Source organism: Oncorhynchus mykiss, chromosome 15 (assembly GCF_013265735.2).
Source record: "Oncorhynchus mykiss isolate Arlee chromosome 15, USDA_OmykA_1.1, whole genome shotgun sequence".
Lineage (NCBI taxonomy): Eukaryota > Metazoa > Chordata > Actinopteri > Salmoniformes > Salmonidae > Oncorhynchus > Oncorhynchus mykiss.
Window position 1 is genome coordinate 49,011,062 of NC_048579.1, and position 253,402 is coordinate 49,264,463.

Sequence of the window (253,402 nt, forward strand, 5' to 3'; positions counted from 1 at the left end):
AAAACAATACTCACAGGTGATGACAAAGTGCTATGGAGGTGCTCAAACAAAAGAGAGGTCAATACACAAAGAGAGAGTGAAACAGCGAGACCTACAGACATTGCATTTACAGAGAGATTGCGCTTCACAGCAAACTACTGACAGGGTTTTTAAACAAAGGGAAAGGAACTGTGATTGGGTAGGAAACAGGAGGTGTGTCTTCTGATTGATGATTGATTGGTGACTGATTGGGGAGTGATGATTTTCACCTGTGAGGGGAGAAGGAGAGAAAAGAAACACACACACAGGATACTTGTATCCGTAACATCCACAATCGGGATGCCATAGTTAAAGGCTTCCTGCAGCCACTGCCTCACAATGCAGGCATCACAGTGATTGACGGCAGCCCTTTTCCAATCCAGTTTTTTACTGTTTTAAAGATCACTCATTTTATTTGCCTTCCTTGCCCTGTTGAATAACCTTTTTTGTTAATGTATTCTGATGAGGTTTTTATTTAGCTCGTATTCTGCCTGTAGAGATACTGCAAATTTTGGCTTGTGTCCACAACAGGCAACTAGGGTTTGTCCTGGCAGGTCTGTTAGACTTATAACCATGAGTGGTAAGGATGCAGTATTTCTTTATTTAGTTTGTCTTATTCCAATACGTTTGACTTTTAAATCGATCAACTTTCCTGACCCATTCCTCTCCTTAGGTCATTCGAAATTGGCATTGCCAGAGCTCCATTGTGAGAACTGCAAGGAGACTGGTACAGCAGGCATGAAAGACCTGCAAAGGAGTGGCTATTGACCTGCCGCTGTCTTCTCAACAGACGTGATCTCTTCATATGAAGAGCTGAACATGGCATGCCACATCAAGCATTTTTGACAATGCTTGACCAGAGGACAGTGCGTTTTGGCAGAGTAAGTTTAACCCTTATTATTCTAATGCAAGACTGAGACTGATTGTAAGGCAAGACTGGTGGAGGCTATTTTATAATTTACTGCTATATTGTTATTTATCTGTAATGTCCGGGGTGTAGTGGAGGAAGGAGTCAGACGCAGGAGACAGAGTTCAGAGTAGGCACGTCTTTAATACACCGACCAGGTGAAAAAGCAGACACCACTCAACACAAATACCCCAAACCACAGGGGAACTAAACCGTATCCAAAAACAGCTCACGTAAACAAAACAGTCGTGACATACATGCGTGCACAACAAGTACACACAGAACAATCCCGCACAAAGAGCAGGTGGGCCGGCTGGCTAATAAAGCCCAACCAATAACCTTATCTACAACAGGTGTAACCAATAAACAGACAAGGAGGGGGAGGAAAAAAAAAAAAAAGTCAGTGGCAGCTAGTAGGCCAGTGACGACGACCGCCGAGCGCCACCCAAACGGGAAGGGTATCCACCTTCGGTAGGAGTCGTGACATTATCAGGCAGGGAAATCTTCTAAACTTCCATGGCTAGTGACAGGTGGAACGTTGGAATTTAAAAAATGCTTCGTTATTAAAACTGTATATATTTTTGCTCCATGAAGTAATCAAACAATGTGTATGCCGCCATCTTGTCTACTTTAAATCTCTCAGTGAGATGGTTAGGTGTCCACCCCAAAGTGCTGCATGTCATGAACGTATCAAGGAAATCAAGCATCGCTTTGAATGACACTCACTTGTCTAAATCAATGGGAAAATATTTAAAATAATAACAGAGCATTTTCTGAAGTCCAACGTTTCACCTGCAACTGGCCATGGAGACAGCGATGGTTTCCAAGTCAGGAATTTAGAAAAGTACCACCAAGTAAAGGTTGGTCCAAAAATGTATTGCTTACCATTATGTCAAGTCATTATTTCATCAGTGTTCATAAATTCCAATTCTATTTATGTCTGATACCCAGAGGTTGTAAAGTTCTTGTCCCTCTCTCCTTCGATCCCTCCACACTATCCCTCTCTCCTTCCATTTCTCCTTCTCAATCCATATTGTGAAAATGAATCAGTTCTTGCTTTCTGATCATAATGAATAAGATTACATGGACAGGGAAGTCCTTGTCCAAGATCAGCAGTCCTACTCAATGTTGGAATACAGGCCCAGAAGAACTGAACTGCAAAATAATGACCAAATAGTGCTCTATTCTTCTCTGATTTATTACAAACATCATAGACAACACATTTCCTATTATTTCCTTATGATTCAAAAAATAGAATCAATCATCTGTGTACTAGGGCAGTTAGGTTTCAGGCACAGGTGTTAACACTATTGGCAGGTTTAAACTCATGCAGTTCAGTGAATGAGAGACTCTGACCCACTACTGTGGACACTCATCAGCCCTCAATTTATGTTGTACAGCTGTGTCCACTGGTCTGATGACTCAGTCTTTTCACACATCTTAAGAGTATATTGATGCACCCGTGCGTAAATCTAAGTAACATAATAATCCCCATCAAACTCCCATCAGTTAAAGATAAATGTTTTTTTTGTGGGGTGTGTCTCAATCCACCGCATCCGCCTATGTTGACATTGCACATCTGAGGTGTTTGTCAGACCGAGAAATCTCGAAAATTGGTCTTCTCACAAAAAAATGTAATTCCTTATGATACATTTTTGGACTGTCTTTTTTGCCATTTATGAATGTGTTATATTCAATGCGTTTCTATGGGCTATAGTAGTAAAGACCAAATTCAATGTTAAGTAATTTAAAAAAAGAATAGCTAAAACCAGATGTACACTACACAACTTTCCAAATCCTAACTTCGCTGAGCCTCTCACATTAAACAACCGTCTTTCCTGACGTTTTTTTCTCTTGACAATGTAGTGGTGCGCTCACTAAACGACATGGCAAAGACAGGGGTCACACACTACAAGATTCTTCACTTGGTCGTTAGGATTCTCGATACCACGCTGTCTCGCAAAAATAATTATGTGATTAGATTGTTAACATAGCTACAACGAGCCTCAAACGTTTTCAGTCAGACATTCACGCTTGCCATACTGACTTGAAATATCTAGCATTTTGAATTGAATAACTTTGCTTGTGAACTGCAAAGATTTGACGCTTTGGTTTAAGGCAAGTAAAAACGCATACTTTGAGTAGTAGTAGTAATAGTAGCTCACATTCTGGGTGATGAGAAATATCATCATCTCACTGGTTTCTTCTCTGGCGAGCTCTCATTGGCTATTGCTGATCACCCGCTCTCAAAACATTTTGAAAATATCGGGAAGTCTGGGACTGCTCGAAGATGAGATTAGTAGCCCTCAGACTGTATCTGACCCGCTCACATTAAATGAGCGTTGTGACGGCCAAACGCCTCGAGTAGGCAACGACATGGGGATTTGGTCTTCAATTTCAAAAACTTGTCTGGGAGAGCTAAATCGGGGCCAAAATCGTGTAGCATACACCTGGCTTAGGAGTCCTACAATTCTAAATCAAATAGCAAAATTATCTATGGTATGACAAACAATTCCATGATAGCTTAGTAGAACCCTCACATCCCCCCCAAAGGCTTAGACTATCATATTTTAAATGTGAATTTATTTTAACAGTTATAGCTTAGTCAATCATACTAGGCCCTGATGCTCCTCGGGTGTGACATCACAGCTTGGCATTAGGGACAGAGTCAGGGCTGGGGTAGAGGTGTTGCCGTAGGAAGCTAAGGCTCTTTTCCCAAAAGTCTTCCTGAGCATCGGCATGCGGCTTGGTGTACCCTCCCCACAACACCATCACTGCAACACATACACAATCGTTATTTATATATATATATATATTAGTTCAGGTGTGTATACTATAGGTGTGAGTTGTGTGTACAGTACCTTTCTGTCGTGTTTGAGGCAGTATGAAGTTGCTGGCTCTGAAGTGGGGTGTGTAGGGCGGCTCAATGAGGTGTCCAGCATCAGGGTATTGCAGATTGGTCAGTAGGTGCTCGTTGCCCGCTGCACACATCATCTGGGTCATCTGTAGGTCAGAAGTTAGAGGTAACATTCAGAGTCAATGAAAATGATGGATTTCATAGGTACCTTGTAATCATGGTTGTGTGTGTACTCACATCCTTGGCAGACTCCACTGTCGCCAAGTTCTGATCATCCTCCCCGACGACCAACATCAATGGACACTTTATCCTCCCCATCTGTCAGAAGACACAGCAATGAGTAAACAAACCCACTGTGTGTGTGTTTGTGTGTGTTGACTTACATCCACTTTCTCTCCAAGGTCAGTTGGGATAGGCAGACTGATGTCTCTCCAGACCACACGGCTCTCTTCATCAAATCGGATCTTATACCCATCCCTGGCAATAAATAATTATGTTTTTAGTCGCTATTTCTTCATTTGGGCTGTATGTCACAAGCTTCATAATCACGGTACCTACACCTTCACTTTGAACAGATTTGGGTTTATTTTTCAGCCACACACCACTCACTTGTTCAACACTTTGCTGAAAGAATGGTTGATCTGGTGGATGTGACACCCACTGATACACACACAGCATCTGGGCTGGAATACACAGTATTTATTGTTTACACACGAAACAAACTCTTAGGCATATGCACATGGTCAGGGTTGGGACATTAAAGATGACTGAATCTGAATTCACTCTAAATACAAAGCTCCAATCTGGAGGAAAACGAGGAGAGTAGGAGGGAGAGGCTCACGCTGATGTCTTTGGAGTAGGCTGCCAAGTTGAGGGCGACTGACGCGCCTAAGGAGAGACCAAACAGAGCAACTCTGTCCTTCATCACCAGAGGGTGCTCCTGCACAATCCTGAACGCTTTCTACATAACAGAGAGATAGAGCTCAAGGTCAAGTGATAAAGATACAATGTAGGATCCAATGTAGCGGATGTGATGTAATATAACGTGAGGTGATGTAATATAACAGTGAGTATGGATAATGAGTCACAGGAGTGGACTCTGCCCTCTCAGGGCCATTTCTGAACATTAAGACAAGCACAAGCATGTAGGCACACAGTATGAGAATCACCTCAAAGTAGGTTGTTGATTCGATGTCTGAGGTTCTGTTCTTGTCATGGGAAAGGTACTCTAGCACCATGGAAACAAAACCGTGTGACGCCAGGAGGCAGGAGCGGTACTCCACCAGCCCCCCACCCCCTCCCCACATATCCAACACCCCAGGGAAGGGTCCAGGACCTGGGGGTAAAAAGAGGGTCCCTCGGACTCCATGTTCCCTGATGTCAATTCTGCACACACCCGGTGCCATGTACCATCGTTCTGTGACTACGATCGCTAGAGGAGACTGCTTGCTGAAGCCCTCAGTCATGTGCCCACTGTACACAGAGATGTGAACCACCATAGGAGTGAGGACATCAATCCTTCTCAACCTGAGAGACAGAGAGTTTATTTGACTTGTCCAGCTGGGCCCGGTCACCCTAAATGATGTGTTTATCCTATGTAACATTGACCCCAAATATTGAGTTGCTTTGGTGTATTACCTGAGGCCTGTCCGACTGCCTGGAACAGGTTGCATGCTCCACAGTAGACCCATGGGCTCTGCTCCTTCATATGTTCCTCCAAGACTGGCATCCTTAGCAACTACATAAACAGAAAAGAGAAAGAGGCTGGAGTTCCTGACTAGGACTTTGTAGTTGGATGACCATTCAATTTTTTTTTTTGTAGTCAGAGCTCGTTTTTAAGAGTTGTTAATCTTTCAACTGGGGCTCCCGAGTGGCGCAGCAGTCTAAGGCACTGCATCACAGTGCTAAAGGCATCACTACAGACACTGGTTCAATTCCAGGCCGCATTACAAGCAGCTGTGATTGGGATCCCATAGAGCAGTGCACAATATTGGCCCGGTGCCATCAGGGTTTTACCGGTGTAGGTCGTCATTGTAAACAATAACATATTTAACTAGGCAAGCCAGTAAAGAACAAAGATTACTTTTTTTTTTTAAATTCTCAAACACACTGAATGGTGCTTTCAAAACAACTGAGAAAAAAACTAATAATGATGTCAGTGATCTTCAGGTATGAAAGTCAGAGTTTAAGAGGCCGAGTTCCTGATTTGGAATTCCAAGTTGATTGACAGTTTAAAATGTTTTTTTTTCCTAGTCGGAGCTCATCCCAGTTGCCTTGAACACACTGAAGTCGAATATTTCCAATATCAAAGTTCAGTTGTTTTGAACTTGGTGTTAATTTGCTTGGGCGTGTTGTAGTGGAACACTTTTGCCAAGATGTTGACCAACTTTTGTCACGCCTTTCAACGTGTGTTGCATTTGAAGAATTATACCACTTCCGACTACAGGTCCACTGCATGACTGTAACTGACAACTAACCTGTCAGTCTTTGTCGTTGTTTTTTGTTTGAATTGTTTACGTGTTCGCTATGCGGGGGAAACTGTAAAACAAACGGAACTACGTGGCTAAGAACTGTTGTAACGGGGATTATTATCGTAGCAACACACTTTTGGGGTGAGGCAATCCCACACAGTGTTCGGGTGTAGTTCGTAACGGTTGAAGTGTGTATGTTAGGATGGTAATGTTATAATTCCTGCATGAGTAGCAGAAAGTTGAAATTGGGCATGCTATTTATCCAAAAGTGAAAATGCTGCCCCCTATACCTTAAGAAGTTAAGGATGAAGCGTGAATTCATGAAAGGAAGAAGACGTGTGAAGTTTGGGATATCCTCCCTTCTACAATAAGCAGCCAACAAGGTATTTTTCCTTTGTTTATGTGTTTAATCTGATATGGTTAGATCTCTGGCTAAACTGGTTTTATGTAGGTTTTTTGTTTTTTTACCTTTATTTAACTAGGCAAGTCAGTTAAGAACAAATTCTTATTTTAAATGACTGCCTAGGAACAGTGGGTTAACTTGCAAGCTTTCAGTTCCTAGTCCAACACTCCAACCACTAGGCTACCCTGCCGCCCCATGCACATCAGAGTTGTGTCAAGCTAATAAGTCACTCATAAAACAAGAAAATTGTAAGAGTGTGCTTAACTGTATTTTCATTTACTTTAGTTCTCACGAAGGTGATAATTATGACTAAAACTACAGAATAAAACCACCAGTTTTGCTCGTGGTTACTGGAGGGAGCTACAAACAACCATATTGGTTTTAATAACATCTATTTTGCTATCTTTTACTCAAGGTTTGCTGTGTTGTACAGTGATATTGTACTAACTTGATGACAATAGAAGGCAAACTAGCAGGCAAAAATATTGGCCAGCCACCAGCATCTCATGTTTCAGCGCGTGCTGATCTTATTGGCGACCAACAGGACAACGTGTAATTGAATTAAACAAGAGTATATATGGGATTTCATACAGAAGTTAGACCAAGACTACATCCAAGAAGCCTGTCTGTCAGCCCGGTCGGCAGTCACAAACCTTACCTGTCACCATGCCTTGGTCGTTGCTGGTGTAATGGCCGAATGCCTCCCAAAAGTCATTATCCTCAGAGCGATGAAGGGAATGCAGTGTCACCGAGAGAGCTGGAGGTAAATTCCTCACAACTACCTGGATCTTCTCATCCACGAGCCCCCGCATTGGCTGCACTGATAGAAGCGGGTAAGTCCCAACCATGGTGGACAAACACCTGTAGAAAAAGACAAGACAGAAACAACCGCATATTGGTAAAGATGGTGGGATTGACATTCCATTTGTTCTGGCTTTAACCTGTGAAAACTGTTTGGCGACAGAACGAATTGGCTAACGAGTCACATTCGCTTCAAACTTTGTGTCCAAATTTACTTACACTGAGTTATTCGATAATGACAACAGTCAGAGACATGCTGACATAGGTAACCGCTTTATATAGCTAGGTACGAGTAGACAACTTTGCTTGTGCAGGAAAGTTCAAAGTCCGTGCGGCACTGCTCACAAAGTTGAGGGTGACAAAAATACTAGAATCGAAGCAAATGGAAGTGATTATAATGTCATAACGAATCATGCAAAACATTTACAGTTGACAGGAATATGTTAGTTAATGTAGTGACAAATGATTACACATTTTTTTATCATAAAGTTAATTTACAAAAATTATGATTTATCAAGCTAGCTGACTAGCTAACATTAGCCAGTTAGCTTTATGGGTGTTGTGACATGAGTATGAAATTGTAATTCTGGTTGTTTCATGTTTTAGGGACACCTGAAACAACCAGCAAACCAGGCTATCGTCTTGTGAAACAGTGGATGCAAAGAATCTAGCTAGCTAAAGTATTTACTGCAAATTGAGTGTCCAGCGTAGCTAGCTATGTTCTTGCTTATTGTACAGTGGAGGATAAAAATACCTGTATGCCTATGGATGTGTAGCTAGCCATCTTGCCAATCTGTGTATGAACCCAAATGTTTGGTATACATATTAGTTCAGAACCTAGCTATGAACCTCAGCTCTCATAGCCAGTTGTATCAACTTCAAAACAGTCTGAATGACACTAATGAAGCCTATGGATTGAGTAGAATATAATAAAACGTTGTCTCAAGGATTCAGATTGTTTATGCATGTAGTTATTAACTTGCATGAGATCCCTACATTGTAGTCTGTACATTTAATATATTCACTAATCATGTACTCTACATTGGCAAATAAAGGTGCAGTTCAGGTATGAATGTCTTTGAGATTATTTTTCAGTCATATCCAATACCAGGGTTATCAAATTCCAGTCTTTGAATGATGCTGTGTCAGCATGTACAATTGAAGTCGGAAGTTTACATACACTTATGTTGGAGTCATTAACTTGTTTTTCAACCACTCCACCCATTTTGTTTAACAAACTATAGTTCAAGTCAGTTAGGACATCTACTTTGTGCATGACACAAGTAATTTTCCCAATAATTGTTTACAGACAGATTTTTTCACTTATAATTCACTGTATCACAATTCCAGTGGGTCAGAAGTTTACATACACTAAGTTGACTGTGCCTTTAAACAGCTTGGAACATTCCATGAAATTATGTCAAGGCTTTAGAAGCTTCTGATAGGCTAATTGACATCATTTGAGTCAATAGGAGGTGTACCTGTAGATGTATTTCAAGGCCTACCTTCAAACTCAGTGCCTCTTTGCTTGACATCATGGGATAATCAAAATAAATCAGCTAAGACCTCAGAAAAACAATTGTAGACCTCAATAAGTCTGGTTCATCCTTGGGAGCAATTTCCAAACCCTGAAGGTACCATGTTCATCTGTACAAACAATAGTACGCAAGTACGCCTTCTGTCTCCTAGATATGAGCGTACTTTGGTGGGAAAAGTGCAAATCAATCCCAGAACAGCAAAGGACCTTGAAGATGCTGGAGAAAACAGGTACAAACATATCTATATCCACAGTAAAATGAGTCCTATATCGACAGAACCTGAAAGGCTGCTCAGATAGAAAGAAGCCATTGCCCCAAAACTGCCATAAAAAAGCCAGATTACGGTTTGCAACTGCACATGGGGACAAAGATTGGACTTTTTGGAGAAATGTCCTCTGGTCTGATAATAGAACTGTTTGGCCATAATGACCATCATGTGAAGCACAGGGTTGGCAGCGTCATGTTGTGGGGGTGCTTTGCTGCAGGAGGGACTGGTGCACTTCACAAACTAGATAGCATCATGAGGATGGGAAATTATGTGGATATATTGAACCAACAGCTCAAGACATCAGTCAGGAAGTTAAAGCTTGGTCGCAAATGGATCTTCCAAATGGACAATGACCCCAAGCATACTTCCAAAGTTGTGGCAAATGGCTTAAGGACAACAGTCAAGGTATTGAAGTAGCCATCACAAAGCCCTGGCTTCAATCCCATAGAAAATCTGTGGGCAGAACTGAAAAAGCTTGTGCGAGCAAGGAGGCCAACAAACCTACAAGCCTCCTGCTCTGTCAGGAGGAATGGGCCAAAAATTCACCCAACTTATTGTGGGAAGCTTGTGGAAGGCTACCCGAAACATTTGACCCAAGTCAAACCATTTAAGAGCAATGCTACCAAATACTAATTGAGTGAATGTAAACTTCTGACCCCCTGGGAATGTGATGAAATAAATAAAAGCTGAAATAAATAACTACTATTATTCTGACATTTCACATTCTTATAATAAAGTGGTGATCCTAACTGACCTAAGACAGGGAATTTGTACTTGGATTAAATGTCAGGAATTGTGAAAAACTGAGTTTAAATGTTGTTACGAATCCCTTTTGGCCCGACAGTCTAGGGGGGGATGGTAATGAGACCCGTAACATAACTCATGCAAATTATAATTGTGACAAAGTAAAAATGTGAACGAAATAACCACGACAACTGAAATCTACCGTCAAACTCAAGGTTTATTAATAAACACACGGTAATGGGGGGAGCAGGAAAAGGGGCTGAGCTGGACCCAAGGAAAGAAATAAGTATTCAAAACACTTCTCGCTAACCCTAAATCAACCATATTAATTTCACATTAAAACAATCTATTAATTGCACATCATACCGATCCTTCAAATAAATACATCGGACAGGCAGAAGGGGCACAAGGGGCAATGGAGTGGTTTCCCTTACTTAGACTACCTTGCCAAATGAAAAAGTTTGCCTGCTTTTAAAAGCTATTTTTACTTTTTATTTGCTTGATCTCCAAGGGAAGGCTATTCCATAGACACATGCCTGGCAAGGAAGTACGTGCTGTGTTGGTTATAGACCATATCAATGTGGTTTTTCATGTGGGGCACGGTCATTTAAGATGTCAAACATATGATTAAGTTGCACCACTCTGGACTCCAAAGGCAACAAGCCCACCTCCCAGAACTCCTGTACCCCATGTGGGTCCTAGGGGGGACATTCAGCATACACCTGATTATTTTGCATGACCTGCGTTCTCTTTTTCAGCTTTTTTGATAGCCCACTATACAAAGCAGATTAGGCATGATCAAAATGACACTGAATCAAGGTTGAGACAAGCACAGCTCAAACAAATAATTTGTGATACTTTTGCTATGGTAAAAGTTGTTAATGAAAGACTAGCCATAGTGTCCAGAGCCGATAGGTAACTTATTAACCAGAGATGAGGTTATAGTGGTAAAAAATGTGTTAAAATAATTTGCAACCTTTGCCTGGTCATAACATAAAACATCATCAATATCTAGGCCAATACTACAGGATTTTACGTTATGGGTTTTCAAGCCAATGTCCTTTAAAGTTTTCGACAGTTTACGAGGCTGATGTAAGTTGTCATTAACGACGTCTATATAAAGTCTATATAATGCAATGATCTGATAAACACAGGATAGGTGTAGTATTTCATCAAATGAGAGACTTAATTTTAACCAGTAGTGAATGTGAAACGCTTTATTGAAAGAAGTTCATTATCCAAGTGTTATAAATATATGCATTATACATATTAGAATTGTAATATTGTAAATAGAAGTTTAATCTGTACTTCAATGCACATTTTTTGTGCATTATAAAAACAGAGGGAGAAAGAGGAGATGGCGAGAGAGGTGTGAAAGACAGAAAGGGAAAGAGGTAAGAACATAGGAGCAGGGAAGGCAGCATATGATTAATGAATCACAGTGCTATCCAAATATTCTCTCAGTTCATCACAATTACATAACCTTCGGGCGACTAGAGACAATTATCTTAAAAGCGGGTGAGGTGGCGATGATGGGACTGGGGGTGGGCATCCTCTCACATCGAAACATATCTGCAGATGAGACAGATGGACAGTGAGAGAGAGCATGTGCTTGTGTTTTTATTCTAACATTGTTAGTCATCATATTAATCAGGAGGTGAAATGCAAAACTGACCTTGGATCATAAACTCTGGGACTACTGCATCTCTGTCTGTTGACATGGCCAAGTGACCTCTAACCTCAGATCATCCTGTGCCCTCTATGTAGCCAGTTCAGATGTGGGAGGGGTTCACTGACACAGCTGATATAACTTAGAGGATTTTTTTATTTTACCTTTATTTAACTAGGCAAGTCAGTTAAGAACAAATTCTTATTTTCAATGACGGCCTAGGAACAGTGGGTTAACAGATTTGTACATTGTCAGCTTGGGGATTTGAACTTGCAACCTCTCCAACCACTAGGCTACCCTGCCGCCCCGGAAGAGGAGAGATGGATGAATTGAACGAGACTGTTCTTGAAAAATAAGGTAGTTAACGTGAGTGTTCAACAGAAATCTCTGTGTGGTCTTTCCTGGTGTCCACACCACACTAAAGGGCTGCAGAGTACTTTATGCTGAAAAACATGAACGGCCACACGAGGACAAACAATATAGAGTAGTTATAGAAATAATGAATTATCTTACTATTCTCCATGGTTGGCCCTCTTGCCTATTCTTTGAAGGTGGAAGGCGCCACAGTTATACACCTAAGCCTGCTTACAGCACAACACAATCTGTCAATCAGATTGATACATGAGTGTGTGGGTTATAGGGTGTATAATTGTTGGGTGATTTAAAATAGCCTGTTTTGTTTTTGTACAGACATCACACCCTTACCTAAACAGCATTCTCACTTGAGAAGTAGAAATCAAAGGGAGAGAAACTGGGAATTGAATTACTGCAGTTGACATAGCTAAGTAAATGGAAGAATAATATTTTTGCAGTGTGAATGGCTCTTAAAAGAGCCTTTGTTGTGCATAGTGTAGTCTATGGTGTTGCCAGGGAACAGCATCCTCTTCAAATAAGTAGGAGGTGAAGATCTCCCGCACACTGATTGCCTCTCTTGCTGCGTTGTTGGACCCCATCCTTGAAACATCCTGCAGAGCAGCAGACTTCTCCTCTGGCACACGGCGGCGAGCTGCAGATCCCCTCCTGGTCCTCGTGTCCATCCTCATGAAGTTATGCAGGACACAGGTAGCCTTCACACACCTGAATTCCTCCAGGAGGCAGTCCCAGATGGCCCTGGTCACCCAACCTTGCAGTACCCTACACGTTAACGGTAGGCAATCGTTTTAAGGAGTCTCCAGTTATAAGGTGTCTGTAGGAATATGGACAACAATGTAATTCTTAGACTTTTACATCACCAGGTCATTGTGGATTACTAAAGTCTAATATCCCTGATAACAAATCATTATTGATAAATGCATGGGCACACATATGTGCATGTGACAATAACAGGATCATATAAAGGACGATTCAGTGACGACCCTAGGTCCGGAGCCTCCAGCGACGGTCCCCAGTCCAGGGTCTCCAGCAACGGTCCCCAGCCCGGGGTCTCCAGCAACGGTCCCCAGCCAGGGGGCTCCAGCGATGATCCCCAGTCCGGGGCCTCCAGCGATGATCCATGCAGTGATGGTCCCCAGCCCGGAGTCTCCAGAGACGGTCCCCAGCCCGGGTGTCTCCAGCGACGATCCCCAGTCCGGGGCCTCCGGCGATGATCCACGCAGTGATTGTCCTCAGTCCTGGGTTTCCAGCGATGGTCCCCAGCCCGGGGTCTCCGGCGATGATCCGCAGTCCATAGCCTCCGGCGATGATCCACGGGCCGTTTCTACTAAGGCGGAGGGATCAGTGTATAGAAGGGGGACGGCGTCCAGATCCAGAGCCACCACCAAGGGTAAATGTCCACCCGGACCCTCCCATATAAGTTCAGGTTTGCAGTCAGGAGTCCGCACCATTGGGGGTGGGTACTGTCACGCCCTGACCTTAGTTATCTTTGTTTTCTTTGTTATTTTGGTTAGGTCAGGGTGTGACTAGGGTCGGCATGTTAGTTTCTGTATTGTCTAGGGTTTTTTGTATATCTAGGGTTTTTTGTAAGTCTAGGTATATGTAGGTCTATGGTGGCCTGATATGGTTCCTAATCATAGGTAGCTGTTTATTGTTGTCCCTGATTGGGGACCATATTTAGGTGGCCATTTTCCTAGGGTATTTGTGGGTTCTTGTCTATGTGTAGTTGCCTGTTAGCATGCATGTGTATAGCGGCACGTTTCTTTCGGTTATTTTGTTCGTTTGTTTCAGTGTTTCATTCTTTAATAAATTACGAATGTACGCTTACCACGCTGTGCCTTGGTCTCTTCCTTACGACGGATGTGACACTAATTAAACAGCATGAACATTACTCAGGTGTACCTCGTTCTGGGGACTGTAAAAGGCCACAAAAAAAAATGCCACAGATGTCTCAAGTTTTAATGGAGCGTGCAATTGGCATGATGACTGCAGAAATGTCCACCAGATCTGTTGCAAGAAAATGTAATGTTAATTTCACTACAATAAGCCGGCTCCAACATAATTTTACAGAATTCACATTCACATCCAGCTTTTTCACCTGTGGGATCATCTGAGACCAGCCACCCGGACAGCTGATGAAATTGTGGATTTGCTCAACCGAATAAACTGTCAGAAACCGTCTCAGGGAAGCTCATCTGCGAGCTCGTCGTCCTCTCCAGGGTCTTGACCTAACTGCAGTTTGGCATCGTCCCAACTTCAGTGGGCAAATGCTCACCTTCGATGGCCACGCTGGAGAAGTGTGCTCTTCACGGATTAATCCCGGTTTCAACTGTATCGGGCAGTGTTATAAGATTTTTATGAATAATGACTAAATGATGTATACATTCAGCTTAGAATTATAACTGTCCGGGGGTGTCCTCGGATGGGGCCACAGTGTCTCCTGACCCCTCCTGTCTCAGCCTCCAGTATTTATGCTGCAATCGTTTATGTGTCGGGGGGCTAGGGTCAGTTTGTTATATCTGGAGTACTTCTCCTGTCCTATTCGGTGTCCTGTGTGAATTTAAGTGTGCTCTCTCTAATTCTCTCTTTCTCTCTTTCTTTCTCTCTCTCGGAGGACCTGAGCCCTAGGACCATGCCTCAGGACTACCTGACATGATGACACCTTGCTGTCCCCAGTCCACCTGGCCGTGCTGCTGCTCCAGTTTCAACTGTTCTGCCTTATTATTATTTGACCATGCTGGTCATTTATGAACATTTGAACATCTTGGCCATGTTCTGTTATAATCTTCACCCGGCACAGCCAGAAGAGGACTGGCCACCCCACATAGCCTGGTTCCTCTAGGTTTCTTCCTAGGTTTTGGCCTTTCTAGGGAGTTTTTCCTAGCCACCGTGCTTCTACACCTGCATTGCTTGCTGTTTGGGGTTTTAGGCTGGGTTTCTGTACAGCACTTTGAGATATCAGCTGATGTACGAAGGGCTATGTAAAGACATTTGATTTGATTTGATTTTGATTTAACTAAACAGAATACTACTGTTACTGTAGGAATGTTGGAATCTTATTATAATCATAATACTGAATAAGGTGTGTAGTTTTAGTCAAGAATTAGAACATTGACTTTCTGTTCCTTGGTATAAACGAATGGAGCAATCGTCAGACCGGCTGGAATACTGTGTTCCTTACAGGACATTCTGTCCCTACCCAGACAAAGGTGAAAAGGCTAACAGACTGGGTAACAGGGGAGGGAGGTTTGCAACATAGAACGTCCACAGATAGACGCAAACTGAACTGGAGAGTTAACTGTACACCCACAGTGCACATGAGTGAGAGTGGGGGGGATTTCTGAGAGGCAGAGTATCTGTTAACCATAGAACAGGAGGATGATTTAAAAGAGATACCCGAATATTTGTGGTCTCAGGGTCCCTCTGATGTAGGCTTAATTAAAGGAGTAACTCCGGTGCAAGTAGTTCCAAAATCAAATTATATACCTTACCAAAAACAGTACCCATTAAAGCCAGAAGCAGTTAAAGGGTTAACACCCACTTTTGAACAGCTGAGAAAGGGGATGAAGCGTTCTGTAACTCTCCTCTTTTTCAGTAAAGAAGGCACTAGCACTGACTGGAGAATGGTAATGGACCTACAGGGGGTCAATAACAGTGTGATACCAAGAACATCTTGTGTACCAGACCCGCACACTCTGTTAAACCAACTGAAGTCTGAGAATGCTTACTTTACTGTGATAGACCTTGCTAATGCTTTCTTTAGTATTCCGATACACCCAGACAGTCAGGGGTGGTTCGGGTTCACCTTTTTAGGCCAAAAATGGACGTATAGCCATTTGGCTCAAGGTTATTTGGAAAGTCCTACAATCTATAGTCAGGCAATTACTAGGAATCTTGGAAAATTCGACCCTCCCCGGGGGAGCCAAATATTAATACATGTTGATGATATTCTGCTGTCAAATTCCTCACAGGAGGCCTGTAAAGCGGATACTCTTGCTCGGTTCCTCTTACTAGCAGACCAAGGTCACAAAGTTAATAAGAGGAAGTTACAGCTCTGGCAGGAACAAGTTATCTATTTAGGACACACCATAACCCAGGAAGGGAGAACACTTAATTCAACCAGAAAGACAGCCATTCTAGAAGCACCCAAACCACTTAACAAAAAGCAGAAGATGAGTTTCTTGGGAATGATTAAATATTGTAGGGCGTGGGTCCCACACTTTCCATTGCATACAGGGTTACTTAGTGATTTGATCTATGGTAAGGCTATGACAGCAAAATACAAAATTGTATGGACAAGAGAAGCGGAGAAACAGTTTGTGGCTATTAAACAGCTATTGATATCAGACACTGTTCTGGCATTCCCTAGGTATGACCGTGTATTCACACAGACTGTGGATTGCAGTGAGGGGTTCATGACATCAGTGTTGACTTACAGACACGGGGGGAAGAATAAGCCGGTGGCCTATTATTCCTCCCGTCTTGATCAGGTGGCGCAAGCAATGCCCCTGTGTTTGCTGCAGGACGGGCTGTGGAAGACTCAGCCTCTGTAGTACTTTACCATGATTTGACTTTGAGGGTACCACATGCCGTCTCAATCTTGTTATTAGAACATAAAATGGCGTACATGTCACCAGCTAGACACTTGTCTTGTATGAATATTCTGTTAAATATGCCAAATCTAACAATTGAGCGATGTACTACCTTGAACCCCTCCACCCTAATTCCGATAGCCACCGATGGGTGTACCCATGATTGTGTAGCGGAGATGGAGAAAGTAGTTCTCCACAGACCAGATCTAACTGATCTGCCTTTGCCAGATGCTGAAATAACTATGTTTGTTGATGGGTCTTCCAGAAAGAACCCAGATGGTTCAAATGCTACTGGTTATGCAGTAGTGACTCACACTGAGGTGCTTGAAGCTGAAGCTTTACCAAAGAATTACTCTGCTCAACAAGCTGAAATTGTTGCCCTTACCAGGGCTTGTGAATTGGGAAAGGGTAAATGCATTATGATACATACTGATAGTGCTTATGCTTTTAACACTGTCCATGTATTTGCAGCTCAGTGGAGAAACAGGGGCATGGTTACCACCATGGGTCTCTATGGAAGGTATTTGTGTAAATCACTGTGTAATTCATGGAATCAGGTGATAGCTCACACTGAGAGGGATGGCTATGTAAACCCACACACCTAATTTGGGAGCACATGGAGTCTAGTAAAGGTGGGAGTTTGACTGTGTTCCCGAGCAGGGGAAATATTGAATAAAGGTACGAATTACCATTAAAACGGTAAAGACCCAGGATCTCGGGTTATGGTATGTTGGTTTCGACCAGTTTTCAACTCATACTATGGTACCGTGCCAGACGAGATCAAAGCATGAAATCAGATCCTAGCTGGATTAGAGTCAAGCATTTTCTGGTGGTTCTCTCTCAATAAGAATGTGGACTGGATTAATTATATATATTATAATTAACAACGCTTCATCAATTATACCAGAGTTGCAATAAAAGGATTGGCCGAGCAGACCGAAGCAACCAGCCTGATTTCTTGGCAGAACAGAATCATATTAGATATGTTGTTGCCAGAAAAGGGAGAGGCTGCGTGATATTCGGTAAAATGTGCTGTACGTTCATCCCAAATAACACAGCTCCGGACAGATCAGTGACCAAGGCCCTGGCTGGTTTAACCACCCTAGCTCACGATTTGGCAGAAAACTCTGGGGTGGATACTTCTCTGACTAATTGGTTTGACAGTATGTTTGGAAAATGGAAAAATGTCATGATAACTGTGCTGTGGGCAACTTTCACCTGTGTGACTGTGTTAGTTTTGTGCAGCTGTTGTCTTATTCATTGCGTGAGAGGTCTCATTTCTAGGACTCTGGAGAAATCGATGACACAACAAATGGTGAGATACGGACCGATTCCAAGCTCTGACCAGTGGAATGATGAATACATGCCCCCAGACCTAGCGGATGGATCCGGTTCCTTCACATACGAGGAGCCTAAATTGGATGAGACCATTTTGATGTTTAGGGATTTTAGTCTGTTTCTTGTTTTGATGTTTACACTGTTTCTTTGATGAAGATTATAACAAATATCCTGATAAGAAGAGTTATGATTCTGATGTAGGCCTGGAACAGTCAATGTAATACATATGTTGGTCTTTGTTAGGATGTATTTGGATAACAAGAGATGGTTCTAATAAAAATAGATGTTTGCTTTTTAATATTTTAATAAAAATAGATGTGTTTAACATTCTTATAAAAATAGAGGTGTGATTGGATGTATAATATTTAGTCATACGGTGGATATGTTATGATATTTTTATGACTAATGACTAAATGTATACATTCAGTTTAGAATTATAACTTAACAGAATATTACTCTGTTACTGTAGGAATGTATGAATCTTATTATAATCATAATACTGAATATAAGGTGTGTAGTTTTAGTCAAGAATTAGAACAATGACTTTCTGTTCCTTGGTATAAACAAATGGAGCTATCGTCAGACCAGGCGGAATACTGTGTTCCTTACAGGACATTCTGTCCCTACCCAGGGAGGGGAGAGACCTTGGCCTTGTAGTATATTGTTTAACAGGTGGCATACAATGTGAGAAGGCTTGTGAACTATATTGCTATTGTATCTGAGAGGAGGAGAGACATTTATGACAAAATGTGAGGTATATAAACCAATGTACATGGTATTATGACCAGAGCTCTCAGGAAATAAACGCTACTGATTAATTTTGAGACTGATCTTTGTCTATTTTATGCAAATAATAACCTTACAAATTCTTAGAAACGGACAAAGTGTTTTGCTTTGTTACAATTTAATTGGTTAATGAACATATAGGAATTAGATTCCTCTAACAGGCAGATGGCGTGTATGGCGTCATGATGTCAACGTTGTGAAAAGAGGGCCTCATGGTGGCGATGTTTTGTTTAAAAACATATTTTTATTTCACCTTAATTTAACCAGGTAGGCTAGTTGAGAACAAGTTCTCATTTGCAACTGCGACCTGGCCAAGATAAAACGTAGCAATTCGACACATACAACACAGAGTTACACATGGAATAAACAAAACATACAGTCAATAATACAGTAGAACAAAAGAAAACAAAAAGTATATATACAGTGAGTGCAAATAATGTATGTTAAGGAAATAAATAGGCCATGGTGGTGAAGTAATTACAATATAGCAATTAAACACCGGAATGGTAGATTGGCAGAAGGTGTGTGCAGTTAGAGATACTGGGGTGCAAAGGAGCAAAATAAATAAATAAATACCAGTATGGGGATGAGGTAGGTAGATAGATGGGCTGTTTACAGATGGGCTATGTACAGGTGCAGTGATCTGTAAGCTGCTCTGACAGCTGGTGCTTAAAGCTAGTGAGGGAGATGTGAGTCACCAGCTTCAGAGATTTTTGCAATTCGTACCAGTAATGGGCAGCAGAGACCTGGAAGGAAAGACGACCAAAGGAGGAATTGGCTTTGGGAGTGACCAGTGAGATATACCTGCTGGAGCGCATGCTACGAGTGGGTGCTGCTATGGTGACCAGTGAGCTGAGATAAGGCGGGGCTTTACCTAGCAGAGACTTGTAGATGTAGCCAGTGGGTTTGGCGACGAGTATGAAGCGAGGGCCAACCAACGAGAGCGTACAAGTCGCAATGGTGGGTAGTGTATGGGGCTTTGGTGACAAAACGGATGGCACTGTGATAGACTGCATCCAGTTTGTTGAGTAGAGTGTTGGAGGCTATTTTATAGATGACATCACCGAAGCAGAGGATCGGTAGGATGGTCAGTTTTACAAGGGTGTTTGGCAGCATGAGTGAAGGATGCTTTGTTGAGATATAGGAAACCGATTCTAGATTTAATTTTGGATTGGAGATGCTTAATGTGAGTCTGGAAGGAGAGTTTACAGTCTAACCAGACACCCAGGTATTTGTAGTTGTCCACGTATTCTAAGTCAGAGCCGTCCAGAGTAGTGATGCTGGATGGGCGAGCAGGTGCGGGCAGTGATCGATTGAATAGCATGCATTTAGTTTTACTTGCGTTTAAGAGCATTGAAGCTCGTCTGGAGGTTAGTTAACACAGTGTCCAAGGAGGGGCCAGAAGTATACAGAATGGTGTCGTCTGCGTAGAGGTGGATCAGAGAATAACCAGCAGCAATAGCAACATCATTGATGTATACAGAAAAGAGAGTCGGCCCGAGAATTGAACCCTGTGGCACACCCATAGAGACTGTCAGAGGTCCGGACAACAGGCCCTCCAATTTGACACACTGAACTCTATCAGAGAAGTAGTTGGTAAACCAGCCGAGGAAATCATTTCAGAATCCAAGGCTGTCGAGTCTGCCAATAAGAATGTTGTGATTGACAGAGTCGAAAGCCTTGACCAGGTCGATGAATACGGCTGCACAGTAATGTCTCTTATCGATGGCGGTTATGATGTCGTTTAGAACCTTGAGTGTGGCTGAGGTGCACCCATGACCAGCTCTGAAACCAGATTGCATAGCGGAGAAGGTATGGTGGGATTCGAAATGGTCAGTTATCTGTTTGTTAACTTGGCTTTCGAAGACCTTAGAAAGACAGGGTAGGATAGATATAGGTTTGTAGCAGTTTGGGTCTAGAGTGTCAGTCACCCCCTTTGAAGAGGGGGATGACCGCGGCAGCTTTCCAATCTTTGGGAGTCTCAGACGATACGAAAGAGAGGTTGAACAGGCTAGTAATAGGGGTTGCAACAATTTCGGCAGATCATTTTAGAAAGAGATGGTCCAGATTGTCTAGCCCGGCTGATTTGTAGGGCTCCAGATTTTGCAGCTCTTTCAGAACATCAGCTATCTGGATTTGGGTAAAGGAGAAATGGTGGGGGCTTTGGCGGGTTGCTGTGGAGGGTGCCGGGCAGTTGACCGGGGTAGGGGTAGCCATGTGGAAAGCATGGCCAGCCGTAGAGAAATGCTTATTGAAATTCTCCATTATAGTGGATTTATCGGTGGTGACAGTGTTTCCTAGCCTCAGAGCAGTGGGCAGCTGGGAGGAGGTGCTCTTATTCTCCATGGACTTTACAGTGTCCCAGAACTTTTTTGAGTAAGTACTACAGGATGCAAATTTCTGTTTGAAAAAGCTTGCCTTAGCTTTTCTAACTGCCTGTGTATATTTGTTCCTAACTTCCCTGAAAAGTTGCATATCACGGGGGCTATTCAATGCTAATGCAGAACGTCACAGGATGTTTTTGTGCTGGTCAAGTGCAGACAGGTCTGGAGGGAACCAAGGACTATATCTATTCCTAGTTCTAAATTTTTTGAGGGGCATGCTTATTTAAGATGGTGAGGAAAGCACTTTTAAAGAATAGCCAGGCATCATCTACTGACGGGATGAGGTCAATGTCATTCCAGGATCGCCCGGCCAGTTCGATTAGAAAGGCCAGCTCGCCGAAGTGTTTCAGGGAGCGTTTGACAGTGATGAGGGGTGGTCGTTTGGTCACAGACCCATTATGGATGCAGGCAATGAGGCAGTGATCGTTGAGATCTTGATTGAAAACAGCAAAGGTGTATTTGGAGGGCGAATTAGTGAGGATGACATCTATGAGGATGCCCGTGTTTACTGATTTGGGGTTGTACCTGGTAGGTTCATTAATAATTTGTGTGAGATTGAGGGCATCAAGCTTAGTTTGTAGAATGGCCAAGGGTGTTAAGCATGTCCCAGTTTAGGTCACCAAGTAGCACGTGCTCAGAAGATAGATGGGGGGCAATCAATTCACATATGGTATCGAGGGCACAGCTGGGGGCAGAGGGAGGTCTATAGCAAGCGGCAACAGTGAGAGACTTGAATTTTTAGAAGTAGAAGCTCAAAATGTTTGGGTACAGACTTAGATAGTAATACAGAACTCTGCAGACTAATATTTGCAGTAGTTAGAACTGCCAAAGGGGGCGGTGTTGCTATCTTGGCGGGAAAACATTATAGTTAGCAATGGAGATTTCAGGGTTTTTGGTGGTTTTCCTAAGCCGTGATTCAGACACGGCTAAGACATCTGGGTTGGCAGAGTGTGCTAAAGCAGTGAGTAAAACAAACTTAGGGAGTAGGCTTCTAATGTTAACATGCATGAAACCAAGGCTTTTACGTTTACAGAAGTCAACAAATGAGAGCACCTGGGTGGTGGGAGTGGAGTTAGGCACTGCAGGACCTGGATTAACCTCCACATCACCAGAGGAACAGAGGAGAAGTAGGATAAGGGTACGGCTAAAGACTATACGAACTGGCCGTCTAGCACATTCAGAATAGAGAGTAAAAGGAGCAGGTTTCTGGGCACGATAGCATAGATTCAAGGCATAGTGTACAGACAAAGGTAAGGTAGGATGTGAGTACATTGGAGGTAAACCTAGGAATTGAGTAATAAAGTGAGAGATATTGTCTCTAGAGATATATAAACCAGGTGATGTCATCGCATATGTAGGAGGTGGAACAACATGCTTGGTTAAGGCATATTGAGCAGGGCTAGAGGCTCTACAGTGAAAGTAGACAGTAATCACTAACCAGGACAGTAATGGATGAGGCATATTGATATTAGAGAGAGGCATGCGTAGCCAAGTGAAAATATGGGTCCAGTGAGTGGTTGGGCTGGCTGGGGACACGGCGATTCAGACAGTTAGTAGGCCAACGCTAACAAGCTAACAGTTAGTAGGCCGGGGCTAAACAAGCTAGCAGCTAGTAGACCGGGGCAGCAAGCAAGAAGTTAGCATGGGCTAGCAGTTAGCAGACTGGGAAGATAAGCTAGCAGTTAGCAGACCGGGTTAGCAAGCAAGCAGATAGCAGGGGCTAGAAAGTTACCCCCAAAGGTTAAGTCTGTTTTTGCCTCTTCGTACGGTGACGTCGATGGACCAGTCGTGGAATTAGTAGGGTTCCAAGTAGCTCTAGGTAGCTAGCAGGCCTAGCTGGTTAGCATAATGGGCCTTCAGCAGGCGTCGCGCCTGATGTGCCTGTTGGAGTCCTCGGGCAGTCACGTTGTTCGAACTGGCGAGAGCTTTACGATCTGAAGGTTTGCTGATGACCGCTGGCAATGGTTTGCTGACTGATAGCTGATAGTTAGCTGGCTAGCTTCAGTTGAGGGATTCCAGATCCGAAGTAAATATAATTACATTAGGGGAAAAAAGCAGATCCACGCCACATTGGGTGATGCGGGTTGCAGGAGAGTATTTAGATGTTGAGGTTTAGCAAAATATTTTAAAGGAAATGCGACGAAAAATATGCAAAACGATATATACAAGGGACACGACAGGACAAAGAAGTCTGACTGCTACTTCATCTTGGATTTTGAGTATGCTTAGGTATGGGAAGGCATAAACTACGGACAACATGCACAATTGCATATCGTGACAAGAGCCTTTGTCGTGCCATTCATCTGCCGCCATCACCTCATGTTTCAGCATGATAATGCACGGCCCCATATCTCAAAGGATCTGCACACAATTCCTGCAAGCTGAAAATGTCACCGTTCTTCCATGGCTTACATACTCACCAGACATGTCACCCATTGAACATGTTTGGGATGCTCTGAATTGACGTGTACAACAGTGTGTTCCAGTTCTTGCTAATATCCAGTAACATTTGCCGTTGAGTACATAACCTTTTTTGCATGTCAATATGGTGTGGCATGCACAGGAACAATCTGAGTCTGATGTATGAAGCTGAAGGTACCGATGTCCAGTAAGCAGTCAGGTTTAGATGCCGAGGGATGAGAACGCTTTGGTTTGACAGTTCAGTTTGAGGCTGAAGTATGGAGCCGGATAGCTGACAAAAGGTTGAAGTACATATCGTTAGGATCGTAATAAAATCCATACGTACATTTTTGGGATCGTAAGAAAATCCATGCATGAAACATAAACTTGAAATTTAATGTGTGAACATACTAACACCATGTTACGATTACGGACTAACATTTTAGGCTTGAACAAATATTTTGTTGCAATTCTGACGTACAATATTACCTTTCAGAGCTGTGGCAGTTTCATCTCACCAACAAAAATTATTTACACCAAATGGCCTGTGAGGAGTGCTACACAAACAAACACGGAATTAGGGACAAATTAAAGAGGTATCCTGTACGTTTTCAAGTTAAAAGTCTCCATTCTCTATTACTCCTCAGTGGAGCTCAGGTCACATTTAGGTAGCTAATGTAACGTATTGTTTTGCCAGTGCAAGTCTAGATATCACAAGCTGTATCATGCCTACAACAGTGACATTTCAGTCTACAAAGAATAATAATAGATGTTTGGTGAATATATGAATTATGTTTGACCACTGGAGTCTTTTCCACTCAAAATATTGCCAAAGCATATTCTGAAGGAGGTGTTAATATGAATTTAAAATTGGACATGATTTATATTTTTTCAATTTAACTAGGCAAGTCAGTTAAGAACAAATTTTATTTACAATGACGGCCTACCAGAGAACAGTGGGTTAACTGCCTTGTTCAGGGGCAGAAATACATATTTTTACCTTGTCAGCTAGGGGATTTGGTCCACCCATGCAAACAATAATGTTTTCCATACATGTTGTTTCTCTCTGCTGTTGTTTTTGTGTCCAAGGATGTTTAGAGGCGGTTGGCGATGTGGGGGCGGTCTCTGGGGTATACATTATTTAAAAAGGGTTGGTGGCGACTGCGCACAGATACAGTTTCATTCCATGAAGTGCTCCACATCTTTGCCAAGCCAACACATCTGACGATCTGTGCGGAAACAGCGAGTTTATGTAGACGATAGACTCTAAGAAATGTCTAAAATTTAAAACAAACTCACAGGTTCTCAATGCAGCCAGGTGGCAGCGGGTGATCGGATGGGTTCGGGACAGCCATGCACTTCTCCGGAGCTCACTCAACCTCATGGATGACGATTTGAAGATAGGCTTCGACCCCACCGGCAAGCCGGTGATGATGGAAGACCCTGGGAACTCCAGCGACCCGTTTGGCCGGGACGAGGAGGTTGCCAAGATCGAGATCACGGTGCTTAGCGTGACATTCGTCGTGGCTGTGGTGGGTAACCTGAGCGTGCTGCTGGCCATGTACATGATCCGACGGAAGTCCTTGCACATACACCTGTTAATGAAACACCTGAGCCTCGCGGACTTGGTAGTGGCCTTTTTCCAGGTTGCCACAGCTCTGACTTCCTGTGGGCCTGACTTCCTGTGTCGCATCATCAAGTACATGCAGGTGCGAGGGATGTTCGTGTCCACCTACATGTTGGTAATGACGACGCTGGACCACTACATCGCCATATGTCACCCGATGCAGACCCTTCACTAGCCCACGCAGCGCTCCTACTTGATGATCGGGGCCACCTGGGTGTGTAGTCTTGCCCTGAGCATGTCCCAGTATTTTAACTTCTCCCTGAGCGAGGTCCGCCCGGGCTCGGCCGTGTATGACTGCTGGGTACACTTCATCCAGCCGTGGGGTGTGCTCGCCTACATCACCTGGAGCACCGTGGGCATCTTCCTCGTGGCCGTGGCTGTGCTCATGCTCTGCTACAGCTTCATCTGCCGATCAATCTGGCTGAACATAAAGTACTAGACCCAGAAGAGCACGATTGTGATGGCACTTGTGACCAAGAATAGGCTGATCGGGAAGAGTTCAGGCAGCATCGTCAGCACCATCTCGCGTACCGAGCTGCGCACACAGTGAAGATTACTAATCTGAGAACCCATGCCAAGTTTTTTCAGTCTCCTGAGGGGGAATAGGCTTTGCCGTGCCCTCTTCACGACTGTCTTGGTGTGTTTGGAACATGTTAGTTTGTTGGTGATGTTGACACCAAGGAACTTGAAGCTCTCAACCTGCTCTATTACAGCCCTGTCGGTGAGAATGGGGGGTGTGCTCAGTCCTCCATTTCCTGTAGTCCACAATCATCTTCTTTGACTTGATCGCGTTGAGGGAGAGGTTGTTATGATGGCAGCACACGGCCAGGTCTCTGACCTCCTCCCTATAGGCTGTCTCATCTTCGTTGGTGATCAGGCTGTTGTGTCGTCGGAAAACTTGATGGTGTTGGAGTCGTGCCTGGCCATGCAGTCATGAGTGAACAGGGAATACAGGAGGGAACTGGGCATGCACCCCTGAGGGGCCCCCATGTTGAGGATCAGTGTGGCAGATGTGTTGTTACCTACCCTTACCACCTGGCGGCGGCCTGTCAGGAAGTCCAGGATCCAGTTGCAGAGGGAGGTGTTTAGCCCCAGGGTCCTTATCTTAGTGATGAGCTTTGAGGGCACCATGGTGTTGAATGCTGAGCTGTAGTCAATGATTCGCATTCTCACATAGGTGTTCCTTTTGTCCAGGTTGGAAAGGGCAATGTAGAGTGCAATAGAGATTGTATCTGTGGATCTGTCGGGGCGTTATGCAAATTGGAGTGGGTCTAGGGTTTCTGGGATAATGATGTTGATGTGAGCTATGACCAGCCTTTCAAAGCACTTCATGGCTACAGATGTGAGTGCTACGGGTCAGTAGTCATTTCGGTAGGTTACCTTAGTGTTCGTGGGCACAGGGACTATGGTGGTCTGCTTGAAACATGTTGGTATTACAGACTCAGTAAGGGACAGGTTGAAAATATCAGTGAAGACAAATGGCTACCTAAACATGGTCCCCAATCAGAGACAATGATAAACAGCTGCCTCTGATTGAGAACCAATCTAGGCAACCATGTTTAGGTAGCCATTTTTCCTAGGGTATTTGTGGGTTCTTGTCTATGTGTAGTTGCCTGTTATAAACACAGACATATAAACACAAAACCCCTAGACAATACAAAAACTAAACAAACCACCCTCATCACACCCTGACCTAACCAAAATAATAAAGAAAACAAAGATAACTAAGGTCAGGGCGTGATACCCACCTAATTATTATTATCATTATCAGTAGCCTAGAGGTTAAGAGTGTTGGGCCAGTGACCGAACGATCACTGGTTCAAATCACAGAGCCGACTAGGTGAAAAATATGTTTTTGTGACCTTGAGCAAGGCACTTAGCCCTAATTGCTCCTATAAGTCGCTCTAGATAAGAGCGTCTGCTAAACGACTCAAATTCAAAAAAAAAAAATGATCAGGATGTGTGGACTGGAGGGTCCAAAAGGAGGAGGAGGGGGTCTGTTCTTTGGACTTGGGGAACTGCAGGGAGACTCGGGTGTCTCTCAGGGACTGATGTACACAAGCTGAGTGGGGTAAAGAAGAAGGGTAAACTGACTTACTATACCGCAATGTCACAACACTCCATTGATGATGATCATCATCACTTGCATATCAAATTCAGTCCAGCATCTACTTATAGGCCATTCCATATCCTTCCCCTGCCGACTCTGAACTTCAACATGACCCCCTTCACAATATATAGACAAACATGCACTGATACAAACTCTAGATCTATGAGACAAGCACCGGTTGACACCAACAGAGCTCTGTGTAATGCAACGCTGAGCAGAGCCAGAGATGCCCAGTCAGAAAGGGAAACGCTGGGGGGGGGGGGGGGGGGGGGGGGGGTCAAAGGTCAGCACACTGGTACTTAAAAATTACTGGACTCTCTCTGAGAGAAAGGTTGAGCCAGTTATGAGACCACATGTAGAGAGGGAGATGAAGTGAGAGAGAAGGGAGAGATTGATAGAGATAAGAAGAGAGAGACCGTTTAGTGTTCGGCACAGTGAAAGCATAGGCATAGAATAAAAACTCTGTGTTAAACCTTGATTGACCACTCAGATGACATCATTATTGTTTTGTATCTCTCGAGCTTGACTTTCACTAAATTTATTGAAATGGTACTCCTGTGTCCCACTTGGTTATTTTCTGTTGTAAAAGTTACTCAACAAACACATCACACACAGAGAGGAGAGAGAGAGAGCTGGCCCAGTCTCTGGGGTTGAGGGTGTGTAGCGGCCAGGTGGTCTTCTGGGATTGGACGCTACGTCCCAGTAGGAAGCCAAACAGGACAGGACAGGAAAAGGACATACATTGTTTTGGAGGCAGGAAGTACAGATGGCAGTGGAGATGGAATGACCCCAAAACGTTAATTGTAAAGACATTAGGGTGGAGTCACATCCTGCCTAAGACCAAAATGGCATATATCTAAACTATACATCGTACTCAGTCCGTCTTTTATAGGTCTGTCAAGCTCTCTCGCTCTCCCCATACCCCTCTATTTGTCTCTCTGACTTCCCTACACTCTTTCGCTAACTCTCCGTTTTACTCTCCTTCTCTCTACAGTTTGTAACCATTCCAATCTGTTTTTTTCCCTCCTCAGTTTCTCCTTCCCTCACTCATGGTTGTTTTGGATAAGGAGAACTGTAAACATGTCAGCACCTAGCATTGCATTGATTAGGAACAAGATATGGCCAAAACAAATACCTTTAAAAGAAACATAGCAAATCTATCACCACAAGGCCAATACTGACGGTCGTTTTAGCTAGACCGGTGGCCTGGAGGAGGGTGGGTACGGGCACTTACTAACCCTGTTAATATCACAGCAGACTCCTATAATAACGGGAGAGGCACACGGTGGATCCGTTGCACAGACATGCAAAACACACATGTGCACATGCGGCTTAGAGGGCTGTAGATGAGTAATATTACTGAGATGTTATTACGGGGTTGTTCTTGTTATTACAGGGTTATAGATTACATGTTAGTGATATGGGTTTAACGGTAGTCTTACAGGGTATATGAAGGAAGATTTTGTGAAATCTTAGATAGCAGAAAGGACTTATATGACATGTTTAGTAAAGTATTTTCTGCCTTAGAAGAAGATGGAGCTTTTGGCAGGAGAGCGCACAGTATAGCACAGTACTGGGTAAGAGTCTCACACATGGTAGACATATTGCAGAGTGTAATGGTGCGTGTGGTGCGTCTCTGGAAAAAGACTAGTACTTGAGGAGGAATGGCAAAGAAGAGGAGGGATAATCAGATCCAGTGCTGCCTTTGGCTGCCCAGTCCCACAGAATCACTTCACCCTCTCCTGAGAACAAACAGTACCCATCATATCACGTATAGTACATCCGATTATATAGAGTTGACATCAAACACATTCTCATCTTTAACAATAACTCAAGAAACCTATTCTGACAGATACCTCATAGAACAATGGGATTATAGAGTTGAGATCAAACACATCATCTTCCACAACCTATTCATCCTCTACCAAGGACATGCATATCACATCAGCTGCTATAAAACGTATTATCAACAACACCTGTACAACCTATTACAAGGGAGAGATGCCCACGTAATCTGACCAGACTAGTGAAAGATCAGACTGATTGCTTCCTGTGTGTGTGTAAATCACCATCAGATGAGGCTGCCAATGAGGTTACCTGCCTCTCACCTGTTCACTCATTAACTTCAACTCAGAGGGTCCTGGAAGGATACAGGCCATATCCAACCCATGTCCTAAGAATGAACTCAAGCAACCTGCCACCAACACCCCAAAGGGGTCACATAGGTATGAGTCGTGTCTCTGCAGACCGACCGGACCAAGGTCAACTGCCGCTATGTAACATGTACTAACAGGGTACAGGATTCGATAGGATGCGCATAACAGAACATCCTTAGTTAACAAGGCAACATTTATAGAGTAAGAAGGGAACCTTTCACCATGGGAGAGACAGTTGTCATCTCCATGGGCAGGTGAAGTCAGTGGGATAACTTTCAGTCAGATACTAGCATCCCTGCATCGGCTCCATATGAAGTGAGAACACCTACAGCAATGTTATTTACCAGCACATACTGTACTGCAGGGTCCCCCAACTGGTAGCCCTCAATGTAATTTATATTTAGATAATGATCCCTGTTGTACTGCGTCCTTCCCATTTGAAATATATTTAAACTACCTCCAGAAGGTTTTTGATGTGTCTGAATGAGCTGTTCAACAGCAATATAAGACTTCTCTGTACTTACATAAGAGAAAAGAAAGTGTCTGAACTGAAAACTATGAGGAGAGAGGAAGTTATAGGAAGTGAATCCCCGTGTTGGCAGACTTCTGTGCAGTCATTAAAAAACAAACAGATCCTACATCAACAGCAGCTGCATAAATCATCTGCAGAAACACAAGGAGAGGTGTTTTATCATAATGTACTATTAATCGAGGGGAAGCCCTTTGATGCTGGGGCTCATGACTACTGTATTGTGTGTTTCGTGTGAGGGGTGATTGTTCTTAGTCCTGCAATCTGTACAAAACATGTCAAAAATCCATAGGGGGGGGGGGTCACTGTGATGGAGAAACAATCATGGGGAATGATAATGCACATTTATACAGTTATGTGAAATCCAACAAGGTCACCTTAAATGTTTGGTCACAATTACACTTTATCGCACACTTTTAATTCCATGCATCTAGAAATAAAATGGTACTGATATCAATATAGGTATGCAGACACGTTCTCTAAACAATGACGTGTGTAACTGAAAGGAATGTACTGCATATTTATTAAACATTCATGTATCAAGAGCTGTGGTGTGCTGATGTCCTGCTGTAACCCCATGGTCCTAACAGCAACAGAGCAGTTTCTGGTGATTCAGAATGGACACAAAAGGTTCAATTGTAGAATTGTAGATTCCGTTCAAAAATATATATAAGTTATATGTTATAACTTAATTTCACAGAAAATGGAAGACAAAACATTCAGGCATTGTTAATTTTTCCTTTTTCGTCCCACCTCTCCCTGAATAACTTCAAACACATTTTTGACACAAAATAAGTTAAACATAGAAAACAAAATACAAGATAATGGGAGATTCATTTATATAGAAAGTTACCAACAGCATTTGAGAAACCTGCTCAGCTCTTTTGTATGCAAAAAAAAATCGTCGCTGACTAACGTGATGTTAGTAACGCATGAAATATGAAACGTAACTGTTATATTAAATCTGTAAAAGTACACACACTATGTTACGACTATGAATTAACATTTACACCTTCAATTCTTACTTTACGTCTCCCTTTACTCGGTTACAGATCTTTTTATACGTACAAACTTTTGTCAGGAATGTGGCATCTGTAAAGGACATGAACCGAACGTATCTATTCAAAGTTAGCTAATCAATCAAGCAACTTTAGCCCAAGACGTTAAGAGTTGCTTTGCAGCTTCTGATTTCATTTCCAAAATAAAAGTCTAGAGCTTGTTTTAGAACGGCATTCGATAACGACGTTATACCAGTAGATGGTGTAGTAGTGTAGCTTGGGCCTTCAGCAAATGACTTGTGTGATAGTATAAATACACAGAACAGCAGCCTTGTGTAAAATAACCGCCTGAGCTTATATTAGGCATTTTGACTGTTGTACTTGCGATTTCCATTCTGTATGTAGGCTTGTTATAGCCAATTGAGTTGCACAACTCCATCACACAGAGGCTCTATCCATAGCAATAAACGAGACAAAACCAAATATTGATTAAGGCTTGTATAAAAACAGTTGGCTGGTATGACCTCACTCGTCTGAGCGTTCGGCTGTGAATGCCCTCACCCACTAGTACAATGATGCTGACTGTGATTTGGGTTCTGACCCTCCACAGGATGTCCGGTAACAACAATGCTGATGCTTTTGGTCAGATAACATGATTCTTGATTGAGAGTGAATCTTGGTGGAATAGTACTTGTGTTAATCCGAATGAATTGTGTGTCTTCTTTCTTCAGACAACCATACACTCTGACCTGAGTGGGTGGGTGCAGTGTCCAGATGAGCCTTTCCAAGTGCTTTGATTGGTTGGGAATGGCAGGCTATGATGGGTGATGGATAACTAAGGTAGGCTTAACAGCCAAACTAACAGGACTCAAGGGAAATTCAAGATACTGTGAGGGAAGTTTAGGTTAGCGAGGAGGGGAGTAGGATGGCCTGTCCTGAGTGAAATAGCCAAGGGGACCCAAATGGTCAAGACTATCAAAAGCCTATTCTTATTGCCAGATCAGTTTTCCCTATCAGTCACTGCATGTGCGTCTTCCACTATTTTAGTTAACATTTATTTACAGGCTATATTTAGTGGCCTGGTAGCTAGGGTCTCTTTTTAAGGGGAAGTCTATAATAAAAACTGTTATAAAAGACAAATAGAGTTCTACAATTATTCAGCAAAACACCAGTACCCCAAATTACAGCCTAAATTGCAATGCCTATAAGATGAAGTCCTATTTTATTTGGATAGGCCTAAATGAAACATTTAATTATTCAAGTGATAGGCTAAATAACTGGATAATTTTGAATACACACATGAATTTCAATTTAAAAAATGATAAGACTGTTCCATTTTATTGCAACTCAGAAAAATGACAGAATGGATGACATATTGACTGACTGAACTGAATGAAGGATGAAGTAAATGTTCAAATATGTTGGAAATAATGAGTTGCACGCATCATGCATGCTCTGCACTTTATTTGGCTAGTACACAAATAGGCCTACATTGGGGTATAATGACTTTATGGCTGCATGACTCCAGAAGGGCATCTTCTGAGGCTGTGGGGTGCTTTTCCAAAGGTGCATGGTGCTGTGGTGCTGCATGGAGATCATAAGCTCTTCAACTAGGCAGCAGTGTCACGATGGAGGAAATAACCTATACTACCTAAGACCACTGCAACAGAGTTATTGTAAAGTGTGGGAATAAGTGTATGCCAGACTTAGCCTACGTTTAACCTCTAGCCTAGAAGGGGCGGCAGTAGCCTAGTAGGGGCGGCAGGTAGCCTAGTAGGGGCGGCAGGTAGCCTAGTAGGGGCGGCAGGTAGCCTAGTAGGGGCGGCAGGTAGCCTAGTAGGGGCGGCAGGTAGCCTAGAAGGGGCGGCAGTAGCCTAGTAGGGGCGGCAGGTAGCCAAGTAGGGGCGGCAGGTAGCCTAGAAGGGGCGGCAGTAGCCTAGTAGGGGCGGCAGGTAGCCAAGTAGGGGCGGCAGGTAGCCAAGTAGGGGCGGCAGGTAGCCAAGTAGGGGCGGCAGGTAGCCAAGTAGGGGCGGCAGGTAGCCAAGTAGGGGCGGCAGGTAGCCTAGGGGTTAGAGAGTTGGGCAAGTAACCTAAAGGTTGTTGGACCAAATCCCTAAACTGACAAGGTACAAATCTGTCTTTCTGCCCCTGAACAAGACAATTAATTATGTTCATGACCCGATTCATATAGGAGGCAGGTAGCCTAGTAGGGGTGGCAGGTAGCCTAGTAGGGGCGGCAGGTAGCCTAGAAGGGGCGGCAGGTAGCCTAGTAGGGGTGGCAGGTAGCCTAGTAGGGGCGGCAGGTAGCCTAGAAGGGGCGGCAGTAGCCTAGTAGGGGCGGCAGGTAGCCAAGTAGGGGCGGCAGGTAGCCTAGAAGGGACGGCAGTAGCCTAGTAGGGGCGGCAGGTAGCCTAGTAGGGGCGGCAGGTAGCCTAGTAGGGGCGGCAGGTAGCCTAGTAGGGGCGGCAGGTAGCCTAGAAGGGGCGGCAGTAGCCTAGTAGGGGCGGCAGGTAGCCAAGTAGGGGCGGCAGGTAGCCTAGAAGGGGCGGCAGTAGCCTAGTAGGGGCGGCAGGTAGCCAAGTAGGGGCGGCAGGTAGCCAAGTAGGGGCGGCAGGTAGCCTAGGGGTTAGAGAGTTGGGCAAGTAACCTAAAGGTTGTTGGACCAAATCCCTAAACTGACAAGGTACAAATCTGTCTTTCTGCCCCTGAACAAGACAATTAACCCACTGTTCCCTGGTAGGCAGTCATTGTAAATAAGAATTTGTTCTTAACTGATTTCCTAGTTAAATAAAAAATATATAAGTCATGTCCAATTTTAAATTCATATTAACCCCTCCTACAGAATATGTTTTGGGAAGATTTTGAGTGATTAAATACATTTCAACATATTTTATAAAACAATATTTTGAGTGGCAAAGACTCCAGTGGTCATACATAATTCATATATTCACATCTATTATTATTCTATGTGGACTGAAACGTCACTGTTGTAGGCATGATACAGTTTGTGATATCTAGACTTGCGCTGGCAAACAAATCCATGACATTAGCTACCTAAATGTGAAGTGAACTCAACTGAGGAGTAATAGAGAGTGGAGACTTTTAACTTGAAAACGTACAGGATACCTCTTTCCGTTTTCCCTAATTCCTTTTTTTGTGTATAGCACTCCTCACAGGCCATTTGGTGTAAATTATTTTTGTTGGTGAGATGAAACTGCCAAAACTCTGAAAGGTATTATTGTACGTCAGAATAACAACAAAAGATTTGTTCAAGCCTACAATGTTAGTCCATAATCCTAACATGGTGTTTGTATGTTTACAGATTAAATTTCACGTTTATGTTTCATGAATGGGTTTTCGTACGATCCTAACAATTTAAGTATGGATTGGATTTTATTACGATCCTAACGATACTTACGTTCAACCTTTTGTCAGTTATCCGGCTCCATACTTCAGCCTCAAACTGAACTGTCAAACCAAAGTGTTCTCATCCCTCGGCATATAAACCTGACTACTTACTGGACATCATACCCAGTGATGCTAATTTAGCAATTTTGTTGCTAGATTTAGCAACTTTTCAGACTACCCTGGCAACTTTTTTTCAAACAGCACCTAGCAACACATTTAGCTACTTTAAAAAATGTATTTGGAACTTTTAAATAGTGACTCAAACGCTAAAATGCATGCATTTTCCCTCTAAATGACAAAAACGATTTTGTTTCTGTCACACACTCAATCACAACACACGTGCCTGGCTGCAAAAGGGCGTTGTGAGTGACGTCAGCAGCAGGCGCTCAGCTCGTGCACAGGCGGCAGCAATTCCAAATCATTTATTTTATTTATTTATTTTACCTTTATTTAACCAGGTAGGCAAGTTGAGAACAAGTTCTCATTTACAATTGCGACCTGGCCAAGATAAAGCAAAGCAGTTCGACAGATACAACAACACAGAGTTACACATGGAGTAAAACAAACATACAGTCAATAATAAAGTATAAACAAGTCTATATACAATGTGAGCAAATGAGGTGAGAAGGGAGGTAAAGGCAAAAAAGGCCTTGGTGGCAAGGTAAATACAATATAGCAAGTAAAACACTGGAATGGTAGTTTTGCAATGGAAGAATGTGCAAAGTAGAAATAAAAATAATGGGGTGCAAAGGAGCAAAATAAATAAATAAATTAAATACAGTTGGGAAAGAGGTAGTTGATAGGGCTAAATTATAGGTGGGCTATGTACAGGTGCAGTAATCTGTGAGCTGCTCTGACAGTTGGTGCTTAAAGCTAGTGAGGGAGATAAGTGTTTCCAGTTTCAGAGATTTTTGTAGTTCGTTCCAGTCATTGGCAGCAGAGAACTGGAAAGAGAGACGGCCAAAGAAATAATTGGTTTTGGGGGTGACCAGAGAGATATACATGCTGGAGCGTGTGCTACAGGTGGGATATGCTATGGTGACCAGCGAGCTGAGATAAGGGGGGACTTTACCTAGCAGGGTCTTGTAGATGACATGGAGCCAGTGGGTTTGGCGACGAGTATGAAGCGAGGGCCAGCCAACGAGAGCGTACAGGTCGCAATGGTGGGTAGTATATGGGGCTTTGGTGACAAAACGGATTGCACTGTGATAGACTGCATCCAATTTGTTGAGTAGGGTATTGGAGGCTATTTTGTAAATTACATCGCCAAAGTCGAGGATTGGTAGGATGGTCAGTTTTACAAGGGTATGTTTGGCAGCATGAGTGAAGGATGCTTTGTTGCGAAATAGGAAGCCAATTCTAGATTTAACTTTGGATTGGAGATGTTTGATATGGGTCTGGAAGGAGAGTTTACAGTCTAACCAGACACCTAAGTATTTGTAGTTGTCCACGTATTCTAAGTCAGAGCCGTCCAGAGTAGTGATGTTGGACAGGCGGGTAGGTGCAGGTAGTGATCGGTTGAAGAGCATGCATTTAGTTTTACTTGTATTTAAGAGCAATTGGAGGCCACGGAAGGAGAGTTGTATGGCATTGAAGCTTGCCTGGAGGGTTGTTAACACAGTGTCCAAAGAAGGGCCGGAAGTATACAGAATGGTGTCGTCTGCGTAGAGGTGGATCAGAGACTCACCAGCAGCAAGAGCGACCTCATTGATGTATACAGAGAAGAGAGTCGGTCCAAGAATTGAACCCTGTGGCACCCCCATAGAGACTGCCAGAGGTCCGGACAACAGACCCTCAGATTTGACACACTGAACTCTATCAGAGAAGTAGTTGGTGAACCAGGCGAGGCAATCATTTGAGAAACCAAGGCTGTTGAGTCTGCCGATGAGGATGTGGTGATTGACAGAGTCGAAAGCCTTGGCCAGATCAATGAATACGGCTGCACAGTAATGTTTCTTATCGATGGCGGTTAAGATATCGTTTAGGACCTTGAGCGTGGCTGAGGTGCACCCATGACCAGCTCTGAAACCAGATTGCATAGCAGAGAAGGTATGGTGAGATTCAAAATGGTCGGTAATCTGTTTGTTGACTTGGCTTTCGAAGACCTTAGAAAGGCATGGTAGGATAGATATAGGTCTGTAGCAGTTTGGGTCAAGAGTGTCCCCCCCTTTGAAGAGGGGGATGACCGCAGCTGCTTTCCAATCTTTGGGAATCTCAGACGACACGAAAGAGAGGTTGAACAGGCTAGTAATAGGGGTGGCAACAATTTCGGCAGATAATTTTAGAAAGAAAGGGTCCAGATTGTCTAGCCCGGCTGATTTGTGGGGGTCCAGATTTTGCAGCTCTTTCAGAACATCAGCTGAATGGATTTGGGAGAAGGAGAAATGGGGAAGGCTTGGGCGAGTTGCTGTTGGGGGTGCAGTGCTGTTGACAGGGGTAGGAGTAGCCAGGTGGAAAGCATGGCCAGCAGTAGAAAAATGCTTATTGAAATTTTCAATTATGGTGGATTTATCAGTGGTGACAGTGTTTCCTATCTTCAGTGCAGTGGGCAGCTGGGAGGAGGTGTTCTTATTCTCCATGGACTTTACAGTGTCCCAGAACTTTTTTGAGTTAGTGTTGCAAGAAGCAAATTTCTGCTTGAAAAAGCTAGCTTTGGCTTTTCTAACTGCCTGTGTATAATGGTTTCTAGCTTCCCTGAACAGCTGCATATCACGGGGGCTATTCGATGCTAATGCAGAACGCCATAGGACATTTTTGTGTTGATGAAGGGCAGTCAGGTCTGGGGAGAACCAAGGGCTATATCTGTTCCTGGTTCTAAATTTCTTGAATGGGGCATGTTTATTTAAGATGGTTAGGAAGGCATTTTTAAAAAAATATCCAGGCATCCTCTACTGACGGGATGAGGTCAATATCCTTCCAGGATACCCCGGCCAGGTCGATTAGAAAGGCCTGCTCGCTGAAGTGTTTCAGGGAGCGTTTTACAGTGATGAGAGGAGGTCGTTTGACCGCTGACCCATTACGGATGCAGGCAATGAGGCAGTGATCGCTGAGATCTTGGTTGAAGACAGCAGAGGTGTATTTAGAGGGGAAGTTGGTTAGGATGATATCTATGAGGGTGCCCGTGTTTAAGGCTTTGGGGAGGTACCTGGTAGGTTCATTGATAATTTGTGTGAGATTGAGGGCATCAAGTTTAGATTGTAGGATGGCTGGGGTGTTAAGCATGTTCCAGTTTAGGTCGCCTAGCAGCACGAGCTCTGAAGATAGATGGGGGGCAATCAGTTCACATATGGTGTCCAGAGCACAGCTGGGGGCAGAGGGTGGTCTATAGCAGGCGGCAACGGTGAGAGACTTGTTTTTAGAGAGGTGGATTTTTAAAAGTAGAAGTTCAAATTGTTTGGGTACAGACCTGGATAATAGGACAGAACTCTGCAGGCTATCTTTGCAGTAGATTGCAACACCGCCCCCTTTGGCAGTTCTATCTTGTCTGAAAATGTTGTAGTTTGGAATTAAAATGTCTGAATTTTTGGTGGTCTTCCTAAGCCAGGATTCAGACACAGCTAGAACATCCGGGTTGGCAGAGTGTGCTAAAGCAGTGAATAGAACAAACTTAGGGAGGAGGCTTCTAATGTTAACATGCATGAAACCAAGGCTATTACGGTTACAGAAGTCGTCAAAAGAGAGTGCCTGGGGAATAGGAGTGGAGCTAGGCACTGCAGGGCCTGGATTCACCTCTACATCGCCAGAGGAACATAGGAGGAGTAGAATAAGGGTGCGACTAAAAGCAATAAGAATTGGTCGTCTAGAACGTCTGGAACAGAGAGTAAAAGGAGGTTTCTGGGGGCGATAAAATAGCATCAAGGTATAATGTACAGACAAAGGTAAGGTAGGATGTGAATACAGTGGAGGTAAACCTAGGTATTGAGTGATGAAGAGAGAGATATTGTCTCTAGAAACATCATTGAAACCAGGAGATGTCATTGCATGTGTGGGTGGTGGAACTAATAGGTTGGATAAGGTATAGTGAGCAGGACTAGAGGCTCTACAGTGAAATAAGCCAATAAACACTAACCAGAACAGCAATGGACAAGACATATTGACATTAAGGAGAGGCATGCTTAGTCGAGTGATCAAAAGGGTCCAGTGAGTGGAGAGGTTGGTTTAGGGTCACGGCGATTTAGACAGCTAGCCAGGCCAACCGGTAGCAAGCTAGCATAGGATGGAGTCTGTTGTTAGCCACCTCTTGCGTTCGGTCAGTAGATTAGTAGGGTTCCGTGTGGTAGAGGGGATTAATCCAAATCACACAACAACAACAAAAATAAGAACAATGGATATAGTTATAGAGGCCCGAGAAGAAAACATAATAATAAAAATAAATAAATTGTCCGATTGTCTATTCAGATAGCAGCCGGTAAGACAGCTAACGGTTAGCGGGCCGCAGATGGGCGTTCAGGTAACGTCGCGACAGAGGAGCCAGCCGGATCTCATTCAGGTAGATAACGTCGGCAGTCCGGTTGTGAAGGCCCGGTGGGGCTCCGCGTAGGCAGTGAAACGGGTCCGGATAGGTGACTGCAGCCCAGGAGTGAATGATGGAACTCAGGAGTGATTGACGGAGCTGGCTAGCACCGGAACAATCGATGTTTGCTCCGGAATCGACGAAAGCCGACTGTCACACGGATAGCAGCTAGCTAGCTGTGAGATCCGGGTATGAATGTCCAGAGAGCAGTTGAAATCCAGGGACATGGAGAGAAAAATTGGTCCGGTATGTTCCGTTCCGAGCCGCGCTGCGCCGTACAAAACTGGCGATAGAATTTCGATAGATTTTCGAGCTAAAGGACAGCCGATGACCACAAACCGTGGTTAGCTTCTGATTAGCTTCTGGATTAGCTTCTGGGCTAGCTCCTGGCTAGCTTCTGGCTAGTTTCTGGCCAGCCTCCTGGAGTTTCTGGCTAGCTTCCTGAAGGATTGCAGATCTGAGGTAAATAATACTTTTTTATAAATATAAATTGGTGAGGCTGGTTGCAGGAGAGTGTTTAGAAGATGAGTTGATGGAAAATAAAAATAAAATGTATGTGAAAAAAGTTGTAAATATATATATATACAGGACACGACAAGACGAGGACAAAAGACGTCTGAACTGCTATGCGATCTTGGAGAAAAAAAAAAAAAAAAAAAGAAAAAAAATTGCAAATCATGGTTGGCTGACTGCGAGTTCGACGATCTTGATCTTGAACAGAACTTACAACATCAATCAACAAGTTTCAATCAAAATTGTACAGCCAGAAGTACAGAAAAGAGTGGGAGTCTGTAACTGAACAAATGTCAAATCATATTTTTTTGCAGAGATGGCCAGTCAATTTGAGGGACGTTATTGTGTATTGTACGTAATGACGCAGTTTTACGTTATCACGAAATGACATCACAACGTCATTTAGCAACAAATCAACCTGCCTCTAGCAATTTACCCTGAAAATTAGTTGGCAACGCTGATCGTACCTTCAGCTTCATACATCTGACTCGGATTGTTCTTGTGCTTGCCACACCATATTGACATGCAAAAAAAGTTATGTAATCAACGGCAAATGTTAACTTTTGTAATTTGGTTTATGACAGTCGATTACCAATCAGTTACAGCATTTTTTGACAGCATTTCATTCTGAAGACAGTATGGTTTGAAGTGACTGAAATGCATCAGAAATGTATTGGAAAGTTAAGATGATCATCAGGCAATAATGTCCTATGGTCTTCTGAGTAGAAAAGAACATCATCATTGATGTTCTGTCTTCCCCAGTCTAATTTTGTGCCTGGTCTTGTACACTCGTTTCTAACGGCTTGTGTTTATAGTAGAGGGAAACAGTATGTACATAATATGTGTGTTCCTGAGGGTCTTCAATTTCAGTGATGGGGCATAATATTTTGTAGGTTTAACTATTCAAAAGATAGAGCCACATGCCTGGTCTTATATACTAGATGTAACATAATTAAACGAAATCCGGGAGATGAAATTATTATATGTTACAGTTGTTATGGTTACATAAGACAGATGGTTACTTTTCGGGGTGGATGGGTGGGCCTATAACACCAACATCTAACAACCGATAAGTGAACGTCAAGCAACCGAAAATGTTCGCAAATTCGAATGTCATCACAGAAAACGTTAGTATTTTACCTACTTAGCAACTTTTCCACTAGTTTTTAGCTTACTTAGCATGTTAGCTAACCCTTCCCCTAGCCTAGCTAACGTTAGCCATCTATCTAAACATATCATATGTCCTGCAAATTCGTAACATATTCTACATCTTTTACATCTGGTGATTTGCATAAAGTTGGGGAAAGTTGATATTTTTCACCGCCTCCACCACCCAAAGGTCCCCTACCCTCTCTGCTTTCCTTCCATTGAAATGAATGGGAAGAGGTGTTTCACCGCTCGGCCTCGTATGTTAGTGTATCATGAGGATAGACTTTTGAGGTTAATTATACTTTTATATTACGTGAGGAACTTTTATTTTGAAAATGTCAGAAATTCAGAGATCCGGAAGTACCGTTTTAGTGTTGCTGACTGACACTTATTAAGCAGACCCTCTTACCAAACAGTGCGTAAACCCAACGTAGCCTACGTTGTTATTAACCGGTGAAGTAAGTAACAGTCCTTTGAGAAAAATCTTGCCGCCTTTGTGAAGATGAATCATGCATAGGCCTACAGTTCATCGCTATGGGTTTCTAGTTGCTGTAACTTTGTGAGCAGTGCCGCACGGACTTTGTACTTTCCTGCACGAGTAAACTTGTCTACTCGCACCAGAATTATGTAACTACACAGAGCGGTTTTCTATGTCAGCATGTCTTTGACTTGTCATTGTCGAATAACTTAGTCTAGGTAAATGTGGACACAAAGTTTGAAGCGAATGTGACTCGTAGCCAATTTTGTTTTCATAATGATCGGTCATGAATAGCCAACTGACATTTACTCCTGAGGTGCTGACCTGTTGCACCCTCGACAACTACTGTGATTCTTATTATTTTACCATGCTGGTCATTTATGAACATCTTGGCCATGTTCTGTTATAATCTCCACCCGGCACAGCCAGAAGAGGACTGGCCACCCCTCACTTCCTCTCTAGGTTTCTCCCTAGGTTTTGGTCTTTCTAGGAAGTTTTTCCTAGCCACCGTGCTTCTACACCTGCATTGCTTGCTGTTTGGGGTTTTAGGCTGGGTTTCTGTACAGCACTTTGAGATATCAGCTGATGTACGAAGGGCTATATAAATAAATTTGATTTGATTTTCACAGGTTAAAGCCAAGACAAATGGGATGTCAATCCCACCATCTTTACCAATGTTCGTTTGGTTTCTGTCTTTTTTTCTACAGGTGTTTGTCCACCATGGTTGGGACTTTCCCGCTTCTGTCAGTGCAGCCAACGCGGGGGCTCGTGGATGAGAAGATCCAGGTAGTTGTGAGGAATTTACCGCCAGCGCTCTCAGTGACACTACATTCCCTTCATCGCTCTGAGGATAAGGACCTTTGGGAGGCGTTCGGCCATTACACCAGCGACGGCCAAGGCATGGTGACAGGTAGGTTTGTGACCGCCGACCGTGCTTACAGACCGTGTTCTTGGATGTAGCCTTGGCCTAACTTCTGTATGAAATCCCATACTCTTGTTTAATTCAATTACACGTTGTCCTGGTGGTTGCCAATAAGATCCGCATGCGCTGTAACATGAGATGCTGGCCAATGTTTTTGCCTGCTAGTTTGCCCTCTATTGCTATCAAGTTAGTACAACATCACAGCAAACCTTGAGTAAAGGATACCAAAATAGATGCTATTAAAACCAATATGGTTGTTGTGAAGGTCATGCAGTGGACCTGTAGTCCCAAGTAGGATCAGTGTTAAAATGCAACACACTTTGAAAGGCGTGACCAATGAACACGCCCAAGCACATTAATGCCAAGTTCAATACAACTGGAATTCCAAGTCGGGAACTCAGCCTCTTTCTAGAGCTCTCACTTTCCTACCTGAAGATCACTGACCTCATTATTTGACCTCAGAGTTCCCAGTTGTTTTGAAAGCCACATTCAGTGTGCTTGAGACTTTTTAAAGAAATTAACCATTGTTCTTTACTGACTTGCCTAGTAAAATAATTTCTTATTTACAATGACGGCCTACAAAACCCGGATGACGGGATGGGGATGACGCCCTATAGGATCCCAATCACAGCCGGTTGTGATGCAGCCAGGAATCGAACCAGGGTGTCTGTAGTGACGCCTCTAGCACTGAGATGCAGTGCCTTAGACAGCTGCGCCATTCGGGAGCCCCAGTCTACAGACAACTGACTAGCGGTCGACCAATTTAATCGGCATGGCCGATTTTCAAGTTTTCATAACAATCAGTAATCAGCCTTTTTGGACGCCGATTACATTGCAATCCACGAGGAGACTGTGTGTTAGACTGACCACCAATCCACGAGGAGACTGTGTGTTAGACTGACCACCTGTTACGTGAGTGCAGCATCAAAGGGACCTTGTGGCTGCAAGGAGCCAAGGTAAGTTGCTAGCTAGCATCTTATATAAAAAGAAACAATCTTCACAATCACTAGTTAACTACATGATTGATGATATTACTAGGTTACCTAGCTTGCCCTGCGTTGCATATAATCAATGCGGTGCCTGTTAATTTATCATCTAATCACAGCCTACTTCAACTTCGCCAAACAGGTGATGATTTAACAATCGTTGCACAAATGTACCTAACCATAAACATCAATGCCTTTCTTAAAATCAATACTCAGAAGTATATATTTTTAAACATGCATATTTTGTTAAAAGAAGTTCATGTTAGCAGGAAATATTAACTAGGGAAATTGTGTCACTTCTCTTGCCTTCAGTGCAAGCAGTTAGGGTATATGCAGCAGTTTGGGCTGCTTGGCTCGTTGCGAACTGTGTGAAGACCATTTCTTCCTAACAAAGACCGTAATTAATTTGCCAGAATTTTACATAATTATGACACAACATAGATTGTGCAACTAAACAGGGATATTTAGATTTAGGGTTGCCACCCGTTCAATAAATTATGGAACGGTTCCGTATTTCACTGAAAGAAAAAACGCTTTGTTTTCGAAATGATAGTTTCCCGATTTGACCTATTAATGACCTAAGGCTTGTATTTCTGTCTGTTTCTTATATTATAACTAAGTCTATGATTTGAAAGAGCAGTCTGACTGAGCGGTGGTAAGCATTCATTCAAACAGCACTTTACTCCGTTTGCCAGCAGCTCTTAGCAATGCTTGAAGCACAGCACTGTTTGACTTCAAGCCTATCAACTCCCGAGATTAGGCTGGCAATACTATAGTGCCTATAAGGACATCCAATAGGCAAAGGCATATGAAATACAAATGGTATTTGTACCAAATAGTCGATGAGTTATAATTCCTAGAATATTGAAGACTCATGTTAAAAGGAACCACCAGCTTTCATATGTTCTCATGTTCTGAGCAAGGAACTTAAACGTTAGCTTTTTCACATGGCACATATTGCACTTTTTCTTCTCCAACACTGTTTCTGCATTATTTAAACCAATTGAACATGTTTTATTTATTTCTGAGAATAAATTGATTGATTTATGTGTTAAGTTAAAATAAGTGTTCATTCAGTATTGTTATAATGGTCATTAATTACAAACATATAAAATCGGCAGATTAATCGGTATCTGCTTTTTTTTGGTCCTCCAATAATCGGTATCGGTGCTGAAAAATCATAATCAGTCAACCTCTACAACTGACATCTCTGAAAAAAATGAGCTACGAGTAGAAAAAAATAGTTTTGAATGGTCATCCTTCTCTGAAGTCCAAGTCAGGAACTCCAGCCTCTTTCTCTTTTCTGTTGTTTATGTAGTTGCTAAGGATGCCAGTCTTGGAGGAACATATGAAGGAGCAGAGCCCATGGGTCTACTGTGGAGCATGCAGCCTGTTGCAGGCAGTCGGACAGGCCTCAGGTAATACACCAAAGCAATTCAATATTTGCGGTCAATTTTACACAGGATAAACACATCATTTAGGGTGACCGGGCCCAGCTGGACAAGTCAAATAAACTCTCTGTCTCTCAGGTTGAGAAAGATGGATGTCCTCACTCCTAATGTGGTACACATCTCTGTGTACAGTGGGCACATGACTGAGGGCTTCAGCAAGCAGTCTCCTCTAGCGACCGTTGTCACAGAACGATGGTACATGGCACCGGGTGTGTGCAGAATTGACATCAGGGAACATGGAGTCCGAGGGACCCTCTTTTTACCCCCAGGTCCTGGACCCTTCCCTGGGGTGTTGGATATGTGGGGAGGGGGTGGGGGGCTGGTGGAGTACCGCTCCTGCCTCCTGGCGTCACACGGTTTTGTTTCCATGGCGCTAGAGTACCTTTCCTATGACAAGAACGGAACCTCAGACATCGAATCAAAAACCTACTTTGAGGTGAGTCTCATACTGTGTGTGCCTACATGCTTGTGCTTGTCTTAATGTTCAGAAACAGCCCTGAGAGGGCAGAGTCCACTCCTGTGACTCATTATCCAGACTCACTGTTATATTACATCACCTCACGTTATATTACATTGCATCCCTATCACTTGAGCTCCATCTCTCTGTTATGTAGAAAGCGTTCAGGATTGTGCAGGAGCACCCTCTGGTGATGAAGGACAGAGTTGCTCTGTTTGGTCTCTCCTTAGGCGCGTCAGTCGCCCTCAACTTGGCAGCCTACTCCAAAGACATCAGCGTGAGCCTCTCCCTCCTACTCTCCTCGTTTTCCTCCAGATTGGAGCTTTGTATTTAGAGTGAATTCAGATTCAGTCATCTTTATTGTCCCAACACTGACCATGTGTATATGCTTATGAGTTTGTTTAGTGTGTAAACAATAAATACTGTGTGTATTCCAGCCCAAATGCTGTGTGTGTATCAGTGGGAGTCACGTCAACCCTGTCAACAAGCCTATCGGCGAAGTGTTTAGAAAGATGAACAAGTGAGTGGTGTGTGGCTGAAAAATAAACCTAAATCTGTTCAAAGTGAAGGTGTAGGTACCGTGAAGTGAAGGTACCGTGATTATCGTGAAGTGAAGGTACCGTGATTATTGTGAAGTGAAGGTACCGTGATTATCGTGAAGTGAAGGTACCGTGATTATGAAGCTTGTGACATACAGCCCAAATGAAGAAATAGACTAAAAACACAATTATTTATTGCCAGGGATGGGTATAAGACCCGATTTGATGAAGAGGGCCGTGTGGTCTGGAGAGACATCATTCTGCCTATCCCAACCGACCTTGGAGAGAAAGTGGATGTAAGTCAACACACACAAACACCCACACTGTGGGTTTGTTTACTTATTGCCGTGTCTTCTGACAGATGGGGAGGATAAAGTGTCCATTGATGTTGGTCGTCGGGGAGGATGATCAGAACTGGGCCACAGTGGAGTCTGCCAAGGACGTGAGTACACACACAAACATGATTACAAGCTTCCTATGAAATCAATAATTGTGATTGATGCTGAATGTGACCTCTGACCTGTGTGGGAGAAAAACTCATGACTATATTTCCAATATTAGCAGCATCTAGGCTTTCCACTTTGAAGAGCTGAGACAGAATGGCTATATAAGGAATGGAACATATAGGACCAGGGTCCCGCTACCAATATAACCTATCAGATGTGGGTGTTAACAAGCAAGTTCTGAGATGAAAAGAAAATAATGGAGAAAGGTCAAGGGAAGCTATTTTCATATAGAGGGAGGGGACTCTATACGTTATGCAAAGACAGAATCCTATAAAGGCAGGACTCTGTAATATCAGAAGTTAGTCTCTTTACATGGAGGGGCTCGGCTCTGTTACGTTTGTGATAGGGTCCTTCCATGGAAGGGCTCAGCTTTGCTACTTTGTATTAAAGTCTATATTTAATTCACAAGTTCTTGTAAGAGTGTTATATTTCTGAGACAATTTTCCACGACACCTGCAGATGACCCAGATGATGTGTGCAGCGGGCAACGAGCACCTACTGACCATTCTACAATACCCTGATGCTGGACACCTCATTGAGCCGCCCTACACACCCCACTTCAGAGCCAGCAACTTCATAGTGCTGCAAACACGACAGAAAGGTACTGTACACACAACTCACACCTATAGTATACACACCTGAACTAAGATATATATATATATATATAACATAACCAATTGTTCACTCCTAATGTAACTAATGATTGTTTGTGTGTTGCAGTGATCATGTTATGGGGAGGGTACACCAAGCCGCATGCTGATGCTCAGGAAGACTGTTGGGAGAAGATCCTTAGCTTCCTACGGCAACACCTCTACCCCAGCCCTGACTCTGTCCCTAAGGCCAATCTGTGATGTCACTGACCTAGTATCAAGGACCTAGTATGATTGACTAAGCTATAACTTTTATTTTTAAATACAATAACACTTTATATTTTAAGTCTAATTATTTTAGTGGGTGAGAGGGTTCTTCTAAGCTAATAATTATACGTAACATAATTATTTTTGCGAGACAGGATTCTCGATACCACTCTAACGACCAAGTGAAGAATCTTATAGTGTGTGACCCCTGTCTTGCCATGTCATTTAGTGAGCGCACCACTGCGTTGTCAAGACTTAAAACGTCAGGAAAGACAGTCGTTTAATGTGACAGGCTCAGCGATAGGATTTGGAAATTTGTGTGGTGTACACTTGGTTTTAGCTATTCTTTTTTTAAATTACTTAAAATATTGAATTTGGTCTTTACTACTATAGCCCATAGAAACGCATTGAATAACACATTCATAAATGGCAAAAAAGACAGTCCAAAAATGTATCATAAGGAATAAGATTTTTTTTTTTTGTGAGAAGACCAATTTTTGAGATGTCTCGGTTTGACAAACACCACTGTAGCTCAGTCACCTTCCACCTCAGATGTGGAATGTCGACATAGGCGGATGTGGCGGATTGAGACACAGCCCAAGAAAAAAATCTGATATTAATCTTAAACTGACAGTATTTTGGGTACATCAATATACTCTTAAGGATTAATATTTATGAAATGACTGAGAGTCATCAGACCAGTGGACACAGCTGTACAACATAAATTGAGGGCTGATGAGGAGTGTCCACAGTAGTGGGTCAGAGTCTCTCATTCACTGAACTGCATGAGTTTCAACCTGCCAATAGTGTTAACACCTGTGCCTGAAACCTAACTGCCATAGCACACAGATGATTGATTCTATTTTTTGATTCATGAGGAAATAATAGGAAATGTATTGTCCATGATGTTTATAATAAATCAGAGGAAGAATATGAACAATATCTGTAATTGAGCACATGAGAGCGCTATTTGGTCATTCTTTTGCAGTTCTTCAATATAGTACATGAGGGTGATGAATGCACGTAGCATGTGTAGTGGTGGGCAATGGATGAGTCCTGGGCCTGTATTCCAACATCTGAGTAGGACTGTTGCTCTTGGACAAGGACTTCCCTGTCCATGTAATCTTATTCATTATGATCAGAAAGCAAGAACTGATTCATTTTCACAAGATGGAGGGAGAAGGAGGAATGGAAGGAGAGAGGGATAGTGTGGAGGGATGGAAGGAGAGAGGGATAGTGTGGAGGGATGGAAGGAGAGAGGGATAGTGTGGAGGGATGGAAGGAGGAATGGAATGAGAGAGGGATAGTGTGGAGGGAGAAGGAGGGGTGGAAGGCGAGAGGGATAGTGTGGAGAAAGGAGGGATAGTGTGGAGGGAGAAGGAGGGATGGAAGGAGAGAGGGATGGAAGGAGAGAGGGATAGTGTGGAGGGAGAAGGAGGGATGGAATGAGAGAGGGATAGTGTGGAGGGAGAAGGAGGGATGGATAGTGTGGAGGGATGGAAGGAGAGAGGGATAGTGTGGAGGGAGAAGGAGGAATGGAATGAGAGAGGGATAGTGTGGAGGGAGAAGGAGGGATGGAAGGAGAGAGGGATAGTGTGGAGGGAGAAAGAGGGATGGAAGGAGAGAGGGATAGTGTGGAGGGAGAAGGAGGGATGGAAGGAGAGAGGGATAGTGTGGAGGGAGAAGGAGGGATGCAAGGAGAGAGGGATAGTGTGGAGGGTCTGTTTATCATCTGGATTGTTTTGCTCTTTACTGCTCAACCCTTTGACCCTTCCATTTCTACCTCTGATTCAGAGTCGAAGGGTTAGACACAAAAGGGGAATTGGAAATAGGGAAGTTCAATGCTGACATAAGACCAGAGGATTGCCTGTATTCCCTTCACTGTACATCAATTGGAAATTGTAATCTGACCGATTGTGGTATTTGTTACAGAGGGTTACTATAGTGTGTGGTTATGGTATGTGTGTAAGCCGAAGGCCAGGCCATAAAGAGGATTTGGCTTTGACAGAGAGCAAGGCCGATGTGTTTGCACAGATTTAGTGCTTAACAGCTCACCTGACTAACAGCTACCAGCTCCTCCATGAGCTAATGCAGTCTCGCTCTAAATTCAAAAGCCATGCAATAAAACACACACGAGAGCGCAGGTGCACACACAAACACACACAGACATTGTTCCAGAATGATGATAAACTTAATAGGGGCCATACTTGCGAACATTGCAAACAGTTCAAATTTAAAGTCTCAAAATGCGTATTAGCCTATTTAAGTATTTGATTTACTTGCATGTGATAGAACGCTACATTGTAGCTGGTCCCATCAGATAACCTGGCACACGTTAGCCCTATGCTAACCTCCACCAGATGAGTGATTATTTCCTGAAACAATGTTCCCATCAGGCTGTCAAAGATTTTAGACTTCATATCCACCGACCAATGGCTTTTCTTAAAATAAGTCAACCATGGTCACTAGTGGGATATTTTAAAAGGTTCAATGCAGCTGTTTATATCTCTATCAAAAAATGTCTGCTGATTGTTTTCAACTAAAATGTATGGACGCCAAGGGAAACTAGTCTTCCCCAAATATTTGACTAATACATTTTTTTTACATGATCTTTTGTCTCTGAATTTTCATCGTTTTTCATAATTTCACAAGTGGCTGAAGCTCACCGGAGTAGTAAATGGCTGGGCTCTGATTCCTGACTCATCAGAGCGAGGGAAACTGCGCCCCTCTGTCTGAGAATGTGTAGCCCATGTATCAACATTTTTTGGGGGGGACCTTTATTGAAACTAGGTAAGTCCCGTTAAGAACAAATTCTTATTTACACGGCCTACCCTGGCAAAATGACAGCCAAACCCTAATCCGGACGACGCTGGGCCAATTGTGCGCCGCCCTTTCGGACTCCCAATCACGGACGGTTGTGATACAGCCTGGAATTAAACCAGGGTTTGAAGTGATGCCTTTAGCACTGAGCTGCAGTGCCTTAGACCGCTGCGCCACTCGGGAGCCTGAGCATATGATTGATTGATTGGTGCCAGCAAGCATTTGGCCGCCCTTGATAAAGTAATTAACCAATCGGTGTTGAGCTGAGCTCAACTATGGGTTGTCCTGGTGCAGAAAAACACCCTTATGGGAGGCCAGTTTGGATTTGATGTCACACTATTCAAATTCATTTCTAAGCTAAATGTCATTTTCAGAAAAACTTTGTCTGTTTCTGGTCTGCTTGTGGTGTTGTCATGCAGTAGCTAGCTTGCTAAATTAGCCCTTTCCTAAGCCATGGATGGAGACGGGGATTTGGACTAATTATTTGTACAGGCCAATGATTTTGATGGCGAATCTGATCTAACCATAAATTAATGTTGTGCCACTGGCCTGAAATGATTGAAGTTTATTATGTAGGCTCACGCTAACTTCGCTGGTTCATTGTTGTCCAGGTGAGGAAGTTAGGCTAGCAAGCATTATTGCTAGGTAGCCTATGACAACAAAAACTAAAAGTGTACTACTGTATGACAGAGCCAGAGAACGTTTTGCCAACGTGAAAGAGAGGATGGCATTGGCATTTAACTAGTCTATAAGTATGATGAGTGAAAAAAAAAATTGTACTTGCGGGCGCACGCACACACTGAAATCCGTACCGTGGACAGCCAGGTGATATTTAGCAACATTGGACTAAATCGTTTTTGGAGTCTTTAACGTTTTCAGTGTATTAAAACTAAGCATAAATAACCTTGTTGATCTGATTATGTTTAAGTTGATATGGCGTTGGAATAGTGGAAGAAGTGCTCCTGTTGACTGTGCTCTTGTATATCGAGGTGGCGTACTAATAAATGGGTTATAGTGAAAACAACACTATCACAACAGGTTATAATATGGATTTTTACTGGCTTGGCTTGGCTTCCTCAGTGATTTTTACCCATGCACCGCTACTGATTAAAATGGTAAATACAAATAATAGCTTCTGGCCTCCCGAGTGGCACAGCGGTCTAAGGCACTGCATCGCAGTGCTTCAGGCATCACTACAGACCCGGGTATGATCCCGGGCTGTGTCACAGCCGACCGTGACCCACGAGGTGGTGCACAATTGGTTAGGGGAGGGTTTGACCGACCGGGATTTCCTTGTAAGCGATCAGTGTGTCAAGAAGCAGTGTGGCTTGGCAGGGTTGTGTTTCGGAGGACGCATGGCTCTCGATCTTCGCCTCCGGAGTCCATAGGGGAGTTGCAGAGATGGGATTGGACTGTAAACTACCAATTGGATAAAATTGCTTCTTTGCAAATGACAATTTCTAGGACTGTCTGGGATTGCTAGGACTGTCTGGGAGGGGAAAACTGAAAATTAGCTGTTATTGACAAGAGGTTTGGAGCTCCTTATTATTGGAGTATTAACTCTAACTAATTTACTGCATGGAAGGCCAAAAATCCATCCCGCCACAACGTGCACAAAAAAAGTCTAAAACACTCGTGGTGTTGTGAAAAAGCTGTATTTACCTTTACTGCTATTACTAATTGGTGGCGTGATCCACTAAGGCGGTAAGCCCAAAGACTCACACCTGTGAGTTTGAATCCCCCTTGGGGCATTATTATATGAGGAACAAAAACACTCCACTGCTGGTCCTTGAGTCAAATAATGCATAGGTGACAAAGTAGATTATAAAAATACATATAAAACATAATTAAAAGGGTAGGCCTACCAGTGATTTCAATATCTGATCACTTTTTGTAATTATTATTTCGCAGTGTAAATTGACTGGATATGTTCACTGCAGTATTAATTCATTAGCTCAATGTTAGGTTTATGGGCCAATATGCATAAGCTTCTAATTTAGGCTACACATCTCGAGCCTTTAAGGTCTTCATTTTAGCATATGTTTTCCCTGTCAAAATGAAGGGTAAATTTAAAAAATACATTTGTTTTGTTGCGCAATTACGTACCTGGCCTCTCCGCTGCCTCGGATATTAATGTTGAATCTTGTGGAGTCCCAGAAAAAGCCAGACTACAATAGCTCGTTGGAAATGTATTAGGGGTTCACAGCAAAGCAGTGAAATCTATTATTAGTCTTAGATTCTTTTTTAAATCCCTTGACATGGTCAAATAACTCAAACATAGATTGGCACACAGAAAATAAAGGCCATGGAGGGAGTATTGGAACATAACTAATTAAATTACAGTTAACAAAGAATTACACTTAATCCAGTATAAACTAATGTACAGAATGTATTTTAAGAGCTAATTCACAAATTCTACAGAATAACGGCAGAGTCATGTCCTAAGTGTAAAACTAAGTGACTCAATGATCCATGCCTTCTGGTGCTATAAAGTCCAAAAGTTATGGGCTGAGTTAGAAAGTTGGCTGTCAGAAGTTTTATAATATAAATGTATTTTTTACTCCATCTATCTGCATATTTCAAGACCTGACATATGACGGTTATGGTGAGATACCAAAAGGTTTGGACTGTATTTTTCTTGTCAATCATTTTGGAAAAAATGTATATTAAATGGCCCTCCATCGTTAAGACAGTGGATTAATGCATTATCTAAACTATGTATGTTTTTCTATTGTCAGAAGAAAATAAATCGTATAAAAAAATAAAAACAACTATTGGCAACTTGGTCCAAAAGAATGCCACTGATTGGCCTGTAGGTGGCACTGTTATAACAAGTGTCACTTAAACCCAAATATCCACTGCCCCGTTTGACCTAGAGACTTGAATGTAGGTGAATGCTATATGTAGATTAGATGTCTTTCCTCATGCTAAACAAATTTGCCTCAAGGACCCATAAGGTCCGTCAGAATAGATTTTCCTCCATCTTGGAAAACCTGTAGGCCCATGGTACATCTCATAACTTAGTTTGAGAAAAGTTAAGGGATTGGTTAAGAGATGACTGAGTTATTGATAAATATTAACTTAAATCGTTTGTAAATCCACTTTACTATGGCCTATCAACTTGAAACAGGATGTTTTTACAACTGCGACCTGGCCAAGATAAAGCATAGCAGTGTGAACAAACAGCAACATAGAGTTACACATGGAGTAAACAATAAACAAGTCAATAACACAATTTAAAAAAAAAGTCTATATACATTGTGTGCAAAAGGCATGAGGAGGTAGGCGAATAATTACAATTTAGCAGATTAACACTGGAGTGATAAATTATCAGATGGTCATGTGCAGGTAGAGATACTGGTGTGCAAAAGAGCAGAAAAGTAAATAAATAAAAACAGTATGGGGATGAGGTAGGTAAATTGGGTGGGCTATGTACAGCTGCAGCGATCGGTTGGTTAGCTGCTCAGATAGCAGATGTTTAAAGTTGGTGAGGGAGATAAAAGTCTCCAACTTCAACGATTTTTGCAATTTGTTCCATTTCATTTGTGACGACTGAATGCTTGAATGAGAAAGTCATCAGACCAGTGGACACAGCTGTACAACATAACTTGAGGGCTGATGAGGAGTGTCCACCGTAGTGGGTCAGAGTCTCTCATTCACTGAACTGCATGAGTTTCAACCTGCCAATAGTGTTAACACCTGTGCCTGAAACCTAACTGCCATAGTACACAGATGATTGATTCTATTTTTTGATTCATGAGGAAATGTATTGTCTATGATGATTATAATAAATCGGAGGAGAATGAACAATATGTTGTCATTGAGAGCATGAGAGAGCTATTTGGCATGTCTCTTGCAGTTCTTCAATATTCCACAAGAGGGTGATGTATGCACATAGCACGTATAGTTGTGGTCAATTGCTGAGTCTTGGGGCTGTATTCCAAATGTCTCTAGAGTAGGAGTGTTGATCTTGTATAAGGATCCCCCTGTCCATTTAATCTTATTATGATCTAAAAGCCAGAACTGATCCTAGATCAGCACTCCTGCTCTGAGATGTTTCATACATAGGTTGCAGTCTAAACCAGGGTTTCCAAAACTCGTGCCCTGGGTGCATGTTTTGGTTTTTGAACTACAACTACACAGCTGATTCAAATAACCAACTCACCAAGCTTAGATTATTTGAATCAGCTGTGTAGTGCTAGGTTAAAAACCAAAATGTGCACCCAGTTGGGACCTCGGACTGAGTTTGGGAAATCCTGGTCTAAATTTTTCAAGTAAACCCCATTGAACTTGATGAATAGGGTGTCTTATAAAACTAATAAACACGTCTTGATTTTACCATTCAAAATTCAGACAAAATCCAGGCAAATTACTTCAGCGCTGAGGAGGGAATCATCTTTAACTTTCAGTGTTCGGGGAGATGCTGTGTCTATTTTCCTGAGGGGTAACTATGGGCACCTGTCTCGTTGCCATTTGCCATAACTGTGTCCAACTCAAGGACAAGCATGTCCAGGGTTTAGCCCAATAGGGGATTGAATCTGACAGAATAGGATTTTTCAGCTATCACCCATCTGTGCCCAACTACTAAATAAGCCCCCCACTACAAAATACAGAAAATGGCCCCTGTGTGTGTCCCTCTGCCCGACAGAGACGGATGTGGAGTTCTGCGTTTGACATGGTAAAGTACCCAACTCTCCTTCTGGGGTCAGTCAGAAGAACCGTGAAGTTGATCGTGTGAAACATGGCAGGTAATGTATGTGCAGCAGTGCATTCCAGAGCTACACCTATGTCTGTCTGACCTGCAGACCGACTGATATGCTCTTATGTTCTCAGTAGCATAAACAAGCATACTGACCATAACTTTTGATTTGACAACACACCTAGAGCAGTCTGTTGACTTATCTCGAGATTAAAAGTAAAGTAATTTACTTGTATTGTTTAATCAAAGACAGTCCTGGCTGAATGTGGTGCGCTTATCTTCGTTAGCACGCTGCGCTGCATACCCAGGCTGGAGGGTTGGGACTCGGGAACGCGTGGGGTGTGTAGTTGGGGGCTCGCCAGGACCTCCTAGAACAGAGTTACACAGACACACTCATGCACGCAACTGCTTCAGGACTTGCCAAAAACCACCCGACGGATAAATATCAATGTTTAACACTCGAAAATGTTGATATTGCTCATCGCATCACTTTTGAGTAAGTATTGTTTTTACGTGGAAGTGTTTCGTCTTTTTCTACTGCGCAGGTAGCTAGCTAAAGTATTCTCAATGCATTTGAGGCGTAGCCAAAAGCCAAGTATTGTGGAGGAAAAGTAAAATGTGAAGAGATCCAAAAGAGGATTTTATTTTCTGTTGCCGTCAAAGTTTAATTGCCATGTTACTTTTCACTCTCACTTATTCAGGACCATGGATACCCTTTAATGAGGAACTGTACGCCATTATTTAAACATGTATTCAACAGTTTATACATGTCAGATGTCTCAGTCCACTATGCTTGTTTAAATATGTTTTGGGCACATTATTTTCAACTAGCTATCGTTTACAGAGGCTGTTTAGTGCAGTCAATAACTGTTTCCCACAGTCGCTGTTGTTCCCGAACATAACAGCCTGTTTTCATAAACAGTCCCGCCACAGGGATCGATTGGAAAGATAGTCCATGTGATTTCAATGAAATTAACTGGAAGCCTATCATGTGACCGTTATGTTTTTATACCCAGTGATGCATTAGACTAAAGGGAGCCTGTGGTAGCAACTGAGAGACGCCTCTTAAATCGAAAATACAAATATTTGTACAGATTTTTAACTGTGGAATAGTTTAGTTATATAGCATAATAGTTGCATGGAGAGTTATACTCCAGACATGTTTTGCTCGCCCGTACAGCATCATCAGCTACACTCAATGCTGTTTCTGTCTGGCAGCCCTCTGGTGGCGGTCCTTTGCGCAGCTGCCGGAGTTTGGGGATGTGTGCACTGAGGGGAGCTGCTACCCCGCCACCGGGGACCTTCTGATCGGCCGTGCGCACCAGCTCACAGCCTCCTCCACCTGCGGCATTGAGAAGCCTGAACGCTTTTGCATTGTTGGTCACCTGGAGGTAAGACACCTCACACCTGGGTCACAGATAGGTGTACTACACCTAGACAGGGTGGGCATAAGCAGTTGCTTAGGCTCCCCAGGCGCCATAAGCAGTTGCTTATTTATGATCTCAGTCTGGTTCTCAACTGTTGAGTTTGAATAGTAGAATACACAAGGTGCAATTTTGAAATTGGGTTGTGACTCAGCAGTTTTAACTGACATTCACTCAATTAGCCCCTTTCAGAATTTTTTTTTAGATTGTTAAATTAGTCTAGCCAGCTAATTTAACTTGAGTTTAATTTGAGTTTATTTTATTTTTTACAGGGACAGTGCGTGCACATGAATCAACATTTCAGTAAAAGTGGCATTTTTTTGCCAGCGGGCTAATTTTCAATAGCAGTCCCTGGGCAGGTTATTAAAAACAATGTCTATATTGTAAATCATTGAGCAGTGAGCACATGCAGAGCAACATAGGACAAGCAAGACATAGCATACAGACAGAGCAACATAGGACAAGCAAGACGTAGCATACAGACAGAGCAACATAGGACAAGCAAGACGTAGCATACAGACAGAGCAACACACAACTTGTAGTAGGGGAGAGCTGGGATGAAAGTAACACACCCATTTTCTCAGATAAAACAGAAGCTAGAATGAAGTAGTGAAGTCACCACGTTCCTAATGAGGACGAGCTCCCTGCAAAAACAACTGGCAAGTCCAACGATGTTTCCCATTGTTATCAACAAAAAAAAGTGTTTTAGTGCAATGTAAGTAAAAACACAGACTTGGAAGTTTATTGGGGGGGGTTGTATAGTTGTTTAAGGTTCCACATGTCATTTTCTTAACCCATCTAGTGACTAAATCCCAGCAGACTGTAGGTTTCAAGTATCATGCTAGATAGCCTTGGGTGTTAGCCTGGGTGCAGTTATAGCAGAGACGGGTGTGACGAAAGTAACACAGTGTTAGCTGATGACCTGGAATGAAATAAAACGTTTAAGCACACGCCATTGTCTCCTCTAGTTCATATTGCTTTTATCATATTTGCAAAATATCAACACGTGACTGAAGGTTTGAAAATGATATATGACATTATTGGCATTAGCCTTAATCAATTGAATTGTAGGATCAGCTTCTCAGGTAAGCTTTTATCGACAGGTTAATGGATAAAAATATATATCTTTATGATTCTGGGGGTCAATTACCTTGTGTCAAGCCATGGAAATGTGATTAGCATGATGAGTTTGCAGTTTGTGAAGAGAATAAAAACATTTATTCTATCAAGACATGAGTGCGCATGACAAGGACAGCTGGAGCACACCTGATTGGTAGGGCTACGCATGAATAGTCATTGAAAATGGTGAAAAACATCTCCTACTACATCCCCATTAAAGTGAGATGAGAAAGTTATGGTTAACGTACAATGCATTCAGAAAGTATTCAGACCCCTTAATCGTTTCCACATTTTGTTACGTTACAGCCTTATTCTAAAATGGATTTAAAATGTTTTTCCTCATCGGTCTACACACAATACCCCATTATGACAATGCGAAAATAGGTTTTTAGAAATATTGCACAAAAAAAACAGAAACAGACCCTTTGTTATGAGACTTGAAATTGAGCTCCGGTGCATCCTGTTTCCATTGATCATCCTTGAGATGTTTCTACAATTTCATTGCAGTCCACCCGTGGTAAATTCAATTGATTGGACATGATTTGGAAAGGCACACATCTGTCTATATAAGGTCCCACAGTTGAAAATGCATGTCAGAACAAAAACCAAGCCATAAGGTTGAAGGAATTTCATTTTGAGGAGCCACAGATCTGGGTAAGTTTACCAAAACATTTCTACAGCATTGAAGGTCCCCAAGAACAGAGAGGCCTCATCATTCTTAAATGGAAGAAGTTTGGAACCACCAAGACTCTTCCTAGAGCTGGCCATCCCGGCCAAACTGAGCAATCGGGGGAGAAGGGCCTTGGTCACTCTGACAGAGCTCCAGAGTTCCTCTGTAGAGATGGGAGAACCTTCCAGAAGGACAACCATCTCTCTGCAGCACTCCACCAATCAGGCCTTTATGGTAGAGTGACCAGAAGGCAGTCACTCCAGATTGGAGTTTGCCAAAAGGAATCTAAAGGACTCTCAAACCATGTGAAACGAGATTCTCTGGTCTGATGAAACCAAGATTGAACTCTTTGGCCTGAATGCCAAGCGTCATGTCTGGAAGAAACCTGGCACCATCCTTATATTGAAGCATAGTGGTGGCAGCATCATGATGTGGGGATGTTTTTCAGTGGCAGTGACAAGGAGACTAGTCAGGATCTAGGGAAAGATGAATGGAGCAAAGAACAGAGAGATCCTTGATGAGAACCTGCTCCAGAGCGCTCAGGACCTCAGACTTGGGCGAAGGTTCACCTTCCAACAGAACAACGACCCTAAACACACAGCCAAGACAATGCAGGAGTGGCTTCGGGACAAGTCTCTTAATGTCCGTGAGTGGCCCAGTCAGAGCCCTGACTTGAACCTGATCTAACATCTCTTGAGAGACCTGAAAATAGCTGCGCAGCGACACTCGCCGTCCAACCTGACAGAGCTTAAGAGGATCTGCAGAGAAGAATTGGAGAAACTCCCAAAATACAGGTGTGTCAAGCTTGTAGCGTCATACCCAACAAGACTCAAGTAAAGGGTCTGAATACTTATGTAAATGTGATATTTCTGATTTTATTTGTAATACATTTGCAAACATTTCTAAAAACCTGTTTTTAGCTTGACATTATGGGATATTGTGTGTAGATTGATGACAGAAAAAAAAACATTTTAATCCATTTTAGAATAAGGCTGTAACGTAACAATGTGGAAATAGTCAAGGGGTCTGAATACTTTTAGAATGCACTATAGCTATTTTGTGATCCATTTTAGTCTATTATTGTAAGGCAAAATAATGTTGTTGCATTGCGATGTTGACGCATGGTTCATTTTTAATACATTTCGAACCTATAGCATTAATTATTCAAATTGACACAAACATGAAATTATGGCTGATGGTACATTTGTTGAAAGTAACGAGCATTACAAACCAGTAGCATGGAGATGAGACCGATATTGTGCACTTCTCGCCCGCTTTTACTTCTGTTCCAAGGCTGTGTTACTCCTGCCCCACTGGCAGGTACAAAAGTAACATTGTAGCTCTATTCTCGGTCTATTTCATTTCAGGTCATTTAACCTAGAAATCATGGAAAAGGGTAGCTACCTTGAAGAATCTCAAATCTCAAATATATTTTGATTTGTTTAATCCTTTTTTTTTGTTTCTGTATGATTCCATATGTGTTATTCCATAGTTTGTCTTCACTCTTATTGTACAATGTAGAAAATAGTAAAAATAAAGAAATCCTTGAATGTGTAGGTGTGTCAAAACTTCTGACTGGTACTGTACATGATAAACACTTAATTGTGTTGCAAAAAAATAGTGTAATGGTGTAGTACAGTGTAATGTTTGGGCAATTTGAGTGTACGAGAGAGACTCTATGGAATTGTGCTGCGTAGGAGTCTTGGCATTTCCCTCCACAATAAGCATTGTGTGCCACACAGTCACCGCCCTGTGTGCTTATAATGGGGAGAGAGCGTGATCGGGAGTATTCCGTTATTTCAGAATGTGAAGGCGGTGGTTATGGGCTGTGGAACGATAAATGAAACATTGGAACATTCTAGGATGAGTCATCGTAACGAGGTTGAGAACGGGGGATGAGGAGAAGAGCCCCCCCTGAGGGTCTAGTGCCAAAAAATCTGGGAGCAGTCTTTGCCTACAGGGGAGTGGGAGCTGGACCAGCAGTTGGTCACATTTCAACACAGTAAAAACTTGAGTGTGCAGATAGATTAGACAGCAACCGCTTGAATAAAATTAGAATGTTGTGAAATTCACACTGTGAGGTTGTGAAATCTTCACTCACACAGATGTTGGGAAGATACAGTGCAGAGAGTAGGATATGTGTGTGTGTGTGTGTGGAAGACATAATTCAGAATCCGTGTGTGTAGGCCAAACCATCTGGAGAGCAGACAAACCTGCTGCTAAGAGGGGTAGTGAACCTAGAGTGTAGAATAAACTATCTACACTACAGGATGTACACATACGCACAGACAATGGTGATGACAGACTGAGTGGTAACATATGTACTCTTGCTCTATAATCAGAGGTAAATGATCATGTTCTTCACAGTACTGAGACATTTTCTCTCTCTCCTCCCTCTCTCTGTAGGAGGAGAAGAAGTGTTTTGTGTGTGACTCCAGGGAGATGTATGATGAGAGGCTGAACCACACGACCAGCCACAGCATCGAAAACTTGGTCACCACCTTTGCCCCCAACCGCCTCAAGACCTGGTGGCAGTCTGAGAATGGTGAGAGTGTGTGTGGGTGGGTGTCTGTGTGTGTGTGTGCATGTTTTTGGTTTTACTAGTAAATTAGGGAACATTCAGACAAGTGGGGACATTTCGCCGGTCCCCACAAGGGTTAGGTTTAGGGTTACAATTAGGGTTAGGGTATGGACATCACATATTGAACATGGAACGAGGGCGGAACGAGGGAGAGCTCGGTTTGTTGCTTTGAAAGTCTCTGAAAAAGTGTTCTATTGAACAAGTTTGGTTACTAGCTACCTTTTTGAATTTAGATCCCGTGACGAGGTTAGCCTCAGTTTCTGGGACCACTATATCTTTCCAGAGATCCTGCCAACCTAAAGTTTGAAGAGCTGCTTGGCATAGCAAGGTTTCCTTGACAGCTTGAACACAGTCCGCGATGCGGTTAGCCCTTGTGGCTGGGACTGCGGATTGTGGCCGTCTAAATCCCTGGTGGTTGTTTCTGTTTAAATCTGCCCTGCGATCAGCCCTGTCTGGAACTGCGTGGAGTACCAGCGTTGTCCTACATTGCTACCATGGCATCCAAAGCCAAAGGTGGAAAGTATGGAGAGGACGGTGTTTCTCTATCACAGGTGATGGATCTTTTAAATGAACAAAAATGATTTTTACAAGCAGTTGTTAGAACAACAGGAAAATAGCTTTAAGAGCTTAGTCCAGATACTAATGGAGAGGTCCAGAAATGTAAGAACAGTTTGCAGTTCTCCAAGGGAGAGGTGTATGTCCTGAAAGAGACATGCAGCAAGATGACGACAAAGTCCTCTCGAGATGACATTAGCATGAATCCTTATTAACAATGACTGGGAAAATGGACTATTTAGGGGGACAATCCAGGAGGAATACCATTGTTGTGGATGGCATACCAGAGTCTTCACATGAGAACTGGGCCGAGTCTGAAAAGTATGAAAAATGATCACTGAAAAGCTGCGGATGGATCATGTGGAGATTGAGGTGGAGCGAGCCCACAGGTCTGGAAAGCATGTAACCCGGCCCAGGTGACAGACCCAGACCGATAGTGGTCGAGTTCCTGAGGTTCAAGGACAAGATGGCTGTTCTGGAGAGAGCCAAGAACATTGAGGAATCTTCCTCAAAGAGGACTTCTCTGAAGCTGTGCGCCAGAGGTGGGGAAAATAACTTATCCCAGCTATGATATCTGCCAGAGAACATGGGAACATTGCTTACATCCGCTACAACAGGTTCATTGTCCACCCTCCCCTGCAAAAGCTTGGGAGAAATGACAGAGCCAAGAACTTTGAGGAATCTTCCTCAAAGAGGACTTCTCTGAAGCTGTGCGCCAGAGTCGGAAAAATAACTTATCCCAGTTATGAAAGCTGCCAGAGAGCATGGGAACATTGCTTACATCTCCTACAACAGGCTCATTGTCCAACCTCCCTCCCAAAAGACTGGGAGGAACGAGAGAGCCAAGTCTCAGGGCCGGTAGCTTCAGCCCAACATCACACACACACGCATGTAAATATATATAGTTTTACTCCGATAAGCTACCAAGGAGATGCCTTAGAATAGCCCATATTAATATACGCTGAGTTTACAAAACAATAGTAACACCTTCCTAATATTGAGTTGCACAACGTTTTGCCCTCAGAACAGCTTTAATTCATGACGCTACACTGTGTTGAAAGCGTTCCACAGGGATGCTGGCCCGTGTTGACTCCAATGCTTCCCACAGTTGTGTCAAGTTGTCTGGATGTCCTTTGGGTGGGGGACCATTCTTAACACACACGGGAAACTGTTGAGTGTGAAAAACCCAGCAGCATTTCAGTTCTTGACACATTCAAACCGATGTGCTCGCACCTACTACCATACCCCATTCAAAGGCACTTAAATATTTTGTCTTGCCAATTCACCCTCTGAATGGCACACATACACAATCCATGTCTCAATTGTCTCAAGGCTTTAAAATCATTCTTTAATCTGTCTCCTCCCCTTCATCTACACTGATTTGAAGTGGATTTAACAATTGACATCAATAAGGGATCATAGCCTTCACCTGGATTCACTCAGTCAGTCTGTCTTGTAAGGTGCAGGCGTTCCTAATGTTTTGTACACTCAGTAACTTGCTAACATCGGATAACATTCATATACTGGCCATCTCTGAAACTCACTTAGCTAATTCCTTAGATGATACAGCTGTAGCAATATAGGCATATACTGTAACTACGGAAAAGACGTGAATGCCTATGGGGGAGGTGTTGCTGTGTTCAGAGACCTATTCCATTAAAGCTTAGATCTCATGTCAAAAGTTTTTGAAGTGTTGTGGTTGCATGTTCACCTGCTTCATCTAAAGTCTATTCTTTTGCGGTGCTGCTATAGGCAAATACAGTCAGTATTTGGATAATAGGTGTACCTTTTTGTATTCAACATATTGGGTACACAAATGTACCATTTATACTAGATTAGTGGAAATCACTGATGATGTTAGGATCCAGAATGTCCTCCACAGGAACCCAACACCGCTCCTCTGGGCCATACCCCTCCCAGTCCACCAGATACTGGAGCCGACCCCCACGATGTTGGGAGTCCAGTAGAGAGCTGACGGAATAAACCGGACCCCATCTCGATGTCCGGAGGAGTGGAGGGTTGTCGTGGGGGATAGCATCAGCTAGGGGACCAGGAACCACCGGCCTGAGAATGGAGACATGAAAAGGTGAAATACGGTAGTGACTGGGAAGCTGTAACCTATTCATCACTTCGTTGACCCTCCGGAGAACCTTGAACGGCCCCACGAACCAGGGTCTCAGCGTGAGCATCGCTCCACACTTCTTCTGCGTGCCTGAACCACTCATCAACCGCATGAGCTTCTGTCTGGCCCGGGGTCCACGGAGCCAGGGCCGGCTGAAAACACAGAACACACTGGAAGGAAGTCCATCCAGTGGATGAGTGATGTAGCGAGTTCTGGGCGTACTCCACCTATGGAAGGAATCGAGCCCACTCTCCCTGCCGGTCCTGACGGTGACTCCTCGGGAACCTCCCCAGCTCCTGGTTCATCTCCACCTGCCTGTTGGACTGACGCCTATACCCGGAAGTGAGGCTGACCGTGACTCTCCATACCCGTGATGTGAATTGGGGGCCACGGTTGGAGACAATGTCCGCCAGAAGGCCATAATGCCGGAAGACCTGCTGGAATAGTGCTTCAGTGACCTGGAGAGCAGTGGGAGACCAGAAAGAGGGATTAAATTACAGGATTTAGAAAATCTATCCACAACCACCAAAATGGTGGTGAAACCGTCAGAGGGGATATCAGTAACAAAGTAAATTGATAGATGGGACCAGGGACGTTGAGGCACAGGAAGGGGAAGGAGTTTCCCTGCTGGAGCATTCCAGGTGGATTTAGTTTGAGCTCATACAGAACAGGAGTTGACGTCAGCAGCCTGCTCTTTGGGCTCCCATGCCTCAGCCGGCTCTACAGGTTCCCAGCTGGCTCTACAGGTTCCTGTGCCTCAGCTGGCTCTACAGGTTCCCGCACCTCAGCAGAAGCGACCGGCCCTCTGGTCGGCGACCTGCGGCTGGAGCCGTGCGTCAGGGAGGGGGTACTGTCACTTCTACTCCTGCTCCTCCTCTCTGGTGCTCGTTGTCGCCAGTTGTCTCATTACGCACACCTGCCACCATCATTACGCGCACCTGCGCCTCATTACACTCACCTGGACTCCATCACCTTCCTGATTACCTTCCATATCTGTCACTCCACACCTTTAGTTCTTTGTCCAGGTGTTATTGACTCTGTTTCACGTCTGTACGATTTTCGTGTTTCTTGTTTTGTACTGTTCTATTTATTAGTACATTTGCACTCCCTGTACTTGCTTCCCGACTCCCAGCGTACACGTTACATCAACCAAATTGTTACAGACCTATATCCATCCTGCCCTGCCTATCTAAGGTCTTCGAAAGCCAAGTCAACAAACAGGTCACTGACCATCTCGAATCCCACTGTACCTTCTCCGCTGTGCAATCTGGTTTCCGAGCCGGTCACGGGTGCACATCAGCCACGCTCAAGGTACTAAACGATATCATAACCGCCATCGATAAAAGACAGTACTGTGCAGCTGTCTTCATCGATGCAGTTTATCACAGTGCCATCCGTTTTGTCACTTAAGCACCTTATACCACCCACCACTGCGACTTGTATGCTCTAGTCGGCTGGCCCTCGCTACATATTCGTCGCCAGACCCACTGGCTCCAGGTCATCTACAAGTCCATGCTAGGTAAAGCTCTGCCTTCTCAGTTCACTGGTCACGATGGCAACATCCACCCGTAACACGCGCTCCAGCAGGTGTATCTCACTGATCACCCCTAAAGCCAACACCTCATTTGGCCGCCTTTCGTTCCAGTTCTCTGCTGCCTGTGACTGGAACGAATTGCACAAATCGCTGAAGTTGGAGACTTGATTGGTTAACATCTGCTATCTGAGCAGCTAACCAGTCGCTGCAGCTGTACATAGTCTATCTGTAAATAGCCCACCCATTTTTACCTACCTCATCCCCATACTGTTTTTATTTATTTACTTTTCTGCTCTTTTACACACCAATATCTCTACCTGTACATGACCATCTGATCATTTATCACTCCAGTGTTAATCTGCAAAATTGTAATTATTCGCCTACCTCCTCATGCCTTTTGCACACAATGTATATAGACTATCCTTTTTTTCTACTGTGTTATTGACTTGTTAATTGTTTACTCCATGTGTTTACTCCATTTACCTCTGTGTTGTCTGTTCCCACTGCTATGCTTTATCTTGGCCAGGTTGCAGTTGCAAATGAGAACTTGTTCTCAACTAGCCTACCTGGTTAAATTAAGGTGAAATCAAAAAATAAAATAGAGTGCATACCAATAGTGTTGGATCTGTGACATCCAAAGCAATAACAGTTTCCATTGGCTGTTGTGGCAATAACAAGGAAAACCAAAGTGCCAAAGGTTGGGCCTAAAATAATTGATAAAATATCATAAATGGTTGACATACTGTAAATTAAGCAATGTTGTGACTAAACTTAACAAAGATAAATTACATAAAACACAATGGAAGAAGACTGTAGTACCGTCCGTAAATGTAATCATGGGCAGAAAACTCAATACATCGTTGATGGGTCATTTATAACTAAACCTTTTGATATTAGCAATCATTTCAGTAACTATTTCACTAGTAAAGTGGAAAAACTCAGAAGTGAAATGACAACATTGAACAGTGATCCATCATTTTTTAAATGAAAAATCTAATGATGAAAGAGAAGGATTGCTTTGTGAATTTGGTCAAATTAGTGTGGAAGAGGTGGAAAAATGATTGTTATCCATCAATGATAAGCCACCAGGTATAGACAACCTTGATGGGAAACTATTGAGAGTGGTAGCAGACTATGGGTGCGTTTGTAAATTCACTCTGGCGCTCTACTCCGATTTCGGAGCAGAGCGCAGAATAACTGATACATTTACGAACGCTCAACACCCGTTGAATATGGCCGGTTTCAGTAAATGTCTGCAAAAAAATCTGATTTAAATTGTTGCCAGTAGCACAGTTAGTCAGCTCTGGATAACATGAAAACAGCCTAACCAGCTCTGCTAGAGCGAGTAAAATGGTCAGAGTGAGGTGTTCGCTCATTTGTGTCGAAGTAGCTAGCCAACGTTAGCTTAGGTGCTTGACGGCCGTTGCTTGACGCTCAGATCAACCCTACTCCTCGTCCAGTGTGCACTCTGAACGCTCCGAGAGCGAAACGCTCTGAATTTATGAACGGACAATCTGACAACACTCTGAATTTACGAATGCCCAGAGCGCACTCTGAGCGGGCTTTGGCACTCCAGATTGAATTTACTAACACACCCTATATTGCCACCCCTATTTGCTATATCTTTAACCAAAGACTAAAGGGAGAGTGTGTCCCCACAGGCATGGAAGGAAGCTAAAGTAATTCCACTGCCTAAAAATAGTAAAGCACCTTTGCTGGCTCTAACAGCCACCCAATCAGTTTGCTGCCTGTTTTTAGTAAACTGATGGAGAGGATTGTGTTTGACCCCAAATACAATGCTGTTAACTATTGACTTTCAGCATGCATATAGAGAAGGGCACTCAACTTGTACTGCACTGACTCAGATGACAGATGATTGGTTAAAATAAATTGATAATAAGATGATAGTTGGAACTGTATTGTTAGATTTCAGTGCAGCCTTTGATGTTATTAATCATAAAGTAACTTGCTATGGCTTTACATCACCTACTTTCACATGGTTGGAGAGTTATTTATCCAATAGAACCCAGAGTGTGTTCTTCGATATAATCTTCTCTAAGATCAAATATGTACAGTGCAGTGTCCCTCAGGGAAGTTGCCTTGGGCCATTACTCTTCTCTAGAAGCTAGAATGACTAAGTATGCGGATGATTCCACGTTTTACATGACAGCACCCAAAGCCAGTGAGCTCACTGAAATTCTAAATAAGGAGTTAGTCAGTGTCAGAATGGGTGATTTTAATAATAAACGGGTCTTAAATACATCTAAAACTATCAGAGATCAAGATAAAACCCAGATGCAGACTGTCGAAGTCACACTTTATTGTATTGTAGCAACAGGGGCAGGCAAAGACAGGTCAAGACAGGCAGGGGTCAAACATCCAGGGTAAGGAAAAGGACAGCAAGCGGACTCTGGGTCAGGGACATGCAGGGTGCAGTAATCCAGAGGTGGAGCAAAGGTACAGGACAGCAGGCAGGCTCAGGGTCAGGTAGAGAAGTCAGGCGGGCAGGTACAGGGTCAGGACAGGCAAAGGTAAAAACCGGGAGGACTAGCAAAGAGAGGATGGGATGCGATAGGCGCTGACAGGAAAAATGCTGGAAAACTTGAACGAACAAGACGAACTGGCAACAAACAGACAGAGAACACGGGATAATTAGGAAGATGGGCGACACCAGGAGGGGGTGGAGACAAGCACAAGGACAGGTGAAACAGATCAGGGCGTGACGACAACTAAAAGCATTGCATTTGGTTCAAAACATTCTCTAAGACCTACACCTTAACTGGAGTTGTACATAAAGCGTGTGACTATTGAGCAAGTTGAGAAAGCTAACCTCCTACGTATAACATCGGGTGGTCATTTATCATGGTCAAGTCAAATTGACAAAGTTGTTGTGAAGATGGGTAGAGTTGTTAAAAGATGCTCTGCGTTTTTTGACATAAATCAACTGTAGTAGTTATTCAGGCTCTGGTCTTGTCCCATCTTGATTACTGTCCGGTAATATGGTCAAGTGCAGCAAAGAAAGACCTAACAAAGCTGTGGCTGGCTCAAAACAATGCAGCAAGCCTGGCCCTTAACTGCGCGTACAGAACTAGCGTCAACAACATGCATGGCAGTCTTTCCTGGTTCAGTGTTGGTGAGAGATTCTCTGCTTCTCCTAGTTTTTATAAGAAATATTACTGTGACACAAATTCCAGATTGTCTCCATAATCAAATAACATTCGGCTCAGACACCCATACATTCTTTAATGTTTTATTTAACCTTTATTTAACCGGGTAGGTTAGTTGAGAACAAGTTCTCATTTACAACTGCGACCTGGCCAAGATAAAGCAAAGCAGTGCGACACAAACAACAGAGTTACACATGGAATAAACAAACATACGGTCAATAATACAATAGAAAAAGTCTATATACAGCGTGTGCAAATGAGGTAGGATAAGGGAGGTAAGGCAATAAATAGGCCATAGTGGCGAAATAATTACAATATGGCAATTAAACACTGGAGTGATAGATGTGCAGAAGATGAATGTGCAAGTAGAGATACTGGGGTGCAAAGGAGCAAAATAAAGATACAAATAACAGTATGGGGATGCGGTAGTTGGATGGGCTATTTACAGATAGGCTATGTACAGGTGCATACCCCACAAGACATGCCACCAGGGGGCTCTTCACAGGTCCCAAGTCCAAAACAAATTGACGGCAACACAGTTTTATTCTGAGCCATGATCGCATGGAACTCCCTTCCGTCTCCAATTACTAAAGCAAACAGCAAAATTATCTTTAAAAAAATGGATTAAACAACAACTCATGGAACCGAGGGCACAAACATACACACATGGACACACACTAACCCACACATCCCTTTTTTAAGTTGTATTGTTTCTATAATGTATTTGTTGTATTGTTTGTATATCATTGTATTTAAAATGTGTGTTAGTGTCCTTGTGTATCAGTGTTTTGTTATTTGTAATGTTCTGTGATTTTTTTTGTAGAACCCAGGAAGAGTAGCTGCTGCTTCTGCAAAAGCTCATGGGAATCCAAATAAACAAATATGTTTAGGGAAAATAGGATTTTGAACGGGAATCAATTGCTTGGTCCCCACAAGGATAGTAAAAGAAATGCGCGTGTGTGTGTCAAGTTGAAGTCTAGCTGTGAGAGAATGGTCAGTGTGTGAGAGTGTGCTAAATGTCTTCTCATGGGAACAGGGGGCGGTACGGTGAATAGAGCAACACAGCTCAGCCAATCAGAGCAGGCTTCAGGGCAGAGGATATACAGATATGCTCAAGTGAACAGGTTTTAGAAACAGCTGTATATCAACACTGCTGACACGACATGGCCGCATTGTTCCCTGTAATACACACATGCACACACACTCCCTCGCACACATACTTGCAACTGGGCAACATAATGAGAGACTGAGGTATTCTTGTCTGAGAGCATGGGAACTGGACTGGCTTTCCCTCCCCCGCGTGCATGCGCGCACACACACACACACACACACACACACACACACACACACACACACACACACACAGTCGTAACACTAGCACACACTCACATATCCCATGCATGCACGAACACACACACACACACACACACAGTGGGTTTGTTTATTCATTGCTGAGTCTTCTGACAGATGTGGAGGATAAAGTGTCCATTGTTGAGTCATGGAAGGAGCAGGAAGGACGAAACACGGAAAAGCAGGGGTTGGGATTTCCTTATCCTTATCCCGCTGCACATGTTACCACGGCAACGGATCAATTCGTCACATGGGTGTGATAGAAAGACCAATCGACATGGTCAAATGTCATGTGTGTGTGTGTGTGTGTGTGTGTGTGTTAGCAGAGATTTTGGCAGACTCACTAATGTGTTTTTATGGGTCTGTAACACCTGACATAAAGCAGGATATGTCTGTCATTGGATGTCTTTCTCAGTGTGTGTGTGTTGTGTGTTTGTTTCCCTGTGCTGCAGGGGTGGAGAATGTGACCATTCAACTGAACCTGGAAGCTGAGTTCCACTTCACACATCTCATCATGACCTTTAAGGTGGCCACACACAAACACACACACACTCACTGTGTTCGAGGTATGTGGAAGATTTCCCTAGCCTCTTGAGATGGATGGTAGAGAGGGCTGCTGTAAAACACTATACTCTGTACTGCTGGCATCAGTGTATTGAGCCTATTCAGCTTCCTTTAGAACCTCCATGTGTCTCTGATCTGGTCTGGACACTTTCATTCTTGTTCTCATTCGCTCTTTTTCTTTCTGTGTTCTAATATTAGGACACAGAGTTTTCCCTGTTCGGGTCACGTGGTCAAGAATCTATTTATTTTATATTTGTTGTATTTCTGTGTTTACGAATTAGAATGATCTCTTTGATTGGTAGACGTTCCGTCCGGCTACCATGGTGATCGAGCGTTCCATGGATTTTGGGAAGAAGTGGCAGGTGTACCGTTACTATAGCTACGACTGTGAGTCCGCCTTCCCTGGGATATCCGTGGGACCCATGGTCAAAGTGGACAGCATCATCTGTGACTCCCGCTATTCTGACATAGAGCCATCCGCAGAGGGAGAGGTGTGCATCTGTCTGGCCTTTGAGCTTTTGCAAGAGAGGGGGTAGAAGATGTGGCTCCCTAATGCTTCAGAGTTAGTCTCTCATTGAATTACAACCGAGGAAACGTACATTTTTACAATCTCTGTCCCTCTCTACCCCTCTCTATCAGGTGATATTCAGGGTGCTGGACCCAGCGTTTGAGATTGAAGACCCTTACAGTCCCAGGATACAGAGTAAGTAACTACAGTACAACACCAGGCCAGAGGTGGTATATCTCAATTGCTACATACGATCCAGTTAGTACTGCAACAAATCATTTTCTAAGTGTAAAAACCAAAGTCTGAGTAGTGGCGGTAGTCAAGGCAACACAGCAGAGCAGGGGTTAGAGGTCAGGTTATCCTGGCACCTCTTATGGAATTTCACATGTAGAAGCTACACACACACACACACACACACACACACTTTAGTGCCTCATTCATACCCAAACTCACACACACTTACACAGAGAGCCCCTCATGTTAAGTATGTGGTGAATGTGTGTGTAGGGCGCCTTCAGAAGGAGGATCCCACATCTTTAGGGTCAGAGGTCGTAGAGATGAGCTTGGAGAAGATCCAGAACCTAATATATAAAGACACAGTAACCTATAGAAACATTCCCATAACTGCTGTTTTAGATGGGCCGTTACATTAGGACTGGTAATAAGTCTGCCTTTATTCTGATTGTGTGTGTGTAGACATGCTGAAGATCACTAACCTGCGTGTCCAGTTTAGTAAGCTCCACACACTGGGTGACAACCTGCTGGACTCCAGAGACGAGGTCACAGAGAAATACTATTATGCCCTCTTCGACATGGTCGTCCGCGGCAACTGCTTCTGCTACGGACATGCCTCCAAGTGTGCCCCTGTCGATGGGATACATGTAGGCACAGAGGGCATGGTGAGTGAAACAGGCACACACACACACACACAAACACACACACACACACACGATACAACACACACACGTTCTCCTAATAGGTTGTGTGACCATTAAGAGGGAGATGACTCTTACTTTTCTCTAGTCTTCGGTGCCTGCGCCTCTTAATACGAGTGTTTCTCTCTCTCTCTGTGTGCGTGCGTGTGTGTATCCAGGTCCATGGTCACTGCATGTGTAACCACAACACAGAGGGTCTGAACTGTGAGCACTGTAAGGACTTCTACAACGACCTGCCCTGGAGGCCTGCAGAGGGACACAACACCAATGCCTGCAAGAGTGAGACACTTACACACACACACACTGATCACACTGTGCCAGATATATACAGTCTGGATCATTCCGTTCCAGATATATCAAACTATTCAACAGGAATCTCCCTCATTCCATCCTGTTGATAGTGTCTTTTTAAGTGCAAAATATGTTGAAACAAAAAATTCTCTCTATATCTCTATCTCTCTCTCTCTCCCTCTCTGTCTCTCTCTCCTTCTCCCAGTGTGTGAGTGTAACCACCACTCCAGGTCATGTCACTTTGACATGGCTGTGTATCTGTCTACGGGGAACGTGAGTGGAGGAGTGTGTGATGAGTGTCAACACAAGACCACGGGGCGTCAGTGTGAGCAGTGCAGACCCTTCTACTACCAGCACCCCGAAAGACACCTGAGAGACCCCAACATCTGTGAACGTACGTCACCGTCTGTCTGTGACCTATGACAAGGGCCAGGAGTTTGCTGGCCTCACCTTTGACCACTGACCTGTCAAGTTTCAACTCTCAACTCTCCCTTTGATCTCTGTCTCTGAACTTAAAAGTCTGAATGTATTGTCGGAGTCTCTGTCCTCTTTTCTCGCTCTCCTTCGTCTCTCCATCTCCCAATACTCTCCCCAAACTCTTTCGGCCTCCTTCAACTCCTTCATCACTCTCCCTCCCACCCTCCCTGTCCCCTCGCATTCCTTCCTGTCTCTTTCCTCTCACTCACCTCCCTCCCTCTCCCTCTGTCTGTAGCGTGTAGCTGTGACCCGGCGGGCTCCCTGCAGGGTGGTGTGTGTGACGGCAGGACAGATGTGTCCGCTGGTCTGATAGCAGGACAGTGTCGCTGTAAGACCAGTGTGGAGGGAGAGCGCTGCGACCACTGTAGACAGGGACACTACGGCCTGGGGCAGGGCCCAAACGGCTGCCTGCGTGAGTCTCACACACACACACACACACACACACACACACCTATCTTTTTGTCTCTCATTGTTTATTTGACGTGTGTCTTTGGCAGAGTGTACATGTAACCCTCTGGGCACGCTACCTGGAGGAAGCCCATGTGACATGGACACAGGAAACTGCTTCTGCAAACGCCTTGTCACTGGCAGGAACTGTGACCAGTGTCTGGTGAGGGACTTACCAACCCCGTCACTGTTTGTCTGCAGTGTGTGTGTGTGTGTGTGTGTGTGTGTGTGTGTGTTTATATCTCTATTCATTTGTTCCTGCAGCCGCGTCACTGGGGGCTGAGCAATGACATGGACGGCTGCAGACCATGTGACTGCGACCAGGGCGGAGCCGTCAACAATGAGTACGTTTTAACCAATCGCGTCATGTCTCTACTCGTATGATCCAATCACAGCACAACTACTCTTCCTAATTCCACTCCGCCCGAAGTGCATTGTTGCAGAAATGTATCTGTTGGTATTGGATATTTACTAACAATCGGTTTCTCATTCTGTTGCTCTCCCTATTTATCTCTCTCCCTATTGTCCCCTCTCTCTCTTCCTCCCCCTCTCTCTCCCTCCATCTCTAGTTGTTCTCCGATATCAGGCCAGTGTCAGTGTCGAGAACACATGTATGGGAGGCGTTGTGACCAGCTGGAGTCAGGATACTACTTCATCGCCCTGGACCACTACACCTACGAGGCCGAGGACGCCAAGCACGGCCCTGTGAGTGTCTGTGTGTGTGTTGACCTCTCGCTTTCGATCTCTCTGTCTCTGTCTTTTTTAAATCGGTCGTATCTCTCTCTCTCTCAGGGTGTGACGGTGGTTCCCAGGCCCTATCCTCTGAACCGTAGTCCTACCTGGACAGGGGCAGGGTTTGTCAACGTACCTGAGGGAGCCCACCTGGAGTTCCACATCAACAACCTACCTGACTCCATGGACTACGACGTGCTGATCCGCTATGAACCACAAGTACACATGCACACACACACACACACACATATATACGAACATGCAAACACGCATAAGAACACGCGAACACACACATGCTTACACGCAGTTTTCTCTACTGTCTGCAATGTGTGATATTGCGTGTGTGTTGCTGTAGTTGCCTGAGCAGTGGGAGCAGGTGGAGATCAGAGTGATACGTCCGTACTCAATGAGAGTGGGGCAGCCAGTCAGTCCTTGTGAAAACACGCTACCAGGAGGAGATCAGCAGTCGGTGTCTCTTCCTCCAGGATCCAGGTAGGCACCCAAGTGGCACACATCTCCTCCCTAGTCCCTACAATACACCCTTACTTCCACCTTCATACACATCTTTACACACACACACACACACACACACCACCTCTATTGTCGTTCCAACCGTACACCTTCCTCTCCTCTGTGTGTGTGTGTGTGTGTGTGTGTTTCAGACATGTGGTGCTCCTGAGGCCTGTGTGTCTGGACAAGGGACGGAACTACACCCTGCGTCTCAGTCTGCCTCTCTACTCCTCTCTCAGTGACGTCCAAAGCCCCTACACACTCATCGACTCCGTAAGTAGCAGTCGCAAACCACGCTCCATACAGTCTGATAAACTGTAGTTTCCGCTAACACACAGACACACATGAGTCAGTGTGGAAAACATCCCTGTGGTAGTCATGTAGTCGATGTAGTGTGGAACAACAGACTTGCCGTATCTCTACGACAAGCCCTCTGTGTTTATCCATCTCTTACTTACTCTCCTCCTCCCCTTCTCCCTCCCTCCCTCCTCCCCTCTCTCTCCCTCTAGTTGGTGTTGATTCCGCGGGTGCGTGAGCTGGAGTTGTTTGAGGGTTCCGAGGGCGAGGAGGCGTGGGATACGTTCCAGAGGTACCGCTGTCTGGAGAGCAGCCAGAGCGTCATCAAGAGCCCCATGACGGACATCTGTAACGACTACATCTTCAGTGTGTCTGCCCTGCTACACCAGGGGGCTATGGGTAGGACACGGGGCTTTGTGTGTGTAGGGGGGGGGGGGGGGGGGGGGGTAGTCTGTATGTTTGTGTATGAGAGTGCATGTTTTCAGTGAGTCTGTTTATCATTAGTGAACAATAATTTTCTTCCTGAAGCATTCCTAATATTCATACAGCAACAACAACTCGCATTGCTGCGTTCCACTCACTCACTCACTCATACTCTCTCTTACTCTCTCTTACTCTCTAGCGTGCCAGTGTGACTCCCAGGGCTCGCTCAGTGCGGTGTGCGACCCCAGAGGTGGGCAGTGCCGGTGTCGGCCCAACATGGCGGGCAGGAACTGTGACCGCTGTGCCCCCGCCACCTTCCAGTTCAGCCCTTCAGGATGCCGACGTGAGTGACAGACAAGCATGGGGTCAGAGGTTAATGGTCAGGGGGAGACTGGGGTTGAGATTCCAACTTGTGTGGTATTTTATATCCTTTTCCCCCCTCTTCTTCCTCTTTCCTCCACCCCTCCTTCCCCTCTCCCTGTTATTCCCTCCCTCCCTCCCTCTCACTCCTCTCTCTCCCCAGCCTGTGAGTGTAACCCTGTGGGTTCTGTGAACGCTTTCTGCCACGAGGCCACAGGTCAGTGTGAGTGTGTGGCAGGGGCATCAGGGCGTCAGTGTGCCCACTGCCTGCCAGGCTACTGGGGCTTCCCTCAATGCCGGCCCTGCCAGTGCAACGGCAACAGCGACTACTGCCACCCTCAGACTGGGGAGTGCCAGGGCTGCCGTGCCTCCACCACCGGGCACATGTGTGAAAGGTACTGTGTGAAATTATACCATATAAAAATAATAGCTAGCTAATATACCGCACACCAAACCACAGTGTAGAGCACAACTGCATATTTCACTGTCATGCTTTCAGTACCAACTGTGTTTGTGTGTATGTGAGTGTTTTCCGTGCCTCTTATCATGTCTTACCCCGTACCTACAGGTGTCTGGATGGTTACCATGGCGACCCCGTGTTGGGTTTGGGGGGTCACTGCCGCCCCTGCATGTGTCCAGATGGGCCGGGGAGCGGACGCCAGTATGCAGACGGCTGCTACCAGACCGCCAACAACTACCAGCTGGTCTGTGTCTGCAGCCCTGGATACAGAGGTTAGATAGATAGACACACACACCACACCACATCATACACACACCACATCAGACACACACTGTTCTCCAGGTCCTAGTTCACATTTTCTCTGAAATTACAGAGCTAGCTGAATCCCCTCTGGTCTTGGTCATAATGGGCAGGTAGTAACTACAGGGACAGTGAGTGTGTGACAAACCCCACAGATACTTCTCTCACTGGAACAGGAAGCTAGTCCACTGCCTGTAACTGTTTACGACTGTTTACGACTGTTTTCAGTGTACAATTTTGCCATGACTGCGCTATACTAAATACTGCAGCCTATGGACAGTTCTGCTTCCTTGCAGATCTATAAGTGTGTGTGTGTGTGTGTGTAAACAGTTGGGAATTGACCTTTCCTTCCCTTCCATAGGAGCCAGGTGTGACAAGTGTGCCCCAGGACACTATGGTAACCCCCAGGTGCCCAGCGGGCGCTGTCTGCCCTGCCAGTGTAGCGACAACATTGACCAGCTGGACCCGGGATCCTGCGACGCTCGCACAGGCGTCTGCCTCAAATGCCTGCACCATACCGAGGGCTATGGCTGCCGGCGCTGCAAGCTGGGTTACTACGGCAACGCCGTCACCCAGAGTTGCAGGAGTGAGTACAATTAGACCGTGTGTGTGTGTATGTATGTACAGTGCCTTGCAAAAGTATTCGGCCCCCTTGAACTTTGCGACCTTTTGCCACATTTCAGGCTTCAAACATAAAGACATAAAACTGTATTTTTTGTGAAGAATCAACAACAAGTGGAAAACAATCATGATGTGGAACGACATTTATTGGATATTTCAAACTTTTTTAACAAATCAAAAACTGAAAAATTGGGCGTGCAAAATTATTCAGCCCCCTTAAGTTAATACTTTGTAGCGTCACCTTTTGCTGCGATTACAGCTGTAAGTCGCTTGGGGTATGTCTCTATCAGTTTTGCACATCGAGAGACTGACATTTTTTCCCATTCCTCCTTGCAAAACAGCTCGAGCTCAGTGAGGTTGGATGGAGAGCATTTGTGAACAGCAGTTTTCAGTTCTTTCCACAGATTCTCGATTGGATTCAGGTCTGGACTTTGACTTAACCATATCCAGGTGTTAGAATGGCCATTTTTGAACCATTCCATTGTAGATTTCGCTTTATGTTTTGGATCATTGTCTTGTTGGAAGACAAATCTCCGTCCCAGTCTCAGGTCTTTTGCAGACTCCATCAGGTTTTCTTCCAGAATGGTCCTGTATTTGGCTCCATCCATCTTCCCATCAATTTTAACCATCTTCCCTGTCCCTGCTGAAGAAAAGCAGGCCCAAACCATGATGCTGCCACCACCATGTTTGACAGTGGGGATGGTGTGTTCAGCTGTGTTGCTTTTACGCCAAACATAACGTTTTGCATTGTTGCCAAAAAGTTCAATTTTGGTTTCATCTGACCAGAGCACCTTCTTCCACATGTTTGGTGTGTCTCCCAGGTGGCTTGTGGCAAACTTTAAACGACACTTTTTATGGATATCTTTAAGAAATGGCTTTCTTCTTGCCACTCTTCCATCATGGGCCTCTTGGCTGCATCTCTGATCAGTCTTCTCCTTGTATGAGCTGAAAGTTTAGAGGGACGGCCAGGTCTTGGTAGATTTGCAGTGGTCTGATACTCCTTCCATTTCAATATTATCGCTTGCACAGTGCTCCTTGGGATGTTTAAAGCTTGGGAAATCTTTTTGTATCCAAATCCGGCTTTAAACTTCTTCACAACAGTATCTCGGACCTGCCTGGTGTGTTCCTTGTTCTTCATGATGCTCTCTGCGCTTTTAATGGACCTCTGAGACTATCACAGTGCAGGTGCATTTATACGGAGACTTGATTACACACAGGTGGATTGTATTTATCATCATTAGTCATTTAGGTCAACATTGGATCATTCAGAGATCCTCACTGAACTTCTGGAGAGAGTTTGCTGCACTGAAAGTAAAGGGGCTAAATAATTTTGCACGCCCAATTTTTCAGTTTTTGATTTGTTAAAAAAGTTAGAAATATCCAATAAATGTCGTTCCACTTCATGATTGTGTCCCACTTGTTGTTGATTCTTCACAAAAAAATACAGTTTTATATCTTTATGTTTGAAGCCTGAAATGTGGCAAAAGGTCGCAAAGTTCAAGGGGGCCGAATACTTTCGCAAGGCACTGTATGTATGTATGTATGAATGTGTATGTGTATATGAATGTGTATGTGTATATATGTGTGTGTGTGTGTGTGTGTGTGTGTGTGTGACTGTCTTTCTCTCTCTGTAGGGTGTATGTGTTATTCAGTGGGCACGACGTCGGAGGCGTGTCCATCCCCGGGGGAGTGTCACTGTGACCTGCAGACTGGCCAGTGTCCGTGCCGGCCTAACGTGATTGGCCAGAACTGTGACCGCTGTGCCCCTGATACGTTCAACATAGGAAGCGGACAAGGCTGCCAGACCTGTGACTGTGACCCAACCCACTCCTTTGGGACGTCGTGCAACGAGGTGAGGGCCACAACTGACCACTCCTTTACCCCATCCTTCCAAAACAACACCCACACCCCGTGTAGTCACCCATAGCAAATTGGACAGTGTTACCTAGTGTTGATTTTTAGTGTAACATTTCTAGTGTTGATTCAGGTGTTAAATTAACTCTAAGGGTTCAATTAACACTCATTGGTGTAAAAGAACCCCAGCGTTGGATTTAATAACCAGAGATGAACTAAAACTACTCCCGTCATTATCATATTGCCCAGTATGCTCTATTGCAGGTAGATTCTTCTGGAATTGGTTATTTCAATATCTACAGTACATTCGGAAACTATTCAGATCCCTTGACTTTTTCAACATTTTGTTACGTTACGGCCTTATTCTAAAATAGATTACATTCCCCCCCCTCATCAATCTGCACACCATACCCCATAATGACAAAACAAAACAGGTTTTTAGACATTTTTGCACATTTATATAAAACAAAAAAAGTGGAAATATCACATTTAAATAGAACTTTGTTTCAAGTCTTCTTGGGTTAAACGCTACAAGCTTTGAACACCTGTATTTGGGGAGTTTCTCCCATTCTTCTCTGCAGATCCTCTCAAGCTCTGTCAGGTTGGATGGGGAGCACCGCTGCACAGCTATTTTCAGGTCTGTCCAGAGATGTTAGATCGGGTCCAAGTCCGGGCTCTGGCTCGGCCACTCAAGGACATTCAGAGACTTGTCCCGAAGCCACTCCTGCATTGTCTTGGCTGTGTGTTTACGGTTGTTGTTCTGTTGGAAGATTAACCTTTGCCCAAGTCTGAGGTCCTGAGCGCTCTGTAGCAGGTTCTAATCAAGGATCTCTCTGTACCTTGCTCCATTCATCTTTTCCTCAATCCTGACTAGTCTCCCAGTCACTGCCGCTGAAAAACATCCCCACAGCATGATGCTGCCACCACCATGTTTCAACATAGGGATGGTGCCAGGTTTCCTCCAGGTTTCCTCCAGAACTCTTTGGCATTCAGGCCAAAGAGTTCAATCTTGGTTATATCAGACCAGAGAATCTTGTTTCTCATGGTTTGAGTGTCCTTTAGGTGCCTTTTGGCAAACTCCAAGCAGGCTGTCATGTGCCTTTTACTAAGGAGTGGCTTCCGTCTGGCCACTCTACCATAAAACCCTGATTGGTGAAGTGCTGCAAGAAGGACTCCCATCTGGAAGGACTACCATCTGGAAGGACTCTCATCTCCACAGAGGAACTCTGGAGCTCTGTCAGAGTGACCATCAGGTTCTTGGTCACCTCCCTGACCAAGGCCCTTCTCCCCCGATTGCTCATTTTGGCCAGGCGGCCAGCTCTAGGAATTTTGGCGGTTCCAAACGTCTTCCATTTAAGAATTATGGAGGCCGCTGTGTTCTTGGGGACGTTCAACACTGTAGTTTTTTTGGGGGACCCATCCCCAGATCTGTGCTTCGACACAATCCTGTCTCGGAGCTCTACGGAGAATTCCTTCGACGTCATGGCATGGTTTTTGCTCTGACATGAACTGTCAACAGTGGGACCTCAAATAAACAGGTGTGTACCTTTTTTTTTTTTTACATTTTATTTTTGTATAAAAAAATAAATAGTTGGTAGATCAGCTTTAATATGCAGATAGATTGTAGCTTCAATGTAATTGTCTGCATCACTTCCAATCCCTCATATTGTTTTACACTACCGGTCAAAAACACCTCATTCAAGGGTTTTTCTTTATTTTTACAATTTTCTACATTGTAGAATAATAGTGAAGACATCAAAACTATGAAATAACACATATGGAATCATGTAGTAACCAAAAAAGTGTTTAACAAATCAAAATATATTTTATATTTGAGATACTTCAAATAGCCACCCTTTGCCTTTATGACAACTTTTCACACTCTTGGCATTCTCTTAACCAGCTTCGCCTGAAATATTTTTTCCAACAGCCTTGAAGGAGTTTGCACATAGGCTAAGCACTTGTTGGCTGCTTTTCCTTCACTCTGCGGTCCGACTCATCCCAAACCATCTCAATTTGGTTGAGGTTGGGGGATTCTGGAGGCCAGGTCATCTGATGCAGCACTCCATCACTGTCCTTCTTGGTAAAATAGCCCTTACACAGCCTAGAGGTGTGTTGGGTTATTGTCCCATTGAAAAACAAATGATAGTCCCACAAAGCCCAAACCAGATGGGATGGCGTATCGCTGCAGAATGCTGGTTAAGTGTGCCTTGAATTTTTAGTTGTTGTTGTACTTTTAACACTTTTTTCTCCCCAATTTCGTGGTATCCAATTGGTAGTTATAGTCTTGTCTCATTGCTGCAACTTCCATACGGACTCAGGAGAGGCGAAGGTCGAAGAGCAAGACATTCCTAAGTGACCCCAAACGGTAGTGTATATACCGGTAGTGTGTATATATATACAGTTGAAGTCGGAAGTTTACATACACTTAGGTTGGAGTCATTAAAACTTGTTTTTCAACCACTCCACACATTTTTTGTTAACAAACTGTAGTTTTGGCAAGTCGGTTAGGACATCTACTTTGTGCATGACACAAGTCATTTTTCCAACAATTGTTTACAGACAGACTATTTCACTTATAATTCACTGTATCACGATTCCAGTGGGTCATACATTTACATTCACTAAGTTTACTGTGCCTTTAAACAGCTTGTAAAATTCCAGAAAATGATGTCATGGCTTTAGAAGCTTCTGATTGGCTTTGCTTTGACATCATGGGAAAATCAAAAGAAATCAGCCAAGACCTCAGAAAAAGTCTGGTTCATCCTTGGGAGCAATTTCAAAACGCCTGAAAGTACCACGTTCATCTGTACAAACAATAGTACGCAAGTGTAAACACCATGGGACCACGCAGCCGGAAGAAGACTCATTCTTTCGGGGGTGGCAGCATCATGTTGTGGGGGTGCTTTGCTGCAGGAGGGACTGGTGCACTTCACAAAACAGATGGCATCATGAGGATGGAAAATTATGTGGATATATTGAAGCAACATCTCAAGACATCAGTCAGGAAGTTTGTTCGCAAATGGGTCTTCCAAGTGGACAACGACCCCAAGCATACTTCCAAAGTTGTGGCAAAATGGCTTAAGCACAACAAAGTCAATGTATTGGAGTGGCCATCACAAAGCCCTGACCTCAATGCTATCAAAAATGTGTGGGCAGAACGGAAAAAGTGTGTGTGAGCAAGGAGGCCTACAAACCTGACTCAGTTACACCAGCTCTGTCAGGAGGAATGGGCCAAAATTCACCCAACTTATTGTGGGAAGCTTGTGGAAGGCTAGCCAAAACGTTTGACCCAAGTTAAACAATTTAAAGGCAATGCTACCAAATACTAATTGAGTGTATGTAAACTTCTGACCCATTGGGAATGTGATGAAAGAAATAAAAGCTGAAATAAATCTGTTTCTCTACTATTATTCTGACATTTCACATTCTTAAAATAAAGTGTTGATCCTAACTGGCCTAAGACAGGGCATTTTTACTGGGATTAAATGTCATGGATTGTGAAAAACTGAGTTTAAATGTATTTGGCTAAGGTGTATGTAAACATCCGACTTCAACTGTATATCTTAAAAATATATATCTTTCCTTTACCCTCCAACCCTTTATTTACAACTCATACATACTATATACATTTTATGGACACAGTCTATTTTACAATAGTTCTATTTTGTTTGTTTCTACTCTGGGATTGCTGGCCTTCTAGGCAGAGTTGCAAAGAAAGAGCCATATCTCAGACGTTCCAATAAAAAGATTCAGATGGGCAAAAGAACACAGACACTGGACAGCGGAACTCTGCCTAGAAGGCCAGCATCCCGGAGTCGCCTCTTCGCGGTAGACGTTGAGACTGGTGTTTTGCGGGTACTATTTAATGAAGCTGCCAGTTGAGGACTTGTGAGGCGTCTGTTTCTCAAACTAGACACACTAATGTACTTGTCCTCTTGCTCAGTTGTGCACCGGGGCCTCCCACTCCTCTTTCTATTCTGGTTAGAGCCAGTTTGCGCCGTTCTGTGAAGGGAGTGGTACACAGCGTTGCACAAGATCTTACATTTCTTGGCAATTTCCCGCATGGAATAACCTTCATTTCTCAGAACAAGAATAGATGGACGAGTTTCAGAAGAAATGTTTTTGTTTCTGGCCATTTTGAGCCTGTAACCGAACCCACATGCTGATGCTCCAGATACTCAACTACTCTAAAGAAGGCCAGTTTTATTGCTTCTTTAATCAGAACAACAGTTGTCAGCTGTGCTAACATAATTGCAGAAGGGTTTTCTAATGATCAATTAGCCTTTTAAAATGCTAAACTTGGATTAACACAACGTGCCATTGGAACACAGGAGTGATGGTTGCTGATAATGGGTCTCTGTACGCCTATGTAGATATTCCATAAAAAATCTGCCGTTTCCAGCTACAATAGTCCTTTACAACATTAACAATGTCTACACTGTATTTCTGATCAATTTTATGTTATTTTAATGGACAAAAATGTGATTTTCTTTCAAAAACAAGGACATTTCTAAGTGACCCCAGACTTTTGAATGGTAGTGTGTGTGTGTGTGTGTGTATATAATCTTTACCCTCTTCCCCTCCCCCAATTGGAGCAAACTAGTGAATAACAACACTTACGCCTGTATTTCCAGCTTATACATACTATATTTTATGGACACAATCTATTTTACAATAGTTATATTTAGTTTGTTTTTACTCCTGTCCTTCCTCTACCCTCAATCTCTCCCATCTATTTCTGATGTCCATCCGGTTTGATTTCTATTTGCCATATCTTTCAAACTGTGCTCTTTCACTAAAGTTCTGAACCTATATACGTTTTACGGGCACAGTATGTTTTACATTAGTTATCTTGTTGTTGTTCGTTTTTATCAGTACCAACCTTCAGCTCCATTCAACTCCTCCCATCTATCACTTAACACCAGAATCTGCAGAGCTGGGAAGGTTGTATCCACCATATAAATAACATTTGAATTTGCCATCATTTCAAAAAAACATTTTTTTTTCACTTTGTCATTATGGGGTATTGTGTGTAGATTGATGAGGATTTTATTTAATACATTTTAGAAAAAGGCTGTAACGTAACAAATTGTGGAAAGAGTCAAGGGGTCTGAATACTTTCCGAATGCACTGTATGTGTTTGCATGTGAATTGAGTAATTCATATTATGCTACACAAATATAAATAGCATACATTTTTCTAACCTTATCCAATCTGTTACTTGGATATACTGCACCCATTACTGAAAAGGTTGTTCAAGTTTAGATGCTTTAGCTCAGGGATCATCAACTACATTTAGCTGAGGGATGATTTTGTCTTGAGAGAATGGTCAGGGAGCCGGAACATAATTACAAATCATTTGTAGACTGCAAATTGATAGCAAGAAGCCCAAACGGATATATTTTACTAAAACATAATCATTTCAAACCTTGTTTACTTTTGTATACGGTCACGAATATCTCCCTATTATGCATAAAAATACATGTGGGATTATTTAAGATACTATTTCTTGAAGTAGTATTGAAGTAGTATTTGATGTAGGGTTTCAGATGTTTTCAGAAGATGGCCAGGCCCTACTGTCCTAGTTTCAGGAGGAAGCTGGTTCCACCATTGGGGTGCCAGGACAAAGAAGAGCTTTGACTGGGCTGAGTGGGTGCTGCCACTCCCTTAGCTGCCCTCCCTGAGTGGGAGCTGGCCTCCCTGAGTGGGAGCTGGCCTCCCTGAGTGGGAACTGCCCTCCCTTAGCTGCCCTCCCTGAGTGGGCCAAGAGACTAGAGGTGGCAGAACTGAGTACTCGGGTTTGGGTGTAGGGTTCGAGCATAGCCTGAAGGTAGGGAGGGGCAGTTCCTCTTGCTGCTTCGTAGGCACGTGCCATGGTCTTGTAGTGGATGCGAGATTCAACTGGAAGCCAGTGGAGTTTACGGCGGAGCAGGGTGATATGGGAGAACTTGGGGAAGGTTTTCAAACAGACAGACTGTCGCGTTCTGTATAATTTGCAGAGGTTTGATAGCACACGTAACTAGGGCTTGGGCTCAGTTTTTTTCTGATTAGAAAGCACACCATTTTCCTGGTTTGGAAACACTGTCAGCAGGAGTAGTGTGTTTACTGGCTGAGTTCCATAGAGGAAGGAAGGCTTAGAATACACTTTGGGGTTACTAAACAAGCATTCCACTCAGAGACAGAGAGAGAAACTCCATCAACCATTTATGGGCTAAGAACAGGAGAGAGCTAGACCCAATAGTAATTCATTATTATTTTGTAATACAGACATGTTTTTTTTGTGCTGCAAACACCCTGGACCGTATTCACAAATAGTTTCAGAATAGGAGTGCTGATGTAGGATCGGATTTCCCTTTTAGATTATACTGAAAAAGATTATATGGACAGAAGGATCTGATCCTAGGTCAGCACTCCTACTCTAAGACTCTGTATACAATACAGGCCACTGTCCATTGTACAGTGTGTAGCAAGGAAACCTAGAGATGGTACACTGAGTTTACAAAACATTATGCTCTTTCCATGACATATGCTGACCAGGTGAATCCAGGTGAAAGCTGGGATCCCTTATTGATGTCACTTGTTAAAGTCACTTCAGTCAGTGTAGATGAAAGGGAGGAGACAGGTTAAATAAGGAGTTTAAAGCCTTGAGACAATTTAATCATGGATTGTGTATGTGTGCCATTCAGAGGGTGAATGGGCGAGACAAAAGATTTCAGTGCCTTTGAACAGGGTGTGGTAGTATGTGCCAGGCGCACCTGTTTGTTCAAAGAACTGCAACGCTGCTGGCTTTTTCACACTCAACAGTTTCCTGTGTGTATCAAGAATGGTCCACCAACCAAAGGACATCCAGCCAACTTGACACAACTGTGGGAAGCAGTGGAGTCCAGGGAAGCATGGGCCAGCATCTCTGTGGAACGCTTTCAACACCTTGTAGAGTCCATGCCCGACGAATTGAAGCTGGGGGGGGGGGGGAACTCAATATTAGGTGTTCTTAATGTTTTGTACACTCAGTGTATATTGCATGTTCATAATGCTGATGTGTTGTGTGTTTTCTAGCTGTCGGGGCAGTGCTCATGCAGGCCAGGTTTCGGGGGAAGAAAATGCAACGAATGCCGAGATAAGTTCTGGGGAGATCCTGAGGTCAAATGTCAAGGTAAGTTTCTCTGGCTGGGATTATGAGTGTCAGTGGAAAGTACAAAGTATGTGTGTGGATTCGTTCCCATGACTGCCTTAAACTTGTGTGCATCATGAAGCTGAAACATGTGCAACAGGGTATCTAAGTGCTTCATTGTGGGAAGTGGGTCTCCTTCTGAATTTACTGGGGTCTGGAGAAACACTCTTAGAGAGGGGTTCTGCGTGTTTGGAATCTGTCTCTTAGAGTTTGAGTAAACAGTCTCTCATTGACTCGTTCTCATGACCGGTGGTTCCCCTGAGTGACTGGGCTGGAAGCCGAGTTTTATGTTTTTTTGTTGTAGCGTTGCAGTTTTCTCTGTGTGTGTGTGTGTGTGTGTGTGTGTTATCAGACTCCAGCAGAGTGGATGTCTCTGGAGATACTGAATTGGCTTTCATGCATCCGTGTTGTTTTAACATTGTGTGTAATTCATGTTGTGATTGAAAAATTACATATTTACCTGATTTGTTTGATATTAACAGTTAGCATGCTTAATGGATAGGAGGATATTTCTGTCCTGTTAGTGTCTGTGTTTTCATGGGTTCCACTCTCGTTCCCTGCAGCTAATGTGGGTGTATGGTCACTGGAGATGGCTTGAGCTGACAAATGGGTTAAAGACTGCATTACATAGACAATAATGTGTTTTACCTTGCATCTGGGAAACTAAGTCAGGGTGGGGTTAAGACAACAACCCATGTGCAGATAACGACAGGATGAAGCCAGAGTGGCTTATGAGGCCCCAATCTGCATGAGGGGGGTTTAACCAACCGTGACTGAGCATTGTTAGTCAGCCATACAGTTGAAGTCTGAATCTTACATACACTTAGGTTGGAGTCATTAAAACTTGTTTTTCAACCACTCTAAAAAAATTGTGTTTAACAAACTATAGTTTTGGCAAGTCGGTTAGGACATCTACTTTGTGCATGACACAAGTCATTTTTCCAACAACTGTTTACAGACAGATTATTTCACTTATACTTCACTGTATCACAATTCCAGTGGGTCAGAAGTTTACATACACTAAGGTGACTGTGGGATGAAGGAATTTGGAATGAAGGTACCATGTTCATCTGTACAAACAATAGTACGCAAGTATAAAAACCATGGGACCACGCAGCTGTCATACTGCTCAGGAAGGAGACGCGTTCTGTCTCCTAGAGATGAATGTACTTTGGTGCGAAAAGTGCAAATAAATCCCAGAACAACAGCAAAGGACCTTGTGAAGATGCTGGAGGAAACGGGCACAAAAGTATCTATATCCACAGCAAAACGAGTCTTATATCGACATAACCTGAAAGGCCGCTCAGCAAGGAAGAAGCCACTGCTCCAAAACTGCCATAAAAAGCCAGACTACGGTTTGCAACTGCACATGGGGACAAATATCGTACTTTTTGGAGAAATGTCCTATGGTCTGATGAAACAAAAACAGAACTGTTTGGCCATAATGACCATCGTCATGTTTTGAAGAAAAAGGGGGAGGCTTGCAAGCTGAAGATCCCCATCCCAACCGCGAAGCACGGGGGTGGCAGCATCATGTTGTGGAATTGCTTTGCTGCAGGAGGGACTGGTGCACTTCACAAAATAGATGGCATCATGATGAGGAAAATTATGGGATATATTGAAGCAACATCTCAAGACATCAGTCAGGAAGTTCAAGCTTGGTCACAAATGTGTCTTCCAAATGGACAATAACCCCAAGCATACTTCTGTAATGCTCCGGGTGTCGTGGGTGTGGAGTCAAATGCAGGAGACAGAGAGTTCAATGCTGCGCGTCTTTTAATCGCACCAACGCACCACAGGGTGCTCACAAAAAAGTTACGTTCCCAAAACACAGGGAATCAAAATGTACAATGGGAAACAATCCCGACTGGGCACTAACACGTGCCTATACCACAGAGCCGAAGGTTACATAGAAATAATCCCGCACAACAACCAGGCGGGCCGGCTGTCTAATAAAGACAAACTAATTAAACATCCACAGGTGCTACCACTCAACATACAAGGAGGGGGAGGAAAAACAATCAGTGGCAGCTAATAGGCCGGTGACGACGACCGCCGAGCGCCACCTGCCCGGGAAAGGGAAACACCCTCGGTCGGACTCGTGACAGTACCCCCCCCCTGACGCGCGGCTCCCGCAGCGCGCCGACACCGGCCTCGAGGTCGCCCCGGAGGACGAGGCTCAGGGCGATCCGGATGGAGGCGATGGAAATCCCTCAACATGGAGGGATCCAAGATGTCCCCCACCGGTACCCAGCACCTCTCCTCCGGACCGTACCCCTCCCAGTCCACGAGGTACTGCAGGCCCCTTGCGTCTTGAGGGGTCCCCGGCGTCTTGAGTCCAGAATGGCCCGGATCGTGTACGCCGGGGACCCCTCGATGTCCAGCGGGGGGGAGGGACCTCCGGTACCTCACTGTCCTGCAGGGGACCAGCTACCACCGGCCTGAGGAGAGACACATGAAACGAGGGGTTAATACGATAATAGGAAGGGAGTTGTAATCGATAACACACCTCGTTTATCCTCCTCAGGACTTTAAAGGGCCCTACACACTGCGGACCCAGCTTCCGGCAGGGCAAGCGGAGAGGTAGGTTTCGGGTCGAGAGCCAGACCCTGTCCCCCGGTACAAACACGGGGGCCTCACTGTGGTGGCGGTCAGCACTCCTCTTCTGCCGTCCACTCGCTTGTCGTAGAGATTCCTGGACGGCCCTCCAGGTCTCCTTGGAGCGCTGTACCCATTCCTCCACCACAGGAGCCTCGGTCTGGCTCGGATGCCATGGTGCCAGGACCGGCTGGTACCCCAACACACACTGAAAAGGGGACACGTTAGTAGAGGAGTGGCGTAGTGAGTTCTGAGCCATTTCAGCCCAGGGAATGTATCGTGCCCACTCCCCTGGCCGATCCTGGCAATACGACCGCAGAAACCTACCCACCTCCTGGTTCACTCTCTCCACCTGCTCTCGGGGTGATAACCGGAGGTCAGGCTGACAGAGACCCCCAAGCGTTCCATGAACGCTCTCCATACCCGGGACGTGAATTGGGGGCCCCGATCAGAAACGATGTCCTCCGGCACCCCGTAGTGCCGGAAGACATGGGTGAATAACGCCTCCGCAGTCTGTAGGGCTGTAGGGATACCGGGCAACGGGAGGAGACGGCAGGACTTAGAGAACCGATCCACAATCACCAGAACCGTGGTGTTCCCCTGAGACGGCGGGAGATCGGTTAGGAAATCTATGGACAGATGTGACCATGGCCGCTGTGGAACAGGGAGGGGTTGTAGCTTCCCTCTAGGAAGGTGCCTAGGAGCCTTACTCTGAGCGCACACTGAACAGGAGGAGACATAACCCTTAACGTCCTTAGCCAACGTAGGCCACCAATACCTCCCCTGAAGGCTCCCCACTGTCCTCGTCACCCCAGGGTGACCCAAGGAGGGTAGGACGTGAGCCCACCGAATCAGTTTGTCCCGAACACCAAGCGGCACGTACCTTCGCCCCGCTGGACACTGAGGAGGCGCGGGTTCAGCCCGTAACGCCCGCTCGATGTCCGAGTCCACCTCCCATACCACTGGGGCTACCAGCTTCGAGGCGGGAAGGATGGGAGTAGGTTCGGTGGACCCATCCTCCGTGTCATAAAGGCGGGACAGTGCGTCAGCCTTCACGTTCTGGGAGCCCGGTCTATAAGACAAAGTAAATCGGAACCGGGTGAAGAACATGGCCCACCTTGCCTGACGTGGGTTAAGTCTCCTAGCTGCCCGAATATACTCCAGATTCTGGTGGTCGGTCCAGATGAGAAAGGGGTGTTTAGCCCCCTCAAGCCAGTGTCTCCACACCTTCAGAGCTCTCCATCACTTGATCCATCGCGGATCCGATCCGATGAAGGACGGTGGTGTGGTGGAGAACCCGTTCCTCCATCGATGGGAGAGGGTTGGCTGCTGCTCCTGCTGACTCCATTCAATTTGAGGTGTGCGGGATTCTGTAAAGCTCCGGGTGTCGTGGGTGTGGAGTCAAATGCAGGAGACAGAGAGTTCAATGCTGCGCGTCTTTTAATCGCAACAACGCACCACAGGGTGCTCACAAAAAAGTTACGTTCCCAAAACACAGGGAATCAAAATGTACAATGGGAAACAATCCCGACCGGGCACTAACACGTGCCTATACCACAGAGCCGAAGGTTACATAGAAATAATCCCGCACAACAACCAGGCGGGCCGGCTGTCTAATAAAGACAAACTAATTAAACATCCACAGGTGCTACCACTCAACATACAAGGAGGGGGAGGAAAAACAATCAGTGGCAGCTAATAGGCCGGTGACGACGACCGCCGAGCGCCACCTGCCCGGGAAAGGGAAACACCCTCGGTCGGACTTGTGACAACTTCCAAAGTTGTGGCAAAATGGCTTAAGCATAATAAAGTCAAGGTGTTGGATCACAAAGCCCTGACCTCAATCCTATAAAACATTTGTGGGCAGAACCGAAAAAGCGTGTGTGAGCAAGGAGGCCTACAAACCTGACTCAGTTACACCAGCTCTGTCAGGAGGAATGGGCCAAAATTCACCCAACTTATTGTGGGAAGCTTGTGGAAGGCTACCAGAAACGTTTGACCCAAGTTGAACAATTTAAAGGCTATGCTACCAAATACTTATTGAGTGTATGTAAACATCTGACCCACTGGGAATGTGATGAAAGAAATAAAAGCTGAAATAAATAATTCTCTCTCCTATTATTCTTACATTTCACATTCTTAGAATAAAGTGGTGAACCTAACTGACCTAAAACCGGGGATTTTCACTAGGATTAAATGTCAGGAATTGTGAAAAACTTAGTTTAAATATATTTGGTTAAGGGGTATGTAAACTTCCGACTTCAGCTGTATATAGTACTCTGCATTTATGTAAAGGTTAGGTTACTCGGTCCAACACTCAAGGGTGGGGGTTCAACCAGCCTCATTATTGCAACAATTAATCAATATTAAATAAAGAGGATTGTTCGAAGAAATTACCAAATCTCTCTCAGTATTGAATTTCCAAGACATTGTGTCATTCTCTGTTTTGTTTGTTTGTGTGTATCAAATCAAAATTTATTTGTCACATACACATGGTTAGCAGATGTTAATGCGAGTGTAGCGAAATGCTTGTCGGTGTATGTGTGCATTCGTGCGTATGTCTGTCCTTGTGTCAGTGTGTGCATGTGTGTCACCAGTGTGGTGTTAGTTGGCTCTAAATTACTCCTCTCTGTCGACACCTACATGGTCTGTCTGCTGAACAACTGACTGACAAACAGACCAGTTTCCATCAATCACTGCATCTGGAGAAATGTATATCTCAGAGAAGTTGACACACCCTCAGAGAGACAGTGAGAGAGAGGAGGGAGGGAGGGAGATTTTGAGAGTGAATTTCTGGGAATAACTCCTTGGTTCGTGTGAGAATCAGAGCCAGATGTTCCAGAAATCAGAGGAATCTTGTCTTAATCGTGATCTTATTCCTGTGGTTTAGGAATTCCTGCAGTATTCCCAAACTGCCTGTAAAGTTAGTCGGACCTCTTGTCGCTGTCCTCGCCCTCTCAGCGCACTGTGTGTATACTGCACGCATGTGTGTGAATGTGTATGAGTGTGTGTGTTTGAAAGAGAGAGATAAAGAGAAATGTTTGATTGACACCATGCCTAGGTTAAGAGGATCATGTCATGGTTTGATTTAAGAGGTCAAGAGGTAAAGTGACAGGCTTGAAGACGGCGCCTGCGTGTGTGAATTAAGATGCCACGGTCATTGCAACAGTCGCAACCCTACCACGCACGTGGCTGTGATTATCGTGTTACCTGTTCGGAACAGCCTCAATGGACATACAAGGTGTTGAAAGTGTTTCACAGAGATGCTGGCCCATATTGACTCCAATGCTTCCCACAGTGTCAAGTTGGCTCGATGTTCTTTGGTTGGTGGACCGTTCTTGATACACACGGGATACTTTTGAGTGTGAGAAACCCAGCAGCGTTGCAGTTCTTGGTACAAACCGGTGCGCCCGGCACATACTACCACACCCTGTTCAAAGGCACATAAATATTTTGTCTTGCCCATTAACCCTCTGAATGGCACACATGCACAATCCAAGGTTTAAAAATCCTTCTTTAACCTGTCTCCTCCCCTTCATCTACACTGATTTGAAGTGGATTGAACAAGTGACATCAATAAGTGATAATAGTCAGTCTATATCTTGGAAGGAGCAGGTGTTCTTAGTAGTTTGTACACCAAATGTTGAGCAAACTCACAATCCTATTGCAGCTGGTTGCTTTATAATTGTATGTTGAATCATTCTTTTTTTTGGTGCATCGATCACCTCTTCAAAAGCTCAGGCAACAGTAATGGCTGCTAACCGCTTATATGCACCCTTTCCTGTTCTCCATTCCTCACATTCTTTCACTGACTTACTCCATCACTCTATTTCTCTCCTTCTCCTCCCACTTTAGAGGTTAGAGGGCTTGTCTCTGCTGTGCTTCAGACTGGGGGGTCAAAAGGGGGATAGAGTTTAGAGGTCAAGGCTACCTGTGCGTTCATTTACTCTCGGCGCAGGACTGTTGAGCCATTAATAATATCGTTTTTCAGTACCTCTGTTTTCCTAGGGTGGCTTTTAAAGGGCACAGACCTGTTCTCATATTAGTATGAGTTAATTTCCTTGTACCCTCATTTCCTTTCCATCATCACCACTGTTTTCACCTCAAGTCAAGTATAGGTATGTGTTTAACCCTTTTCTCTCTTCTCCTGTTCCTCTTTCTTTCTCTCTCTCTCCCTCACCCTCCAGCGTGTGACTGTGACCTGCGTGGCATCGCCAGCGAGCAGTGCCACCGTTCGTCCGGCCAGTGTGTGTGTGTGGAGGGTGTTTCTGGACCCCGGTGTAACCAGTGTGCCAGAGGGTACCATGGGGAGTTCCCCGCCTGCCAACGATGCCACCAGTGCTTCGGCGAGTGGGACAGCGTGGTAGGGGAACTGACCAACCAGGCGCAGCGTTTGAAGGATCATGTGACAGAGCTCCAGACCAATGGAGTGACGGCGCCGTACACAGACACCGTTAGCAGTCTGGAGATTAGTGCTAATGCTATCAGTGGGATAGTAGAGAACAACCCTGCTATACAGAAGATGGAAGATGTACAACAGATGATGCAGCAGGTCACGTATGTACACACAAACACGTGCACTTGCATACACACATTAACACATTGAAACACACAGCACCAAGGGTTCTGTTTGTATCCTTGATGTTATGATCAGTCTATGTCAACTCTATTGAAAATATTATTTTGTGTGTGTGTGTGTGTGTGCGCGCGCGTCTGCAACAGTGAGATGGTGGCAGACCTGAACGAGAGGCTGACCGTCTCAGAGGATTCCCTGTCCCGTCTCGTTGTAAATGCCAACTACACCGAGGCCAGTCTGGACACACTGAGAGAGCAGGCCCAAGAGCTAGAGAGAACAGTCAAAGACATTGGAGACCAGATAAAGACTGTGAAGAACTCTAACATAGAGGGTGAGAGAGGAGAGAGAGAAAGGGGGCAGAGGGTGAGAGAGGGGGTATAGTATGCATGACATCATTACTAGTTCTGACACACCCCTGTTTATGTGTGTTTTATTTGTGTATGGCAGGAGCGATGGACACCATCACCGATGCCCACTTGGAGTCTAAGAGGGCGGAGATCCGTGTCAATCAGACCACCAGTTACCCCGACAACACTTTGGAACAGTCGGCTACACTACGGCGCGAAGCGGAGGCCAGACTGAGCCAGAACCAGGCGGAGTTTGACCTGAGACAACAGAAACACACAGAGAGACTGGAGAGGCTTACCATGGAGCTCGAAACTCTTGACCTATCAGAGCTCAGCAAGCAGGTAAGTCTGACCTAAATAAAGGTTAAATAAAAAAAATCAGTAGTCAATTATGATCGCACTTCTTCACCACAACGCTTTTTGAATGGGTCCCTTGTTTTCTAGTGCTCTAACCCGATTGGTGTGTTTTCTCTCTGTGCAGACATGTGGAGCGGCTGGTGGGGAGGAGGGGTGCGCTGCGTCACCCTGTGGAGGGGTGGGGTGTGTGTCGGAGGACGGCACCCATCGCTGTGGTGGAGACGGGTGTGACGGTCTGGTCACACAGACACAAAGCACTCTGAAAACAGCCAAGGACTTTGACCAGGAAATCCTGTCCACCATGCAGGAAGTGGATAAGCTCTCTAGAATGGTGGGAACTGTAGTTTTTTTTACACTCTGGGCCGAATCCTAACTTGAGATTCATGAATATAACTTTGTGTAGTACAGCTGTTGTTTAGTTATGATTCAGCCCTAAATGAATATAATCAGGTCATCTTACATTATCATCATAGTAACTAAAGAAAATAGAATATCTGCTTGCTCCGGCACAAGCGTTAAGGAGTGTTTACCTTACCGTGTTTGAGTTAACGTGTCCTGTGGCGCCCTCTAGGTGTGGGAGGTGAAGGTGCATGCGGACGAGGCCAAGCTGAGTGCTCGGGAGGTGCTGCTGAAGTCCAACCAGAGCCGAGATGGAGTGGAGCACACCAACGAGCAGCTCCGCAGCCTCATCAAGGAGATACGAGACCTACTCACTAGTGAGTATACACACATTTTTCCAAAGACCAGGCCTCAATCTTTCAATGTACTGTACAGACTAACTAAATGATCCCTGATTCATAGACAATCAGGGCTCCAGTTCTTCTTTCCCCATGTGAGTGATTGGTTATGATTGTGATTCGAAATGATTGTGACCTGTGTATGGCTCTCTGACTCTTAATTGGCTCTGTTTCCATGGTGACAGACGACCGTGCCAACGTGGAGGTTATCGAAGCGGTGTCGAACGAGGTGTTGGCCCTGAAGATGCCCACGTCGCCCGGGCAGCTGGAGGCCCTGACCAAGGAGATCAGAGACAGGGTGGGAACCCTCACCAGCGTGGAGGACATCCTCAGTCAGAGTGCCAACGACATACACACTACAGAGAGGCTGCTGGAGCAGGCTCGCACTGCCAGGTAAGATGCACGCATGCATGAATTCATGCATACACACACACACACAAACACAGGCTAACACACTCTCTCTCTCTCTCTCTCTCTCTCTCTCTCTCTCTCTCTCTCTCTCTCTCTCTCTCTCTCTCTCTCTCTCTCTCTCTCTCTCTCTCTCTCTCTCTCTCTCTCTCTCTCTCTCTCTCTCTCTCTCTCTCTCTCTCTCTCACACTTGAACCACACTGATAAGACACACACTCGCACACACTCACATACAATCTCCTCTCTGTCTCTCAGTCAGGAGGCGTCTGAGGTGAACGAGACAACTGCCCTGGTGAAGGAGGCTCTGGATACAACTGAGCGTGCTCAGAATGCTGCCATCGACGCCGTCAAGCAGGCCTACAACAACACCAGGGGTACACTTGACCTCATCACGTCTGTAAGTCACCTGTGACCAGGGCTTCAATTGTGTCTAAAATTTGGGAGATTTGTATAAATACACATTCCATGCAAGGTCTCTAAAGGTGTGTATTGTGTGTGTGTTGGTTCTTCTATCCTTGATGGGACCTAAAATTCCCCAAAAGTCCTTCACAAGGATAGTAAAACAAAGAAGAACAATACGCGTGTTTGTGTTTGCGTCTGTGCATGAATACATGCTAATATGGGTTTGTGTGTTTATAGGTGGAGTCGGAGACTGCGGAGTCAGAGCTGCTTCTGAGTAATGCCACACTGCGTCTGCTGCAGCTGGAGAGAGACGTGACTCTGCTGAGAGAGAGCAGCCTGGACACCAGCCACCGCACACAGAACACTGAGAGACTGTCTGAGACCGCCAAGCAGGACGCAGAGCGGGCCCTGCAGGTACACACACATAGATAGACGCACGCGCGCACACACAGCCCAGTATTTTACCTGCCAATTATATTGTTGCCCATTCTCAGTGTGTGTTCTGCTTTGTGTGGGTGTGTGTTTGTTGTGTGTAGGAGTTTGACTCGGAGGTGAAGGGTCAGTACAGTGTTGTGGAGGGCTTGGTGGTGACGAAGGCCGTGGGCGTGTCTGATGCCAAGAAGAGGGCGGAGCTACTCCAGCAGGAGGCCAAGGAGCTGCTCACCCAGACCAGCGGAAAACTACAGAGACTCAGAGGTAACGCACATGCACACATGCGCGCACACACACACACACACACACACACACACACACACAAACCAATGTGCTTACACACACCACACAAGCATGCACGCACAAGAGCACGTTCACGCATGCATGCGTACGGACACACACACACACACACACACACACACACACACATACACAATCTCTAATGACATCCCTGTGTGTTTGCAGAGTTGGAGAGGTCGTATGCAGCCAACCAGCGTACTCTAGAGGCCAAGGCAGGTCAGCTGGCCGGGCTGGAGAAAACAGCACGCCAGCTGCTCGATGACATCAGCCAGAAAGTCATGATCTACAGCACCTGTTCTTAGGGTAACCATGCCAACAGCATCCCTGGCAATGCCTACCCTGATGTCATACCAGAGATTATGACGATGCCTTCTTAAGTGCCAAAGAGAAATGACAACCACTCAAGGAGACTCCAAAGACCAAAAGTAGTTTACCACTAAGAACCAAGTATTTCATAAAAAAAAAAAAAAACTGTTTCTGTATGAAATGGTTTCTAAGCCATATAAGCTATCACAAGTAATACATGTTTTAATCATTAGACTGCACATAGATTTCATGATTTCAGATTCTATGGAAATATTTGTATAATCTTGTCTGTAACGATACTAAAGTGTGTCTGGACCAATGCAAAAGAGAGCCTATTCAATTGTATGATACGATTTGTACCCATCAACATACTGCTGTAATTGAACTTCTAATATAAAGGAACAACTGCATCTTAAATAGTTTCCACTCCCTATTTATTTTGTTGTTCCAATTTTGCAAAACAAATGCCTCAACATTGCCTAGTTCATCTCTACCTGAAATGAGAAGCTTTTGGAATGTACAGTATTTGGTGTTTGCTATCCAATAGTGGCAGTTTGAAAAAACTTTACCCTCTCTTTACTGCATTATCATCACCACTAGGGAGTAGCAGCACAGACACAATTTCAGCTTAGTTTTGCCTTATAGAACCCAACTCAGTTGCAGGTTAATGTACTTCTATCACTTTTAACTGTAACAAAATGCTGTTCACTCTGCCAACTGAAACCTTCACTGTCATTGTAGGCTTAACTAGACTATCATTTTCCTAAATTTTAAAATATATTCTAAAACAGGCTGCTTTTCTTTCTACTGCCTTGTCTTACACCTCTCGCTCTCTCAATATTGATGCAAGGTGATTTGGAGATCAGTGATTATGAACAGCTCTTTCCTCAGGCTGATCCGGTTGAACACAAAGAGCATCTCTCTCATCCTCCCATGAATCCCTCCTTCCTCTCCGGAGGGTTTCCTCCATTTCCTCCTCCCTCTGAAATGAGCGCTTTCCCTTTAGTGCTGCAAATCAGTCAGGCGTCACTGTGCTTCCCCATATATTGACCCCACCCAGGCATATCTGTGAGATAAATAGCTTTAGAAAGGGGTCCAGACGGTCCCTTCCCCTGTGTACAGTATGTATGGTACAGTGGACTGTGTGATGTGAATGCTTGTGCTGTGAGGTCATCCGTGACCTTACGTGACATCATTGAATTCTGTGTAGGTCCCCAGTGACAAACCAGTTTTTTATGTTTATCTAACCCAGCCACCTGAGGTCTCCAGCAGACCCTATACAATTATAGAATTTAATACATCACAAAAGTCATTCTGCAGTGCAATGCCTCGTTCTAGACTAAAAACAAATTATCAGCTTGCATGGATGACACTCTGCAAACCTTATACCATACCCAACCTCATCATCCATTTGCAGAACAGCTAAATAGAGCTGTCCTGTAGAAAAACACAGCTGTGCCCTGCATGCTAAGATCAGTCCATCCAGCATACGACAGTAAACAGCCATTGACCTTAACCAGCCCTAACATCCACTTCCTGTCTGGACCATTTAAATTGGCAGCCACTGGGCCCTGAGATGGCCACAGCTGCCGGGTGGATAGGAGAACGCTGTGGTTCACATGGAGCTGGCCACGGGGCACTTCTCAATATCAGCATGTGTCTGCAAGTGTGGTAGAGTGTGGTTTTCCTGAGTTGATATGAGATATTCATGAAATATGACTCCTCCTTCCTCTCTCTCCTTGGCCCATGATGCTGCTCGGATCTCTCTGACACACTTACAGCGGGAAGTTGGTGAGGAACCATTTTAGAGAAGCCGCCAGACCATAGAAGAGAGGACAGAGAGAGGGATCGAGGGACAGCGAAAGGGAGGGAGAGCGGGGAGAGAGAATCCTTCAATCAAACAAAATGTTGATTTAATTAGCACTTTTGAAAAAAATAATTGTCACAAAGTGCTTCACAGTAACCCAGTCTGCACCAAGACAAGGCAAGATGTTGCAGAGGAAGGTTGAAGAGGGCTTGGAAGTCAGTCAGGTTTCCTTTATGATTAAGGTCTATGGCATGGATGACCCTTTCCTATGAGGATCCGCTGTCATTTCTCATGATATTGGTAGGTGTTGAGTTAAACGTGGAATGGCATTGTTGATTATAATCATTGGACACACTGCAACACACATTATTTTCTGCGTCAGGGCCTGCCGTCATACGCAATTTGACTCAATACTGGAATGTACAAGGTGCTGAAACATTCAACTATTGAATATATGGTAGAGAGACTCCTAAATGGGATATCCAAATAGAAGAGCAAAAAGCGTACAGTAAGGAATGTCTGTGGTTTCCCTCTGCAGTGAATCATTTAAACTAATATGCTCATTCAAGAGTCTCCCCTGCCAGAGGTCTACTATTGATTGATTGTGTTACATTTCAGTGGGCTGGGTGTCAAAAGCTCTTTTGAAATCGAAAGCTGATCTTGGCAGATGTTGGAACGTTGCAGGCTGGGAATAAAATCAAATAGTTGTTTGCATTTGAAATATTCAGAATCAATGTAGTGTTTTATTGTCGTTGAACTTCTGAAAGCTCACTCACAATGAACTGATAACCCCCAACCTCAAGCCGTTAAAAAATAATAATACTGCATGACCTAGATAAAGGGAGTAAGTCACACTGTGCATCGTGCATGCACACTAATACTGTGATCTCGAAACACTCCGAACCACTGACTTGCTGTGAATTTCAAACACAATTGGCATCGAATCTCAATGTTTGCTCGGTACATTCTAATCCCGCTGCTATCAACCTCAGCAAGCAATTGATATGTGCATTAAGCCTGAAGCAAATTAGTCTGCTTATGGTGACAATGATATCTTTACTAAGGGAATCCATGGGAGTCAGCATCTGTGAAAGTACTGTGTTTTTCCCTGGAAGGATGAGCAAGACCGGAACTTCTAACTAAATTCGAATTAGCCTATAAACAACGAAAGATTTAGGCTTTAATTAATTGAGTCAGCTTGGTTTGAATTAATTAAAAGTTTCCAATCCAGTCACCCTGGAAATGTTCCAATATGAGGCAACCTCGTTTCATATAGCCTACCAGAAGAGGTGTTTCCCAATACAAATAAACATGTTAAATGTTTAAAAATCATGAATTCGCATCCTATATTGTTTGTTACACAGCACTGAGCAAGGGCATTACGTTTGAGAGTTAGAGCTTTGACTCATTCAATCCTGGAATGGTCATGCAAAGTTCCCATAATGGGACTAATGGTGAATTGTACTCTTATGTGACAGTTTTTCTGTCCCTACACACTTCGAAAAAAGGTGCTATCTAGAACCAAAAAGGGTTCTTCGGCTGTCCCCGTAGGATAATCCTTTTGTCGAACTTCTTTTGGTTCCAGGTAGAACCCTTTAGCGTTCCATGTATAACCCTTTCCACAGAGAGATCTACATGGAACCCAAAAGAGTTCTACCTGGAACCAAGAAAGGTTATCCTACGGGAACAGCTGCAGAACCCTTTTGGAACTTTTTTTCTAAGAGTGTATGGGATAGGGAGCATTGAGACAGTTAACAAGATTCTTATAATTGTGGAGGGTATCATTTTGCAAAGGTAATTGAATGAATACTTGCCATAAAGAGAATGTGGTCGGACTCTGGATCGGCCAAAACACATTGGTGTCCCAAGAATATACATAACAGAAATTAAAACTTCTGTCTGAAATCCAAATAATGATTAAGTCTACAAAAGATATATGATTCCAAATTAATCTAAATATTTTCTGTGGTGTGTGTGTGTGTGTGTGTTTTCAAGGAAAGAGGGCTTCCCTGGAAATCAGTAGCCATAAAACACCTGTCTGGAGTGTTTCCTGTCTCTCAGCATTGCATTTGTCTGAACTGAAAATGAAATGCTGCCACATCCTTGAAATATGAAATATTTATAGTCCACAACTCAAACAAAATATGAGAATGCTATTAAATACCACAAGCGAATCAACCAATGAGGTAAGAAGGGGATCTCAGGAATGGATGCATTTTGCTGCTCCCAGCATGCAGCATTGTGGGATACGGAGGAGACTGGTGGATGCTGATGCTGAAGCGCGAGCTGCTGAGGATTGAGACACGAGCGCAAGGGGAGCATCATCCAAACACTTTGTGATACCAGATTCCCAGGTAAAACATGACAGAAAAATGAATGAAAATGTTGACCGACATATTGATGCCGCCCGCAATTCAATGTTTTGTCTGTGTGCATGTATTATTTATTTTTGTTATCGCCAAGTCATTCTCGGTCCACCGCTCTCAGCCGATTATTCAACATACAAACGAAACGGTTATTTCGGGCACATTAGAGTATTACAGCCGCTGATTATATTCATTTGCGCAGGCGAATTAGCGCGTTGTGGTCAGGGCTGTTTGCATGCTATATGGGGTGGTCGGTGACGATGTGCGGCAATGTTCATGAATATCTTCTGATTTATTGATTGGTTTGGGGTGAAAAGGGAATTCCCGCATGCAGCTAGAAATCCATTTGTCAGTTTTGTTTTATATTTAGTGAATCCTAACCCTCTGCATCAACATACTTGGGATTTGGCATTTTTTTTATACATAAATTACGTATACCCAAATGATGCTATTTTATTGCAGAGCGAGTGAACGCACTTGTTGAAAATGCCACTGTTCCTGTCCACCCCCCCCCCCCCCCCCACCCCCCGTTCAAATTGATAGGAAACGAGTTTGTCTATCATCATGAAATCATACAGTATGTCTATTAGGCTACTGAAGGCTGTATGACCTTTTATCGATAGAATCCTATCCATGTTCATTTTATAGGTGTCTAGAGATGCTGACATTGCTGGTTTAACTCAACGCTGTGCAAGTGCTGTCAGTCTGTGACTGAGTAGATAGCTAGTGATCTTTGGCCAGTATCCTCTCTGCCAGTGTTCACCCTTTATACTTGAGTCAGTCTAAGAATCCAAAATGTTCAATTGAAATAATTGACTATGTAACACATATACAGTACTACTGAATCTTGCTTTAGGCTCTGATGATCTGGGATTCTTGATGATCTCAACCGGAAGACATGATCTGGCCTTGAGATAGCTGGGAGTGTTCTCTGTTTGTTCAGTCTAATCAAAAGCTGTCCATGTTTCATTAGCTGATTATGGATATTTGCTCAATGTAGCAGTTCTTGCAGTAAACATAGAAATGTGGATGCATAGTCCTTGTTGCAAAGCCAAACCTGTTGGGTACCCGCCCCTGGCACCATAGTGGCAGACTGATGGGCCATCTGCAGTGAGAGGCAATCTGAGTTTCACACCTGTCATGTCTTTGTGGCTGAGAGGTGATGAAAATGACATGCCTCTGATTGACCCTCTTGTCCTGCTGAGGCACTGCCTTATTCGCTGCTGCCAGGCCAAGGCTGCATGCATGGACAGGCCCGATCCAGCCCATTCCAAAACATGCTGTGCAAACACGTCATGGACAAGACAGAAGACCACAGAGCAAGAAACATTAAGCTGTTAATGACGTCATCCATTTCTGTGCCTCAGCTGTATTTTATACACACGCAGAAATCCCAGTCCATGAAAAACAAATGGAAAAGCCTTTAGTCAAGGAGATAACTGTTGATGTGGATTTAGGTTTAAAAATATAATTATCCTCTTCTGCCTCTTAACTCTGCAGGACTGGTTGCTTATGATGAAGTGGCGAGGGATTGGCTAAGCGGTTTGTGCCCTTGGTTGTGTAGCCCTGGCACTGTAGTGGAATGCTGATAGGCCATCTAAGGTTGCCACCCTCTGTGGCTGGGAGGTGATTTGAATAATGCCCCAGGCCTGCCCTGGGTGAATCAGGCTAGCATTGATTGCATTTGGTTTGGAAGCAGGCTGCCTCCCGGGCGTGAGCCAGGGCCCGTTTTGGCTCACGGCTAAGTGATATAGGTTGGAGTAATCACTTGGAGTAATGAGTAATGTTGTTCCACCTCAAAAAGCACAAGAGGATTTCAACACCCACCATCTCAGATGGTTCTGAAATAGTTTCTGTAGTTATTTAAGTAGGCAAGTCAGTTAAGAACAAATTCTTATTGACAATGATGGCCTAGGAATAGTGGGTTAACTGCCTTGTTCAGGGCCTGAACAACAGATTTTCACCCTGTCAGCCTGGCCCAACGCTCTAACCACTAGGCTACCTGAAACCAATAAGATAAGCATTCCTGAAACAGTATATTGTTGAAAGATTATTTGAACTCTGACAAATTAAGCTAATTGATAGTACCACAATTGGCTATTTACATTTAAAAGATTCATGTAATATTCATTAAATGTTGTGCCCAACATCTGATTTGGACCAAACCTCTTTTTAGTAATGATTTATTTGAGAAATACAAATAAATGGTTAAAAGCCACCCACAGACCTCTCAAATCTCACACTAAGCCCACCCCAAAGGCCAGTTCTCTGTGTTTGACAAGTAGTATGGCGGTGTGGCTTGGAGTATTGTTTATTCACACTACTATTCTCAGTGAATTTGGTGATGAGGTTTTCCCCTTTTCAGAGAAATTAGGCCACTGTGTTCTTGGTGACCTTCAATGCTGCAGAAATGTTTTGGTACCCTTTCCCAGATCTGTGGTTCGACACAATCCTGTCTCAGAGATCTATGGAACATTCCTTCGACCTCACGGCATGTATTTTGCTCTGACATGCACTGTCAACTGTGGGACCTTATATAGACACACACACGTGTGCCTTTCCAGATCATGTCCAATCATTTGAATTTACCACAGGTGGACTCCAATCAAGTTGCAGAAACATCTCAAGGATGATCAATGGAAACAGGATGCACCTGAGCTCAATTTTGAGTGTCATAGCAGAGGGTCTGAATACTTATGTAAATATATATATATATTTTTAAATACATTTGCAAGAATGAAAAAAAAAAATAGTTCGCTTTGTCATTATGGGGTATTTTATTTATTACATTTTAGAATAAGGCTTATTCTAAAATGTAATAAATCAAATACCCCATAATGACAAAGCGAACCATTTTTTTTGTTCATTCTTGCAAATGTATTTAAAAATATATATATATATTTACATAAGTATTCAGACCCTTTGCTATGACACTCAAAATTGAGCTCAGGTGCATCCTGTTTCCATTGATCATCCGTAACAATATGCGGAAAAAGTGAAAGGGTCTGAATGCTTTCCCACTGTATCCTCCTCTGTTTCCTTATTTTCATGGTTACTAATGATGAGGAGGTAAGATTATTTGTTGAGAAGACGTTCATGTGGTATGTGACAGCAGTCTGTGTAGATATAGAGATTTGATTCTTACATTTGTGGCACTAGTGAGAATAAAACACAGCCGACTCTTCGTTGGTAACCGTATCGCATGCCATGTGGTTGATGTATCGCGATGACTCACACATACTGTATGTCATCACACTCATCTGATACTGTGCCAGGTTTCTTTTGGACTAGTAGTAAAAAAGGAACTGGTTGCTAAGCGACTGCCGTGTCAGTTATATCACTAAGTACTAGGGGACCAGAATCGTGTGCTACGTGTGGGTCGGGTATGAGATGCGCACGTGTATTTAAAAAAAATTAAAAATAAAGTAGGATGAGCTATTAATATAAAGCTGAATTGTAGAGGGAGGACCCAAACCCCATTGTGTCGTTATGTTCTTGCTTTTTTGATTGCTTTTAGATGTGCTACTGTTCATTTGTTATTAATGGTATTCTTCACATATGTTGTTACAGGCAATGCAATTCCCATACAACTGTTATTCTCAGTGCTTGGGCTCTTTCAAGTCCCCAGTCAGCTGTAATTCCAACGCACCATCGTGATTTCCCTTCATTTAAGTAAAGACCCTATGTAAACGCTCCATATCCAGGCTGTATCACATCCGGGCCGTGATTGGGAGTCCCATAGGGAGGCGTACAATTGGCCCAAGCGTCGTCCGGGTTTGGCCCGAGGTAGGCCGCCATTGTAAATAAGAATTTGTTCTTAACTGACTTGCCTAGTTAAATACAGGTTAAAAAGAAATCAAAAAATATTTAATGACAAAAATTCCATGACCTCAGACACATCGACCGCCATGAATAATACATACTCTGTAATGCTGCTAACATCCTAAATGCATGGCGGAATGGAGACACTCAAGCTCCCTCTGCTCACTGCGTGTTCTTTAATATGGAAAATATTCTCTACCACACACTGGAAAGCAAGACGATGGACTTTTCTAGGCTCAGTTAGCAGTTACATATCCACATCCCTTCACATACAAACTCTGCCAGAACACCTCGGGGCTATTTCTGTGAGTCATAATGATAATCACCTATATATTGTGCTGAGGGTATGAGGGCACCATTCCTCTTCAGCAGTGCTACACATCATTCTTCTATGATATTCTCTCAAAAAAGGTCACAGAGTTTCTCATCCACCCCTGGCACCCCCTTTACCCATGGTCCGAGGTCCTCTTGGTCTGCCCTTCGCCTGACCCTGGTGCCAGCAACCCTATTATCGTCACCATGCATCGACACAGTCCCACCACGGTCTTTAACATCGCCTTAGTCTAGCATTACCCTGCTGTATCCATTAATTACAGAGGAGAGACTACCGTTACTGCCTTCCATAGCGCAATGCAAGCCATTGCTGCCTGCCTTGGTGTAGTACCAGTCAAGGCTCTATTTGTCGTTTAAGAGGCTAAGAGAGAGGGGATCAGTTGGGGCCCTGGGGGGCTAATTATTAGATTTTTGGTAGGGCAAGACTCGGGACCTCTAAATGTGTGCCGTCTCTCCTTTCCCCTCTCCACTCTTACTGATAACCCCTTATTGCTAATGTCGACTCATCAGGTTGGGAGTGACGGGGGGGCAGATTTTATAAGCCTCACTTCCTGCAGGGGCTTGTTGAAACTGTCTCTGTTGTCTTTATTCAAGAGAGAAAGGGTTTGCCCCTAAGGCTTTAATAGCACCCGATACTAAATGTGCAGAGGGATGAGAGGGAAGCTGGTTTAAGGCTGGTTTAAGGATGGTGAGAAAGTGGGGGAATGCACAAGTAGTGGCATAAAGATAGGGATTTCCCCCTGCCTTTAGTGGCGATTGATGGATCTCTAAGGATGGGCTCTAACTGTTTCAGCACCACAAAGAGTGGACAGCTCCCTGAGTAAAGAAATCTCTGTGTTGTTAACACTTTACAAGAAATTGCATAATGTTAATTTTCAATGCCCATATTTGCTTCAGTATTAATTGTATTCAGTATTTTCCTTTAAGTCCCTGCAAAGTCAATGGCATTAATGCCGAGCTAAACATGTTCTTTGACATAGTTTGAAAAATGAACAAACATATGTCCTTTGAGGGCAATGTTCTCTATAGTATTCTGCTACTGCAGTTATAGCAACGTATTCTACATGTCGTGTGCAGGCAAGTTTCCATTGAACATTTCATGTTACATTCTTTGTAATGTATTTTATGCCCCTGAGAGTGTCATGCAGTCTGGAAGGCTGTCTGTGGTGTGAGCTAGTGCCTTTTTATAAAATTGATGTTTTGATTTCCCACAGTGCCTTGTCATATCCTTTTTCCACAATCCTCTCTCTTCTTATTTACCCACACAATCCAATTCTGTATCAATCAGCGTCTGATAGTCAGCAAACCCATCCCACAAAATGCCTTATCTCTCCCACCCAGCCCCCTTCTTTCACTATAGATTAATATATTCATGAGGCTTATTCAAAGTGTCATAACTCAAGCTTTCACTCTAATCAGCACGCCTCTACATTGTCCTCTTAGTCAGTGCAGCTGATCTGAGTGACGTTCTTCTATATCAAGCCCAGTATCACACTACCTCCGCTCTGTATGCAAAGCAGATTGTTAGCACTTTGATGGTTAGACTCAAAATGCATTAAGGCAGCTACAGTCTCCTTAAACCAGGTTTGAATTGCGAATCCCTCTCCCTACATCCCTCCTGACATGAGGCTGCTCCATATACTAGTACTGTACCAACTGTTTAATATGCAGATAGAGTCAATGGTTAGATTTAAAAACCATGAGGTGATTGAGTGACTCCTAGTAGGCTTGTATCAAGGCCCTCAAGTCGATCCCACCTAGAATACCCCCTTTAACATGAGCCTATTAGTTCAAAATGTAAAGCCATTGTTTAGATTCAGATTCAAAATGCATTAGGTGTGTTTGACTAGGTTTGTGAATGTGAATCCCCCCGGCCTCCCCCAGCCTGCCGCCTCCTGTGCCTAAGGCAATTGCTCATCTATATGCATGTTTCTGAGGCTGCCACTGTGGTTCCAACAGGGTTGCGCAATCCTACTTTCCTTCTTCATGAATGATTGGTGGCTGGCTGGCTGCGTTTTATAGCCCAGTGTGTTCCTATGTGAGCTAAGCTGACATCAATGCTGCATCAATGATGCTGCCTACTGCTCCATACTCCTTCTGTTCCAAATGCATTTTTATATGAGAAGCGTTGGTTTTCACGTTTACAGTAGCATATAACATTTGAGTGTTGTATTGTGCCCGAGGGAACAGAAATTATTGTTATTATTATTATTGTTACAAATGTATCATTATTATTATTATCTCTCTCTTCCTTCCTTTGTCCCTCTCGGATCTCACTGTCTACCCCTCGTCCAGCTGGCCTGACCGACCGACCCACCAGTCAGCATGAACTACCTACGCAGGCGTCTGTCCGACAGCAGCTTTGTGGCCAACCTCCCCAACGGCTACATGATGGACCTGCAGAGTGGGCCTCGCCCTAACCCGCCCTCCTCCACCTCCAATCCCGCCTCCCCAGCCACGGAGAGGCGAACGCCCCCCAGCCTGCCACCACAGGCCCCGGCTTCAAGCTCGGCCCCGGCCCCGACCCCCGGGGGTTTCCTCAGCTCCTTCTCCAGCGTGGTGAAGACCGCCCAGTTGGCACAGAACGCCGCAGCAGCAGCCAAGGCTTCAGCGGCGGTGGCAGAAGCTGCACCAGCAGCGCCCGCCAAACCTGTCATACGGAAGCCCAAGATTCTACTGGTCATCGACGATCTGCACACAGACTGGTATGTTTCTCTCTCATGAAAGTGACCACTACATCAGTATATTACACAAGCCTAGGCTATGTCGCCAGTATTACTTCATATCACAGTAAAGTAAAAACAACCTATTTGAATTCGGATTAAATGCACTGTGCTCAAGCAGTGTTTCACATACCCTCTGTCCACTTGGACAGCACATGGAATTGACCAGAAAATAGCTCAAGTCTATTTTTGTATGCAGCATTAGTCATACTAATAAAGTGAAACCAATTCAGAAAGGGAACTGCGGAGATGGCACCAATTAGATGCAAGTAACAATCATGGATTGCATTGGTGGTCTATTTAAACCCCTGGAGATGATGTCTGCGCCTCCGTGAAAATCGAACTAGCAAAATAAAACATCCCCATAAAGTTTAAGCGATATCTGTTTTGTTGCGTCTAAATCCATCGTCGATGTCGCTCTTGCGTGTCTGCGGTGAAATGTGACAGCGCAATTTCTCGCATGTAATAGCCATCATTTCTCAGAACAAGAATAGACGGACGAGTTTTAGAAGAAAGGTCTTTGTTTCTGGCCTTTTTGAGCCTGTAAGAAGGTCAGTTTTATTGCTTCTTTAATCAGGACAACAGTTTTCAGCTGTGCTAACATAATTGCAAAAGAGTTTTCTAATGATCAATTAGCCTTTTAAAATGATCAACTTGGATTAGCTAATACAACGTGCTATTGGAACACAGGAGTGATGGTTGCTGATAATGGGCCTATGTAGATATTCCATTAAAAATCAGCCGTTTCCAGCTACAATAGTCATTTACAACATTAACAATGTCTATACTGTATTTCTGGTAAATTGTAGGTCTACTCGGACAGTAAGGTATACTCAGACAGTAAAAAAAAAGAAGAGGTTTAAATACAAGTATGTTTCCTGATCTTTCTTATATCTCGCAGATATAGGACAGATACTTCAGAACAAACTTCCTTTTGATTGTTTTGGGGGGGAAAATCTGTTGTTCCAAGTAGTGAATCTGTTATTTAATGAGTTTGTATTGGCTAATTGCAGTAAGCCCCAAAATAATTTTCATCAAATTATTTTGGGGTAATTTTTTTGGGATACTTCAAGGAGTCTTAAAATGTTAAACCAAATAGCGAAGTGATCCTTGGTATGACCTTCTTAAAACAATTCCGTATAGCTTAGTAGAACCATCCTCCACTGGCTTAGACTCTTATGGGTTAAGTTTGACTAGAATATCTCTCCCTCCGAACTTGGCTGCTGCCCTTAGCTCTCCATTAAGATTCTACAGGGAGGCCTGACTGGTCTTGGAATTATTACTAAGTCATGTCCCAGCAGACTATGCTGTTACAAGTCTGTGTGCAGGACATTTTTTATTCTTCTTTCCTTTTTAAAGGCCATCTGGGATCCCAAAATGTCTCATTCCCTTTCATCTTATTGTCTAGCTGTAATTAAGCCGTGCAGCAGAAGCCCTTCAGTATCTACTGTAGATCCTCTAGGCTGAGTCAATCACTCTCAGCTGTCTAAGGAGCTCCCTGCAGCTTTATACAGTACACTCTGCCTATGGCAACTCGGCAGTGCTTTTTGATATTTTGCTCACTGTATAATTATTTGTAGGAGATGGCCAGATGACCTTGACACATGTTACTGAGTATGTATTATAGAGCTTTTTTGACATGTAGTTTGAGTTAAAAATTTAAAAAATTAATAAAATAAAATAAATTCACCTTTATTTAACCAGGTTGGCTAGTTGAGAACATGTTCTCATTTACAACTGTGACCTGGCCAAGATAAAGCAAATAAGTGTGACACACACAACAACACAGAGTTACACATGGAATAAACAAGCGTACAGTCAATAACACAATAGAAAAAAATAAAGTCTATATACGGTTTGTGCAAATGGCATGAGGAGGTAAGGCAATAAATAGGCCATAGTAGCAGAGTAATTACAATTTAGCTAATTAACACTGGAGTGATAGATGAGCAGATGATGTGCATGTAGAAATACCAGTGTGCAAAAGAGCAGAAAAGTAAATAAAAATGGGGTAGGTAGATTGGGTGGGGTATTTACAGATGGGCTATGTACAGCTGCAGCGATCGGTTAGCTGCTCAGTTAGCTGATGTTTAAAGTTAGTGAGGGAAATATAAGTCTCCAGCTTCAACCATTTTTGCAAATCGTTCCAGTTATTTGGCAGCAGAGAACTGGAAGGAAAGGTGGCCAAAGGAAGTGTTGGCTTTAGGGATGACCAGCGAAATATACCTGCTGGAGCGCGTGCTACGGGTGGGTGTTGTTATCATGACCAGTGAGCTGAGATAAGGCGGAGCTTTACATAGCATAGACTTATAGATGACCTGGAGCCAGTGGGTCTGGCTACGAATATGTAGCAAGGGCCAGCCAACTAGTGCATACAGGTCGCAGTGGTGGGTGGTATAAGGGGCTTTGGTGGCCAAACAGATAGCACTGTGATAGACTGCATCCAGTTTGCTGAGTAGAGTATTGGAAGCTATTTTGTAAATGACATCGCCAAAGTCGAGGATCGATAGGATAGTCAGTTTTACGAGGGTATATTTGGCAGCATGAGTGAAGGATGCTTTGTTGCGAAATAGGAAGCCGATTGTAGATTTAATTTTGGATTGGAGATGTTTAATGTTTAATGAGTCTGGAAGGAGAGCTTACAGTCTAACCAGACACCTAGGTATTTGTAGTTGTCCACATATTCTAGGTCGGAACCGTCCAGAGTAGTGATGCTGGACAGGCGGGCAGGTGCGGGCAGCAATCGGTTGAAGAGCATGCACTTAGTTTTACTTGCATTTAAGAGCAGTTGCAGGCCACGGAAGGAGTTTGTATGGCATTGAAGCTCTTTTGGAGGTTAGTTAACACAGTGTCCAAAGAAGAGCCAGATGTATACAGAATGGTATCGTCTGCGTAGAGGTGGATCAGGGAATCACCCGCAGCAAGAGCGACATCATTGATATATACAGAGAAGAGAGTCGGCCCAAGAATTGAACCCTGTGGTACCCCCATAGAGACTACCAGAGGTCAGGACAACAGGCCCTCAGATTTGACACACTGAACTCCGTCTGAGAAGTAGTTGGTGAACCAGGCGAAGCATTAATTTGAGAAACAAATTATTCGAAATGTTTGGTGATTTGTTTATTAACTTGGCTTTCATAGACTTTAGAAAGGCAGGGCAGGATGGATATAGCTCTATAACAGTTCGGGTCTAGAGTGTCACCCCCTTTGAAGAGGGGGATGACCACGGCAGCTTTCCAATCTTTGGGGATCTTGGACGATACGAAAGAGAGGTTGAACAGACTGGTAATAGGGGTTGCTAAAATAGCGGCGGATATTTTTAGAAAGAGAGGGTCCAGATTGTCTAGCCCAGCTGATTTGTACAGGTCCAGGTTTTGCAGCTCTTTCAGAACATCTGCTATCTGGATTTGGGTGAAGGAGAAGCTGGGGAGGCTTAGGCGGGTAGCTGCGGGGGGTTTGGAGCTGTTGGCCGGGGCTAGGATAGCCAGGAGGCAAGCATAGCCAGCCGTAGAGAAATGCTTATTTAAATTCTCGATTATCGTGGATTTATCGGTGGTGACAGTGTTACCTAGCCTCAGTGCAGTGGGCAGCTGGGAGGAGGTGCTATTATTCTCCATGGAATTTACAGTGTCCCACAACATTTTGGAGTTAGAGCTACAGGATGCAAATTTCTTTTTGAAAAAGCAAGTCTTCGCTTTCCTGACTGACTGCGTGTATTGATTCCTGACTTCCCTGAAAAGTTGCATATTGCGGGGACTATTCGATGCTAGGGCAGTCCACCATAGGATGTTTTTGTGCTGGTCAAGGGCAGTCAGGTCCGAAGTGAACCAAGGGCTGTATCTGTTCTTAGGTCTACATTTTTTTGAAAGGGGCATGCTTATTTAAGATGGTGAGGAAATTACTTTTAAAGAATGACCATGAAGTCGACGGGATGAGGTCAATATCCTTCCACGCTAGCATACGGGCCAGGTCCATTAGAAAGGCCTGCTCGCAGAAGTGTTTTAGGGAGCGTTTGACAGTGATGAGGGGTGGTCGTTTGACCGCGGACCCATAGAGGATGCAGGCAATGAGGCAGTCATCGCTGAGATCCTGAGTGAAAACAGCAGAGGTGTATTTGGAGGGCAAGTTGGTCAGGATAATATCTATGAGGGTGCCCATGTTTACGGATTTAGGGTTGTACCTGGTGGGTTCCTTGATGATTTGTGTGAGATTTTGGGCCTCTAGCTTAGATTGTAGGACTGCCGGGGTGTTAAGCATATCCCAGTTTAGGTCACCTAACAGAACGAACTCTGAAGATAGATGGGGGGGGGGGGGGGGGCAATCAATTCACATATGGTGTCCAGGGCACCGCTGGGAGCTGAGGGGGGTACTATAACAGGCGGCAACGGTGAGAGACTTATTTCTGGAGAGATTCATTTTTAAAATTAGAAGCTTGAACTGTTTGGGCATAGCCTGCAAAGTTCTGTCATACTTTCCAGGTCTATCTCTGGAGTAGATTGCAACTCCTCCCCCTTTGGCAGTTCTATCTTGACGGAAAATGTTGTAGTTGGGTATGGAAATCTCAGAACTTTTGGTGGCCTTCCTAAGCCAGGATTCAGACACGACAAGGACATCAGGGTTGGCGGAGTGTTGCTAAAGCAGTGAGTAAAACAAACTTAGGGAGGAGGTTTCTGATGTTAACATGCATGAAACCAAGGCTTTTTCGGGTACAGAAGTCAACAAATGAGAGTGCCTGGGGAGACACAGGGCCTGGGTTAACCTCCGCATCACCCGAGGAACAGAGGAGGAGTAGGATGAGGTTACGGATAAAGGCTATCAAAACTGGTCGTCTAGTGCTTTGGGGACAGAAAATAAAAGGAGTAGATTTCGGGGTGTGGTAGAATAGATTCAGGGCATAATGTACAGACAGGGGTATGGTGGGGTGCGGGTACAGTGGAGGTGAACCCAAGCACTGAGTGATGATAAGAGAGGTTGCATCTCTGGACGCGCTAGTTATGCTGGGAGAGGTCACCTCGTGTTTGGGAGATGGGAGAAAGAAGGTATCTGAGGCATGTTCGGTGGGACTAGGGGCTCCGCATTAAACTAAAACAATGATAACTATCCATGGCAATAGTATACAATGCATATTGAGATTTGAGAGAGACATAAAGCGAGGCATAAAGCAATCACAGGTGTTGATTGAGAGACCTAATTAAGACAATAAAGGGTAAGACAACAACAGCTAATCAGCTAAAACAACAATAACAGGTAAAATGGTGATGAATGGGCAGAGAGGGTTGGTTAACAACACACAGGGCCTGAGTTCGAGGCTGGGGCCGACAGATAAACAAAAAATAAACTAAACGGAGTACCGTGATTAATGAACAGTCCCGCAGGCATCAGCTATGTAGCCAAGTGATTATAGGGTCCAGTGAACAGCAATAGATGGAACAGGGAAGCCGCGGGGTAGTCATTACTACGTTAGCATATGGGAGACACAGCGTTTAAAGTTAGCAGGCCGGGGTTAGTAGAAGCGTCTGCTCCGACGTCTGGCAAAGGCCGGTTGAGGGCACAGTGGATAGACTTCCGTCGGCAGACCAGTCTTGGTGGTACGGCAGGGTGTCATGTCGACAAAGGGTCTAGGCCAGATGACAAAAGAGGTATTGTAGTTGTAGTAATTTAGTTTGCTAGCCGGGAGATGCGCCTGGCTCGTGGCTAAATGGTGTTAGCTTCGGGGCAGGGCCGTTAGCCACTATAGCCACTCGGTAGCAGCTAGCTAGCAGCGATGAGCCGATGCAAAGGTCCAGAGCTTACAGCAAGGATCCGGTAGAGTAGTGGATTCTAGCCGTGTTGGGGTAGAGTCCGGGAGGCATCAGCTGTGTAGCCGAGTGATCACTGAGTAGGCCGGGAGGTGGGCCTGGCTCAGAGCTAGCTTCGGGGCTGGGTCACTCGGTGGCAGCTAGCTAGCCGTGATGATCAGGAGTAAAGGTCCAGGGCTTACGGCAGGAATCCTGCGTTGTAGTGGAGAAAACAGTCCGATACTGGCAGGCTGGCAAGTATTATCCAGGCTAAAACAAAACGTCTGGTGCCTGTGCGGAAGGTAAAGGCCGCTAGCAGTGGCTGACAATGACTAAATAGCTAGTAGCTAATTAGCTGGTTAGCTTCTGAGTTGCAACCAGACTGAAGAAAAAAACTGCATTTGTTAATGAGGCATGTTCAGATTCAGTTTGACAGCATCTTTTTCATAAAAGTATGAATGTTTCATAGGTCTTCTGTGCAGACATGGGCCAAACATAAAAACAAAGACAAACATACTGGAGACAATATCAAAAGAAATGTGGTTAAGCATCTCCAATGAAAGTTGGTCTTGACCTAGTTATACACGGTGCAGCAGACGTCCCTCGTATGTACAGTGTAGTGGACCTTTGTGTTCATATCCATTTGCCCAGACACCATATCCATTTTAAGCTTAAGCTTAAGCTTAAGTGAACATACTAAGTGCATGTTTTCAAGTACAAGCTGTCAGTGAGAACTTGAGTGAATCCTTTACCAAACATACCATTATGTTTGTGTGTATTGTGTCAACCATGCAGTCTTCCCTTTATTGTTGGTAATGTGTGGCAATGGTTGGTAAAAGGCTGTAATAAATATAGGTCTTAAAAAAGTGTTTTCATGCATAGTGTTTGATATAAACAGCATTGGGATATTACCATATGAAAACTGAGGTGTTTCATTTTTGGCCACACTGAGGCACTGTAGTCGACTTGCCACAAGATCACAACCTACTTGAGCGCTGATGTGTTTCTCCACGTTCACTGCATCTCTGTGTAGAGTAACACTGAGTTATGAACAGCAGGTGGCGCTAGCTGATAACCTATTGGAAAACTCTGATTGAATCTGTACCTGTGCTGAGCATTGCTCCCTGGGTTACCTCTGACCATTCAATACTACCCGTGAACACCTATATGGTCTGCCACCACAATACAGATCTTTTCAAGTGGCACATTGGCCTGTTGTAATCGTTCCATTTCAAACACATGGGGATTAACTTTGTTTACTCAGTATAGAGTGAGCAGTGCACCATCAAAGATTGAGCTTTGTGGTAGCAGCATGGCCCTTTTCATGTAGACCTACACACTTGGTGTAATTTGTCCCTTGAGGCTCTTCTCTTTTTTATCATCATCTCTTTATATCACTGTAATTCAGTACAATAGACGCGCCTTGCCAGATTGACAATAACCATATGAGTTGGCAAGAGAGCACAAACACATCTGAGACCAGGCTACCAAATCAAAGGTGTAGTAAGAGTGGAGAATAGCAGCAGCTCAACCTTTTAACTATTGAGCAATACCCCTGTGAGAGAAGTACAACTCGTAAAAGCCTTTAAATGCCAAATATTTGGCTGCTGCTTTGGCAACGGGTCTGTATCATGGAGCCGATTTCTTCCCCCTCCTCACTATTTGTTAAAGACAATGTGAACGAATGTGCATTTAGGCATGCTAGTTTTCTCTCTTCAGTTTAACGTGTGGATGAATTGATGGCCGTGTAGTGCTACTACAGATGTCAGTTCTCTGTGAACCCTCCTGCTACCGTCTGTCTGTCTGCATGTCTCCATTCTATTCCATGCACTTGGCTGGCGTTGTAGGGGAAACTTAAAGCTCCAGAAGTGTTTGAATGGGCCTCCATTACCACATTAGTTTTCTGATAGTCATTTTGCAGACACTTTAACAGGGTCCAGTGGAATTGGGTCAACACCCTTCTGTCAGCTACCACAGTATATGCATCAGTAGGTGTTCAGGTGGCATTGCAAACAGGGTTCAAATGAAAACGATGTAAACGTTTTCTCGTGTTGAATGAGACATATCTCTTTATTTTAGAGGAGGACACTTGCTAGGGATGCTATGGAAAACGTGATAAAACCCCTTAAGATAAAGTAGTAGATCATGGCTTTAGGTGAAATCTAGGGCTTTAAATCCGTGACTCCCATCTGAAAGTCTGCAAGGTACAGTAGTTCATGAAAAGTTCACTTTCTGGCTGCCTAAGCTTTCCAATAGTCCTCAGATGCTTTGTTTTTTTACTGCATCTCCATAAATCAACATTGATCCCATCTCCCGGCACTTTTATTGTTGCTACGGTTGCCAACACAAGTATATTATCTGGAGCAAAAACTATTATAGACAACACAAACCGATAGCTTGGAGAAGGTTGCCCCGGACCTCAGGCGAACGGCCATAAGATAAATAACCACAATAAAACCTGATGATGACGGTCATCCATTCCCACCAGGGAACCAAAAAAAGAGCTGCATTTGTAATTCAGGATCAATGTTTGTCTGATGGGAGGCCACAAACGGGTGCGCCGTTTTGTTTCAAACTCCCAGGTTTCATTTGTAGACACAATGGAACTATTGAAATGAGTCAATGTTTTCCTGCTTTGTCTCTGTCGGTACCTCTGCAATAATCTGGTTTGGATGTGCTTTAATTCCAGGTCAATTCCGTATCAAGATGAGTTATTAATAACACAATTTGACCTTTCTTCAAGCCTTGGGATCATGTGGTGTAATACAGACATTGAAACTCGAAAGCTTTAGTGATCCATGATTACCCAAATATCTTAACCAAGGTTGAGAATTAATTTTTTTTTTATGATGCATTGATAGACGGTGTTAGGTTCTAATTATCAGAGTAAGAGCTCGCCGGACACTATGAAAGCTTAAACCAAGTTTATTATTCCCAAAGGATAGAACAGCTAAACAGACAAAGACATGGTTACAATAGTGGTAGTATATGTACCCCACTTTGGGTGGAGTCTCCTCCTTCTCGCTAAACGTAGCATCTTTATTGCTAGGCAGGAAATAAAATGATTACGGGCAATAAACTTTTCCTTCTCCCTAAACGTGACCTGACCTCGACCTCCTTCGTCACTAATCCATGACTCTCTCCCCTCATCAGTGCCTGCCACATACGATTGTTTCCCCTACACTCAGTACATTCCAAGCTTAATTGCACCCACCGTATACCTTCCTCCTACAGATAACCATTAACTTCTGGTGTAGACACTCTAAACCATAGCACTCAATATTTCAATAGAATCCCTGATAATTAACCCTATTTCAAGTTTGGGAGTTTAGGAGTTAGAACCCGGAATCCATCAGTCACCCGTTTTGAACATTTAACTCCATACTGTTCAACATTACATAAACTTGGAAATGACTTATAAATGGACAAACAATAATAATAAATCATGAACCATTTAAAAAAAATAATAAACATGCCTAACATTCACAGTGACATATACAAACCCAGAGACTTATGGCCTCTGTTCTATGGTCACACCAAGCACACTCTTATTTCCATTTCTTATAGAACACTGAGAATAACATGTCCGTTGGAGCTGTTGACTCCTTCCATCTCAACTATCTCCTTCTGGTTCCTAGGAGAATGATAGCACATTAGACATTGAAAGGCAACGAGAAACACAAAACATAACAGTATTAACAATGTGGCAATCTATGCATAATTATATATGCATGAAAACCCAAAGTTTGGTAACATGACAATTCCCACTCTTTCTTTGCCTGACTCAACGCCTCCAGGATACTTTTCTCCTGAGTTTGGCAAAAATGAAAGCCCTAAAAAGCCTCTTCAAGCTTTCACCCAGTCTTCCCCTTTCCGGCCACAGGCTCTGAGAGGTGTTCCCAAGCCATGTCATTTTCACTTTCTTCCCCATTTCCTCCATTGCCACCTGATAGGCACGTCACCTGATAGGCAGATGCGTAGGCCTAATCAACGCCACTCCTCTTGAGGTAACTTAGCTCTGCATATGCTTTCACATCAATGCCTCCAGAATTGTGTCCAGTGTACAATTGCCCCAACATCTACCCTTTTCATATGATGCATTAACCAATAAAGCAAACTAACCCAACTATGGCGGCTAAAGTAGCTCCCAGATCCAACCCATCTGCATGTCTACAATGGAATCTAGTCTTTCTCTCTCTCTCTTTAGCTCTGCTTCCTCTGTCATGGCGTCTTCAAGCTCACCCATTATGCAGCTGGATCTCACTTCATGTGAGGAGTGTGAACCCACCGAGGAGAGACGTGACGATCTTTACCGCTGCAGGTGCTGTAAGGAGTACTATGTGTGGACACACAGCAACGCATGGGTCATTTCCTGACAATATAGACTCTCCCAACAATGCTATTAAAGTAATGCCCGCTACTACTAACACTGCCCATGACGCATATCTCAAATACCTCAAATCCCCAATTTGGACCGTAGTCCAATTCCAGGATGTTACTATCGCCTCCTTCAACAACTGTCCCTACAGCGACTGCCGTGAGAATAACTACTGTATGGAATCTGTCTGGTGTTCGCTGGCTGTTTGGCTGTTATAAATGGGAAAGAGATCAATGACGTTGGAAGAATATCCAACCTAACAAAACTCTGAGTCACAGGTTTCCTGAAAGTTGACAATAGTGTCTGAAATGCCTATCTCTGCTACTTTCTCCATGCTCTGGGTATGTGTAATATTCCCTATATTGTGCACAGTTAGCTGTCCTCCCTCTCCTACGAGCTATCACCTGTAACAATATACATAGAGTGGTATCATCCCCAGAAACTATCACCCCGACCTCAATTTATGAGCCCCCACAGATCTCCACCCAGTCACGTTCCATCCCACGTAACAGCCTTATGTAAACATTCTGTCTCAAACACAGACCTCATGTGTACCTCGCCTCCTGCTACAGATACATTTACACATATCATTCCATCTAACTCATATGGTCACTACTCTTAATGCACTTCACCCTTGATGCGACTAAGACTGGGGACAGAACCGTCCATCCGTTACATTGTATGCCCATGTGATGCTGGTCTCCACGCCCATCTCATTCATTTTCATCCTTGGGTGTTAATGCAAGACAGACTTTGAGCCTTGTATGCAATCAATTGTACCTTTTTTTAATCTAGTAATCTATCTATATGTATTGATGCGATTTAACAAAAATGTTGATGACATGGTAAAACAAAAAACATTCATGTTTGAACCAAGCTATCATCCAGTGAGTTCTCTAATAACCTCTCTCTCAGAGGACACTTAAAGACAAGATTTCTAGAGCCTCCCTAGGCCCAATACATTTGAGCAGTGCACCTACCTCTCACAGTTTGAGAGCAACTCTCTCTCGCTGTACCCGAATCATAACTAAAAAATTTGATAAATTATCCAACCCAAATTTAGAATGACAGTACTTTACTTTGAGTCTATCACTTGAATTCAAGCTTCTCAACCTGGCAGACATCATCACGGTTAGAATGTACATTTATAAACGGGACCTTTTATTGCCGACTCTTTTCATTACAACTCCCATCTGTCCCTGTTTTCCTGTCGCGAGTGGCATGGTAATGAAAGATCGGTATCTCAAAGCATTCTTAGTCTAAATTGTTCGCAGTGTGTAGACCTTCCTTCATGTCGTGATTCAAAAACAAACAACACTGCATGTTAAATAAAAAAGAAACACATTTGAATAACCAATTATTTTAGAATTACAACTCTTGAAAACTCCACAAGGAAATACTGGTACCCCAATAGAAATGGTAAAATAGAATAGAGACGGGTGTTTCTCATTCATTTTATAATTAAATCCCACCTGTTTCCATCATTTCTAGTGAGATGGATCAGGACTAACCAGAAAGTCAGGACAGAGGGAATTCGACACCATTTAATATTTCCTATCCCTTTTCTTTCCCTGTGCTTCAGAAACAATTTAAAAACCTTTCAAACATTTTCCATCATTCTGCATACCCAATTTAAAACCAAATTGAAAAGACCCCAAAAAATACATCCCTCAGTATCAACACCACTAACGCATATTCATAACCGGTAAGTTGTGCTGGTGGGTGTGGTAAACCGTAGGTCAAAAACACACACATGAACAACAGGCCTTACTTATCTGGGAACTCAGTTTTTGGCCTAATCCAGATACTTTTGTACTTAAAACTGCCGAATATAACTAACTGCTCTCCTCAAGACCACAGTCTCGGGGAACATTCCAACGAGAGATAATGAAACCCCCTCTTCTGGAAAAGAAAGTGTACATTTCGTTAGCATTCACTATGCTACATCTTAATCAGCAATCCAAAAGTATTAATTATAAACCAAACATGCTAATGGTAAACCCACTGTCCTTACTCCAATCATTAAGCGTTTGTTTTAATCCACCCCAACGTTTGTGTCCTTTTATTTAGCATGTACTACCCTTAGACACGGTGACTTTATCTCGCCACCGAGTCCAACCATTCGCTGGTCTCTTTCCCCATGATTCTCCATAACCACCGCACCACCATGTTCATGAACTAAAACAATGTAAAGTGCATTTTAGGTTTGGTAACCCCTATGCTAATTCCTCATGACCCCTCCACCCTTTCGTCCATTCTAGAAATCTATTTCAGAATAAGACAACATAAAATGTAAATCTCTTTCATAATAAAACAACATAAAATGTCTCATGAGATGAAAAACCCCCTAAGGTTTTCTGAGTTACCAGGAGTGTTTGGCCAGATAATTTTTTCCATTCCCCTGGCATTTTGCCTAGATTGTTTAACCCAAAATACTTTTTCCTGTGGCAAATTTTGCCAATTTCTCATTGTAAGGAATCTGTTATATTTGATCCCTAGCATCTATTAAAAAGTTGTGTTAAACGTATGTCTCGTATGTCTTCCTTCACATAGAAACTGTCATCTCTATGAACCACTATTGATCGTACCGAGGCCATACACCGCTATGTGAAAGTTTCCTGTCCCGCTACTTTCAGGAAGATTTGTTGCTGCTCTTCTTGAAAAAGAGGCAAACACTTGCATGGCAGCATTTCCTCCGAATGCAGCAGGCTCCATTCCCACTCTACACTCAGTCTTCCAAATACCCAACGGCCCCACACCTAAAACAGGGATCTCTCTCCCTACGCTTTGACGCTTTTTCGCTATGTTTCTTTGTCTTGCCTTGGCCATTGAAACCACCGTTAGCGACTTTCCCTGTGGCCATATTAACCCCTTGCACGTCTGCGAAGTGAGCGGAGTTATATTCCATTCTCAAAGCATCCTGCTCTATTTCATCCACTTCCCCCTCAATTGTCGTTTTGATCACAGGTTTCAACCCTGAAACGCACAAATTCTATCAATGTACTCCCGTTCCCAGTATTTCTGTAGCTGAGTAAATCTACTAATTCCGGGTTTATCGGTTTGTATTTTTTGTTGATAGAATGCTGACATCTAAACGCTGGAATATTGAGCTTTTGATTCTGGTTTTATGTCATTGTGGCAAGTCATAATTGCCTCCCTGAATTTTCTATCAGATTAGAATTTTCCGTTTCCAAAATTTTTCCCATATTCGATCCGAATTGGTAGAATGCTCGTGAATCGGGGCTGTCTGTTGCCATATCAATAGTTCTTATTCCCAAACCTCTCCAGACGATGTCCAGGGTGTTTTAGATCTCTTCACTCCCTTCTATGAACTGTTTTCCAAGGTAGCGCTACCCATTTCCCCAAAGAATAGTTATGGTATTTGTGCCTTTTAATTGGTCACGGCACCTAATACCTTGTATTAGAACCACTACTATAGAGTCTGCAAATGTATTACTGGAGTATACGGATGACCTAATGTCTTATTCCAGGGTTGCGCCTCAAATATCACTGTTGTTGATAACACACATGACCAACATTATTCCCACTTGTCTTCCTATTTCCACATAATCTGTCACAGTTCCCCCGCCCCAATAGGGCATAAACCAACCTCTCTCCTTGTTGCTACTGCTCATATTCTCTGAATCATTTTATCTTTCTCCTTTTCTAACCATGGATGAGGCTCTCCTCCAGACACTTATCCATCCCCTGGCACTATACTGCCTCACACTCTTTTCTTACAGTACTCACAGGAACCAACCCACTCGGGATTTACCCCCTAGGACTTACCCTCTGCCGGTACCAGCCTGCTCAGGCTTACCTTCCGGGACTTACCCTATAGTTTATAGTAGTCACAGGAACTAACCCACTCGGGATTTACCCCCTAGGACTTACCCTCTACAGGTACCACCCTTTTTGGGCTCACCTTCCTGGACTTACCAAAGCTACGACTGGTGGTAATACAATGGGACTACTGAATAAGCTCAGGCTTTCTAGGTCCGTATCCTATAATTGGTTCAGCCTACGACTCTCATCTCCCCAACATGTCAGAATGAGTGATAACAGGTGTAGGAACTGTGCCTACCTTGTTTCTGGTGCCGGCTCCTGTTTCACTGATTCAGAATCAGCACCAACTGTTCGCCGGACACTATGAAAGCTTAAACCAAGTTTATTCTTCCCAAAGGATAGAACAGCTAAACAGACAAGGACATAGTTAAAAATAGTGGTGGTATATGTACCCCACTTTAGGTGGAGTCTCCTCCTTCTCACTAAACATAGTATCTTTATTGCTTGGCAGGAAACGAAGTGATACTGGCAATACACGTTTCCTTCTCTCTTAACGTGACCTGACCTGACCTCGACCCCTTTCATTACTAATCCATGACTCTCTCCCCTCATCAGTGCCTGCCACATATGATTGTTTTCCCTACACTCAGTACATTCCAAGCTTAATTGCACCAACCATATACCTTCTTCCTACAGATAACCTTTAACTTCTGGTGTAGACCCTCTAAACCATAGCACTCAATATTTCAATAGAATACCTGATAATTAACCCTATTTCAAGTTTGAGTTAGAATTCAGAATTCATCAATGGCTTATTGATGGCTGATAGGATCTCTTATTTAATATATAATATTACACTAAATAGCAATCAGTGTTACAACATGTGTGGTGGCTTTGCCACAGTCTTTCTTCATGTTCCCCGAATTGACCTTTCTCATTGTTAATATTTAATAGAATCTCATAGCTGAGTGAACATGACTGTAATATTTATGTCTCCCCTTGGGAGGTGTTTGCACAGACAGCTGTATTAGAACTAGTAGCTCATTAGTACTGTACTGTATATCCAAGCTATTAGGATCTTTAATTGTGGGTGAGGGTTAGTGTTGGTGAGGGTGTCCCATGTCCATCCATCGTTGCCCTCTGCCTCGGGGTCACATTTCCTCCAGGGCATTCCAGAGGAGAGGCTGCTGGTCTCCAGGGAAACGCTGGGCTCCCCTGACAGGCCTGGCCTCCAGCTCTGACTGGGGCACAATGGCGGTACACACACACACAGCAGCTTTCACCACCCACAACATCACCATCCACCATCCTCATCACTTTTTCTCCTTCTGTTTCTCTCACTCATCTCTTTCCTTTTCCCTCATGCTCTTTTTTTCTCTCTCCAGTTCTCATTCCATCTTTCGCTAGCTCTCGGTCTCTCATTCCTATTCTCACCTCTCTGTTTTTCTCTCACCGTCTTTCGGAATCTCTCATTCCCAGGATTCCCTCTCTCCTCCTTTCTCCTGCTTGGCTGCCTCGTCCCTCTCTCTCACCATCTCGCCCTCCTCATCTGACTTGCCATTGGCTCGTTGTCATGCCACATGACATTCTGCAAGCCAAGAAGCTGTCAGGTTGTTGTTCGAATCTGAACAATGTACCGGGTCTTGGAGGATCCTATATTAGATAACTCTATCCAACCGTTCTTTGGTGAATGCAATACAATCACTGATGTCATTATTGTCATATCTGTGTCGAAGTGATAGTAATTGATGACTGTGGGAAAAATCTGGCTGTGAGTTCTCATTGTCATATAGCCTAACCCATGTTTTCACGTGTAAGAAAGAATAGCAAATTCCAGATTTCATCATCTGTCAAAATACATGACTCACTTTGGCTTTATGGGAGACTAATGCAATGGAGGGAACAGTTTCATGGTAAAGATTCTGGATTCCTCTGCATTATGTTTTTACAATGGGTGTGTGACTGTGTGTAAGAGTGAGTGTTTGGGAAGAACATGGGCCAAATCCTGTCTGGGTGTTTACTCTTGGAACTATGCGAAGGGCTGCTCACCTCCACTTTTAAAGTCCAACTGACCATAAATTGAAGGGATAATTTCAAGTGATGACAGGTTGTACAATGAATGCCTTGGCTTGAAAACATACCAGTAATTTTTAACCCGTACGCGAGCCTCCTGGTCTCGCTTCATGGCTCATGCTCTATTATGGTCATGGTGAAGGTAAGAGTGGCCCTGGATGACAGAGCATTGGTCTTTACTGTATCTAGGTCAGACGCTTTCAATGGTTCACCGCTAACTAAATGACAGGGAAGGATAACCATGGATCTGATAGTCAACAGCTCAACAGCTGGAAAACCTTGAGAAGAAGATCAGTGATGAGATGAATTTGCATCTCATGTACTGTAAAGCAGCATATGGAAAGCAGGGATAGGGGGAGATAAAGGGGTACGGCAAGAAGAGACGTAAGGAGAGAGCTAGTGTGACCTTATACTGCCAGAGAAGACAAACACCAAGGCAGGGAATCAGGGCAGGCGTTACGGATGGTCCTTAGGGGGCCTGGCCCGCCCTACCACACCTCCTTGCCTGTCCAAATAAAATATTAAAATACTGATAATTTATTGGACCGAGACGCACGCCGACAGAAAGACTCATCAATCCCTGATAAATCAGCAGAGCGGGCTAAACAGCGCCCCCGTGTGGCATTATGTGTATCTGACGTTGTCTGGACAAAAATAGTATGGCATGTCATGCTCTTTTTGTCCAGGCAGCAACAGCTACATGATATAGTAAGAGAGGGGTGCTGTTTAGCACACTCGGCTGCTTTCTCCGGTGAGATAGTTTCTTCTCCTGACAGTAGAGCCAACTCCGAGCCTTCTCCCGATATTTGAAGGTGCCATGCCCAGTTGATAAGCACCCTGATAATTGCCTCGAATCTGAACCTAAAACTAAACCCAAACTAATTTAACAGACATAACAACATGAAATTAATGAAGTAATATGTGATGGGGGAGAAAGGCGGAGAATGGGTGAGTTGATGAGTGAGGGGAAGCGAAAGATGCATAACTATGTAATCACCAATTTATGAATGAAGAACAGGACGGGCCTTTATTGTTTTGATCTATTCTAAATTATAATCTCAAAACGGTATGTACGCTAAATCAGGACACCGAATCCAAGCATTTACAAATGGCAAGAAGACCAAGATGAATGGACGCACATCTGAATGAAAAAGACTCAGATGGTGGGGAAGAAATGAGTCACAACATCTCTGATGATTATTCTTCCGATTCAGAGCCTCAGCCTGAACCAACACCTCCGAGGCCTAAGCGCAAAAAAAAAAAGACAGAACGGTGTGCACTGATCAGGTGCCTGCGCCACCACCAAATGAAACGGTGAAACAGGAGGGAGGAGGGACGGTCCTGTTTGGATTGAACAAGCCGATGACAATGCTACGGGCCGCTTATTTGCACAAAATGTCATCGTTGAGAGACCAGGCCCTACATCTCAAGAAAAGCAAAACATTAGCAACGCATTCACTAGCTTTCCTTGTTTATGTGACACGGACATGCTCCAATAAGCTGACAATTGACTATTTTTGACTGCTGTCATATCGAGACTTATATGAATTATAATGCCATTATTGCTTTTGTGCTGATTTTCACTTTATCAAGCACACTTGGTGCTTATTTTTAAGCAATACGGCACAAGGGGGTGTGGTACATGGCCAATATACCACGGCTAAGGGCTGTTCTTAAGCGCGACGCAACGCAGTGCCTGCATACAGCCCTTAGCCGTGGTATATTGGCCATATACCACAAACCCCTGAGGTGCCTTATTGCTATTATAAACTGGTTACCAATGTAATTACAGCAGTAAAAATAAACGTTTTGTCATACTACAGTCTGATATACCACGGCTGTCATCCAATCAGCCTTCAGGGCTCAAACCACCCAGTTTATAATGTTGTTTAGGCTAATGATGTTTTCATTATTTGACTGAGCATCTTGTGCGTCTAAGTGGTTGGGGTATTTTTTTGTATTTTGTTCTAAAATGAAGCTGTTACCACATTCCAACACATGCTTTCTGTTTCATAGTTGTAACAAATGCACTCCACAGATCAAATTATTAGTATTGAACACTTTAATCGAGGTGTTTTTAGTGTTTAAATAGCAGGGGTCTCCAACAGGTCGATCTCAAGCTACCAGTAGCTCACAGCCCAGCTATGAGTAGCTCGCCAAATCATTCTGAAAAAAAGCCATTTATGATCATTTCAGCACCGTTTTGGTTGGGACAGCGCCATAACGCTGATTAATTCATGCCTTTCAATACAATCAATAATTGTAGTATTATCATTTATAAGTCCAAACCCTATCGGGTTTGGGCTGGGAATGAGAACTCTATCACAAGCTGTCAAGTAATCAGACACCGTAAGCTCCCGGCTACTATCCAATCAAATCCATTTTGACATTATCCCTAGTTAGTTCAAATTGGCTTAAAAAAAACTAAACGTAACACAATATCTGTCAATTAATTTCCAGCAAAATTGCCCTTGTATTTCTGTGTGGTGTGGATGGTGTGTGTGTGTGTTTGTCTATCATTCATTTTTCCAGCGGTAATGATGCAAAGTAAGCTTACCTGGCAGAATTATATAATGATTATTTGTATCAAATCCGATGGGATTTTGTTTTTCAAACTCTGTCTTGACATATACAGAACTGCACAATTAAAGAGACATTACTCCAAAAAAATCGAAATGTGTTCATTTTTTCCCCCGCCCTAAAAAAATGTCTTCTGGTGTGATTTAAGCATTGACATGGACTCAGAACGTCTAATTTCATTGTTTCTCTATGAAATCATTTGAACTGTTTAGAGTGAAAACTGAAAAAAAAATTACAAACCAGGAAAAATAAAGCTGAGAAAATGAAATATCGGGAAAATACAAAGTGCCTATTTGAAAGCTACAAAAAAAAAAATGGAGGACCTTTGAACATGTTTCATAATTTAAAAGTAACTCTCATGTTAGAAAAGTTTGTAGACCCCTGCCTTACAGTAACATAAACTAACAAAACAAATTGTATTCTTACGTTACCTAAAACAAGCGAGACCATATATAAAATGTATTAATTACACTGTTAGAATGTTGCAGTCATAATGACTGCTCATTGGCTTGAAGGGGGGTCTATTGAGGGGTTATTTTTTATTTATAAAAAAAAATTGCAGTGTGCGCGCACAGGTGGCCCCGTGGAAAAAAAACTCATTAGTTGGAAGGGCCCCATTCTGTCACAGAAAAGACACCAATAATCTTTTGGGTGATTACCAGAAAAAGTGCAATCCCAAAGAGAAGAGAGAGTGAGTTGAGTTGAGAGGCAGTTACTCTAAATCCCTAACAGCCTGTGTCCTACTGATCAGGAGCCTCCAGCATGTAGAGCACACACACACACACACACACACACACACACACACACACACACACACACACACGCACACACACACACACACACACACACACACACACACACACACACACACACACACACACACACACACACACACACACACACGCACACACACGCACACACACGCACACACACGCACACACACGCACGCACACACACACACACACACACACACACACACAGACCAACAGCTAGCATGTAGCCCTTGACAGATTGATAACCGGCCCACGCCTGCTCGGGGTGAGAGTTCACCGGCTGGACCCACAGAGTGTTGGCAAAGACACAGGCTCACAGGCTATAAACGTAGAGCTCTTTAACGCCCAAAAGTGTGCACGAGAGGTAGTATATCTGAAATGTCCAGATTTATGTGAATGTCCACCCCCTTCCTCTTCTCCAAACACACACATACCCAATCCCTCGCTTTTTAAAGCGACACCGTCACCGCCGGTTTCTGCCTCGTGTTTCTGTTTGTTCCTTGTGTTTTTGTGGTTGTTTGTGTTTGTTTGGTTGGTTATCAGGGCTGTCTAAAAATGTAATCAGGTTTCCTGCCTATGGTGTTTGATGATGCCAGTGAAGCCTGGCCTGTAAGGATGTCACGGTTAGGAACAGGAAATGGGTTTTCAGACAGACAGACTCAGATGACAAAAAAAAGGACATCACTGTTACTGTTTGTGTACTGGGACATTGTTCCATTGAGTCATATCTCTTTTAATATCCTGTTGATTTGAGATTCGCCTCTCTCTCTTTACTCTTTCTCTTCTCTTGCTGTTTCTTCAGGAGGTGCCTAACCGCCTAATAGGTGGGGGATATGATGTTATGACTGATTATGAGGCTCAGCTGGTTTTTAGTCTGGGAAAGTTTGTATGGTACTACACAAGGACCATAATGTTGTAATCATGGAAACAAATAATATTTGTCAATGGTCTCAAGCTATTTTGGAAAACTTGATGTTTCAGCCTTCCTTAATCAAATAAACAGATTATTCCGAGGTTGTTTTGACTGCATACTGTTGTTATGACTACATACTTGTCTCTGTTGGCGAAGAAACAGAAGTGTCGTGGTAGAGTATACACAGGTGGCCACTACAATAGATACCTTTGTAATTATCCAGGACTCAGGTGATACTGGAGAAGCTATTTTCTAGTCGTCTCCGACACAGGTCATTTCACGACTGTAGACAATCTTTCCCTGTCTAGAAGCTCCCCTAGGCTACTGTGTGAAAAAAAGATTTATGAGCTCTGAAAGTTGTGATCGCATTTCATCTCGTCTTATTAGTCTCTTTCCCATTTCTTTCCCCACAGGGCCAAGTATTTCCGAGGGAAGAAGTTGAACGGGGAGTGCGACATCCGGGTGGAGCAGGTTGGTGGCGTTAGGACTGTTGGAGCTGCAGGGGAATGTGGCTGGGGATGGCTCAGACGAGGGATTGGGTTTTGTTAGCTCAGCTGATGCCACTCTTGGGTGACTGACTTGACCCACATCTTTCACAATTTCGTAACCCCATCATCCACTAGGAATCTAAGCTGTTATATTCAAGCACCATTAGGATAGCATGTTAGAGCTTTAGCAGCTGGGTAGCAGCAGGTATTATGTACCTATTAGACACTAAGTGCATGGCTTTTTTTACTCCCATGCCTCAGTTAGCCTGTTATCATGCTAGCATGCTCTGTGTTTGTGTACAGTATGTGCTTGGCTGCCTGATGGAATGTACTTATTTTTATGTACTCGTCTTCTCAGCATTGGATTATATGCAGGGAGAATTGAAATGTTTTCTGGACTCGTGTCAGAAGCAGTCCCTTACAGTTCTGAGTTGATGCTTTTCTATTTGAATCAGAAGCTAGCAATGGCAGTAGTTCGATTCATTATTTCTGACTCTCCCATCAGGTAGCTCTTTTACAAATGGTTTGTCACACCAACTTTCCCCTGAAGTAACCTGTTCTTAACCTTGTAGCACAAACACGGCAGTTTTAATGGGCATTTATCTTCTTTTTTTTTTATATGAAAAGATGCCGTCAGTGCCAATGTATATGCAAAAATACGCAACCGTCTAGACATACAGTATTTTTGGTGGGTAGATAACATCTAATTTCCCTCCTAAAAGCTTGGCCATACATCTGCAAGCGATTGGGCAGACTGGAGTCGTTGTCTTTGAAATTAAGTGGTGGGATTTATTTGGAGAGGGAAAAAGCAAACCACAAAAGACCAGACCAGGGACTTTATAGGCTGTCTGTTTGCTCAACACTCTACTGTTGTGGTTAGATCTGATTCTCAGTAATATTGAGACCGTAGCTGGGCTAGTGGGGCTTGGAGTTGTAAGTTAAAATCATGCATTTTTTAAGAATTGAGAAATATGGGGGCTCTGCGTTTTTGTAGCAGTTCTCGGCGTTGCTGAGAGTAAGCCCAAATAAAAACGTGGCGGCTCTTAATTAGGACCCTTAAATCAAGAGCGAAAGGACCGCTATGGGGGTCGCACCCTCAATCCCCCTAAACCCCATCTAACCCCACTTTTATTTTTGCCAGACCCTCCACTGTTTCTCAGAAGTCCTCCTCCGCTCCTTGCAGGGTAACGAGTCAGATGCTAATTGCTCTCCGCCGCCAGCCTTCCCACCCTACACAGCCCAGCCGGGACCGCTCGCCGGGTGTTAGTACATCTAACATAAAACTCAAGGATGAAGGAAACCCGATCCCTGTGTGAAAAGTTGGATCAATGGGATGATGGCCCCCTTTTTTTTGTTGAAAACTACAATAAAATCACAGCCCCCTTGCTCTCTCTCTTTTCCTCTCTTTCCTACCTCCTCAGCTCTGCAGTGTTGTTGTCTTCCCTCACCCTGCTCTGAACTCAACTGGTGCCCACGTGCCCAAAGCCAACCTAGCTAGCTCTCCTGCTCTGCGCCCAGCTGCTGCCATATAAGGTGCCAGTCTGAGGCACAGGCAGTGTACAGGCCACCCATAGCAGCTTCTGATAGCTGAGAGAGAGAGAAAGGCAGATAGACAGCCAGAAAGACAGAGAGAATGTGAGAGAGAAAGAGAGACCTATTGAGGTCTGGTACACTACATGAGCAAAAGTAAGTGAACACCTGCTCATCAAACATCTCATTCTAAACTCATGGGCATTAATATGGAGTTGGTGCACCCTTTGCTGCAATAACAGCCTCCACTCTTCTGCGAAGGCTTTCCACCAGATGTTGGAGCATTGCTGAGGGGACTTGCTTCCATTCAGCCACAAGAGCATTAGTGAGGTCGGGCACTGATGTTGGGAGATTAGGCCTAACTCGCATTCTGCATTCTAATTGATACCAAAGGTGTTCAATGGAGTTGAGGTCAGGGCTTTGTGCAGGCCAGTCAAGTTCTTCCACACTGATCTTGACTAACCATTTCTGTATGGACCTCTCTTTGTGCACTGGGGCATTGTCATGCTGTAACAGGAACGGACCTTCCCTGAACTGTTGCCACAAAGTTCGAAGCGCAGAATCGTCTAGAATGTCATTGTGTGCTGTAGCGTTAAGATTTCCTTTCACTGGAACTAAGGGGCCAACCCGAACCATGAAAAACAGCCCCAGAACATTATTACTCCTCCACCAAACTTTACAGTTGGCTCTATGCATTGGGGCAGGTAGCGTTCTCTTGGCATGCGCAAAACATAGATTAGTCCCGTCGGACTGCTAGGTGGTGTAGCGTAATTCATCACTCCAGAGAACACGTTTCCACTATTCCAGACTCCAAATGGCGGCGAGCTCTACACCACTCCAGCAGACCCTTGGCATTACACATGGTGATCTTAGGCTTGTGTGCGGCTGCTCAGCAATGGAAACCCATTTCATGAAGCTCCCGACGAACAGTTATTATGTGGATGTTGCTTCCAGAGACCGTTTGGAACTCGGTAGTGAGTTTTGAAACCAAAGACTTTTATGCACTTCAGCACTCGTGTTCCCGTTCTGTGAGCTTGTGTGGTCTACCACATCGCAGCTGAGCCGTTGTTGCTCCTAGATGTTTCCACTTCACAGTAACAGAACTCACAGTTGTTCGGGAACAGCTCTAGCAGGGCTGAAATTTGACAAACTGATTTGTGCCACGATGAAAGTCAGTGAGATCTTCAGTAAGGCCATTCTACTGCCAATATTTGTTTATGGAGAGTACATGGCTGTGAGATCGATTTGTTACCTGTCCGCAATGGATGTGGCTGAAATAGCCTATTTCACTAATTTGAAACGGTGTGCACATACATTTGCATATATAGTGTATCTCTTGATATGCCCCTCTGCCCAACCCCATTGAAATATTTCAGGTGTGAGCATGTTGTCACAAAACACTCTCCTCCACACCGACGAGGCCCTGTTTTTGAAGGTTAACTTTCCCGGCGCCTCGACATGTATAAAACACTGAAACACAGAGGACAAAACGTCTTCAGAACACTCTCCATTGCGCCGTGCAGATGACAAACAGATTACAAGCAAAACTTTTTTTTACATTCAGCTCATAGCTAAGGCTCTATATCGGTGTCACCTTGTCTCTGAATAGCATAGTTTCAGAGGGAACGTCATGCGTCGTTTTATATACTCTTCACACTCATGTTTCACTGGGTTGCATGAATAGAACGGAGAGCAGTGCATCAATTGAACGTTAGGTCCCACCTAACATTAATCAGTTGATTCTTTGTGCTCCATACATTTGCACGAGTTCCATAATAATGAGCGTTATCGTCTAGCGTGGAGCTAGCATTCGGCATGCTTGTCCAGTGACAGCTTCAGCAAAGTTTGAACGTTCTGCTGTGTGGTGCACATCTGCAAGTAGGCGTATACGATACATGAAGAGAGTGTGAACAAATCCCATCACTGTCATAGTTTTCCAAGCTGCAAGATCAAGTTTAACAAGTAAAATAAGATGCTGTGTCTGATTAGCTAGACCTTCTTGAGTGCCAGATGTTGCCCTAGGTACCACAGGTATCCTGCCTCATGCCAGGCACGTCCAACTGAACTCGTTCCCAGGGTTTTTCTTTGGCACCGATCAACCTTGGCTTGGCCTTGAGCTGCTGCCCAGATCCTCATTGACTTACCCTGTGGGAGTCTTATCAATCTCTCAATAAGTGCTCCAAGATACCCTGCGCCATTGACTGTGCCCACTCTTATCTCTACACACTTGTGCCAGGAGATCCTGTGTGTGTTCAGATTGTTGATGTGACTCTAAAGGTGCATACACGGGGCTTCTGGGTTTTTTCCACTATCTCCCACAATGCCTTTTGTGTCTCTTTTGAAGTCTCTTGGATGTGTGCTCCCTTTCTGTGCTCGTGGGCTAAGCAGTGCCAAGCGGAGGATCTCGGTCATGACATCCAGTTTCTTTCCCCTGTGAGTAATGTTTTTTTCCAAGGCTGCTTGCTCGTTTCATCTGCGTCAATGTGATATTAACATCACAGGCATGATTCAAATGCAATAATAGCCATCCACTGGGTACATATTGGTACTCGACAACCCTTGTTCATGAGTAGAGGAAGATAAGTACTCAATTTTGCGCAATTGGACAAATTATGTGATTTAGAATGAGTTCTAGTCGGGTCAGAAGGGGCAACATCTGCTCACCAGGCCTATGACCTCAGTGAGAACAGAATGCCTGCTCTTCTCCGCTCTGCTCCCCTCCACCTTGTTCTTCCACGCTCCTCTCTTCTGCAGTAATGGAGATTCACAGCCAATTGGGTCTGTGTAATCCGTACCCTTAGTAATCGCCTCACGTCTCCACCCTCAGAGGTTCAGGGCATCTGTGTTGACGTTGTTACAAGATTGATGTTCAGTTGGAAATCTTTTACGAGGGATCAGCACTGGCAAACTGTACAAAGACTCCTGTCTCCACCCTCAGAGGTGGAGTGGTCTCCACCCTCACGTCTCCACCCTCAGAGGTTCAGGGCATCTGTGTTGACGTTGTTACAAGATTGATGTTCAGTTGGAAATCTTTTACGAGGGATCAGCACTGGCAAACTGTACAAAGACTCCTGTTGCCCTTTCTTGACCAACTCGGACAAGTGCAGCTGTGCCCTATATAGATGATAATAAGGTTTCTATTATGGAAAGGTTGCTGCTCTCCTCAGACTCCACTGCCTTACAATGCAGCACACATTTGTTTGTTCAGATAAATGAGGTGAAGTGTATCGAGTCCAAGTAAATAGTCATTTCTGCTGTTGAAAAACAGCTATGTTTGGACCCAAAGGAAACCACAAGATAGGAGCCTTCATTTGCCTACCCCCACATCTACGTTCATCACCAGGAGCTATTTTAGGTTTCCCACTCCGGCTGTTGCTTTTGTATATATCGAGAGGGATCTGGTCAGGGGGACTGTTTCTTTTACAGGAGATATAATGGGCCATGTAATGATTGGGGGTGGTAGGGGGGAGGAGCAGGAGGTTTAGTCTAAATGGGTCTCGCACATGAAGCAGAGAATCCTTTCTGTGATAGAGCTTGCCACAGTTCTAGGAGTTAAGCTATTGTCATTGTTTATCCGTACCCTGTGTCCTAAGAGCGTGACACCTCATGAATTGTTGTATCACAGTTGCATATGTCAATATCGATCACAGGCTTTTTGCCGACAGAAGCCGGCATAGTGTAGTAAAGTCACTTATTATCACATTCTGAATGTTGGGATAATGCTTTAGATTTGCATGTGGTTTGACTCCAGGCCACCAAAGTTCTCGTTTACACGTTTGTCACCTGACCATAGCGAAAGGCACCTTGTGCACATGAACCTCAATGACACAAATTAGCAGAATTGTAAAAATACTCTCAAAGATTTCAGATGAGCTTTGTGTTGTTAGCAAGGAGAGAGGGGGAGGAGAGGGAAGGGGAGGGGGGACCATATTTGGAGTCTATTGCTGTTTTTACTGTGCTGTCCACTTGTCCTGGGGCCCTGTCTGTGTCTCTCTGTGTGTGTGTGTGTGTGTGTGTGTGTGTGTGTGTGTGTGTGTGTGTGTGTGTGTGTGTGTGTGTGTGTGTGTGTGTGTGTGTGTGTGTGTGTGTGCGTGTGTGAGTGTGTGTGTGTGTGTGTGTGTGTGTGTGTGTGTGTGTGTGTGTGTGTGTGTGTGTGTGTGTGTGTGTGTGTGTGTGTGTGTGTGTGTGTGTGTGTGTGTGTGTGTGGTACAGTTGGGCAGAGTGCTCTCAGAATACTGATTTATACCCTCCGCCGCCTGTTCAGAGGGCCTAATACAGACTTTAAAATACTCACAAACACTCTCATACAAACACTCAGTTCCAAGATGGCGCCAAAGAGGACGGCTGACCTTTTGTTGTCGCTTAACCAACCGTGCTATTTTGTTTTCTTTTTTCTCATTGTTTGTAACTTATTTTGTACATAATGTTGCTGCTACCGTCTCGTATGACCGAAAATAGCTTTTTCTTTAATGAGTCAGACAAGAGGGATTTACTCCAGACACCAGAACAGGCCCTCATCCCCGTCATTTGCAGGAGAAGAGACTGAGGATTCGTGGGAGGAGATAGAGGTGCCTTGTCAGGATCCGCCGACAAGTAGCTAATCTGCCATTGGTCCTATTGGCCAAAGTACAATCGCTGGATAATAAATTGGACTCACTAAAAGCATGTATATCCGACCAACGGGACATTAAAAACTGTATCTCATGTTTCACGGAGTCGTAGCTGAACAACGACATGAATAACATACAGCTGCCAGGTTATACACTGTATCGGCAGGATAGAACTGCAGCCTCTTGTAAGAAAAGGGGTGGTGGTCTATGTGTATTTGTAAACAACAGCTGGTGCACAATATCTAAGGAAGTCTCTAGGTTTTGCTCGCCTGAGGTAGAGTATCTTATGATAATCTGTAGACCACACTATCTACCTAGAGAGTTTACATCTGTATTTTTCATAGCTGTCTACATACCACCACAGACCGATGCTGGCACTAAGACCACACTCAATGAGTTGTATACCGCCAGAAGCTAACAGGAAAATGTTCATCCAGAGGCGGCACCCCTAGTGGCCTGGGACTTTACTGCAGGGAAACTAAAATCCGTTTTACCTCATTTCTACCAGCATGTTAAATGTGTAGCTATTCCCTTCGCAAGGCAATCAAACAAACAAAGCTTCAGTATAGAGACAAAGCAGAGTCGCAATTCAACGGCTCAAACATGAGACGTATGTGGCAGTGTCTACAGTCAATCACGGATTACGAAAAGAAACCAGCTCCGTCGAGGACATCAACGTCTTGCGCGCCAGACAAATTAAACAACTTCTTTGCTCGCTTTGAGGACAATACAGTGCCACTGACACGGCCCGATACCAAAGCCTGTGGGCTCTCCTTCTCCGTGGCCAACGTGAGTAAAACATTTAAACGTGTTAACCCTCGGAAGGCTGCCGGGACCAGACGGCATCCCTAGCCATGTCCTCAGAGCATGAGCAGACCAGCTGGCTGATGTGTTTACGGACATATTCAATCAATCCCTATCCCAGTCTGCTGTGCCCACATGCTTCAAGATGGCCACCATTGTTCCTGTCTCCAAGAAAGCAGAAGTAACTGAACTAAATGATTATCGCCCTGTCATCATGAAGTGCTTTGAGAGACTAGTCAAGGATCATATCACCTCCACACTACCTGATACCCTAGACCCACTCCAATTTGCTTACTGCCCCAATAGGTCCACAGACGACGCAATCGCCATCACACTGCACTCTGCCCTATCCCATGGGGACAAGTGGAATACCTATGTAAGAATGCTGTTCATTGACTATAGCTCAGTATTTAACTCCATAGTACCCTCCAAACACGTCATTAAGCTCAAGACACTAGGTCTCGACCCCGCCCTGTACAACTGGGTCCTGGACTTCCTGACGGGCCGTCCCCAGGTGGTGAAGGTAGGAAACAACATCTCCACCCCGCTGATCCTCAACACTGGGGCCCCACAAGGGTGCGTTCTCAGCCCTCTCCTGTACTCCCTGTTCACCCTTGACTGCTTGGCCATGCACGCCTCCAACCCAATCATCAAGTTGCAGGTGACACTACAGTGGAAGGACGGCCTACAGGGAGGAGGTGAGGGCCCTCAGAGTGTGGTGTCAGGAAAATAACCTCTCACTCAATGTCAACAAAACAAAGGAGATGATTGTGGACTCCAGGAAACGGCAGAATGAGCATCCCCCCATCCACATCGATGGGACAGTAGTGGAGAAGGTGGAAAGTTGTAAGTTCCTCGGCGTACACATCACGGACAAACTGAAATGGTCCACCCACAAAGACAACGTGGTGAAGAAGGCACAACAGTGCCACTTCAACCTCCAGGAGGCTGAAGAAATGTGGCTTGTCACGTAAAACACTCACAAACTTTTGCAGATGCACAATCGAGAGCATCCTGTCGGGCTGTATCACCGCCTGGTACGGCAACTGCTCCACCACTGGGTGCAAACGACCTGCCCTTCAGGACACCTACACTACCAGATATCACAGGAAGGCCAAAAAGATCATCAAGGACAACAACCACTCGAGCCACTGCCTGTTCACCCCGCTATCATCCAGAAGGCGAGGTCAGTACTGGTGCATCAAAGCTGGGACCGAGAGACTGAAAAACAGCTTCTATCTCAAGGCCATCAGACTGTTAAACAGCCATCACTAACATAGAGTGGCTGCTGCCAACATACAGACACAAATCTCTGACCACTTTAATACATTTAATAAATGGATTTAATAAAGGTATCACTAGTCACTTTTAATCACACCACTTTAATACTTGTTGCTGATTCTTCACAAAAAAATACAGTTTTATATCTTTATGTTTGAAGCCTGAAATGTGGCAAAAGGTTGCAAAGTTCAAGGGGGCCGAATACTTTCACAAGGCACTGTATGTATATGCTGTATTCTATACCATCTGCTGCATCTTGCCTATGCTGCTCGGCCATCGCTCATCCATATATTTATATGTACATATTCTTATTCACCCCTTTACGTTTGTGTGTATAAGGTAGTTGTTGTGAATTTGTAAGATTACTTGTTAGATATTACTGCACGGTGTCACGTCCTGACCTTAGTTCCTTTTGTATGTTTCTATTTTAGGTTGGTCAGGGCGTGAGTTGGGGTGGGCATTCTATGTTTTGTTCTTGTGTTTATATTTCTATGTGTTTGGCCTGGTATGGTTCCCAATCAGAGGCAGCTGTCAATCGTTGTCTCTGATTGAGAACCATACTTAGGTAGCCTGTTTTCCCACTCTTGTTTGTGGGTGGTTATTTTCCGTTTGTGTTTTTCATATTGGTCCGATATTTCCTACTCCTCCTCAGAAGAGGAAGACGACAACGGTTACAGTCGGAACTAGAAGCACAAGCATTTCGCTACACTCACATTAACATCTGCTAACCATGTGTAAGTGAACAATAAAATTTGATTTGAAATGTGCAACCAGAGGGGAAGAAACTCTAGACCACCTTTACTCCACACACAGATACATGTACAAAGCTCTCCCTCGCCCTCCATTTGGCAAATCTGACCATAATTCTATCCTTCTGATTTCTGCTGGTTAGCACAGACTGGAAAATGTTCTGGGATTCTTCCAATGGCATTGAGGAGTACACCACATCAGTCACTGGCTTCATCAATAAGTGCATTGATGACTTTGTCCCCACAGTGACTGTACCTACATACCCCAACCAGAAGCCATGGATTACAGGGAGCATCCGCACTGAGCTAAAGGGTAGAGCTGGGAAGCACAGCCGAGAGCCGCCCCGTGACACAAGCCTACCAGATGAGCTAAATTACTTCTATGCTCACTTCGAGGCAAGTAACACTGAAGCATGCATGAGAGCATCAGCTGTTCTGGACGACTGTGTGATCACGCTCTCCACAGCCGATGTGAGTAAGACCTTTCAACAGGTCAACCAACATTCACAAGGCCGCAGGGCCAGACAGATTACCAGGACGTGTACTCGGTGCATGCCCTGACCAACTGGCAAGCGTCTTCACTGACATTTTCAACCTCTCCCTGTCTGAGTCTGTAGTACCAACATGTTTAAAGCAGACCACCATAGTGCCTGTGCCCAAGAACACTAAGGTAACCTGCCTAAATGACTACTGACCCGTAGCACTCTCGTCTGTAGCCATGAAGTGCTTTGCAAGGCTGGTCATGGCTCACATCAACACCATTATCCCAGAAATCTCAGACCCACTCCAATTTGCATACCACCCCAACAAATTCAGAGATGATGCAATCTCTATTGCACTCCACACTGCCCTTTCACATCTGGACAAAAGGAACACCTATGTGAGAATGCTATTAATTGACTACAGCTCAGTGTTCAACACCATCGTGCCCTCAAAGTTCATCACTAAGCTAAGGACCCTGGGACTAAACACCTTCCTCTGCAACTGGATCCTGGATGTCCCGCACCCAGGTGGTAAGGGTAGGTAACAACACAACCACCATGCTGATCCTCAACACGGAGGCCCCTCAGGGGTGCGTGCTCAGTCCCCTCCTGTACTAAATATATATATATATTTGAACCTTTTTTAACTAGGCAAGTAGGCTAAGAACAAATTCTTATTTACAATGACGGCCTACCCCAGTCAAACCTGAACGACCCTGGGGCAATTGTGCGCCGCCCTATGGGACTCCCAATTACTGCCAGATGTGATGCAGCCTGTATTCAAACCATGGCCTGTAGTTTATTTAATGTAACCTTTATTTAACTAGGCAAGTCAGTTAAGAACAAATTCTTATTTACAATGACAGTCTAGGAACAGTGGGTTAACTGCCTTGTTCAGGGGCAGAACAACAGGTTTTTACCTTGTCAGCTTGGGCTTTTGATCTAGAAACCTTTCGGTTACTGGCCCAATTGCTTTAACCACTAGGCTACCTGCCGCCCCAACTAGTGATGCATCTTGCACTGAGATGCAGTGCCTTAGACCGCTGCGCCACACGGGAGCTGTTCACTCATGACTGCACGGCCAGGCACGACTCGAACACCATCATTAAGTAAGCCGATGACACAACAGTGGTAGGCCTGATCACCGAGAACTACGAGACAGTCTATAGTGAGGAGGTCAGAGACATGACCTCAAGACAAAGGAGATGATTGTGGACTACAGGAAAAGGACGACTGAGCACGCTCGCATTCTCATCGACGGGCTGTACTGGAGCAGGTTGAGAGCTTCAAATTCCTTGGCATCCACATCACCAACAAACTAACATGGTCCAAACACACCAAGACAGTCGTGAAGAGGGCACAACAAAACTTATTCCTCCTCAGGAGACTGAAAAGATTTTGCATGGGTCCTCAGATCCTGAAAAAGTTCTACAGCTGCACCATCGAAAGCTTCCTGACTGGTTGCATCACTGCCTGGTATGGCAACTGCCCGGCCTTCGACCGCAAGGCACTACAGAGGGTAGTGAGAACGGCCCAGTACATCACTGGCAGGAATGTACGGCCCAGTACATTCCTGCCATCCAGGACCTCTATACCAGGCGGTGTCAGAGGAAGGCCCTAAAAATTTTAAAAGATTCCAGCCACCATAGTCATAGACTGTTCTCTCTGCTACCGCATGGCAAGCGGTACCGGAGCGCCAAGTCTAGGACCAAAAGGCTTCTAAACAGCTTCTACCCCCAAGCCATAAGACTCCTGAACATCTAATCAAATGGCTACTCAGACTATCCCCCTCTTTTACGCTGCTGCTACTCTCTGTTATTGTCTGCATAGTCACTTTAATAACTCTTCCTACATGTACATATTACCTCAATTACCTTGACTAACCAGTGCACCCGCACATTGACTCTGTGCCGGTACCCCCTGTGTATAGCCTCGCTATTGTTATTTTCCTGCTGCTCTCTAATTATTTGTTACTTTTATTTCATTTTATTTATTTTTCTTAACTGCGTAATTGGTTAAGGGCTTTTAAGTAAGCATTTCACTGTAAGGTCTACTCCTGTTGTATTTGGCGCATGTGACAAATCAAATTGGATTTGTCACAAATTCGTGCACAAATTTGAGTTATGCACGTGCACTCTATCTCAAGTCCAGATTTGACCAAGGCAGCTTCAAGGATGGAACACTACAGAGCCACTAGAGAGACTTTAATCAGTTAAGTCATGGAACACTCTTCTTGAGGCCAGGGTATGGTTTTAAAAACAAACACATATGGGACAGTTAGCACTTCAGATCCTGTTCCTCGAATATTAACAGGTTGTGGGAGATTTGGTGTGAGTATCATTTAGGCACTCATTGAATTGTCCTAGAAAGATGGCTCTCTGGCCCGACTGCTTGGTATGTCGGACACCAGCATCAAAGACCTGTACTGCAGCCTCCTGGCACATTTAGAAATACTGTAACTCTAACACATAGATCCAGCGTTAAATGACACCAGTGGCGGTTATAGAGGAAAGAAGAATCGTGTACTGGGGGGCAGTTTAAGGGGAGAGAAGGCAGTTCCCATGTATCCTGTCCTGTTTTCCTTTCCCAGGGTGAGAGCTGCTCTAACACAAATCTGAATCTATTACCCTGATGGTAACCATGGCACTGTCAAACAGGCCCTGTGTCCCGGGCACTCGCCCCAGTCACAAAAACGGCTCATCCATAACTGTCCAATGACAGAGGGCCCCACCGAGCCAGCCAGCCAATAGCAGGAGTTGTGGAGCGTTTTTGGTTGTTGCCAGAAACTAGCCCACTCTTCTGGTTTTATCTGGTCACAGCAAATGTCAATGTAGGCCCCTGCTGAGGGATTGCAATTTGCCAGGGGGATGAGTTGCAGATCTGTATACTGGGTTGTGTGGCGTGTGTGTAGATGTGTGCGATTCTCTGTGCGTGATTCTCTGTGCATTTGTGTGTGTGTGTGTGTGAGAAAGTTAGCACCTCTGTGTGTGTCTGTTACGTCTTTTAAGAGTCTTTCTTGGTGATGGTAAAGCATTGTGCCGAGCACACAGATGTTTCGTTGAGAGGCGGGTATCAGTGGAGAGGAGCTGAGGAGTGGAAGGGAGCCAAGTTCCAGTGTGTTGTGTCTTTGAGGCGCATTGAGAGTGAGTGGCGCCTTGCTGTCCCATAAATGAGATTAGGGAATTTACTCGCCCCCTGCTCTCTTCTTCTCCTCTGTAAGCGCAACACAATAAATAAAAAGAGGGGGTATTTTTTTTACAGAAAAAACGACTGTTTTGTTAAGTTGGCACATTGTTCTGGAAACAAACAAATGAGGAAGACATTGAGGAAGACTCCCCCCATACTTTTTGTTTGTGCTGGCCACAATTGAGCATTTTGAATAGGATTCTGGAGTATATTGGTTGCAATAAACTGTACAGAAGACACTGTTTTCTATTCAAGTAAATGGAGGCTTTGGCCTGCATCCTTTCCTACAAAGTATCCACTCTGCAGAGACCCAGAAAGATAGCTGAAGAGCAACGCTGGTGCCTCACAAAACAACAAACACTGGAAGTTAAGGAAAGTAATGGTCTCTTCAAGTTATGACCTTTTGGAGATTGACACATGTCAGTGAGGTCTCAGAGTGCTTCTCAGGTTAGAGGACAAGCTCATGTTTCTCCATCAATACCTCAGAGGCCGGACTCACATTGACAAGTCATCCATGTTCCTGGGAGTTCTTGTCATCCACGTTCATCGGCCAAGGACAATGCCTACACCGGTGGCTTTTGTTTTTCTATTTGCACAGCACATGTTTCGAACGACATTTTGTGGCTTTACTTTGACAAAGTTCGTATTAACACTAGAGCAGCTAAACTGCTAAACCCGCCTTTTTGTCCTCAGAACAGACTCAATTAATCGGGTCATGGACTCTACAAGGTGTCGAAAGCGTTCCACAGGGATGCTGGCCCATGTTGACTCCAAAGTTGGCTGCATATCCTTTGGGTGGTGGACCATTCTTGATACACACAGGAAACTGTTGAGCGTGAAAAATCCAACAGCGTTGCAGTTCTTGACACAAACTGGTGCACGTGACACCGACTACCATGCCCCATTAAAAGGCACATAACTATTTTTGTATTGGAAAATCCATGTCTCAATTGTCTCAAGGCTTTAAAATCCTTCTTTCACCTGTCTTCCTTCCTCTACACTGATTTGAAGTGGATTTAACATGTGAGATCAATAAGTGATCGTAGCTTTCGTCTTGATTCACCCCGTCAGTCTACACCACGGAGAGTTCATAATGTTTTGTACTCAGCGCAGCTTGTTTATTTACATGAGTAACTCATTGTTTAACTATGTAGCCTATAGGAAGAGTGATTTATTGAATTTGGCCCACCACGAGCCCATGTAGGTTCCTCATATGACAAATTACATCACCAACACGCTCTCCAAATTGAATTTTTCATAGTAGAAAAGTTGCAGGACTACACATTGAGGACCCATTAAAATGCCTCTGCCTTAGTGTAACGCTACATTCGTCATAGTGATGTTAAGTCTGACAAATGTTACCACTAGAAGTCGGAGGTCAACATCTTGCTGTTCCGAGGTCAAGCTCTTACGGATCTCTCTCTGGGGCTTTTGGTTCATAACTTCTAACGGGAGCACCTAGCTAGGACTTGGAGGGCCTGAGACGAGCTCTACTCTAACTCTGTAACATCCCACACTGCAGTATACGTACTGAAACCGATCCTTCTTGACATTTGACCCCTAACCCTCACCTCTCCTTCCATCCCGAGTAGACTGGCCTCCCCATCTCCACAGAGCTAACATGTTGGAAGCATGTTCATAGTAAAGTAAGGCAGGAATGTTGTATTTTCTTTAGGGTTCATTAGCTTTTTGGCCATCAGTGAAGCTAAATCTTTTAGGGTACCGACACCCAAACAAGGTCATCAAGGCCAAAAACAACGACGTGAACCCAGCATATGATCAAACAAAACCCCAAACTGAAATGACTGCAGTGATTTTGTTATTTTATTATGATTTGAAAAAATATGTAAAATATATTTGAAATGTAGTGTTTAATTCCTTCCTGATTCCTGGCTTAGGACAGCATCATTCATTGGCCTGTCTGTCTCTGTGGTTCTCTAGCATAAATAGGGTGTGTTTTATCAGCCCACACTTTAGCAGACATGCCATACATAGAGGACGTGTGTCTCAATAACAAGTTCCCCCACTGGGCCACAGCCATTGTGCAAGTGCCTGATTGTACAGTATTTACCTTGCAGCAAAATGTACCAATAGCTAATCATGTATGTGATCTGTGTCTGGGCTGAAGCAGATGTCGGTAGATTTGGAATCTGTTATGAATTTATAACATTTAGGCACATTATGCACGTGTCTCCTTGCGAGGTACTGTCCTGAGAACACAGTCAGCCAGTGAGAGACTAAAAAAACAGATTCATGGGAGTTAAATCTCTGGAGCAAATCTTTTTCTAACTTATAATTACATAAGAGACAATGGAGGCACTTGGCCCCTAATGCCCCATTGTAGTCCCTCTGTTCCCAGAGCTCTCTCCCAGACAGGCCAAGCTGCAGTGTCAGTTCCCCTCCAGAGAGGATCTCTGCTCTGCCTGGGAGTTTGATCAAGTCATTAAGTAGCTGCCTGGGCTAAAGCCTCCCTCCCTGTCACAAGGCCTCTGCTGTCCTGTCCTCTCCGGGAGGCCACAGACAGACTCTGGATAACTTGATTAGTCTATCTGTCTCTCCTCTCTGGCTCTGTATCTCTCTGTATCTCTGTGTCTCTGTATCTCTGTGTCTCTCTCTCTCAATTCAATTCAATTCAAGGGCTTTATTGGCATGGGAAACATATGTTAACATTGCCAAAGCAAGTGAGGTAGATAATATATAAAGTGAATATATAAAGTGAAATAAACAATAAAAATTAACAGTAAACATTACACATACAGAAGTTTCAAAACAATAAAGACATTACAAATGTCATATTATATATATATACAGTGTTTTAACAATGTACAAATGGTTAAAGGACACAAGATAAAATAAATAAGCATAAATATGGGTTGTATTTACAATGGTGTGTGTTCTTCACTGGTTGCCCTTTTCTCGTGGCAACAGGTCACAAATCTTGCTGCTGTGATGGCACACTGTGGAATTTCACCCAGTAGATATGGGAGTTTATCAAAATTGGATTTGTTTTCGAATTCTTTGTGGATCTGTGTAATCTGAGGGAAATATGTCTCTCTAATATGGTCATACATTGGGCAGGAGGTTAGGAAGTGCAGCTCAGTTTCCACCTAATTTTGTGGGCAGTGGGCACATAGCCTGTCTTCTATTGAGAGCCATGTCTGCCTACGGCGGCCTTTCTCAATAGCAAGGCTATGCTCACTGAGTCTGTACATAGTCAAAGCTTTCCTTCATTTCGGGTCAGTCACAGTGGTCAGGTATTCTGCCGCTGTGTACTCTCTGTGTAGGGCCAAATAGCATTCTAGTTTGCTCTGTTTTTTTGTTAATTCTTTCCGATGTGTCAAGTAATTATCTTTTTGTTTTTTCATGATTTGGTTGGGTCTAATTGTGCTGCTGGCCTGGGGCTCTGTAGGGTTTGTTTGTGTTTGTGAACAGAGCCCCAGGACCAGCTTGCTTAGTGGACTCTTCTCCAGGTTCATCTCTCTGTAGGTGATGGCTTTGTTATGGAAGGTTTGGGAATCGCATCCTTTTAGGTGGTTATAGAATTTAACGGCTCTTTTCTGGATTTTGATAATTAGTGGGTATCGGCCTAATTCTGCTCTGCATGCATTATTTGGTGTTCTACGTTGTACACATTTTTGCAGAATTCAGGGGTGACTGGAGCTTAAGTGGTAGAGCCTTCCACACCACTCACTTACACATGACATCATAGATTCTGAGTGATGGGTGTTTTCTGCTGCAAACTATTTTGAACGTTGATGTTTCCCACTCACATCCAAGTGTGGCAACATTAGTGTGTGTGTGCGTGTGCGTGTGTGTGTGTGTGCGTGTGCGTGTGGAATGTTTTACTCTCATATAGTTCAATTATTTTACAGAAAGCCATAGGAAAGGGCAGGTGGCTTTTATGTTCGTGTTGAAAAGTTAGAGGACTGTTTTATGTTGTTGATTCAGGCCTATATACACCAAATGGAAATTGTGTTTTACAGTCATTTGCTACTTCTATCCCCCAGTGAATAATGTGTATAATCAGCGTGGTGTTTTTCTCCTTGTTTCACAGGCAGAGTTCTCAGAGATCAACCTGGCTTCGTACATGAACACTGGGTGTATGATTGATATGCAGGCCATAAGAGGAGGAACCAAAGTGGTCAGGTAAGGTAACAAAGAGAGAGAAAGCGATGGAAGAAGATGGAGAAAGAGAGAGCGGCCCCTGTATGTCCGTCAGTAGCTCTGCTCTGACGCATTTGCCCACGCATCTTCAGTCTCCCTCAGTGGGTCCAGACAATGGCTCCAGTTATTCCCTTTCAACAGCCACCAGCTACATTGTAGACAAGTAATATGTGTGTGTGTGTGTGTGTGTGTGTGTGTGTGTGTGTGTGTATATACATTTGCTTTCAGTCACAAAAAAAGACATCACAAAAGACGATGGAGCCAGTGGGAAATTATATGAAAAGGACTGGCTATTACTGTCACGCAAAACATTTCTGTGAAATACCTCTGAAAAGAAGTACAGCATCAAAAGCACCCAACCTTATTACCTCTGTATCCTTCCTCCCAGCCCAAACACTACTTCTCAGAGTTCCAGAATTCCCTCCTCAATTTTGTTCTGTGTTCCATACATCAGCAAGGTTCCAAAATGGAACCGTCTTCACACAACTTCTTTACACACCAACTTCTTCCGCTGTGGGCTGCAGTAGAGCAGTTTTTCTGGTAGTTTGGGAGTTGACGTCACCCCCTGCCTCTCTCTTCTTTAGCAGGGTTTCAGGCCCTGATTTGCAAATTAGATTAGCTAATGAGGTGCATGCTGCTGTGGAGCGTCAGACCACTGCTTGTTTCACAGCCTTCTGGGGAATGCACCAGCCTGGTCCCAGATCTGTTTGTGCTGTCTTGCCATCGGCATAACAATGACCATAGGAGTTGGAACAAACAGATCTGGGACCAGGCTAGTAAATGTACTACTCAGCTCTATGCTGGCATCGCAACGATAGTTTATCGCTGTAAGGAACATTGTATTTTTCTTGTATACACATAATCTGAAAAAACAACCTTCAGGGTTGGATCTGGCAGTCGTACAGGAAATGTTCAGGACACGAGGCCGTGTGTAGTTTGAAACAGTTTGAAGTTAAGTCAAGGATACACAGTGGCTAGAATAGACAGATTGTAGTGTTATGTATCATGCCATTCTGTTGTAGCTTGTTGTCTGGGAGGTGGATGCATGCCTGGCTGTCCATCACTGAGGTTATTGTATTGCTTGCCTGTATTATGTAATCAATTCCCTTGGATTGACTGCAATAGAGAGTAAATGCCCACATGAAAAATACTACAGCTTACTATAGAATACTACAGTACTTACTATAGAATTCTTTAGAATACTATTCTACACACTAGGGCTGACCCCAATTAGTCAACTGGTCGATTGTTTTGTCGTTAGGCTGTTGGCCCGAGATTGTTTTGGTAGAACAGTAACAAATATATATACAGTTAAAGTCTGGAAGTTTTTTTTCACAATTCATGACATTTAATCCTAGTAAAAATCCCCTGTCTTAGGTCAGTTAGGATCACCACTTTATTTTAAGAATGTGAAATGTCAGAATAATAGTAGAGAGAAGTATTTCTGTCAGCTTTTATTTCTTTCACCGCATTCCCAGTGGGTCAGAAGTTTAGAAACACTCAATTATTATTTGGGAGCATTGCCTTTAACTTGGGTCAAATGTTTTGGGGAGCCTTCCACAAGCTTCCCACAATAAGTTGGGTGAATTTTGACCCATTCCTCCTGACAGAGCTGGTGTAACTGAGTCAGGTTTGTAGTCCTCTGTGCTTGCACATGCATTTTCAGTTCTGCCCACAAATTTTCAATAGGATTGAGGTCAGGGTTTTGTGATGGCCACTCCAATACCTTGACTTTGTTGTCCTTAAGCCATTTTGCCACAACTTTGGAAGTATGCTTGGGGTCATTGTCCACTTGGAAGACCCATTTGCGACCAAGCTTTAACTTCCTGACTGATGTCTTGAGATGTTGCTGCAATATATCCACATAATTTTCCATTCTCATGATGCCATCTATTTTGTGAAGTGCACCAGTCCCTCCTGCAGCAAAGCACCCCCACAACATGATGCTGCCACAACCGTGCTTCACGGTTGGGATGCTGTTCTTCGGCTTGCAAGCCTCCCCCTTTTACCACCAAACGTCATTATGCCCAAACAGTTCTATTTTTGTTTCATCAGACCAGAGGATCTTTGTCCCCATGTGCAGTTGCAAACTGTAGTCTGGCTTTTTTTATGGCGGTTTTGGAGCAGTGGCTTCTTCCTTGCTGAGCGGCCTTTCAGGTTATGTCGATATAGGACTCATTTTACTGTGGATATTGATACTTTTGTACCTGTTTCCTCCAGCATCTTCACAAGGTCCTTTGCTGTTGGTCTGGGAATGATTTGCACATTTCGCACCAAAGTACATTCATCTCTAGGAGACAGGACATTTCTCCTTACTGAGCGGTATGACGGCTGCGTGGTCCCATGGTGTTTATACAGTACTTTCATACTATTGTTTGTACAGATGAACATGGTACCTTCAGGCGTTTGGATATTGCTCCCAAAGATGAATCAGACTTGTGTAGCTCCACATTTTTTTTCTGAGGTCTTGGGTGATTTCTTTTTATTTTATTTTATTTTATGCAATGTTTTATGTCAAGCACTGAGTTTGAAGGTAGGCCTTGAAAGACATCCACATGTACACCTCCAATTGACTCAAATGATGTCAATTAGCCTTTCAGAAGCTTCTAAAGCCATGACATCATTTTCTGGAATTTTCCAAGCTGTTTAAAGGCACAGTCAACTTAGTGTATGTAAACTTCTGACCCACTGGAATTGTGATACAATCTGTCTGTAAACAGTTGTTGGAAAAATGACTTGTGTCATACACAAAGTCACTTACACATACACTAACTCACTAAGTCACATACACTAGTTTGTTAACAAGAAATGTGTGGAGTGGTTGAAAAACGAGTTTTAATGACTCCAACCTAAGTCTATGTAAACTTCCGACTTCAACTGTATATACACACTACCTGTCAAAAGTTTTTGAACACATGCCCATTCAAGGGCTTTTCTTTATTTTCTACATTGTAGAATAATAGTGAAGACATCAAAACTATGAAATGACACATATGGAATCATGTAGTAACCAAAAAAGTGTTAAACAAATCAAAATATGTTTTAGATTCTTCAAAGTAGCCACCCTTTGCCTTGATGACAGCTTCGCACACTCTTGGCATTCTCTCAACCAGCTTCACCTGGAATGCTTTTCCAACAGTCTTGAAGGAGTTCCCACATATACTGAGCACATGCGTTTCCTTTACCCTGTGATCCAACTCATCCCAAATTATCTCAATTGTGTTGAGGTTGGGTGATTGTGGAGGCTTTCCTTCTTGGTCAAATAGCCCTTACACAGCCTGGAGGTGTGTTGGGTCATTGTCCTGTTGAAAAACAAATGCGCAAACCAGATGGGATGGCGTATCGCTGCAGAATGCTGTGTTGGCCATGCTGGTTAAGTGTGCCTTGAATTCTAAATAAATCACTGACAGTGTCACCAGCAAAGCATCCCCACACCATCACACCTCCTGCTCTATGCTTTACGTTGAGAACTACACATGCAGAGATCATCTGTTCACCTACTCTGTCTCACAAAGACACGGAGATTGGAACCAAAAATCTCAAATTTGGACTCATCATACCAAAATACAGATTTCCACCGGTCTAATGTCCGTTGCTCATGTTTCTCGACCCAAGCAAGTCTCTTCCTCTTATTGGTGTCCTTTAGTAGTGGTTTCTTTGCAGCAAATCGACCATGAAGGCCTGATTCACGCAGTCTCCTCTGAACAGTTGATGTTGAGATGTGTCTGTTACTTGAACTCTGTGAAGCATTTATTTGGGCGGCAATCTGAGGCACACTTAACTCTAAAGAACTCTGCAGCAGAGGTAACTCTGGCTCTTCTGTTCCTGTGGCGGTCCTAATGAGAGCCAGTTTCATCATAGTGCTTGATGGTTTTTGCGACAGCACTTGATTAAACTTTCTAAGTTCTTGAAATCTTCCGCATTGACAGACCTTCATGTCTTAAAGTAAAGATGGATTGTAGTTTATCTTTGCTTATTTGAGCTGTTCTTGCCATAATATGGACTTGGTCTTTTACCAAATAAGGCTATCTTCTGTATACCACCCCTACCTTGTCACAACACAGCTGATTGGCTCAAACGCATTAAGATGGAAAGAAATTCCACAAATTCACTTTGAACAAGGCACCCCTGTTAATTGAAATGCATTACAGGTGACTACCTCATGAAGCTGGTTGAGAGTTTACCAAGAGTGTACAAGGCTGTTATCTTTTTTTGGTTACTACTTGATTCCCTATGTGTTATTTCCTGGGTTTGACGTCTTCGCTATTCTACAATACATAATTATGTATTTTCTACATTGTAGAATAATTGTGAAGACATCAAAATATTGAAATATGAAATAACACATATGGAATCAAGTTTTGGTTTGTTTCATTCCATTTATGATTTTTGTCAATTTAGTCATTGTCTTTTGTTTGGAGCGCTCCTGTCAATATTGAGTAAGGACTCGCATGCATGAAGTTGACCTATAGGCTACCTTGCCTGCGCGCAAATTTAGGCATATAAATGTGCCAATTTGAGGATCTGATCGTATTTCTGATTGGCTTAACGCACCACCACTAAGGAGCTGTGGAGCTTCTCAAAGTAATGTTTACTTCACATCAAACAGCAAGCAAACAAAGTCTGTGTGTATTTTAATTGATTTGAATAATATTTCCAACACTGTCCCTTTCGATAACCACTCGTGAAAGGGTAAAATGCTCTGATCCAGTGGAAACATCATTAAAAAAATGCCTGATTTACTTCTTATCAGCGCTTGACTTGGACTGAAATAGGTTTCGTTACTCTTTTTTTGGGTACTGGTACTGTTTATTTAGGTGCAGGAGCCAAGTCAAGTACTGCTTCTTGTGCCTTGCGCAAATTGCCTACAGTTGTGTCTGTCCCAAGCTCACTGGCACAGGAAACTCTGAGGGCCCAGAATATTTTTTTACAGGCCATGTGTAGCCAATGTGATTTTATAGGATATTTGTTTTTAATCAGGATATTTTCTACCTGCAAGCTGCAATGGTTTTATTTGTTGGCTTTATGTAGGCTATTTTTACATAGTTGGCAATGGCAATAGAAGTTACTTTAAAGCCACATTAACCACATGACAATGATTTTGAGCTATGTTATTATAAATTAAATTAAACTTTCACAAAAATGTCAATATGAGAATCATAACTGGCACGCAGATCGGTAGAAATGGTAAGATAAATTGACATTCCACATGAGAAAAGTTGCGGACTCCTTCTGTAGCCTATTACTGGCACCTTCAAGAGAGTAATGGCAGAATCTGAGAAAGCCAGCAAGAGCGAGAGGAGGATGCTCTTTTTGTTTTTGGGGTTATCTAGATCTCCGGGATTATTTCATCAAACTGTGAGCTTAAATAGTACGTACACACCCCAACCATAAGCCATGGATAACAGGCAACGTCCACACTGAGCCAAAGGGTAGAGCTGCCGCTTTCAATGAGAGGGAAGCTTATAAGAAATCCCGTTATGCCCTCCGACGAACCATCAAACAGACAACGCGTCAATACAGGACTAAGATCGAAACATACTACATTGGCTCCGACGCTCGTCGGATGTGGCAGTGCTTTCAAACTACTACAGCCTACTAAGGGAAGCAGAGCCTAGAGCTGCCCAGTGGCACGAGCTTACCAGACGGGCTGAATAACTTCTATGCTCGCTTCTAGGCAAGTAACACTGAAACATGCATGAGACCATCAGCTGTTCCGGACAACTGTGGGATCACACTCTCTGCAGGAGATGTGAGTAAGACCTTTAAACAGGTCTACATTCACAACACCGCAGGGCCAGACTGATTACCAGGACGTGTACTCTGAGCATGCGCTGACAAACTAGCAAGTGGCTTCACTGACATTTTCAACCTCTCCCTGTCTGAATCTGTAATACCAACATGTTTCAAGCAGACCACCATAGTCCCTGTGCCCAAGAATACTAAGGTAACCTGCCTAAATGACTACCAACCCGTCACACTCTCGTCTGTAGCCATGAAGTGCTTTGAAAGGCTGGTCATGGCTCACATCAACACCATCATCCCAGAAACCCTAGACCCACCCCAATTTGCATACTGCCCCAACATATCCACAGATGATGCAATCTCTCTTGCACTCCCACACTGCCCTTTCACATCTGGACAAAAATAACACCTGTGTGAGAATGCTATTAATTGACTACAGCTCAGCGTTCAACACCATAGTGCCCTCAAAGCTCAAAGCTGGGACCAAACACCTCCCTCTGCAACTGGATCCTGGACTTTCTGACGGGCCACCCCCAGGTGGTAAGCGTAGATATCCGCCACACTGATCCTCAACACGGGGACCCCTCAATCCCCTCCTGTACTCCCTGTTCACTCACGACTGCACGGCCAGGGACGACTCCAACACCATCAAGAGGGCACGAAAAACCTATTCCCCCTCAGGAGACTGAAAAGATTTGGCATGGGTCCTCAGATCCTCAAAAGGTTCTACAGCTGCACCATCGAGAGCATCCTGATGGGTTGCATCATTGCCTGGTATGGCAGCTGCTCATTCTCCGACCACAAGGCACTACAGAGGGTAGTGCGTAGAGCCCAGTACATCTCTGGGGCCAAGCTTCCTGCCATCCAGGACCTCTATACCAGGCGGTGTCAGAGGAGGCCCTAAAAATGTTCAAACACTCCAGCCACCCTAGTCATAGACTGTTCTCTCTGCTACCGCACGGCAAGCGGTTCCGGAGCGCCAAGTCTAGGTCCAAGAAGCCATAAGACTCCTGAACACTAATACCCAGACTACTTCTACCTAGGCTATTTGAATTGCCCCCCATTCTACGCTGCTGCTATTCTCTGTTATTATCTACATATTACATCGACTAACCGGTGCCCCCACACATTGACTCTGTAATGGTACCCCCTGTATATAGTCTCACTAATGTTTATTTTACTGCTGCTCTTGAATTATTTGTTACTTTTATTTCTTAATTTTTGGGGGGTATTTTCTTAAAACTCTGTTGTTGGTTAAGGGCTTGTAAGTAAGAATTTCACTGTATGGTCTACACCTGGTGCATATGACAAAAACAATTTGATTTGATTTAAAGCATCAGACAAGCTCAATTCATATAGTTGTTTTTATAAAACTCATAGGGAATGTCTACAGTATATTTGATGTTTGGAAATACTACCAATCGATTGGTCGAAAGAACAGATGACTTTTGGTCGACAAAGATTTTTGTAGTCGGGGGCAGCGCTACTACACGCTGTAGTATCCCTCAATCATGTGTAGTACTATATATAATGTTGTAGAATACTAAAGTAATTACTACAGTAATGTCTGCAAAAACACTATATTTGTTTTAACTATAGTAAATACTACAGTGTTTAATTTGCATATACCCTGCCCATCCCCTTCCCCCACATCCCAATTTGTGCCACCCGTAAGAGAGAAACCTACATGCCAAGTATAGATCATATAAACTCAGCAAAAAAAGAAACGTCCTCTCACTGTCAACTGCGTTTATTTTCAGCAAACTTAACATGTGTAAATATTTGTATGAGCATAGCAAGATTCAACAACTGAGACATAAACTGAACAAGTTCCACAGACATGTGATTCACAGAAGTGGAATAATGTGTCCCTGAATAAAGGGGGGGTCAAAATCAAAAGTACCAGTCAGTATCTGGTGTGGCCACAAGCTGCATTAAGTACTGCAGAGCATCTCCTCCTCATGGACAGCACCAGATTTGCCAGATCTTGCTGTGAGATGTCACTCCACCAAGGGACATGCAAGTTCCCGGACATTTCTGGGAGGAATGGCCCTAGTCCTCACCCTCCGATCCAACAGGTCCCAGACATGCTCAATGGGATTGAGATCTGGGCTCTTCGCTGGCCATGGCAGAACACTGACATTCCTGTCTTGCAGGAAATCATGCACAGAACTAGCAGTATGGCTGGTGGCATTGTCATGCTGGAGGGTCATGTCAGGATGAGCCTGCAGGAAGGGTACCACATGAGGGATTGTGAGGGAGCACAGCGTTGAGACTGCCTGCAATGACAGCAAGCTCAGTCTGATGATCCTGTGACACACTGCCCCAGACCATGACGGACCCTCCAAATCGATCCTGCTCTAGAGTACAGGCCTCGGTGTAACTCTCATTCCATCGACGATAAACATGAATCCGACCATCAACCCCGGTGAGACAAAACCGCGACTCCTCAGTGAAGAGCACTTTTTGCCAGTCCTATCTGGTCCAGTGATGGTGGGTTTGTGCCCGTAGACGACATTGTTGCCGGTGATGTCTGGTGAGGACCTGCCTTACAACAGGCCTACAAGCCCTCAGTCCAGCCACTCTCAGCCTATTGCGGACAGCCTGAGCATTAATAGAGGCATTGTGCATTCCTGGTGTAACTTGGGCTGTTGTTGTTTCCATCCTGTACCTGTCTCGCAGGTGTGATGTTCAGATGTACCGACTCTGTGCAGGTGTTGTTACACGTGGCCTGCCACTATGAGGACGATCAGCTGTCCGTCCTGTCTTCCTATAGCGCTGTCTTGGGCGTTTCACAGTACGGACATGGCAATTTATTGCCCTGTGCACATCTGCAGTCCTCATGCCTCCTTGCAGCATGCCTAAGGCACGTTCACGCAGATGAGCAGGGACCCTGGGCATCTTTCAAGACTCTACCTAGAGCAGGCTGCCTGGCCAAACTGAGCAATCGGGGGAGAAGGGCCTTGGTCAGGGAGGTGACCAAGAACCCAATGGTTACTCTGACAGAGCTCCAGAGTTCCTCTGTGGAGATGGGAGAACCTTCCAGAAGGACAACCATCTCTGCAGCACTCCACCAATCAGACATTTATGGTAGTCCAGACGGAAGCCACTCAGTAAAAGGCACAAGACAGCCCGCTTGGAGTTTGCCAAAAGGCACCTAAAGGACTCTCAGACCATGAGAAACAAGATTCTCTGTTCTGGTGAAACCAAGGTTGAACTATTTGGCCTGAATGCCAAGCATCACGTCTGAAGGAAACCTGGCACTATCCCTACGGTGAAGCATGGTGGTGGCACCATTATGCTGTGGGGATGTTTTTCAGCGGCAGGGACTGGGAGACTAGTCAGGATCAAGGGACAGGAATGGAGCAAAGTACAGAGAGATCCTTGATGAAAACCTGCTCTGAGCGCTCAGGACCTCAGGGCAAAAATTCACCTTCCAACAGGACAACGACCTTAAGCACACAGCCAAGACAAAGCAAATGTGGCTTCAGGACAAGTCTCTGAATGTCCTTGAGTGGCCGAGCCAGAGCTCGGACTTGAACCGGACTTGAACTTGAAAATAGCTGTGACGCTCCCCATCCAACCTGACAGAGCTTGAGAGGGTCTGCAGAGAAGAATGGGAGGAACTCCCCAAATACAGCAGTGCCAAGCTTGTACCCAAGAAGACTCGAGGCTGTAATCGCTGCCAAAGGTGCATCATCAAAGTACTGAATAAAGGGTCTGAATACTTATGTAAAATTTCAGAGTACATTTTGATACATTTGCAAACATTTCTAAAAACCTGTCTGCTTTGTCGTTATGGGGTATTGTGTGTCGATTGATGACGAAAAACAAACTAATTTAATCCATTTTAGAATAAACCTGTAACGTAACAAAATGTGGATCAAGACAAGGGGTCTGAATACTTTCCAAATGCACTGTATACTATAGTTAACTGTAAATACTACAGTATACACCAGTATACTACAGCGAAGACTACAGTTTAGTCCGCAAAACACTACAGTGAATACTTCAGTATTTATAAGATAGTATAGTATTTTTTCATGTGGGTGGTGAGTCAATGGTGGGAAAATGTCGATAACTTCTCTAAGATGCGGCTGTTGTTGTCCTCTTAGCTTGACACACATTCCCCTCTGCCATACAATAGTATAGCCTATCACTGCCTATACTCAGAAGATACTCAGGATTTACTGTAGTCTATAAACAATTCTGTATTAGTGCCTAAGCTAGGCTAATAATGACTACTTAGGAAAATGTTACATTTTATTCTTGGCCTAAATGAAAACAAATCTTACAAATCCTATATGCTTTGAGACACATTCCTAAAGATAATCATATCGGATAAACAGCATGTTTCCTGAGGACCTCAGATTAAAGGCATTATGTTTTATAACATAAATTGTGTGTGTGTGTGTACATAAAGTGTGTACTGTACATGTAAGTAGTTGGTTCTCACAGCTTTCAAACTGCTCTGTGTGTGTATTTGTGTGTGCGCCTGTGTGTATTTGTGTGTGTCCTGGTCAGTTTATAGGGCTCCTGCTGTTCCGTCCGTGCAGGGCTGCGTAAATAAGGGCCATGTTCCGTTCAGCATTCTGACCCTTGGCATCTGGCTGCGGGTGCGCCCCCTAAACACTTCCCCACTTCCCCTCCCCTCTACTGGCCTATCAAGGCAGCACACTTTCTCACAGTTCTGTGGTTTCAGACTTGTTTATTCAAGTGGAACTTCTTAGAAGTGCACGGTTTCACTTGTTTGTCATATATCAACTAAACTGTAACAAGTGTACTGTTACCCTGTGGGTTTTGATGCGGCCGATGCATATGTAATTGCGTTGCGTGACTGCACATGCACTTGTATGGGCGCACAAATGACAACAAAACAATGTAGAACATGAAGATTCAAGCTTTTGTACATGACTTGGTCCTCCTATGATGACGTTAGTAGGACCTGCTGTTACTGGGTATTAGAAAAATTCAAGTGGTTCTGCCCTTGTTATTTTCTGCCTTGGAGTAGAGGCAGGCAGGTTTTTGAGCATATATGGTGCGTTCTCGTTCGTGCAAGAGTCGCATCCAAAACGTGCCGTCACCCGTTTTGGTTTCATTTAGCTATTTCTGCCAAACCCCTCCAGCCCAACTGCTGAACTTAACTTAAAGCAGAAACACTGGTCTGGCAAAGTGTTTCACGATTATAGCAATGGAGCATGATTAGCCACAGCAAAAAGACTCAGATCAGCACAGCCAAAGGTTTCTTCTCCACAGTCCGGCTCCTCCTGTGATGAATGAACTGAAATCCAATCATAGAGGTGATTACAGTAATGGCAAACACAGCATCCTGCCCAGCGATGCTAGTAGCAATACTGAGTAACTGCCTGTCTGCCTGGACTGGGTTGGGCGATTCAATATGGCCACTTGTTTACCTGTTATGTGCATACAACGTACAATGAAAAACACCCCCACTCACACTAAGTGCTGGATTAGGCCAAGTGAAGGACAGTTATAGAGGGCAGGATAGCTTGTACTGTTTGACGGCTCCCAGAGACCTCACTATGCCTGTCTTATCTGGCTTGGGGTCCCTCAGGGTTGCGTAAGTACCCCACTGTGATTAGAGGGCAAAGTGTTTTTATTCAGGCATGCAAAGGACAAATTTGGCATGTTTTGGCAAAGTGATTACTAGTGTATAAGAGTCTGGTTTTGTTAGGGAGCTACCACGGGACCAGATCAGGTGGACTGTTGTGGCGTCGGTCATTCACCCTTAGTTATCTTGATACCCATTAATGTTAAAAGATAACCTATTATAATAATCAATTACATATTTTGAAACGATGACAAGTAGTAGGACATGAATTGTTTGTTACCTGTTCAGACAAAAATAATGCCCATAAAACGGGTCTGAATGTTTTTTTATTTCCAATATCCACAAATGTTTCACATTTGTTTTTCCCTCAAATGATTGCTTATGTGTACTTTTCATGTGTGTGTAAAATATTACTGTTCATAGATTTTAGATGTGTCTGATTTGACATTTTATCACATTTTTTGTAAAATGCTATATATCCATTGTTTAGTTTTAACGAAATGCTTGTATGCTGTATATTTGGCTGTGATATGTCGTTATCTCACAATGAATGCACTTACTGGAGCATCTGCTAAATTACTAAAATGTCAAATGTAAATGTTTTACATACAGATCTCATATTACTGTATATAAATGTATCATTTGTACATTATTAAAAAATGTTGTTATTTGTTACCTTTGACTGTAAAACCTAGCAGTACTATTATTATTCTGAGAGTAAGGTGGATTGATTCCATTTTGCAAAAAAACTCTGAAATGAAACCATCAAGTGATTTTAAACAAATGCATGTCTGTCATTGAACAACACTATGCCATGATTAGATAGTGAAAAACACACCATTCTCTATAACATTTTCGGGAATGAATCTCTTCAATTGTACAGATAAGTTCTACCATACCTGAAGACATGTTGATTTCACTGTCCTTGAACACTTCCAGAGACCAGAACAAATTGTCTCTGTAGATTTGGTGTTGATTTACAAAGTGTACATACAAATGTAAAAACAGGTAAGCATTGTAGGTGTAACGACCAAAGACCTGAACTGCATACCAAAGCACCTTGCTTATCCAGAGCCATACTATTTTGTAGTAGACAGGTAGTGGAAGGGAGTCCCTAAACCCTGTCGTGGCTGACTGCAGGGCCCCGTCCACCCTCTGCATTCCTCCCTGTCCCCACCCCACCAGATCTGCAGCCAGTCTCACAGATGGCGCAGGGAGATTGCACTAGCAGATACTTGTCTGTTATTCTTTTCTAATAATCTATCCCATAAGCGACCATAACCAGCCCTACACAGCCAGACAGGGTTGTGCATCTGAGTCCCGAAGGCACACATACTGTAGTGTGACGGGGCCTGTCTCTCCTTAAACTACATCAGGTGGAGATTACTGAACTAAGCCCAACCACGCAGAGGTTTCATGTCGGCCTAAACACACACTCACTCTATACACACTGTACACACACAGGTTCACACACATGTAAACAAGCGTGTCCCTCCATAAATCTACACTAAATCGACCCCCAGAATTGAGACACAGACATGTCATGCGCACGCACGCACACGCACGCACGCACGCACACACACAATTGAATCACCTTTTTCCGCTAAAGACCCTTGCTACTGTACTTCAATAAGACCTAATACCTCAGACGGGTTTACCTTATAACAGAGCAAATAAATCTGTCTCACAGACAGACACGCTGAAGTCAGGCATGAGCTTAACAAACCTGAGGATGGTTTTCCCCCGAAAGCATCACCAGGCTTTAATACAAATACTATACAGCTCAGAATGAGGCCTGATGCCAATTTCTATAATGTTTTCATGAATACAATTGGTCCCTCTAAACCACTCTAACTCATAACACTAATTTCCATTTCTGCCATAGGTAATTTACTAGTGCTATATCACTGCCTCGCTCCTGGCCCGCAATTCAGCCTTATTCTGAAATGGATTGAATAAATCTGCACACAATCTCCCCATAATGAAAAGCAAAAACAGGTTTTTACATTTTTTTGCAACTTTATAGAGAAAAAACGTATTCAGACCCTTTGCTATGACACTCAAAATTGAGCTCAGGTGCTTACTGTTTCCATTGATCATCCTTGTGATTTCTACAACTTGATTGGAGTCCACCTGTGGCAAATTCTATTGATTGGACATGATTTGGAAAGGCGCACACACCTGTCTATATAATGTCCCACAGTTGACAGTGCATGTCAGAGCTAAAAATCAAGCCATGAGGTCAAAGGAATTGTCCGTAGAGCTCCGAGACAGGATTGTGTCGAGGCACAGATCTGGGGAAGGGTACCAAACACTTTGTGCAGCATTGAAGGTCCCCAAGAACACAGTGGTGTCCGTCATTCTTAAATGGATGAAGTTTGGAACCACCAAGACTCTTCCTAGAGCTGGCCGGCCGGACACAGAGTTCCTCTGTGGAGATGGGAGAACTTTCCAGAAGGACAACCATCTCTGCGTCACTCCACCAATCAGGTTTTTATGGTAGAGTGGCCAGACGGAAGCCACTCCTCACTAAAAGGCACATGACATCCCGCTTGGAGTTTGCCAAAAGGCACCTAAAGACACCGACCATGAGAAACGCAATTCTCTGTTCTGATGAAACAAAGATGGAACTCTTTGGCTTGAATGCCAAGCCACTATCCCTACGGTGAATCATGGTGGTGGCAGCATCATGCTGTGGGGATGTTTTTCAGCAGCAGGGACTGGGAGACTAGTCAGGATCGAGGCAAAGATAAACGGAGCAAAGTACAGAGATCCTTGATGAGAACCTGCTCCAGAGCGCTCAGGACCACAGACTGGGGCAAAGGTTCACCTTCCAACAGGACAATGACCCTAAGCATTGTCCTGTTGGGGTGCCTTTGGAACAAGTCTCTGAATGTCACTGAGTGGCCCAGCCAGAGCCCAGACTTGAACCCAACAGAAAATAGCTGTGCAGCAACGCTCCCCATCCAACCTGACAGAGCTTGAGAGGGTCTGCAAAGAAGGGTGGGAGACACTCCCCAAATACAGGTGTGCCAAGCTTGTAGCTTTATACCCAAGAAGACTCGATGTCAAAGGTGCTTCAACAAAGTACTGAGTAAAGGGTCTGAATACTTATGTAAATGTGATATTTCCGTTTTGTATTTTCTATAAATTATCAAACATTATGAGGAATGATGAGGGGGAAAAAATTCATACATTTTAGAACAAGTCTGTAACCTAACTAAATGTCAAGGGGTCTGAATACTCTCCGAATGGACTGTATACTGATTTGAAAGAGCAGGTGTTACTAATGTTTCGTACACTCAGTGCATGTCTTATGTTGTCTAGCCATGGTAGGGGGTGTATTCACCATTTCTCTGACCCTTGGTGCTCCTTAGGAGCTCTGCATGCATTCCTCACTGGACCGTGGCCAGAGCAGTGGTCTTTACTGGCAGGCTTGACTGCATGACTGCGCCACCGCCCATCATGGTCCTGAGATGCAGCCAGGCCTGCCTGGTGGCGCTGGGTCTGGGATCGTGACTGTGACTGCTAGCCACAGTACGACCGCTCCCCTAGCTGCTCAAAATAGTCCAAGTGGTCCATAACATGTTCCTCTCCCAAATGCATATTTTACTGGACTCATTCTCTCTCTTTCTCATTCTCTCTCTTTCACTTCGTTATTTTTCTTTGTAATTATTAAAGACATGCTCCGGTACTTTGGCGACTAAGAAAGTATTTTTTAAACCTCCTGCTTTGGATGTGTCAATGTGTAGTTCATACATGCAATCTATGAGCAGAATGAATGCCTTACCTAAATTAGCCACAAAATCCCAAGTTTGAAAGCGACTGTTTTCTTGAAGCTGTGCTGCACTATTTTCTCTACATTTTCCCCCCACGAGTTCTAGCCAATGAGCTTCAGCCCCTCACATTTGAGTGACAGCTAGCAAGAGACCTGCCCAGCGTTATCCAATGTAGTTGTAGGGTGGGCACAACGGCTCAGTGGACACAGCAGAGAGAGAGAGAGAGAAATGATGTGGTGCACATATCGGTAAATACGTATGTGACACAGTACACCATTTTCGGGTACCACTTTTGGTTTGTGAGTGCTACATTCAGAACTACTGTCTAAAAAGTATACAAAAGTAATGGAGCATCTCTTTAATTTGAACATAATGAACTGTTTTTTCTTTTGTTTTTATTACTCCTTCTCTCTCTCGCTCTCTCTCTCCCCTTTCCCATCCTCCTCCGTCCATCCACAAATTACAATTCTAAATGCAATCGCGTGTTAACATGTTTTTTTGATGGCTACGATTAAAAATAGCTATTTTTATTTCTCAATCTCAACTCCCATCCGCCATTCGAGTGCATAGGCTAAAGTCAACGGTAGGCAGGCTATCAGCGCAACACCAACCACTTTACTATGTGAGTTTGAGGCAGTATAATTGTTTGAAACCTGAATGTTTTACTTTACTCCGAATAATGAGGAATGTCTGTCTTACTTTGTGGAGGCAATTGCAAGACTCTCTCTCACTTCACCTCACTCTCCCATCATTCTCCATCCATTCTTCAAAGCTAGGCTTGGGGTGTTCACTATCTGTAGGTACGCTCTCTCTCTCTCTCTCTCTCTCTCTCTCTCTCACTCTCTCATACCCCCTCTCTCTCTCTTGGTTTCTCTTTCACTCACTCTCCCTTTCCCATCATTCATCAAAGCTGGTCTGGGCTTGGTGTCTGGTGATAGCTGTCCCTTAGGCGCGCTCTCTGTAGACCAAACGGGTGCACAATGACACAATGTCCTCTTGTTCTGAGCAATGCGCTGCAGTCAACACGTGTAACCTTTGTGGAACAGTTTGTGAGCTTGAACCGTATTACCCTTATCAACCTGAGTCAGACAGATTGGATGGAGATTACTCTACCAGCAGACCTTTGAGGCTGGCAAGAGGGCATTACAAGGATGAATGTACATGCATTGCAATTCAGAATAGATCTCCCAAAGGAGTCAATGAAAAGGTCAAAGATGTGGAAGATAAATTTACTTAGAGAATAGAATGGCAGGCGATTGTCGTGTGTGACTGTTTGTCTCCCCCCCCTGACATGCTTCAAGGTCTGAAAACAGCCATAGCCACAAATGAGATTGTTTATCACAATGATAATATCCTACCTCCCTGCCCCAGTAGTACTGACTTCACACATGGGGACAATCTGCTCCCTGATTCAACACAGCACCAACAAAGAAACAGCATCTACACTGAAAACCCAATTACGGAAGTAAGGGGTAAAGCCAAGTTCATTAATGCAAATGTTCCAATAAATCCTGTCCCACAGTTTGCTGCAATTTAAGGCAGTTGCCATGGTTACCATCAAAGCCAACTGAACTCTAACACACTCTGAACATGCACCAGCAAGACGCCCAGTAGTAGTGACTATGGCATGGACTCGTGTGCGCTGCTCTGCCTTCTTAACAACACTATCAACAAGGCAAGTCCTATAGGCCTTAGACTACTGTTCAGTAGTGTGGTCAGGTGCAACAAAGAGGGACTTTGCAGTTGGCTCAGAACAGGGCATCACGGCTGGCTCTTAAAAGTACACGGAGTGCTAACATTAATTACATGCATGTCAGTCTCTCATGGCTCAAAGTGGATTTACTTCATCACTACTTGTTTTTGTATGAGGTGTTGTTGACAAGCTGAATGTACCGAGGTGTCTGTTTAAAATACTTGCACACAGCTCAGACATGCTACCAGAGGTCTCTTCACAGTCCCCAAATCCAGAACAGACTATGGGAGGTGCATAGTACTACATACAGTAGAGCCATGACTACATGGAATTCTATTCCACATCAGGTAACTGATGAAAACAGTAGAATCACATTTTAAAGAACAGGTACAAATATACCTTATGGAAGGTATATGTGAAGAGACACACACAAAGGTACAGACACATGCATACGCATACATTGTGATTTTGTTGTTGGTATTAAACATTTTGTACTGTAGATATGTACAGTGAGGCAAAAAAGTATTTAGTCAGCCACCAATTGTGCAAGTTCTCCCACTTAAAAAGATGAGAGAGGCCTGTAATTTTCATCATAGGTACACTTCAACTATGACAGACACCACCATAATTCGCAAATAAATTCATAAAAAATCCTACAATGTGATTTTGTGGAATTTTTTTCCCTCATTTTGTCTGTCATAGTTGAAGTGTACCTATGATGAAAATGACAGGCCTCTCTCATCATTTTAAGTGGGAGAACTTGCACAATTGGTGGCTGACTAAATACTTTTTTGCCCCACTGTAGTGGTGTAATAATGTTAAATGTTGTACTGTTTTATATTTAGTTTTATATGTAATGTAAGTGCTTTAATATGTTTGGACCCCAGGAAGAGTGCTAATGGGGATCCCTAATAAATACAAGTGTGTGTGTGTGTGTGTGTGTGTGTGTGTGTGTGTGTGTGTGTGTGTGTGTGTGTGTATGTGTGTGTGTATGTGTATGTGTATGTGTATGTGTGTGTGTGTGTGTGTGTGTGTGTGTGTGTGTGCGCCCTATCTGTTGTGTTTATATCTCCCACTCTGCTCACCCTCTCTCCCTAAGGAACCCAATTCCATTTGGCTATTACAAAGCAGAACCTTCAATTCCACATAAATACAGGACATCCCTACCTCACATCTCGGCATCATCATCTCCGTCCCCATTAAGCATCCTTTTTATTGCAACACTGATGAACAATTTAAAGGGTGCATTAGCATATTGGCAGTGAAGCGATCACCATTGGGCCTGAGCGATTGGGATTGTAAAGCACAAAATACATTTAATACACAGCTTTGGCGTGATCCACAACCCACAGGGAGCATTACTCGGGCAGAAGGACTCCAATTTGGCAAACCGATAACAAAGTTAATGGCTGGAATAAGCGTGTTAATGCTGCAGCTTTATAGGGCAATGCTGCTATGAGCCGTTGCCTGGCTAAAAACAGTCACATCCTCACAACTTGCACTTCTATGTTCATGATGAGCAGTAAATAGGTTGTACAGATAGGTGCACGCAGCATACGCCTGTGGCTGCTCACGTAAGCCGTTATTGACGCTTTATAGTTCTTGTACACTCTTGTGCCCTTCAAAGTGAAGTTATATCAAAACAACAAACCTGGGGGCCTCCCGGGTGGCGCAGTGGTTAAGGGCGCTGTACTGCAGCGCCAGCTGTGCCATCAGAGTCCCTGGGTTTGCGCCCAGGCTCTGTCGTAACCGGCCGCGACCGGGAGGTCCGTGGGGCGACGCACAATTGGCCTAGCGTCGTCCGGGTTAGGGAGGGCTTGGTCGGTAGGGATGTCCTTGTCTCATCGCGCACCAGCGACTCCTGTGGCGGGCAAGGTGCAGTGCGCGCTAACCAAGGTTGCCAGGTGCACGGTGTAGCCTCCGACACATTGGTGCGGCTGGCTTCCGGGTTGGATGCGCGCTGTGTTAAGAAGCAGTGCGGCAGGTTGGGTTGTGTATCGGAGGACGTCTCTCCCGATCCCGGTACGGGCACCAGGTTTTTTTATTTTTTATTTTTACCATTTAAAAAAAAAGGGGTAAAAATAAAAAATAAAAAAACCTGGTGCGTCAGGTGCCAGGACATGTGATGTGGGCACTTCGACGTGGTATGAGCGAGGTTTGTTTCAGTCTGTCCCATAAACCGATGTAGAAATAGATCGGCCCTTGGTCCAGTGCCACTACTGTGGCTGAGCAGTATGCACAACAACACTTTTAAAGAGAGCAGCTGTAGCCTTCGTGTCGCCGTGACCACGACAGCTCTCACTGAGTCCTGAGTTGTGCCTCAGGTCGGCTGTCTTACATAATGCAACACTTCCATGGCTCCAAGTGTGTGTGACTGTGTGTGTGTGTGTGTGTGCGCGTGTGTGTTTGCGCGAGAGAGTGTGAGTCTGGCTACTGTCTCTGTCCACAAGCTGCACCAGATGGCTGCTCTCCAGCCCAGGGGTGTGTGTGTGTGTGTGTGTGTGTGTGTGTGTGTGCGTGCGTGTGAAAGAGGGTGAATGATAGTATTGGAGACAATATGGTTACAGCGCATGTGGCTCAGTTGGTAGAGCATGGTGCTTGCAATGCCAGGGTTGCGGGTTCGATTTCCACGGGGAAACAGTATAAAAATGTACGCACTTATAAATGCCAAAAATGTAAATATACCAATCTCAACTCAATCAACACCTAGTACCTTTGCCAGAGGTTTCTAGACGTTGATTCATTGAGAACAGCTAAAGTCCATTGGAAATAACTTTCAACAGCTCATGGACTTGTCAGGCTGAAGCAATGAATTCAGACGAAAGCATCAAAATGTTACCATTCGCCAAACTGTAAATTACAATCAGAGCATTCAGAACAGTTACCAGCCATTTGAAAGAGAACTTAATTTACATCCCTCAGCCCAGCCAGCACAGATCCATCCAAGATAGCCAACCTACCTGAATCTAAGCTGAATTAATCTTTGGGGGGGGGGACATATCCCTGCATTCCTGCCTTCAGTTAAAGAGTGGAATTTTCTCCCTCTTTATCTTAATCATAGCAAGATGTGATACAATCCTCCCAGGTCCCTGATGGGTTACTTGGCCCTATTCCCAGAACAGTTTGTAATGAGAGGGATTAGGCTGCGTTAATTGGATAGATGGTCCAAAAAGATTAGCTTCTCTGACTCTGACCAGCGTTCCTTTGTTCGCCCTCCTCCTATGGCCTTTGAATAATGGAGCTTTTTTCCTCCTTGTAAATAGTGAGCTGCCTGTAATCTTAACGTGTTAATGCGGTGACAGATACTATCGGTCTGGGCTCTGAGCAGTTACAGCTGCTGTGTTGGACTTTGGAAAGGCTCTACGATGGCTACTGTCGTTGCAGTTCGACTGCTTGAGGTCTGGAACTTGAGTGACAAAGTCAGTAATGAAATACAGTATGCATGCACCAATCTTTGTGATTTAATATATATGCTAAAGATACATTTGTAACAAATATCCAGGTCTCTAAAATGCCCTACTGGCAACAGTTCGTCTGTCTTCACAGTGTAGTGTAGTGTCATCAGCAGTCCGTGAGGCACACGCCACTGGACACAGACGTCAATTTAACATCTATTCCACGTAGGTTCAACGTCTTTTTATTGAAATGACGTGGAAACGTTAATTCAACAAGTGTGTGTGCCCAGTGGTACAGATGTTTTCTTCCCGTTTGTATCAATGTTTTGGCGAAGCAGATAATGTGAAAGTCAGGGTGGTAGAATGTGCCCTTACTTTCACTTTACCTTGACATCAGCATGTTGTTGGTTTCTGTTATCTCATGTCCCACTTTGTTTTGTCTTTCTCCAGATCCTTCAAGCCAGACTTTGTCCTGATTCGCCAGCATGCCTACAGCATGACTCCGGGCGAAGACTTCAGGAGCCTGGTGATTGGCCTTCAATACGGGGGAGTCGCCAGCATCAACTCCCTGCTCTCCATCTACAACTTTTGCAGCAAACCCTGGGTGGTGCGTGATCCATAACCTGCCTCCTTACCGCCTTTCCACCCCCCATCTTACCCCACATAAAGAGGCCCTTAGCGGCCGCCGCAGACTGATTTATTTGGGCTATTAAAAGTAGCCATAACACCTGTTTCTGAAACAGCCAGACCAGGGGCCTCCAGTAAGACCCGTTATTATTCACCCTGTTTTAACAGCAGAGAGGCGGCCAGGCAAGGTGCGCTGGAGCTGGAGCCGGGCCAAGTTACATTTGTACCATGGCTACAGTCTTTAGAACCCAGACAAAACATGTTGGCGGTAATAGACAAAACATTCCGGGAACTTACCTGTTTTAAAGGTCAAAGTTTCTAACTAAAAACATTTTTAATGGATAGGGCTGCATTCAGCTTTCAAGGTGTCCGTTTTTTGTCTCCAGATAACTACAGATGTAGTATAAGACACTTTCTATCCCGCCTTCTATATACAGTTACTACGGTAGAATGGTGTCTCGTGTTTTGTTTCTGCTTGCAGTTTTCCCACATGATTGAGCTCTACCACTCCCTGGGCCCAGAGAAGTTCCCACTGAACGAACAGACCTTCTACCCCAACCACACCCAGATGGTGAGCGCCTTCCTGACACACTGTTTGTTTATAATGCGTGTTCTGCTTTACTGCGTTACCATCTTCATATAGACATAGAATGAATGTGTTTTCAGATCATCTTGATTTCTGCCCTTGTGACACTTGTCTAACTTGGGGTAGACAAGTGTCACAAGGGCAAAAGCGGGAAACAGTGAGAAAGTAAGGGGGTGGGTCACAATATTTCCTGTAGCGTCATGTGCAAACCTTCAAGCTGATTAGTAAAATGTCTCGGCCAGAGTGCAGCTCCTATTGTTGCCCAACTTCATTTTCTCTGGTTGTAGTTTCCAATCCCCTATCAGTTGAGTTTATGGTACTTCAGGCAGCGAAAACACAGACCACTTGAAGAATGTTGTCCTCAAAGTAGTCATAACAAAATAATTGTTATGTCTCAGTGCAACACTATGGGCATCACAACACTGAAGCCCATGGATCTTAAAGAGACAGTGCCAGGTAAGTAGGTTTAAGGTTGCTCCAAACTATCAAGTGTAGCAGCTGGACATGTTTCTATGAACATATTTTCTAGGCCAATGACAAACAGGTGGGATTGATTAGCCTCTTAGTGACAGCCTTGTTGGAGCTTGCTACCATTTCATCAACCATTTTTATGGTATTTATAAAGCAATTTTTTAATGCGCTTACCTATTTACTGGTGTAATCTAACTGGTGCAAAGTTGAATGTGCAAGTTGGAACAATTGTGTGTAATTCCATTATGTAATGTAGCTCCTGACTTTACAGATTGTTCTATGATATCACAAAGATATTGCTATAAAAGGACAGGTCCAAATTTGCCTTGTGACCGTGATAAAATACTGAGCTTGGATCATGACCAGGTGTGCTACTTTGACTTCAAGAAAACAACAGCACAAGAATCAATGCAAACTCATATGGTCCATTTTTTCATTAAATCTTTATTATAAAAATATAAAACACAGAAATTAAGTCAAACATTTCTGCAACCCCTACAAGGAAACGGTCGCTCGCCCTCCCCCCTTTTTAGGAATCAGTGTATACACACACATGGTACACAACCTTTTGCCAGCTTCCTTTTAAAATGCAGTCTGGATCGACTTGACCAAGTGTTTCTGTGTTAAGCAGACAGTAAATTTACACAAACATGAACCACAAAAAAAATACAGGTACAGAGATGCCAAGGCCGAAGAGAGAGAAACTTCTAAAACCAGGTGAGGGAGATGGAAACAACTCAAGACTGACAACCAGAGAAGTGTGTCAATGAAGGCTAAACATACCGAGGAACCTTCCCAGTATTCTAACTAAAGGATGGATCTACATGAAGACTACATACTATCCGGCTTTCCGGAACTATCGGGCTACGCTCACCGAGCCCACCATTCTCTCAATGCTAAACCAGCTCTACTTCTAACTGCCTGAGGAGAACAAGAACAGTGTTGCTGATGTGGAACGTTCAGGCTTTAGTGATATCTCTGTGGCATAGTAGTCCTCTCAGACTACTGAGGAGTCTGCCTCTGGATTATGCTTCAAGCTCAGCCAAGGCCTGGAGGTGTCAGAAGCTCAGCAGTGGGGAAACGTGATGAGACCGATGAACCACCTCTACCTCCTCTCCTTTTGTGATGGTCGGAAATGTCGAATTCGACATTGTTTTACAATTTTCTGTTCTACATTGTTGAATGAGATAAGTTTTATATATATATAGTGCCTGAAGTAATTGTGTTTCATGTAAGAAGTGCCTTGCGGAGGAGGCAAGATTTAGATTTAATTTGAGTTCCTCACGTTATAATAGATTACGTGAATAATAAATTGACTAAACTATATTTTTGTGGATTTCCTTCTAAAACTGTCACGTCAGGGCCGGACTCTATTCTGTTCAACACCAACTTGGCATGGCCTTTTCTGAACATAATGGAAAAGTGGGCAGAGCTGAGAGACTGGGCAAAGACTTCTAACTCCTGCTGAGGCATCTCTGTTTCTAAAGGAATGGACTGAAGATACTGAACTGGAAAACTCAACAAAAGTAGAAGAGTTTAGTGACAATAGTGTTATTTTCATCAGTTTCATCTGAAATAGTTAAAATACTTACACAAATGGAATATACATTTATGAAAACACTTTGTTTTGTCTGAAACCTCTGCTTTAAAATGTTCCTTCCCTCATGAGAACCAGAAGGGGAACTGTGATTGGGCAAAAGTACCATCATTCAAAATCTGCTGAAGGCGGATCTAACACAGAACTAACATTAAATCAATGCTTTACAAACACAATTTGGGATTCTGGTCCTTCATGACAGCCAAACAGGGTAGTGATGGTACAGTTTTGGCCAGATACAAAGATATATATATTTGGCTATTTTAGTAGGATAGTTGATTTTGTTTGTAGTATTTGCATGGATATTGTCTGATTCGACAAACAAGGATAAATAAATCTACTACAGAGGTTTCAGTCGAGTCAACTGTTCATTGCTTTGTAGCTTATATCATATACAGCAAAACAAATTAAATAACTTGCATCCATTTCTCTGCGAAAGATTAAGAATTCCCTGTGCTTGAGCTGTAAGGGTCATTCTCAGTGCTGGTTACGGAGAAGAGAATATAGCTATACTCAATCAATTCTTTGTCCGATATTAGCAATGCATTCATATAGTGTGATCTGCTAAATTACTAAAATGTAAATGCAATTTAATACAACCTAGAATGAACTTTACAGTGCAAGCAGTCAGGGAGGCAAAGATTGCATCATTCATATAAATAGACATGTTAGACAGTATAAACTGTCAACACATACATATACACTTTCATGTGATTCAAAATCATTGTTAAATACCAATAAAATACCTTTGTGTGACTGGAGCAGGAGGTATTGCTTTTCAGAGGTCATACCTCGTGTTGGCATTGCCCTCGTACTGGTGACAATGTGTCTGGTTACTGTGCATAACCTGTGTTGAGGATAACATTATGTTGTGGGAGCTTTGTTGATACGGTCTGCACCACACACTTAATATTCAAATCATTTTCACCATTATGTATTGCTGGAAACTGCCGTTCTGAAATGCCATCCCACCCATAATAAGCCTTACGATAGTTTGTTGTTATTGCAGTCTGAAAAAAGTTGACTGGGATCGGGTCTAATTTCTGCTCATTGATAGCTAGGGAAAATGTAGGAAAAGTTAGGTGGGAGAAACTGAAATGTACAGCATGAAGTGCTATTTCTATGAGACAGCCAGGCACTGATTATTTTAGGTCTCGTATATTTCGTCAGAGGACGTAGGAGTGGTCACTTGGGGCTAGTACTGTACGTTTTAAGAGTTCTGTAATACTCTGCGGTTGACGAGGGCCGTGGGGGAGTTTGGGAAAGGTGTAGAAGAGTGAGAGGAAGAGGAGAAGAAACTCAAGAAAGTTGTGATGGTTTTGGGGGTTGGTTGTGGTTTACGCTCAGGGGTCGGTGGAGTTGATGGTGGTTTTGTCACGGCCGGCCATCCCCCGGTACCAGCTGCAGTAGCCCTCTTTCTGCTGGATACAGGCGTAGTGCCGGGACTGGTAGCCGGGGTAGCCGAAGTGGGACAGCATGTCCGTCCACAGGCACTCGTTCTTTGAGGTCACAAAGCAGGGCAGGTAGTGGCAGGGCTTAATCTACAGAGAGAAGAAGCGAAACTAAAGATGTAGCCGTAAAGCAGGAAAATAAAATGGAATAATGCCACAGCATACTGGTGAAGGCTCACTGTGTGTTTACAGTTTGACTTGAATAAAGTTCATTCAATTGAATCATTTTTTGATTGACAACAATTCTGATTTAGGATACGTGACAGATATACGAATTTCGTTTTCTGTTAAATATTGACCATTTCAAAGCACAGTGAGTCTACATCCAGCAGTAAATGAACAAGGCCAAGACAGAATTAGCATTTCAGGACAGGCTGAAGCAACGCATCATCTTGTACACAAGACTTAATATGTGGAGAATTTGATTTTGAATAGGAGAAAAAGGAAGTGATTTAAGTCTAAATCCCTCCAGATAATTGGGTTGAATCAGCAAAGAGTGAGGTGAGTCAAGATCTTTTTGTAGTTTATGTAATTCATTACATTACAATTAAAAAAAACTCATCAATGCATTTTATACTCATTGCTCTACAGGATGAATGAATGAATGGATGGTTTCAATTCAAATGTAGTTTCCTGTAGATAAGCCAGTGGAGTTCGAATATGAATCTAATTGCCAGCCTCTGAAATGAAAGTCCACTACTTAGTTTGTAGTTTTCCATTAGGGAATGGAGAAGTCAAACTGCAATTCCATCAACATCCTTTAAACTTCAAATTTCCTTCTCACATACAGTGCCTTCGGAAAGTATTCAGACCTCTTGACCTTTTCTACATTTTGTTAAGTTACAGCCTTACTCTGAAATTGATTACATTTGAAAAAATCCTCAATGTACACACAATACTCCATAATGACAAAGCGAAAACAGATTTTTAGAAATGTTTGCAAATTTTTACAAAAAACAATACAGAAATACCTTTTTTACAAGTATTCAGACCCTTTGCTATGAGACATGAAATTGAGCTCCGGTGCATCCTGTTTCCATTGATCATCCTTGAGATGTTTCTAGAAGTCCACCTGTGGTAAATTCTATTGATTGGACATGATTTGGAAAGGCACACACTTGTCTATATAAGGTCCCATAGTTGACAGTGCATGTCAGAGCAGAAACCAAGCCATGATGTCGAAGGAATTGTCCGTAGAGCTCCGAGACAGGATTGTGTCAAGGCACAGATCTGGGGAAGGGTACCAAACATTTTCTGCAGCATTGAAGGTTCCCAAGAACACAGTGGCCTCCGTCATTCTTAAATGGAAGAAGTTTGGAACCACCGACTCTTCCTAGAGCTGGCCACCCAGCCAAACTGAGCAATCGGGAGAAGAGCTTTGGTCAGGGAGGTGACCAAGAACCCGATGGTCACTGACAGAGCTCCAGAGTTCTTCTGTGGAGATGGGAGAACCTTTCAGAAGGACAACCATCTCTGCAGCACTCCACCAATCAAGCCTTTATGGTTGAGTGCCTTCAATAAAAGGCACATGAAAGCCCGCTTGGAGTTTGCCAAAAGGCACCTAAAGGACTCTCAGGCCATGATAAACAAGATTCTCTGGTGTGATGAAACTAAAATTTAACTCTTGCCTGAATACCAAGCATCACGTCTGGAGGAAACCTGGAACTTTCATCTCTACGGTGAAGCATGGTGGTGCCAGCGTCATGCTGTGGGGATGTTTTTCAGCGGCAGGGACTGGGAGAATAGTCAGGATTGAGGGAAAGATGAATGGAGAAAAGTACAGAGAGATCTTTGATGAAAACCTGCTCCAGAGCGCTCAGGACCTCAGACTCGGGCGAAGGTTCACCTTCCAACAGGACAACGACCCTAAACACAGCCAAGACAACGCAGGAGTAGCTTTGGGACACGTTTCTTAATGTCCTTGAGTGCCCCAGCCAGAGCCCGGACTTGAATCCGATCATATATCTCTGAAAATAGCTATGCACCAATGCTCCCCATCCAACCTGACAGAGCTTGAGAGGATCTGCAGAGAAGAATGGGAGAAAATCCCCAAATACAGGTGTGCCAAACTTGTAGCGTCACGAGGGGGGGGGGGGGGGGGGGGGCAATGTAATCCATTTTAGAATAAGCCTCTAAGGTAACAAAATGTTTCTGAATACTTTCCGAATGCACTGTATAGCCTGCCAAATGTCTTTAAAGGTGAGAAATTAGAAACTGAGAAACTAACTGACAAATACACTGTGAGTTTTAGAGAAATCCAAAGAGGTGTTTCGGTAAAAGCTGTGTGTACAGTAATGACAGAGCCAGAGGAATCGACAGCAGAGAGCTTGAGGAATATGGGTGAAGCTGAACGCATTCTTTATGGTCCATATGGTGCAAGCATTTTCAATGAAGTTTAACTAGTTCTGGTGTTCATGGGGCTATGTTATGGACAGTTAGCTTTTTAATCATTTACTGAGGCCAATGGTTTTTAATACACTGCAGTGGATTATTTTCACATGCTTCCTGCATTCCTTAGCTGTAAATCATCATTTGTTGAAGAATGCAAAAGATGACAAACCGTGGTTTTAATGATTTGGCTGAAGCGTCAGTGAAGTGTGACGTTCGCACTCTAAGGGATCTCTAGGAGGTTCTTGCACTTGATATAAAAACCACAGAGACGGCTGTGTCTGCACTGCCGCTGTCTGTCTGTTGACTTGTCTTCTCAGACAGTTAGCATGCTGCTTCATAGGGGTTCACACAATGAGGTGTTGTGTAGCAGCAGCCTATTGCTAGAACACATTTGTGTGTGATTTTTTTCCCCCCTTCAGATTAAAGATTACATTTGAACTGAAATGGACAATGAACAACAAAAAATACGCTTCTACCATGGCGAGTTCTGTCCAAGTTTGTTTTTCATTCCTGATGCTGACTTGCCATGTTTGGTCACAGGCATACGTTCACCTCCATTGTTCTATGTTGGCCTCTAAGACTCACTGTACGCCTAACGTGTCTTAACATTACAACCCTTTCAGCAGTTTGGGTGTGAGCAGTTTGAAAGGTGTTGGATAGCATTTGGACTCCGTAGATACTCCTGTCTGGCAATGCACTTATTGTTGTTGATGGGGCAGTGATGGGCAGACCAGATGGTGTGTCTGGAGCCATGCAGTACAGCAGGATATTTATGAGCCTGGACTGGAGCTGCACAGGAGCAGGTCCCGCATAAAGGAGGTCCGACCGAGCGCTCAATTCAGGGTTTGGAATAACAGGGAAAGTCATTCCAGTGTAGATAAATGATTTAATAACTCCCAAAGATCATTATAAATCTCTCTTTTCTCTCTCTCCTCGTCTTCCCATCTGTCTCTTCAGTTACATTCATGGATGTGTATTATCCGTTATGATGCCAAAACGGAAAGGGGACACTTATATATTCCTGACAGCTTAAACCTTTACATTATATCATTCAGTCACTATCTGGAATTAGTATGTCCCTACAATCAGAAAAGTTACAATTACATAATCAAAATGATTTGGTATATATTTTGATAGTCATGCTTGTATTGTGCTACACTTAAGAAGAGGGAAACGTTTTAAATGGTTTGGCAAGGATTTCATAATTGGTCGCAGTTCATCAGCATAATCTATTTGACCCAATATATGCAAGGCCACTAAAGTCATTATGATCATAAAATGAACACATTATTTCCCCTCCTATTCTACAGCCAATATCCGATATCGAATAACATATGGAGATTATGAAGTGCCTTGTGTCTTTGAAGAGGGGCAACCCCAACTGTGGTAAGAAGTCTTCTAGATAGACGAGCAGAGAGCTGCTCAGAGCAGGATGGTATGCTTTGCAGTAAGCAGGGTGTTCTGGTTCTGCCTGCCTCTGCCCCGGCCTCTGCCCCGGCCCCTGCCCCTCTTTTTGGCTCCTACTCCTCCATCTTGGCTCTGCTGCTGTTGGGTTGCTTTAGCTTCCTTCTCCATAGCCATCTTATCCATATTCTCCCCCGGAGCCACTTCATCCATATTCTCCCCGAGAGCGCAGTTGTTGCCACTCACCCTGCAGTTGCAGCCCAGCTGGTAGCGGTGGTTGATGCCCTTCTTCTGGGCCAGCGAGAGGCGCTCCCATGGCTGGTTGAAATTACACAGCCCGGTGTAGACCTTGCCGTCAAACACGCGGCCTGAGGGGAGAGAGAGGTTTGGTTACAGATCAGCTTTTTTTTTTTTTTAATTCATCGTTGGTGAATTATTTCATGACTTACAAAACATTCATTACAATGGTTTGTTTGTTTCCCCCAAAAACTGAAGACTGAAAAACAATGCCATGTCATATTCCCAATGCCATGTCATGTCATATTCCCAATGCCATGTCGTATTCCCAATGCCATGTCATATTCCCAATGCCATGTCATATTCCCAATGCCATGTCATATTCCCAATGACATGGGAAAGTGTCAGTTGTCCAAAGAGTCAGATGTCATCCATAATATATTTTTGGCTAATTGTATAATTGCCATACCTCGATCCGCATAAATACACCAGTCAAACAAGCGGTCCAAAGCTTTTTAACTATGGTAAGACAATCTTGTACAGTAAATCCCATATGAAACCAACACCCCTATTTCAGAATTTGCAAAAGGTTGTCTTACTTCTATTCTTAGGTTAGGCCATTCACAGCTTACCACCGATATCAGGATGACAACCTCTGCTGCAAAACAGGTTCACCCTACACTGTAGACCGCCAGCTAGCACTCAAACAACATGGTTGTTTGTAACAGTGTGTCCCTTGCTAGTGCTACACTGTCCTGTCGTCATCATACACTGAGCTGAAAGCTGGCAAACACACAACTCTTAGACCGATTTCCATATGGATTATTGGTGTCTCTGGCAAAGTTATTAGACAATGGTGAGAGAGGGGCATTAGCCTGTTCCCAAATTGTAGTTGGTATAGTAGATGGTAAGACAGCACAAGCAGATCTGGGACCAGGCTAGTGGCTAATCAGCTAATCAGGCGGCCGTGCACTCACTCTGGGTTGATCAAAGCCTAACCCGTGGAGTTAATCTATCAGGCCTTGGCGTATTTAACATGCCTGTAATTGAGTCCTGATACAGTATGGCCCAGGGACACAAGACCCAATTATAGACTCACTCCCCAAACCAGAGCTAGAGCTGCTGCCTGGCCTGGATGACTGTGATGTCATCATCACCCAGCCACAATAAACACACACTTGTGTTGCCAGGGGTGATTTCCTTCCTTATGTTTCATTGGCTTCATAGGGCATGTTTACAGGTTTGGGACGTAGTGATGGGAACATACAACACACAGCTAAAACAGTGTGACAGCCACACTAGGTCTCACTAAACTACTCTCAGACTCTCCATAGCAACTCATAGGCTCAGAGACCATTTCTATCTACAAGCCATCAGACTGCCGAACACTTGAATTGGACTGACCACTTACTCTCCGCACCTTAGCACACATGCGCTCACGCACACACCCACACTGACATACACTCATCCACACACACACACGTATACATTCATACTACACAAGTATGTATGTGTAGCATGCAGCTAAGCATTTCGTTGGATGGTGTATACCATCTGTATCCTGTACATACGACTAATAAATAAAACTTGAACTTGATAAATGCCTGCCCGCACTGGAAACGCCAGAACGTCTTGCTAGAACTGTTAATTATAAGAGAAAAGGAGGGTGTTTATGCCCTAAAGGAGAAGGAAACGCTCCAAAAAAAGAAGTGCCGCCCTGCCTCTCTCTCGTCTCTCACAGACGGGAGGTTATAAATAGTGGGAAAGTTTGTGTCACAGATCAGTCAAGAAGTCTTCAGGGAGGAGGCAAGGGGGGGGGGGGGGGGGGGGGTAGTTGTATTTACCCCCCCCCCCAAAAAAATGGGGCTGCCGTTAGCAACGCTGCCATTGTGCTGCAGAGAGGTAGTTAGGGAAACAGGCCTGGGAGAACAAGCTGGAGTCAACTCCACTGATGTGCTTGCTTGCCTCGCTAATTTGTTTTTGGTCATGTGCTTCTGAGGCAGCTCCTGAGGCAGTTTCTATTGCTTATTACTAGCTCTGAATGGAAAGACATTGTTTCTGGCACCACCGTGACAACTATGCAGCCCGCCAAGTACTGTACATTAGATGTCCGCTTTTCAGATCAGTTGCAATGAATGGTTGAATAGTGACTCACCTGTGATCAGATACTGGTACTTGTTGATGTCGAACTTGACTCCACACAAACTCTCAGAGGCATCTGTGTAGATGTGCTGAACGTGCTGCATTTTGTTGAATCCTTTGTACATCTGCCAAACAGACCACGACAAACAGAGTGTTAATATAATCTGGAATGATGATCAAACACCTCTGGCACTTGTTCTTGCTTCTGACCCAACTGGAATTATTGAGTTGTCAGGAATCCACAACAATAAACACAGTATCATGAGATGACATCGCTTCCAAGAATTCAGGTTGGTAGAGGAAGAGGCCACTGACGCTATCATTAACCACATGAAAACGAACATAATCACAGGACATAATGAAGACGTGACTTTGGGGTTGAACCGTGGGTCCACCCATTGAGTTCAGGTGCGCGGAACACAAACGCTGCCAGACAAAGTAAATGTTTGCCCTGGAATTTGTTGTGTTTGTTCCATCGTGATGTATTTGTCTGGGAACAACAGGAAATCCCTGTTTAGACGCGGCTATTCTTTGAAATAACAGGACAAACCGTAAAAGAGGCGAGCCGTAGGGACCTAAAACTCTGGGATTTCTGGGAAAATGTTTCTAGGGGCAACAAAGCTCCACTCTTCGTGATTTATTTACTGGGAGGCGATTGTCTTTAGACCATTACGACTACATTGGATTCCATAGGCCAAACAAATATTCAAACGCACTTAAATTGGATTAGCCAAACCTTCTTGCCACAGGGCCCAGTGTTAGATGTAATGATGAAAACCACGTCTAGTCCTCTGTAACATACTCTCGTGGCACTTAATGGAAAAGCTTGGCCATTTCACGGCATCGGTGAACTCATGTTTTGGTTATAAGAATTAGGGATTGCCCTTTAACTTAAGTGACACTGCTACAGTAGCCTAGTCATCCCCCGTATCATTTTAGTAGGCCTACAGTGGTACACTGGTCTCCAGTTTCAAAGCCTATGAGCTGGTTAGTGATTCTTAAGGCCTTGTGCTGTTTTCCCAGAGTCCGGTTATGCCCTTCAAGGTATGGGCCAGATTGCGTAAAACTCGGGCTGAATGATGCGATGGCGGCTTACCTTCATCTGTTTGACCGTGTAACGCATGGTGCCAAAAGGCCCGTCCTTCAGTAACTTCTTGCCCACCACTTTGGCACGGATCACTGTAGACAGAAGACACAAGCACAGAATTATTCGATTATGCAATGGGCGGCGATTGGAAAGCCCCTGGCTGCCAAATCCAGCATATTGGATGATTCTGAATTTAGGACACATCAGAGCAAGTCTTGTCTCTGTCCCTGACGTCTGGAGCCAGGCTGATGTGCTTGTGTGAGCATCAAAAGAGAAGCCCAAGTAGTATGTCCAATATGTGTTCAACAACCCAACACATCACCCCAACAAATGCTTTAGCTAGAAGCAGGGTGATATCAACTCCCGATTAGGACCCTAGAATGCATTGGGCTGCTCATTGCTTTTCCAAAGCTCATTAAAAACCCAGCCTCTAGAGGAGAGACCCAGGGAAGATTTTGTAATGGTTTAGCTCAGTTTAAAATATATTAATTTGTTTTTATGGATTGCTTCTGCTTGCCAAACAAGTCCAAGGGAAGACTAGGAGGCTAGCATTTGAATTTGACTCAGAGGCCAAAGCAGTTCGTCTTCAGGACAGTGAAAATGAGGCCACGGTTTTATTACTACCCCCTCCAGCCTTGTCCCTGTATCGTAAAACCATGTGTCTCCACAAACAACCTCCTTTCTTTACATTCAGCACAGGGTGGGAAAAGATCATATCAGTGCTGCTCACCCTCATGTAAACAGCGGCTAGGTGAAACAGTTTGGCTGTGGAATCACCTTGTTTGCTTTCACTCCTTTTAAAGTAAGTGGGTCCATTGTGTGGGGGATTGGCTTATGAACGAAGCCTCATTTAGGCCAGTGAATAGGGTCCTCCCCAGAGTACTTGTATCAGAGCTCTGAGGCCCCCCGGGGGAGAAGGGGTAGTGGAAGGGTAGTGGAACTTGACTCGAGTCAAGTTCACCTGCTCCCCGCAGCCTGACAGCCAGAGACATAACTAACGATGGGGATGTTTATCTTTCCTCTCCGGAATTTCCTTCCCACATTCCTTTGAGGCTGACATTCTCGAGCCGGGAGGGAAAAAGGGGAAGCGCGTCTCACTGCTCTAGATAGAGTGAAGAAGGGATGTACTGTAACATCTCCTCTTATAGCGTCATAGTCTGCATTTAAGTCCCGGACACACAGAAATGGGCAGCAAAGGGAGTCTAATAAAAGAAAAGCAGTAATCCTGGTATTTTATGAATAGAAAAGTCTCCTAGAAGATTCCGGTGAGGTGACATGAACACCTTCAATGGAGCTCACATGCTCACATTTTCACCTGCCAGCTTAGAATGACATGACTCTCTAATAGAGCCATGCCATCCAATTGATAGCTGTTAGAGAATCTCACATCCATGTATAAGGCAAAGATTATTTTCAACCTATTCAGGTTCTTGGTGACCTTTTTTGAGCCAATGTACCCAAGGACATCTGCTCTATTAATCAGGCAACACGCATATTATGAGCCTCACAGCATTGTTACCTAACCAGTCTCTGCTATGCAGAGTCAAATGAATGCTACTTTCACTGATGTAATTGTATAGACCATAGGCACTATTACTGTGGAATATGAAGATAGAACGTATGCTACTCGGATCCCTACTTATGTAATGTGATACACTGATATGATGCACAGATATGATGCACTGATCCCTCAAACTATTTTCAGAAGCCAGTAGCCCAAAACATGCCTTCCCCTTAAAACCTAAACTCCATTGCAAAGACAGCTTTCCCCACCCAAAATGACAAGACTCCAATTCCAAAGCGCATTGCGTTGAGCCTTCAAATGCTATTAGGCGTAGGAGTCATAGGTCATATCGCTGAACAAGAGTCCAACAGTAACACCAAATGCTCTTTGAGGCGGGACACGCTCGCCACTGGGCCGGCAGCCACTAATTGGGTGGTGCCGAAGTCATTGCCTGGCGGAATGTGTGAAAGGCCGCAGCTGCTGATGAGACAGAGGATTTGTGTTATTCCCTACAGCGACCCTTTGACCTCCAAGGGAAGGGGCCTGGGGCGAATTCAGAACGCTAGCTATATTTACTCCTGACCACCGAGTTCTCTTTCAAGATGCCTCTTCGGGCTAGGTCCTGGCCCCAGTGTCAGACATGACCAAATTGTGAGTGTTTATGTGACCCAATTCTAAGCCCAAGCACTGCATAAGATATCCACCTGACTGGTACCGGTTAGTTTAGCTGTAAACGGCACTGCAGCTAGAAGTCTCTTTCAGCTCTATATAGAGTTAGTGCCCCCTGCTCTGTCTCTCTCTCTCCCTCTCTCACTCTCTCTCTCTGTGCTGCAACACACAAATAGCAATTACAGGCGAGTGCTATTCTCCTGTTTCTGCCGCATGCATATTCATGTTTTGCAGTGGATTTGACATACATTCTCCGTGGAAAGTGGGTGGATTTTTTTGTTGATAAGGAGAAGTAACTGGGGTACGACAGAGAAAGTAATTGAATTCATTTAGCACGGTATCTCTTCCCCGAAGCATTGGATTACTAAACTCTGCATTCAAATGCTAATCGCAACGCAAGTGGGAATGTAATTCAATCAAGCAGTTTAAGCCTCCTCCTGCTTTACATTTTTGCCTGTGACTCTTGTGAGGCGCCTCGGGCTAAATTGTGACCGCAGCAAACAGATTGCATGATGAGGGAAAAGTCACCATGCCAAGGTTGAAACAGACGGTCATATGGAGAGGGGAAGAATAGGGAAAAGTAATTTGGTGGTGTATAACCAGCGTTATAAACTATCTGTGTGTTTTTGGTGGCTGAGACTGATTCTGAACATGATCTGAGGTGAGTGGGCGGGGAAAACGATGCTACTGAGTATGACACACTCAATGGGTAAACTACTCTCTATAAGCACTCTTCCTCTTTTCGAGGCGTCAGAGCCGACCACACCCGGAGTTGGATTACACTTAATAGAAAAGAAATGTCCTCACTAGTTCACCGGAGAGATAGACGCAATTGAACCAACATGGGATGTGTAGGTCTGATCAAATGTAATTCACTGTATAGGGAACAGGGTACTACTGTTTCAGAAGCAGTCATGGATTACACTGGTGATTGAAGTTGGCTTAGACACTCGATATGCCTGTCTCACAGGGTGTCCATGTCAAACATACAGGGAATCTTGCACCTTTTGACTTCTTGACCTATTTTAACAGGAAGGAACGCTGGCCTTATGGAATAAAGCTGATTTGAATGCGCCGAGCTGATCCCAGATGACATAATGTTCCTCATAATATGGGACCATCTATGCCCTCTGGCAGTTGGGAAGACGATTAGGTAGCAGAAGAGAATAGGATTGGGTTTTGCATTATTGCAACCTATAGTAACTTATTTAGCAATAGCTCATTGCTTCCCTCTCCAGGCCTCCCAAGAGAAAGGACAGGGTAACTTGAGGACCTCCTCCCTCACCACTCTGAGAACTAGCTTATACCAGTCTAAACTACATGTTTCTCCAAGGTTCTTATCTCAGGCCAAGCCACACTTACCCACAGCTGTAATCTTCTATACTGAATTGGTGCATGACACGAGAATGTAAAGGTCTGCTCCTGACACCTCAGCTCCTTGGGAACGTGGACCTTGGCCGTGAAGGGATATTAAACTCCAAGGCCAAAGTGTAGCTAGGGCCGACCGAAACGCTAATCTGCTGCATGAAAAGCTTTAGAAAAACAGCCTTCCAATGTGAATTGGCTTTTTCAGTCACCAATTAAATTACATCCCAGTAGGTCTGCTGTGCACCAAAAGCAACCTCTCTGTCTCTAGCTCTCCGTCTCTCTGTCTCAAGTAGCCTACGTATGCGGCAAGAAAAAAATGGTCAGGAAATGGATATTCGACTGTTGTCTAGAAATGCAAGGAAGGGTTCATTGAGAGAACATGTATCAGCTGACATAGTTGAACTCCTTACGCTGCCAGCCGAATGCTACATCACAGCCAGCCACTGCACTGATTGCGAAGTTACCCTCAGGTTATTTGGAGTTGGTATTTAACATGCTGTCTTCTCTTTGTTGTATCTTTTTTATATGTACCCTCATTTCCTCAATTCAAAAAGTCTGTCTGATTCATCTATTAGAGCGGGTGCTGCTGGTGATTATGGAGCAGGGCCTATGAAACAACAGGAGCAGGCTTTGAACTCGCCTCTGGCTCTTAAATTGCGATGATTCATGTTCTACCGTGTCGCCTTTGAAGTTGACAGTGGAAATTAGCCTCTCTCCTCACTCAGCGTTACACCTAAGGGGAGCTTAAAGGTCACCATTTGCATTTTAATCCACATATAGGTATTCACACTGTGTGCAAACCATAGCCGTTTGTCGATAGTCCTCAAAAAATAGTCAGCCCTAGGGTTTTTGGCAGCTATTATAGATTTAGTTTTAGTGCTTAAAGTACCTTTTAGTCTGAGTCACATTTTTGTCATTTCATCCTTTGTTAGTTTTAGTTATTATCAGTCAACTAAAACTCAGGACAATTTTTGTCTAGTTTTAGTCACAGCCCTTTTGTCACATTGTTTTGCATTTTGTTCTATATTTAAGCTACCTCTAACTTCCATCATGTGCACATTCAGATAGCCTTGTTCAACTAAGCCTACTTTCCCCTAGTTTACCTTAGATGGCAACATTGATATTGTGGCAGATTGTATTCAATGCCAGACATAATTAACCATATAGGCTATAAAGCCTTGGCTACAAGTGAAACAATTTTACAGCTCTTATTTTCAGCCAATCACAAATTCTGCAGCATTGAAAGGTCCCCAAACACATTGGGGCCTCCATCATTCTTAAATTGAATACGTTTGGAACCACCAAGACTCTTCCAAACTGAGCAATTGGGGGAGAAGGGCCTTGGTCAGGCAGGTGACCATGAACCCGATGGTCACTCCGACAGAGCTCCAGAGTTCCTCTGTGGAGATGGGAGAACCTTCCAGAAGGACAACCATCTCTGCAGCACTCCACCAATCAGGCCTTTATGGTAGTGAACAAACAGAAGCCACTCCTCAGGAATAGGCACAACAGCACCGGCACCTGAATGACTTTCAAGCATGTAATCATTTTAAACTAACTATTATATTAACCTGACTATCCACAATTATCACATTATTGTGTGCATGTAACCGTGCGCAGTGTTTCTAGTTGAAGTTGGTTACAAGTCAAGTGTCCTGGCTTCGCATCAGTTCAGAAGATTGGCGAGTGACCGAAGTGATTGCCTGGAGCTGTGTGGGAGAGCTCAATCAGACGGCACAACTGAAAGATGTGAATTCTGCCAATGAGAGGGTAGCATGAAATATTCTGCATGCATGCTAAGAATTGGACAAAACATATTCAAATTTGCTTCATGGTCAAATGAAATGTCCATTCGTCTCATGGGGAATTCTCGTCTCATCATATTTTTGTCAACTAAAATGAAAAGTAATTTGTAATAGTTCTTGTTTTTTTCCCCCCCAAGATCATCTCATCCCATTATCGTCATAGTTTTAGTCAGGAAAAATAGGTCGTTGACGAAATAAACAGCCTTCATTGAAAGTACTGTTCAAATTAAATGTGTGTGTGGGGGGGGGGGGGGGGGGGGGGATGAGGATAAAGGCACATTTTATAACTCATATCTTTCATAGGGAATATTTTGTAGGTATAGACCTGTATACAGTATGTTTTAGGGGTATATTTTGACACTGCAAGGTTAATGAAAGGTGACATTCATCAAACCCCAGTGACGTGATGCAATTCAAAGCCATGTAAAGCCTTTGGAACTACATTTCATCCCAGAAAATGGACTTACGCTTGTTTGAAAAAGACTGCAGCACATGTTTGTTTGGACATGCCCACGGGGACACAAATCAGAATATCCATCATAACTCTAGGTGTTGCCAGGAGATAACTGTTATCCCTTCACAGTCCAAAAACATCATGTTCATGCCAAACCCCATTTACAGTTGGCTGACAACACAAGAGCTATCAGAATTTGACGTGAAATCTTGCCCAAAAAAATGTCATCAGTTGCATAATAATTATGCAATAGTCATCATAAGCTTACATGTTCATGATAACTGCACTAGAGCCCTATATCCTAACAGAAGTCCAACCTTCCTCGACTGTCTCCTAACTGAAAGCGATAGCCTTCGTTATGGCTCAATGAGCAGAAGATGGATATATGGTCAAATTTATTGTGCGCATGTTACTCCCGTAGAATTTTCTCAAGCTTTCTCCGTGGCCAATTGTTCCACTGGGAAAAATAACTCTACAGTTGAGTCATCGACATGATGAAATGTGATCCTGGCTTTGGCATTATGGCATGTTTACAGTGTTCTGTTTTATTGGGACTACTGCGACACTGTCCGCTGCAGTGGGAGGAAAGAGGCATCCCTAGTTCTGTGCACGCTACAGGCTTTCGTGGCGCACTTCTGGCTGAGCCAAGACCTTGGAAATTGAATTTTGTGGAGCTCACAAGTGCTCACTTGCAGCAGTTAAAGCCAGCCCTAGATTCTGGACCACTTGGCTCCACTCCTTGCCAATGTGATGAGCCAATTTAGGGGACATGAAAGGCAAGGTGCCACCTGACTGCTTGTAACATTTGTACATCTTCAACACAATGGAACCAAGTCACCAACTAGCATAAGCCCCAATAATTACAATTAAATAACAGGCAATGCTCATCAATCAACAGTTGCCATATGTTGAAAAGTTAACATAGCTTTCTCTCCTCTGACCACGTCAGGCTTCAGTCGTAGTTCACTGGCTGGACTAGAAATCACTGCAGAAAAAAACCACGACATCATAGTTGTGTCCTCAGCAAGACTCCGGAACAGCTCTGATGTCCACTTTTCCTCCTCTCCTCCGCTCCGGGGCATTGGACCACTCTATGCTACCCTAATGGACGTTTGATGGCTGTGTCTGACAAAGCTATCTGTGACTGGTCAAACACACACACACACTCAGCAGTTCCGTTCCACAATACAAAAGAGCTGCACACAGTTCTCCAAATACTGTATATCCCAGTGGACTCCTCTCTTTCACTCAACTTTTTTCCTCCTGCTTAGACCCCCCACAACACTTATTATTGCTCAGGCTTATCAAATAATCCCTTACTAGGAATGAGTCTCCTGCAGCAACAGTGGTGAGCCAGGACCCACCTGGTCTTATTAACAAGTGTTATCCAATAACACCGCTCAGGTTGGACAGGCATTCCTCGATAAGAACAGCTGAGGTCATGTTATTCTGGCATAGCCTGTGAGAGCATGACCCTGTGGTACAACAAGCTTTACAAAGCCACCTTCCTCAGAACAGGAGGCCAAGGAAATCTCAGCTACAAGAGGGTCCGAGGATCAGCCTCAAAATAAAATATCACCCAGGAATCAACACAGTGGATCTAAGTCAATAACCAAGGCTTTATTATACCAATGCTGACTCCATATCTCTATATCAAATGCGTGAATGGAATGAATCAGGCCCCTATTGGAAAGTAAACATGTGATTTCATAGAAGAGCACAAACACTTGAAGGGAAATACTATACCACTAGGACTGTAGAATTCACAAATTCATTGCAAGAGCACTTGCTTAACATTCCTAGCCAAGTCTTGGCTCTTACATCTTATGGGAAGCCAGACAGAACAGAAGAGCATCCAAGATCCAAGAACAGTAGCTAGTCTCCACTCCAAATCTGCCATTGGTAACCTCCACACATGGGTGCAATATTCTGTCAGCAGTAAAACCCTTGGCTGGCTACTGTCTGCCTGTTCTGTTCTGGTTTATTGCTCAGCAAGTGGTCATTTAGCTCTGAAAGACATTATGATCAGTGGGACCTGTTTCCATGGATACCGTTCCCGTTAACTCTTCCCTCTCATCTGAGCAAGGGGAAATAAAGTAAAGCTTCCTCTCACTTGACTCACTAATTTGAGAGATGACGCATTTATTTAGACTAGTCAGAAAGCGTGCTGTTGTAGTGAAACCGTTAGCCTATGAGCCATCTGATACTTGCAAATTGGTATATTCTGACAGTCTGTTTTAAATGTGCTTTTAGGTGATGGTTACATTTTACGCACAACTTTGTTTGGCATATATTTACCAATTACGCATACTGTAGGTCCCAGACTGAAAGTTGCATCACTTTATACTAACAACAGTTTATTATTCTATTATATTCCATGTATGCAGAATATCACAAAGCCACTGAAAAAATATCTTTAAAAAAATATATTTAAAAAAGATATTTAAATAGAGAACATGTTTGTTGGCATAACATATAGTCTATGTGGACTCAAACCATGCGACTTACCAATGTCAGAGTTGCAGTACGCATCTTGCGGGTGAGACAGAGCACACGAGCAAGCCTCTGTGAGTTGATGGATCTGAAGGCTGCTGAAAACGAACAGCAAGCTGAGCAGTTGGTGACAGAGGGGCTGCATTTTTCGTGCGTAAAATCTCCCTTGTTGTCTGTTTACTTTACAAACAGAAAAGTTATGTCGCCGAATAGTTATTCAAAGTCTGTCCCGAGTTGAGCTGTTGTCTGCTTCAGTGGGTATGTCCAACTCTACTCTCCGGTCAGGGTACTGCCTGTCACTGAGTCTCAGAGCTCGAGTCACAAATTACATATAGTGCGCGAGACGCTGGAACGCCACCCACCTCGCCAGATTTCGCGACACAACAGCCAATCACGACTCGAGCCGTCGATGATGTCATCAAGAATAACAGATGCATGACATATTGGAATTGACTTTACAGTGCTTGTCTCTTTTTAAAAAAAAATAAAAAAATATTTTTCCCCCTTTCACTTTTGTCAGCCATAAAACATTCCAGTCTGAGTAAAAACCGCTGGAAATTGCTCATTGAATGGAAAACCACATGAGCCTGATGTAATGTTTCATACATTCAAGGAGCATTTATTTGTTGTAATTAATGGGAAACTTGGCACTTATTTGTTTTTATGTTGTTATTACCATGTTTTGTTTATTTTAACAGTGAAACAGCAACATGTACAAATTAGGTTTCCTTGGGTGTATCAGAAAGACATGGTTTGGTGGTTTTTCCAGGCTCACCCCTAAATGTCCATTTATGTTCTGTGAACTTCTGTAGCATTTTCTGGTCAGTGATCAAGGCTCAATTCCAGGCAATAATGAACTCCATTTGTTTACACCGTACCTTTTCATATAGTCAAAAACAACATGGCCTCTAGACCGTTTTGCACCTGTTGTATAAAATAGTGTATGCTTATGAATTCACCTCTAATGTGAGAACCACAGAGCCCTTTTTACACCTTTGAAATGACATTCCAAATTACCTCTGAGTATTGGCATTAGTCTCACAACCAGTCTCATTTTCAAAAGCTTCTGAAGTTGAGAGAGAGAGAACCGTGTTTTTCATGTGACCCAGTGTGAGCGATGGTACAATCCTTCACGCTGGCTACAATCTCTAGAATTAGACAAATTCATTTAAATCTGTTTTTACTCCCCTTTTGTGTTTTTATGTAAGGGTTCAGAAACCTGAGTGGAGATATCGCTGTGTGTGGAGGCTGATCTGTGGAGCCACATTAGGGGTTAGGGTTGAGAATTATCTAACAAAGCCAGAGTAATCCCAGGCTAATGAACTATGACCCTATAGCCCCTCAACACCTTTTAGAATGTTCTTCGTTAACCTCAATAGGAACAGGCCCAGCAGGCAAGTGTGGTGGAAATGACATTAATTCAATCAGCTTACAACCCAGAAATGGTCAAATATTTTAATTTTTTTGCAGTTTCACCTTCATTTAGCTTATATGGCCCATAAAGACATACAAGTGGTGTGTGCAGCAGTGCATCGCATGCAGTAGGCCTTTGTCTGCCTATTTCATTTAACAACAGAGAAGCACATATTTGTTGGCAAAGGGTGTCTGTCATACACAGATCATGTTATGACCGTACAATAACGGGCACACTGCAAATAAATATTCTATTAATTTATTATTTCAGAATTATACCGTTGTTTCCTGAGCACTATTTCCTATATCATCAGCCGGTATTTGTTCAGGGGTACATGTACAGTACGTATATCCTGGAAATCCTTGGAATCCTTCCTCTAGACAAAACCATTCCCATCTGATGTCCCTGAGGATTCTTCAAACAAATACTCCAATAAACCACATAACATCTTTGTTTCTTTGTTTATGTCCCCACGGCCTCAGTTTAAGCCTCTGTCAGTGTACTTTTTATAGTTACTTTCTAACATTTCTGAAGTCACTTTATATAAAAAGATTGTGACTCAGAGAATGGCATGATGAGGGAGTTGCAGCCTTGCGTGATCTCTTTGTGATATCTCTCGTGACGTTTCCATATGACCCCCATCTGTCCTTTACACAAAAAAACGTCATAGGACCTTATGGAAATGTTGTTGTCCTAAGTAGGCCAACGTACTGTAAGCAAAATGCAGGCGCATAATCTCATCTCTAAAAAATCTATGTGTAGAAAAAAAATGCGTGTTATTTTGTGCGAGCTGCCCAGCCAGCCTTCGGGGAGCCTGGGAAGGCATTGTGCGCTAAGAAATGTTTGAAGGCTCTACAGTATGTGTGGCTCTGTGGTTCTGTAATGACAAAAGGGACCAGGCGGTGACTCAGAGGAAATACCTTTCATGTGACTGACAAGCCGTTAAATAGACACAGGAAGAGGCGAAAGTTGAAAAGATAGCAGCGCCGAGAGAGGGTGGGGGGCGGAGGTTCCTGCCTGTTGGTTCTCCTACGCTACTCCCTCTCCTACATGCCATAGTGCTTAAGTGGGACATGGCCCCCTTTTTGCTTTACTGCTGTTTATTTTGAAGAAAACATGTGAAATACTACAGTGAATGAGATGGGCAATGTACATAGTGTATGGTAGTAAAACCAATCAAGGTTGACGAGGCTCAAGTTTACACTACATTCCATCCCCCTAACCAAACATAATGGCCTGAGTGAATTCACTTAGGCTAACTCACCCACACATACAGTGGCTTTAGGCATTGGTAGACATTATCCCTGCGTGCCAAACAGGCCTGTGAGACTAATAGAGGGTAAGTGAGAGATTATTTAATTGAAACTTCCTGGACGTCTGGTAACTGCAGGTCAAACAAACCCCCCCATTCAGTCAACTGGTGTCGGACTTCATTTGTGAGTGAAGATCTTAGGTGTTGGGCATCAATCTTTAATCGGAAGGAAGCCACTTCTTGTGCGATAAAGTCAAATCATTCTATCTCTGATGTGTCAGCACAGTGTGATGCCCATTGTTGATTGTGAAGCTACTCTAGGATCTACTTCCTATCCGCTAAGAGGTCAACTAGGAAACCTGGAAGCATTATCGTGACCCTGAAATGTTTTCATCTCCGTATTTATCAGCAGCTCATTCATCTACACCACATTTTAAAACATTTAATTTTCAAAGCAAGACGTCACGGACAGCTCCTTAGCTTTTGATGGTGATACCCATTCTATCTCTCTGGTGAAACCACCGTCAGTTCACTGTTCCCATTAACTAACGGTGAGATTATGGCTTTATCAGTTCATGTTCAATGGAGACCTTTGACTACTAGGAAAGGGAAACACATCCCAGACCCTGACCTGTGCTCTCCATCTCACTCACAATGGGACTCCCGCTCCCAGTAGTTAAAGTATGATGAACGGTCAGTGACTTCCGACACGCTAGGGCCAAGTAACAACCACACCGCTTCACTGCTCTGTGCCCAGAATCCCTCTTCCCTCCCTTGCATACTGTACACTACATATTTGGGGAACTGTCAAACCGTCAGAGTCAGAGAAACCCCCAAAATTACTATGTTGCATTACGCCATGAGACAATGAGACACCGCACAGCAGTTGGGATACGCAGGAAGCATGACAGCATGGAAATAGCTCCTTAGAATTTCAGGAGGCTAAGGGAATGCAGGGTCGTCGCGGAAACAGGCCGTCCTATGCTGAGCACAGTGAAAACGACTTTCCTATTTACTTTGGTCATATAAGGCTGTCTCATTGACTGACCACTGAAAGGGCTGTTCGAAATGATTTAGGTTTACCATTCCAATGATCTATGTGCTGTCAAACTAGAAGATAAACCCGGTAATTGTACAGTTTTATGAGTAACTGGAATCGCTGTCATCGGGTGTTTTTATATTGTGGCCTTCTCATCCTTGCGACATGTCAGGGACACTAGTTAGTTGTACAACTGAGTACATTCAACCGAAATGTGTCTTTCCGCGTTTAACCCAACCCCTCTAAAACAGAGAGGTGCGGGGGACTGGCTTAATCGACGTCCACGTCATCGGCGCCCGGGGATTAGTTGTTGTTGGGGGCTAACTGGGCAGAACAGCAGATTTTTCCACCTTGCCGGGCATGGGGATTCAAACCCCATGCTCTTAATCAATGCTCTTAATCGCTAGGCTACCTGCTAGCTTCAACCAGTGTGTTATTGCACTGTGCTCCTATGCATTCATTGGCATCTAGTTCTAGTAGGATTCCACTGGCAGTTTAAAATGGGCCAGTGGCTGTGTTTCCTCTTGCAGCCCTTCCCAGAAACAGAAACAATTGAGGAAGGGAAGGTGAGTGGGAGGAGGGGGCTTAGCTAATCAGTCAAGGATGATGGATGGACTGGAGACCAGTGATTCATGGGTAGGGAGGTTGGAGGGCCGTGGGTTCACCGGATGTAGACGTCACACTGCGTGGAGACAATCATATGTCCCTGAGGGAATTGTGGGAACTTAAATATAGACATGATTTCACAGGAATACCCCTATTAGTTGTTGTTGTTTTCCCTAAACGCATACCATAGCATGTGGTCACTATGATATCATATGACTTAATGGTATTAATATCTGCCCACTACTATAATTACACTGAATGTGTTCACTACATTATGTTTTCGTAGATAGTGGATATTGTAGCTCTATGTATTGCATTGATAAGGACCCATGGCTTACATGCAGCAATCCTAACACACAGACTTCATTTTTGTGGTAGCGATTGAACCATGGTCAGTGGTGATCTAAGAGGGTGTGGGGCTGACTGTGGCCTGTGAGTTATGGAGTATTGTCCTTTATCCATCAGCATGCTGTGTCATTGTGCTTGGCTCGCCCTCTGCTCCCCCTCTGGTAATGGTGAACCAGGCCAGACCATGGCCCATGGGGTGTGTGGACTAGGTGGACCACGATTGACCGTGGTTGACCGCGGTGTTACCGGACAAACTGCTGTGTGAGGTACCGCAGCTCATCCCATGTCCAGATTTACTGATGCCTGGAATCTCCCCTCAGCACCGCAGGAGAACCTGCACAAACATTTATCCACAGCATCATGGGAGCATTGTGCTGTTTCACAATAACATTTCTAACTGTCCTCAAATTGATAGTGGTGCTTGGGCAACTGAGGATGGCTAGGCCTTTTTAGAGGAAGAATGCATTTATGATGTCATAGTCCTTTAGAGAGTTTCGATAAATGTTTAGTCTCGCCATTATAATGGAACAGTGTTTTTGTCTTATTCCTTCAACTGCCCATAAAGTGGCTGTAAGTGTTGTATACATTGGGGGGCTTGGTGGCTGTAAATTCAGTTTTAAAGCAACATATTAGACTTGGTTGTGTATAAAGGACAGTATACAAAGTGCAGATTGTGAGAAAGCAGCTTGAGAGTGCCTTTGCGTCACCCAATAATGATTAATGTTGTCTTTAGAGAGAGGGCGTATAGCCACACTGGGAAGACTCCCTCAATTTATTGCTTTACTGGACATGAAGCAATATACTCAAACCACACTCAAAACCCTCACACCACACTTGCAATTTCTTGTAGCTCCCAGAGTGACTCCCTGTCACTCCTTCTTGTACAGTATGCCCTATCCAGCTCTTCCTGGGTAAAAAGAGGTCAGGCCAGGCGACCCTACCACTATACTACTACAACGTTGTTCTCTAGTCAAACCATTTCCTTCACCATGCTAAACGGAGCACCTTTTCCAGGTGAGGAAGTGGATCTGTCCCGGGCTATGAGGATGGAGCTGCCCGGCCAGGGTTTGGTCTGAGTGAGACATCAAAAGCGAGGCGGCCAGCTGCCCGGGACTGGTTCTACGGCAGAGGTTGGCTCTCTCGCTCCCTTCTGCCGGTATAAATAGAGCCGGGGTGTGCCGCATCCAGCTGTTCCAAAATATTTTCCCCCTTGATGTTCCCTTCCCTCTCTCTCTCTCTCTTCCTCTGTACCGGGGCCTCATTGAAAGCAGTGGCTGTGCTGACATTTGGGCTCTGGCTTTGTATAGTCTGCAGAAGGTTCCCCTCCCTCTTTTGCCAAAAGGAGCTGCCTGTTCCTTCTATTGTTTTCCTCAGGTGTGCGGTAGTGTAAGAGCCAACATCGACATGCATGTGTATGTGTATGATCGCATGTGCTTAGAAAATAAATCTTGTGAAATACAGTATAGGTCAGTAGAGCTAATGTTGCAAGAAATGACCATGACCTTTGATGGCTTATGTACAGTGTCTTCGGAAAGTATTCAGACATTACTCCATAATGACAAAGTGAAAACAGGTTTTTAGAAATAAAAAAACAGAAATACCTTCCATAAGTATTCAGCCCCTTTGCTATGAGACTCGAAATTGAGCTCAGGTGCCTCCTGTTTCAATTGATCATCCTTGAGATGTTTCTACAACTTGATTGGAGTCTACATCTGGTAAATGTAATTGATTAGACATGATTTGGAAAGAAACACACTTGTCTATATAAGGTCCCACAGTTGACAGTTCAAGTCAGAGCAAAAACCAAGGAAATGCCTGTAGAGCTCTGGGACAGGATTGTGTCGAGGCACAGATCTGGGGAAGGATGTCAAAAATGTTCTTCAGCATTGAAGGTCTCCAAGAACACAGTGACCTCCATCATTTTTAAATGTTAGATGTTTGGAACCACCAATATTCTTCCTAGAGCTGGCCGCCCGGCCAAACTGAGCAATCGTCAGGAGAAGGGCCTTGGTCAGGGAGATGACCAAGAACATTGTCCAGAAGGACAACCATCTCCGCAGCACTCCTTCAATCAGGCCTTTATGGTAGAGTGGCCAGACAGAAGCCACTTCTTAGTAAAAGGCACATGACAGCCCACTTGGTGTTTGCCAAAATGCACCTAAAGACTCTCAGACCATGAGAAACAAGATTCTCTGGTGTGATGAAACCAAGATTGAACTCTTTGGCCTGAATGCCTGGAGGAAACCTGACTCCATCCCTATGGTGAAGCATGGTGGTGGCAGCTTCATGCAGTGGGATGTTTTTCAGCGGCAGGGACGGGGAGACTAGTCAGGATCGAGGCAAAGATGAACTGAGAAAAGTACAGAGATCCTTGATGAAACCCTGCTCCAGAGCGCTCAGGATCTCAGACTAGGGCGAAGGTTTGTCTTCCAACAGGACAACGATCCTTAGCACACAGCCAAGACAACGCAGGAGTGGCTTCAGGACAAGTCTCTGAATGTTGTTGAGTGGCCCAGCCAGAGCCTGAACTTGAAGCCGATCAAACATCTCTGGAGAGACCTGAAAATAGCTGTGCAGCAACGCTCCCCATCCAACTTGAAAGAGCTTAAGATGCAGAGAAGAATGGGAGAAACTCCCCAAATACAGGTGTGCCAAGCTTCTAGTGTCATTCCCAAGAAGAATCGATGCTGTAATTGCTGCCAAAGGTGCTTCGACAAAGTACTGAGTAAAGGGTCTGAATACTTATGTAAATGACATTTTTCAGTTTTTTGTAGAGAGAAAAAAAAAAAAAGTTTTTGCTTTGTCATTATGGGGTATTGTGATGTCATTATGGGGTATTGTGATGTCATTATGGGGTATTGTGCGTTGATGGATCAGGGGAAAAAACAATTTAATACATTTTAGAACAAGGCGGTAACGTAACAAAACGTGGAAGAAGTTATTGGGTCTAAATGCCTTCCGAAGGCACTGTATGTCCAATCAGATTTTCACGCTTGTTTAAGCTCTACATCTTGCCCCACGCTTCCTAAAGTGAGCATTAGCACGAATGGTAACAACAACGTCATCAATTAAACAGAGTGCTCTCACCCTTCCCTTAGGCTTATCTCACACCACCTGAGGTGCTAATAACCTTGTAATGGGCCTTGCATGTTATCAGGCTATATAATGCAGTGTATGTTTTTCACACAGTCATGTAGGTTAATAAACATGAAGTAATAATCAATAACACATGTACAGTACGACTTTCAGCTCAGTGAATCTATGGCAGTTGATCGATGCCATGAATCACCCAATTGGTTCAATGTTTATTTTTAGATTCAGTCTTACATGATCTAGACTCATTTAATTCAGCTCAACACCATTTATACTGTAGTTGTATGCACGCAAGTACAATCCGTACTGAATTCTAGTAAGGAGGACCTACAGGCAGAGTCCCAACCTGTAAACTGTCTTTCTTCAGCCCTCGGCTTTCCCATTTAACTCTGAGTGGCGGACTGCGACGTCCGAGTGGCCACTCAGTGGTGGATTTCCCAACAGCCCTTCTCTTCCTGTTCGATAAATCCCCCGGGCCAACACCCTTTACTACAGCCACTGTGTGTCCCGGGACTCCTGGCCATGTCAGAACAACTCTGGGAGATTCTTGACTCTATGGTCCTGTACTTTCTCATCCGGACAGAGGATAATAGAGAAGGAAACCGTCACTTTCCAGAGGCCTATAAAACTCTACAGTATTAGCACCTGTTCTATGTCCCGGCCTTGTTTTATTTGCTTAGCCCACTTTCTTTCTTCTCTCCTTATTTGTTAATCCATTGGGCCACTTTAGGGCTTTGGCTCTGGATATGGGGGGGGGGGGGGGGGGGGGGGGGGGGGGACCATTTCCTTTTCCTTTGCTCCTCATTTAGGCCTTCACTATGAAACATTTCCCAGTTCCCTCACGTGCCACTAGAACTAAATTGTTTTGTTGTTGTGCGCCTGTAGAGTCCCCTCATTGATCAGTGTTTTAGGAGGGATACTTGAGTATTACATTTTGGCTGTCCTATCACATCTTAACCCTGCTTGCAAAACTGGATAATTTACTGTTACCAGCTGTTTAAAAGCCTACCTCTCTCAATGCAAATTGCCTGTTGAACCCCACTTTAAATTGAGTAAACAAAGTTTGTGATGCCAGTCGTCTGTTCTATCAACACCAGGACCTCGACCATCTGCTCCAAACTCCCGATGCCAAATTGACTTTTGGAATGTTTTATTTGTCCGTTGCTTCATTAGCCTAAAATAAAATAAATTAAAACCCATCAGAGCTATGCAAAGACAAACGCCCAGCAATCTGTCATGGAATGTGTATATGGGCTTGTACGAATTGGGGAAAGTTGTTCAAATTGTTCAACTTCTGGACAAAGCTCATAGAAAAAAACATTTGACTTTCCAAAAACTTTTACTGCAATTTCTGAACATCATAAATCAAGACATGAGAAATCAGCAACTGCATTATGAGAAGAGGTATGAGTAATTACATAATAATTGTCATCGTGTTGCATCATGTTGTGAACATGAAACTGATGGGATGTATCCTGAAACTGATGGCAAAACTGGTTTTATGCCTCCTGACTATCCATTGAAGCCCTTGCGGGTCAGAAACATAATTGTTTTGAACTAGAACTCAATAAAAGTGCCATTTTCTGTGATCAACCAATCTTTTCTCAATGTATTCGCCCTTCTAAGAGGTCAATGACCAGAGGTTCACAGCCTTCCCGATCCCAGGATCAAGTGACTTTGCTGGGTGTAACTGCATACACTGCCTCCTTACTTCCGCAGTCGTTTTTCCGAAGACCCAGTATACTGTAGCCTAACCCTGGAAAATGGGAATGTGACATCTCTTTCCCTTTTAGACGGAGAGGAATGCCCTGCCGCACTAATCGTTTCTGCAGGACCGGCTCTGCCAAAGGCCCTGTCTGTCCCATTGATGTTGGCTCTCACTTTTTTCAAATGTAGACGCCGGCTGAAATGTAGCTAGGTTAGTGAATTGATTAGCACTAATAGCCCTGCTGCATGACTCTATCATTGCACCACCACAGTAAAGTTGTATTGAAATAGCAATTGTTTTGGTAGCGGTAGTGTCTGTTCTACTTAGGCTATGCATTGGGGGGTATGACATAACCTACACTCATATCTGTGTTTACGTAAAATAGATGACCCTGAGTGAAGTAGTGGCCATGTTCTGTTATTAAATCATATTGGTTGACACCTGCTCAATCATGGCTTGAAGGAAGCGTAGGAAGTAGGAAGCGTGAAGAGTTCCCTTTCATTAATTCTGATTCCTCGATTAGAGCACCAGTTAGAACTAAAGGTGGTCATACAGTAAGACTTAGCATGAATCGTGTCCAAATGCCCAGTATTTTCTCAGCATTTGTCAGAGTGTATTCCTCAGAACACTGTGCAGATCTCCGAAGATGACTTTGAAATATTTCTGAATGGCCAGCCATTGCCTCAATTAGAAGTGCCACGGACATTGCTTACTTCTAACATCTTCCTTGCCTCTCTCTTCAAAAACCAATGAACCATTTGCAGGTGCCTTGCCCAAAGTGTTCAGACTCTTCACCATCAATACATCTCTATTACAAACCTGGTGTTCGGTATTCTGAGGAAACTTCCACTCTGGAAACTTCCATCCCTGAAAATAGGCTGCCTGTCTGTTTTCCAGACAGATGTTTCCCTCATGGAAACACACTCGGATCAGGATGGATCCTAATGGAAGCCAGATGACCCTGAATTCCATGACCATAATTATCATGCCCCATTAGCAGTATGTTACTGCTTACGATGTGATACACTGAGCATCCGATGCACAGTTTGCGGTGGCTGGTCGGTAAATACAACTTAAACAGTGTGTCGTCTGGTCTCTCTGTCTTCTGGGAACAGTGTGTCATGCCGGTGTCATGTTGGGAGAGGTGTGTTATGTCTACGGCTTAATTCAATTTGTACAACTACAAAGGCCGTGGCACGTTTATCTTGTGTAGTGACTCGGCTATGACGAAGTGCAGTGGTTTGCTTACAAAGAAGATGACAAATCCCTCGGATCTAGTGTACATTTGAGTGTGGGTTTGAAGATGGCGATGATAAATGGTTGGCTCTAGGTTAAGTGTTTTCTTGAAGCTCCAAACACTTGTACATTTACCACACCAGCACAATTTAAAGACCTCAGAGAAACCACTGAATAACCTGCTGAACAAGAGGTTGTTCTGACAGTCTGGTTTGGTATATGTACTGTATCCATTCACTCACCTGTTTAAAATGTCAATGTAAAATATTAATCCTCAACTTTCAGGTTTGATCTTGATTGTGTAAAGGCTTCATCGATCCACAGAACACTTCCTAGTTACTACAGCACATGCATATATAGTACGGGAATAGTTCTGAGGTTCTGATTTGAAAGAGGCATATCAAATCCACGCAGGCCAGGTGTGTGATTACAGTTAGTAATTTGCCTGTTCTTCGTTTGTCTCTCAAGGCCAAATTAATCTTTGAGCCGTGTTTTATGTGAACAGGCTGTCTTTGGTTTCGATGCCAGGAGATCCTTTTGAACGGCGGCCTGGGTCAGGGTCCCCCAGCTCTCCTCGTCTGCGTAAGTCTTTCCGCTGCTGTCCGCTTCCTTGATGTGGCAGCTTTGAGCGGCCATCATAAAAATGAAGAGATCATACATATGCAGGGATGGATGCACCATGTGTTGCGTTGGATAATTGATGCGCCCCCTTAGAATGACTCTACCCCCTCATATCAGAGCTTGATATAAGTACATATTTACAATGTACATCTAAGTACTTATCCATCTGGCCTCTCTCCTGGCTAATGTCGTGGGGGATGTTTTTTGTTTGACCTTTCACCCTCAACTCTCAGATCGCCTTTTTTGTCTAGCCGCTCATTGCTTCATTAATTGCCAACCAACATATGAAGTTTTACGATAAATGTTTTACAGGTACCACTGTAACATTGTACATTATATTAGTGCCACGCCCCCTACTTCACAAGGATCCTTTGGCAATTATAATGGTCAAATAACTTTTTAGGTCCCTCCCATTATAACTGTGGTGATTCACTAAGGATGGCTATTTGAGCACAGATGTTACGTGACAACTAGCCTCGGTCCAACATGATGACACCTGCATTGGATGACTCATGTCCCCTCTCAGTTCGAAGTGCTGCCCTTTAGTTTGTGGAAAATTCCATGGGTCTAATAGACTGGTTCAAAAACAATTCTTCAATGTTTTACCTAATTTGTCTGCATGCCAACAACCCTACATTCAACTGAACTTAACTTTATAATTGAGTGAGGCGAGGGGAGTGGGGGGGATTTAAGAATGTGACACAGAGGTGTTTGGAGGTTAGGGAAGTGTGATTCACAACAGCCTTCGGCCCTAAATGATCCACTTGTCTGACTTTCACACGCAGAATATATATAGACTGAGTGTTTTGGCCCGAAGGATGGGCTACCCTGAAGTATGTCCATTAGGTGCCAGACCTGGTCGTCTGGTGGGTTACTGTAAATGACGGCAACCTCATGTTGTGAAACCAAACCTAGACTGGTGAAATCACTGGCCATATAATTAGCTTTTGTGTGTGTGTTTTCTCAATTACTTTACCATACTGAACACATTGTTAACGGTTTTCGGGTGGGAACAAGAAAGCCAAGTACAGTAATTCATGCAGCTGTGAGAAAACAAAAGCTGAGACAAATCAAAATGTACTAAAGGCCCACCAAGGATATTTTATGGATAGGAATCTCTGGGTGGATGTTTTGATGAAAAACCTATAAAGGATATATCAATCACTACTGTAATACAGTCTGGACTAATAACATCGTTTCCATAGTGTGTGAAAAAACAACTCCCCATTTTATATCAGTGACATACAGTCTGTAATAATATAATCATTTGTAATAATTGTCTCTGGCTAGTTTAAACAAATGCCCCCCCCCCCTCCCCCTGAGTATTACCATAACTACTGAAGAAGAGCGGTTGACAGTGTACGTAAGTCATCAGTGAATCAATACAAAACAGTGAGCTCATGTCTCAACCTGAGATGGTGTTATGCCAGGTTTAGTGTCTTGACTTATTTGTTCCTCCTTCTGATGTTCCGTGCTGCCAGTGTAACCTCACGAGATAGGATGTGGTCTCTTCCCTACACAGTGTCTCCCGTCATTGCCACATTGATGGGAATGACTGGGAGGTGCGCAGATTATACATCCAGACAGAGTTGGCGGCCACAAATCTGCCCGCCCATAACCTCCTCTGTCATTTTAGGACAGGCCCCCACAGGGAAACCACTGTCCTCAGTCATTCTCATACACATGTTATATCAGGTGTCTCCCTGCTGCATAGCTCACATGTACTAAATACAAAATGACTCAGCTTGTGTCTGAGGCTTAGTGAATGTTATTTTCTCTGGCACATGGAGATTTCCATTTAAAAAATGGAACTACCTACCACAAAGGGAGAGACCTACCATAATTGGTCAGTGACTGTTGATCGGAATGTAGCTTATTCTTCAGAATATAAATTATGAATTGAGAGATACATTGAGGAGTCCATTTTAGGGTTGTAAAATTCCGGTAACTTTCCCAAAATTCCGGTAACTTTCCCAAAAGAATTTGGAGGAGAGAGAAATGAGAGAGTTGTTGAGTTGGTGGAGGATGCACAACATTTGCCCTAAGGAGCGTGTTATCAGTTTAATGCCACCTGAGTCAGCTCTCCGTCCTGAGGGGAGTGCTATCAGTCTGGTAAAATCAGTGCCGGCTCCACGCACCAGGTCTCCAGTACGCCTTCCCAGCCCTGTACGTCCTGTGCCAGCTCTCCAAACTTGCCTTGAGGAGCGTGTCATTTGTCCGGTACCATTTGTGCCGGCTCTACGCACCAGGTCTCCAGTGTGCCTCCACAGCCCAGTACGTCCTGTGCCAGCTCCTCGCACTCACTGTGCGAAGTGTGTCATCGTTCCGGTACAATTGATGCCGGCTGTACGCACCAGGTCTCCAGTGCGCCTTCACTGCCTGGTACGTCCTGTGCCAGCTCCTCGCACTTGCCGTGCGAAGTGTGTCATCGAACCGGTACAATTGGTGCCGGCTATACGCACCAGTCCGGTATGTCCTGTGCGCCTGTGCCCCGTCCGGTATGTCCTGTGCCTGCTCCCCGCACTCGCCCTGAAGTGCGTGTCACCAGTCCAGTACCACCTGTGCCGGCTCCATGCACTAGGCCTCCAGTGTGTATTCACAGTCCAGAGCCGCCAACGAGGGTTCACAGTCCAGAGCCACCAGCGGCGGTTCACAGTCCAGAGCCACCAGCGAGGGTTCACAGTCCAGAGCCGCCAGCGAGGGTTCCCAGTTCAGAGCCGCCAGCGACAGTTCCCAGTCCAGAGCCTCCAGCGACGGTTCGCAGTCCAGAGCCTCCAGCGACGGTTCGCAGTCCAGAGCCTCCAGCGACGGTTCGCAGTCCAGAGCCTCCAGCGACAGTTCGCAGTCCAGAGCCTCCAGCGACGGTTCGCAGTCCAGAGCCTCCAGCGACAGTTCGCAGTCCAGAGCCTCCAGCGACGGTTCAGAGTTCAGAGCCGCCAGCGAGGGTTCCCAATCCAGAGCTTCTGGCGAGGGTTACCAGTCCAGAGCCTCCGGCGACAGTTCGCAGTCCAGAGCCTCCAGCGACGGTTCAGAGTTCAGAGCCGCCAGCGAGGGTTCCCAGTCCAGAGCTTCTGGCGAGGGTTCCTAGTCCATAGCCTCCTGCGACAGTTCGCAGTCCAGAGCCTCCGGTGACGTTTCCAAGTCCAGAGCTTCTGGCGACGGTTCCCAGTCCAGAGCTTCCAGCGATGGTTCACAGTCCAGAGCTTCCGGCGACAGTTCCCAGTCCAGAGCAGGAGCCCTCCTCTGCGCTAGTGTCCAGTCCAGACACGGCGTCTAGTCTTAAGCTCCTAGGCCGGAGCCTTCCTCAGCCCCGGTGACCAGTCCAGGCACGGCGACCAGCCCAGCTCCAAGGCCGGAGTCTTCCTCTGTGCCGGTGCCCAGTCTGGGCGCAGCTTTCAACCCAGTTCCAGGGCCGGAGCCCTTCTCTGCGCCAATAGCCAGTACGGGCACGTCGTTCAGCCCGGTGCCAAGGTTGGTTCCGGGGTCTGGGGGGGGCTACGACCGACATTAATCACCCCCCCCCCCCCTACCCTCCCCATTTGGTTTCAGGTTTTGCGTCCGGAGCCCGCACCTTTGGGGGGGTACTGTCACGCCCTGACTATAGAGAGCCCTTGTTTCTCTATGGTGTAGTAGGTCAGGGCGTGACTGGGGTATTCTAGTTTATTATTTCTATGTGGTGTTCTAGTTTATTTTTCTATGTTGGTGATTTGTATGATTCCCAATTAGAGTCAGCTGGTAATCGTTGTCTCTAATTGGGGATAATATTTAGGTATCATTTTTCCCACCTGTGTTTGTGGGATATTATTTTGTGTTCTGTGCATGTGCACCACGTAGTCACGTTTCGTTGTTAGTTTATTGATTTATTGTTTTGTTCTTGCTAAGTTTCACTTTATAATAAATATGTGGAACTCAACATCCGCTGCGCCTTGGTCCGTCTCTCCTCACGTACATGACATCTCTCTACTATTATTTTGACATTTCACATTCTTAAAATAAAGTGGTGATCCTAACTGACCTAAGACAGGGAATTTTTACTAGGATTAAATGTCAGCAATTGTGAACAACTGAGTTTAAATGTATTTGGCTAAGGTGTATGTAAACTTCCGACTTCAACTGTATACCTATTACCTGGGTTCTGAAGCACTTTGTACTATTTTTAGGGATTTCAAGTGGTTGACTCACAAGTGTAAATGGATTGTGTAATCATGATTATATCACTCACAGAGTTTGAAAGTGGATTAGAAATTCACAATTACACTTCCAACTCACACACATACTAAAGTTGATTTCAGCCTATGATGGATGCAAGTTCGATTTTGTTATTTTGCCAGTACAGCTTGGGGCTGTAGTTTCAAGATCTCTCAACACAGTTGGCACTGATGTCTAGTTTATTATTTCTATGTGGTGTTCTAGTTCATTTTTTTATGTTGGTGATTTGTATGGTTCCCAATTAGAGGCAGCTGGTAATCGTTGTCTCTAATTGGGGATCATATTTAAGTAGCATTTTTCCCACCTGTGTTTGTGGGATATTATTTTGTGTCCTAGCATCCTCGCGTCTTTCGAAGAGTAGAGCGCTGTGATGATCAACACCAACAAGGCAACATCCAGACCGGGGGTCTTCTCTGTTCTGTTCAGTCCTGTCCACTGACAGCCAGACGAGGGGTGGATAAAACGATAGCAGCAGCTGCCTTTGCCCTAGCAGATCTGTCAGGCCTGAGCTCACGGCTGTGTGCGTACTCTGGCTGTGTGCCCTCTGCTCTGACTGAACATCTCTCCTCTGCTTATCTAAATGTTTCCTCTCAGTGTGTGTCAGGAAGAGTCTGTGTTTTTGTACCCAGGCCCACCTTATAACTCTGATGTTTTGTGCCGTGTAAAGACTGCAGTAAAGTGATGTTACAGACACACCCCATTCATGTTGTTCAGGTAATTTACTCAGGTAATACTTTATAGACAAATTAACCGTTTTTATCATGCCATATCACGACTTGACATATTATATTATTTACACCACCATAACACTAACTGGCCAAGTTTCTCTCGTGTAATATATACATTTCTGTCAGAATGCATGTCACTGATGTGATGGCTTTGATACTGTCTAATCTAACTAAAGGGGGCTGTTATATAGCGAACGATGACGCAAACTCTCCCGTGAGTCTATATCTCATTTCTGTGTGCCATTTCAAACAAGTGGGGGGAAAATAGGAGATTTAGAAAGTGGTTTCAAACTGGATAAGCCCTCTCTTTAGACGACATTCCCATCTAACAATGGTGTCAGGGGATCGATCAGCGGCAAGAATGTGTTTAAAGAGCGCGTTTGAAGTCGTCTGTTGACGTTTCCTCCTCCTCTCACATTGCACGCCACTCTACGAGAGAGCCCATGACGCCTGCGGTGGGGCTGGGTTGTCTAAACCCATCCCAAGAAGCTGTGGCTGTGGTCTCTCGCTTTCTCATTTCCCAGAACTTCTCTTTTGTGTAATAAACCGACATTCTTCAGAAAATACCTCATGCTTCCCTAAATTGGGAGGCTTTAAGTTCAACGCGGTAGTTCCATAATGGTCTTTGAGAAGTCATTCTCTTTAAATTAGGGTTTTGATTCGATACCATGCGCCAGATCTGAGCTATGCCTCGCAATTACGTTCAAGGAGGAACTTGTGTTCTGCTTTTAGTAGTCAGTCACTCACATGCACCTTACAGTTCAATCAAAGCCAATTCGTAGTCGTGGAGCCCTTGTCAATCATAGTAGGTACAGATAGACACTGGTTGTCATTATAGGGACCTCGGTGTAGCTCTAAAATGCTTTCCCTGCTCCACAGCCGTGTCACGCTAACCATTACGATATCACTTCTATCCATTTAGTTGGTAGTAGGACTAATGCATACTGCATGTCCTCTCCTCTGCCGGTGGTTTTCCAGACTGTGGTAACGTTCTACTTTGTCTTCTTTCCCAGGTGACAACACCAACGTTCCCCGTGGTGGTCAAGATGGGCCATGCCCACGCCGGCATTGGCAAGGTAACCCCCCCCCCCCCCCAATCCACACACACCACCACCACTAAGGTCTGGGCACTCCCTAGCTGCTCATCTCTCCACCCCACCATTACATGTCTAGTCTTGATTTGTTTGTGTTTGTAATGCTAACCTATTACATACTGTGCAGTTAGGAGTTGAGCTGTACATAACAGACCAGGCTCCTTATCTCTTCTCTGTGTATCTCTGAGCTTGCCAAAGGGATGATGGCATGACATCCCTTCCATAAGCAGACTATCAGTCTCGGAGAGGAGGTGGAGACGGGTGTGAAGCTGAGCTGGATCTGGTCCTTGTCGAAACCCATGATCTCACAGCCTGTCTGATAGGAAGGGACTTTGGGGGCTTTTTCATGGGGTTTTACATGTTATTAAGGAGTTAGGGAGGAGATATGGGCATGGCGTGGGCACCGGCATGCTGATCAGTGTCGGGATCTGAAGACCTCTTCTACTTAACTCATTAAGGCCTGGATATGCTACTGCAAGTGTGAGTCTGCAGCGGTGCAGAAAATAGACAACGCTTGAACATGGACATATCCCAATTTCTCCTTATATCTTATTCCTCCTCTTTGTTTCACCATTTTGTTCTACAGTCCATGTTGTTCTATACTTCATCCTCCATTGAATACAACATTCTAAACTCTGGAGAGAAGCCGTCTCATGTCTCGTAACCTCAATACTATTTTTCTCATTAGACCATTGTAAATAACAACAAGGATTAAAACAAGCATGTGACTGTTCGCCTCGGGGCACCCAGGCACCGGGCAGGCAGCATAACAACCCAGCTAAGTGGGTCATTAGCAAGTGGCACCACCACAGGCTGCGCACAAACACACAGGGAAGCAAGCAACACACACACACACACACACACACACACACACACACACACACACACACACACACACACACACACACACACACACACACACACACACACACACACACACACACACACACACACACTTTCAACAGCATGCAGTTCAGTGAACAGTCAACCAAAGTGAGTGATTACTAGCCCCAAATGGAGCCCACCTTCCTCACATATAATACAGAACCTCCCGGGCCGAGTCTGTGCGTTCACACAGTACACAGGGGGAAGCACTTCCTATACGTTTATCCCCCCTTTCCATCTGAAGGGCTGGGTGGGGTTTCCTATTTTACAGGAACCTGGAGTGCTATAGAGTTCCCACATGCCCTCTGGCTCACTTAGCATAGGCCCATTGTAGACCAGGACCTCACTTAACTCCTCTGACCTCACAGAGGACTTAGAACTGGGGGAGAGAAGAGGGTCTGGATGTAGGCCATTCAAGTGCTTCACATGGCTTTTAAGTTGAGCTGAGAGTCTCTTGACAAAAGACATTGGTTAAAATTCAAGTATCTGGAGTTGTGGAATTGGGCCTAGGACTACGGCCCGTGTTACGATTTTCAGTTGTTTTTTCAGTTGTTTTTAACACTACGTTTGCGTTAACCTAATGTAATAAACTGCAGGGGGTTTTCACTTCAACAGTTCTTTATGATCCGTAGCCTAAGTCAAATGTTACGGCAATATCTTGTAGGATGACAGGGTGAATACCCGTTAAAAAAAAGATCGGCTACTTCTATCTTCCCATCCTAGTCTAAAGACAATCAATTTTTTTTATTTTTTATTTATGATATCAGATCTCAGAAAGAGACCTTTACAGCCTGTCCATCGCATGGAGTTGTTAATCCTGGTTAGGGGAGTTACGAATGGCTCACTAAAGGGTAGACAGACTTAACAGATACTAGGGAATATTTCATAACCATCGAAACTGGGCAGTGTCCAGAATCACGTTGCTTTCCACCTCAACCAGCTCTTGATCCAACTGCCAGTACATACCCTCTAAATTACCTTATGGTTTCTGCTTCCAGTATTATAGTTGACTTTATTTACACCATGGTTTGGCTTCTTTTTCTCTGGTATTGGGTTATACCTTTGGAACAACAGTGGGTAGCCAAGTGCACAAATACTTTCCTCATATGAACAGAGGAAAACCATTTCCCCCTTGTCTAGCTACCTCCACCGCTATGTCAAACATACTCAAGATGCTAAGTAAGAATCTTCAAAAGTAGTTATGACAAAACAGAGAATGAAATGCCTGATCCACAAAGTGGGCCAACTCGAGCCCGCCCTCCCTTATATCTTTACCATAGGAGACCTCTTCATCTCACTTGAGAATCAGGCCACAGGAGAGAAGAAGAGACGAGCTGAAAGGAGAGAGGAGTGTGGGTGGGAAAGGGAGAGCATCAGTCCAATCTGTCCCTGTCCACGACAGCGCCTCACTGTTGCCACCGACTCCCACTGCATGACGGATGAATCATAATACCAAAGATAACAGCCAGAGGGATGATAATGAGAGTCAATGGAGGGAATATAAAGGGAATGTCCAGGACTCTGGCTGCTATCACCATACATCATATGGATGATGTACATTCAGACAGCTGTACATTACGGGCTGTTGATTTATGGCTACTACTCCGCTGCCCCTTTTCCCGTGGTCTGAGGGAGTTTCTGGAGTGTTGGACTCCCTCTTTTGTTAGCTATCAATACAGACATAGCTGGTTGGTACTTGAATTTCTTAGGCATAGTGTGCCTGTCAGTTAATATATTTAATCAAACCTGTTTACATTAAAAAGACAAAAGATACTGTAGATTAGCATGTACTGTATGAAAAAAAGGAGTCTACAGAATTTGGATAAGTTGTGGGTCGATTGAATTTAGCTACTGTTTGTCATTTCCATCAAAATGTTGTCTAGCATATTAGTGGTGGAAGAGGTGAGTTTACTCCCTTACTATGTAAAGGGCTTTTGAGCACCTACTACAGGTGGAAACCCGCTATATAGATGCAATCAATTATTACTGCACTGTCTGTATATGAAGTCATTGTGTACCTGATGAACTCTCATGGATGTGAGAAACATGCAGCTCCTAAAATCCTAACATTTTCCAGAGAGGAAGCTTTTCATTGTCCTGTCTGTGTTGGATTTACATTCCTGTGGGATTCTAACAGTCTACTTCAGCTCCTGTCTCATTGCTTTTACAGCATGTTTGGTAATTAACCATCACAAAGCACCAATTAGGCATATCTTCCTGCCGATGAACTAATTAGTGGTGTCTTCCTGTTTCAGATCAAAGTGGAGAACGAACTTGACTTCCAGGATATTACCAGTGTGGTGGCGCTGGCCAGAATCTATGCCACCTCTGAGCCTTACATCCTGTCCAAGTACGACATCAGGATCCAGAAAATCGGCAACAACTACAAGGCCTACATGTAAGTATGATGTAGTCTCTATGCTGTGTACACTGGGTTTTGTCTGTGACTTGGACATGTCAGCAATGAATGTGACTAGAAGGAAACTATATGACTTGCATGTGAATGACTTTACCAGAGGGGGGGGGGGGGGGGGGTTGGCATGGAAACACAGACGGATGAAGAGAAACATAAAAAGAGACAGAGAAATAGAGAGATGGCTAGAGAGACAGAGACAGAGAGATGGCTAGAGAGACAGAGAAATAGAGAGATGGCTAGAGAGACAGAGAAATAGAGAGATGGCTAGAGAGACAGAGAAATAGAGAGATGGCTAGAGAGACAGAGAAATAGAGAGATGGCTAGAGAGACAGTGACATAGAGAGATGGCTAGAGAGACAGAGACATAGAGAGATGGCTAGAGAGACAGAGAAATAGAGAGATGGCTAGAGAGACAGAGACATAGAGAGATGGCTAGAGAGACAGAGACATAGAGAGATGGCTAGAGAGACAGAGAAATAGAGAGATGGCTAGAGAGACAGAGACATAGAGAGATGGCTAGAGAGACAGAGACATAGAGAGATGGCTAGAGAGACAGAGAAATAGAGAGATGGCTAGAGAGACAGAGACATAGAGAGATGGCTAGAGAGACAGAGACAAGCCCTAGAATAGTCCATCCTGCATACCAATATAAGTGTGGGAATAGGCCCATGGTACGCCCTTCCCAGTCAGTGGAGCCATGCAGGGCTCACCTACACAACAGCACCTTCTCTACCCAGGGACAACGACCAGGGTTGCACCCTGAACTGGCATTCCATTCTGTCTCCCCAGAGGGAAGTGATAGGATCAGCCGACGTGACTGTGACCACTGGGCAACTTCAGCCTCATAGTCTCAATCTTAGTTTGAACTAATATAATCTTCTCTGAGTAACCAGCCACTTCAATTTCAAATGGTCAACAGCACCCTCTTGTATACAACAGACCTTTGCAATACATGTAAAACACCATGCACAGTAACAATGAAAGTGTGAATCTACGCCCTTTCTACTTTCATGTTTCTCAATCCGAACAATTATTGCCTGACTAAAACGAGTGGAATTTACCTCCTTATCTCCACTTATTTCCTCGGCACCAGTCATGAAAGCACGTCTCCAACCGACCGTTACACAAACATAATATAGGCGTACATTGCAATCGTCATCAGTGTAGAATTCAACGATAACACCCCCCCCCCCCAGGGTCTTCCGTTGAACTACAAAAACAAAAACACAATGACTAAGCTAGCTGACCGTTGCTTTCCATTCCGGTCCAGAGAATAGCTGAATGCCTGATTCATTTCCTTGATTTTCTCTTTGATTTGATCTCACCTTTTCTAGGAGGACGTCCATCTCTGGCAACTGGAAGGCTAACACAGGCTCAGCCATGCTGGAACAGATCGCTATGACAGACAGGTAAGCCGGCCTATAGACACTTTGTTAGACATAACAGATAAGCCTTATTATGAGAAATTCTGAAAGCTTAAAGATGTATTAGTGTGTTTATTAATGTGCACACAAGTAATTACAAGACAATGTGATGGGAGTTTAGAAGGCAAGTGAAAAGTGCATGTGCAGGAGTGGTAAAAATGAACAAACCTGAGGGGCTTGTATGACCCCCCCCCCCCCCCCCCCCCCCCCCCCCCTTCAAATATGTCATACAAGCCCCTCAGGTTAGCAAAAGTTGTTTTTGATTTGATTTGATTTTGGTTTTTCACTGCCCAGGTCTGTTTTGTAGTTGACAATGACAGTTGTGGATGTCACTGTGTTCCAGATATCGTGCGTGGGTGGACTCCTGTGCCGAGATGTTCGGGGGCCTTGACATCTGTGCTGTGAAAGCCGTCCACGGGAAAGATGGCAACGACTACATTATCGAGGTCAGTTGATTTTTAGCATGTCGTAGCAAGTTCTGATTAAGAAAATGACACAGTATCTCTAGGCCTTCTCTTTCAGGGTAAAAAAACAACAACAAAAAACACAAGACATATCTCATATCATGATCACTGTATGTGTTCCTGATATAATATTTGCCAGACTACGTACAGCTAGAGGTAAATTGTAGTTATCAAATATTCTGAAGAATGTTCCGGCAACACGTGGTGTTCACCATGTATGCTAACCACGTTTGAATTGCATGAGTCATAATAAACAGGGCGTGAGTAACAATGGATGGTGATGAAAGATCATGTCAAGTCCAGAAACATGTTTAATCACATTTCTCTGGTGGGCGATATCATTTTCAAAGTCATCATGAAGTAATAGATTGCATTGACAGACAAGAGTTTGGCGGGCGATGGTGGAGGACGAGGGCGCAGTCGGGATAGATCAGGCATGATTAGTCCGAGTCAGAGCAATGAAAGAATGATTACGCCGTTAGGTCAAACACGACGGTCTGTCTGTCTGTCTGCCTGCCTGCCTGCCTGCCTGCCTGCCTGCCTGTCTGTCTGTCTGCCTGCCTGCCTGCCTGCCTGCCTGCCTGCCTGTCTGTCTGTCTGCCTGCCTGCCTGTCTGCCTGCCTGCCTGCCTGTCTGCCTGCCTGCCTGCCTGCCTGCCTGCCTGCCTGCCTGCCTGCCTGCCTGCCTGCCTGCCTGCCTGCCTGTCTGTCTGTCTGTCTGTCTGCCTGCCTGCCTGCCTGCCTGCCTGCCTGCCTGCCTGCCTGCCTGCCTGTCTGTCTGTCTGTCTGTCTGTCTGTCTGTCTGGCTGAAGTCATAGATAACTGAGGAAACGTTTTGTTTTCCTCAGTTGGTTCAAATTGCAGAACTGAGGAGAAGATTTAGGGAGGACCATAGAGATAAAATATAGTGTTTTGTTCTGTGGGGAGGACCGTGTGTATTCAAACCTGTGAAACTCAAGGGTCAAGATAGACACAGACATAATGAGAAACAGAGATCTTATCATTGCAATCAGTTGTGGTACACTTGGGTTTCTTCACATTTTGTGTTACAATTTGCAATTAAAATGGATTTAATTGTTATTTTTTGTCAACAATCTACACAAAATACTATGTCAAGGTAAAAAAAGATGAATGAAAAATAAAACACCAATATACCTTGATTAGATAAGTATTCACCCCCTGAGACACTTTTTTTATTAAGAGCTTTGCACACCTGCATTGTGCAATCTTTGCCCATCATTCTTTTCAAAATTCTTCAAGCTCTGTCAAAGTGTTTTGGGGTCATGGCTATTCAGCAATTTTCAAGTCTTGCCATAGATTTTCAAGCAGATTGAAGTCAAAACTGAAACTTGACCACTGAGGAACATTCACTGTCTTCTTGGTAAGCAACACCAGTGTATATTTGGCTTTGTGTTGGTGTAGGTTATTGTCCTGCTGAAAGGTGAATTCCTTTCCCAGTATCTGGTGTAAAGCAGACTGAAGCAGGTTTTCCTCTAGGAATATACCTGTGCTTAGCTCCATCTCATTTCTTTTCATCCTGAAAAACTCCCCAGTCTTTACCGATGTCAAGTACACCCATATCATGATGCAGCAACCACCATGCTTGAAAATAAGGAGGCAGTTACCCAGTGATGTGTTGTGTTGGATTTGCCACAAACATAAGGCTTTGCATTTCCTGTAGGCCAAAAAGTGCATTCCTTTACCGTATTTTTCGGTAATATTACTTTAGTGCCTTGTTGCATACTTTTATTTGACCTGTATTTAACTAGGCAAGTCAGTTAAGAACAAATTCTTATTTTCAATGATGGCCTAGGAACAGTGGGTTAACTGCCTCGTTCAGGGGCAGAACGACAGATTTTTACCTTGTCGGCTCGGGGGATCCAATCTTTGCAGCCTTTCGGTTACTAATCCGACACTCTAACCACTAACCACTTCCTGCAGCTCAGTTCAGAAGGAGGACTGCATCTTTGATGTCTGTGTATGTCTTATTTGTTATTGGTACCAATCTACCAATCACTGCCGTTCTTTATGAGGCTTTCAATAAGCTCCCTGGTCTTTGTAGTTGAATCTGTGCTTGAAATTCAATACTTGACTGAGAGAATTTACAAATGTTGTATGTACAGTACGGAGGACAGAAGAAGGGGTAGTCATTAAAAAATATTTCACACAGTTTGAGTCCATATAACTTATTATGTGATTTGTTAATCCAAATTTCACTTCTGCACTAATTTAGGCTTGCCTAGACAAAGGGGGTGAAGACTTGTGCAATTACTATTTTAGTTATTTAATTTTTTACAACATTTACATTTAAATTTATTTCAATTCCACTTTGTAACACAACAAAATGTGAAAAAGTTCAAAGATTTAGCATACACTGCAGTTGAGGAACAGTGGGAAAGTAATTCTGCTTTGAAAGTTGATAAACTTGCAACCCCACTTTTGAGAAAATAGCCCTTGAATGTTTTGGTACTTCTACTGGAGAGCTCTTCTTTGTCTCCAGCCATTCAGCATCTTACACACCATCTTAAGCCTTAGCCCCACCCATCTTTTGAAGGATTCACATGTGAGGTCATGTGCTAAACAGAGTGAGCACGGTAGTGTACTAAACAACCAAAGATGTCAAGACTAAAGGCTGGTTTTTACTACGTCTATCGACATGTCTGTAGACAGTTGTCGCAGTGACATCATGAACATTCTACTGTTGTCCGACATCAAACTTGTCGTTGTCGTTATGAAAAAGTATAAACACAAAAACAACAGGCTGCATGACATCAGCAGCCTGGTGGTCCAAAATAGCATAACTGGTGTATTTTAACACCAATAAACCCATCTGTTTAAAAATGTATTTAGTAAATGTCAATCTAGTAAACCAGGCAACCAAAAGCAACTTTCTAAATAATGTTTTGGTTCGTTTCTAGCTTGTTAGTTAGCTAGCTAATGTTAAGTTAGCTGGCTAGCCTGTTAAAATAATGTCCATATCATATAGATGACAACGTCTTAACTTTAGCTCATTTGTATTCATTATTACAGGAAAATAAACTCACAACAAGATCATTATTTACAAGTTAATGGCAAGCTAATTACAGATAATAGCTTACGGTTGTGAGTGTGACAAAATAAAAGCAAGGCATTCTGCCAGAGAATTTTTGGACTTGGACACTGTCTCGTTGGCCTAACGTTATATCCCAAATTGACTTTGGTGCAGGTCATGTTGTTCTTCACATTACCTTTTCTGGTAAACACACACTATATCAAATAAAATCAAAGTTGCTCTGAGATACTAATAATATAACTGCACAGATCATACATGTAGTGTTAGCTAGTGAGCCAGCCAGCTAACGTTAGCTAGCTAGATAACAGTACACTATAACTTGCAATGAAAACAACTTTCTGACAAATTAGAAATGTATAATATCTGAAAATGTAGCTAGCTAGACTCTCTTACCCATATACATGGATGAACACGTCTCCCTCTCTGCCATGGTTGCCCTTAGATTGAAGATGTAATCCGGAGACAGGTATTCTATACAACAGCCTTCTGGGTGTTCTCTTTTCGACTCCCTCTGCATATTTGCAATCAAACGCCATCATTTTTTCCATTGCCTTAGCTATCATACACTACTTCCACCTTGCATTCCACTGATTTCAAAACTTGGTCCTCCAGAAAGTGGAGAGCAACACTTTTTCAGTTCTTGAGAACCACCCAATGAGAGTGGTAAATAAGTGCCTTTGTGCGACAGACATTATCACACACCATAACAACCTCTGGCTGGGTTTACTTTGGGCTGCTGGGCAGCACGGCATGGTGAGCACTTGTTGCTGTAGAACACATCTGTTTAAAAGGAGCAGATACACCGTTACACCGACCAGGCACTTCCTGTTGTTCCACTTAGCTCACATTGACTGCAGACAAGGCCTATAGCTACAACCACGCACAATACACAGAGATAACTGCATTGCCCAAACCTGACGTTATTGGACAAGCGAAGAAACGCAGGCACGCACGCATGCACACACACACACACACATACACGCAGGGTAAAAAGAAGCTTCGGCAGACCGAGATACGTGCATGGTCGTGACCTGACGTACTGTATTGGGACTGGTAAAAACATGACGTAGTGCAGCCGTCTCAGTGCTTAGGTAGCTCCATCTCTCACAACCGGCCCAGCGTCTCGTTTCCTCCAGACAAGCCTGGTTTATCTCCTCTCACAGGGCAGTTTATGGACCGAACGGTGGGAAGAAGAAGGGGTGGGGTAGGAGGAAGAGGAAAGAGCTGGTTGTGTGAGAGTGTGTGTGGATTGGACAATCGAGACAATTCAGAGGGGTGCATGTGTGCTTGCGCATGTGTGTGTGCTCGCGCGCACGTGTCTGTGTGCGTGTGTGCAAATGCATGCTTATGTGTGCTAGCTTGCACCTGTGTGTGTGTGTGTGTGTTTGCTGCACACCTGCACAGTTGATTTACAGTGCAACTGCCAGCTGTTGTGAGTAACTGTCCCTGGTGCAGCAGGCCAAGCGGAACCCATTTGTAAGCCACTGTTTTTGATGAATAGTTCTGTTCCCCGTGTTAATTTATTTCATAAAGCAGGTGTTACCTATACTTTTGATCTCATGGAAAACACAACCGAATTGATTTACCATGCCAATTTAACCTACTTTTCTTGGTTGCATTCCATAAATTATTAGACTTTTCCAGTTGCAGAGGGTGATTAGACATCATTTTGGTGCTAACCTGTCTGTGATGTGGTGTACTATAGGCTATTGTGTTATGTATCTACCACAGTATAACTTTGTCCAAAACACATTTTCTGGCATTCTTCAACGGTCCTTATTAAATATAAGCCATTAAACTCACTGTACCACTGAAAGGAGGAAATTAAGGACACGCATACAATGGACTCCTCTGTGCTTTTCCTCTAAACACATTACCATGTCCACGTACAGCAGTGGAAGTTAGGAACACTCATGAATGTTAGTTAAAATGAGATAAACACTTCGTAATGGGTTTATATTAAAACCGGTAAAACAACAGGAATGGTCTCGTACAGGAACCGAAACCAGTTTTGCTTTGAATGACCTTTACCCTTGAGAGATTACTGATGAGACCCCAAAATGTTTGAGCTTTTACTCATTCACATAAACAGTTTTCAAAATGCTTAAGAAGGGTATTTCCGATCTGCATCGTCATCTCAGATCACACACACGCATCTCTCCAATGTGGTTTGTTTATGTGCAGTCCCCTCATGGGCAGTTAAATGTAAAATGACCTCTCGGCCCGGTGCTCTGAGATGTCCATATTTAGCTTGCTCTTTAACATGCATCAACATTCTCTCTTAGCCTGATGTTTCTAGGGTGGAGGCCAGCCTCCCACCTACCCATCTGTCATCCTCTTTCTCTCTTCCCATTGTAGGAAGGGGCTTATAACCAATGTGTGTGTGACACACCAGTCTTAGAGGTCTGAGACAGACTGTGATCGCAGCAGTGACACGGTCACGTAACAAGGTTCTGTGACAAGGAGAGTTCTACACACACACACACACACACACTGTGGCGGCAGGTAACCTAGCGGTTAGAGCGTTTTGCCAGTAACTGGAAAGGTCATTAGTTTGAATTCCAGAGGCGACGAGGTGAAAAATCTGTCTGTGCCCTTGAGCAAGGCACTGAACCTTCATTTCTCCAGGGTTGCTGTTGTTAATGGCTGACCTTGGCCGTGACCCCACTCTCCGAGGGTGTCCCAGGGGGAGTTGGGATATGTAAAAAGCACATGTTTTTATAAGAAACCACCAAATTATACACACCCCTCGACTTGGTGGCATTTAATTAGTGTGAATGGTAACATAGCAATATTGCACGCTCCTGGCAGTGGGAACCTGTTTGTGTTCCAGACAGACATTACACATGGTGCCAGGTCGCAGTTGTAAATGAGAACTTGTTCTCAACTGGCCTACCTGGTTAAGTAAAGGTTAAATAAAAAAAAATGGTGACACTTCCCATTAATGAAAAGTAATGGGTGTTTACATTCGCTTCATATAGAATCCACTGGTACTGATCTCAACATGTGGGTCATTCCACTAATTCGGTGCCTTTTGAGTGTAACTTTTTTTGTTTTTTTTTTACATTTTGTCACAGAGCAAGAACAATTTCATGAAAACATGTTTTCAGATCTCGAGGTTAAATACATAAATGACTATATATAGTAAGTGCCTATTCAGTGCCAAATAAAGTCACAGGGTTGACGATTTCATCTTAAATCAGCCATAAATCCCCTTGTGACAGGGTGAATGGAAGCTTGTTGTGTGCAACAGGGAGTGGCAATTTAATGCAAGCTTCGCAAAGAAAAGTATATTGTTAAAACATTTCTAGTCTGTATCTATGTGTATTCCAGGAAGCCTGGTGAAGTTCCATGGCAGAAATAGAGCTAAAGAGGGGTCGGAACCCGGTGTCAATCAGTGATGCCTCGCAACACATCAAACCAATCAAATACCTTGCTTGGGCGGAGCTCCAGATTAGTTTCGTCGGAGCAACAGTTATGAGGACAAAAAAAATCAACAAAACAACATTTTAGAACGAAGAGCATTTCGCTGTTCTTTTAATATGAGCTAAAGCTGCAGCATTGGGGGAGAAATGGTCTACAGTGCTGGCCATATCAATATTTAGATGTGTTTTTAAAAATTTTCTGAAGTGTTATTTGGCTGTAAAGGCTAGCATGAGGGACAAGACGTAGCTAGCCACAATGAGGTTTGTATCAGGTTTCAAGACCCAAGTGCAGACTGTGTAGAAGTAACAATGTTTATTGTAACAACAGGGGGAGGCAAACGACAGGTCAAGGCAGGCAGGATTCGATAATCCAGAGAAGTGGGGCCAAGATACAGGATGGCAGGCAGGATCAGGGTCAGGGGCAGGCAGAGTGGTCAGGCAGGCGGGCTCAGAGTCAGGACAGGCAGGGGTCAAAACCAGGAGGGCGAGAAAAGAGAAACTGGAAAAGGCAGGAGCTGAGACACAAAACGCTAGTAGGTTTGAACAAACAAGACGAACTGGCACAGACAGACAGAAAACACAGGTATAAATACCCAGGGGATAAGTGGGGAAGATGGGTGACACGTGGAGGGGGGTGGAGACAAGCACAAGGACAGGTGAAACAGATCAGGGCGTGACAGTTTGTTTTGAGAAAAGTCAACTAACCTTGTAAGCTTCCTAGGTGTAACTAACTCGCTAGCTACTAGCTAGGTCTCTTTCTCTCACGATTATAAAGCCAACAAAATTTTACTAAAAAAAGAATATTATTGACCTAAAAGGTTGGCAGTGTTGGCCCAGTCGCTAGCTTCTCCAGGGTCAATAAAGCTGTAGGAACAACTGCAATAATTTTGCAAGCAATATTGCGAAAATGAATAAAATAAAATGAATAAAATAAAATGAACCTCATAAAATTTGACCTGTAATGCTCATCTCCTGTAACCTAATTGCCATCTTCTTATTTTCATACTGCACCTACTAAATTACAAGGGTTGGTTTTTTCACTTAACAATTGTACACGTCAGTACTTAAAAGGCATCTGGTATATGGTTTGCCTCATATACATTATCTACTGGTATCATTTTAAATTAAGAACATATCTCAACATGTAAACAATGTGTGAGTTTAGCTATTCTCTGCTTCAAATGACACATGCCCATAAGGCCAGTAATGTCATCAGACTGTAGGCATATGGCTGCGTTGGAGATGCATGACATATGATAAGCTGCGAAACGGATTCACATGGCTGATATACTGAGAGAGAGAGTGACAATCAAATATAACAGATCTTACAACTAGACACAAAGAAAATGTTCATTTGAGAACACAACACAGACACACAGATACATTAGAGACAGAACCCCTTCCCCTCTTTATTGCCGCATTGGGATATGTGATTAATCAACATTAACACTACTTCATTTCAAATTATATTTGAACAATTAAAACAATTAAAATACCACAAGGTGGCAGGTAGGCTAGCGGCTAAGATCGTTGTGGCAGTAACCAAAAGGTTGCTTGTTCGAATTCCTAAACCAACTAGGTAAAAAAAATCTGTCGGTGCAATTGAGCAAGGCACTTAACCCTAATTGCTCTTGTAATTCACTCTGTATAAGAGCCTCTGCTAAATGACTAAAATGAAAAGAATCAACACAATTCAAAATGTACAAATAAGCTAACGTGTATGTAAAGAGTAAGATGGCGCCGGAAAAGTAGGCAGACGTTTTACGGCCCTCCAACCGGTTGTGTTTTTTGTTTTTTATTTGCGTTCTTTGTAACTTACTCTTTTACTTATTTTGTACATAATGTTGCCGCTACCGTCTCTTGTGACCTAAAATAACTTCTGGACATCAGGACTGCGATTACTCACCACGGACTGGCAGAATTAACGAGTCTGACAAGGCCGACGCAAACAATATACTGCTTTCTCGGGAACAGACCCAGATCCCCGTGATTTGCATGAAGAGGAGGTGAAGAAAAAGGGTCCGGAGGGCGGGCCGCCTTCTAAGAATTCGTAGGCGATCTAATAAACCCCCACTTCCTTCCATTCTGCTAGCAAACGTGCAATATTTGGACAATAAAATAGATGACCTACGTGGAAGATTAAACTACCAACAAGACATTCAAAACTGTAATATCCTATGCTCCATGGAGTCATGGCTGAACGACGACACTATCAACATAAAGCTGGCTGGTAATACGCTGCACCGGCAGGATAGAACAGTGGGGTAGGGTTAGACAAGGGGCGGCGGACTATGTATTTTTGTGAAAAACAGCTGGTGCACGATATCTAAGGAAGTCTTGAGCTATTGCTCGCCTGAGGTAGAGTATCTCATGATAAGCTGTAGACCACCCTATCTACCTAGTGAGTTTTCATATGTATTTTTTGTAGCTGTTAACATACCACCACAGTCAGAGGCTGGCACTAAGACAGCATTGAAAGAGCTGTATTACGCCATAAGAAAACAAGGAAACGCTCTCCCAGAGGCGTAGCTCCTAGTGACCGGGGACTTTAATGCAGGGAAACTTTAATCCGTTTTACCAAATTTCTTTCAGCATGTTAAATGTGCAACCAGAGGAAAAAAAACTCTGCACCACCTTTACTCAACACACAGAAATGCGTACAAAGCTCTCGCTCGCCCTGCATTTGGCAAATCTGACCATAATTCTATCCTCCTGATCCCTATTTACAAGCAAAAATGAAAGCAGGAAGTACCAGTGACTATGATGAAGCAGATGCTAAGCTACAGAACTGTTTTGCTAGCACAGACTGGAATATGTTCCCGGGATTCCTCCGATGGCATTGACACCACATCAGTCACTGGCTTCATCAATAAGTGCATCAATCACGTCGTCCCCACAGTGACTGTATGTACATACCCCAACCAAAAGCCATGGATTACAAGCAACATCTGCACTGAGCTAAAAGCTAGAGCTGCCGCTTTCAAGGAGCGGGACTCTAACCCGGAAGCTTATAAGAAATCCCGCTATGTCCTCAGACGAACCATCAAACAGGCAAAGCGTCCATACAAGACCAAGACCGAATCGTACTACACCGGCTCTGACGCTCATCGGATGTGGCAGGGCTTGCAAACCATTACAGACTACAAAGGGAAGCACAGCCGAGAGCTGCCCAATGACATGAGCCTACAGGATAAGCTAAACTACTCGCTTCGAGGCAAATAACACTGAAATATGCATGAGAGCACCAGCTGTTCTGGAAGACTGTGTGATCACGCTCTCCGAAGCCAATGTGAGTAAGACCTTTAAATAGGTCAACATTCGCAAGGCCGCAGGGCCAGACGGATTGCCAGTATGTGTCACTGTGAGCATGCGCTGACCAACTGGCAAGTGTCTTCACTGACATTTTCAACCTGTCCCTGTCTGAGTCTGTAATACCAACATGTTTTAAGCAGACCACCATAGTGCTTGTGCCCAAGAACACTAAGGTAACCTGCCTAAATGACTACCGACCCGTAGCACTCACGTCTGTAGCCATGAAGTGCTCTGAAAGGCTGGTCATGGCTCACATCAACACCATTATCCCAGAAACCCTAGACACACTACAATATGCATACCGTTCCAAAAGATCCACAGATGATGCAATCTCTATTGCACTCAACACTGCCCTTTTCCCTCCTGGACAAAAGGAACACCTATGTGAGAATGCTATTAATTGACTACAGCTCAGCGTTCAACACCATAGTGCCCTCAAAGCTCATCATTAAGCTGAGGACACTGGGACTATACACCTCCCTCTGCAACTGGATCCTGGAATTTCTGACAGGTGGTAAGGTTAGGAAGTCCTGGACTTCCACCCCCAGGTGGTAAGGTTAGGTAACAACACATCTGCCTCGCTGATCCTCAACACAGGGGCCCCTCAGGGGTGCGTGCTTAGTCTCATCCTGTACTCCATGTTCACTCATGACTGCACGGCCAGGCACGACTCCAAAACCATCATTATGTTTGCTGATGACAACAGTGATCACCGACAACGATGAGACAGCCTATAAGAAGGAGGTCAGTGACCTGGCCGTGTGGTGCCAGGACAACAACCTCTCCCTCAACGTGATCAAGACAAAGATGATTGTGGACTACAGGAAAAAGAGGGCCGAACACACCCCCATTGTCATCGGCGGGGCTGCAGTGCAGCAGGTTGACAGCTTCAAGTTCCTTGGTGTCCACATCACCAACAAACTAACATGGTCCAAGGACACCAAGACAGTCGTGAAAAGAGAACGACAAAACCTATTCCCCCCCAGAAGACTGCAAAGATTTAGCATGGGTCCTCAGATCCTCAAAAGGTTCTACAGCTGCACCATCAAGAGCATCCTGACTGGCTGCATCACTGCCTGGTATGGCAACTGCTCAGCCTCCAACCGCAAGGCACTACAGAGGGTAGTGAGAACGGCCTAGTACATCAGTGGGGCCAAGCTTCCTGCCATCCAGGACCTCTATACTAGGCAGTGTCAGAGGAAGGCCATACAAATTGTCAAAGACTCCAGCCACCCTAGTCATAGACTGTTCTCTCTGCTACCACACGGCAAGCGGCAGCAAGTCTAGGTCCAAGAGGCTTCTAAACAGCTTCTACCCCCAAGCCATAAGACTCCCGAACACATAATCAAATGGCTACCCAGACTATTTGACTGAAACACCCAGTAGACCTAGAGCAGGGTTGGCCTAATCCAATTGTAATAGGTTTATACACTGTGTTATGTTTAACTGTATTTTTTGTGTAAATTTTTTAACATACAATGCCTTTTTGTTACAGCCTTATTCTAATATATATTAAATCGTTTTTTCCCTCATCAATCTACACACAATTCCCCATAATGACAAAGCAAAAATAATACAACATTGTTTGTTTTTTGAAAATGTATTAAAAATAAAAATTGAAATATCACATAAGTATTCAGACCCTATACTCAGTACTTTGTTCAACCTTGGTTTCATCAGACCAGAGAATCTTGTTTCGCATGGTCTGAAAGTCCTTTAGGTGCCTTTTGGCAAACTCCAAGCCTCCACCTGGCCACTATACCATAAAGGCCTGATTGGTGGAGTGTTGCAAAGATGGTTGTCCTTCTGGAAGGTTCTCCCATCTCCAAAGAGGAACTCTGGAACTCTGTCAGAGTTATCATCAGTTTGGGTTCTTGGTCACCTCCCTGACCAAGGCCATTCTCCCCCGATTGCTCAGTTTGGCCGGGTGGCCAGCTCTAGGAAGAGTCTTGGTGTTTCCAAACTTCTTTCATTTAAGATTGATGGAGGACACTGTGTTCTTGGGAACCTTCAATGCTGCAGAAATGTTTTTTTGTACCCTTCCCCAGATCTGGGCCTCAACACAATCCTGTCTCGTGGCTCTACGAACAATTCCTTTGACCTCATGGCTTGGTTTTTGCTCTGACATACACTGTCAACTGTGGGACCTTATATAGACAGGTGTGTGCCTTTCCAAATCATATCCAATCAATTGAATATACCACAGGGTGACCAATCAAGTTGTAGAAACATCTCAAGGATGATCAATGGAAACAGGATGCACCTGAGCTCAATTGCAAGTCTCATAGCAAAGTGTCTAAATGCTTATGTAAAAAAGGTATCTGTGTTTTATTTTTAATACATTTGCAAAAAAATCTAAAATCCTGTTTTCACTTAGTCATTATGGGTTAATGTGTGTATATTATGAGGAAAATGTATTTAATCTATTTTAGAATAAGGCTGTAACTTAACAAAATGTGGGAAAAGTCAAGGGGTCTGAATACTTTCCGAAGGCACTGTAGGTAGGTCTACACATATAACGCATGGCATATAGGATATAACCTTAATCTCTTGGGAAATTCATTGGGACCTCTTCCTTTATCTGCAAACAGGCTTTTCAGCTTAAAAACAATGCTGGCAGTACTGTTGTTTTTTGTTCCGGAATCACTTGTAAATAAACACCTTTGCACAGATGAACTTTTGCGGCTCCGCCATCTTTTTATTTTGATAGAGGTTAGGTTATCCAGTTTAGCCTTCTGGTCTACTCTACGTGACATATGGTGGCAGTGGTGGGATGTCAAACTTCACCAGCAGCGCTTCCTTCAAGCCCTTGTAGACATTGGCCAGCCCCTCATCCATTGCTGTGTAAGCCTCTAAGGCCTTGCACGTGAGCAATGGGACAAGCCTGCAGGCCCACTCTACCTCAGGTCTTAGCCATGCGCTCAAACCTCAGCAGGTAGTTTTCAATGTCCTCCCCCTGCTGGTATGAGGGCATCTTTGGCTCCTTCCTCAGGAATGCTGGAAGCTGGACGTTAACACTGCTGGACTGGTCTCCTGGTGCTGGCCTCATTACTGCTTGGGGTGCCTGCTGTGGAGTTGAAGTCCCTGCTGCATCGAGCCTTTGTCGTCCTGGTGTTGGAAGACCCAATCTTGGGCTCTCACTGACGAGTTCCTCCTGGTGGGGAGCTGTGAGGATAGATTGGCGTAGGCCACGTAACTCCTGCTTGAGGTCTTCGTCCCTCCTCTCAAGGCAGGTGAAAAGTTGCTGAAAAAGGGTTACCATGGTTGGGTGTGGTTCTGGTCCCCCAACTGCTCCTTCAGTCAGCAGCTCACCCAGTTCTGGTTGTCTTTGGCCCCTCGGTCGGGCTCCTAGTTTCTCATACTTGACCTCTTCTTCTCCAGACGATTCCATGGTATTCCACCCCGGTTCAACTTCAGGTACCTTTTCTGACAGTTGCTGCTGTCAATCCTGTACGCATTCCTTTACCTCTCTTGTTGGAATTCACTGATTTGCGGTACGCCATCCCACCACTGCCACCATATGTCACGTAGAGTAGACCAGAAGGCTAAACTGGATAACCTAACCTCTATCAAAATAAAAAGATGGCGGAGCCGCAAAAGTTCTTCTGTGCAAAGGTGTTTATTTACAAGTGATTCCGGAACAAAAAACAACAGTACTGCCATCAACGTCTACCTTATGGGACAGCTTAAAAACAATGCTGCCCCATCCACAGCTCAATCCAAAAAATGCCCTCCTTAGAGACTGGAGAGAGGCTCCTTTTGTAGGGCTAGCCCCTCCCCTCAGAACAATTAACCCTAATTAATTAATCAATTAACAATACAAACCTACATTTTCCATGAACTAAACATACTAAAGGATATACATTGCAACACGGTTTTAAACAATATCACAACATAACATTTACAACATTACATCACTACTGACAATATCTTTCAATATGCCCATATGCATTAATGAGCCATTTGGGACAGGCACTATAAAGCCAACCAAATTCCCTTAGCTCGGGTCCTTTTCCAGCATACCCGGAAGCTACAGAGATGGAGAGAGAGGAACAGAACAAACAAACAATGCGCTCATCCACAACATTGATAAGTATAAGTATAATAATTATTGTATCTCTCAATGAATGAACATTGACAAGTGTGAAATGCCTGCACCAAGACAGAAGTTAATTTGTGTGTCGACCCACATTGTTAACTTATGGTATAATGGCGCAGGGAGGAGTGATGAATATGTGTGTGCGTTAAAGAACCAAATGCTACCCGCGGCCAGTGACGGACTTCTACGTCACACTTTCATTGCTTTCCATATCTAAGGACAGAAAAAAATCACAAAGAAACAGGCGTCATTATACTCAAATTTGACAGCACGAAATATGATGTTGCTATTATTTGTTGAGGGCTCTGCTCTCTACAATCATACCTCACAAACTGGAACCACTACATCTCCCTCAATGGCCACACTTCAGACTCAGCTGCAGTTATAGAGGGTGTCCCCCAGGGCTCTGTGCTGGGTCCCTTACTCTTCCTCATCTACATCCTCCCCCCTTGGTCAGATCCTCTGTCACTTCAACCTTGACTTCCAATGCTATGCCGATGACACCCAGATCTACCTCAGCACCAAATCCCTCCTCAAACCACCTCTGACCCGCATTGAATCCTGCCTCTCTGCAATAAAAACAACCCTGCCTTAAACTCAACAGTGATAAAACAGAACTCCTCCTCCACCCTCACCAAAGTTGGCAACCTCACCCTCACCATTGACGACACCACTGTCTCTCCCTCCCTCCATGCACGAAACCTTGGTGCCATCCTGGACTCCAACCTCTCATTTGACCACCACATAAGACAGACTGTCAAAACATCATTCTTTCACCTCCGCAACATTGCCAAAGTCAGATCTTCCTTCTCCCGTCCTGCCGCTGAAACTCCCAAACGTGCATTCATCTCCTCCCGTCTTGACGACTGCATCTCACAACTCTCCAGCATCAACTCAAGCTCCCTCCATAAGGTTCAAAACTCTCCTCACCCACACCAAGTCCTGGCAGCACATCAGTGACAGGGCCTTCTCCAGGGTTGCTCTTAGGCTCTGGAACTCCCTCTCTCCAGCCATCCATGACTCAGAGTCCATTACTATCTTTCAGTCTCTCCTAAAGCCCCACCTCTTTGACAAGGCCTACCCTTAAGGCTTGCCCCTCCACACACCCGTACAAGCAACGAAATATACTACCAAGACACTCCTCTCGTGACCATACTGAGCAGCACCTAACCCATACCCTCCCCCTTACCCTACACCGGGTTCATATCCAAATCCCAACCGTCCTATACACTGATTCATTACACTCTTTCCCTTCTTTGAGCCCACCCCTCTCTTTATTCATGTCTTGTTTCGCTAAAAAAGTATGCATATGTATTATTATCATCAAGCCGTATTCAACTGAAATCGTTGGCACGAATAGTTCAACAACATCTGTGTGAGAATTTTTGGCACACATACTTAGGCATGCACTGGGCACTTGCCATTTAACATAAATAAAAAAAACAAACATTACACACCATCATAGAAATCATTTAGCTAAAGTAAACAAACAACAGTAGCCTCTTTTGGAGTTTCTGTACTGCCCATCCCGAGTACAGACTGCACCATTTCCAACCCTTAATCTTTCCATCCCAGAATTCAGTGTACAGGCCAGCAGCAGAGAACACTGTGCAGCCCAATGAAAGAGGGGGAAAACAACACCTCTCCTCTATGTTCTAATACTAAAGGGCAACTAACTGCAGCCTTGTCATCTGCTAGATGAGTCTATATCCCAATAAATCACCAGGGTGTAACCGGTACTCTGGCTGCCACTGCACCACGTTTGAAGTGGCTCCTGGCTTGCAGTGTGTCCCGGCTGCAGCTGCCAGTCCTCCAGGGCTCAGTCAGTCCCAGCCCCTTATGGTTATGGCCAGTGGTGGAAAAAGTACCCAATTGTCATACTTGAGTAAAAGTAAAAGATATCTTAGTAGAAAATGACTCATGTAAAACTGAAAGTCATCCAGTAAAATACTACTTGAGTAAAAGTCCAGAAGTATTTGGTTTTAAATATACTCAATTATCAAAGTAAATATTATTGCTAAATATACTTAAGTATCAAAAGTAAAAGGACAAGTATAAATAATTTCAAATTCCTTATATTAAACAAACCAGACCTCATCATTTTCTTGTTTTTTTTGTTTACAGATAACCAGGGGTAAGCTCCAACACTTAGACATAAGTGCTTTTGGGTGTCAGGGAAAATGTGTGGAGTAAAATGTACATAATTTTCTTTAGGAATGTAGTGAAGTAAAAGTACAAATTAAAAAAATTATAAAGTACAGATACCCCAAAAAACGACTTAAGTAGTACTTTCAAGTATTTTTACTTAAGTACTTTACACCACTAGTTATGACTAAGGGGCCACACTGCCAGGCACATCACCTGCCCAGTTCTCTTCCTTCTACCCATCTCCCAGCTCTCCCAGCTGCACACACGCACACACATACATACAGACACTCGTAGACACACACGCACGCACGCACGCACGCACGCACACACACACACACACACACACACACACACACACACACACACACACACACACACACACACACACACACACACACACACACACACACACACACACACACACACACACACACACACACACACATACAGACACTCGCCTGTGTATACTGTGTACATGGGGCACATGGATAAAAGGAGTTCTGTCTGTTTACAGTTTGCTCTGGCCACAATGCGTGCAGTGGCCTGATACCACTCTGGGGACATGACACATGCATTCTGCTGGCAGTGTTCCCTCTGTTTTCTCCCTCAGCCTGTGAAACAGGCTTTCCTCTGTTTGTTTTGGTTCTCATTTGGCGTGGCATTCTCATGCAGAGGAAAGCATGGCTGGTGGATTGGTGGAGAGCCACATGCTTTGCGGAGATGGTTTCAAACAAAGCACATGTGTTGTGAGTTGAAATGCTACGGTGGGGAAAGTTTATGTTGAGTCAATTATCTATGTGGCCATGCAATGTCCTGACATCCAGTGTCCACCCATAAGTTACGACATAAGTACTAAATGTACTGAAATAATGACCGTAATATTTTGATGTATTTGAAGTAATAATATGTCACATCAATAAATCACATCTCTCATGTTTATACCTATAGTACTATAGTATAGTATAGTGTAGTATACACTATAGTATACACATATACACATATCAGTAGTCACTGTGCTCTAACATCAAAACTGCAGTGAATTTCACCCCCTCACCATCATCTTCATCAGGCATAGCTGCTCAAATAAGATGTTCCAATACTGCTCTCTAGTGGCAAGAATGAAGTCAATCACGTTGAATGGATTTACAGTGAATTTCTCATTTACTTGCATTGACTTAGTCTAGAATCCCTGCCAATACTGTCCGTGTAGTTGTTCTTCACTCTGATTGGTGTACCTCTCCTGTGTCATCTAGGTGATGGACAGTTCCATGCCTCTGATTGGTGAGCACGTGGAGGAGGACAGGCAGCTGATCACTGATCTAGTGATCAATAAGATGTGCAGCGTGCTGCTCGGGATCAACACACCACAGCCCATCGCTGTGAAGGTAAATCTCTTTCACCTCCTCTCCAGAGTGTAACACTATTATGGATTTGCATTTGAATTTATCATCTACAGTGCCTTGCGAAAGTATTCGGTCCCCTTGAACTTTGCGACCTTTTGCCACATTTCAGGCTTCAAACATAAAGATATAAAACTGTTTTTTTGTGAAGAATCAACAACAAGTGGGACACAATCATGAAGTGGAACGACATTTATTGGATATTTCAAACTTTTTTAACAAATCAAAAACTGAAAAATTGGGCGTGCAAAATTATTCAGCCCCTTTACTTTCAGTGCAGCAAACTCTCTCCAGAAGTTCAGTGAGGATCTCTGAATGATCCAATGTTGACCTAAATGACTAATGATGATAAATACAATCCACCTGTGTGTAATCAAGTCTCCGTATAAATGCACCTGCACTGTGACAGTCTCAGAGGTCCGTTAAAAGCGCAGAGAGCATCATGAAGAACAAGGAACACACCAGGCAGGTCCGAGATACTGTTGTGAAGAAGTTTAAAGCCGGATTTGGATACAAAAAGATTTCCCAAGCTTTAAACATCCCAAGGAGCACTGTGCAAGCGATAATATTGAAAATGGAAGGAGTATCAGACCACTGCAAATCTACCAAGACCTGGCCGTCCCTCTAAACTTTCAGCTCATACAAGGAGAAGACTGATCAGAGATGCAGCCAAGAGGCCCATGATCACTCTGGATGAACTGCAGAGATCTACAGCTGAGGTGGGAGACTCTGTCCATAGGACAACAATCAGTTGTATATTGCACAAATCTGGCCTTTATGGAAGAGTGGCAAGAAGAAAGCCATTTCTTAAAGATATCCATAAAAAGTGTTGTTTAAAGTTTGCCACAAGCCACCTGGGAGACACACCAAACATGTGGAAGAAGGTGCTCTGGTCAGATGAAACCAAAATTGAACTTTTTGGCAACAATGCAAAACGTTATGTTTGGCGTAAAAGCAACACAGCTCATCACCCTGAACACACCATCCCCACTGTCAAACATGGTGGTGGCAGCATCATGGTTTGGGCCTGCTTTTCTTCAGCAGGGACAGGGAAGATGGTTAAAATTGATGGGAAGATGGATGGAGCCAAATACAGGACCATTCTGGAAGAAAACCTGATGGAGTCTGCAAAAGACCTGAGACTGGGACGGAGATTTGTCTTCCAACAAGACAATGATCCAAAACATAAAGCAAAATCTACAATGGAATGGTTCAAAAATAAACATATCCAGGTGTTAGAATGGCCAAGTCAAAGTCCACACCTGAATCCAATCGAGAATCTGTGGAAAGAACTGAAAACTGCTGTTCACAAATGCTCTCTATCCAACCTCACTGAGCTCGAGCTGTTTTGCAAGGAGGAATGGGAAAAAATGTCAGTCTCTCGATGTGCAAAACTGATAGAGACATACCCCAAGCGACTTACAGCTGTAATCGCAGCAAAAGGTGGCGCTACAAAGTATTAACTTAAGGGGGCTGAATCATTTTGCACGCCCAATTTTTCAGTTTTTGATTTGTTAAAAAAGTTTGAAATATCCAATAAATGTCGTTCCACTTCATGATTGTGTCCCACGTGTTGTTGATTCTTCACAAAAAAATACAGTTTTATATCTTTATGTTTGAAGCCTGAAATGTGGCAAAAGGTCGCAAAGTTCAAGGGGGCCGAATACTTTCGCAAGGCACTGTAGATTTGATCTCAGAAGTAATGAAGAATTGCTTCAAATAAGCCCTTCTGTAGAGAGTATATCAAACCAACCATGCATCATGCACTATTACTGTCCATTTTCAATGCTTTTCATTTCACAGCCACAGACGACCCAGCCAAGAAGGGCCCAAGGTAAAGAGACCTCCATCGACATCTTATCACCAGTTTGATTGCTACAACATTTGATTGTTGTTGTGGTGAATATGAACATTATGATAGTGTTGAGAAATACACATAGTAGTGCCTTGAGTCTCTAAGACGAAACACAAATGTGTGTTTGCTCTGTAGGTGGGCATCACTCTGGATCTAGTTCTCCCTCCCAGTCAGCCCAGGGTTCTCCTCAGCGAGCCCGCTCAGCTAACACCTCTCCCAGCCAGGCCTTCCAGCCCGGACCCATCCCACCTCCCGTTGCCACCGGCCCCTGCTCCCAGAAACAACCTCCTCAACTGAAGTAAGTCAACGCATCAAATGCCTTAAATCTCATCTCTATGGTCATAGCTGATGTTAACATGGGTGTGTAATACGAATATTAACTTAACAGAATAATATAATTAAGCAATAAGGCATGGGGGGGTGTGGTATATGGCCAATATAACACGGCTGAGGGCTGTTCTTAAGCACGACTCAACTCTGAGTGCCTGGATACAGCCCTTTGCCATCATGGTATGTTGGCCATATACCACAAATCCCCAAGGTGCCTTATTGCTTTTATAAACTGGTTACCAACGTAATTAGAACAGTAAAACAAAAAAAATTGGTCATACCCGTGGTATACGATGTGATGTACCACGGCTTTCAGCCAATCAGCATTCAGGGCTCAAACCACCCAGTTTAGAATTTCATATGTTGGCCATACACCACACCTCCTCGGGGCTTATTGCTTAATTAGAATAGTAAAGAACTCTACTGTGCTAAGTACAAGATCTCTAGTAAAAGTTCTGTGAAAACCTTAAACTGTCGTCTTTTCATTAAAATATTTACTTTCTGGGTAAAACTAGGAATATATCTACTTGGAGCAGATCTGTGCAGATGCCACAAATGGCTGCTAGATGGAGACTTTGTATAGATATTTTACCGCTCCTGTAGCTCGACACTTCCTGTTTACAGAAATACTCTACTATAGTCTCTGACATGCCCACATTTGTTCCTGTTTTAACGGCTGTTAATAAATGGCCTCCATTTACAGGATGCTCAGCTCCAGCCACCCCTTCAGATAATATGTGATAAAAGTGAGTTTTGATTCCCTCGTGTACATGGCAAAGGGGTTGTCTGTAGGGAAATTTACAACTAGATTTCTCCACAACCATTGCCCAGTTTACCTCCTGGCTCGGATACACAACTAAAGTTTGACTGTATTTCTGTCCAAGCTGACAGTCGTTGGCTTTGCTATAATACACATGAACACGTCTCTTCTAAGATTAAGCTCCTTTGTCCAAATCTAGTTGGCCTAAGAGAGGAAAGTGCACTAGTTTATTCCCTGTTGTGTGTGCTGTTGGCCAGCCTCTGTTGATCAAGCTGCAGTAGCAAAGTTGGCCGAATATGATCCCCTCGCCCCTCTTCACACACGAATGCACGCAAACATACACGCACATACATCCACCATCTCCATGTTGCATGCCCCTCAAGTCTCAGCCTCATTCTCACTTTCGCGCCTTGCAGCAAATCCCAGTCGCTCACCAACACCTTCACTGAGACCCTGAAAGGGAACGCCACGGACGACGAGGCCAAGGCAGAGACCATCCGCAGCCTGCGGCAGTCCTTCGCCAGCCTCTTCTCCGACTAACTTCAACAGACTCCTCATATCCATCCGCCTACTATCAGCCATTAGCCATCGGCCTCCAGAAGAGCTCCAAGCTACCAATCTGTTACAGAGCGCGCTCAGTCAACCCACAGAGCAGAAGCTTCCTGTCCACCACTTCCTACTTTCTGTTCTTATCCATAAATGGCAGGTAGAGAGCATCCACCTTTCAGAATCATCCGTCAAATAAAAAAAATACTAAATTGGGCTGTAGTTCATCTTGTACTGCTTGGTTGGTGTAGTTCAGATGTCAGTTTGCATTCTGTTTGTCATTTCATCAAATGTTCATCATCTGATTCATTCTTTTGTTTTGGTCATAATGTGTTTATCAACTTCAAGGATGTTGATATACTTTGGAAGATAAAGGATATATTGCAGTATTTAGAAATGACCCATAATAGTGTATGAGCTCGGTTCACCAGCAATGCTTAGCATCTTGCCAGTCTCATTTCACAGAAATACTATTGCCATATTGATTGGCTGATTTAGTTACTATATAATGATTTGTGATTTTGCTTTGGCATTTGATTACCAAAGTGATTTTTGATTCAAATCCCTTGTATTAGGTCCAAATAGTTTAGGCTATATACTGTACCTGTCAATTTGCAATTTTACAAGGCGGAAATATTATCTTAAGTCTTCCATCACAGACAATTCTTCCCTAAGCTCTAAGTTTTCTGAACTATCCAATGTAAATAGCGCTATGAACAATTTTTTAAAATTTGGGGCATTTGATTAACCCCCCCCCCCCCCATCACATTATAATAGAGAAGGACAGACTAATCACATGACTGGCTAGTTTATCCTTTTGACTTTAAGTGCAAACATTTTAAGTCTCTGCGCCCACATAGATTTTCTGTTTAAGGTATCATTTTTGACTGGTATGAAAAATGACAATTCTATTTCATGGATGGAATATTGTCCCCATACTTTATTTGTAGTAATTGCACTTCAAGTCGCACTATCAGCAATATGGGTGAAATGAATCTTGCTCTCCAACTTAATTTAAATACATGTAACAATTATTAAGATTGTCTTTTCACTTTCAAACTGTATTTATTGTCCTGAACATATATGCCAATCATAGTAAGGTATTATTATCAAAATGGACCAAATGATGTGTTTGTATTTGAACACCTGTGTGTTTGAATTATTTTGTCTCTGTTACATGTGAAATGCTTCTACAATTGAAAAGCCATAACAAAACTATGATTCACTGAAAATCTGGATGTTGAAAAAAATCTAAATGTTTACTCGTTATCACTGTGAGTGTTAGTTATGCGTCTAAGAATTCAATCATTTTGCTTCTACTGGTGATGACTTATAGTGTACATGGTATAATGCTGTAAACTTGTGAATGCCACACCTCCATATTTGGGTGCCACACATCCATTGTGATTTATTTACTCATTTGCTAATTGACCATTTCAGTAAGCAAATAATGTTAATTAACTACTGAAGAAATTCAGAATTGAGTGGTGATGAGGTCACCTAGTAACTACCTCAATTCCAGCAAGCTGTGATGCTAGTAGTAGTTACCACTAATACTCTGAAGTGAGTGAAATTAAGACAAAAGAAGGGAATGGCTTTTCATTTGACCTAATCTGTATGTCTGCATGTAATCCTACAATTTGAATCCTAACATTCATACAGTAAAGTTGATGTACTGTGCTGTCTCTCAAGTAGTTATTCTCTGTTAGTAAAAAGGCAATACACCCATAGATGAGTCTGCTATCTACAGTCAATAACTAAATGAATATGACATGGGTTTTCACATCACGATTTACATGTCATTGCAATGAAGAATTGAACGGCAATAGCCATTATATTTAACGGCAATAGCCAGGTGTTTATTAAAGTGGGCCCAATGCCATTCAACAGATGCTCAGAGGTCATCGACCCCACCGTTGAATAGCCGTCCTCCTCTCTTATTTCCTATCCAACAGAACTTACCGTCACATGTCCTCTTATGGTGAGCATCTGCTGGAAGGCATTGTGTGCCCCCCCCTGTGTGTTATTGAAATAAGTGTGGCATGAAAACTGACCCCCGGTGTGCCTCTGGTGGAACAACGTCATGTAAATAATTGCTGTTGTCTGGCTGCTTACAATGTATGAAGTGTGTGATGCATAATGTGTGTTTGTGTTATTAATGCAAGTCATTGTAACATTGTTTTGTTTATTTGTTCAGTTTTTATTAAAAGTGACATATTTTATTACACTTACGGTGGTAAGTCTTTTATTTTTCGTGTTGACAAAGCAGCGTACAGTGCTGGGTAGCGATGATTATAAACCCCTGTTATACAACCGTGTAATATCCCATTCTCCATCTCAGGTAGTGTAGAATGCATAGCATCGTGTCCCCATTGTCTTTGTCATAAGAAATACCCTGACACGTGATCTTTAGGATGTGAAACTCATAGAACACAGAGGATTTACAAGGTGAGTGCCCACCAACCAATTTATGACAACATTGGAATTATTGCCACTTTCCGTTGTCTCCGACTGTCTGTCACTTTCTATTTAAAGCATACAACTTTATTAACTACCACCAACCCTCTTTCTGTTACTGAAGTCCCATTTGAAGCAGTTTCATAGATTTCAGTGCGGGTGTCTGATCACAGACAAGTCTTCTCCATTTAAGGCTGTTACTGTGAGTCCTCTGACTTCCCTAAGAAGCACAGAACTGATTTACTGATAATCCCAAAATTCCTTCGACTCAGATTAGATGTTTACTTGAGTTGGCGTGAGGTTTGTGTCTAGGAGTAGGGCAGGGGTAGGAAACTCTCCGGCCTCCGGCACTCCAGGATACATTTTAAAAAATGTAGTAAATAAAAAAAATGTTGTGCCTGTGGCACTACACCACACTTAGCTACTTAATTGATCAGGGCTCGGTTTCACAAAAGCATTTTGAGGCTATATCCATTTCAGAACCATAGGATCCTATGGTTCTAACAATGAACTTAGCCTTAAGCTGCTTTTATAAAAACAGGGCCCAGTTCAGTGGTTTGCCTAAATTAAAACCCATCGGGTCTTCAAAGTTGGTTAAATGCATTTAAAAAATGTAGGGCCTGCGGCACTACGGCATCCCTGGCGTAGGGGTTTGGCAACAGCCCGGGCCCATTCCAGAACAAATCGTTTTCTGGATTCCTTACCTTCCTATGATCTGGATGGTTCAGAGGTGAGTAAGTGAGTGATAAGGTTAATGTCCCTCAGGCGAGTGTTCTGTGACGGATCTAAAGCTCTTGATCCACAGGTTAGTTTAGACGAGGATTAAAAACAGGATTAAAAACATAACATAACATCAGCTGAGTAACATTACACTGGCCTCAGTCTCTGTAAGGAGATTCCTTTTTAGTCAAAGCACTCGTTTTAGTGCGCTCCATATAATGAACATGACCTCTAGCTCCTCGGTTGCAGGTGACTAGTGTGAGGTGGCATATATGAATATTAGGTGCTGAAAGAACCCATACCATGGTTTCATCCTCATAGTTGTGGAATGTGTAGAAATTATAACTGCATCCTCACTGTCCAATTCTGAGTTTTAGGGTGCCAGGGTGTAGACAAAGGGACTGCCTGTGCATGTCACTCATAAGTAAATCATCATTAAAGGTGATGACGTAAGGCCACAGAGTTATTTGACTGGCCTCTGCAAGGGATATTTGAAGGTGTATATGGTATTCTTTATAAAATACCTGTGATGGAATGTTTATCTTTGCATTCAACCGTAATGAAAACATCTTGAAGAATTTATGAAGACAAGACAAATTAGGTCTTGTCTTCGCATCATACCCAAGAAGACTTGAGGCTGTAATCGCTGCCAAATGTGCTTCAACAAAGTATTGAGTCGAGGGCCTGAATACTTATGTAAATACGTTTTGAAAAAATATATAAATTAGCAAAAAATTATATAAACCTGTTTTTGCTTTGTCATTATGGGATAGATTGATGAGGGGGAAAAACAATTGAATCACTTTTAGAATAAGGCTGTAATCTAACAAAATGTTGAGTAAGTTAAGGGCTCTGAATACTTTCTGAAAGTATTGTAAGGTCGCACAGTTGACAGTGAAGCATGGTGTTGGCAGCATCATGCTGTGGGGATGTTTTTCAGCGGCAGGGACCGGGAGACTAGTCAGGATCGAGGCAAAGATGAACGGGGCAAAGTACAGAGAGATCCTTGATGAAAAACTGCTCCAGAGCGCTCAGGACATCAGACTGGGGTGAAGGTTCACCTTCCAACAGGACAATGACCCTAAGCACACAGATAAGACAACGCAGGAGTGGCTTCGGGACAAGTTCTGAATGTCCTTAAGAAGCCCTGATGGCTCGGACATGGAGTACCACGGGGGGCAGTGCGCATAGTCCAGGGAGGCAAACAGGTCCACTTGTGCCCTCCCGAACTTGTCCCATAGGTGCTGCACCACCTGGGGATGTAGGCTCCAGTCCCAAGGTGGCGGGCCCTCCTTTGACAGCATATCCGCTGCCACATTCAGGATGCCAGGTACGTGCGCTGCGCATAGAGACGCTAGACTCCCTGAGCCCAGAGAAGGAGCTCCCGTGCAATAAGATGGAGGCGGTGATGGTTGATGTAAGCCACCACTGTGGTGTTGTCCGTTCTCACCAGGACATGTATTCCCTTCAGGTGTGGAAGGAAAGATTGCAGGGCCAGCAGTACAGCTCGGAGCTCTAGTGTATTGATGTGCCTGCCGCTCCAAGGGGGTAACCAACAGCCGTTGGCCGACCTGCCCTTGGTCACACCCCCCCCAGCCGAACTGGGAGGCGTCTGTGGTGACCAGCTCCCGGCAACACATCCTCAGCATCTCCACCCCACCTGAGAGAAAGGAGTGACAGGGTCCCCTCAACAATGCCCCGAGGCACTGTGCAGTCCCCCCACAGCGGGCGGTAATGGTGGAGCTTCGGGTGCACCCTGTGGGAGTTGAACCACCATTGAAGAGGCCGGAGATGGAGCAGGCCCAGGGGAATCAACAACCAGGCCGCCGTCAGCAAGCCCAACAGGCATTGGCAGGTTAGGAAGGATACCATCTGCCCCTGCCGAAAGTAGTCAAGGCAAGATAAGATCGCCTGAAACATTCTGGTGGACTGGCAAACTCATGAAGTCTGAGTCCAGTTTCATGCCAATGAAGGCCACCCTCTGGGTTGGCGTCAGACGACTCTTCTTGTTGTTTACAGTAATACCCAGCCCGCCGATGTGGGTCAGGAGTGTAACGGATGTGAAACGGCTAGCTTAGTTAGCGGTGGTGCGCGCTAAATAGCGTTTCTATCGGTGACGTCACTTGCTCTGAGACCTTGAAGTAGTAGTTCCCCTTGCTCTGCAAGGGCCGCGGGACGGTCTAAAGTAATATTGTTACAGGAGCATGTCTCTGTCTGACAGGACCTGGGTCCGGGAATTCGTAAGCCCTCCCTTCGAAAGCAAATCAGAAGTACTGCCAGTGAGCTGGGTGAACAGGAACATGGAAATACACATCCCTCAGGTCCAGCGTCACAAACCACTGGTCCCTGTACACGGCCTGCAACACGCGGGCTGGGGACAGCATGTGGAACCTCAGTACCTTTAAGTACCCATTGAGGTTGCGGAGGTCCAGAATAAGTCGAAACCCTCCGTCTCTTTTTGGGACCACAGAATAAGTGGAGTAGAACCACAGTAGTGGAGACGGTAGTAAGTTTTAAGTTCCTCGGCGTACACATCACAGACAAACTGAATTGGTCCACCCACACAGACAGCATCGTAAAGAAGGCGCAGCAGCGCCTCTTCAACCTTAGGAGGCTGAAGAAATTTGGCTTGTCACCAAAAGCACTCACAAACTTCTACAGATGCACAATCGAGAGCATCCTGTCGGGCTGTATCACCGCCTGGTACGGCAACTGCTCCGCCCACAACCGTAAGGCTCTCCAGAGGGTAGTGAGGTCTGCACAACGCATCACCGGGGGCAAACTACCTGCCCTCCAGGACACCTACACCACCCGATGTCACAGGAAGGCCATAAAGATCATCAAGGACAACAACCACCCGAGCCACTGCCTGTTCACCCCGCTATCATCCAGAAGGCGAGGTCAGTACAGGTGCATCAAAGCTGGGACCGAGAGACTGAAAAACAGCTTCTATCTCAAGGCCATCAGACTGTTAAACAGCCACCACTAATATTGAGTGGTTGCTGCCAACACACTGACTCAACTCCAGCCACTTTAATAATGGGAATTGATGGGAAATGATGTAAAATATATCACTAGCCACTTTAGTTTTGGAATTGTTAGCTAGATTACTTGTTGGTTATTATTGCATTGTCGGAACTAGAAGCACAAGCATTTCACTACACTCGCATTAACATCTGCTAACCATGTGTATGTGACAAATAAAATGTGATTTGATTTGATTTGACCTAGACTTTCTGAACTCGTGATCCACCGTAGACCTATATCCACCCAGCCTATTCTGTCAAGGGACCTGAGGTAGATTCATTTCCTTGTCTCCTTTCCTTCCCTACAGACCAGGTGGAACTGACCAGGTCTTTCAGATGAAAGAATGTAGGTCACTTAAGACAGTTTCCCAAACTCGGTCCTGGGGCCCCTCCTGGGTACACAGTTTTTTTGCCCTAGCACTACACAGCTGATTCAAATAACTAACTCTTTCAGGGAAAAATACGTGCACCTGGGGGGGGGGGGGCATGATTTAAGAGCCCAATGAGTAGATTGAGACTCAGCCATAAACAAATATGTGTATTGCATTCAGAGGAGGCTGGTGGGTGGAGCTATAGGAGGACAGGCTCATTGTAATGGGTGGAATGGAATTCATGTAACAGAGTTAAATACAGTATGTGGTTTCCATATGCTTGATGTGTTTGATACCATTACATTCATTCCATTCCAGCCATTACAATGAGACTGTCCTCTCATTGCTCCTCCCACCTATAATTACATTCCATCCCTCTAGATCTGTGATGATTATCACTGTGCTGGGCCAGCGTGGTCTTGCACTTGCATTCTTCAGGGAGTCTATCTAGTCACCCATCTTGCCACTGCCTCTGGCCCCCATGGCCCTCAGATAGACACACATGGACTGGTTGACTTTTCCATAAAAATAAGAAACATATTTTAAGTATAAATAGATTACAGTTGCTTTAGTGGCAACTAATATGATAATTGTATCTGGAAACCACCAGAAAACAGAACAGAGTATCTGCTATCTATCTAAAATCCACAGGGAAAAAAAAGTGTGTGCTTGCAGCGATTTTAGTCTGTCAGTAGAAGGCACTGCTCTCAAACAAACCAATCCAAACCTACATCTCCAACAGGCTTCTCTGATTGCTCAACCAGAGTACTTCCAGCATGCTCTCAACTTAAATTACAAGGACTAGGTCTTTTTTTTGTAATCTACTATGTTTCTCTATTGTCAGTATTCAACTAAACACCACTTCTGGTCTCTAGGTGTTCATGATCATGGATTGCACGGCAGCTGTTCACGATTGTAATTTTTCAGGTTTCCGTGAAATGAATATTGATTCATGTATCACATCTGAAGACATTGATATTTGGAAATGATCCACACCTATGTGCAGTTATCCAAAATTCCCACTTAATGCTACAAATGCTGATTGTTCATTCAGAATCTGCTCAATGACAGTATATAGTAAACACAGTGAGAGTAGGAGAACAACACTGTAACATTCCAACGGAAGGTATTTTAGTGAACCCACCTGTGAACAATGTAGAAATGCCAGTCTTTTTGTCCCTCTCATCCTAGTCCCCAACCACACTTGCCCCTCAAGGTCTGAACATGCGTCACAGGGATCTTTTCATATGATAAGATCCTCCCACTCTTGGGCATGTGTGTGTGCGTGTGTGTACCTACGCTATCGCCCAGATCTGCATATTGTGTCGGTCACCATAGAGAGAAAGGGGGGGGGGGGGGGAGAAACTCCTTAGGTTAGAATCAAGGGAAGGCCTTGGTTGTCATGGTAACTGCAATGAGAGAGAGAGAAGGAGAGAGAGAGAGAGAGAACGTTTAAGAGTTTTAAAGGGAAGGCCACCAAGATTCCAATTATCCTCTAACCAATTGTTGTGGTTCTCTCTATGTGCCTGCATTTATGAGATGGAAATATTTCCTCCTCTGCCTGTTGTCCGTAGCCTCCCTACACGCTCTTGTCTAAGCCACCGTCCTTCAGTGCTTCCTACCATCTATACCTAAGATGACATGATAATAGCCGGTCATTATAACATGACTGTATAAAAGCCTAGGGAATGGATATTGTGCAATGGGATTTATCAAATGTGTTATGCTTATATATTATGATATATCAGGGCTATTCTGACACAGTATGAAGGTATAATATGACAGTCATTAAGCATTACATTGGTGAATCGTTCCTGTTGAACAGCACGCTACTGAATGCCAGTGTAGTCCCTCTGTGAGAATAACCTGTAGTATTATATGACTAACTTGTCAAAGATGACATGAATTCTCATCCCCATTAGGTATTCATCAAGATGTCAGAACAGAGCAGTCTGTCGTTGAAGTAAATTCAAGATAACTTCCTGTGTATTTTGTCTGCAGCACTCATTTTCCATGAAAGGGGGCAGGGAGAGCTGCAGTAGCTGTTATTCGATGTGGCCTATATCAATTCACATAGTCTGTCTGTTATTGACGGAACATTATACCCTGACCATAGTGATTTCATTTCCTCTCCTGACTGTGTATCTCTTCTGTTATCCTTTCTGTTTTGGTCTTTTTTTACCCCCCCCCCCCCCCCCCCCCCCCACACACAAACACACTTTCATAATATAATGTTTTTCATCATAATGGTCTGGAGACTGTGGAAATTGTATGAGAGCATGAAATGTGTTTTTGTGTGTGTGTGTTGAGTATGCATGCATGCATATGTGTGTGCTGCTTGTGTGCTTGCATGCATTCATGTTCATACTCAATTTCCTACATTTGATTGCAAACGTATTGTTGTGGTTCTACAAATGTTTGCAATTTTCCCTAGTTAAACAGGATGTCCAGCATGGGGATTCTGACTGGCCTAGAGTAATAAAAGTAGACAGATTTAGCCAAGTCCTTTTCACAATAGGTCACTGGGCAGAACCCAGGACAGTAGTACTTGAACTAAGTCATAGACATGCAATTGTTAAAGATGACAACATATTTACATGGCAGCTCAGTTCATGCTGCAATTCTAATAACATGTAAGCTACCAGTAGCTGTTCGTGCTAGAAACAGCCATTCCAAAGGGACCAATTTTACCATGGCCTGACCCTGCCAATGGATGGCAGAGTTATAATAACTGTGATTGAAACATGGAACATTATTTGTGATACAAATGAAGCAACAAAATTGTCAGTTTGAGTTCAAGGCCAGATGGCAGCAACATGAAACAAAACTGCACTTTGATGTGGCACTGTTGTATCTGCGCTGTTGACATACATTTTATGCCAAAGATACCATGAGGGTGAAAAGGGAGACGCACACACGCACACGCACGCACACACACACACCCCCAAGCCTCCTGTAGCTGTTAGAGTCCGCTGGGATTCTAAAATAGTGTTATCTGCCTGCAGCGATAAATATGGTAAAATGGACCCAAGGCAAACACAGCAGGGTGCTACTGTATTAGCAGGAAGTGTTGCCACTGGAGTGTGTTGTGCTGAATGACAGCAGGTGGGCTTACCCCCAGAGCCCTGAGAATCTTCATAACTAGGCCATACATCTAGATGAGATGTCTGCAGCCCACAGGATCAACTAGTCACAGATTTACTTTCCACTCGATCACTAGATAGATCCAATGTTAGATCCCATGTTCTACAAGCGCGCTAGTTATGATTTAAAGGACCCTAACAGTCATTCTGATTCCCATGTAAAACAGTATTTTGCGTTATTAAAATATCACCCATAAGATTTGTTTTGGATAAAAATGCTAAACATTTCAGCATTTTTTTTCTTCTCATGGCTAACTACCAGGAAGTTTGAAAAGAGGCTGAGTGGGCGAGGAGCTTATATTCATGAGCTCGCCTTGACTGACAGCTCTTTGAAATGCCTATGTCAAGCAATGTGGATGCAGTGTTGCAGTTAAAATATCTCAAGCTAATTTGGTGATACACGAAGCAACTCAAAACAACATTGAAATTGCACCAATGCTGTCAAAAATATACAACCCCCGTTTGGCATGTCTCTTATAATGCAGTTTACAGAGAAGGGGTTAAACCAAGGCCTCATACCTTTTAAAGGGTTAATAAATTGTATTATGATAAACCGTAAGTTCTCTGTGTGTGTGTTAAAACCTGTTTTGAGTGTTGTGCCCTTCAGACATTATCAGAAGGCAAAAACCGCCTATGCTCATACTCCTTCTGTCTGGGCCCCACCGTGGCTATCTGAGGTTCTGAGAATACGACTGGTTTTCTGAGAACACAAGGCTGCCGCAGGCCTGATGAAAACAGCCACCTGTCAGAAGATGCTTAGACTCGTTCACCTTGTTATGACCCTATACTTGTGATGAAAGGTCAAGTTTCGGTCAAACCCACTTCTGAGCTTTTAATTGCTGACAAGATGGTTGCTGCTGTCACGGGGAGGTTAGATTTATTAAAATGTTGTTGCCAGGGAAAGTCACGCAAGGGAAACTGAGGAGGCTATATAAGTTACAGGATGTCTTAGACACTTTGCAGAACGTGGGGAGAGCTATCATGTACTGTACTCTGAACCAACTTCTGTCTGCAATTGTATTACTAAGGGATCATTTTAAAACTTAAACAAAGAGTCTGTGTTTCCTTTCCATTACTAATATATGTTTGGTAATTATATAGACCTGATCATCTGTTGAAGAAATTGACTAACGGCTTCTGTGGAGAGATGGGTAACGATGCTTCGAGGGTAACTGTTGACGTGTGCAGAGCGTCCCTGGTTTGCGCCCAGGTCGGGGCGAGGGGACGGAAGTAAAGTCTATACTGTTACATCTGTAGTGACAGATGTTCACTTGACGACTGTGTCAGAGTTTTGAATGACTGATTTCCTTATATGAACAAGTCAAATCTTTAAAATTGTTGCATGTTTTGTTTGACACGGGGGAGTTTACCAGTAACTTTATGATCAAACTTGATTAATATACAGTTGAAGTCAGAAATGTACATACACTTTAGGTTGGTGTAACGCTCGTCTTCCTCCTCCTGACTGGCGGGCGGCTCTGGCAGCTCAGGACAGACGGGAGACTCTGGCAGCTCAGGACAGACGGGAGACTCTGGCAGCTCAGGACAGACGGGAGACTCTGGCAGCTCAGGACAGACGGGAGACTCTGGCAGCTCAGGACAGAAGGGAGACTCTGGCAGCTCAGGACAGACGGAGAATCTGGCAGCGCTGGACAGGAGGGAGACTCTGGCAATGCTGGACAGGAGGGAGACTCTGGCAGCACTGGACAGGCGGGAGCACCTGGAGGAAGGAGACAGAGAGACAGCCTGGTGCTGGGAGCTGCCACCCGAGGCCTGGTGCGTGGAGGAGGCACCGGATAGCCCGGACCGTGGAGGCGCACTGGAGGTCTCGAGCACCGAGCCTGCACAACCCTACCTGGCTGGATACTCCCCGTAGCCAGGCCAGTGCGGCGAGGTGGAATAGACTGCACTGGGCTGTGCTGGCGAACCGGGGACACCATGTGTAGGGCTGGTGCCATGTACCCCGGCCTGAGGAGACGCACTGGAGACCAGATGCGCTAAGCCGGCTTCATGGCACCTGGCTTGATGCCCACTCTAGCCCGGCCGATACGAGGCGCTGCGATGTAACGTACCGGGCTATGCTTGCGCACCGGGGACACCGTGCGCCTCACGGCATAACACAGTGCCTGCCCGGTCCACCTCTCACCACAGTAAGCACGGGGAGTTGGCGCAGGTCTTCTACCTGACTTCGCCACACTCCCCGTGTGCCTCCCCCCAATACATTTTTGGGGCTGCCTCTCGTCCCATCCGCGCTGCCATGCTGCCTCCTCATACCACCGCCGCTCATCTTTCGCTGCCTCCAATTCTGCCTTGGGGCGGCGATATTCCCCAGCCTGTGCCCAGGGTCCTTCTCAGTTCAAAATCTCCTCCCATGTCCAGGAGTCTTGAGATTTCTGCCGCTGCCCGTTACCACGCTGCATGGTCCTTGGTTGGTGGGTGATTCTGTAACGCTCGTCTTCCTCCTCTTCTGAGGAGGAGTAGCAAGGAATGGAGGACCAATGCGCAGCGTGGTACGTGTTCATGATGAATTTATTAAACACAGAACACTAAAACAAATATAACAAAGAGAATGACACGAAACAAAACAGTCCTGTCTGGGGACATACACAAAGACCGAAAACAATCACCCACACCACACAGGTGGGAAAAGGCTACCTAAGTATGATTCTCAATCAGAGACAACGAACGACACCTGCCTCTGATTGAGAACCATACCAGGCCAAACACAAAAACATCACATAGAAAAAGGAACATAGACAACCCCCCCAACTCACGCCCTGACCATACTAAAACAAAGACATAGCAAAAGAACATAAAGGTCAGAACGTGACAGTTGGAGTCATTAAAACTCATTTTTCAACCACTCCACAAATTTCTTGTTAACAAACTATAGTTTTGAGGACATCTACTTTGTTTATAACACAAGTAATTTTTCCAACAACTGTTTACAGACAGATTATTTCACTGTATCACAATTCCAGTGGGTCAGAAGTTTACAGACACTAAGTTGACTGTGCCTTTAAACAGCTTGGAAAAATCCAGAAAATGATGTCATGGCTTTAGAAGCTTCTGATAGGCTAATTGACATAATTTGAGTCAATTGGAGGTGTATCTGTGGATGTATTTCAAGGCCTACCTTCAAACTCAGTGCCTCTTTGCTTAACATCATAGGGAAATCAAAAGAAATCAGCCAAGACCTCAGAAAACAAATTGTAGACCTCCACAAGTCTGGTTCATCCTTGGGAGCAATTTCCAAAATGCCACGTTCATCTGTACAAACAATAGTACACAAGTATAAACACTATGGGACCTTGCAGCCGTCTTACTACTCAGGAAGGAGACGTGTTCTGTCTCCTAGAGATTAATGTACTTTGGTGCGAAAAGTGCAAATCAATTCCAGAACAGCAAAGGACCTTGTGAAGAGGCTGGAGGAAACAGGTACCAAAGTATCTATATACACAGTAAAACTAGTCCTATAATCGATATAACCTGAAAGGCTGCTCAGTAAGGAAGAAGCCACTGCTCCAAAACCGCAATAAAAAAGCCAGACTACAGTTTGCAACTGCACATGGGGACAAAGATCGTACTTTTTGGAGAAATGCCCTCTAGTCTGATGAAACAAAAGTAAAACCGTTTGGCCATAATGTTTGGCCATTATGTTTGGAGGAAAAAGGGGGAAGCTTGCAAACCGAAGAACACCATCCCAACAGTGAAGCACAGGGGTGGCAGCATCATATTGTGGGGGTGCTTTGCTGCAGGAGGGACTGGTGTAGGTCACAAAATAGATGGCATCATGAAGATGGAAAATAATGTGGATATATTGAAGCAACATCTCAAGACATCAGTCAGGAAGTTCGGTCGCAAATGGGTCTTTCAAGTGGACAATGACCCCAAGCATACTTCCAAAGTTGTGGCAAAATGGCTTAAGGACAACAAAGTCAAGGTATTGGAGTCTTGACCTCAATCCGATAGAAAATTTGCCTTGACCTCAATCCGATAGAACATTTGTGGGCAGAACTAATAAAGCGTGTGCGAGCAAAGAGGCCTACAAACCTGACTCAGTTCTGTCAGGAGGAATGGGCCAAAATTCACCCAACTTATTGTGGGAAGCTTGTGGAAGGCTACCCGAAACATTTGACCCAAGTTAAACAATTTAAAGGCAATGCTACCAAATACTAATTGAGTGTATGTAAACTTCTGACCCACTGGGAATGTGATGAGAGAAATAAAAGCTGAAATAAATCCTTCTCTCTACTATTATTCTGACATTTCACATTCTTAAAATAAAGTGGTGATCCTAACTGACCTAAAACAGGGAATTTTTACTAGGATTAAATGTCAGGAATTGTGAAAAACTAAGTTTAAATGTATTTGGCTAAGATGTATGTAAACTTCCGACTTCAACTATAGAAGCAACAGTAATCTTTCCTAGTTTGGTCATCATACTTTGATGTGGTTTCAATGAAATATAACATTTTATTAAAAATATGATTTTGACTGTGCTATGATGCAAAGTATGGTTTGACAGCATGCGTGGAAACGTTCATGTTTGCCTTGAATGTCAGCTTCACATTGTGTACTGGCATGTCAGCATTGTTCTGAATGCTATTCCCTAAAAATGTAAAATAATGCTGGAGCAAGAGGAAATGTGGATTATAATTATTGGACATTTTTGTAGCGGTTGATACATTCTTCATAAGGGAAAATCAAGTCAGAAAGTGGAAATTACAAACTTCAGAAGTCTTTTTAAAACCTCCAACACACTACAAGTTTTACATTTCATGCATTGCAGTACAGTTCTCCTGCAATAGGGTGATCAAATTAAGATCCCACATCTGTATATCCCACAGTGTTAGCAATGCTTGTCAGACGACCAGAGGGATATCTATGTGATGTTAATGACAGAACTACGTGAGTTTGTATTTTGAATTTTGTGGTTGCACATTGAGATTTGGTGGGTTGCTGAATGGGCTGGTGTGCTGGTGTGCGTGCTCGCTAGTTCAACTGGTGGTAGAGTATCCTCGGCTAGTTGAAGGCAACGCCTCTCGGGTATGTTCGACACGTTGAACACTGCGAAGACCTCTTCCATAGCCGTCCCCAGTTGCGCCAGCTGGTCGTGGTGTTGACGAAGTAGGTATCCCTGTTCGTCGACCGTCTGGGAGATGTTCTGATTTCCTTCCATTGGTGGAGGCAGTATTCTGTAACGTAGATGCTGGGAGTCGAGAAGCAGGTGCAGGTGGTAAGTTTAATACAACACAGAATATGGAATGGAACAACATAGGAGTAGCATCTTGCATAGCAACGATTAAAACATTCCCAAACCAGAAACCGTGGATTGATGGCAGCATTCGCGTGAAACTGAAAGCGCGAACCATTGCTTTTAATCAGGGCAAGGTGACCGGAAACATGACCGAATACAAACAGTGTAACTATTCCCTCCGCAAGGCAATCAAACAAGCGAAGCGTCAGTATAGAGACAAAGTAGAATCTCAATTCAACGGCTCAGACACAAATCAAATCAAATTTTATTTGTCATATACACATGGTTAGCAGATGTTAATGCGAGTGTAGCGAAATGCTTGTGCTTCTAGTTCCGACAATGCAGTAATAACCAACAAGTAATCTAACTAACAATACCAAAACTACTGTCTTATACACAGTGTAAGGGGATAAAGAATATGTACATAAGGATATATGAATGAGTGATGGTACAGAGCAGCATAGGCAGGATACAGTAGATGGTATCGAGTACAGTATATACATGAGGTGAGTATGTAAACAAAGTGGCATAGTTAAAGTGGCTAGTGATACATGTATTACATAAGGATGCAGTCGATGATATAGAGTACAGTATATACGTATACATATGAGATGAATAATGTAGGGTATGTAACATTATATAAGGTAGCATTGTTTAAAGTGGCTAGTGATATATTTACATCATTTCCCATCAATTCCCATTATTAAAGTGGCTGGAGTTGAGTCAGTGTCAGTGTCAGTGTGTTGGCAGCAGCCACTCAATGTTAGTGGTGGCTGTTTAACAGTCTGATGGCCTTGAGATAGAAGCTGTTTTTCAGTCTCTCGGTCCCAGCTTTGATGCACCTGTACTGACCTCGCCTTCTGGATGATAGCGGGGTGAACAGGCAGTGGCTCGGGTGGTTGATGTCCTTGATGATCTTTATGGCCTTCCTGTAACATCGGGTGGTGTAGGTGTCCTGGAGGGCAGGTAATTTGCCCCCGGTGATGCGTTGTGCAGACCTCAATACCCTCTGGAGAGCCTTACGGTTGTGGGCGGAGCAGTTGCCGTACCAGGCGGTGATACAGCCCGCCAGGATGCTCTCAATTGTGCATCTGTAGAAGTTTGTGAGTGCTTTTGGTGACAAGCCAAATTTCTTCAGCCTCCTGAGGTTGAAGAGGCGCTGCTGCGCCTTCTTCACGATGCTATCTGTGTGAGTGGACCAATTCAGTTTGTCTGTGATGTGTATGCCGAGGAACTTAAAACTTGCTACCCTCTCCACTACTGCTCCATCGATGTGGATAGGGGGGTGTTCCCTCTGCTGTTTCCTGAAGTCCACAATCATCTCCTTAGTTTTGTTGATGTTGAGTGTGAGGTTATTTTCCTGACACCACACTCCGAGGGCCCTCACCTCCTCCCTGTAGGCCGTCTCGTCGTTGTTGGTAATCAAGCCTACCACTGTTGTGTCGTCCGCAAACTTGATGATTGAGTTGGAGGCGTGCGTGGCCACGCAGTCGTGGGTGAACAGAGAGTACAGGAGAGGGCTCAGAACGCACCCTTGTGGGGCCCCAGTGTTGAGGATCAGCGGGGTGGAGATGTTGTTGCCTACCCTCACCACCTGGGGGCGGCCCGTCAGGAAGTCCAGTACCCAGTTGCACAGGGCGGGTTCGAGACCCAGGGTCTCGAGCTTGATGACGAGCTTGGAGGGTACTATGGTGTTGAATGCCGAGCTGTAGTCGATGAACAGCATTCTCACATAGGTATTCCTCTTGTCCAGATGGGTTAGGGCAGTGTGCAGTGTGGTTGAGATTGCATCGTCTGTGGACCTATTTGGGCGGTAAGCAAATTGGAGTGGGTCTAGGGTGTCGGGTAGGGTGGAGGTGATATGGTCCTTGACTAGTCTCTCAAAGCACTTCATGATGACGGAAGTGAGTGCTACGGGGCGGTAGTCGTTTAGCTCAGTTACCTTAGCTTTCTTTGGAACAGGAACAATGGTGGCCCTCTTGAAGCATGTGGGAACAGCAGACTGGTATGGTACCCGACACCCTAGACCCACTCCAATTTGCTTACCGCCCAAATAGGTCCACAGACGATGCAATCTCAACCACACTGCACACTGCCCTAACCCATCTGGACAAGAGGAATTCCTTCCACAGGCCCTGCCATCCAGGGCCTATATAATAGCCGTTGTCAGAGGAAAGTCCATAAAATTGTCAGAGACTCCAGTCACCCAAGTTATGGACTGTTTTCTCTGCTACCGTACGGCAACTGGTACCGGAGCGCCAAGTCTCGGACCAAAAGGCTCCTCAACAGCTTCTACCCCCAAGCCATTAGATGGTTGAACAATTCATAAAAATCACCACCGGGCAATTAACATTGACCCACCCCTCTTGTACACTGCTGCTACTTGCTGTTTGTTTGTTACTTATTGTTAGAGGAATTCTAAATTCCTCTGTATTATTTCCCAATCAGAATTCATTACTCTGTCAATGCATTCTAAAGGGATTATAAGACCCAATATTTTTATAAGAATAGACAGAGCCCCGGTCTTAAAAGTCAGGTAACAGCGTTTAATTCAAGAGAGTACTGGTACATACACATTTTAACACAGGTTATAAACTGAAAATGACATCAGCGTTTTCTAAATGTTCTATCTCTTCCTGACACTAGTAGAGAGGCCCTATAGTTCTCGAGCCTTCCCTCCTCGCCTGAAGCCAAGGTCAGTCATTGTAAATCAGCATTCTAGACAGTCTGGAGATAGTTCATTCATTTGTACAAAGGAACAGACCGTCATTGTTACTAAACTCCTGACTATATTATATACAATTGGGAATGGGAGCAAGAGAGAAAATTCATATATGTACAGTACATAATAGCATTTGGACTAGTCAGTCCTGATTGAAATGTATACATAATTAGTCATCATTGATAAAAATTCCCTTAACACTTATGCATAGTCAGTTCGCCCTCACCTATATGTACAGATTACCTAAACCAGCCTGCACTCCTGCACACTGACTCGGCACCGGTGCCCCCTGTATATAGTAGTTATTGTTATTCTTATTGTATTACTTTTTATAGTTACTTTTTATTTTAGTCTGCCTGGTAAATATTTTCTTCTTCTTGAACTGCACTGTTGGTTAAGGGCTTGTAAGTAAGCATTTCACGGTAAAGTGAACACTTGTTGTATTCAGCACGTGGCAAAGAAAGTTTGATTTGATTTGATCTGCAAGCTATGAATCTCTCTACAGGCCTGCAGTATTCAACCAGTCATTGGATGGACAAATGTACATATGTCTGCGAACTATAAATCTATCTTTAGGCCTATACCTGTCACGTGATGAGAAGCTAACTGTCTCCAGATGTGTGCTACTTGTTAGGCACTCCAGAGAGAGGAGCACTGGGGTTGTTGTGGTCCTCTGGTGTAGTTATTTTGAGAGATTCACTACGTTGTAATTAGGCCTGTCCGCCCTGAGACTAAACACCACCCAAACTCTCCAAGACTTGTGTTTTTTCTCTCTGAGGACTACAGGGTTTGCGTTTTGTATTGTGTTTCCTTAACTGCCCAAGCAATAAAATGTAGTTTGGGTCACTTGAATTACACATTACTTTGTGGTAAAAGTGGTCATGTTTTTGACATATTTAACGTATTGGGAAATGGATTGCAGTGTTTGAAGTAACATTAACATAAATAGTCCTTTGCCCTGTAGCCTTCCAGAGTGGCTCCCTTGTGGTTCGATTCATGGAGGGCACCTTTCATTATGATTGACATGTATTATGCAAATGTACCATTTCCCTTCACATTTCCCAGGACTTTTTATAGTCCCGTACCCCTTCAAACATTCAACATCCAGCTGCGTAACCCCTCTAGCACCAGGGTCAGCATGAGTGAACCCCTATAGCACCACTCTCAAATGTTGTTTTTTGCCATCATCGTAAGCCTGCCACACACACACACACTATACGATACATTTATTAAACATAAGAATGAGTGTGAGTTTTTGTCACAACCCAGCTCGTGGGAAGTGACAAAGAGCTTTATAGGAGCAGGGCACAAATAATAATATAATAATAATCAATCATTTTGTCTTTGTTTAGTCTTCTTACGTATAAAACCTTATTTGTTTATCAAAAATTGTGAATAACTCACCACAGGTTAATGAGAAGGGTGTGCTTGAAAGGATGCACATAACTCTGCAATGTTGGGTTGTATTGGAGAGAGTCTCAGTCTGTGCCTGTATTTAGTTTTCATGCTAGGGAGGGCCGAGAATCGTGGTTGCAAAGGGCATCAGTGTCTTAACAGCGCGATTTGCCAATGCAGTATACTCTGAGCGCAACCCAATCCAGAAATCTGGCAGTGGCTTCTGATTAAATTATATTTTTTACAGAACAGCTTGTTGCAATTTCGATGAGGCTCTCTTGTTCAGATATCGGTAAGTGGACTGGAGGCAGGGCATGAAAGGGATAACGAATCCAGTTGTTTGTGTCATCAGTTTCTGGAAAGTACCTGTGTAATTAAGCATCCAACTCATTCAGGTGCTTTGCTATATCACATTTGACGTTGTCCGTAAGCTTGAGTTCATTTGCACACAAACAAATCATAAAATGAAGGAAAAACCTGTGTGTTGTCCTTGTTAATGCAGACAGAGAAGAGCTCCAACTTCTTAATCATAGCCTCAATTTTGTCCCGCACATTGAATATAGTTACGGAGAGTCCCTGTTATCCTAGATTCAGATCATTCAGGCGAGAAAAAACACCACCCAGATAGGCCAGTCGTGTGAGAAACTCGCCATCATGCAAGTGGTCAGACAAGTGAAAATGATGGTCAGTAAAGAAAACTTTAAGCTCGTCTCTCAATTAAAAAAAAACTGTCAATACTTTGCCCCTTGATAACCAGCAAACTTCTTTATGTTGTAAAAGCGTTACATGGTCGCTGCCCATATCATTGCATAGTGCAGAAAACTCGCTTTAACAAAGTTAATCATTGTCACTGTAGTGTCCAAAACGTCTTTCAAGCTGTCAGGCATTCCCTTGGCAGCAAGAGCCTCTCGGTGGATGCTGCAGTATACTCCGGTGTCCGGAGCAACTGCTTGCGCGCGCATTCCCACTCCACTATGTCTCCCTGTCATGGCTTTTGCTCCATCAGTACAGATACCAACACATCTAGACCACCAAAGTCCATTTGATGTCACAAAGCTGTCCAGTACTTTAAAAAATATTCTCTCCTTTTGTTCTGGTTTCCAGAAGAGGATGTCTTCCTTAATTGACCCCCCATAAACATAACAGACATATACCAAGAGCTGTGTCAGGCCCGCCACGTCTGTTGACTCATCCAGCTATAACGCTTAGAATTCACTGGCTTGTATGCGAAGCAGTAATTGTTTCAAAACATATCCTGCCATGTCACTGATGCATCGTGAAACAGTGTTGTTTGATGAAGGCATTGTCTGTATAGTTTTTGGCCTTTCCCCCAGCATTGTCCCAGTATTATCCGCGGCAGCAGGAAGAATTAAGTCCTCCACAATAGTATGGGGTTTGCCTGTCCTAGCCACTCGGTAACCAACCATATAAGATGCTTCTAGCCCTTTTATACATGTCTTACTACTCGAAAGCCATCTTAATTCTCGCTCAAACTCCAGTGGCTTATTTTTCAAATTGGCATGTTTTGTTTCATCGAGTTGTGAGATAGTACTTTGCACATATAACACACTGTGGCTGAGGAAAGGCACTACTCCCAATATAAGTGAACCACAAATCAATGTAGTTCTCATCATATTTGCACCTCTTCCATGGTCCAATGTCCTGTCTGTTGATCGGTGCTTTCCCGGGTAAAGGGGCAGTAGCTCTTCGGCTGCATCAGATTCACAACTGTCAGTGTTCATGCTAGCTGGGCTTACAACAACTGAAGAATTACTGATGATAGCATTGGATGTGCTCGTGGAAGCAGAACAACTTGTATCGTCGACTGGTGCAGGTGTAGTACTGCTGGTAGTAGCAGTGCTGCCAGTTGAGCTGGTATGTGTCTCTATGGACGCGGGCCTTACTTTTTTAACCATTTATACATTTTTGAGCAAATGGAATGAGCAGCAGCTACGTTTGGCTACATATGGACCATTAGTGGATTCCTGCGAGAGAGTAACTGCTATGCGGACGATACACAGCTGTACATTGCGATGAAACATGGTGAAAACCCAAAATTGCCCTCACTGGAAGCCTGTGTTTCAGACAGAAGTGGATGGACGCAAATGTTTTACTTTTAAACTCGGACAAAACAGAAAAAAGAGAACAAGAAACAAGAAACAAAGAGATCTTCTGTTGGATCTGACAATCTTGATGGTTGTACAGTTGTCTCAAAAGAAACTGTGAAGGACCTCAGCGTTACTCTGGACCCTGAACTCTCTTTTGACGAACACATCAAGACTGTTTCAAGGACAGATTTTTTCCATCTACGTAACATTGCAAAAATCTGAAACTTTCTGTCAAAAAATGGAGAAAAATGTATCCATGCTTTTGTCACTTCTAGATTAGACTACTGCAATGCTCTACTTTACGGCTACACGGATAAAGCACCTAATAAACTTCAGTTAGTGATAACCACGGCTGCTAGAATCTTGACTAGAACGCCAAAATTTGATCATATTACTCCAGTGCTAGCCTCCCTACACTGGCTTCCTGTTAAGGCTTGGGCTGATTTCAAGGTTTTACTGCGAACCTACAAAGCATTACATGGGCTTGCTCCTATCTACAGTGAGGGAAAAAAAGTACTTGATCACCTGCTGATTTTGTACGTTTGCCCACTGACAAAGAAATGATCAGTCTATCATTTTAATGGTAGGTTTATTTTAACAGTGAGAGACAGAATAACAACAACAAAAAAATGCAGAAAAACGCATGTCAAAAATGTTATAAATTGATTTACATTTTAATGAGGGAAATAAGTATTTGACCCCTCTGCAAAACATGACTTAGTACTTGGTGGCAAAACCCTTGTTGGCAATCACAGAGGTCAGATGTTTCTTGCAGTTGGCCACCAGGTTTGCACACATCTCAGGAGGGATTTTACAGATCTTTGCAGATCTTCTCCAAGTTATTAAGGTTTCGAGGCTGATGTTTGGCAACTCGAACCTTCAGCTCCCTCCACAGATTTTCTATGGGATTAAGGTCTGGTGACTGGCTAGGCCACTCCAGGACCTTAATGTGCTTCTTCTTGAGCCACTCCTTTGTTGCCTTGGCCGTGTGTTTTGGGTCATTGTCATGCTGGAATACACATCCACGATCCATTTTCAATGCCCCGGCTGAGGGAAAGAGGTTCTCACCCAAGATTTGACGGTACATGGCCCCGTCAATCGTCCCTTTGATGCGGTGAAGTTGTCCTGTCCACTTAGCAGAAAAACACCCCCAAAGCATAATGTTTCCACCTCCATGTTTGACGGTGGGGAAGGTGTTCTTGGGGTCATAGGCAGCCTCCTCCAAACACGGCGAGTTGAGTTGATGCCAAAGAGCTCCATTTTGGTCTCATCTGACCACAACACTTTCACCCAGTTGTCTTCTGAATCATTCAGATATTCATTGGCAAACTTCAGACGGGCATGTATATGTGCTTTCTTGAGCAGGGGGACCTTGCGGGCGCTGCAGAATTTCAGTCCTTGATTTGCAGGATTTCAGTCCTCAAATACTTTTTTCCCCTCACTGTATCTTTCCGATTTGGTCCTGCCGTACATACTTACACGTTCGCTACGATCCCAAGACGCAGGCCTTATTGTCCCTAGAATTTCTAAGCAAACAGCTGGAGACAGGGCTTTCTCCTATAGAGCTCCATTTTTATGGAATGGTCTGCCTATCCATGTGAGAGAGACAGACTCGGTCTCGACCTTTAAGTATTTATTGAAGACTTATCTCTTCAGTAGGTCCAATGATTGAGTGTAGTCTGGCCCAGGGGTGTGAAGGTGAACGGAAAGGCACTGGAGTGACGAACCACCCTTGCTGTCTCTGCCTGGCCAGTTCCCCTCTCTCCACTGGGATTCTCTTCCTCTAACCCTATTATGGGGGCCGCGTCACTTTAGTGGGTTGAGTCTCTGACGTGATCTTCCTGTCTGGGTTGGCGCCCCCCTCGGGTTTGTGCCATTGGGAAGATCTTTGTGGGCTATACTCAGCCTTGCGTCAGGGTAGTACGTTGGTGGTTGAAAATATCCCTCTAGTGGTGTGGGGGCTGTGCTTTGGCAAAGTGGGTGAGGTTATATCCTGCCTGGTTGGCCACAGTGTCTCCCAACCCCTCCTGTCTCAGCCTCCAGTAATTATGCTGCAATAGTTTATGTGGAGGCTAGGGTCAGTTTGTTATATCTGGAGTATTTTTCCTGTCTTATCCTGTGTCCTGTGTGAATTTAACTATTCTTTCTTTCTCTCTTTCTGTCTCTCTCTTTCTCTTCTCTCGGAGGACCTGAGCCCTAGGACCATGTCTCAGGACTACCTGGCCTGATGACGCCTTGCTGTCCCCAGTCCACCTGGTCGTGCTTCTGCTCCAGTTTCAACTGTTCTGCCTGTGGCTATGGAACCCTGACCTGTTCACCGGACGTGCTACCTTGTCCCGGACCTGCTGTTTTCGACTCTCTCTCTCTCTCTACTGCACCTGCTGTCTAACTCTGAATGATCGGCTATGAAAAGCCAAACGATATTTACTCCTGAGGTGCTGACCTGCTGGTCATCTATGAACGATTGAACATCTTGACCATGTACTGTTATAATCTCCACCCGGCACTGCCAGAAGAGGACTGGCCACCCCTCAGAGCCTGGTTCCTCTCTAGGTTTCTTCCTAGGTTCCTACTGTTCTAGGGAGTTTTTCCTAGCCCCCGTGCGTCTACATCTGCATTGCTTGCGGTTTGGGGTTTTAGGCTGGGTTTCTGTACAGCACTTTGTGACATCAGCTGATGTAAAAAGGTGCTTTATAAATACATTTGATTGATGTGATTGGATGTTAATTATTTGACTAGGCTACCTGTATTTGACATTGTGTTATTTCGCTGAACACTAAATGGTTTAATTCGTTTTTTGGCAGTGAAACGAGGCTACTCAGTTCGAGAAAAAAACCTCACCCAAATGTATAGCTTCATTGGAAAACATAGATGGACTGTTTGAAAATGTGAAGGAAAAAAAACTATTTTTACAGTGCCTTGCGAAAGTATTCGGCCCCCTTGAACTTTGCGACCTTTTGCCACATTTCAGGCTTCAAACAAAGATATAAAACTGTATTTTTTTGTGAAGAATCAACAACAAGTGGGACACAATCATGAAGTGGAACGACATTTATTGGATATTTCAAACTTTTTTAACAAATCAAAAACTGAAAAATTGGGCGTGCAAAATTATTCAGCCCCCTTAAGTTAATATTTTGTAGCGCCACCTTTTGCTGCGATTACATCTGTAAGTCGCTTGGGGTATGTCTCTATCAGTTTTGCACATCGAGAGACTGACATTTTTTCCCATTCCTCCTTGCAAAACAGCTCGAGCTCAGTGAGGTTGGATGGAGAGCATTTGTGAACAGCAGTTGTCAGTTCTTTCCACAGATTCTCGATTGGATTCAGGTGTGGACTTTGACTTGGCCATTCTAACACCTGGATATGTTTATTTTTGAACCATTCCATTGTAGATTTTGCTTTATGTTTTGGATCATTGTCTTGTTGGAAGACAAATCTCCGTCCCAGTCTCAGGTCTTTTGCAGACTCCATCAGGTTTTCTTCCAGAATGGTCCTGTATTTGGCTCCATCCATCTTCCCATCAATTTTAACCATCTTCCCTGTCCCTGCTGAAGAAAAGCAGGCCCAAACCATGATGCTGCCACCACCATGTTTGACAGTGGGGATGGTGTGTTGCTTTTACGCCAAACATAACGTTTTGCATTGTTGCCAAAAAGTTCAATTTTGGTTTCATCTGACCACAGCACCTTCTTCCACATGTTTGGTGTGTCTCCCAGGTGGCTTGTGGCAAACTTTAAACAACACTTTTTATGGATATCTTTAAGAAATGGCTTTCTTCTTGCCACTCTTCCATAAAGGCCAGATTTGTGCAATATACGACTGATTGTTGTCCTATGGACAGAGTCTCCCACCTCAGCTGTAGATCTCTGCAGTTCATCCAGAGTGATCATGGGCCTCTTGGCTGCATCTCTGATCAGTCTTCTCCTTGTATGAGCTGAAAGTTTAGAGGGACGGCCAGGTCTTGGTAGATTTGCAGTGGTCTGATACTCCTTCCATTTCAATATTATCGCTTGCACAGTGCTCCTTGGGATGTTTAAAGCTTGGGAAATCTTTTTGTATCCAAATCCGGCTTTAAACTTCTTCACAACAGTATCTCGGACCTGCCTGGTGTGTTCCTTGTTCTTCATGATGCTCTCTGCGCTTTTAACGGACCTCTGAGACTATCACAGTGCAGGTGCATTTATACGGAGACTTGATTACACACAGGTGGATTGTATTTATCATCATTAGTCATTTAGGTCAACATTGGATCATTCAGAGATCCTCACTGAACTTCTGGAGAGAGTTTGCTGCACTGAAAGTAAAGGGGCTGAATAATTTTGCACGCCCAATTTTTCAGTTTTTGATTTGTTAAAAAAGTTTGAAATATCCAATAAATGTTGTTCCACTTCATGATTGTGTCCCACTTGTTGTTGATTCTTCACAAAAAAATACA

The 253,402-nt window shown here is 44.0% G+C and overlaps 5 protein-coding genes, 1 long non-coding RNA gene and 1 pseudogene across 13 annotated transcripts; 5 read left to right on the forward strand and 2 right to left on the reverse strand.

Moving 5' to 3' along the window:
- The first annotated feature begins 259 nt into the window (after nucleotides 1-259).
- On the forward strand, nucleotides 260-4,289 carry LOC118938811. Its single transcript, XR_005036106.1, has 3 exons — nucleotides 260-598; nucleotides 692-899; nucleotides 4,184-4,289. It is a non-coding gene; the product is annotated as an uncharacterized LOC118938811 (long non-coding RNA).
- On the reverse strand, nucleotides 2,679-7,782 carry LOC118938810 (bile acid-CoA:amino acid N-acyltransferase-like). 4 transcript variants are annotated; one of them, XM_036944495.1, is made up of 10 exons: nucleotides 7,677-7,782; nucleotides 7,315-7,517; nucleotides 5,421-5,520; nucleotides 4,952-5,255; nucleotides 4,624-4,743; nucleotides 4,392-4,465; nucleotides 4,166-4,259; nucleotides 4,020-4,100; nucleotides 3,787-3,928; nucleotides 2,679-3,699 (listed from the first exon to the last, which is right to left on the reverse strand). In XM_036944495.1, the coding sequence occupies exons 2-10, from the start codon at nucleotides 7,502-7,504 to the stop codon at nucleotides 3,569-3,571; spliced, it is 1,236 nt and encodes a 411-aa protein (XP_036800390.1). In that variant the 5' UTR covers nucleotides 7,505-7,517; nucleotides 7,677-7,782; the 3' UTR covers nucleotides 2,679-3,568. The 4 variants fall into 4 exon arrangements, with proteins under 4 accessions (XP_036800390.1, XP_036800389.1, XP_036800388.1 ...); XM_036944494.1 differs by having other exon boundaries at nucleotides 4,952-5,309; XM_036944493.1 differs by lacking the exon at nucleotides 7,677-7,782 and having other exon boundaries at nucleotides 7,315-7,664.
- A 17,148-nt stretch (nucleotides 7,783-24,930) lies between these two features.
- Nucleotides 24,931-25,725, forward strand: LOC118938893 (annotated as a pseudogene).
- Nucleotides 25,726-40,853: 15,128 nt separating this feature from the next.
- LOC110490217 (acyl-coenzyme A thioesterase 5) lies at nucleotides 40,854-47,705 on the forward strand. Of its 3 annotated transcripts, none has more exons than XM_021563485.2 (10): nucleotides 40,854-41,009; nucleotides 41,737-41,939; nucleotides 44,256-44,355; nucleotides 44,467-44,824; nucleotides 45,003-45,122; nucleotides 45,283-45,365; nucleotides 45,587-45,680; nucleotides 45,746-45,826; nucleotides 46,350-46,491; nucleotides 46,611-47,705. In XM_021563485.2, the coding sequence occupies exons 2-10, from the start codon at nucleotides 41,750-41,752 to the stop codon at nucleotides 46,739-46,741; spliced, it is 1,299 nt and encodes a 432-aa protein (XP_021419160.1). In that variant the 5' UTR covers nucleotides 40,854-41,009; nucleotides 41,737-41,749; the 3' UTR covers nucleotides 46,742-47,705. The 3 variants fall into 3 exon arrangements, with proteins under 3 accessions (XP_021419160.1, XP_021419159.1, XP_021419161.1); XM_021563484.2 differs by having other exon boundaries at nucleotides 40,937-41,178; XM_021563486.2 differs by lacking the exon at nucleotides 40,854-41,009 and adding an exon at nucleotides 41,229-41,247.
- Nucleotides 47,706-54,580: 6,875 nt separating this feature from the next.
- LOC110490219 (laminin subunit beta-1) lies at nucleotides 54,581-95,621 on the forward strand. 2 transcript variants are annotated; one of them, XM_036944496.1, is made up of 33 exons: nucleotides 54,581-54,762; nucleotides 55,447-55,657; nucleotides 59,886-60,024; nucleotides 69,241-69,314; nucleotides 69,655-69,843; nucleotides 69,992-70,055; nucleotides 70,557-70,759; nucleotides 70,954-71,074; nucleotides 71,292-71,480; nucleotides 71,799-71,975; nucleotides 72,061-72,173; nucleotides 72,275-72,354; nucleotides 72,580-72,715; nucleotides 72,803-72,961; nucleotides 73,098-73,234; nucleotides 73,405-73,525; nucleotides 73,762-73,948; nucleotides 74,172-74,315; nucleotides 74,496-74,727; nucleotides 74,901-75,064; nucleotides 75,454-75,678; nucleotides 77,348-77,565; nucleotides 84,627-84,723; nucleotides 91,527-91,896; nucleotides 92,062-92,246; nucleotides 92,363-92,604; nucleotides 92,744-92,950; nucleotides 93,191-93,335; nucleotides 93,542-93,749; nucleotides 94,020-94,161; nucleotides 94,404-94,580; nucleotides 94,703-94,862; nucleotides 95,064-95,621. In XM_036944496.1, exons 1-33 carry the CDS (start codon nucleotides 54,662-54,664, stop codon nucleotides 95,198-95,200), a joined length of 5,454 nt encoding a protein of 1,817 aa, XP_036800391.1. In that variant the 5' UTR covers nucleotides 54,581-54,661; the 3' UTR covers nucleotides 95,201-95,621. The 2 variants fall into 2 exon arrangements, with proteins under 2 accessions (XP_036800391.1, XP_036800392.1); XM_036944497.1 differs by having other exon boundaries at nucleotides 54,603-54,762; nucleotides 55,485-55,657.
- Nucleotides 95,622-99,235: 3,614 nt separating this feature from the next.
- On the forward strand, nucleotides 99,236-229,989 carry LOC110490220 (synapsin-3). Its single transcript, XM_021563489.2, has 14 exons — nucleotides 99,236-99,365; nucleotides 105,828-106,237; nucleotides 126,949-127,006; nucleotides 143,720-143,811; nucleotides 164,464-164,620; nucleotides 165,122-165,211; nucleotides 201,567-201,629; nucleotides 204,788-204,930; nucleotides 206,283-206,357; nucleotides 206,716-206,818; nucleotides 224,125-224,256; nucleotides 226,075-226,105; nucleotides 226,262-226,424; nucleotides 227,633-229,989. The coding sequence occupies exons 2-14, from the start codon at nucleotides 105,858-105,860 to the stop codon at nucleotides 227,754-227,756; spliced, it is 1,611 nt and encodes a 536-aa protein (XP_021419164.2). The 5' UTR covers nucleotides 99,236-99,365; nucleotides 105,828-105,857; the 3' UTR covers nucleotides 227,757-229,989.
- On the reverse strand, nucleotides 166,121-184,611 carry LOC110490221 (metalloproteinase inhibitor 3). Of its 2 annotated transcripts, XM_021563492.2 has the most exons (5): nucleotides 184,315-184,611; nucleotides 176,016-176,098; nucleotides 174,933-175,044; nucleotides 172,787-172,908; nucleotides 166,121-168,835 (listed from the first exon to the last, which is right to left on the reverse strand). In XM_021563492.2, exons 1-5 carry the CDS (start codon nucleotides 184,442-184,444, stop codon nucleotides 168,638-168,640), a joined length of 645 nt encoding a protein of 214 aa, XP_021419167.1. In that variant the 5' UTR covers nucleotides 184,445-184,611; the 3' UTR covers nucleotides 166,121-168,637. The 2 variants fall into 2 exon arrangements, with proteins under 2 accessions (XP_021419167.1, XP_021419166.1); XM_021563491.2 differs by lacking the exon at nucleotides 166,121-168,835 and having other exon boundaries at nucleotides 171,605-172,908.
- Nucleotides 229,990-253,402: the final 23,413 nt, after the last annotated feature.

Excerpts from the sequence above, each read along its gene's own strand:
- LOC118938810 (XM_036944492.1), bottom strand. The coding sequence starts at position 7,576 with ATGTCAATCCCACCATCTTTACCAATATGCGGTTGTTTCTGTCTTGTC. Across the intron at positions 3,929-4,019 it reads CAGTGGAGTCTGCCAAGGAT|ATGACCCAGATGATGTGTGC; the intron begins GTGAGTACACAC and ends TCTGACCTACAG. Across the intron at positions 3,700-3,786 it reads GCCTCAAACACGACAGAAAG|TGATGGTGTTGTGGGGAGGG; the intron begins GTACTGTACACA and ends TATGTGTTGCAG.
- LOC110490217 (XM_021563484.2), top strand. Across the intron at positions 41,940-44,255 it reads CGGCCAAGGCATGGTGACAG|TTGCTAAGGATGCCAGTCTT; the intron begins GTAGGTTTGTGA and ends TTGTTTATGTAG. Across the intron at positions 45,123-45,282 it reads CCTACTCCAAAGACATCAGC|CCCAAATGCTGTGTGTGTAT; the intron begins GTGAGCCTCTCC and ends TGTGTATTCCAG.
- LOC110490219 (XM_036944496.1), top strand. The coding sequence starts at position 54,662 with ATGCACGCAACTGCTTCAGGACTTGCCAAAAACCACCCGACGGATAAA. Across the intron at positions 74,728-74,900 it reads ACCGGGCACATGTGTGAAAG|GTGTCTGGATGGTTACCATG; the intron begins GTACTGTGTGAA and ends CCGTACCTACAG. Across the intron at positions 93,750-94,019 it reads GAGCAGGCTCGCACTGCCAG|TCAGGAGGCGTCTGAGGTGA; the intron begins GTAAGATGCACG and ends TCTGTCTCTCAG.
- LOC110490220 (XM_021563489.2), top strand. The coding sequence starts at position 105,858 with ATGAACTACCTACGCAGGCGTCTGTCCGACAGCAGCTTTGTGGCCAAC. Across the intron at positions 206,358-206,715 it reads CAGATCGCTATGACAGACAG|ATATCGTGCGTGGGTGGACT; the intron begins GTAAGCCGGCCT and ends ACTGTGTTCCAG. Across the intron at positions 226,106-226,261 it reads CCAGCCAAGAAGGGCCCAAG|GTGGGCATCACTCTGGATCT; the intron begins GTAAAGAGACCT and ends TTTGCTCTGTAG.
- LOC110490221 (XM_021563491.2), bottom strand. The coding sequence starts at position 184,444 with ATGCAGCCCCTCTGTCACCAACTGCTCAGCTTGCTGTTCGTTTTCAGC. Across the intron at positions 175,045-176,015 it reads ACACGGTCAAACAGATGAAG|ATGTACAAAGGATTCAACAA; the intron begins GTAAGCCGCCAT and ends TCTGTTTGGCAG. Across the intron at positions 172,909-174,932 it reads GTACCAGTATCTGATCACAG|GCCGCGTGTTTGACGGCAAG; the intron begins GTGAGTCACTAT and ends CTCTCCCCTCAG.